Source organism: Pseudorasbora parva, chromosome 1 (genome assembly GCF_024679245.1).
Source record: "Pseudorasbora parva isolate DD20220531a chromosome 1, ASM2467924v1, whole genome shotgun sequence".
In the NCBI taxonomy this organism is placed as follows: Eukaryota; Metazoa; Chordata; class Actinopteri; order Cypriniformes; family Gobionidae; genus Pseudorasbora; species Pseudorasbora parva.
Window position 1 is genome coordinate 11,366,633 of NC_090172.1, and position 288,358 is coordinate 11,654,990.

Here is a 288,358-nt window from a genome sequence, read left to right on the forward strand (position 1 = left end):
AATTTTAGCTAGTGTGTAATGTTGCTGTTTGAGTATAAACAACATCTGCAAAGTTACAACGTTCAAAATTTAAAAAAGTGAGACATTTGCTTTTAAAGAAATCAATTTCTAAGGACTATACAGCAAACGGCCGGAAGGGAGCTACAGCCTTTTCCTCCAGACTCGCTGACATCAGCAGCCCCAATATTTACGTAAACCCCTCCACTCCAAGAATATTAAATAAGGTGGGGTGAGGCCATTTTTTATTGCTGTTAAATAGTAGGCTGGAGTGCCGTTGATCATGCAATGCTGACAAAACGCTGTTATTTTCATCCGGATTGCAGGACCACTTTGTTCAGCCTTCCTAGGGATGGTGGAGTTAGGAATAAATGTTTAACATTTATTTTTAACTCGGTCCCTCATAATTATTACCCAAATCTCGCTCTCTCTCTCTCTGCTACACATTTTTACGGAAGAAAGCTCACAATCGTCACAATTTCAATGGAAGATTCGCACAATGGCTTGTCCTGAAAGATGGAGCAGTTCCAACTTTAAAAACAGAAGCTTATGGGCCACAACCTATAAGTATGAGGGGTTTTTTTCAATGTTGACCCTGTTCCCTGACGTAATGTCACATTACATATATAAGGTGAAGTGGATGATCTTGTGTTGTAAATCCAGCAGGCTCCTACTCCCTGTCAGTTTTGTAGCACCTCGCTCCGCCCACAGCTCGTGATAACTTACCTATCAACAAACACGTGCACTAGGTGGTTAGCGAATCAGAACACAGCTGGGCGAGCTAACCAGTCTGAGACCAGTGAGTATTTTTGAGGGACCTGCTTCATTGAACCCGGAAACCATCAGACCGTTTTTACAAGGAGGGACAGAGCAGTGTAGAATAAAGGTAAATTAAAGTTGCAAGCAGCGATGCCGGGCCCACGCTGGTGGCACCACCACCCTGGTGGCTTCAGGGCTACTGTGCACGACAGGCAATATGCAATTAAACAGGAAGATATTTGAAAATTGCTCAAATATGCCACATTTACTGCAGCAACTGATGCCACTATGACCACAAGCCACACTCATAATGTCATTTAAATATAGAAGATATTTTTGGCAATGATTAGACTGAAGTTTGGATTTTTTCCTTAGGCCAATAGCAGCATAACTTAAAATAGCCAACTCCGTAATTTATGGTATTGTAGTGTGTCTATATTTGTAGAATATTTTAGTTTATTTATTATAAGTTGTATTTGTTTATTATTATTATTATTAAACCATCAAAAAAATGAAGTCATCCACTTGTACCTTGGATCCCATCCCAACTGTTGTGCTCAAGTTCATAGCCCAATCATCACCCAGTTTGTTAATCTCTCTCTCAAAACTGGTCACGTCCCTCTTGCCCTTAAAGCTGCTGTCATCCGTCCTATACTTAAGAAACCAACCCTAGACCCAGAGGTCCTTGCTAATTATAGGCCGATCTCCAACCTCCCCTTTCTGTCAAAGGTTCTAGAGAAGGTCTCTCAGCTCCACAACCATCTAAAAAAACAAAAACTTATTTGAGATATTTCAATCAGGCTTTCGCTCTGCCCACAGCACTGAAACAGCTCTGCTTAGGGTGGCAAATGACCTTCTAATGACAGCTGATTCAGGATCACCATCACTGCTCATTCTCCTTGACCTATCAGCGGCATTCAACACTGTGGACCATACCATCCTCCTGAACTGCCTCCACAATACAGTTGGACAATCTGGAGCAGCACTGCAGGGGTTTCAGTCCTACCTTTCTGACAGGACAATATATTGGGAGAATGTGAGTCCTGGCTGCTCCCTGTTGTGGCAAGAGTCGGTTCTCGGCCCAATCTTATTCATCCTCTACATGCTTCCCCTCGGTTCTGTCATCAGCAGACATGGACCTTTTCATTGTTATGCTGATGACACTCAACTTTATATCAAAACTGCCAGAGCCCCGCCACAGCTCTGTTCCGACTCACCACATGTCTTGAGGAGATTAAGGCATGGATGGGAACTAACTTCCTCCAGCTAAACTCCAGTAAAACTGAGGCACTACTGGTTGGAACCCCTGATCAGATCCAGTCCTCTCCATTATCCCAGCTTATCTTTGACAGCCAGGTCATCAGTTTCTCCTCCTCAGTCAAAAATCTAGGGTTTCGGTTTGACCCACAGCTGACCTTCTATGACCACATTAAGCACATTTGTAAAACTTCCTTTCACCACCTTCGAAACTTCTCCAAACTCCGTCCCCTTTTAACCTTTCCAGATGCAGAGAAACTTGCCCATGCCTTTGTCTCCACCAGGCTGGACTACTGCAACGGACTCTTCAGTGGGATTTCTGGCAGAATACATCCAGATGCTTCAATACATCCAGGACAGCGCTGCCAGAGTCCTTATGAGTGTCCATAAATATGATCACATAACTCCCATCCTACACTCACTGCACTGGCTTCCTGTTTCATCCCAGATCGACTACAAAATCCTCCTGCTCACACATAAATGCATCATCGGACATGCATCTACAGGAACTCATCACTTTGAAATCCTCCACCTGCACTCTCAAATCTTTAGGCCAGCTGCTTCTTCAAGTCCCCACCACCAGGCTTCGTACCTTGGGAGATCGAGCTTTCTGCCTGGCTGCACCGCGGCTTTGGAACCACCTTCCCAGTGAGCTGAGAGCAGTACAGAACCTGGACCAGTTTAAAGCTGAATTGAAGACTTTTCTGTTCAGAAAGGCTTTTATGTGTTGATTGTTTGTATTATTTTTTACTTTTCATTTATTTTGCATTTTTATAAAAACAATTTTTTTGTTTTTTTTGTTGTTTTTTCCATTGTTGCACTTTGAGATTCTTCAGAATAAAAAGTGCGTTATAAATAAAATCTATCTACTATCTCGCAGGTGTCTGATCCACTACGAGAGGAGAGAACTGTCTGTCTTGCCTGCACTTTTTTCACTCCTCCCCTCACTGCAGCCGCCTAGTTTCGCCCATATTTCAGGTGAGGTGAGCACATCTCAAACAAGCATTACATCCCATGCACACTCCGAACTCCTGTAAAAGAAGGGCGCATTCGACGGTCGCATTTGGACTGTCCTACTCACTTTTTTTTAAATGAGACAGCCTTATGACGCATGCAGCCTTAGAATGCGACCTCCGGAGGACGCAGCCTTCCGAAATGAGACACAGCTATTGTTTCATGCTTCCATTGCAATGTGTTACAGTCACAGGTAATGTTGTAGTACAACGTTTTAAAATGTTGTGAAAATACCAACATGGTACATTTTTGACAAGTAGTCAAAAAACATAAATGTCACGTTTGTCTGCTATACGAAAACAAAACTAGACCAAACTACAACCTTTGGTAGATGTTTTATTCACGGGTTAATATAATGTAATCTGCACGTTAGAATAAAACGTTTTAAAAACGTTGTGAAAGTAGCTACCAACCTGGTACATTTTCTTTAAGTAGTCAAAAACACATAAATATCACATTTGTCTACTACTAAAATAAAACTAGACCAAACTACAACCTTTGGTAGATGCTTTATTCAGGTGTTAAAATAACGTAATCTTCACGTTCGAATAAAACGTTTTAAAAACGTCATGACAGTATTAAAATACATCCATATGCCAAACCTCAAATGTTATGTTCTTTTTGTGTAAAAATATCAGCAAAATAACAGTAACATTTTAACACTGAAGCTATTCCGTGACTGATGTATGAAAGCATTAATATTAATGTAAAGCTGAGGCACTTTGAACCATTTGACTTGTAAGTAAAACATACATGCATACATACAAACATGCATGCATTCTTTTGTGTATGATACAACAAATGTTGGTCGTTCTAGTAAATTAAATGGTGAAATGTTCATGAGGTGACTCTATGTGATAGGCTCTATGTGGTATCTGCAGTATTAAACGGAGTTTGTTTTGAGAGTTATTTATTGTTGTGTTATAAAGTTGTTACTATTAGTATAAGGGTGTGTTCACACTTGTAGTTCGGTTAGTTTGGTTCGTTTGGACCGGACCAAAAAACAAAAACAAAACATATAGTCCTGGTCTGCTTAGCGTTCACACTGGCATTTTTAACAGCGGACCTTAAAGTTACCGAACCAAAGGCATAGGGAGACGGTCACAACCTGATTTGTCGGCTTATATGACGTAGGAGCTTGCTTACCTAACATTCAAAACAATGCTGTGTGCTGGATTAAACGGCATCATTTTATGCATGTACACATGCCATTATTTTTACCAGCTGAGAACTCATGAAGAGCTCATAAAATGTTCAAAACATTCAAAACAATACCAGGATTTCCTCCGTTGTATGCAGAAAAGAGGCGGCCGTCTCTTATGCAAAAGAGACGGCGCAGTTCTGTCGTCTGTACCGTCAAATGGGCAACACGGGTCCTTTGATGAGAAAACCCAGGTATGCTTTTTGTGCGTTTTTTCTAGCATTTTCGAAACCTGCTCGTCGGACCAAATATTGATGAGGCACTTCCTCGTTGCTCTACGTTTGCCCTCTAAAGTTAACGTTATTAATTTTGGATACACCCATCTTTCTGCGTCGTCAAATCAGCTGACTATCCGTCGCATCTTGTGACATTACGTCCGGTTTTTGGTTCGTTTACATGTCAAACAATTATACATTGTTGCATTTTTAGCTTTTTTGGTTCCTTTTCACACCACACTGATTGCTTAGGGTCCGAACCAGTTGAAACGAACCAAAACGCAAGCACGTGACAACATCCACATCACTCATTGGCCATGGCGTATTTCCTAAACTGCTTTTCGATTGGTCAGAATTTGTCAGAATTAACAGAAGACTGAGGCAAAGCCACCAAACTATAACACTATGAAGAGACGACTGCGCGGGCTGGTTTTATCCCTGGCCATAATCTACTACACTGTGTGTATTTACCACAGTATGCAAATACTTTTATAATGAAGCGCGGATGCGACGTGAAAACAACGTTCTAATGCACTGCAGACGGCGACCGTTCATCGCTCGTCACTTCAAGTGGAGGCCTGCATTAATTATTAACTCTTGACATGCTCATCTTCCGAAAATATTGCCAACGATCTATCAGGTAATAATGTTATGCACACAATGTCAGCACAGCTAACTACGGCAGCTGGTTCAGTCCAAAAATGATCAGAACTTTTGCAGTTGGTTCTGTTCGAGGTCGGATCACGTTCTCAACACAAACAAACCGCTCCAGAGTTCGTTTGAAATCGTACCGAAACCACCTCTTCAAGGAGGTCTCGGTACGCTTGTTTGGTCCGCTTTTGGTGCGCACCCGAGTGCGATTGCTGCTTTCAGACCTGACCAAACGAACCGCACCAAAGAGGGAAACGAACTCTAGTACGATTCAACTGAACTAAATGAGGCAGGTGTGAAAGCACCCTAACGGTCTTGGTCCGCTTGTTTGGTGCGCACCAGGGTTCGGATGGCAGCATTCACATATGTTCAAATGAACCGCACTAAACGAGCAATCGCACCAGGGTTCGTTTTAATTGAAACTGTTTGGATGATGTTGTCGTGTATAGTCAAACTTGAGATGAACATTTAGTTCAAATTAGAGCACTCTATGATCAATTTGTGAAGGCGAATTTGACTGTTAATCTGTTAAAATGTGAGTTTGCCAAGGCTACCATAGTTTATCTAGGAAAAGTGGTTGGGCAAGGTAGAGTACGCCCTGTCCGTGCAAAAGTAGAAGTGATCGATAGTTACCCTACGCCTTCCACTAAAAAAGATCTCATGCGATTTCTTGGAATGGTGGGGTTTTATCGTTGTTTTTGTAGAAATTTTTCTACAGTGGTGGCCCCCCTGACAAATCTGTTGAAGAGAGGAATAGACTTCTGCTGGACTTCGGCTTGTCAGCAAGCATTTGAGAGGGCAAAAATGCTTCTTACTGAGGGTCCTGTTTTGAAAGCACCGAAATTTGACCAAATGTTTCAGTTGCAAGTAGATGCCAGCAATGTGGGTGCTGGTGCTGTCCTGCTACAGACTTCTGAAGATGGCATTGACCATCCAGTTGGCTTCTTTTCTAGAAAATTTAATTCTTACCAACTTAATTATTCTGTGATCGAAAAGGAAGCTCTGTCTCTAATTTGGGCTTTGCAACACTTTGATGTGTATGTGGGTTCGTCTGTGGGACCTCTGGTGGTTTTTACTGATCACAACCCTTTGGTTTTTCTTCATTCGTTACAGAACCCTAACCAAAGGTTAATGAGGTGTGGTTTATTTTTACAGGGATACCTGTTAGATATTCACCACATAAAAGGCTCAGAAAATATAACTGCTGATGCCTTATCTCGTATTCATATAGCCTAGGTATTATAGGATTTGTCTGATTTGTTCTTTTCTTAACTTGCTTCCTAGGTACCAAGGTTGGTGGAAGGAGTTGGAGAATTGATAAGACTGACTCTAGTCTCTTTTCTAGTGGGGGTGTGTGACGAGTCTCTGGTTCTTCTTCCTGGCTGGTGGGTGTGGCTAGGAGACTCATCAAGAGAACGATGGCCACCTGCTCTACCCTCTATAAAGCTTAGGCTTTGCTGGCACTTGAAGTCACCCTTCACCCGTTGCTCCTGGTTTTGACCTTTGTTTGTGTAGTTTGATTCTGTCCTGTCTAATGTTCTGATAGATCAGGGGTTTGACAGGAATGGTGGTGTTTGGTATTGGTTCTTTCTTTTATATATCTTTTTTTTTATTTACATTAATAAATCTTTTGCTGCAACCTTAGTAGCCTGACTGTGTCCTCCATTCATTTGTTACGGCTTTGAGCCGGTCGTGACAAAACAAACATGACAAGTGTGACCTAACTGTACCTAAGAAGGGTATGACCAAAAAAAAAAACTAAATTTCAGTCCGGGAAAGTTTTCTGCACACTTCACCACGAGGCCAAATGAGTTATATTTATAACAATCCTTGTTGATGTTTGAATTGTATTTCAGGGCAGTTTGAAGACAGATAAACAAGAGATGTTGTGACAACCTGGATAGAAGACGGTTCCAGATTCACCTTGCACACCAGACTTCTCTCTCATATGTGTGATATCTTTTAGTAATTCCTAGTAAGCTGTTTAGGCTTAACACTTATAAAATAAAGATATAATAGAAAATAAAGATATAATAAAGACACGACACACCACAAGTTTTTCACTGTGTAACTGTTTTCTTATTCGGTCATTTTCATGTCACAACAAGGATACAAGTGTACAGGGCTCCACCTAGTTGTAAGTACTGTAGAAGAAATTCATTTTTATTAGGCCTTAGTAGGCCTCACTAGGCCTTAGCTGCAGTATAAGCTGGCCTCAGCTGGGCACCAAGAAACCATGGTCTGCCGCTTGTAAGAAACATCAAAGTGTGAGAAACAGGAGTTGTTACATTAGTTGCAAGGGAGAATGGGTGAGAAGCGCTGGGAAACTGTCATGTACTGGGAAGGCGGGGAAGGCCCACAGACAAATATGATACATTGTATTTATATAATTGTTGAAAAACCATGAGTTGACTGTAAAAAGAATGGTGCCCAATGGATGAGAAAGAGAAACTAGTGGCAGTCGGCCACCATTACAAAGAAGACTAGATAAGTTTATGAATAGAACAACTGTAGTAAAAGTGTAGGGAGTAAAGGCACCTGCAAGACTAGATAAGTTTATGAATAGAACAACTGTAGTAAAAGTGTAGGGAGTAAAGGCACCTCCCATGAAACCTTGAGCTAGAACTGTATAAAAGTGTGAGCTGAGGAAGAGATGGTGAGATGTTCAGCTGGCATCTCACTTTGTTGTTCATACAATAAAGTTAATTTCTTCTGAGACCTGGAACTTCGACTCTGATAGATTTTTCTTTAAAAAGTTAGAGACAAGTTAGAACTTAGAATTTGCCACAACAGTACCAGCATACAGTATGGATTGCTGTCTTATTATTATTATTTTTTGCCTATAAAAAAACTTTTTTTGCTATAAATTTATTTATTGCAACAGTGTGAAACAGACAGCTAAAACACTTGACTGTATATTTTAAAATATTAATGAGCGTTCATATATCGGTTCAGTTTTTAATGAGAGTTCTAATTGAAGTCTTTGAAAAAAATCTCAAGGTTCTTTGAAGTTCTAAAATTTTAATTTACATTATCTCTAAGAACAAAGAAAAGCCTGTTGTAATTTTACACTTTTTTTTGTTGTGGTTCCAAACTTGTATGACTTTGTTAGACATCCAAGTTATTCATCGTTCACTTTCTTTTGTTCAAAAAAGTGATTGGTGTATTAGGAACATTATGCTTAATAATTCCTGACTTAAGGTTAACATTAACATCTCCCTTTGTGTTCAACAGAGAAAAGAAAGTCATACAGATTTAGATTGGAATAACGCAAGGATGAGTAAATGACAGATTTATCTTTTTTGTGAACTGCCTCTATCATATGGCTTTTTATATTGTATGAATAAATACAATGAGTGACAATTTGTGTATAGTATATATTATTAGTTTCTACATATGTTAATGTAGTTAAATAAAAGGGGCAACAGCCAGATGTAAGGCCTACAGGTAAGGTGAAAAGTAAAAAGTGTTAGTAATGAGCTGAATATTCACTTACAGAAATATAACCTGTGAAATATTTGAAATATAACAAATTATTTCATAGGCATTTTGCCTATTTTTCTTTCAGTAGTTATAATATTGTTTTTATATAAAAGACATTTTTCAAAGATAACAGTAAAAAAACAAAAAAAAACAAGAGTTTGATGATAGCATGTGTGAAGTGAAGAATCAGTTTGGACGTGGCAAGTAGGCTTACGTTTTTTACTACGCTGGAAGAAGCTATATAGGACGTGGTAAGGTGATAAAGATGTTTTAAATACGTTTCTTTAACGTTTGAAAAAGCTATAGGACTTGGTAAGGTGATAAAAACGTTATAAATATGCTTCTGTAACGTTCTAAGGAGACGTGGTAACGTGATGAAGACGTTTCTGCAACGTTACAAGGAGATGTGGTAATGTGATAAAAACGTTATAAATACGTTTCTGCCAGGTTGTGAAAAAAAGTATTTATAATGTGAGAAAAAACCCGACATCTGTTGTATTAAATACGTTGGATAAAAACGTTATCACAACCTTTTCACAACGTGAAAAAAAAACATTTTTAAAACGTTGTTGCTGTGTTTGCTGGGCCATTAATTCAGATTTTTTTTTTTACATTAACCTTAATAAACTCATAATTTGCACACTCATTTCTGTTCATTTTACAAGCTGAATCTGTAAGACATTTTGTAAAAGTGTGATTATTTTTTTATTTTATTTTTTATTTTGTACTGCCATAAGGTAGCTCTTTAACCAATATTTATATATTTTACACAAGATAAAGCTATAACAAAAATTAAACAAATTGCCCTGTTAAAAATGTACTACCAACTCTTGGTTTTAATATTGTGCCTCTTTGTGTGTCAGTGTTTTTCAATTGTTAGGGCCTTGTTTCCTGAAAACAGTTGATCTTAGCTCATAAAATGTTATACATGTGCCTACATTGAAACTCATTCAATAAATACACTAATAATGCAAAATCAACATAACCAAAAAAATAACACCAATCAAATCTGTGGAACTGAGCTAAAGAACTTTTTCAGATTTTCCCTGGAGTTCCATCCTCGCTCCATTGCAAATCTGAACGCACCCACAAGGAGATCAGGGAATAAATTCATCAGGTAGACCAATTTCTTGTCACTATGTAGAGAAAAAATGGTCTGACACACAATAGCTGTAAATGATTGAATGAAAACTATGAGTAATGTTACATGTAACTCACCGATGCTCATGTAGGTTGCGTATAAAACGCAGAAGGCCTAGTGTGTTCTTAGGATAGGGTTTCCTTTTCATTTCCATTTCCTGGACAAGCTCAGATGAAAACTTGCAAAGGAAATATATTTACAAAAGTAAAAACATTTTTCAAACCAAAGAAAATAAGGAAAATGATAGCTACAAGCAGACATAATCGGGGCCAATATCAAAAATATTTTAAAATATATATATATATATATCTATTTATATAAATATGTATGAATATGTCTGTACTGAAGTTAGACTCACTTTAGTTTTCCATTGAGAAAAGCTTTTCCCCTCGGTGTATTGTTCAATAGCTTGAAGGAGCTCCTCATCAACATTACGACAGTTCTCGGCCTCTTCCTGATTCCCCATTTCTTTCAAATACTCCACTCTCCTGACAGGATTTCAAAAACAGCACAATCTCTTCAGATTACAAAAAGAGTATCTAAGGCAAATACAGTGTAATTTCGCACTCATTTAAAATAAAATCATAATTTGCTATTACCATAAGCAGTGCTGAACCTCTCCTGATTTTTGAAACTGATAAATATCATTGCCAAATCAATGGAATATTCTACCTTTCATCAGTCCAGAAGAAGGGATGTGCAAGGGTTTGCTCCACAGTTGGTCTGTTGTTTGGAGTTTTATTGATCATCCACTCGACGAGATCTTTCGCTACATCATCATCCAGATGTTCCAGAGAGTATTTTCCTTGTAGAATGTTGACTTCACAAAATGGACCTTTACCAAATGGATGGTGTCCTCTAGAGAGAATGTAGTACACCAACATCCCAGCAACCTTCAAACAGGTTACAGTGATACAAGTTTAGAATTTTCACCAAATACAATTTAAATTATAACTACAGTATTGTTGACTTATATTAAGAGGAGGGACCACCTGAATGTCGGAGCTCCTCTTGTACCCAGTGGTGGCCTCCTCATCTATGGTCTCTGTTGCCTTCCAGCATCTAGTTCCAGCAATGCTTGTTCGTAAAGTCGTTTGGCTTAGGTTCAGTCGACGACTTATGCCAAAATCAGCCAATCTAGCTTTTCCATTTATGTCTAGTTTCAAATTAATCAGAGAAAAAACATCAGTTAATTTTTCTGATCAGATTTTAATTACTTTCTTAAACTTTTATTTTAGGTTTAACTCTTACCAATCAGAACATTCTGGGGTTTGATGTCCCTGTGGAGTATTTTGGTCTGTGGATGGTGTAAAACCTGTAAGCTGCAGAGAACTTCCTTCACCAGTTTCTTAAGAACCAAACTTCTCTCAGTGCTATCATCTGGTAAATGCTCTTCGATATATTCCTCCAGTGTGTACTCACAAAGCTGAAGAGCAAGATATCCAAAATGTTCATCTTCAGCAAAGTCCTCATATCGCACAATGGAGGGACTATCAAGTTGTGGAAGTCGTAGAAATTCCTCCTCATTTCTGAGGACTTGGTAATTCACCTTAATCATTCGTTTAACAGCGACCTCTGTGCCATCATCCCTCAAACCAAGAAAAACTTGTGTTCCATCACTTCCTTTAGCAATCAAAAATTCAGAGTTGAGAACAAGAGTAAGACTTCCCCGCTTATATATCTTATTAGCATGCATTTTAGCTAGCTTTTCAAGCTTGGGCCTCCAACGAATGCTGGTTTGATGCCACCTTCTTGGGTTCTCAGCAGGCGGTGCGAACAGCTGCACACTTGAGTTTGATTCGTCAGTAGATTTCACAGTGTCTGGATACGGTTCCTCTTTATCCTGCAGCTCACCTCCTTGTGATCCCACTTCTTGCTGAATTTTGTTGTTGTTGTTGTTCTTGTTCTTCTTCTTCTTCTTGCTTGTTGATAGAGCAGCGGTCTCCTCACATGAACTATGCACTGCAATTGAACTAGCTGGATGTCTCAGTGATTCATCAAACTTCTGCAGTTTTTTTTTCATGACTTCATCCATCTCTATCTCAGCAATGATAAGTATCATCTCTGGGACAGGAGACAATGCACCTAATGCAACAAGTCCAGTAGCAAAGTCATTTATTGTGGCAAACAGTCCATATGTCCAAAGTCTAATTAAACTTGAATAATCAGGACGTGTGAGAGGCAATAGACTTCTGCATAACTTCTCATAGACAGAATTGTTTTTACTCAGTTTTTGTTCAGACTTCTTCTGCATCATGACATTGAGTATCTTTATTATCAGATGATTGACTCTTTCTCCTTGTGCATTTCCAAATGGCTGAAGACTGTTTGTTAGTATTGGCACAAGATCACTGAATACCTGAGAAGAGATGCTTTCACTGACACACAAAGCAGCATTTAAGCAGTTCAGTGCAATCAACCAGTTTTCCTGAGGGATTCTTGGAAAGCGCTCAATGATTCCCTCAATGTATCTGTCTGCACTCTTTGTGTCTTTTAACCACTTGATGGCGCTCTGACGATACTGCTCTTCACTTGGACCAATGACACTAAAGTAGACCTCAAAATAAATCAAAAGATCAAAAGGATCCTCTTGAAAGAAATGTTCCTTATGGATTTCAAAAACTTCTGTCTGATTTTTTTTTCGTAGATCACAATAAAAAGAGAAAGATATATGTGCTTTCTCTGAAACTTCACCCTGTAAATATAATTGACAAATCATTCTTTCTACCTTTTTATCAAGCTCTGAAATCTTCCCATAGTTTCTTGCAGGTGAAGCTCCAGCCTTCATAAGTGCTTTCACAATGTCTTCACGGCCACGGTCAACAGCATATTGCAGTGGAGAAATGTTTTGTAATCCTTGTCCATTTGGGTTAGCTTTTGCTGCAAGTAATCTTTTTACAATACACATGGGAACTTCAGTTGTTAAAGCAGCATAATGTAGAGGAGTTTGTCCATTTGTTGAGGGTTTGTTAGGATCAGCCGACACGTTAAGTAGATAAGAGCAGATTGCTTTATTTCTGCATATAACTGCTGCTGTCAATGGTGTAACATCATCCTTCCAGACTTCAGAAGAGTATAAACCATCAATATCTTTGCCTTTTAATAATTTGCAAAGTCCTTTCAACGTGTTGTCTATGATGGATTGTATTATGGGGTTTGTTTTTCTAGGTACTGCTGGAACTTGAAGTTGAACCGGAAATGGTACTTGGTTCTGGAATGCCATGGATATTCAAATGTTTTTGTTTTTTTTATAATCTGTGGAGAGATGTTAAACAAAATGACCATTTGGACATTCGATACATCTCAGTCATTAATGCTTCTTCCGCTCCAGAAGTTTTCTTTTTCACAAGTAGTTTAAGAACTAAAACCACAAAAGTCACAAGATGGCAATGTAAAAGTTATGTACAAAAATGTAAAAATCACTGTTGGCCAAAAATTGTTGGCAAATATTAATTAATAAATGGTAAATATTTGTGTCATTCATTCTGTTAAAATCTATCTTCCTTCCTATGTCATTTTGTTCACCTTTTTAACCAACAACTATTGCGATACAATCAGTGCCGCCATTCCCACCACGCACATCAGGTCCAGCAGAGGGCGCTAACTCAGGGCTCAAATTGCTCTAGACGGAAGTTGTTTTAGTTTGTAGTGGAGCGGCAGGCAGAAAGAAACCAGCTCGTTAAGTGTTGTTCATACTGTTAAATCTTGTTTTGGTGGATTTGAGCGTGTAGAAATCGCTCGGTTTATGTATTAGCGCATCTGAAATATGAATGAAACTAGTCCAATCCTGATTGGTGCTGCGTTATGACGTAGATGTGACGGCATACCCTATAAAGGGGGAAGCTATAAAGGGGAGACCAGCGCATATTAGCGTCAATTATCGCGATGCAGCAAGCACTCTCAGGCATTACGTGGTGTGGCGACGAGATGCAGTGCTCGTTCCCTCTCAGGGAAAATGGGTTATATACATAACCTGAGACGTTCCCTATAACGAGGGAACTTCGCACTGTGTCGGAACAAAGAATTTGGGTAACGAGTACCCACTGGGCCACACCAAGGGTACGCCTGCCCTCTTGTAAAGCTGGAAACCAGGCCCAAAGCACCCTGAAGCACCCTGGCGCTGGGTGTCGCAGGGATGGTGTAAGCTGTAGAATCTTATAAATGTGTGCTGAGTGGCCCATCTGGCCGCTTCGCAGATGTCCTGCATAGGGACTCCAGAGAGAAGGGCCACCGAGGAGGCCATGCCCCTGGTGGAATGGGCCCTCACGGCTATAGGTGAAGGCAGATTGCGCACCTGATATGCCAAGGCTATAGCCTGCACAATCCAATCACTAATTGTAGGGGTAGATGCAGGCAACCCTTTCTTTGGCGAGCCAAAACACACTAACAGCTAGTCTGACTTCCTCCACTGAGCTGACCTTTCCAAATATATCCTCAGGGCCCTGACTGGGCACAAGAGGAAAAGTCTCCCTTCTTCAGCCGTCACATGGGGCGGGGGATGAAATGCCTGATGAACCAAGGACCTGACCACCTTAGAAGGCACCTTAGGCACATAGCCCGGCCTAGGGTGTAAGATGGCTTTAACTCCTCCAGGGGCAAACTCCAGGCAAGTTAGCGTGACTGCCAAGGCCTGGAGATCCCCCACTCTCCTCAGAGAAGTGATTGCCCTAGAGAAATGGCACTTTTAGGGTCAGGTTCTTAGGTTCTACCGAATCCAGTGGCTCGAAGGGGACCTCAACCAACCCTTTGAGCACTACCACGAGATCCCATGTAGGAACTCTGGTACGGGCTACAGGCCTCATCCTCCGAGCCCCATGGAGGAAGCGTACAACCAATTGGTGCCGACCCCAGGGCCCAAGGGCCCATCACTTGGAGCGTGGAAAACTCCAATAGCAGCCACGTACACCTTGAGTGTGGATGGGGTAAGCCCTGCAGTGAAACGGTTTTGGAGGAACTCCAGCACTGAACTGCTGGACTGGGCAGTTAACTGGGTCCAGCTCACGCTCTCTACGCCAAGTAGCGAAAACATTCCACTTGAGGCTGTACAATCTCTTTGTAGACGGAGCCCTGGAACTGCGTAAGGTCTCTATAACATTTGCTGGCAGTCCAGCCTCTTGGTACCTGGCCCCCTCAGGGGCCAGACCCAAAGGTTCCATATTTCTGGTTGGGGGTGGAATATTGTGCCCCTCACCTTTGATAGGAGGTCCCTCCTCAGAGGGACCTGCCACAGGGGACCTGCCAGTAGAGTTATGATGTCCGAAAACCACACTCGAGTCAGCCAACAAGGAGCCACCAGAAGAAGACTGACTCCTTGTTGCCGGACTCTCTCCAGGACCCCTGGGAGCAGAGCGATCTCTATGGCTTCCTTTGCCAGTAAGGATTTTACTTCTTGTTCCATTACCCGCACCTGCTCTGGTACCACTGCAGTCCATGTCACCCTGTTGAATTTCAGAGGGGGGTGACCGAACTGCAGTCAGTACCTTATTTCTACAGTATGCAGGACCCATGTAGATATATTCAGAGGGCACTTCCATGCGCAGAGATAATCTACTAAGGGAATCAGCCTCTCAAGGCTGGTCTCGGGTGTTAACTGAGCCTCATTTCCAACCCCCTGAAGCGGATGCCCGGTAGGGAGCAGCTGAAAACGATTTTCGGTGTGTGGACACGCGCGCTGCCCAGTCGCAGATCTTTTTCGAGGCGACTGGAGCAGCACCTGTCCGTGGGAAAACGATGTGGCCTGAAGCGTCTGTGACGGCGGGATTACCATATTGTTTTCCCAAGAGCGCCATATGGGAGGCAACCTCGTTTGCCCCCGCGTGGGAGGGACTGCTCTCAGAAGTCCTGCCGCAGCTAGGACTTTTTCCCAGCAGCCTTCTTAGCCAGAAGGGCGTTCCTCAGATCACCCTTTGGCATCGAAGACTACTGGTGAGAGCGCCGCCTCTGTTGCCAGGCCCCCGGAGGAGGGGCTCTAGAAACGATACTCTCTTTTTGCACCTGCCGGTGCAAGGAGCTGGATAATGGCCGAGGCTTCCCACTGGGGGCAGCCTTCCCAGGCTTTGAGTGGCGAGGGAGGAATTGCCGGAAAGCTGCCGACTGTTTTTTCGCCTCCTGGAATCTGTCGACGTCGAACAGACCCGAAGGCGAAATCGGGGAGTCTAGGAAGAAGGTTTTATCCTTCTCCTTCATCCCCGAGAGATTTAACCATAGGTGTCTCTCCACAGTCACCATTGACGCCATGGCTGATGGCACAGGCCGTCTCCATGGTGATGCGAAGAGACAGATCGACAGCTTTCCGGAGCTCTAAAATATCCTCCGGAAAGGGACCCTCACCCACATCTAGCTCTTTTAGGAGGTCGGCCTGGTATGCCTGCAAGATGGATAATGTATGCAGGGAACTACCATATATGCCCTGGCCACCAAAGCTGATGTATCCCGGTGGGCAGTACCGGGGCTTTAAGGGACTATGCCGATTCGGGCGAAATATAGCTCGCAAAAGCATCCTCTACCCGCGGCATCATCCCATAACCAGCCTCGCATGCCCCCTGCATGTTGGAATAATCTAGTACCAGGGGATTGAATACACGTGCCGAGTATGGTTTATTCCAAGACTTGTACAAATCGTTTGCCACTGAACCCGGCAATCAAGAAAGCGTTCATCCAGCCTGCTGGGTGGCTGGATTTCCTGCGTTTCTTCAGCAGGAGGTCAGCACCTCTACTAGCTCCGCATGGATGGGTGAATGAAGTGGCGACACATGAGCGTGAACATCGGGCCGCCCACCCCGCGGGAAGATGCCACAGCGCGGGCTTCCACGTGGGGAGGGAGACCTTCTGTACTGCCGAGGCACTCTCAATCATCCACTGACAAATCCAGTTGTGAGCCCCATGATCTGCGACGCCAGGCCGCCTCAGCGGCCACGGGCCCAGAACCACGGGGCTGACCCCCGTCATTAAAAAACGGCCAGCCGCGAGTGAAGTACCTTCAGCGTCAGCTTATCGCAATGCTCACAGGCGGCTCCCTCGAGAGCCGCCCTAGCATGCTGAACACCTAGGCACTGCACACACAACAAATGTGTGTCAACTCCTGACATGAAACAGGGACATGGAGGCACACATCGTCAAAACTCGCTTGTCGCCATTCTCACAATATATATATTGTGAGACAATCTAAGCAGCATTTTCTGTTTACAGTATCGTCAGTTTGCGATGTATAGTTAATACTAACATTTGCGTCTGGTATTGTTTAGTATTTGTTATTTGCTTGAGCTGGCATTTTGTTGCCTTTCTCCACATGGGATATGCTTCCCAGTGTACCTTGTATTACTTTGTTAAGTGGAGTCCTTTATCTGTGCTAGTCTCCCAACAGGGAGCTTACACTTGCGCAGGACACTGGAAGACAGCAGGCGTGATTAGCTTGGACCCCCATTCTTCAGTCACTCATGTAACTTGAAATGACTGAATGAAAGGGAATATCTTGGTTACGTATGTAACCATGGTTCCATGAGGATGGAATGGAATGGAGACCCTCTCAGATGGTTCTTTAATGCTTCGCTAAATAGCAGACTTGAGAAACATGGATAAATTAATAAATTAATAAATACTGAGAGGGAGAACCTGAATATTCAGAAATTATTAGGCCTATTTCAAGAAATGTACAGCATTCGTTGGCATACTGGATCGTCTGTTTGTCTACAGTTCTGGGATGCTGTGTGTGGTGGGAGGGGAGTGTTGTGTTCAGCTCTGTGTTTTTCTCAATGTCTAAATGTGTTTCTTCATCTATTTGCCTGCATTGTTTTGACACATGCTATATTTGTGTGTTGCAGTGTGTTCATTGTCATTCTCCAAAATTCTCCAAAATACTATTGTTTTACTATTGAAAATCTATTGTTTTATTTGAATAAAATAGTAATTTTCTTCTAGTGACAAAATATTTTAGTTCGTCTTGGATAAGTTTTTGATTTGATCAGATTAGATGTAAAAACATGCCCCTCACATGTTACAACATGTCCCACCTGGAATGTTGTTACATTTCACTTCCATTCTTTTGGCTTAAACAGTGAAAGAAGTAGGGTGCAACTGGGTTAAAGGCACGCCTTAAGAAAAAAAAAATGTTTTCATTACTCTCATATTTATGATTACAGAAAAAATGTTTCATTTTTTAACAAATACAAAAAAATGTGTTTAATAATAGAAACTCAAAATATTATTGTATCTGAACCACATCAAAAAATTGACAAATCATAAAAAATAGCACTATTTGGCGTGTCATCAGAAATAAAACACCCACAATTACCCAATATGCTAAAAAATTATTTTAATAAAGGTTGTCGAATCTCAAAAAAAATTCATTGTATTAACTCAAAATTTTAATTTCAATGAACTCAAAATTTTAAGGCAACCAGGTAACTTTTTTTAAAAATATTTTTTTACAGTGATATATATAAAAGGCTTTTACATTTTTTCTACATTTCCCAAGTGCCTTGGATATTCTTCAGTTTTTTGAGTTGTACTATCCCTTATATCCAAAGAGCATCAAAATAAGGAATCCACACCCCGTGTAGCATCCTTTTGCATTCTTAGTTTTGACAATAATATGTTTTTAATAATGTCTAAGTCAATACTTGTTCAAAACAATCATTTTAGCAAAGTTTGCACTATTTTCTATTTATTTTGAAAAATAAAAGAATTCATTTTTGTTCAATAAATAAACTGTCATTAAAATATTTTAATATATAAAATACATTTTAAAAATATAGAACCAAAATTTAAAAAAGTAAAGATTCTAAAGCATTGAAGGAGATTTCATAATAATTTAATATAGATTTACAGTAGTAACAATAAGTTACATTTTATTATATGATATCATATTTTTAAATATGATGGTTTTATTATAAATATGGTGGTTATCTCTAAGGTGGACACCCAACTTAATAAATGGGTCATTCCTGGTATATAGTGAATTTTCCTGTCTCAATGATGTATTTATTAATATTTTCTCTAAAATGAGGCACATTCATAATAAATGGCTTAAATTGTAGATTTAGGTCTTCTTTATCACTTAAAAAGAGATAATAGACATTTTACTTTACACATCTTTTTATTGATGTAAAAAATGATGCTGGAATTCAACTGTACAAAATTAAGTAAGCTTCAACTCTCACTCCTGTTATCCTGCTTGTCCCATACGTTCTACCCTGTTAGGCTGTTATAAAGAATATAAAACACATCTGACATAGTAATAAAAGTTATGTTTATCTGTAGAAGGTTAGTTAGCTAAATGTTGATCACTCAAAGAGCTACGGCTAGATTAGTTTAAAATGTTCCACCCTGTTAGGTCTATATAATTATTATAGATTATAATTGAGAATAATTGACAACTAAGGAAAATCCAAATTCAGTATCTCAGAAAATTTGAATATTGTGAAAAGGTTCAATATTGAAGACACCTGGTGCCACACTCTAATCAGCTGATTAACTCAAAACACCTGCAAAGGCCTTTAAATGGTCTCTCAGGCTGTTTCTCAATATGCGCACTTGTCTCTACTTGTGTTCTTGTGGACTTGTGGAACGTCATCAGTTGCTGCCCAAGTACTGTTCCAATTCAAAATTCATGCCACATCTAGCCAAGCAGGCTACAGTTCAAATCCCTGGATGTGTCCTTGATCCACCCCTTTTATCGAGGATGCATCGAGAGGAGACATCCCAAAATGCATCTCGCACCGACCAGCAAGCGTCAATAGCGGATAAGAAACCCTGCATAATTTAAAAATACCACGGTTAAAGTGTCAAAAAATTTGTTTTAAGACTTTTTCAGGTTATAATGATTAAATTCCTTTTTTGATGATTAAATATGTGGTATATTCATAAAGAGAGCGGCTACTTGGCTATTTTATCTGGCGTTTTCAGAGTTGTGAGATCCAGTCGATCAGCGGGTGCTCAAAGAGGCAGGATTGTGTTTTATATTTCGTTTTGTTATAAATATACATGCATAATCAAGGTATGCATTGGCTGAACAATATTTGTGTGGCTATAATAGGTTTAAAGGTCCCGTTCTTCGCATGTTTTTGAAGCTTTAATTATGTTTACAGTGTGCACTATAACATGAGTTCATGTTTCGCGTGTAAAAAAACACAGTATTTTTTGACACAATTTACTTATCTGTACAGTGCTGTTTCCTCTGTCCTAAAAACGGCCTTATGATTTCCTTGTTCTATGAAGTCCCTCCTTCAAAAATACGTAATGAGTTCTGATTGGGCCAGCGCTTCCCGTGGTGTGATTGGACAGCAGCTAGCACTTTGCCCGGAAAGGTCCCGCCTCTTAGATGCTAGCGCTGGGGAGATAGCGGGGAGATGCTAGCGCTGAATGCGCGCTCTTCTTCATGTGGGAGAGCAACAAGACCACGCTCTCTATTTTGCGTGTTCTTGTGGGCGGAGGGTTAGTCAACAAACGATTCTAGTGACGTCATTCATGCAAGAAAGTGCAGGGCTGTAGTCCAAAACGGCCGTTCGCTGTAGGCTTTGAAAGGGAACTTCTGTTAAATAAAATATCTCGCTTGGCATTGAACTTTGAGCTTTATAATTTTACAGGTATTATTTATGCTCTAACAGCAACATAACACACTAACTAAAGTTTTAAAGATGGAATCACGAAAAACGGGACCTTTAAGATTTTTTTAATGAAAAAAGAGGCCGAGTTTTATGACATATTTTTTAAATGTGTAAGGTTTTTTTTTTTTTTTTTTTTTTTTTTTTAAGGAAGACGTTTTCAAAGTGGCGTTTTGACATCATTTCAATTTCATAATTTTCGGGGGAAAAAAGGAAAAAAATAGCCAGCACATATTTATGACATTTTGTAGCTTAGAATATATGTTCCTCAATACCAAGTACGCAAACTTCTGACTTGTGTTCGTGTAATTCAGACTTGTCAAGTTCGACTGGAAAACGAATTCCAGAGGACAGCAGGACACAAGTCAAGTAGGCTGATCTGCTAATGGAACAGCAGCATTCTTGTCACTAAAAGTGTAGGCCTATATATGTAAATTTTAGGCTACAATAAAATGAAATGTATGATAAAACACCACTCTGCCTCTTTCCACTTTCATTAAAAAAAATATGAAACATTATTGTGGCAAGCAGCAGGGCGAGGGACCGCGAGAGCGGGCCGGTGACAAGTGGTAATGAGTGTCAGCTGCGTGACACACCGGTCTCGTCTCACGGCCGCGTGACGGAAGCATAAAAGGAGGAAGAAAAAGGCAGCGAAAGAAGAGAGAGGACCAGGCCAGGATTTTATGTTGTGTTTTGTTTACGTTTTATTATGTGTGTGCAGGCAGTCGTCCGTGAGGGGCTGCCCGCGTTTTATTATGTGTGTGTGTGCGTGGGCAGTCGTCCGTGAGGAGCTGCCCGTGGTTTACTTTCGTTTTGTTTATTTATTTAGAAATTAAAAAGTTTGTTGAACATTCGCCGGTTCCCGCCTCCTTCCTTCCCAGCTAAGAACTCTGTTACAATTATAGCCACACAAATGTAGTGCAGGCAATGCATTATATTCACTGCATGTATATAACAAAACGAAATATTAAATAAAGCCTCTTTTCGTTTAAATTAAATAGTAATAATAATAATGGTTCAGGGAAGTGTGCATATAAATGATTTTTTACTGTAATAAAATGAAATATGACAAAACACAGCTCAGTCTCTTTTGTTAAATGTCAGTTTATGTGTGATCAAATATATAAGAGCATAAGTAAAAGGTATAAGAAGCTATACAAGAAATAAAGCGAACAATTCAGTAAAAAAAAGTTAGTGCTATCTACAACGGTTAAGTTAAATAGCCTAAAATATAAAACTTCACTCTGCCCTGAGCCAAAACGATCTGTCGGGGAACAAATTATAGATTAATAAGACCAAAGATCGCCCGTTAGGTCTATACAAGACAAATTATATCTCATGTTCAACCACAACAGAGACTTCAGAGTCAGCGGCAGACGTAAGAAGGTCTAGCCGAGGAAAGGCTGCTCTCTGCGGGTTAACGAGCACCCTCTGATCGACTGGATCTCACAACTCTGAAAACTCCAGATCAAATTTTCAAAAAGGCGCTCTCTTTATAAATATAAAAAGGTTTTCTCGTCTGCTATTGACAATGGTGATCGGTGCGAAATGCGTTCTGGGATACCGGTCTTTCTGAAGTCCACAAGTAACTTCTAAATGCATCCTCGATGAAGGGGGGGGGGGGGGGGGGGAATCAAGAACGCATCCAGGGATTTTAACTGTACTTGACTAGTTGTGAACTTTGAATTGGAACAGTTCTTGACCAGCGACTGATGATGATTCACATTTGAGATTGATGACGATTCCTCCCGTCCTCTGGAGTTCGTTCTCCCGGGTCAAACTTGGCAAGTCTGAACTACCAAGGACGCAAGTCACAAGTTTGCGTACTTGGTATTGAGAAACGGTCTCAGTCTAGTTATGTAGGCTACACAATCATGGGGAAGACTGCTGACTTTACAGTTGTCCAAAAGATGACCATTGACACCATGCACAAGGAAGGCAAGACACAAAAGGTCATTGCCAAAGAGGCTGGCTGTTCACAGAGCTCTGTGTCCAAGCACATTAATAGAGAGGCGAAGGGAAGGAAAAGATGGGGTGGAAAAAACTGTCCAAGCAATAGGGATAACCACACCCTGGAGAGGATTGTGAAACAAAACCCATTCAAAAATGTGGGGGAGATTGACAAAGAGTGGACTGCAGCTGGAGCCAGTGCTTCAAGAACCACTACGCACAGCTCAGGGTTTCAGCTGTTGCATTCATTGTGTCAAGACACTCTTGAACAACAGACAGCTTCAGAAGTGTCTCGCCAAGGCTAAAGAAAAAAAGGACTGCAGAGTGGTCTAAAGTTATGTTCTCTGATGAAAGTAAATTTTGCATTTCCTTTGTAAATCAGGGTCCCAGAGTCTGGAGGAAGAGAGGAGAGGCACATAATCCACGTTGTTTGAGTTCCAGTGTAAAGTTTCCACAGTCAGTGATGGTTTGGGGTGCCATATCATTTGCTGGTGTTGGGCCACAGTGTTTTCTGAGGTCCAAGGTCAACGCAGCTGTATACCAGGAAGTTTTAGAGCACTTCATGCTTCCTGCTGCTGACCAACTTTATGGAGATGCAGATTTAATTTTCCAACAGGACTTGGCACCTGCACAAAGTGCCAAAGCAACCAGTACCTGGTTTAAAGGGGTCTTTGAGAAAATTGAGAAATCAACTTTCCCTTGAGCCTTTGATATATAAAAGGTCATAGTAATATAAGAATATCCTGTAAGTTTCAGAGCTGAAAACTTCCTTGTTAGAAAAGGCTCTTACATCAATGACGTATTAGAAGGGTACAATGCTATGTGTACGCTGCTTCTGTAGCCCCGCCCACCCACTAGTGGAGCTAAACTGATCGTGTTACCAAGCAATAAACACGCCGAAGATAGCATGATAATTGTTTGTAAACAAGACACAGACACTGGATTTGCAGACATATTGAGATTAAAACCCAATGCTGTGCCTTCTATATTGGATATGACAGGAATGTTGCATCACACTTATGTGAGTAAAACATGTCTTTATATGCGATAATATTGCATTGTTACGGATCGTACTGATTATGGTTACATGGCGTATCTAACAGCATACCAGCATGCTGTCACAGCCTGGAATCCTTTATTTGTTGGTTCATTGCAATTCGGGTTCAGACTCCCAGGGCTCGCAAAGCCCAACGTCCCAGGGCTGTGTTTTCCAGGCGGGATACCAAAACACCAGCAGGCCGATGAATCTTAAATAGTGAAATAACATTAATTTCTTGATCTCTGTTGTCTTTGAAGAGTGTTCGCGTGTGTGTGTGCCTGTGGTTCGCGCTTATATCCTCCGATCGGCAGGGCCGCGTTATCCTATTGGGCAACATGGGCTGCAGCCCAGGGACCCGAACACCAGGGGGCCCCCAAGACAATTCTCTCTTGCGTTATCCTTTTTTTTTTTTTTGGATCGAGGTAATTATGCGTACGTTGAGCATCGTTGTCACACACCCGAATCGATTTACAGCGGACACCCAGTACATCGTCACCTCAACATGTCGAACGAAAATGTAAGAAAATATGACAGTGGCAGGGGCGGATCTACCGGGGTTTCAACTGCTACCCTAAAAGAAAGACCATTGCCACCCCAGCAGGCAGCTAGTGTATCCCAAATTCCCAATGCATAAATTATAAATTGTTCCTCTACCGATTTACATTAGCGGTGCTTCAAATGTGATGAGATAATAACAATAAAACACGTCTTTATGTTATTGTGTAGTAGCTAGATGACTCCTATGAACTACTTAGATCTGCAACGCAAATTGTTTGATCACGAATAGATCGCCTGTTATAGCCTACGTCCCAATGTTAACGGATTTCAGCTTTCTCACTGCACACGGATGCGGTCCGGCAGTGCTTTCCAGGTCTGCAGCAGCGCGTTGATCGTTTCTACACCGAGTCTATTTTGTGCTGGATGCGCTGAATTAAAGTGATAGAACGTTTGCATTAAAATAAACATGCATTGAAGTGAAAATCTGGTTATTTCACCACAGATTCATGTAATTTAAAGTCTAATCTGTTTCAATAACTTTTGCCTCGTAATTTTTAAAAAAGATTTAAAAATTAAAGAAATTAAAGGCTTAAGGCTTAAGGTTTAAGGCTTAACACGGCCCTGCCGATCGGGCAGGCCAAGTAATAAAAAAAAATATAAATCACGGGTGGATACATTTTAAGACTGAGCCCCATCAGAGAATTAATCCGGCCGCTTTCAAAACAATCTCTCCCTCACCTGATCTGACGGGAGCAGAAGCTCATTAAATATGCAAATCGTATCCAATCCTAGCAGTGGGCGTTTACTTCTAAGTCTTCAGTATGGCACGCCCATCAAAACCCAGCATTTTGGAGAGAGCCTCAAAACCAGTGTAGAAAATAGCCTATTACTTATTAGTTATGTTATGTTTTTTTAACATAAGTAAAAACCATGCAAACGTCATAAGTTGACCTTAGACAACAGTATAAAAAAATTTAAAAGCTAGTTCATGACACCTTATATACAACTATATATATAGTGAGGAAAATAAGTATTTGAGCACCCTGCTATTTTGCAAGTTCTCCAACTTAGAAATTATGGAGGGGTCTGAAATTGTCATCGTAGGTGCATGTCCACTGTGAGAGACATAATCTGAGAGAAAAAAATCCAGAAATCACAATGCATGATTTTTTAACTATTTATGTGTATGATACAGCTCAAATAAGTATTTGAACACCTGTCTATCAGCTAGAATTCTGACCCTCAAAGACCTGTTAGTCTGCTTTTAAAATGTCCACCTCCACTCCATTTATTATCCTAAATTAGATGCACCTGTTTGAGGTTGTTAGCTGCATAAAGACACCTGTCCACCCCATACAATAAGTAAGAATCCAACTACTAACATGGCCAAGACCAAACAGCTATCCAAAGACAATAGAGACAAAATTGTACACCTCCACAAGGCTGGAAAGGGCTACGGGGAAATTGCCAAGCAGCTTGGTGAAAAACATCCACTGTTGGAGCAATCATAAGAATATGGAAGAAGCTAAACATGACTGTCAATCTCCCTTGGACTGGGGCTCCATGCAAGATTTCCACTCGTGGGGTCTCAATGATCCCAAAAAAGGTGAGAAATCAGCCCAGAACTACACGGGAGGAGCTGGTCAATGACCTGAAAAGAGCTGGGACCACCATTTCCAAGGTAACTGTTGGTAAAACACTAAGACTTCATGGTTTGAAATCATGCATGTCACGGAAGGTTCCCCTGCTTAAAGCAGCACATGTCCAGGCCTGTCTATGACCATTTGGATGATCCAGAAGAGTCATGGGAGAAAGTCATGTGGTCAGATGAGACCAAAATATAACTTTTCGGTCTTAATTCCACTAAACGTGTTTGAAGGAAGAAGATCGATGAGTACCATCCCAAGAACACCATCCATACCATGAAGCATGGGGGCCGTAGCATTATGCTTTGGGGGTGTTTTTCTGCACATGGGATAGGGCGACTACAGGGCGACTACTACGACAATTAAGGAGAGGATGACCATGTATTGCGAGATTTTGGCAAACAAACTTTGTTAGAGCATTGAAGAAGGGTCGAGGCTGGGTCTTCCAACATGACAATGACCCGAAGCCCACAGCCAGGATAACCAAGGAGTGGCTCTGTAAGAAGCATATCAAGGTTCTGGTGTGGCCTAGCCAGTCTCCAGATCTAAACCCAATAGGGAATCTTTGGAGGGAGCTCAAACTCTGTGTTTCTCAGCGACAGTCCAGAAACCTGACTGATCTAGAGAAGATCTGTGTGGAGGATTGGGCCAGAATCCCTCCTGCAGTGTGTGCAAACCTGGTGAAAAATGTCTAGGTTACGTATGTAACCCTCGTTCCCTGAAGGAGGGAACGGAGACGTACGTCGGAACTGACCGACGAATTGGGATCTAACTTCAGAGATCAATCTACTTTGAGTGTGTAAAAACGAGCCAATTGGAGATTGGAATGTGATCCGCACATTCCACGGTCCGCCCCGCAGCACGGGTATAAATAAGGAAGTGGAATGGTAGATCAAGGCTTTTTTTCTGCTGAGGAGCCAACTAGTGACTCAGGCTTTTAGCGGAAGCACAGCACCTGGCGACGGGATATATGTCTCCGTTCCCTCCTTCAGGAAACGAGGGTTGCATAGGTAACCGAGACGTTCCCTTTCAGTCTCAGGGCTCCAAGCAGGGAGGTCAGTCACTGCTGTTTCTGCAAGACCCACACTTGCAGTGTGACTACTGGAAGGCTGGGAAAGCGTGCCCATCTCGGAAGATGGTACGCTGCAGAGCCACGTCCTTCAGGGAAGGCTTGGTGGCGGAATACACATAAGGACTAACCTGGCAAGGTAGTGCAACATATGGCAGTCTCTGGGGTGGTTCCAATCTGATTCTAGGGGTGGAAAGAACACGCTCAGAGACGACAGAGCGGGAAAGACATGGGGCTAGCCGGGTAGGGTAGCCGGTACTGTGGAAGAATACACATATGGGGTTGCCATGAGGGAAACACTACATATGGAACCCAGCCTACATCATCATTTCACAAGCATACGGGTGCAGGCCTAGCGTCAGATGGTCCGCAACGTCTGACACAACTGGAGACAATAGACACACGTATCCGGCCCAGAGGGCGGGAGTGGCGTTGCAAGCCGAGACTTAGAATGGGCACTTAGCGCTACTGGCCACTAGGGGCGAGAATGCGGGAAGATACCGGCTCTACACAGAGGCTATAGAATCTCGCGAACGTGTTAGGTGTCGCCCAGCCTGCAGCTCTACATATGTCCGTCAGCGAGGCGCCTTAAGCTAGCACCCAGGAGGAATCCACTCTCCTTGTTGAGTGTGCTCGCAACCCAAATGGGCAAGGCACGTCTTGGGACCTGTAAGCCAAGGCGATAGCATCCACTATCCAGTGGGCTAACCTCTGCTTGGAAACAGCCTTTCTCTAACTCTGGCCTCCATAACAGACGAAGAGTTGCTCTGAGGTCCGAAAGCTTTGAGTCTGGTCAACGTAAGCACAAAGAGCGCGGAAAGGACATAACAAACCAGGGCTGGGTCTGCCTCCGCAGAAGGCAGCGCTTGCAGGCTCACTACCTGATCCCGGAAGGGAGTGGTAGGAACCTTGGGCACGTATCCGGACCGGGGTATCAGGAAAACGTGAGAGTTACCAGGCCCAAATTCTTGGTACGATTTGGTGACCGAAAGTGCATGCAGGTCCCCTACCCTCTTGATGGAGGCCAATGGTGTCAGGAGCACTGTCTTTATTGACAGAATTTTTAGCTCTATAGACTCCAAAGGCTCGAAGGGAGGGCTCTGAAGTGCTCTGAGCACTAGAGCCAAGTCCCAAGAGGGTATCAAGTTTGGACGAGGAGGATTTAGTCTCCTCGCACCTCTGAGGCACCAATACACCAACCTGACGACTAGGTTGTGCTTTCCCACGGATTTACCAGTTTTCCCAGTGATTTCTGTTTTTTTTTTTTTTAGATTATGCTTCTCACAGTGGCCATGCACATACGATAACAATTTCAGACCCCTCCATGATTTTTAAGTGGGTGAACTTGCAAAATAGCAGGGCGTTCAAAAGTTTGGACACATTACTATTTTTTAACGTTTTTGAAAGAAGTTTCTTCTGCTTATCAAGCCTGCATTTATTTGATCAAAAATACAGGGAAAAAAAATTAATATTGTGATATATTATTACATTTTAAAATAATTGGTTTTCAATGTATCATACTTTAAATGATTGTTTATTTCTGTGATGCAAAGCTGAATTTTCAGTATCATTCCTCCAGTGTTTAGTGTCACATGATCCTTCAGAAATCATTCTAATATGATGATTAATTTTCAAAGTTGGAAACAGTCCTGCTGCTTAATATTTTTTCATAACCTGTGATACTTTTTTATAATAATTTGATGAATAAAAAAAAAGAAGCAAATGTGTTAAAAATAGAAATCTTTTGTAACAACAATATACACTACTGGTGAGTTTGGGGTCAGTTGTTTTTTACCTTCTTTTTTTTAAATAAATCAATAATTTTATTCAGCAAGGATGTGTTAAATTGCTAGGATGAGCTTAAATAGTAAAGGAGATTTATATTATTTGAAAATGTTTTTATTGTAAATAAATGCAGTTCTTTTGAACCTTTTATTCATCAAATATATTAGGCAGCAGAACTGTTACCAACACTCATAATAAATCAGAATATTAGAATGATTTCTGAAGGATCATGTGACACTGAAGACTGGAGTAATGATCCTGAAAATTCAGCTTTGCATCACAGAAATAAATGATAATTTAAAGTATAATAAATTGAAAACCAAATATTTTAAATTGTAATAATATATCACAATATTAAAAGTATTTTTGATCAAATAAATGTATAGGCTTGATGAGCAGAAGAAACTTCTTTCAAAAACATTACAAATAGTAATGTGTCCAAACTTTTGGCCTGTACTATATATATGTATAGATAGATAGATAGATAGATAGATAGATAGATAGATAGATAGATAGATAGATAGATAGATAGATAGATAGATAGATAGATAGATAGATAGATAGATAGATAGATAGATAGGTAGGTAGGTAGGTAGGTAGGTAGGTAGGTAGGTAGGTAGGTAGGTAGGTAGGTAGGTAGGTAGGTAGGTAGGTAGGTAGGTAGGTAGGTAGGTAGGTAGACAGACAGACAGACAGACAGACAGACAGACAGACAGACAGACAGACAGACAGACAGACAGACAGACAGACAGACAGACAGACAGACAGATAGATAGATAGATAGATAGATAGATAGATAGATAGATAGATAGATAGATAGATAGATAGATAGATAGATAGATTCAGGACAATGACAGAATTGCTCATCAACTGTTATGGTGTTCCACAATGTTATACTCCAGGGTGGAACTGGACACTCCTTTTATACTGGATACTCCTGTTATACTGTTTCCACCCTGTTAGGCAAATAATTGTCAAATAATAATTTGACAGCAACGTTAAATGTTTTGCCTATGTATGTCTTATTTTGAAAGGTGAAGAACATTAACAGCATATAGTCTAAAGTAGCCTGAACACATTTTTTTATTTTATTATTTACCATATATTGGCAAGGTACAAAATGTACCTGTTCTTAATAATCAAGACATATTCTATTCATCAATAAATGTTGTAGGCATACTTTTCTTCCCAATATAGACTATGAATCCAGGAATGACCCAAATATTGAGTTCCATTGCTGCCTTTGTAAAATGATCTGTGCTAACAAACATGAACAACAACTTCAAAAGATCTAATAAAAGGGACTCCGTTTCCATGGGTAGAGGCTACATTTGATTTATCTAATTTTGAATATTTCCAGTTGATAACTTAGCCTAAGACGTGTGATTAATAATAAGACCACACAAAACCCATTATTCTCAGGGATGCTGTGACGGTCATAACGTGAAGTGACGCGAGGCGACACAATGTTCTACTGTGGTCTATTTAGATCTTTGAATATGCGTCGTATTTTAAGCGTCACACGTTGTGCATGTACAAATAGGAAATATTCTGTGAAGTGAACTTGTGGTCTCGTTTCAAATGCATTGAATATGCTTGTATTTCCTGGGCGCCTTTCCGTTCTGACCGCCAATGGAAAATATCAAGAAAAAAATCTATATTTTATTTTTTTTAAATATAGCCTACTATTAGGCTAATGAAACAAGTCAACACATTTGTACCAGATGTGTGAAATTAATTTGGGGGAAAATTAATAGGCTACTCTGAATCCTAAGTAGATTTAGGCTGCTTGTAGCCTATAATAATAATAATAATAATAATAATAATAATAATAATAATAATAATAATAATAATAATAATAATAATAATAATAGGCCAATAATAACAATAATAATAGGCCAATAATAATAATAATAATAATAATAAATACAGGAGGACAAAGAACAAAAAATAAAATGCAAAATGTGTAAAATAAATGTCCATTATGGGGGAAATTTGTTAAACACGCTTTTTGTTTTCATCAAAATTAAACTCGATCGGGAATGGCCGGACCAACGTTATCGGAGAACAGAATAAATAAAGACTAGGCTACTGTCGGTGATGGATCCTCACTTAACAAAATAACCTCATATTAATGAAGTGTCTAAACTAATTTGTATTGTTTTTTAGCCCATGATCAAATGCGTATCGCAGAAATAGAAGAGAAAGAGAAGAACATTTCACCCCTCAAGAAATGTTAAAAATGAAAAATGGAAACTGACAATAATATGAAATTGCTAAATGCTCAACAAAACAGTCTGGTTAGATGTTAAAAGTACAGCGTTTAAATGTCATGTTAAATGGTTATAATTACCTGCGTTATTCCTAGAAATCGCAAAAACTAGGCCTATTTATTTAGAAGAGATAAGGACTATGGATTGTAGCCTAACCGATTAAAAAGGTAAGTGCGTAGCCTATGTTCCTCGTTCATACACTCTAGGCGTAATTCACCTCACGCCCCATTTTAAAGAAATGATTGTGTAAGGAATTAACCACTGAATTGTGTTTGGTAACTTGCTGTAAGTCTATAATACACAATCGATGGTACAGCACGCCCAGTTCAATATGAATTAGCCTAAATAACACCATTAAGTAATGCTAAAGATTGCTCAACACTGCAACTGCAATCTTTATCCACTGTAAACCAAATGAAGCAGATGGTTAAAAAAGAAGGGGAAAAAAAGCTTTTGAACATAGCATGTAATCAAAATGAATGCCTGGCCAATTCAATCCATTTGTCTTGACCCAGTAATGTTTATGATAATTCAGTCACTTTCACGAGTAGAGTAAAGATTATGCCTATGGCGTGCTGTCCGGGGAGGGCTCCGGGCTCGGAAATTTTGCCCGAACAATTGTCAACAACCTAGAGTGATATAGCCTATAAACAGCATACATTTACACAAATGTATGAATAATAATCAACTGATATTCAGTGTTCGCATTTATTTACAGCAGTATTCAAAAACATTTGCCTACATTCAACAAATGAGAATGCAAATCATGATTTACAAAATTAAAATTGTTTGCATTTCAGATTAAGCTAAAACTGATATGAATAAGGACATTATGTGATCAAGTAAGAGTTGTTCTTCATTGAGTTTGTATAAGCCAATATTAATAGTTGAAATCTGAATCAGCTCACTGTTCGTACCTTGGATTCGGCTTGAAAACGCGGCCTAAACGTGTTCTGTAAGGTGCATTACTGACCTTAGCAGACTGTATTGTGTGCTTTGGAATGTCAGTTGGTGTGGATTCTGTGTTGTGGAAGGTGTATCTGTGGTGGTGTGTGGGGAGCAAAGTCCTTTTATATGTGGTGCTTTGAGAGTCAATGTTCTGGGGGGTGAGCTGTGATGGAGGGGGCTCTGCAACAGGAAGAATGTGTTCCTCCTGTATGTTCTCCCATTGCATTGTACGGTGTGTGAGCGAGGCTCTTTGTGACTCTTTTACTGTGCCGAGGTTCTCGTATCCTTTGGGGGTTTGCATTCTTACAATTTGTCCCTCTACCAATGGCTGCAGTAGGTGACTTGATGTGTCGTAGTATCACTTTTGGGTCATCCTCTTATTACAAAGCCGTGCAAGGGCAAGTTTTGTGCCTGGCACCAAAAGTCTAAAATGAACAGGAATGGCTCGCTGTGTCTGTCGTGACAACAGGCATTGCGCAGGGGAGCCCAAAGTCGGGTCTCTGGGAATGTTTATCAGGTTCAGGAGGTTAAGAAACACGTCCATGCCATCTCTGTAAGATTTCTCCATCAGCTGTTTTGCGCTGCGAACCGCTCTTTCTGCCAGTCCATTCGACTGTGGGAACTCTGGACTACTGGTAGATGGATGATGTCCCACTGTTTGGCGAAGTCTCTGAATCGCTGACTCGTGTACTGTCTAGCGTTATCAGAAATGAGTGTGTGAGGTGAGCCATGCACAGCAAAATGTCTCTTTAGTGTCGTGATTATACACTGTTAAAAATAAATGTATTTTTACAGAAAAAAAACTGTAGAATTTAACAGTATTATGACATTTTGATCAGAACTGTGAAATTCCAGAAAAATGCTAACTTTGACATCTAATGTACATTTTCCCAGTGTTTTAACTAATTAAATTTGTTACTGCAAAATAATGACATTTTCTTTTAAATAACAGTAATTGTTGTCTATTGTTATTCTGAAATGTCCTTAAAAAAACATTCCTGTATATTTTTTGGTCAGAGTTGAAAAATGTTTAGTTTTACAGAGAAAACCCGTAGAATTTCACAGTCATATCACATTTTCATCAGAACAGTGAAATACCACTAAAAATGCATACATTAACACCAAATATAGCCTACATTTTTTCCAGGTGAATTAGGCAGTTACTATGCACTACTATGCAAAAAGCAACAGTTGTGATTTACACAAATATATATATATATATATATATATATATATATATATATATATATATATATATATATATATATATATATATATATAAAGAGAAGAGTGTTTATTAAAAATAAAGTATTAATTGGAAATAAAGTATTTATTTAAAATTATATATAATTTTATGGTAAATGGACTGCATTTATATAGCGCTTTACATTTTTGCCTCACATTCACCCATTCATACACCGACGGCGATGTCAGCCATGTAAGGCAACATCAGCTCGTCAGGGAGCAGCTGGGGTTAGGTGTCTTGCTCATGGACACTTGGTCAGGTGGAACCGGGGATCGAACCACCAACCTTCTGGTTTGTAGACAACCTACATGAACCACTGAGCCACTGCCGCCCCTTTATTTACTCTATTTTTATTTACATCATGTAAATGTCGCGATAGTTTGCAATAAGTTTAAATAATACTTAGATGCTATATTCTAAATTTTGGCAGATTCTCTTCGCATCTGGGTAATTGTGTACATTAACAGCATACAGTCTAAAGTGTTTTATTAAACACTCATTAGTACGCTTCCGTACATTAGACACTTTATTTCTACTTTATTTTTGTTGAAAATAAATGCCTTTTCGATGTGATTTGTGATAACATCGAAAATGTATATAATACAGATTCGAACCAAGGACTTTGAAAAAAGCATCAAATAAACCAGGCTTCCACACTAGTGCCTGTGCCACTGAAGACATTAGACATATTTTCTAAACTTCATTGGTGATCCGACACAATGTTGCTATTATGTTGTTTCCTTGATTTATAGTCAGTGTTTAGCCTAATATTTTTATACATGTCATACATAGGCCTACCGTTCGTTTATAAAAGAGGCGATCTGGCGCTGGACTATGTTGTTTATAAAATCATATTTTGTTTTGTTTTTTGCCGCTGTGGTTAGTGGCGAAAGGCATCAGTTTTCTCTTGTGGCTGTTAGAGCATTTTATCACTACAGGGGCACAGTTGTAGCTTAGTGGTTAGAGAGTCGGGCTTGTAACCCAAGAGTTGCCGGTTCGAGTCTCACGGCTGGTGTGTTGCGGTTAAAGAGGTCATATTTCGAGTATGTGATTCAATTATTGGTATCCTCATCCAAACACACACTCCTGTCCAACCCACTTGTTACACCACTTCTGGAAAACCATTAATTGTTAAGGTAAGCTTTGTCATGATTTCCATATCAAAATCTGAAATAACCAGCTGTAGATGCTATTTACACTAAGAAAAAAATTATATATATATATATTTATTTATTTTTTCTCAGTGTCAATATCAGCATTTTTACATAATGCTATTTACATTAGGTGTAAATCATTTTCATTAAAAAAATTATCAAATTTTCAATAAGTGTAAATACTAGATGCTATCTATATTGGCAAATAGTTGCACCTTATCATTTTTGTAGATTAACAGGATCCAATAATTATTAGAGTGAAAATTATTATATTTATTAAAAATGTTGCTACCTTGATGTGAGAATAAAAGCCCTTCTACACCGACACCTAAGCCAACCCAATAAATACTTTATTTTTAATAAACACTCTTCTCTTAATAAAGCACTTTATTTCCACTTTTCAAACATTTTGTAAATTTTCATTGCAAATAAATGGCTATTTTTAAATCACAAAAAAGCCAAATCTATAAGCCAGTGGTTCTCAAACTTCTTCGGCGTGCACCCCCATTTAAACCAAATGTACAGGGACATCTTTGTATACTGTGTAACAGAAGTAATGCTAAAAAAACAAATTAAAATACACTTGAAACAATTTTTTTGTAAAATGTTATATGTAAAATAAATTATGGCAGCCAGAGTATTGCTGCACAGCAAAATCTCCAGTGTCAAAATCTTGGTGTTAAGGACTCTTAGAGTAAAGAGTTAATTTTCTGGTGTTGAATTAACACTGCTAGTGTAAACCGCACTCTCTGGCAGGTGAACATATTCAGAGTTAAATATCAATAACACTGACAGAGAGTATAGTCACATCCGGGACATTTCGGCAGCGGAACAAGCTCAAGCCTCGAACTTTTTCTCACAGACGCCATTTTCTTTGCCTCGCGATGCGTAACATCAATGAGGGGAAACGCTGATATTGCGTGTTTCATCCTTTGGTTCCATCTCATTTACGTATCCATTTTATAGCATTATATTGTTTTATAACTAGTTATGTGCTGTGCACGGTTAAACAGCTCTCATAGAGGCATTTTCGTTGACGTGATTCGGACGGAGCAGACCAGGCGGGTGCTTTTTCACAGGGAAACGCCATAAGTAAGTGTTTTAGCTCATTTACAATATGTATTTTATAAAATGTTTATTTAACGCGATATTTAAATGCTCTGCACGCTTAAACGAAACAACCTTTCTCACATGCGGCATTTTCTTTGACTCGTGAGTGGTGACATGGAACTGACGACGAGGAGGCGGGTGCACGCCGCTTGCACGTTATGAGGGAAACGACGAAAGTAAGTGTTTAGCCTAATTTGCAACGTGTTTTTTTAATGACGTCGTTTAACGATATCTAACGCTTTTAAAACGCGCCTAAACCTTTCTTACAGACTAGGCTTGTGACGCAGTTGAGACACGGAGTGTGCTTTTAACAGAGAAAACACCTAAAGTAAGTGTTCTACACATATAATAATCTGTATAATTGCTGTATAATTATGTATTTATGTCTTGGAAAAATCACTGGCCTCACTGGTGAAGCAGCATCAAACGGGGGTTTCTAACATGCTTTCTCTTCCCCGTTATAGTTCATTCACCGAACTGTAATCTTATTGCACTACTTAATCTTTGTGTATGATTTTTATTGGGTAGAATTCCAGATTCAAAGACTCATATTACTAACAAAGGAAAGCTATTTTTTTGCGAAATCAAGTGACAAAGTTTTAGGCAGGATTGTTTTATGAACTTCTAAAAATGTTGACCTAATTTGCTTTTGACCTGTCTCTGTCTTAAGAAGCATCATGTTCATCAGCTGCATCAACATTGATTTTTGACCACCCCCCTGGACTGAAACCAAGGCTGACAGATGACCATGCTTTCTGTTCTGCAGCAAAAAGGTATGTTTAAGGTATAGAAAACTGTAGTGCTTTTCTTGGCAGATTATTGGTAAATATCTTTAAGCACAGATATTGATCAATAATATTTATTTACAATAAAGGACAACTAAGGCAAAACGTGCATGCATCCCTCCATCGATGCTGGATCTTATACACTAGAGATCAACAGTGTGAGAAAGAAAAAGATCAATGTCTATGGTGATACACTTTTATGATGATAAATGCACTTTTATAATGGATACCTGCACTTATGATGATAAATGCACTTTTATAATGGATACCTGCACTTATGATGATAGATGCACTTTTATGATGATGGATGCACTTTTATGATGATAGATAGATGCACTTTTATGATGATAGATAGATGCACTTTTATGATGATAGATGCACTTTTATGATGGATAGGATGCACTTTTATGATGGATAGATGCACTTTTATGATGATAGATGCACTTTTATGATGGATAGGATGCACTTTTATGATGGATAGGATGCACTTTTATAATGGATAGATGCACTTTTATAATGAATACCTGCACTTATGATGATAGATGCACTTTTATGATGATAGATGCACTTTTATGATGATAGATAGATGCACTTTTATGATGATAGATGCACTTTTATAATGAATACCTGCACTTATGATGATAGATGCACTTTTATGATGATAGATGCACTTTTATAATGGATACCTGCACTTATGATGATAGATGCACTTTTATGATGGATAGATGCACTTTTATGATGATAGATGCACTTTTATGATGGATAGATGCACTTTTATGATGATAGATGCACTTTTATGATGGATAGGATGCACTTTTATGATGGATAGGATGCACTTTTATGATGATAGATGCACTTTTATGATGATAGATGCACTTTTATGATGGATAGATGCACTTTTATGATGGATAGATGCACTTTTATGATGATAGATGCACTTTTATGATGGATAGGATGCACTTTTATGATGATAGATGCACTTTTATGATGATAGATGCACTTTTATGATGGATAGATGCACTTTTATAATGGATAGATGCACTAAAGTCTGTGTTTAAAACTAATGAAACGTGTATACTTTAAGACTGTTTAAAGTATTTCTTCATCCTCAAACTATATTTTGCTCGTTGCCAGCACACCTACCATATGACTGAAAAACAGAAGAACAACTCCACAAACTGCAGACCAATACCCTTGAAAGTGTCACTATTATTGGAGGACCAATACTTTTAGAATGGGTAAGTCATTCTTTCAGACTAAATATTTATGCAAAATGTAGGCTAATTATCACTAACTTTTGGTTAACGTTTGGATATGCCTTCATGTTTAAATGTATTGTTTTTGCTGTTTGTGTTTTTAGGAGAATTTCTATGATGCAGCAAGTAAAGGGTACCTGGCTTGGTGTTTGAAGGCTGTACAGACTAGAACCTGTCTGGAGATGGTACGATTTAACATATAACATGAGAGAATCATGGCCACAAACATCACATTTGTTGGTATTTGGCTAATAGAATTGAGTCAAACTAATTGTTTTCATGATTTGACAGGTATATATTTTCTGTTTGATTTTAGACTCAACAGATTGGGAAATCACCTGCCCCCAACATCACAAAGTCAGGAAGAAGGGAACAAAAATCATTCCAGCAGATGACTAGTAAGTGAGATTTCTTAAGGGTTAGTTCACCCAAAAATGAAAATTCTGTCATCATTTACTCACCCTTATGTCGTTGGACACCCGTAAGACCTCCGTTCATCTTCAGAACACAGATGAAGATATTAGTGTTGAAATCCGATGGCTCAGAAAGGCCTTCATTGACACCTATATCATTTCCTCTCTCAAGACCCATAAAGGCACTAAAGATGTCGTTACAAAGCCCATCTCACTACAGTGGCTCTACAATCATTTTCTGAGGTGACGAGAATAGTTTTTGTGCGTAAAAAAAACTAAATAACGGCATGGCAGATTTCAAAACACCGCTTCATTAAGCCTCGGCGCATTTTGAATCATAGACAGTCCATGCAACTACCACTTTCAAGCCACAGAAATATATAAAGGTACATCATTAAAGTACTCCATGCAACTCCAGTGTTTTAACATACATTTTCATTAAACTATGCAAATGCCGTGTTTGCAAAATATATTTATATATATATATATATATATATATATATATTATAAATGGGGTTGAGATTTTTTGAGCAAATAAAGCACTTGTTTCATAAAAATGAGGTTAAACCCATGGAGTCACATAGATCACTTATGATTTCCTTTGTACCTTTCTAGGCTTTGGAAGTGGAGGCTGAATAGCCTGTAAATGAAAGGACAGAAATTTCTTAGATATTATTAAAAATATGGAAAAAAAAGATGAAAAAAAAGTCCTACGGGTTAAGAACAACATGAGGGTCAGTAATTTAATAACAGAAGTAACTTGGGTGAAGTAAGCCTTTAATGTACTTGGAAATCAGTCAATTCTAACCAAAATAGTTTATTGGTTGAGTCACCAAAGTCCAAGATGATTGAACTTTTTGCACCATAAACTTACTGTATTTATAAAATACAACTAGAATTAATTGTAATTGGTCTGGTATTGTGTTGTTTAGGGAACCAGGATTCCAGAGAGTTGGATCTACACAGCTTTTCCTGTTCTGCATATGAAACCACAACTGAACTGCACTGTTAGCAACTGGACACAACTGATCCACAGATATCCTGTGACTGTTTTTTCATCTGCTGAATGTTGTGTTGACTCAAGTACTGCTGTTCTGTTGCAAAGTTGAAGGTACTGAACCAACTTCACTGACACAGGACATATATTCACTGGCATGCAGGACTTGAAGTATTACACACTTATAAGCAGCTTTAATAGCTTATGAAAGAAATGCATATATTATGCCTTCATCATTTATTTTAAAAGTTAACCTTCTGTGATGTAAATGGACTTGCTTGTAAATAAAGAACTAGTTTAAAACAACTTTTTGCATTCTTTATTTTTTACTTTACAATGAACAGCGTGTGTGTGTGTGTGTGTGTGTATGCATGTATGTGTATATATATATATATATATATATATATATATATATATATATATATATATAGACTGATTTCCATTTTTCTGAAGTGTTAGGTCAACACCAGAACAGTGTAGAATTTTAACTCTGCCAGTGTTTTCTACAAAGCTGCACTTAACTCTGTAACAGTGTTGTTGTTATCTGCATTGGTGTTAATATTTTACTCTATTAGAGTTTATTGTAACACCGAGTTGGGTGTTGTGAGAGGCAACACTTTTAAAAGTGTTGAATTAACACTTTGCGGGTGGTTCCCATATATACACTTTTAAAGTGTTGAAATTAACTCTATTGGTGTTGATTTCCGGATTTCAAATTTACTGTGTGTAAACAACTTCAGCTTTTTATTATATAGCAGACCTTCAAGATCAAACAATGGAAAAACACTTCCCAGCAAACTCATGTTTTAGAACACAAATTTGTTCAATAATAAAAAAAAAAGTCAACCTGGATTCTGATAATCCATGTCACATGGGGAAAATGGATAAAGCATGTTTCAGAACACAAATGTGTTCAATTAAAAAAAAAAAAAAAAAAAAAAACAACAACACTGGGCCTGGGGCCTGTACCATGAAGCTGGTTTAGCAGGTTATCCAGATAAGTTTAAGCTTAGTTTGTGCTAATCCTGGGTTTTAGGTACCATTAAAGTGGTTTGGCTTTTAGCTGTGTTCATCGCCATAGTAACTTACACTCCACGGCTAACCTGCTCCAGGGCAGGTTATGTTCTGGATAAGAGAACTCAATCTGAAATTGGGCCAATCAGCTGTGAGTAAATTGACACACCTCTGATGCAATAAAGTCACTCCCCCTGTTTCTACTTCAAATTAAAGGTCACTACATAGCAAATGTTTTTAAAGACTAAAGCGTCTGGCTTTTACCCATGCTTATTTATAAAAATAATAATTTTTAATGATTTAGATATAATTTATGTAATTATTATACCCTTACTTAATTACACATTTATCATTTTAGTTAATCAATCATTAATAGGCACTTTGTTAAAATTAATATAAATAGCCTACATAAAGTCATACAAATATGATTAAAATCAATAAATAAAGCTATTTAAAAAAAGAAGTTTACTGAGCTTAAATGTTCAATTTTCTTTATCAACTAAACTAACTTGTATTGACATATAATATTGTTTCTTTAGTTGTCCTCTTTCATAGACAGCTCTTTTCTTCTTGCTGTGTAATTTTTTTTTTTAATTCTTAATATTTTTCAATCATGTAATAATCTGCAGAAGAGAGAAATGAATCTCAGTTTCGCTGATCCACAGCGTGTGATTGGCTGTTCACTGCTGATGTCACAGCTAAACTCCTGAAGTCAGGATCAAAGCCTGAGTTGACAAAGAAAGCTGATGATCAGCATCATGGGACCAACAAAGCCTTAATACAATGGTTTGGTTTTGTCAACTCGAAACTAATCCTTTAACCCTGAGTTTGTTAAACTACCATCATGGTACAGGCCCCTGGACTCTGATAATTTTGAAGTTTATCACATCACAAAGTAATGCAAATGAACAAAGCACTGCACTGATTTACAAAGAGTCGGTTACAAAGAGAAGTCCTGTTCTTCAGCGAAATGTTAATCTTCTGAAAGACCACATCTGTGGGAACACAAACAGTTATAATTAAAACCCAAACCAAAAGAAGAGCAGAAACATCAACAAGCCATAACCTAATACTCTCAGTTTTGGCCACAGATAATTACATCACATTTATTGGAATTAATTATAAAAATTATTGTCCTTTAGTGCACAACAGACAACAGAGCTTCTATACCTGTTACTCTCCCCAGTCAAATGCAGCAATTTTTGACGTCAGACTCAATACTCTGGGGTTGACAGAGTACGCTCTCTTTTTCTCTCTCTTTTCCACCTTGGAACCTTTATGAGGATTTATCCTAAAAATGCACCTTTAAAACACAACACAAACAATATCTTTAAATAATTGTTGTATGCTTCTTTAGCCAAAGGAATGCAGTCTATGAATTACCTTTGCAAGAATTCTAGTGTGGCTCCCAGTTCTACAGGGTAACTGATGTTCAATATATAGTAAAGAAAGAACATCAGATACAGGGCTTCTGTAAAACTCAAGAGATGGTCATTTACAATCATCTGGTCTACTGCTACCATGTACACACTGGCTGTCAGTGGGTTCTCTCCTTTGAACAAACACAAAATCAGTAAGACATAATATTTAACACAATGTGAGTTCTGGTCACATGAAACCAGGAATTAATGTGCTGCAAGATCATAGTAAATAATACCCACCACACACTACTATACATGGTGTTGCTGGAAGCTGTTCTGAGCATATATCACTTGGAACAGAGGTGTCTTCTACCATCACAAGAAAGTGGTCTTGGTCATTTTTGAAATGGGTTAGCAGCAACATCACTGCCCCACAAACATGATCCCCTCCAGCTCCATACTTTGTGAGGATTCTCCCTGCTCTGCTTGCTCTTTCTGTGCATTGAAATTGAAAGTACTCCAATATTCTTCTGAACTTACTGGAAGCAGATTCTTCAAAGCAGTTGTTTATGTCAATGCCAGTGAGCTCTTTAAAGTGTGCTTTCATTCCTGCTGGCTGAAAAAGATATGGCCATTCATCAAGTAAATCTTTGGTTTCCTTTCCAGATTGGATGTTGTTTCTTTGATAGGTGTAAGTAGAAGTCATTAAGTCATAGATTGTCTTTACATCACTTTCATTATTTTGAAACATTACTAGCAACTTCTCTTTCTTTTCCTGTTGCAATTCAGATGTTTCTCCAACTAGCAGTTGTGGATCAGAATTTATACAACCATATAACAATTTTCGTTTCTTTGTTGATACTTCTTGAGTACCACAAAGTGGTGTACTAATGGCATTTGATCTTTTAAAATTGTCAATTCTACACACCAGTTGTTTGAGGAGAGAATCATATCCACTTCCTACAACCTGGGAATTAATCTCATCTCTGAAAGATTTTGGGTATGCAATCACCATTTGTCGGGCTATTTCTGATACATGTTTTTTTGCTGGACATTTGCTGACTTCCAGGATCTCAGAAGCAACAATGCGGACCAACTGTCTTCTCTCAGAGCAACTTGGCCTTTCACCATTTTGCAACTTTTCCATGAAACTTGCTGGCATTTTTTGCCATGGAACATCAAAACTATAATGCCAGTCATGGTCATAAAATGAAGTTTCACAGCTACTGTCACCTAGAAGATAAGCCAATGTCCACAGGTTACAGGATGAACACTTCATGCAGCTGTACTTTTTTTTTTTTGGGGGGGGGGGGGGGGGGATTGCCTATTCCAAAGCAGATTTATTGAAGTTTAATAACAGACAAACAGAGATGGCATGGGGCTTGGTGGGTTGTTCATGTGCCACTATATAGAGTATGCATTCAAAGTGGTGCCCAGACTTGTTTTATGTTCGCAGTGCATTATTGTCAGAGGGGAGACTGTTGTGCATTTTTCACAGGGACCGCAGGACCACAGTGCAACAAATTACTAGCATGAAATGGGCACATTTAACATGTTGCTGGTGATCTGCTGCACTGTGGCCCTGTAGTTGCTCTGAACAATAAACAGCAGTCTTCACACTCAACTGGAGATGGTTTGGCCATTCTTGCACCAGGTAATCACCACAGTGGCACATGTACAGATCACAATGTAATTGCACAATGTATGCAATTTCAAAAATCAATGCTTTGAGGCCCCGTGCCATTACAGTTTGATTTGTACCATCAAACTACTCTAGTAAAAATTAAGAGGATCAAAACCTTTCATAATAGTTGTCTTAAAACCAATACCCAAAAACTCTTCAAATGTTGACTAGTGTACACTAAATCTGCAGATTTGTATACATATACACATACAGTATACATATACAAACCTGATTCCATAAAAGTTGGGACAGGTAGCAATAAGCAATAAGTATGTACATTTAACTTTTCTGGCCTCTTATTGGGTCCCAACTTTTTTGGAATGTGTAGATCTCATGAAATCCAAAATGAGCCAATATTTGGCTTGACATTTCAAAATGTCTCACTTTCAACATTTGATATGTTATCTATAATCTATTGTGAATAAAATATAAGCTTATGAGATTTGTAAGTTATTCCATTCATTTTTTTACTCACAATTTCTAGTGTCCCAACTTTTTTGGAATCAGGTTTGTACGTATACATATAATGCTCTGTGAACTGCACGTGTGGCACAATTTGTTTGCCAGGCATGCTAAAGGCTGGGTATGCTCACATGGCTAATTCTCTGTATATGAATTACAAGAATTGACAAATTACATGTTTTGCTTTCAAAATGTTTGTGGATTGTTTAATGTTGTATCAGCGTTTTACTCACGTCTTCCACTTGAAGAGCTGGATGGTGAAATTGAGCATCCAGGAGCAGGTGAACCTGATGCATCAGAAGTATATTCAGCAGACAAATCATTGGCAGTGTTTTGCAGAGTGGAAGCAATATCTACATAGCATAAACAAAAAAACTGCATTAAAAACACTGCAGAAACAAGAAACACACTGACACACTGTAATACAAGTAAAGAGTACAGCAAACAAAGTACAGAATGAAAGGGACTGGGGTGTTGTTTTTACAGTTCATCTAATTGTATGCATGTACACAAGTCAACATTTAAAGTGGATCAAACCTTTAATAATAGTTGTCTTGAAACCAATTCCAAACCCGTTCGTGTGAACTTAACTTTTTGATCCCCTTCAAATGTTGACTAGTGTATATGTATCTAGTGTAAAACCATTGATTTGAAAACTTACTTGGGATTTGGGCTATTAGTTTTCTTGCTTCAATCGGTCTCAGAAAGCCACCTAGATCATCATCTTTCAAAAACTGTAGGTCATCTATGGTCTCCACACCTAGGCTGTTCAAACCCTCTATGGCTAACTTTGAAGTTAAAGGGTTTGGGAACACAGTCTCAATAAAAGTCAACAATGCATCCATTTCTGTTGGGAGAGGACAGTTTATCCTTTTTACAGATGAACAACGCTGTGCTTCAGAGTAATGACCTTCAGTCCCATAAAACTGTACTCATTTAATGGATAATAATCCAGACAGTCCTCAGCATTTATACAAATTAATTCCTTTGTCGCAGGCAAAATCTCATAAAGTCCATAATCATGCAAATACACTGAGGGGCGGGGAGTCACAAGGAAAGTCATCTCATCATCTTTCACAAAAATCAGCTCAATCTGTCCAAACTGTAAAATAGAATACTCCTCTTCACATTTAAGGCAAATTAAGTTTCCTTTCCTGTACAGGGTACCCTTGTATTCTACCCGTGTTGAAACAAAGTCTGGTTCATTAAGCAAGCTTGTCTCAACAGCTTTGCACACAGCATCACTGTACAAATGAGGAGAGTATGTGGACAAGTCAACACTTTTAAGCTTTGGTGAAAAAAATGACCGTGAGTGAAGATATGCTTGAAGAAGTTGATGGTTGTGTGACAATGTCTTGCATACATTTTTGAAGTTCTGTGTTCTTCTCAGACTTCTTTTGAAGTAGGAATGTTTGCTTTCAAATCTCAATGACCATAAACGAATTAAAGGTCCAAGACTTAAAATGAGTGACGTATAGTGAAGCATGTAATGATGTTTTGGTTTCAAATTTTCACCAGGAAACAGCTCCTTTCTTGTTTCCAGATATTCTGGTATTAAGACATTGAGATATGCAATCTGTGCAGTGGAAATCTTGGGAGCACACACTAGCTCAACCAGTTATTTCAACTTAAGAGTCAGTTGCCATACAGGGTCTTGTGACTCTACTCTGTCTCCAATTATGACAGGAAGAAATCTGAGAAGACACCAGTTCTCAGCTGCTTGACCACCTAACTTTCTGCCTTTTTCACATATCTGAGAGGGGGCAGAACCAGCATCAGAATCCAGATATTTGAATTGTGCAAGTCTCCTGTTCAGCTGTGTATATGAAAACCACTTCCTTTTTACAAAGGATTCCAAGAAAATGGCAAGATCAATAGCTACAACGCCTTCAAACAAGTCATGGCCAAGGCATGGGGGAAGGCCAGGCTGAGCAACATGAAAATATTTGAGAGAGTTGAAAATGGAGTCAAACTTTAACCCATTTACAACATTTTCTTCGGTCGTCCTTAGAGTTTCCACTGCCGCCTTATAGGACTCAACTGTGCGATTGGGAAAGTCTACACACACATTCTGAAGTTCACTGCGAGATACCAAACAATACCTACAGCAATGCTTGGCAGTACTGAAGTTCTGTGAGTAACCACCGATGCAGTGGGACCCCAAATTATCACCTATAATAGCCACTATTGTTGCACGTACTATGTCACCCGAAGATGTCACAAATCCATGCTCTTCAAGTTCTTTGACATCTGCCAACAACTTAGAAAAAATCTTGGTTTGACCAAAATAGTTAAAGTCTCTCTCATGACACAAAAGTGATAACTGAATGTTATCAATGCATGATCTGTAAAATGGCTCAAAGTTGCCAAGTGTAAAATACACTCCAATCATTTTGTGTCTTTTTTTAGCTGACCCAAGGGGATTCACAATCTCAAAGGCATCCTGGTAGAAGATAAGTTGGATTGTAATCTCAGGCTGCTTAAACAAGTCATTGGATTTGAATACCGAGCCATCACAGATGTCAGAGAAAACAGAAGAGTGTACATGCTGATGTTTGGTACACTGCTCCCACACCACTGGATCCATTAACATGGTTTTTAAAGTGTTCTTCAATGGAATATACTGTGCATAACGTTGGTTTCGGTTCTCATCACGACCAAGATACATACTTTGTGGATGCACATACGAAAAGTTTTTCTGATAATACTGTCTTCTTTGGTATTCTGTGGAAAGTAATGAATTACAAGCTGAATGTAAATCTTGGTCTTGCAAAGTCTGCACCACAGATTCAATATCAGATTGTGAGAGGGCCGTTTTTGACTTGAGTATTTCCCTGAACATCTTCTGTGTGTACTGATGACAGATATAATTTAATCCACTGAATTCCTCCACAATCATCTGAATGGTTGACGATGGCACCAGGTATTTTGCTTGTAGCTGCATATAAAACAGGCAGAGATTTTTCATGTACAATGACTTTGTGTTACATTTCGTCAGTGACTCTGTGAATTCACTTTCATCAACCTCATCCTCAGTAACATCAAAAAATGCTGAAGCAGGTTGCTCAGATAAAGTATCCATAATCCGCAACTGTGCAAATGTCGAAGTCCTGTGCTTTCGTGAAACATGGGCAGTGAAACTTGATCTTAAGCTGAACTTTTTGTCACATTTTTCAAAAGGACAACACACCACCTCTCCCTTGGATAAATGTGACCTGAGATGAGAGAGGACATTTTTCATGTCTGTAAATTGTTGTAGACAGTCTGTATTGTTGCAAACAAACGTGCCCGTCGAATCATCAAAATGAGTATGTGGTCTTTTGTGATGGCGGTAAACATGAGCTTTGAGAGCATTGTATTTTGAGAATTTACATTTGCATTCTGGGAAACAACATAGAAATTGAGTATTTGCTTCGTGTCTGTGTAAGATTTGATGACTAACATATCCCTTAACTGTCTTCAGAGAGCAATCACAAAATGTGCACGAATACATCATCATCCATGTGGTTAAAGGTAACACACCTCATAAGATGAAATCCGTTGTCCTTGCATATGAGGGTTGTTAAATGATTGTGTAAGGCAAGCAACCTTCTAAAACAACAACAACAAAACTCTGAAACCTAGCACTTTGTAATGCTACTTGCATCAAACATTAAGCATAAGATTTAAAGCCGTATGTGATTAGCCATTGTAATTGTATTCACCTGTTGCCAATTAACGTTTAAAATACATTGGATGACATGTTAACAGATTTTTTTAAACACTTACCATTCACCACTCGACATCGAGGTCTGTGATTGTTTTGTAGTCACTGTTATTGCATTCATACAGCAGAATATGCTGTCTGAACGGTCACTTTTACACACAAAGCTACTTAACAAAGTCACTCTTGATTTTTGAAAACAAACTGAGGCCTGTAATTAATCCAGCGAACCCAACTCCGCTCCGTGTTTTAGCTTATTTGCTATGTCAATGAGCATGTTTCCCGACCAAAACAAAAACACAGGGATTTTTTCCGTGAGGCCTTTTTACGCTATTTTGGAGCCATGATGTGCCACCTGCAGAATTAGGCTGCTGCTTTGTCTCTTGGCTGATGCCGTTGGGCCGAGGGCAATGATTGAAATGGCGTGCGTGAAGACGGGACAAGAAAGGTCAAAACAGTGCAGAAATGCACACCAAAAAATGTCTACCATAAAAGCAAAAGGGGAAATTTCCTGCGACATTGGGAGGTAATCATACTGGGTAAATATGCTGGCATGTAATATTAAACATAAAATTGTAACCAACAAGTGTTACTGTATTTACGTTGTTTTTGCTGTTGCAGTGCACCCTTGGCCTGGTCCTCAGTGGGTGAGGTCACATCACTAAACTGTCTGAAGAAGTAAGGTGTCGTGGACCATCATAAAATTTGTAAGTGCATTACATATTTAATGAACAAATATTTTTAGTAAAAAAAAAATTGTATGTAAGAAACGCAAGAACATCTAAAAAGAGTAACATGATCAGACATGATAATGAATATAGATGTGTGATGTATGACAAATAACATTTTCTCTCATTTTTTAAAGGCATCAACATTGACTTGAAGACCATTGTTCTGTTTGAAGTGTAGCTTGTGGAAGATGCAATGTTGAAATTAATTTGTGTTGTCAATGTTGTATTTTAAGCATATAAGCAATGTTTAGATGATGGTACTGTAGCACTGTTTAAAGTTGTTAATATTATTGTTATTTACAATGGAAACTACTGTAACAGAAGAAAATAAAGAGGGACAAATAAAAAATAGTTTCTCTAATGACTTTTTGTGTGACATATAACATACATTTCATGAACTACATATAAAATTATCTGTAAGCCATAATCAAAATCAAAGTGCTGTACATGCCTTTCAAAATTATGGTTCATCACAGTTATTTTTTTTTCAAATAATGGTCAACACTTGTTATTTTAAATAACGGTCAACACATGTTATTTCAATTTACAGTCAAACTCTGTTAAATAATGATTAAAACATGATTTCAGTTTACAGTCAAAACATGCTTTATTAAGTAATGGTATCAACATGTCATTTATATCTACATTCAAATCATGTTTAGTTAAACAACTGCTACACCATGTTTTTACATTTACAGTTAAAACATGTTTTATTAAATAAGGGTTTAAACATGTTACGTGAACTTACAGTCAAATAATGCCATTACATTTAATGGTGTATGTATGTATTTGCAATTATACAGACAAAATATGTTATTTCAGATTATGTTTTAAACATTTTATAGTACTGTATGGTCAATGTTGTTTTTTAATTTTGCTGTGTAAACATGTTACTTCAGTTCATGGGGTTTTACCGTTATTTTCATTAATGGAAAACGTTTGGCACCCTGTGCTGCCATGCATTTGCTCATTTTTTTCTGTGTTTTTTTTTTACAGTGTAGCTGAGGATGTTATGTCACGGAGAAGGTCAAATTCATAGCAACCTGAGCGGGGCTCAACCTAATGCTTTTTGACTTTCTCAGTTTGTGTAAACCCATGGGGTTCAGAGTATTTATTTTTTCCACATTCATTTCACACGTCTAGTACAATTATGTGGTTTTGTTTCAGAAATAGTGTATTTTTCTTGATTTACCCTAAAGAATAGAAATTAAATGTGACAACATGCCCCATAGGGCATTGTAACATGACCAAATGACAGCTTAAAATGTTATCTGATATAATAAAAATTATATATATCCAAGATGAATTAAAATATTTTGTCAATAAAATACAACTATTAACTTTTTAAATAAAATAATGGCATTTAATCATTATTATTATTATATAATTATATTATTATATAATTATATTATTATTATTATTATATTATTATATACATAGTTAAAACATAATAATCATTTATAATTTTTGAACATTGACTCTTTTATTATTCACCATTTTCTTGTGTTTCTCAAAAGAATTCATAAAAGTATAGAATATAATAGCATAGTTCTAATAGGAGCTCATTGCAACGCATCCCACCTGTGCAACTAGAATTTAAACCGTGGCTCACGTCTTCTGCTGTTACATCAGCATTAAAGAACAATCTCAACTGTTAAATAACAGATATAAGATTACAATAATATCAGATTTGTCTTATTTTTAATAAACACAAAAAACAGAGATGAAAAATAAACATAAGAATTTTTTTGTTGTTGCTTTGGTTAAAAAAATGTTGAGTGATATCTTCCAAAGATTTGTTAATTTTGGTGCAGTTTTTTCTCAAAATAATGTTGATATGGCATCTAGTATATACACAAAGTTTCGTCATCCTGGCATGTGTGGAAAGTTTTAAACCATGCGTGTTACAACTTACCCCGCATTAGGTTGTGCCCCGCTCTCCCCTACACAGATAAGACATAAGATTATTACCACCTTCCCAATTGTGTTTATCGCTATTTTGCTGCCAAAACTAACTGACCTGTCAAGGCATGGACTTTACTAAATCCCTGAAGGTGTGTTGTGGTATCTGGCATCAAGATGTTAGCAGCAGATCCTTTAATACCTGTAAGTTGCGAGCCAGGGCCTCCATGAATCAGACTTGTTTGTTCAGCTTATCCCACAGATGCTCAATTGGATTGAGATCTGAAGAATTTGGAGGCCAAGTCAACACCTCAAACTCATGTACTCCTCAAACCATCCCTGAACCATTTTTGCTTTTTGGCAGGGCTCATTATCCTGCTGAAAGAGGCCACAGTCACCAGGGAATACTGCAACAATGCTTAGGTAGGTGGTATGTGTCAAAGTAGCATCCACATGGATGGCAGGACCCAAGGTTTCCCAGCAGAACATTGCCCAGCATCACACTGCCTCCGTCCGCTTGCCTTCTTCCCGTAGTGCATCCTGGTGCCATGTGTTCCCAGGTAAGCGATGCACACACATCCAGCTATCCACGTGATGTAAAAGAAAGACTGGGAACACCCTTTAAAAGCTGCAGTTTTGAAGATGCTCTGACCCAATTGTTTAGCCATCATAATTTGTCCCATGTCAAACTCACTCAAGTCTATACACTTGCCCATTTTTCCTGCTTCTAACTAACATATCAAGTTTCAGGACAAAATGTCCACTTGCTGCCTACTATATTCCACCCACCAGCAGGTGCCGAGATGAAGAGATAATCAGTGTAATTAACCTGTCAGTGATCTGTGTAGTTTACTAATACTCTAATGACTTGTAGTTGACATGTAGTTGCAAAGTAACTTATAGTTAGTAGAAGGTCTAAAGTGAACTATTGAAAGTGTTACCCAAAAATTAAATGAAGAAAAAAATGGACAGAACAACATTAAGAGTGTTATATTTCACAGTATGATTAGAAAAGGACAAATTTTGAGGTGGTGTGTGGCAACAGTTTAATTTTAAGATCTGTAAGAAATGCCCACAATGATAAAGTGATAACTGATAAATGCAGCCTTGTTGAATTTTTTTTTTGAAAGTTTGATTCCCCCAAAAAAAAATAAATAAATCGAAGCAATTGCCATCGAGATTCATGCGACCATTCTGGGTAGCTTTAGGACAAAATGTTGCCCCAGTGAATATTACCTCAATAAAGTTTTTGTAATTAAGAAAAACTGCCTGTTTGCCACAGCCACGTAGGGTTGTTTTTAGTTCTTTCATTTAAATTGGATTTAGACTTTGAGGAGGTTGTCTCCTCCTGCTTCCTTGGCTTTGTGTCAAAGGTTTTTATAATGTAATGTGAAGGTTAGAGTATTTCATTATGTCAGTTTTATTAACATTTATCTCAGTTTCAGTCAGTGTCATGTCAATCTTGAGTACCTATAGAGTAGCATTGCATCCTGCATATCTCCGAAAAGTCTTTATTTTTTTTATAATTATATAAGAAAGATGCGCTGTTCCGAGTCTTTCCGAAAAAAGCCGAGCGGGTGGGGGCGTATCGTGTGAGCGGAGCTAAATAATGACGTGTGCGCGCCACTGTTATTGTGTTGAGTGCGTCGTAAAGCTGTGTCATCCCTAACAGCGGGAAAAAAACTTTATTCAAAATAAAAATATGGCTTTTAATCAGATACAGCCATACATCTATGATCCGGAATCAGACCCAGAGGCTCCAGTTGAACAGGAGCAGCAGCAAAAACGACTAGAGCAGGACGTCTCTATGTGGTACAAGTTATACACTAACTATATAATATGCTTAGCGACTTGTGTTATTTACATATTTATACTTGAATTATATCGTCGTATTTTTGTCTTTGAAGGTGTACATGTGGGAAGTGCAGTTGTGCACGTGTGTTTGTGTGTTTACGCGTGGTTTGTGTAGACGTTAGTAAGCGGACTGGTTTTGCACGGCAGGTTAAGTGTTTACATAGAAAGACACGGAATAGTAGCACATTTGAATGAAGAAGCGTGCTTATTTAGTTCAACATATTTCACCACTCTTTGTGTATTGTTGTTTGGAGTGCTTTTACAATACACAAACATAAAGTTACACATATAGTGGCCAGCTAAACAAATGTACACGCACTACACATCGCATGCTCCATTGATCAATTAACTATACGTGATCATGTTTGGGCTACTTGATGAGCAAAAACACAGACATTTGAAGCAGTCTCACTCACCGCCTGCGGGTTCTAACGTTGGACTGCTCCATCCTTCAGCATTAGGCGATCGGGAAAATCCGGCGTCGAGCTGGCCTTGTTTATGAAACAGTCGGCACCGAAATGCAGCGAACAGATATAAACATTCGCGCAACTCAGTTGCTGATCCGGAAAAGCAAATTACATCCACTGTTGCCTTAACGCGGGGGTTTTGGGGAATCTGTGCAGGACTGTCTTGGTCTGGCAACCAAAAACGCACTTTTTTGGTGACATTGTTATGTGCACATCACCTGTCCAGCAGCCTACGAGCCAGCGCTTTGATGGGCGTAGCCTGTTACTTTCGCTCTCTCCCTCTCTCTCTCTCACGCGCTTCCGGTAGAATTGTCCGTAAGGCCCATACAAGGAAATTCCGGCCCCATTAACGTCAAAGGGGACGCATGATCTCAAAAAACTTGCCGAAACTTATGACTAACCGGAAGTAGTATTTTTGACAAAGAAATACTCCCATCAAACGTCCACCTTAACTTTTGAAACTTTGTCTATGTTTAGTATGGGATTCCAAGTCTTTAACAGTGTAAAAAGATCAGTATGCATGAAACAGCATTTCACCCCCCCTTTAAACTTATTCACACATACATTTCTGCTATTAGGGTTACACAAGATAAAGCAAGAACTGTAATGACCCAGATTAAAAATGGACTACAGACATCTGTCAGTGTTTTTCAGTTGTCAGGGCCTCATTTCTCAAATAACAATGGATGTTAGCTCATTTTCCATCTGTCTTTATTTAAACTTATTCATGAAATACATTTATGGTGAAAAATCAATGTACATACTTAAAAATAACATTAAATCTGTGGAACTGAGCTGAAGAACTTTTTCAGACTCGCCCTGGAGTTCCATCCGCTCTGCTTTGTGAACCTGAACACACTCCCAAAGAGATCAGGGAATGAATCCATCAGGTTGATGCTCTCTGCGTCCTCTGGACTATGTAGAGAAAAAAGACACCAAAAAAACATGGTCGGTCACACAATACGACTAAATTTTTGAACAAATACTGTACATCACGATATATGTAACTCACTAATGCTCGTGTAGGTTACGTATAAATCGCAGCAGGCCCAGTGTGTTCTCGGGATAGCTTTTCTTCTTACCATCCAATTTCTGGACAAGCTCAGATGGCAGCTGACAACGACATATTTATTTACAAAAGTAAAATGATTTTTCAAACTAAGATTAAAGCAGGAAAAAAGGAACACTCTGAAGACATTAAATCAGATTTGTTTTGTAAGGTGCACTGTGTAAATTTTAGCAGCATCTAGTGGTGAGGTTGTGAATTGTAACCGCCCACCGTTCACACCTCTTCCACCTTTCGAAGCACATAGAGAAGAAGTTGGCCAACACAGGACAAAGATGTTGTCTGAGGCAGCAGAGAGCAGCTAGTGCTCTGAAGAACATTTTTTTGTGATAGGGCTACTGTCGTAAGATGACGGCGCAAAATGTTAATTTCACTGTAAGAGGACCCGCAGTGTATGTAGATAGAAATGGGTCATTCTAAGGTAATACAAACACAATCCATTATGTAAGCTCTTTATACACCACTGAAAACGTAGTTATGTATGTAATATTGCATTTGTCAATAGATCCTCATAAATACTACATACTGCACCTTTAAGTGTATAGTTACTATTTTCATTGATTTACATATTTGTATTTACATATTTATATGTATGAATAGTTCTGTACTGAAGTTAGACTCACTTTAGTTTTCCATTGAGAAAAGCTTTTTCCCTCGGTGTATTGTTCAATAGCTTGAATGAGCTCCTCATCAACATTACGACAGTTCTCGGCCTCTTTCTGGTTCCCCAATTTTTTCAAATACTCCACTCTCCTGACAGGATTTCAAAAACAGCACAATCTCTTCAGATGATAAAAAAGTATCTACAGTAGATCCAATTTCGTCTTCATTTAATATAATATCACAATTGCCTTAGTACTATAAGCAGTGCTGAACCTCTCCTGATTTTTTATTCTATATTCTACCTTTCATCAGTCCAGAAGAAGGGATGTGCAAGGGTTTGCTCCACAGTTGGCCTGTTGTTTGGAGTTTTATTGATCATCCACTCGACGAGATCCTTCGCTACATCATCATCCAGATGTTCCAGAGAGTATTTTCCTTGTAGAATGTTGACTTCACAAAATGGACCTTTACCAAATGGATGGTGTCCTCTAGAGAGAATGTAGTACACCAACATCCCAGCAACCTTCAAACAGGTTACAGTGATACAAGTTTAGAATTTTCACCAAATACAATTTAAATGAATAGTTTTTATAATTGTGTGCAAGTCAATAATTGAATTTATAATGATAATTTAATTATGTAATTTCCTTATTGTTGACTTCTAAGAAGAGTACCACCTGAATGTCGGAGCTCCTCTTGTACCCAGTGGTGGCCTCCTCATCTATGGCCTCCTTTGCCTTCCAGCATCTAGTTCCAGCAATGCTTGTTCGTAAAGTCGTTTGGCTTAGGTTCAATCGACGACTTATGCCAAAATCAGCCAATCTAGCTTTTCCATTTATGTCTAAAACAAACAGAAGTTTCAAATTAATGGGAGAGAAAAGATCTGATAGTTTTAATTACTCACGTTTAACTCTTACCAATCAGAACATTCTGGGGTTTGATGTCCCGGTGGAGTATTTTGGTCTGTGGATGGTGTAAAACCTGTAAGCTGCAGAGAACTTCCTTCACCAGCTTCTTAAGAACCAAACTTCTCTCAGTGCTATCATCTGGTAAATGCTCTTCGATATATTCCTCCAGTGTGTACTCACAAAGCTGAAGAGCAAGATATCCAAAATTTTCATCTTCAGCAAAGTCCACATATCGCACAATGGAGGGACTATCAAGTTGTGGAAGTCGTAGAAATTCCTCCTCATTTCTGAGGACTTGGTAATTAGATTTAATCATTCGTTTCACAGCCACCTCTGTGCCATCATCCCTCAAACCAAGAAAAACTTCTGTTCCATCACTTCCTTTAGCGATACGAAATTCATCTCTGAGTCCAAGAGTAAAGTTTCCCTGGCTATATTTATTGCTAACATCCATGTTAGCTAGCTTCTCAAGCTTGGGCCTCCAACGACGGCTCGTCTGAACCCATCTTTTTGAGATATTTGGGTTCTCAGCAGAAGGTGTGAATGGCTGAACACTTGAATTTGATTCCTCAATAGATTTCACAGTGTCTGGATACGGTTCCTCTTTATCCTGCAGCTCACCTTCTTGAGATCCCACTTCTTGATGGATTTTCTTCTTCTTTTTCTTCTTTTTCCTGCTCTTCGGAGGAGAAGCAGCCTCTTCAAGTAAACTATTCTGTTTGAGTGAAATGTTCAGGTTTTGTAGCTTTTTGTTTATGGCTTCATCTTCTATCTCTGCAGTGATAAGTATCCTTTCTGGGACTGAAGACAATCCAAACAATGCCACAAGTTCAGGATTTAAGTCATTTATGTAGGCAAAAAATCTATATGTCCACATTCCAATTAGACTTGAATAATCAGGACGTGTGAAATGCAATAAACTACTGCATAACTTTTCATAAACGGAATGGTTCAGTCTCAGTTTCTGGTCAGACGTTTTCTGCATCATGACATTGAGTATTTTGAGTATTAAAAGATTGGATGTTTCACCCTTTGGATTTCCAAAGTGCTGAAAGCTATTTGTTAGAATTGGCACAAGCTCACTGAATACCTGAGAAGAGATTTTTTCACTGACACACAAAGCAATTTTTAAGCAGTTCAGTGCAACCGGCCAGTGTTCCTGAGGGATTCTTGTGAAGCGCCCAATAAGTCCCTCAATGTATCTGTCTGCACTCTTTGTGTCTTTTAACCACTTGATGGCGCTCTGACGGTACTGCTCTGCACCAAGACCAACAACACCAAAGTAGAGCTCAAAATAAATCAAATGAACAAAAGGGTCCTCTTGAAAGAAATGTTCCTCAAAGATTTGAATAACCTCTGTCAAATGTTTTGTTCGTACTGCACAAAAAAAAGAGTAAGATATAAGTACTTTCTCAAACATTTCACCCTGTGAAGATAGTTGACAAACCATTCTTTCCATCTTTTTATCAAGTTCTGAATTCACCCCATAGTTATTCGCAGGTGAAGCTCCAGCCTTTATAAGCACTTTCACAATGTCTTCACTGCCATTAACAACAGCATATTGTAGTGGAGTAAAAATTTGCATTTCAAGTCCATCTAAATCTTTAAGTCCATTTGGGTTAGCTTTTGCTGCAAGTAATCTTTCCACGATACTCAATGGGACTCCAGGTTTTAAAGCAGCATAATGTAGAGGAGTTCGTCCATTTGTTGAGTGTTTGTTTGGATCAGCAGACTCTTTAAGTAGATAAGAGCAAATTTCTTCATTTCTGCATATTACTGCTGCTGTTAATGGTGTAACATCATCATTCCAGACTTCAGAAGAGTACAAACCATTAATATCTCTGCCTTTTAATAATTTGCAAAGCTTCTCTGCCTTGTTGTCTATGATGCATTGTATTATGGGATCTGTTTTTCTAGGTCCTGCTGGAAATGGAACCGGAACTGCTACTTGGATCTGGAATGCCATGGATCTTCAAATACTCATTACAATCTGTTGATAGATGTAAAAATAATAATAATAATAATAATAATAAGTTCAGGCACTGCGTAGCATTGTAACTTCTTTCATCATTTGTTTACATTGATCTTTATATTGATCTTTAAATTATGTCAAGATGTTGTCAAGTCATATGCATTTATCTCAGTAAACTTTACTATGATTAAAATGGCAATATTGTGAATTAAAAAAAAGTGATTTGAATCATTTTCATAACATGTAAGAACATTTTGAAAATATATAAATATATACTAAGTAAAACATTCAAACTAAGAGATTCATAAACCTAAAATATAACAAGAAACTGTCCTTGTGTAAACCTGAGCTTCTAAAATATGGCATATGAGTAGACACTGCAGTATTACCTTCTTTTTTTACTGGTGTTAAAATAATTAACATTATTAATGTTTTACAGACAGTTTAGAATATTGTATTTGTGTAGCCACTTGTTACATGGTAATTCAAAACATTTTTGACTAGCACACCTCTCCCACAGTGATTATTATACACGAGTTTGTATGTTTTCATGAAAATTAAACGGATGGGCAGACTGATTTCGAAAAATAGATAGCCTACATTCGGGGATGGGTCCTCACTACGAAAGATCCTCATGTAAATTATAAATGTACTATTTGTTACAAAGTAATTTAAGTATAAGTATAAGGCTATACGTTTTTGTACAATGCCTCCTGTAGGCTACGCCTGGACACGCCTGTTGGCTGCACATGTAGCCTACGTGTCTACAACATATGTCCGCTCATTTTTACAGATAGGCTAGATAGAGTAACGTTAATAACGTTAATAGAGTAACGTCTGAAATCGTTTTACATCGAATGTGGCATTTATAGCCCATGGTTTGTGTGATGTTTGCTAAAAGTTTAATTTTAAAGTTGCTAAAACTGGCAATAATCTGTGATTGCTGAACAAAACAGTCTTTAAATATCATGCTAATTACCTGTTTTATTCCCAGAAATCGCAAAAACTTTTCTATTCAACAGAGACAGCCCTATCGGTAGGCTATTGGTATCTATCGAACGAAACTTCCTGGTTCGGTTCTTACACACACTGTATGCTACGTCATCCACCCACGATAAGGTTATGTAACCAGCTTCCTGAATAATACTGTCAATACTACAGTATGGAAACCAAGAGTGATAGTTTTATAAACAGCGTTCGTTTACAAATGTTGTAGAATTAATAATCAAACAATAATCAGTGTTCATTAGCATTCATTTACAGCCTATATTCAAAAACATAGGCCTATCAACAAACGAGAATAAAAACAAGTCATGATTTACAAAAATACAGTTCTATTTTAGCATATCAGATTAAGCTGAACCTGGTAGTTCACCCAAAAATGATGTCATGCTACCTCATGTTCCAAACCAGTAAGACCCTTGTTATTCTTAGGACACAAATTATATTTTTTTATCTCATTTTTTTTTTTTATTGACATACAGACATACAAACCACAATAGTGCAGTGATTGACAATCGAGTAATTACATAATTCTAGAAGTGAGATAAAAGTGTGTTAATGTATAAGGTGTGTGTGGGTGAGTGTAGGTGTGGGTGTGTATTCATAAGCAAAATTACAAATTTGTTATTTATTATATTATCACTACCATCACTTATCATCATCATACCATCATCATTGTAATAATCAGTGTCCCCTTTTTCTTTTTTTTCCCCTATGTAATATTTATCATTGTCACCACTTTCAATGGGTCAATAAATTTCACATAGTATAATAATAATATAAGCTAATCCTCCCCCCACATCTTTTCAGTCCCTATACTTTTTATTTTATTTTTTATTTTATTTTTATGTTGTGTGTAGTGTCTAAGGTGCATTTAAAGAAGGGGGACATTGTGCGAGTGTCTCAACTTAGGACAGAGATGCTGTCCTAGAGAAACCATTTCTCGCCTGTCCTACCTGCCTTAGTGTTTATGAGGTTTTCCAATTTGAATATACATACATACACACATTTCTCTTCTACATTGTGGTGCATTAAAAACACATGAAAAGATTAGAGGGAAAATTAGAAATAATCAATCGATTTTACTATAGTAGTAGTGGTGACAATGAAAACCAGGTTTGAAATTCCAAAACAGCAATAATAATAGTTGATGATGATGATGATGATGATGATGATGATGATGATGATGATGATGATGATGATGATGATGACGACGACAATGCTAAAAGCAAAGACAACAATGGAAACAACAACAATAATAAAAATAATAATAAACAATAGCAATCATAACAATAACAATAATGAAACAATGAAACAATATTGACAATAATTGGAACTATGCAGTAATACCTGTGGATTGATTAAGAGATGGGAGGAGACGGAGTTACGGAGAGAGAGAGGATTCAGAGTTGTAAGAGGTCAGAAAGTGTTGGATGGCAGAGGTCGCTTTCAGATGAGGGATTATAGGGGAGAGATGTGTATTCCATTGTAATAAAGTCGGTGAGAAGATTTTTCCAGTGGTTAATGTGTATTTTGTTACGAGTTTTCCAGTTCATGAGTTCATTTTTTATCTAATTTAATCGGATTTATGAAAACACGAGAATACTTTTTGGTGACGGGTACGACATGGGTGATTCATGGCAGAGTTTTCATTTTTGGGTTAAATAACCCTTTAAAGGTTGGCCTACTAATGAAAATGATTGTGTGGTGAAGTAAGCACAGAATAAACAAATGTTTCTACATGAAAAAGTTAATTAGCGTTCCAATCACTGGGGGCATGAATAAATATTAAGGTTATATATATTTTTTGCTGGTTTCCAGCTGGATTTACACTGTTTTATTATTACTTTTGTTGTTAGGTTTAGTAACTTGCAATTTTGTGACATCTGAAGTTCATTTTCTACTCAAAATGACATACTCATCTATTGAATGTTACCGTCATTTTACCTACTATTGTGTGCCAGTCTCTGTTCGGGTTAGTGTCGCATTACATCTATTATGTAGATTTGATGTCTACACAATATCTATTGTGTTATTTATTTAGACGTCTCTAAGTAAAGCTCACTTTAAATGCATGGTTTAATTCAGAGGTAATTATTTGGATTATTTATTGAGTTAAAATTTGGTTAAATTTACTTAACTTAGTTAAGTAGATTTTACTTATTTCTATATGTAAATTAAATATAATTAAGTAAAGTTTATTCAATTACTTCATGAATGTTAAATTCAATAGTAAGTCAATTTTACTTGACGATAAGTACAGAGCCGTAGCAGACTAATTTACTTAAAATTTGTTGCAAATTGTTATGAGGATTTTATCAATTTTTTTAGTGTTTTGAATATTAATAGCCGAATATCATACTTTTGCAGGCTGCAATAATTATTTGGAGATGTGTTCTTTTTTCTGTATCCTAGCTTGCAAAACGCTATGGAAAAGAGGTTCTTATTTTAACACGCTTCAAAATAAGTCCAACATTTAACATTTATGTCACAAGTACTTAAAGGTGCCGTAAGCTATTTCTGCGAAACACTGTTGATTTTGGAAATCAACCCAAACAAACACACCCCTCCCTTCATTGCTCCACTCCCAAAATGCACAAACACGCAATGCAAGTTATGTTTCTTTGTCATAGCTGAAGATGATAAAATACAGAGTATATCTAAGGAATTTTTTTTAATATAAAGTATATTTGTTGTTTGCTGCCAGCAGTGCACATGTAGCCTAGAAATCTAGACGCACCCTAGCGGCAGCAAATTTAATCTGCCCGCAAGTGTCGTCTAGGAACTCTTAATACCCTTCTGAGCTGTATTCCCCTAACTCTTGCCGGGCCAATCACATCGTGAAAAGAGTCGGCGGGCGGGGCCATAATGACGACGGCCGTGTTGCGTTTGCGTGCTTCTAGTAAACACAGAAACTGGCGAACGGCGGCGGTCTTTCGAATCAGCTTTGACCGCGATTCTGGAAGACTTGGAGTTAAGCTTTTCTCTGAGAAAAGAACAAAGAACGGCACTAAAGTCGTTCTTAAAAAGGGAAGATGTGTTCGGAGTTTAGCCAACCGGATACGGCGAATGTTTAATCTATCAACAAGCTCTGCTTCACCTAAGTTGCTCTGGTTGGTTGTAGCGCTATCCTATCGCGTGCAGAGGGAGTTTGAAAGACAACCGTTTATCCCGCCCCTCGGATTGAGCCCTGTCTTTCCAGAGTTTCCAGACACATGAGCTCCAGACAAAAAATAACACTCAAAACTGTTATGTTACTAATAACCAAGACTGTGGCGTACATTTTCAGGCCTTCTCGCTGAAGCCTCCAGTGCTGGAAAGCTTTTCTACATTTACATTTATATATATTTTGCAGACTTTTTTTTCCATATTTACGAATGAAAAATACAGGAAGTGGCAAAGAAACTCAAAACATGCTCAAATTGCAAAGTTTCAGACACTGCTTAGAGTAGCAAAAGCTAGAATAGGGAGGAATTAAATGAAAGTGCAAGTGTAGAATTTGAGGTTCTGTATATGAGGTTAAGTGGTCACGGAAGAGATGATTTTTCAGCTGTCTTTTGTATGTTGTCAGGGATTCTGCATTCTGGATGAAGGAGAGCAGATCGTTCCACCAGCAAGGAACAGTGAACGAAAATGTTCTAGAGAGTTATTTTATGCTTTTGTGTAGATGGAAGTGGAAGTATACGGGTGCTGAGCCTGTGGAAGATCTGTAAGCAAGGGTAAATGCTTTGAACTTTATGAGAGCAGCGCGAGTGATAGCCAGTGAAGAGAGATGAACAGAAGTGTGACTTGGGCCCATTTGGCCTCATTGAAGACAAGACGTGCATGCCGCAGCGTTCTAAATCATTTGAAGAGGTTTGAATGCACTGGATGGAAGTCCAGCCAAAGGAGCATAACAGAAGTCAAGCCTAGAAATGACCAGGGCCTGGCCGAGAAGCTGTGTTGCATGCTCTGTAGGAAACGGGGAAAAAACTGAAAGTACAACATTAATATTACTATTATATTTTACAGTATGATTAAAAAAGGACAAAGTCTGAGATAGTTTGTGAGAACAGTTTAATAAGATCTGTAAGAAATGCACAACAAGCCAGTCTCACATTGATTAACGGATAAACTGACTGCTGTAATCCGTGGCGGTTGTTTGATTAAAGTTTTAAAGAACACATCACATCTTTACAACAGAAAATGTATTTTGTGATATGCATTTTCTTCAGTTTAATGCAGCTTTGGTGAATAATTTTCTTTTATAATCATTTTCAAACTTTTGGAAATTTGATTCAAAATTTAAAAAAAAACATTATTTCCCCAAAAACTATGGATCTTAGCTCATCTTACATCTGTCTTTATTTAAACTCAACCGTGAAATACAATCATGATGCAAAATTCATGTACATAGTAAAAAATACATTAAAGGTGCCCTAGAATGAAAAATTGAATTAAACTTGCCATAGTGAAATAATAAGAGTTATTGCCTCTTCCTTCATATGTAAATCTCTTGAATTAAAAACACCACAGAAAAACAAGTGCTTCTCAACATAAAGCCAACTGTGACGCAAGCGTTGGGGATCATTTATATGCACGCCCCCAACATTTGCATCTGTCCAAACATGTTCATTGTCAGGCGAAACTGACGGAGCGAATCATCTGGACTGCAAATAAACAAGACACTCGAGGATGGCAAAAACGGCTCTCATGACAGGTCATGTTCAGGCTGTGCAGGGAACGTGAGGACTTTTTATATGTCAACAGTCATGGTTGAGGTTTATTATAATTAGATACCTCAACAATTTATTTCAAAATCGTTCGTTTGTTTGGCCCATTTCAAGCAAGCTTCGCTCAGCGTCTTAAACTGAAGAAATGGGCAACTATGTTCCTGCAAGCAGTAATTAGGGATTTATCCACTTATTGACTAGCTGTTTAAACAATTTCTGATTAAATTGAAAGTTTCTTATAGAGGCCGCATTGTCTAGATTACGCAAGATGCTTACAGTAACAATAGGAAACACCAAGACTAACCATACACAACTAAATAGTGTGTCTAATGACAAAGGTTAATATTATTTTGTATTACAAAATACAACCGTAGATACGTTGCTTACAGATCGTTCACTCGATCCTTCTAGCAAACGTCACCTTTTCCACCATATAAGTTAAAACGACAGTCATTTGACAAGGCTATTCATTTTGCAAAAATATAAGTTATTTATATTTTTGAGAAATGAAGTAGGCCTATGATGTTTTTATTGTTACCAAGCAGTGATCACAAATTTAAATATACATTTCCTTTGAAATAAAGCCCATTCATAAATAAATAGAAAAATAAACAAAAAGAACAAACTTTACCTCGGGGGGAGGGCCTAAACAAAAGAAAACAAAAATACCTCTATCTAAAAGGAATTAAGTATTAAATTACCTACATTAAAGAAAAACAAACAAAACAACTGATAACTTCCCTCACTCCCTAACTAACCATTAAACAGGAGAAGATATATTAGGTAGTGATGTTACGCCTGATACCGAGGCTTCGAAGCGTGTGTCGAGAACGTCAGGCACCTCTCATCGGAGCTCCGTATCGAGGCTTGTATTGTTTTAGTGACGTGACGTCACTGATGACGTTCGAAGCCTCGTTTGAGTGCAGCGCTTCGAGAAAGGGTTCACTTTCGGAGGGATGCTTCGACTATATGACGTGTCAAACTACACAAGCACTACCACTACCCTCTCTCAAGTCTAAAGAACTCCATTTCCCTCTGTTAAACAAACGTACTCGCCAGTTACAAAATTATGAAACACTAAGCATAAATACATGAATGATTATAGATATATATATGTCGTCTGAAGCAAATAAAAAGTGGGTGGGTGGGTGGGTGGGTGGGTAATTTATTTTTTACTACCGTTTAACGTTTGACGCCATATTTACATTAAATACAAATATACTGCCGTTTACTAAACGACTGATTGGAGCAGACAAAATTACGGAAATCACCAAGTTTTTAACCGTGACTATAGTGTAGCGGTAAAATGCATGACATAAAGTTCGGACGCAAATCAATCCGGGGTTCTACTCCCTTTTCACATCACATATCAGATCGGAAAGGCATTTATTTTTAATAAAAATGGAGAACATATTAGAAAAGTAGAAATAAAGCGTCTAACATGTGTTTAATAATACGTGTTTTTTTTTGTTAGGGGTAGTTAAACAGACATGTACTGAATTAGAGACGATAAAAGTGACTGGTCCAACATCGTTGGTCGTAAAAAGTGGGTGGGTCTTGTCTATATATATATATATATATATATATATATAAATATAATCAATTTTTGCATTGACCAGCAGGTGTCTAGTGTGCATTCGAAGCCTCAAGAAATGAACCACTTTTCAACACATCAGGCTGGAAAGCTTCAAAGCTTCATGAAGCTTCATTTCGCCACCACTAATATTAGGTATCCTCCACCCTACGTTACTCATAACATCTTAACTGATTATAACTGACACCAACTTGTTAACACTAACACCCATTACGCATTACAACAATGAGCGCACCAAGCTCTCTCTGGTCTTGGTTTGGAGACCCGGTGGGCCTCAACCGCCGCATGTCTCTCTCCTTTCCCCGTTTCTCTCTGCAGCTTTATAGTGGACTCCTCAGGACACGCACCAATCAGGGCGTAGACAACTCCCAGATTAGATGAATGAACAGGTGGTAACCATTTGCCTATCAGGCAAGAAAACACAGGAAGGGAGAAAGACAGAAAGAGAGAGAGAGAGAGAGAAGAACAAATACTCCAAAAACACTCATTGTGGAAGAAATAAATATCAATACGTCCTTGGACGTAACAATATATCATTATATATAAACATGTAATATCATTGAAGAAAAAAGACAGGAGATTGCTGAAATGCAGCTTACTTGTTTATTGGTGTTTTCAGATCATCTGCTCGAGAGAGAACTTGCGTGCATAAGGTTGCCAGATTGGACATATTTAGGTAAAACACGGGATAGTATACGTGTTCTTTTCACAGAAAAGCTCTGTTTGGGGGATTTTAATTACTGAAATCTGGCAACCGCAAGCATGCAAGCTCTTTCTCGCGCGCGGATGATCTGAAAACACCAATAAACAAGTAAGCTGCATTTTATCAATCTCCATTTGACATGTTTTGCTTAAAGTGTCATTCAGTCGATCTGTGTTCTGTCAGGACAGTCAGGACTCACGAGCCGCTTTGCTGAACAACTGAACTGAATTGAGCTGTGAGTGACTGAAATAAGCCAATCAGAGCAGAGCTCAACATTAATATTCATGACTCTTCCAAATAAGTCAAAAACAGAGCATTACATCCTATAGGGACAATTTATAGGGTTGTAAATGGACCTGTAAAACTGTATCTGGACAATTTTTGCCCTTAAATAAGCCACATACCCTCTATGTAGATATCAGAGAACAATTTAACATGTTGTTTCAACACATTCTAGGGCACCTTTAAATCTGTGGAACTGAGCTGAAGAACTTTTTCAGACTCGCCCTGGAGTTCCATCCGCTCTGCTTTGTGAACCTGAACACACTCCCAAAGAGATCAGGGAATGAATCCATCAGGTGGATGCTCTCTGCGTCCTCTGGACTATGTAGAGAAAAAAGACACCAAAAAAACATGGTCTGACACACAAAACTATTAATTTATAGAATAAATACTGTGCATCATGTTTTCATGTAACTCACTAATGCTCGTGTAGGTTACGTATAAATCGCAGCAGGCCTAGTGTGTTCTCGGGATAGCTTTTCTTCTTACCATCCAATTTCTGGACAAGCTCAGATGGCAGCTGAAAAAAGAAAATATTTATTTACAAAAGTAAAATGATTTTTTCAAACCAAGAGTAAAGCATGCCATAAACTGCATTCAAAAGATTTGTCGAAGGAAAATATTGAAGACATGAGTTCAGTTTTTTGAAGTTGTTACTATTTTCATTTATTTAAATGCTGTACTGAAGTAAGACTCACTTTAGTTTTCCATTGAGAAAAGCTTTTCCCCTCGGTGTATTGTTCAATAGCTTGAAGGAGCTCCTCATCAACATTACGACAGTTCTCGGCCTCTTTCTGGTTCCCCAATTTTTTCAAATACTCCACTCTCCTGACAGGATTTCAAATACAGCACAATCTCTTCAGATGATAAGAAGAAGAAAAAAAGTAAAAAAAATAAAAAAAAAACATACAGTAGATCCAATTTCCTCTTCATTTCATATAAATCCATAATACGATTGTACTATAAGCAGTGCTGAACCTCTCTGGCTTGTTTAGACTGATCAATGTCATTGCCAAATCAATGGAATATTCTACCTTTCATCAGTCCAGAAGAAGGGATGTGCAAGGGTTTGCTCCACAGTTGGTCTGTTGTTTGGATTTTCATTGATCATCCACTCGACGAGATCCTTCGCTACATCATCATCCAGATGTTCCAGAGAGTATTTTCCTTGTAGAATGTTGACTTCACAAAATGGACCTTTACCAAATGGATGGTGTCCTCTAGAGAGAATGTAGTACACCAACATCCCAGCAACCTTCAAACAGGTTACAGTGATACAAGTTTAGAATTTTCACCAAATACAATTTAAATGAATAGTTTTTATAATTGTGTGCAAGTCAATAATTTAATTTCTAATGATAATTTAATTATGTAATTGCCTTATTGTTGACTTCTAAGAAGAGTACCACCTGAATGTCGGAGCTCCTCTTGTACCCAGTGGTGGCCTCCTCATCTATGGCCTCCTTTGCCTTCCAGCATCTAGTTCCAGCAATGCTTGTTCGTAAAGTCGTTTGGCTTAGGTTCAATCGACGACTTATGCCAAAATCAGCCAATCTAGCTTTTCCATTTATGTCTAAAACAAACAGAAGTTTCAAATTAATGGGAGAGAAAAGATCTGATAGTTTTAATTACTCACGTTTAACTCTTACCAATCAGAACATTCTGGGGTTTGATGTCCCGGTGGAGTATTTTGGTCTGTGGATGGTGTAAAACCTGTAAGCTGCAGAGAACTTCCTTCACCAGCTTCTTCAGAACCAAACTTCTCTCAGTGCTATCATCTGGTAAATGCTCTTCGATATATTCCTCCAGTGTGTACTCACAAAGCTGAAGAACAAGATATCCAAAATCTGCAACTTCAGTGAAGTCCACATATCGCACAATGGAGGGACTATCAAGTTGTGGAAGTCGTAGAAATTCCTCCTCATTTTTGAGGACTTGGTAATTAGATTTAATCATTCGTTTCACAGCCACCTCTGTGCCATCATCCCTCAAACCAAGAAAAACTTCTGTTCCATCACTTCCTTTAGCAATACGAAATTCATCACTAGGTACAAGAGTAAGGTTTCCCAGCTTATTATTGCTAATATCCATGTTAGCTAGCTTCTCAAGCTTGGGCCTCCAACGACGGCTCGTCTGAACCCATCTTTTTGAGATATTTGGGTTTTCAGCAGAAGGTGTGAATGGCTGAACACTTAAATTTGATTCCTCAATAGATTTTACCGTGCCTGGATACGGTTCCTCTTTATCCTGCAGCTCACCTTCTTGTGATCCCACTTTTAGCTGGATTTTTTTCTTCTTCTTTTTCTTCTTCTTCCTGTTTGTTGATAGAGCAGCAGTCTCCTCACATAAACTATCCACTGCAATTGAACCTGCTGGAGGTCTCAGAGATTGATCCATCCTTTGCAGTTTTTTTTTCATGACTCCATCCATCTCTATCTCTGCGGTGTTAAGTATCATCTCTGGGACATGAGACAATCCAGACAATGTAACAAGTTCAGGAGCAAAGTCATTTATATTGGCGAACAGTCCATATGTCCACATTCCAATTAGACTTGAATAATCAGGATGTGTGAGAGGCAGTAGACTTTTGCATAACTTCTCATAGACAGAATTGTTTGTACTCAGTTTTTGCTCAGACATCTTCTGCATCATGACATTGAGTGTCTTTAGTATCAGATGATTGACTCTTTCTCCTTGTGCAATTCCAAATGGCTGAAGACTGTTTGTTAGAATTGGCACAAGCTCACTGAATACCTGAGAAGAGATGCTTTCACTGACACACAAAGCAGCATATAAGCAGTTCAGTGCAACCGGCCAATGGTCACGAGGGATTTTTGGAAAGCGCTGGATGAGTCCCTCAATGTATCTGTCTGCACTCTTTGTGTCTTTTAACCACTTTATGGCGCTCTGACGGTACTGCTCTTCACTTTGACCAATGACATTAAAGTAGTGCTCAAAATAAATCAAATGATCAAAAGGGTTCTCTTGAAAGAAATGTTCCTTATAGTCTCTGTAAACTTCTGTCTGTTTTTTTCTTCGTACATCACAAGAAAAAGAGAAAAATATACGCACTTTGTCAAACACTTCACTTTGTGAAGATAACTGACAAATCATTCTCTCTACCTGTTTATCAAGCTCCAGATTCAGCCCAAAGTTCCTTACAGGTGAAGCTCCAGCCTCTATAAGTGCTTTCACAATGTCCTCACGACCATTTTTAACAGCACACTGCAATGGAGTAAAAATTTGTAATCCATGTCCATCTGGGTTAGCTTTTGCTGCAAGTAATCTTCCCACAATACTTAGTGGAACTCCAGTTGTTAAAGCAGCGTAATGTAGAGGAGTTTGTCCATTTGTTGAGTGTTTGTTTGGATCAGCCGACTCTTCAAGTAGATAGCAGCAGATTTTTTCATTTCTGCATATTACTGCTGCTGTTAATGGTGTAATATCATCATTCCAGACTTCAGAAGAGTACAAACCATTAATATCTCTGCCTCTTATTAATTTGCCTCTTATTAATTGTCTCTTTAATTTATTGTCTATGATGCATTGAATTATGGGATCTGTTTTTCTAGGTAATGCTGGAACTTGAACTGGAAATGGTACTTGGATCTGGAATGCCATGGATTTTCAAATGTTCTTTATAATCTGTGGAGAGATGTTAAACATAATTGCAATTATGTCTATTTATATGCCACATGGACATTTAATACATCTCAGCCCTTAATGCTTCTTAGAAAGTAGAAAAAAGAAAAAAAAAGATTGCAAATGTAAAAGCCAAAGTAGTCCAAGGCACTCGATGGGTGTATTGAGAAAGTTAAAAAGCCTTTATTTGTTCATGGCTTAAACAATTAAAATTGGTGACAGGTACACCTATTGCAAATGTGTACAAAAATGTAATACCACTTTGGACCAACAAACATTAATTAATAAACTCTAAACATTTTTGTCATCCTTTTTGTTAAAATATACCTCCACAATTGTTCCCTTCCTATGTTATTTTGTTTACCTGTATAATCCACCCAATGCACCTCATTTTGGCGGCTTGTGGGAAAGGGAAGTGAGTCTGTGAAGACAGCCTTAAAGGGGGGGTGAAATGCTGTTTCATGCATACTGATCTTTTTACACTGTTAAAGACTTGGAATCCCATACTAAACATAGACAAAGTTTCAAAAGTTAAGGTGGACGTTTGATGGGAGTATTTCTTTGTCAAAAATACTACTTCCGGTTAGTCATAAGTTTCGGCAAGTTTTTTGAGATCATGCGTCCCCTTTGACGTTAATGGGGGCGGAATTTCCTTGTATGGGCCTTACGGACAATTCTACCGGAAGCGCGTGAGAGAGAGTGAAGGAGAGAGAGAGAGAGAGAGGGAGAGAGCGAAAGCAACAGCCTACGCCCATCAAAGCGCTGGCTTGTAGGATGCTGGACAGGTGACAATTACACATAGCACATAACAATGTCACCAAAAAAGTGCGTTTTTGGTTGCCAGACCAAGACAGTCCTGCACAGATTCCCCAAAACCCCGTGTTAAGGCAACAGTGGATGTAATTTGCTTTTCCGGATCAGCAACTGAGTTGCGCGAATGTTTATATCTGTTCGCTGCATTTCAGTGCCGACTGTTTCATAAACAAGGCCCAGCTCGACGCCGGATTTTCCCAATCGCCTAATGCTGAAGGATGGAGCAGTCCCAACGATAAAGGTCCTAACGTTAGAAGGGTGAGTGAGACTGCTTCAAATGTCTGTTTTTTTTAGTCCGCTTACTGTCTACACAAACCACGCGTAAACACACAAACACACGTGCACAACTGCACTTCCCACATGTACACCTTCAAAGACAAAAATACGACGATATAATTCAAGTATAAATATGTAAATAACACAAGCCGCTAAGCATATTATATAGTTAGTGTATAACTTGTAACTTACCACATACAGACGTCCTGCTCTAGTCGTTTTTGCTGCTGCTCCTGTTCAACTGCAGCCTCTGGGTCTGATTCCGGATCATAGATGTATGGCTGTATCTGATTAAAAGCCATATTTTTATTTTGAATAAAGTTTTTTTCCCGCTGTTAGGGATGACGCACTCGACTCAACACACAGCGCGCTGCTGCACACGTCATTATTTAGCTCCGCTCACACGACACGCCCCCACCCGCTCGGCTTTTTTCGGAAAGACTCGGAACAGCGCATCTTTCTTATATAATTATTAAAAAAATAAAGACTTTTCGGAGATATGCAGGATGCAATGCTACTCTATAGGTACTCAAGATTGACATGACACTGACTGAAACTGAGTGTTTCACCCCCCCTTTAAGAATCACCCTAGGTGGACAGTTACCGAGGTGGTATTGAGAACGATCCTTATTGAGGTTAAGAACATCCTCAATTTTAGACCTTTGGGTTATGTCCCTAGCGACATAGCAAATCCAGACCCAGTAACAACAAATTCCTTGCTGATGGGGCAGCCAGACTCCTCCTTGCCCCAAGTTGTCTGCTCAGACCCTGAATTACGCAGTAGATAAAGATGGAGACATAGTCTGGTTCTGAGTGATAATTTCTGGAAGCATTTTATTCAAGACTTCCTACCCACACTGCAGTCAATGCAGACATGGCACAGAGAGAATATTGCAGTTGGTACTGTAATACTCCTTGTGGACGAACAGATTCCCAGGGCACTCTGGAGAGTAGGTATTGCCTGTTCTGTCATCCATAGTTCAGATGGGAGAGTCAGAACAGAAGTGCTCAAAGTAAAAGACCAAACGTATACTAGGCCAGTAGCAAAGTTTATTGAGCTGCCATCATTACCCCCTGACACAGAGTCTCCATTATTGACAATATTGCCATTTTTCATAACAAATTTGGGGGCAGCTGTGCAAAAGGCCATGTTCAAGTTAAAATTAGTTCATCACAATAGTTGTACAGTATTCTGTATATGAGTGTTGCTTCTGCCGAGTAGGTGAAGCGGAAACGGATGATGTCGAGTCGTCCATATTTTTTTACGGTCTATGTTCCCAACCCGTTTATACCGTTTATTTTTTCCGGTCTATGGTTTACACACACATGATTCGACTATCGGTCGACAATAGAGAGATTCGAAAATTCTGATTCGAATGTGTAAATCCTTAGTCGGGGACACCCCTAGTTCACTTAAAGGGTTAGTTCATCCAAAAATGAAATTTATGTCATTAATGACTCACCCTAATGTTGTTCCACACCCCCGTTCATCTTCAGAACACAGTTTAAGATATTTTATATTTAGTCCGAGAGCATAAGCAAGTGTATGCACACTATACTGTCCATGTCTAGAAAGGGAATAAAAATCTCTTCCGTATTTGTTTTCAAGCCTCAAATAAAGATTTGAACGATTATGAATCAGCGTATTTATTCATGATTCGGATCGAGTCTCCTCCAGGTCCTAGTGCCCGCTCTCAGGAATGGTTTATGTATGTGTGTGTAGTGGGGGGCACTGCTGCTACATAACAAAATTAAAAGTAGAATACACAAATAAATTCAGCATGACATTTGTAAATTAAATACTTTTACAGTTTACTAATCTGTAATAAAATTGTATAAAATGGATGATGAAAAGTAATCCAAGGAGCTCTAAAATAAATAAGCTAGACAGCATCAACTGAGGTCATGCCACCCCTCAAAAATGAACTATTTAGGTTACAACTGCAACTGTCTGGGGTGAAAAATCACTGACTTCATTATTGTTATTTTCAGAGCTTTCAATATGCTCTTATTATAAAAGGAACTTTATTAACATGTATTTACCGTTAGCAGGTATCCTTTTAGTAAGGAATGAAAAAAAAAGTTTTTGTTTAAAATGGTGTTGTTTCCAAACAAAGGGAAAAAAATAAACGTATATCGGTATTGATATCGGCCAAAGTGATTCGAAAACTATCGGCATATCGAATTTTGAAAAATCTTGCATCCCTACCAGACTGTTAAAAAATATATGGACGTTGTGTCTGTGACGTCACCCATAGGATTCCGATAAGCCATTCTGAAGAGTAAAGTAGAGACGAGCTGGCCGTTGCCATCTTGCTAGCGAGTCGTCACGCGTCACTCCCGGATAACAGAAAATGGGCAAAGAGGTGGGATGTGGGCGGAGGAAGACAATGCTTAATAAATTCGTAGTTTTTTTAATTTTTTGACCAAAATGTGTTTTCAATGCTTCAAGAGATTCCAATTAACTAACTGATGTCACATATGGACTACTTTGATGATGTTTTTTATTACCTTTCTGGACATGGACAGTATAGTGTGCATACACTTGCCTATGCTCTCTGACTAAATTTAAAATATCTTAAACTGTGTTGCGAAGATGAACAGAGGTCTTAAGGGTGTGGAACGACATTAGGGTCAGTCATTAATGACATCAATATAATTTTTGGGTGAATTAACCATTTAAAGGAAGGAGAGTGCTGATATCCTTAACATTGCTCCTCATAGGAGATGTCATCACATCAAATACAAACAGGCGGTCACACGCAAGTATGTATACTTCTCTGGTCTGGATAGGCTTAATGTGATATTAACAGTGAGGCCTGTAACTTTATGTGCAGCAGTGTTCAGTGCACATGATGGGTGTGTGATATAGCATGGTCAGCTGAATAAACATAAACGTGGTTTTACAATGAAACAAATCAATTCTCAATTAGTTTCATGATACAGTCCGTACCACATAGTTCTTCGGCATTATCACTTCACGTGAATAACATGCAAGACATTGCAAACATAGGATAAATGCATGATATAGCAGCTGTTCTTTTACAACTCAAGAAATATTTTATTGATCCAACAGCATATCATATAATGATTATTAGACTATATCTCATATATATTTCATATCTCAAAAAAGTCTTTAGTTTTATTATATTTATAAAAGAAAGATAGGCTGTACAGAGGCTTTCCAGAAAAAAACAAGCGGAGCAGGCGTATCATGTTAAAGAATCACGAGCGCGTGCAGCTATTGCGTCTGCATTCTGTGACGTCCTTAAATGTGGAAAAAAACGTAGACTTTTAATAAAGTGATCAAAACTAGGCTACATTACACATTCGTAAATTAACCGTTCTCTCATAACATTTAAAAGCCGCGATCGAAACACAGAACATCACGCAAATATATAAAAACATTTTGATAAATAAACCTAAAAAAATACCTGCCTAGAGAGGAAAAGAACACTTTGAGTGCGTTTATATGCATGTTCTTAAGCCGATTGTGTCTAAAGGGGGTCGCACACCGGACTGAAGCTCAGCGCCGTGTCTCAGTTAACATTATCTCACACCAGGCAGACGTGAACATTATACGCGCGAGCTCAATTTTGAATCGAATTCTGACAGAAGAGCTGCACGATGAGTGTATCTTGTAGCACAGGGTGAAATCAGTATGTACATTCACGATTTGAGGGAAATATATTTAATCGCCGCGGACAGACGTCGAATGCCGCCGTCGGTGTATGTGTTCGAATTTTAAAGCTAAGGTTGAGTAGGCTACACTTATCCACCACGTCACTGCGTGATATCATTATATCATTGTATCTTTTGAATCAAAGCACACTGTTATATTGTTTGGTTATTTCCATAGGCCTACGGTGCTTTATTTATTTGCATTTTGTTGACATTGTAAGAAAATAATTAATTCTTTAATTTAACCAATCAATACATTGAGTGAATCTGAACCATGTCTCTGGTGTCTTTTCTCCTCTCCTAGTCACTGGGCATCTATTGAGTAAATAATTATCTCCCTACTGGATTTAGATTTTTTAAATGTACTCTAAAGGAACACCAATGTCTTTATTTTTAATAAAAATATAAGAATAATATTTAAAAAATGGATAAATGTTGCATTTTACAGGTAGGCTAGGTTAAGACTTGAATTTAAAAAAAATGTAATGATTTTATTTCATATTTTAAAAGCTATTACAATTATGACAATATGACAATGCTGTTGAGTTTATAATGTTATAAATGTAAAAATTGTCACATTATGAGCTCAAGATTATTTTACATTTTGAGAAAATTATTACATTATGTACATTTTTATATCACCTTATGATTACACTCATCAAATTTGATGATGATCCGATAAAAACTCCAGGAGGAGTTTGTTAACGTACGACATCTGAAAATGGCAAAAAACGTGCAAAAATTGCACAAAAACGAACAGAAAATTTAAAATGGCTGACTTCCAGTTGCGTTTAGGACTTTGGTCCAAGAGACATTTCTGTAGGTATTGGCACATTAAACACATTAAAGCACATACATTTACGTGAAACAGCGTGGGAGCAGAGGTGGTAAAAATACGAAAAAGTTATACTCGAGTGAAAGTATATATACCTAAATAAAAAATTACTCCAGTAAGAGTAAAGAGTCCTCCATTCAAACATCACTTGAGTAAAAGTACAAAAGTATCAGATTTAAAACGTACTCAAGTACCGAAAGTAAAAATTAAATATTAAAATGAACTGTAAATATCAATAATTAAGCAGATCAATTCTTTCGGGACTAATATGCAATGCTTTAACTGAACAAATGATAAGATTAGATACTGCAATTAGGAATTTGTTAGATTTGCAATTAAAGCTACACTGTGTAACTTTTTTAGTTTATTCTTAGCTAAAAACACTTAGTTCTTTCAAAAATATATGTGCTCATTAATGTATATTTGCTCCTTTCAAGTAATAAAGTATTCTCGTAAGTTTTTTAATATGCCATTGAAAATACATACGGATGAGGGGTTCGAATGCCGGTCGCCATGTTGACCCTCCATCTTGAAAGTATATTAGCCAAAGAGGGACATACCAGTAAATTCAAGCTTCGCCTTGCTAATTGTTATGATTAATAATTAATTAAACGGACAACTGAGAGTCGGAATGCATGGCTTTGGATACATTAATTTACATTATTAGTTAATATAATATGTTATTAGGGAATTAATTATGTCATATTTAATTAATAACAAGTCATATATTACTTCCATATACTTTCATATCTATTAATCATATAGAATGTTCATTAGTTGCTGATGCAGTAAATCATAAATAAATGGTTTAGTTCTTCATGAGTCTAACATTAATTCATGATTATCTGTGCTTTAGTTAGGTATGAATTAATGCATATTAGTGCACCTGTATTGTAAAAGTGTTAGCAATGTTTTCATAGTAAATAGTGTGCCGCAAAATACAAACCTTTGGGAAACACTGAGCTTGTGGCAAACCTGACTTGTCAGCTTTTCCAAGTCTATACCCGACCGGATCATCCATGACCGGCCTGACCGGTTTGGAAAGCAAGTGTAATAAATACTTGGAGCGGGCATGAGAATATTGGAGTAAAAAGTAAACTTTGCCTTTAATATTGTAGTGGAGTTAGAGTAAAAGTAGATGCAAATAAAATATACTCAAATAAAGTACAGTATCAAAGTATTTTTAGCCTACTTGATTACTCACCACCCCTGAGCGGGAGCTGCACTCCACTGAAGTTGGACTGAATAATGCTCCGATTAATATTACAGTTCTGAATCACCAATAGATGGCCAGTGACTAGAGGAGCAAATACGCCCGAGACATGGATCAGATTGTTTTAATGTAAAACGTTTTGTGTGTCTGTGTTAGATGTTATCTGCTTTAGTAGAGCGGAAGTAAAGCAAACATTTCTCTACTTTAATAAAAGTTATAACAACAACAACAACAACAAAACATGCCGAAAAATACAGTAGGCAATCATGTAGCCTACAGTGGTTATACAAATCTACACACATCAACTAAAACTGTTTGGTTTTGTGATTTGAAAAGTAATACATAAATATAAAAAAGTATCATGAATATAAAAATAATGAAAGTAGCCTACAGTAATCTGGAGGATACTGTAGGCAGAATGGATTTATATTTTTAAAATGTACTCTAGCCTACAAAGGAATACCAGCTATGTTAAAAAAACAACAACAGCAAAAAACATTATAAACATTTTATTACAATAACAATGTCCGACTCCTATATACTTATGTGCAGTAATTTAGGCTAACGCCTGCTGCAAGGCACACCACGACGTCGATTACAGCGCGCTTATGGAGTTAATTTCCATTGATAACCAATGTAGCCTGAGACACTTAAACGGGTTTGCGTGAAGTTTGTTATAAATTTAAATTAAACCCAAGATAATAATCTGTGATTGCATGCTCAACAACAGAAGTCTGATCATTGAATGATCACGGAGTTCTAAGATCATGTTAAATGGTTATAATTACCTGTGTCATTTCCAGAAATCCCAAAAATGTTCTAATCAGAAGAGACAGGACTTTCGTTTCGGTATTGGCATGTGCCGTTTCTTCCTCGTAGTCTCACGCACACTGTTCACGTCATCCACCCAGGCATGGATTGAAATAGGGACTTTCCCGGTGGGCCGGTCAGTGAAGCGAGGGAGATCTCCCCCTCCAATTATATTAGGCTACTGTCTTTAAAAAGCAGCATAGGCAAATACTCCAAATGCGTGAAGAAATGGCGCTTCCCGATTAATGGCGTTCACATGTCGAGTCTAAAGGTAATGTCTGTCGTTGCTAAGCAATGAGAAGCGTTCTGCACGAAAACTAGGAAGTTTCAGCAATGGATTTATGGATTTCCAGCATTTATTGCGCCATGAGCTCAGTAGATATACTTATGGAGATGATAAAACCCGCCCTGTAGCCTACAGCTGTCATCATCAGTCCATGTATTTTGGTAAATTAAACATTTAGCCTATAGCTACTTAGAAGATCCATAAGCCAGAAGACAAAGCCAGGTTCAGGGACTGACAAACATTACATCACATTTGAATTCAAAGAAAGAAAGAAAGAAAGAAAGAAAGAAAGAAAGAAAGAAAGAAAGAAAGAAAGAAAGAAAGATATAAATAAATAGATAAGTAAATAGATAAGTAAATAAATAAAAATAAGACTAAATAAATCAACGAGGAGGTATCAAATAAATACAGTCCTCCACACAAAACATAGAATAATAATTGGGGGGGGGGGGTTATACATTATATATTATATAATTATATAGATAAGGATTTATTTTATCTCTTAACATCTTCTTGAAAGTGAGAAATATTGGAGGTAACTTTCATAGTTTTACATTTGTGGATAAAGTATTTTGCAAGCAAAATAATTAAGTTGCAGAGAAAAAACTATTTTCATATAGCGACGAATAAGCTTAAAGGTGCCCTAGATTGAAAAATTGAATTAACCTTGCCAAAGTGAAATAATAAGAGTTTAGTACATGGACATCACATACTGTGAGTCTCAAACATAATTGCCTCCTATTTCTTATGTAAACCTTGTGAATCAAAAACACCACAGAAAAATAAATGTTTCTCAACGTATGGCCAACTGTGACGTAAGTGTTGGGAATCATTTATGCACGGCCCCAACATTTGCATATGTCCAAAAAAGCAGAATCTACTGATGGTAAACAAGACACTCGAAGATAGCAAAAACAGCTCATGACACGAGGTTTATTATAATCGGATACCACAACATATCGTTCGTTTGTTCGGCCCATGTCAAGCAAGCTTCACTCAGCGTCTTAAACTGAAGAAAGGGGCAACTATATTCCTGCAAGCAGTAAGTAGGGATTTATCCACTTATTGACTAGCTGTTTAAACAAATTCTGATTAAATTGAAAGTTTCTTATAGAGGCCGCATTGTCTATATAACGCAACCCAGCTAACAATTTTAGGTTATGAGAACGTTTCCCTAACGTTCCCATTAAGTTATAAAAATGTTTTCTGAATGCTCTAGGAACGTTGAAATGTCCAGTTTGTGGAACGCTGTATATATATATATATATATATATATATATATATATATATATATATATATATATATATTGTGGAACGCTATAACCTCATTAGGTTATAAGAACGTTAAAAAACTTTCTTATAAGGGTGTGGAGTATGATCAAATAAAATATTCCTGTTTTCTCCTTTAAAGTACTTGCTTTTGTTTATTGACATCTTATTCTTGCTTAAAAAAGAAGATATATATCTATACATTACTCTATGGTCTAATGAGATGGCTCCATATAGATGTGAGATAATAATAATAATAATAATAATAATAATAATAATAATAATAATAATAATAATAATAATAATAATAATAGATTTTATTTACAATGCACTCTTCATTCCTAAGAATCTCAAAGTGCAAAAAGGAGAAAAAAAAGGGGGGGGGGGAATAACAATTAAATACAATAGCCTATAGAAAAATAGGCTTGTACTTATTTTTTGATGTAAGTACATAGTACTTAAGGCCACCTAATATACAGTGAGTCCTTTTAAGCTTTGTATTTGTATTAGAACAAGATCCAGGAGGCCATTTGTCAATTACATTATCTAACCTGATATAAAGTCACAAGAGTATATGTAAATTAGGGAATTTGGCTAACCAATGAACAATTCTCTCTTCTATCCTATCCAAAAGAACACCATTTTCTACCTTTGAATTGTACCCATAAATGTTTATGACAATGAAGTTAAAGTTCAAACACACATAATGTCCATTAGTATCAAAGTCTGTATAAGGAAGTTTTACAGCGAATAAAGTTCTTGAGTGTACAGACACCTGCAGAGCGTTGAGAAGCATAAGAACAAAAGATGTCAATTCCCCACTGGGGTTTCCAAAAAGGCACATCCTCAGAGATGCTGTGAGTCTCTTGAAGAAAATAAAAATCTGTTTTACATTGTTTGGCAAATAAAAAAAATGGTTCCTAAGTCCCCTGGCCTTGAGCGAAATTAAAGATAAAGACATCAACATATCACAGGGTGTTTTGGTGTTGGGTTAATGTTTTCCTGCCATGTGGTCCTTTGTCATGTTATAAATTGGTTTATGGGTTGATCATTGTTCACAGGTGTCCCTTGTCTTGTCATTAACCCTTGTGTAGTTCAGCCCTCATGTTGCCATGTGTATTTGTCTGATGTTGTATGTGTAACCAACTGTCGGTGAGTCGAGTCAAGTCTTTTGTTTGTTTAAGCCAAGTCTTCGTTTTATGTTTATGATTGTTGTAAATAAAGACTGCACTTGGGTTCATCAACCTTGCCTCTTAGTGGACAATTGTTACAGAATATCAGACCGTCTAAAATGAACCTAGCAGTTGCCCTGCCTTGTTTATGCCAGGGGACTATGTAGTCTCAATCAGCTCCCTAGTTCACTAGTCAGGGCACTGATTAGGACATAAGTCAATGGGCTGACTCCCTGATAAGTGCCCTGACTACTGAACTAGGGAGCAGATTGAGACGCACCCTATGTCAAGGACTTTTTATATTTTATTAAGAATTTTTCATGGGATGAGATCCATTGGAAGATGTGTTTTTGTTTGGGTTTGGACCCTGACCTTGCAGAACTCATGCCCTCAGTAGAACACAATTCTACCCTGTTTATTGATTTCATTTTATTTTTAAATGGCTCCTTGCTTACTGTGGGAATGGTGGACAAGGAGCCCCACAGTCCCACAACAGCCCACGAGCCAGCCCCAGGCCACCTCCATGCTCCAGCCCATGAGCCTGCACCGGCTCCAGCCTACATCCAGGCTCCAGCCCACTTCAGCTTCAGCCCAGGAGCACATAGCTCATGAAGGGTTCAGTGTTTAAGAACCCTCAAGTTGTTCTTCTTTCGTGTTCATACAAGATTTGCAAACATAAATGCAGGTTTGGGGTGAATCAATTATGAAATAAATAAACATTTTGTAAGAACTCAACTGAACAAAATATATAACACTGGCCTAGTGGTTTTTGGATATTTTACTGCAAAAATACTACATAGTGCACCTTTAATCCTATACCCAGTATGTGTGTCTCCCTCATTTATCACACCTGATTCAACTCATCAGCTCATTAGTAGAGACTGCAAGAATTAAATTGATTGTGTCTGATAAAGGATAAATACAAACCGTGCATGGCTGGGGTGCCTCCAGGACAGGTTTAAAAAACCACTGGTGTAAGGAACCACTGAATTGTGTTTGGCAAGACAAACTTCCTGTAGGTCTACAGTCGATGCTACAGTGTGCCAAGTTCAATATGAGTTGGCCTAAATAACATCTTAAAGTTAAGAAATATTACTCAGCACTGCACCTGTTCCTAAAAAAGTAGTTACTAATTCTGCGCTTTGTAATTCTTTACTGTCGTTGCCCAGTATTTGCTATATACACCACATGAAGCAGTCAAGCAGATGCTAAAAAAGAAAAAAACATTTGAACATGTAAAAAATGAATGCCTATGGCTAGTTCAACCCCTTTGTCTTGACCCAGTAGTGTTTATGATAATTCAGTCACTTTGATATCATTCCTCATCAGAGGTAAAACATCACCCCCTTTCTGAAATCTTAATTGGTTCTAAACACCAAATTTCCATTTTGTCAGCAACCAAGAATGTAGTTTTCTAAACATCATACATTTAAAAAAAACTTTATGAATTAATAATAAAATGATAATCAGTGTTCATACGCATTTATTTACATTAGTACTATTCAAAAAACAACATTTAACAAATGAGAATAAAAACAAGTCATGATTTACAAAAATGTTAATTCTATTTCTGCATATCAGATTAAGCTAAAACTGATATGAATAAGGACATTATGTGATCAAGTAAGAGTTGATCTTTATTGAGTTTTTATAAGACTTAAATGTACTGAATATTAATAGCTGGATATCATGCTTTTGCAGGCTGCAATAATTATTTGGGGTTTTGTTCTCTCTGTATCCCAGTTTGCAAAACAGTATGGAAAAGAGGTTCTTATTTTGATATCACACTTGATATCAAAATATGTCAGACATTCAACATTTATGTCACTAGTACTTAAAGGTGCAGTAAGTGATATCTGAGAAACACTCTTGATATTTGAAATCAACCCAAACAAGCCCACACCACTTACTTCATTTGTTCTGTCACCAAAAGGCACAAACATGCAATACACGTGGATGTCTCTACCATAGCTGAAGCTAAAGATGGTGAAAAAAAAAATGAACATACAGCACACAAGAGGGTCCAGTGCCTGAAAGATTTTCTCAGAATAACACAGATCCTAAAACTCTCGCCTACGGTGGCCCAGTAGTGCAGCCGTACTAAATTAAACCACAACACAAAGGAATTAAACCACAACACAAAGTAATATACAATGGTTACACACTTAAAACTGATCTTAGTGTTTATATCTTTGTAAGACTGGCCAATCTATAGAACAATGAAAAGGAAAACTAACTTTTTTGCACTCCGAGAGCCCCTTGTGGTCGGGAACATTTCCGTTGTGTTGTGACTATTTCATTGTGTTGTGGCGATTCCGTTGTGCTGTAGCTCATTTCCGTTGTGTTGTGGTGATTTCGTTGTGTTGTGGCAATTCCGTTGTGTTGTGGCTCATTTCCGTTGTGTTGTGGCAATTCTGTTGTGTTGTGGCTCGATTCCGTTGTGTTGTGGCTCATTTCCGTTGTGTTGTGGCGATTCTGTTGTGTTGTGGCTCGATTCTGTTGTGTTGTGACGATTCCGTTGTTTTGTGACGATTTCGTTGTGTTGTGGCGATTCCGTTGTGTTGTGGCTCATTTCCGTTGTGTTGTGGCGATTCTGTTGTGGCGATTCCGTTGTGTTGTGACGATTCTGTTGTGTTTTGACAATTCCGTTGTGTTGTGGCGATTCCGTTGCGTTGTGGTGATTCCGTTGCGTTGTGGCGATTCTGTTGCGTTGTGGCGATTCTGTTGCGTTGTGGCAAATCCATTGTGTTGTGACGATTCCGTTGCGTTGTGGTGATTCCGTTGCGTTGTGACGATTCCGTTGCGTTGTGGCGATTCCGTTGCGTTGTGGCGAATCCGTTGCGTTGTGGCGATTCCGTTGCGTTGTGGCGATTCCGTTGCGTTGTGACGATTCCGTTGCGTTGTGACGATTCCGTTGCGTTGTGACGATTCCGTTGTGTTGTGACGATTCTGTTGTTTTGACGATTACATTGTGTTGTGACGATTCCGTTGTGTTGTGACGATTCCGTTGTGTTGTGACGATTCTGTTGTGTTGTGGCGATTCCATTGTGTTGTGGCGATTATGTTGTGTTGTGGCGATTACGTTGTGTTGTGGCGATTATGTTGTGTTGTGGCGATTACGTTGTGTTGTGGCGATTACGTTGTGTTGTGACGATTACGTTGTGGCGATTCCGTTGTGTTGTGACGATTCCGTTGTGTTATGGCTTGATTTCATTGTGTTGTGGTTCATTTCCATTGTGTTGGGGCGATTTTGTTGTGTTGTGCCTCGTTTCTGTTGTGGTTCATTTCCGTTGTGTTGGGGCGATTTTGTTGTGTTGTGCCTCGTTTCTGTTGTGGTTCATTTCCGTTGTGTTGTGGCTCGTTTCCATTGTGTTGTGTTGGGGCGATTTCATTGTGTTGTAGCTTGTTTCCGTTGTGTTGTGGTTTAATTTAGTGCGGCTGCACTACTGAGCCACCGTACTCACCTGATCATAACCCTTCTTTTCCATTGATATATCTCTGTCTTTTCTGTTGTCTTAGCGATATCTTTCTAAAAATCTTTCTTCAATTTGGTAATGGGTTAATCGTGAACAGTTCATTCATGATGACTCTAGAACAGCGAGAATCGGGAGATGAGGTGAATTAACAGACTGCATAGCCTAAAGACCCAGCAAAGCAATGTATTACTAATTTCTGTTTGTCATAATAGGCCTGGCTGCATTATTGTGTTTTCTTATTTGAAATGTGATGAACCTTGTGTAAGTAGATGAGTTGGAGAATTAAACATGTAACATTTTAATAATATTCTGCTGAAATAACTTGAAAATGATCCAAACTTCCCATCACTAATTCAAATCTCCCTCTTGCTCTCTCTCTCCTCCCCATAATAGGTGGCCACGTCGAGATGGTCCTCACAGCAGAACATGAGGGGGTTGATCATCCAGGGGGCGGGGTTAGATACAGGTCCAACTCCTCCCACTTTATATGCATTGCTATATTACTGCAGCAGTGGAGCCGTGAACTTCACATACTTTTGAAAATCCAGCGTTTAGTTGATCCTGGTCAGCGATCATTGTCATTGTGCTCATTGTAGTAAACACAACGGCTTTTTTATTCCATGAGATAGTTTGGTGTCACAGCTTTTGTTTCCAGGGAGACCATTAAAGAACACAACCCACACATCTCGCGGATATCCTGTAGAATTCAACCAATCAGATGATGATTTCAAAAATCTTGAAATGTTTCTAGTTAAAGGTGGGGTAATTGTTATTTTACAACCGTTTTACAAAACAAAGTCGGGCCATGTGCAACAACAAACTTGTAGCCAATCAGCAGGTAAGGGGCGTGTCTACTTGATGGCGAGAAGAGAGGCTCAGTGCACGTCATTATTCAGAACCCACAGGACTTTCTATCGAGTTGTTTGTGAGAACTGCTTGTGTTTTATGATCGCTATAACTCCAATCTTGTCATAACTGTAATATGTTCATTAGTTGGACTTTTGGCTTGTGTTCTATCGAGTTGTTCATGAGAACGGTTTGTGTTTTTGTGATGGATATTCACTTTTTCATTGAATATTCAACCTGGATTAGTAACACGCAGATTCTGCCATAGTCTGCCATAGTTGAGCCTGAGTGTGATGCCTGAGGCTGAGACTACACCTGCGTCCCAACTCGCATACTATCCATACTAAATAGTACTCGAAAATAGAATTAGTACGTCCCAAATCGTAGTATGTTGAAAAGAGTATTCCAAACATACCCGGATGGTTTACTGTTTCCAGTCAGAATTCGAAGTACAGATCGACGCACAATCTTAACGGCTGATATTGCCCACAACCCATTGCGAGTTGGACGAGGATTCGATTAGAACTACAAACGCGGATAAAAAGCGTTAAAAAACTACAAACATGACGGATGTGTGAGTCCGACAGTTAAGTAGAGAAGTTTAGATAGGGGTTTGAGTAACCAACTATCAGTATTTAACCTGACAAAAATATATTTATTCAGTGTTGTCCACATTATATATCACCTGCAGCAGCATTGTGAACTTTTGTAATGACACGTTTGGCCTTTTAAATGCATCATTATATTTAAACTGCAAACACATGAGGAGAGTCTCTGCATTAAAGACCAACAAATGGCAGATCAATGTGCGGCTACATTTCTCTCCGATACGGTAGGAGAATAAAGTGAATGTGGAGGATTTGAACTGTGACGAATCTGATGATGACTGACAGGGCAGTTTAACGTAACAGTATGCTCGTAACTAAGCGACCGAGTCTGTTAAAGATGGCGAAGTAGTATGTCCCGAAGCTTTCATTCTTTTCTGCTACACACTCAAAAGTATATACTTTTTCTTCACAAAAAGATACTTTTAGGACGTAGTATAAGTAGGCGAATTGGGACACAGCATACACCTACCCCAATCTTAAACCTACCCAACTCCACCCCCTGGATCTCTTGTTCTTCAGTGAAAACTTCTGGACACACCGCCTGCAAAGCCTTTGGCTACAAGTGTGTTGTGGTGCTTAGTGACGGCGAAGTAAAGCTTTTTTGACCCAGTGAAGCTTTCAGCACAATTGAATCGGAATAGGGTTAATTATTCTTATAGAGTACGAAGCAGTCACGTGGGTGTGTGTGAAACGAAGCTTCGGACGTCATAGGTCATGTGATTTTGATAGAACGAATTAAGCATCGATACAAAGCTTCACTGAAAATCGTTTCATTTTTTTTTTACACAAACTTCGGAGCTTTGGTATCACTGTTAACATCACTAGTGGTGCTTGGTCTGATCCACTTTCAAAAATGTTTCTCAGAAATTGCTTACTGCAAAACAAAAGGCTGTTTACATGAATTGCACACACACAAAAACAAATCGTTTGACTCAAATGAGTTGGATTGTTAATGAGTAGGATTAAATCATTTTCTGTATTAATTACATGTATGATGGTTTTAAAGGTTTGTGCTTTTAACAATTTCCCTGTATTTAAGCATAGATAATATTTTACATTCACAAAAGGCAACATTCTTCAATTCAGTACACCCAACCACATAAACCCGCATTTCTGCCTAATGACCACACAACTGAAATTTAAGTTTTGATTTGCTTCATTCTGAACAGATCCTAATAAATAATATGATGGAGGCGAATCTTTTTAACTGACATTACAACCATTGACCGAAAGAGAGATGATATTTCAATAAATGGTGGACAATGAGGTAAAAATATGACATAATATCTCCAAAGATAATGGGACTGCATTTGTCACCTGTATCACTAGTCGGTTTGCATGCCTGCTCTGATTTTTTTTAATGTTGTTGCAGCCACATCATGCATGTTATCAGCTGTTGCGTAAAGAGATTTGAAAGGCTCTCAAAGGTACAGTATATATTGTTATGTAGAGTGATTTAGGCAGTTACAGGTGACAAGTGCAACTCTTTTCTGAAGTCCATGCACCATACTTTCAGCAGAAAAGTTATATGACTCAGCAAAGGCTGAGGAATTGTTATATATAATGTATAACAATTCTAATATTGTCCAACAGAAAATATGTTAGGGCATGATGTAATAATTATTTTACTATAAACCTGATAATGACACATTACTTTAGCTTCCCAGACCTCCCTTGTCCCAAAACCCACACATTTTTTATTGCCCAGAAAAATGCCCAACTGCCAAAGCAGGGGTTGAGGCTGAGCAGATGTGCCTTAATCGGAACTGTGTCCACAAAAGCACTCAAAGGCTTAGATCAATGATGATATGCTCAAAGATCTGTGTGTTGCCCTTAAAACTGGAGGCAAATACGAAGTCCCTCCGGTCCGTGGAGACCACGGTGAAGGAACGTGGAGCCTGGATGTAGACTTCCTTGAAACGCTCGTAAACCTTTTTCTCAGCATCCCACAGATAGATCTGCGAGAAGGTGTAGTCGCTTCCCAGAGCCAGGTAGTACCTCTCTTTAAAGGAAAAAGGCTGCAGGATCATGGAGCCTCTTGACGGAAGGGCCTGAACCTCAGAAAACTCTTTAGCAGTCCAACGCAAGACTTTGGAGTCACCGATGTACCGGGTCATGGCCAGATAAAGCTCCTCCTTGATCCAAAAGGCTTTGACAGCAACTACATCTTCCATGTTAGGGATCTCACCCTGCAAGGCAAATTTCTCAGTGCTCCTGCTCCACTGATAGATGACCGGTACTTGGGAGCGACTTGCTAGGATAAGATGGGCCTTACCGTCCAAATTGACAAACTCTGCATCTGTATCACGAAACCATTCATGAAGAGACTGGTAGGAGTAGAAACCCTTGTCGCTCCATTTGTAGAGAGTGGACAGACCAGCCTTAGAACTGTCAGCGATGATGAAGAACCAGTCATTGCCAATCTGAAAGGCCTCAATGTCATTCGGTTTAGAAATCTTAGATACCTCAATGTCCTGGAACTTTGTGAACTTGCTTTGGTCTTCATCAAACTTATAGATGTGGGAACCACCAAAGAGTTGAGCAACAATGACAAAGACCTGGTTCTGGATAATCACAGACTTGCAGCCAACAATGGACTGACCTGAGATGAAAGAAAACAAACACAGTGCATGAGATTTGTTGCATCATACACAATCCTTTATATCATGACTTGACCATGAATGCACCTGTGATGTTGTCATAACTCCTGAAGTTCATCTCGATGTGGTCCCATTGGAGCACCATGCAGTTCTCCGCATTAGGAGCAGCGATGGCCACGTACACATCGTTCTTGTGGGAGAATGTGTCCACAGACAAAGACTCCGTAGGCACAGAGTGGAGAGGAATGAAATCTGTCCAACATATGGTAAAATGTCATTTTAGGCAATGTCCACATTAATCTGGATTGGAAAAAGGCATTTTCATTTCAAAACATTTTCTGTCCATACTAGTGTTTTCCAATAGTGTCCACACTGAAATGGCTGAAAATGTTTAAATCACTGTGCTGCACATGTGTTAAACATCATAAAAGCTTCCTGAGGTGATACCAAGAGACCAGACAAGTTCTCACGCTCTTCTTCTACAATTACTTACTGGTGCGTCCAGATCTCAATCGATCTCCATTTAAAGGAACTGTATGTAAGAAATGTATTTCAATGAATCATAAAATGGCCCTGATATGTCACTAGACATTAAGAAATCATGTTCATTTCAAATACTTCTATCACTGACAACAGTAGTCCGGCCAGGATATTGTCATTTAAAAGTTGTTGTTGCAGCCCTCAACTGATGTTGATGTTGTCATGTTGTGTTTTGGTTTGAAGCTCCGTCCTCCACCTATCTACCAATCACAAAGTCAGTAGTGTTTCGGCATCCAGGGTTGCCAGATCTGCTCTAATTACCACAGCTGCAGCTACAAACATTCCTGCTGGATCCTGCAGCCTATCTGGCAACCTCGAGTCAGGGGGGAGGGGGAGAGGGGATACACCGCTCTACAGTCATTTGAAAGTGATTGCAGTACCAGTTTTGACCACAATCTTACATACACTTTAATGTATGATCTAAAAGTGCAATTTCCCTCATGTTTTTCAGCAGCACAGCAATTGTATTTCTGAGAATTTGATGTCATATTTGCAGGAATGTAATGTAAAGATTGAACAAAGTAACATTTATTGTTAGCAGCACTATGAAAGTGAATAGAAGGCAGAACAATCATAGATACTGTATATGGCCACATGCATCATCGCATTCGATCATCCCGTCTTTACAGTCCACACTACAATGGAAAAAGGGGGATTTTTTTTATTTATCCACTTGGGAGAGTCTTCAAAAATCTCAGTTTTCGTTGGTTATCTCAGTGTGGATGAAAGGCCAAATCTTTTTCAAATTAATGCAGAAATAGCCTTAGCAACTTTACTACTTAGAAGTAGTTTTGTATCTCATGATTAGATGCACGAAACCCCTAGACATACACAAGAAAGGTATTCTTTGTAAGACAAGAAACATATCAATGAAATACAATCCCATTTCCTGAAAAGTTGGGAATCTGCCATTTGTTATTTCTCCTGAACCTTGATTTAACTGACAAAAGTATGTAGAAAAAATGACCAATGTTTTCACTGAACAACTTAATTGTATTTTGTAAGTATACGCACATTTCCATTTTGATGGCTGCAGCGCACTCCAAAAAAGTTAGGACAGAGGATAAAATAAAAGTGAAAAAAGTCCACAATTAGCAGGTGAATTGGTGAGGATATCATTATTGAGAATAAAAGGAGCATCCACCAAAGGCTTAGTCTTTGCAATTAAAGATGGGTCATGGCTCACCACTTTGTGCCAAATTTCATAAAACGATTAAAAAATATTTTTTCTCCAAAGCAAGATTGCAAAGATTGTAGGTCTTTCACCATCTACCATACATAATATTGTGAAAAGATTCAGGGAATCTAGCGAAATCTCAGTCTGTGTGGGGCAAGACTTTATACAGGATTGGGATTGTACAGAAACATATACTGGCATCAAGATGACATCTTTTCTGGGAAGCAAGACAATGCCAGGCAGAGTGGTTTCATAAGGGGCTTTATTCACGCCGGATAGTTCTTGGAACTAGATTACAGGAACTAGCCACCAGGGTGATTCCCTGAGAACTAATGTTCCCCTAGGGCCATTTTCCTGGTTGCATTTGCACCGCCAGTAAGAACTCTGAAGTGACATAAGCCGCACTTGTTGACACTCACTCCATTAGTTTATGATCTTTTTAACAGTCCTGTGTAATACATTATTGGATAGAATTGTTATATAAAGAAACTATTGGTGGGAGTACCAGGAGCTTGGCATATTCGCACAGAAGGAACTAGGAATGGTTGTAGTTTTAGGAACTCCTTTTGGGGGAACTAAATTAGCTCCTGCTTCAGAGTAGGCCGTAGGGTCTAACCCACCACAATAGGAAGGCAACCGGTAACCCGTGTTTTTTCAACCTTCTACCAATGAAAGTGCACTGGAACGGCAGTCAAACCAGTGACTTCCCACCTGTGAACTCGTACTCGATATACTCCCAGGTACGAGTTCTGACGTCACATATCTTGTGAAACAACAATGGCAGCCACTACAGATGCGGTGTTTATGAAAATCGTACATTAAAAACCAAATTGTTTATTAAAATAAATATATTGCTCCAACGTTATTTATCTGCACGTTATGCATAATCAGCAGCTTTTCTAGCATTAGCTAGTTTTCAGTCTATTGAGTCCACGAATAAATTAATACCAAATACATTTCAACATACATTAATAATATAAATTAAAGGTATAACAGCTTATTTTGCCTTATGTGCCATTTTTTTTCTTCTGTTTACCTCAAATAAACAAGGAGAAGGAGTACACACATTTGGTGATATAAATGATTGTAAATTAGTAAAAAGCCCTGTACGGTCCGCCATTTGTTTACATCTAGCTACCACAATTCCTTGCGCTCAGGCAATTTGGCGTGACTTTGCCTTGATCGCTTCCGGACTCAAAAACCTGCCTGGAATGCAGCATAAATTAGCTCCCCCAAAAGGAATTCCTAGAACTAAAATCATTCAGTTCCTGGGGTGAGAATATGCCAAAAAGTGGGTACTTCTGCCAATAGTTCTAGGAACAATGAAAATGTACCTCCAGTTGTAAAGCCTCCTTTAGAAACTCTATACTGTACAGTGGATGTGCTTGACTGGCCTGCCAGGCATTTTACAAAATGTCCCAACTTTTCTGGAAATAGGGTTATATTTCCACACTGTAAATGCTTGTGAGGTTCGGATCAAAGTAACTGCTAAATAAATAAATGTAAATGTTTTCCAATACATTGACTCTTAAAGGACCACTCCACTTTTTTTGAAAATAGGCTCATTTTCCAAGTCCCTTAGAGTTAAACTGTTGAGCTTTACCATTTTTGAATCCATTCCGCCGATCTTTGTGTCTGGCAGTAGCAATTTTAGCATAGCTTAGCATACATCAATGAATAAGATTAGACCATTAGCATCGCGATCAAAAATTATGACCAAAGACTTTCGCTGTTTTCCTATTTAAAACCTGACTATTCTATAGTTACATCATGTACTAAGACCAACGGAAAATGAAAAGTTGTGATTTTTTTTTTTTTTCAACAGATAAGACTAGGAACTATTCTCATTCCTGAGTAATAATCATGGTACTTTGCTGCCGTCCCATTGGTATAGTGGTGAAATGATATTACACAGTAACATAAATATTGCCATTATATTACGATGTAACTATAGAAGTCCAGTTGTGACATTTTGACAAAAAATCTATATATCTAAATAGCATATGCATTTTGAATCTAGCTATAAACAACAAACAAAAGGCATTGGATTGGATTCATAGTCAGAATGGCTTACAAACACAACACCAAACATGCACACATGCTCATTTTGTCACATGCCTGTCCTGTTTTGTGTGCACATGTGGGTTTTGTCATGTCTACTGTCAACCCCGCCCTTCTTGTTATCTGATTATTGGTTAATTTGCCCCACCTGTTCCCTCTTGATTTCTTCCCCTTATAAGCTCCTTGTGTTTGTCAGTCTGGGTTGGATCCTTGTGTAATGTCTGCGTCTCCCGTTCCCCCAGTGACTTCTGTTGGTATGTTTTGAGTTTTAGTTTATGTTCTATTATGTGTTTTGCCCCCTCGTGGGTGTTTGTTTTGTATTTATGTTTTATTTGTTATAAATATATATCCTTTTCTGCACTTGAGTCCTCGCACCATTTCCTTTGTGTGTAACGTGACAGAAGGATCCAACCATACTATGAGGACTCAGCAGAGAAGTTCTCCCTCGGTGCCAGTTCCGGGAGCCCTGAGTCCAGACATGGCCTGGAGGGCTGTAATAGGAGGCTTTGTGGTGGCAGTCCTGCATGCTTGGGAGAAGCACAGGGTGTCATCCACAACTCCGGTGGTCCCTGTGCCGGTGGATCGTGCTCCGGTGGTCCCTGTGCCGGTGGATCGTGCTCCGGTGGTCCCTGTGCCGGTGGATCGTGCTCCGGTGGTCCCTGTGCCGGTGGATCGTGCTCCGGTGGTCCCTGTGCCGGTGGATCGTGTTCCGGTGGTCCCTGTGCCGGTGGATCGTGCTCCGGTGGTCCCTGTGCCGGTGGATCGTGTTCCGGTGGTCCCTGTGCCGGTGGATCGTGTTCCGGTGGTCCCTGTGCCGGTGGATCGTGTTCCGGTGGTCCCTGTGCCGGTGGATCGTGTTCCGGTTGTCCCTGTGCCGGTGGATCGTGTTCCGGTGGTCCCTATGCCGGTGGATCGTGTTCCGGTGGTCCCTGTGCCGGTGGACTCCGTTCCGGTGGTCCCGAGTCCGGAAACGGCCTGGAGGGCTGTGATGGGATGCTTTGTGGTGGCAGTCCTGCATGCTTGGGAAAAGCACAGGGTGTCATCCACCACTCCGGTGGTCCCAGTGCCGGTGGATCGTGTTCCGGTGGTCCCTGTGCCGGTGGATCATGTTCCGGTGGTCCCTGTGCCGGTGGACTCCGTTCCGGTGGTCCCGAGTCCGGAAACGGCCTGGAGGGCTGTGATGGGATGCTTTGTGGTGGCAGTCCTGCATGCGTGGAAGGAGCACAGGGCTTTATCCGAAGCCCCGGAGGCAGTTCCGGTGGTCCCAGTTCCGGTGGATCGTGTACCGGTGGTCTCAGTTCCGGCGGATCGTGTTCCGGTGGTCCCTGTGCCGGTGGATCGTGTTCCGGTTGTCCCTGTGCCGGTGGATCGTGTTCCGGTGGTCCCAGTTCCGACAGATCATGTTCCGGTGGTCCCAATGCCAGCAGATCGTATTCCGGTGGTCCCAGTGCCGGTGGATACTGCTGGACTGGAGAAGTTTCCCCAACGACCTGCCTGCACCGCTGAGGCGCCCTGCTCTCCGTGCGCCGCTGAGGCGCCCTGCTCTCCGTGCGCCGCTGAGGCGCCCTGCTCTCCGTGCGCCGCTGAGGCGTCCTGCTCTCCGTGCGCCGCTGAGGCGTCCTGCTCTCCGTGCGCCGCTGAGGCGTCCTGCTCTCCGTGCGCCGCTGAGGCGTCCTGCTCTCCGTGCGCCGCTGAGGCGTCCTGCTCTCCGTGCGCCGCTGAGGCGTCCTGCTCTCCGTGCGCCGCTGAGGCGTCCTGCTCTCCGTGCGCCGCTGAGGCGCCCTGCTCTCCCTGCGCCCCTGAGTCGCCCTGCTCTCCCTGCGCCCCTGAGGCGCCCAGCTCTCCGTGCGCCGCTGAGGCGTCCTGCTCTCCGTGCGCCGCTGAGGCGTCCTGCTCTCCGTGCGCCGCTGAGGCGTCCTGCTCTCCGTGCGCCCCTGAGGCGTCCTGCTCTCCGTGCGCCGCTGAGGCGTCCTGCTCTCCGTTCGCCGCTGAGGCGTCCTGCTCTCCGTGCGCCGCTGAGGCGTCCTGCTCTCCGTGCGCCGCTGAGGCGTCCTGCTCTCCGTGCGCCGCTGAGGCGTCCTGCTCTCCGTGCGCCGCTGAGGCGTCCTGCTCTCCGTGCGCCGCTGAGGCGTCCTGCTCTCCGTGCGCCGCTGAGGCGTCCTGCTCTCCGTGCGCCGCTGAGGCGTCCTGCTCTCCGTGCGCCGCTGAGGCGTCCTGCTCTCCGTGCGCCGCTGAGGCGTCCTGCTCTCCGTGCGCCGCTGAGGCGTCCTGCTCTCCGTGCGCCGCTGAGGCGTCCTGCTCTCCGTGCGCCGCTGAGGCGTCCTGCTCTCCGTGCGCCGCTGAGGCGTCCTGCTCTCCGTGCGCCGCTGAGGCGTCCTGCTCTCCGTGCGCCGCTGAGGCGTCCTGCTCTCCGTGCGCCGCTGAGGCGTCCTGCTCTCCGTGCGCCGCTGAGGCGTCCTGCTCTCCGTGCGCCGCTGAGGCGTCCTGCTCTCCGTGCGCCGCTGAGGCGTCCTGCTCTCCGTGCGCCGCTGAGGCGTCCTGCTCTCCGTGCGCCGCTGAGGCGTCCTGCTCTCCGTGCGCCGCTGAGGCGTCCTGCTCTCCGTGCGCCGCTGAGGCGTCCTGCTCTCCGTGCGCCGCTGAGGCGTCCTGCTCTCCGTGCGCCGCTGAGGCGTCCTGCTCTCCGTGCGCCGCTGAGGCGTCCTGCTCTCCGTGCGCCGCTGAGGCGTCCTGCTCTCCGTGCGCCGCTGAGGCGTCCTGCTCTCCGTGCGCCGCTGAGGCGTCCTGCTCTCCGTGCGCCGCTGAGGCGTCCTGCTCTCCGTGCGCCGCTGAGGCGTCCTGCTCTCCGTGCGCCGCTGAGGCGTCCTGCTCTCCGTGCGCCGCTGAGGCGTCCTGCTCTCCGTGCGCCGCTGAGGCGTCCTGCTCTCCGTGCGCCGCTGAGGCGTCCTGCTCTCCGTGCGCCGCTGAGGCGTCCTGCTCTCCGTGCGCCGCTGAGGCGTCCTGCTCTCACCGCACCTCCCTGGCGCCCCCTGCACTCACCGCACCACCCAGGAGTCCTGCTCTCACCGCGCCGCCCTGGCCGCCTGAACTCTGCGGGCCGCCTGAACTCGGTGGGCCTCCCGACCTCGGCGGGCCGTCCTGGCCATTCGAACTTTGTGTGCCACCATGGCCTCCTGAACTTTTTGTTTTCCCCATGTTTCCCTTGTTGACCCCTCCCTTGTCTGTTCCTTCCTTGTCTGTTTCCCCTGTCCCTCCCGTGCCGCCCTGGTCTGTCCCTCCCGTCCCGCCCTGGTCAGTCCCTCCCGTCCCGCCCTGGTCAGTCCCTCCCGTCCCGCCCTGGTCAGTCCCTCCCGTCCCGCCCTGGTCAGTCCCTCCCGTCCCGCCCTGGTCAGCCCCTCCCGTCCCGCCCTGGTCTGTTTCTCCCATCCCTGTCCCTAGTGGAGCGTCTGGTAGCCGCTCCTTAAGGAGGGGGTAATGTCACATGCCTGTCCTGTTTTGTGTGCACATGTGGGTTTTGTCATGTCTACTGTCAACCCCGCCCTTCTTGTTATCTGATTATTGGTTAATTTGCCCCACCTGTTCCCTCTTGATTTCTTCCCCTTATAAGCTCCTTGTGTTTGTCAGTCTGGGTTGGATCCTTGTGTAATGTCTGCGTCTCCCGTTCCCCCAGTGACTTCTGTTGGTATGTTTTGAGTTTTAGTTTATGTTCTATTATGTGTTTTGCCCCCTCGTGGGTGTTTGTTTTGTATTTATGTTTTATTTGTTATAAATATATATCCTTTTCTGCACTTGAGTCCTCGCACCATTTCCTTTGTCTGTAACGTGACACATTTACATACCTGTAGAGATGCACTCGTTATGTAAGCTCGCCATGTCATTGAGCCGTTTGCCCTTCATCTCCTCAGGGCCGGCGCAGAGGACGTCTGATACAGTGGCATTCGTGCTCTTCAGCCACATCATCAACCATTTCGCTCGGCAGTCGCACTCAAAAACATTGCCCCTCAGGTCTCTGCAAGGAAATATACAGGAACAAAATCAATCATAAAAATCATGAATAGATTCCTATATTGTGCCCTTTTCTGTAGCCTTAAAAATAGAGAGTCTATATCATATTTAATACAATCTTCAACAATGCTAAGTAAGCATTTGCAAAAGTTCAGACTTACAACTCTATCAATGACTCCAGATCAATGAATATCTCTCTGGGCAAAGCTTTAATGTTGTTGTTTGCCAAAGACCTGTGAGGGAGACACTTTAGAGTAAAGTACAATACAAACAATTGGCAACAGTACATTAACTGATTGTAATAAAACATACAAATGAGTCAAATCCCTAAGTCCTCTGAAAGAGTATTTTGATGTTGTTTCAATCTTGTTGTTTTCTATAAACCTGAATAGAGAGAAAATAAAGAGTAAAAGATGATGATCAGTGGACATGAAATGGAACCAGAATGATCATCTGACCCATAAATAAAGTAAACTATGTGAGAAACAGGCTATACAATAACATAATTATATATATATATATATATATATATATATATATATATATATATATATATATATATATATATATATATATATATAGTGTTCATATCTTCAACATGTAAACAAACACAGATTCAGCGCTTCAGAAATAACTTGCAGCTTCCCAAAATATCATGCTCTCACATAAATTGTTTACTTAAAAATACTTTAGACATCCCATTCCTATAGCAACAATAATGCAATAGAAATCCTTAAATAGTCATTGAAGAAAACTTACAGGTACTCCAGGTGTGGAAGGCCAGAAAATGCATCGTCCCTTATTGTAGTGAGCGCATTGGAGTTCAGCAACCTGTCAGAGTTTATAGTCACAACCATTGCCAATGATCATAATTGTTGTAACTATAAGTCAGAGTGTTTACAAAGCAGTGCTGTTTAAATGGAGTGTTGTTACTGAGTTTTTCTATATACATAAAAACTTGCCCTCTCACTCAATGAGTGCCAGGGCATGCACAGATCCCTATATCCCTAAGTCAGTGTATCAAATCACTGACATCATACAATATGCCAATGACAGCAACAATGTCACATTGTTGTCAGTTTCAAGAAAGGAGCTTTCTGGGAGCAAACTGACATTTTAAATAGCTATAGAGGGGAAAGAGGCCTTCCTATTTTTCTGTCACCTTCATGTTTATTAGAAGCATTTGATTTCATTGTCAAGACAAAGCAGAAGACAGAATGTGTTTAACAAATGTTCAATATGCATCTAAAACTCAAATGGCTAAATGCATATCTAAAGGCCAAAATGTTCCCCACAGCAATTTTTTAAACAGGTAATTTCCAGATGATCCAAGTATGGTGTCAAATGTGGCAAAGTTTTTGGTAGGTTTGCATAATTTGGAGGGGCACTGGTTATTTTGTATTTATTATTATTTTTTGAGATACTAAAATCATCCTAAATGTACTATATGTATCAAAAAAATATTTAATATAAATTAAATAAACAGGGTTTTTTTTTCAATAAAGTGGAAAATATAATCACCAAAAGGATCAAATAACAAATATGATGGCTGTAATAGACACATAGCCTACAAAAATATGAGCGATTTTCTTCTATTTAAAAAAATAGACATTCTTCTAATGCAAGTTAATGAGAAGCAGAGTTTATAAGAGACTTAATATCATGCTATAGACATTTGCTTAGTCAGATGGGCTTCACTTACAGTAACTGTAAGGACGGTATGTGTGAGAACATCGCCTCCTTGACCTCAGAGAAGGTCCCATTCACAATACTCCTGTAAAACACCGGCCATATGAGACACTCAGTACAATTCTGACACTAAATAATCATCCAAAGCCTACATTATAAAAGCAATGCGACTGCATGAAGTCTTGCAAATGCTATGCTTCTAATTAAGCTTTGAATGCAAGCACAAGGATACATGGACACACTAAATGATGTAAGACAGAAAAATGATGGAGATGGTCACTTACAGTGAACTGACATCGTTAGGAATCAATCGCGGGACAAATGAGGACCCGACGCAAATGATAGACTCCTTGGAGCAGCTACATGGTCCTGGACATTTAAAAACCTTTTTACCCGTGCTCCCTAACGGGGCCAGGTATAATATTAGCGCCGATATAATCACGACAGCCCGCATGTTGTTTGTCAGGCTCGCATGTGTGAATCCGGAGAATATCGCCGTCGCCATCCACCCTGCGCATGAAATGCAGCACTGAAGCGCCTGACATCAGCAGTTCGGCTGCAGCGCTCCTCTCTCCTCTCTCCATTTATTTATTTATTAGTGCGCCCAATAACGGTGGAGGCTGGTTAAACAGCCACGATGATGATCACTTTTATACTGTATCTGCATCGTTCTCAGCCAATATTAATTCAGGAATCCTGAAATCCTTCTGACAAAAATAAAGTCATTAATAGATAAAGGAAAGACTTTCCCCGTTGTAATTTCGAGCACCATCAAAGCCCCCATGAAATCACTGATGCAGTTTTCTGATGTTGAATTTTGGGGTGGAACATAGTATTGAAGGATCTGTAAAGTTAAGGTGCTGATAGCACTACTGCCATTGCTAGCCTAGAAATCTAGACGCAGCCACAGCAAATCTAATTTGCCTCGAGTGTGGTCTAACAACCCTCAATACACTTCTGAGCTATAAACACCAAACTCTGGCCGGGCCAATCACATCGTGTATAGAGTCGGTGGGCGGGGCTTAACATAATGAAGACCGAGTTCCGCTTGTGTGCTGCTAGTAAAGACAGAAACTGGTGAACGGCGGTCTTTCAAATCAGCTTTGACCGCGACTCTGGAAAACTTGGAGTTAAGCTTTTTTCTGAGAAAAGAACAAAGAACAGCACTGAAGTCATTCTTAACAAGGGAAGATGTGTTCTGAGTTTTACCGACCGGATACGGCGAAAGTTTAATCTGTCAACGGGCTCCGCTTCACCTTTGTTGATCTGGTTGGTTGTAGCGCTATCCTATCGCGTGCAGAGGGAGTTTGAAAGACAACCATTTATCCCGCCCCTCGGATTGAGCCCTGTCAATGGTGAAAAATCCTGGAATGCTTTCCTCAAAAAACGTCATTTTAAAGTGAACTAATCCTTTAATTAACACTTTCAAGGCCCAAAAAGGTACAAACATCGTTAAAATAGACCAGGTAACTCCTTAATTTTACAAGAATACTTTTTGTGTGCAAAAATAATGACTTTACTCAATTTCGTTCTAGCCTGTGTAAGTCTCCTGCACAGTTTACGTTGTAAATAGAGTGCAGCTCCTGCGTCATGATCACACAAATGCAGTCTGGTGCAAACGTGAACAGCATCGGCTGCTGGAAAACTCGAAAGTGATGCACTGTTTATAATGTAAAAAGCGTCCATAAAAATGTTAGGCCTTGAAAGTGTTATTAAGTCCATGTCTAGGGGTCAGACAGCTTTGGGATTTCATCAAAAATATCTTCATTTTTCTTCCAAAGAAGAATGAAGATCTTATTGGTATGGAATGACATGAGGGTAAATATTTCATTCATTTTTGGGTAAACTATTCCTTTAAGCCCCTGTATAGTTCTTTAGGTTCTCTAACTCTCTTAGTTTAGTTGGGGAAAGGATTAAAACACCATTAAAATACAGTGTTTTTTTTCTCACAAGTAAAAATTCAAGGGCCCCCACACAAGCCTTTTTGACCTCAGAAAGCATAAAAGTGGTTCAATAAAGCTTTGGCCATTGTTGTAAATTCCCATTCATAGCAAACATAAGCGCGCGGAGTAACAGATCTAAAATCTATATGGGGTGGTGGTGGGATGCAACAAGACACTTCGGATACTAAGTGCTGTCATTTGCAGTTAAAATTATGTGGAAGGAGAAATACAACTGGAGGATGAGAGAAACATAAGACATGATGACTGGATGTATTTTTTTAATGAATGGACCTTATGGTACATGGCACCATTTGACAAAGGTTCATAGCAGGTTTAAAGATGCTATCACAAAGTGTTTCTCCTTATTACAATCCAATGAACCACTTTTAGAGCTATATAGCACCATTTTTATTTTATTGTACTCTCTGTAGGCTAGTCATTTTGAGAAATATTGCAAGTACAAATGCATAATTCACTACACAAATGCAGCTGTGCATGCTTAACCAGCACACTGCATGCTAAAACATCTTGCAAGACAACAACGAGCAAAATCGTTCTTGCATCACTATAACTGGCCAAGCTACATTTATATACAATTCTAAAAATAAAGTTTCCAAAAGGGTGTGTCACATCGATAACAGAAAAAGCATTTTAGGTTTCATTGAAATAACGTAAAATACAAAAGCTGATAAAAACAGTCTAATTTTTTTTTTACTGAAGCATTTTAGGAACATTAAAGGGATAATTCACCCACTCTTATGTCATTCCAAACCTGCAAGACCTTCGTTCATCTTTAGAAACACAAATTATGGTCTTTTTTTTTAATGAAATCTGAGCGCTTATCGTCCCTTCATTTACAGCCACCACTTTCAAGTCCCAGAAAGGTAGGAAAGAAATACATTGTTAAAATCTTAAATGTGACTCCAGTAGTTTAACCTCAATTTTATGATGAGTGCTTTTTTTTAGCAAAAAAAACAAACAAACAAACAACAAAAATACATAATTTACCAATTTATTAATTAAACATTTACATTTTCAGTATCTCCAAGGCACGTTCAGGAACAGACGTTGCGTGAACACACTTTGGGTATTATTATTTAATTTTTTTAATTAAAAAGATTCGAGCAAACAAAGTACTTAAGTTAAAAAAACACTGAGTCACATGGATTATATTAATGATATCTTATACCTTTCTAGGGCCTGAAAGTGGTAGTTTCGTAGACTGTCAAAGGAGGGACAGAGAGCTCTCATTTCATTAAAAAGATCTTCATTTGTGTTCTGAAGTTGAACGAAAGTCTTGCAGGTTTAGAACAGCATGAGAGTGAGTAATTAATGACAGAATTTTCATTTTGGGGGGAACTAGCCCTTTAAGCTTTCTTTAATGATTACACTTTAAAAAAATTGTTGGTTTAACTTAAACTAAGTCACTTGGTTGCCTTAAAATTTTGAGTTTATTGAAATTAAAAATTTGAGTCGATACAATGAAAGTAATTGGTTTAAAGGGGGGGTGAAACACTCAGTTTCAGTCAGTGTCATGTCAATCTTGAGTACCTATAGAGTAGCATTGCATCCTGCATATCTCCGAAAAGTCTTTATTTTTTTAATAATTATATAAGAAAGATGCGCTGTTCCGAGTCTTTCCGAAAAAAGCCGAGCGGGTGGGGGCGTGTCGTGTGAGCGGAGCTAAATAATGACGTGTGCTCGCTGCTGCTAAGTTGAGTCGAGTGCGTCGCGGGAAAAAAACTTTATTCAAAATAAAAATATGGCTTTTAATCAGATACAGCCATACATCTATGATCCGGAATCAGACCCAGAGGCTGCAGTTGAACAGGAGCAGCAGCAAAAACGACTAGAGCAGGACGTCTCTATGTGGTACAAGTTATACACTAACTATATAATATGCTTAGCGGCTTGTGTTATTTACATATTTATACTTGAATTATATCGTCGTATTTTTGTCTTTGAAGGTGTACATGTGGGAAGTGCAGTTGTGCACGTGTGTGTGTGTGTGTTTACGCGTGGTTTGTGTAGACAGTAAGCGGACTAAAAAAACACAGACATTTGAAGCAGTCTCACTCACCCTTCTAACGTTGGGACTGCTCCATCATTCAGCATTAGGCGATCGGGAAAATCCGGCGTCGAGCTGGGCCTTGTTTATGAAACAGTCGGCACCGAAATGCAGCGAACAGATATAAACATTCGCGCAACTCAGTTGCTGATCCGGAAAAGCAAATTACATCCACTGTTGCCTTAACGCGGGGTTTTTAGCGAATCTGTGCAGGACTGTCTTGGTCTGGCAAACAAAAACGCACTTTTTTGGTGACATTGTTAATTTCTTGAAGTCACATCACCTGTGCAGCGCAGCCTACGAGCTAGCGCTTTGATGGGCGTAGCCTGTTACTTTCGCTCTCTCCCTCTCTCTCTCTCACGCGCTTCCGGTAGAATTGTCTGTAAGGCCCATACAAGGAAATTCCGCCCCCATTAACGTCAAAGGGGACGCATGATCTCAAAAAACTTGCTGAAACTTATGACTAACCGGAAGTAGTATTTTTGACAAAGAAATACTCCCATCAAACGTCCACCTTAACTTTTGAAACTTTGTCCATGTTTAGTATGGGATTCCAAGTCTTTAACAGTGTAAAAAGATCAGTATGCATGAAACAGCATTTCACCCCCCCTTTAATAAATAGAAACTCAAAATATAATTGTATGTGAACCACTATGTATAACCACCAATACGCTTTTAATAATACAAAATCTTTTTATAATATTTTAAGGAAGGTTGTCGATTCTCAAAAAAATGTCATTGTATTAACTCACATTTTTTAATTCAATGAACTAAAATTCCAGGTAACTTCTTTTCTAAATATTTTTTTACCGTTTAGTGAGTATAATTGACAAATTCTTCATTTTGAGAACTTCTGTGGCATCAAGAAAACTCATTTGCTATAGGCCTATATCTATTTAGTTTCCTCTCTTTAAAAAGAGGGACAGTACAAAAATATTGACATTGTACGCAAGTTAAAAGTATAATTATATGAACGTACACAAAGTAACATCTATTTACCTTTCGAAGCAATGCATTACTTAAATTCAACTGTGTAAAAACACATGTCAGCAGCCTGTGCTATTACTGCTTTCAAAGCACTTGAAGTTAAAGGTGAAATCAATTATGAGATGCGTCCCACAGATATTGATGATGACTAAGAGTAAACAATAAGAGCAAAGCATCTGGAGCGGTCTTCTTGTACAGTTATCTGTTATTTTGGAGATTTCAGTACTAGATTTAGATTACTACAGTGACTCTACCTGAATAGCTGCCTATATTTGTATTCATTTAATCAAAAAAGGCTGGAAATTATGGAAGCCTACATCCGCTGCAGAATAAAAATAATAAAGGTGCACTATGTAGTATTTTTCCAGTAAAATATCCAAAAACCACTAGGCCGGTGTTATATATTTTGTTCAGTTGAGTACCTACAATATCCCAAATGTTTCCAACTATTTGTAAATTGTGAGAAAATTGCTATTTTAACTAAGGACCGGGAAGTTTCAGCACGTTTGAGGAGGTCTCCTGTCAATTCCGTCATATCTGCACTACCCTCGGTTTCGGCTTTTATTTGGCAGGAGCGCTTTACTCTTAGCAGTGTGAACAAGTGAACGCACGGAGTAACATCATAACATAATTTTCAACACACTTAAATGTATCTAATATGATAAACAGAGCTGCATTACCTCATAATCATAACCAGAAGGGCGACTATGTCCCGTCCCGTCATAATAAAAGTCCCGGTGTTCGTGAGGCGGGTATTTGTTTAACAATGGCTCCAGCAGCCGTGCTCAGCTCCACAACACTCGGTCCTGCTCTGCTTTACACTACAGTACCGTTAATAACCACATGCATGAACGTGATTTCTGCATGAGTCCTATTTTCCCCCGGCTGTGAGGTGAAGACCACATGTCCCAAGATGCTGCGCTCAAACTTTGCGTCATCAAACTACACATTTGTTTTGAATAGGCGCCCTCCAGTTGACGGAAAGCTGCATAGTGCACCGTTAAAGGTAATTGCAACTTATTAAATCGCACAATTCTGACTTTATGGGCCGTATCATACACACGTTGCATTGTGACACCAGATGTGTCGTGTTTTTGCTAGTTTCAGGACGACGCAGTTATCACTTTCACATCCAGTGCCACGCTGTTTAAATAGCATTTGCACTCTAAAGAAAGAGCTGTGTTCAGGAACATTGTTGGCGTGTTGCTATTTTGAGGCAACTGAAATAGACTGAACAAAAACCTAAAAAAAGTCTAATAACCTGTCTTAAGTCAATAGCATGGTATTTTTTTGTGTGTATTTAAGTATTTAAAGGGCGCATTTGTAATGTGTGCCTATAGGTGGGTGCACAACACACTTACACTCTGTTTGTTACACACACAGGGATGTGCAGCAGCCGTCAAAAATTTTAATAAAGCATTTAGTCTTATAACTTACAATTCAGACTTTTTCCCCTCAGAATTGTGGGATGGAAGCTTCATAGGAACCAAACCAACTATGATGAACAAAGTTGATGAACAAACGATGAACCTTCTCCAAAGCCACGTCTCCTTTAAAACACATGAATGAACCCAGCCAGAGCAGATTCTGCAAAGTGCCACAAGACAGTGTTAAATTACCTCATGTCTCAAAGCACACAAAATTACAATAATAATTAAAGGTCCACTGAAATCAAAATGCAAGTTGTTTAGCTTTTAGTATGACTGTGTTAGCCTTAAAGTTATGAATAAGCTGGTATGTTCCAAAACTATAAAAAAATTTGCATTCAGAAGATAAGCGTTCAAAATTTACAGTCTCCTATTTCCGTTAAAACGAATCTCCGATTTTGGTGACATCACCGCAGACTTTCTCGTCAAATCTTCTGTCCAATAAAAATGCTCTCTAGAATCTAAAGCCCGCCCCCTACGCTGCTGAAGCTGTGGCTGAAATCGGTCAGTTGTTAACACACATTTACTAATTTCTACATGGTGAAAGGCACATAGCACACTATATATGTGATAGGAAACCATTCAGTGTAAATATGCTTTAATTTGAGGCAAATTAAGTCTGTTTTCACGTTAGTTTCACACACCACAGCAGCGCACACACCCCAACGGTTCTGGTCTAAATTTAGACTACAGACACGAGAGCGCAGCGCGGATCATATGCGCGAGTCGGCGCAGACAACAAACATATCGACCCATTTTAATTCTGCACAGAATGCTGCATTTCAAAGCAATATGGAGGAGATTATGATGATAAACAGTGTTAGAGGAAACTGGCTTTACCAAACAGAAAGGTCCGCTCTTGCACTCTGGTCAAATGGTATACTAACGAAACGCTATTGGCTGTTTCAAAAAAGGGGAGGAGCTGCTAACAGCTGAAGCCGTTTCAGGGGAAATTACATCAACACATTGAATAATGCGGCGTGTTTCAAAGCACTTCAGTGGGCCTTTAAAGCTGCAAGCAGCGATGAAAGGGCCCTCGCACCTGGGAACACCGCCACCCGGTGGCCTCAGGAAAAACACTGAATAGAGGGCGACATGCAATTAAGCGGTTAAATATAGGAGAAATATAGCAAAGTCACTTCGATGTGCCACATTTCCTGCTGCCAGAAAGTGGGGCTTTGACTATAACTAAATGTTGCTTTGTAGTTGTCTTCAGGCCAGGACTATTTTCAAATGTGTGAAGTTCAAGACAGATTGGACATTGTTTGCCTGAGTTACAACAACTTCCTGTTTCGTGGCGTAAATCGCACACATTAGCACTTAGCTGAGTGTTGTATGATTGAATGTGTTTCTAGCATGTTTGGTACTTCATGTCATATTTAAATATGTTTCAAGGAGTGAATTTGTCACATGCCTGTCCTGTCTTGTGTGCACTTGTGGGTTTTGTTATGTTGAGCATGTGCTCGTGTCCCTGTCAGTTCCCTCCCCCTTGTTATCTGATTATTGGTTAATTTGCCCCACCTGTTCTCCCTCATTATCTGCCTTGTTTGTTCCCTTTATAATCTCCTTGTGTTTGTCAGTCTGGGTTGGATCCTTGTGTACTGTCTACGTCTTCCGTTCCCCTGTGACTTCCTTGTGGTATGTGTTCAGTTTATGTGTTTTCTAGTTACGTTTTCCCCCTCGTGGGTTTTGTTTTGCATTTATGTTTTATTTGTTATAAATAAATATATTATTCTTCTTGCACTTGAGTCCTCGCACCATTTCCTTTGTGTGTACGTGACAGAATCTGTCACGTACACACAAAGGAAATGGTGCGAGGACTCAAGTGCAAGAAGAATAATCTAAAAACCCACGAGGGGGAAAACGTAACTAGAAAACACATAAACTGAAACTGAACACATACCACAAGGAAGTCACAGGGGAACGGAAGACGTAGACAGTACACAAGGATCCAACCCAGACTGACAAACACAAGGAGATTATAAAGGGAACAAACAAGGCAGATAATGAGGGAGAACAGGTGGGGCAAATTAACCAATAATCAGATAACAAGGGGGAGGGAACTGACAGGGACACGAGCACATGCTCAACATAACAAAACCCACAAGTGCACACAAGACAGGACAGGCATGTGACAGAATTACAGTGTAATTAGTGTATTCCCTGTTGCCAGCAGGTGGCACTATGACTAACTAATATTGGCGTGTAGATGTCTTCAGCCCAGGACTCTTATCAAACGTGAAGTTTGGGGCCCATCGGACATGGTATGCCTGACTTAAAACAGCTTTCGGTGTCATGATCAAACATCAAACTTTATCAGGCCGCCACGGACATGCCCTTCAGGGAATACTCAAGATCTTCACAATTTAACATCGCTAAGGTCTTTAGATTAGACTGACCAAATGTGGTGATGATCTGATTAAATCTATAGGAATGTTTATCTGTATTAAATGTGATTTTCTGGATTTTTTTTCTCATTCCGTCTCTTATAGTTGAAGTGCACCTATGATGAAAATTACAGGCCTCCCTTTTTGTGGGAGAACTTGCACAATTGGTGACTAAATATGTTTTGCCTCTACTGTACATTTTAGTCCACTTCTATTATTGATTGTTATAATTTTCAACCAGTATAACAAAAAGTGTTCATGAAAAAAAAAAAAATGCCTACCCTACTTTTAAGAGCAAAGTCATAAACAGGGTGATCGATGAATGGAGGACAAGGATAAGTGTAGCTTAAGTGGAAGGAAAAATTCTGTGTCAGCAAAACAGTAAGATAAACAGCAAGAGGAGAATGTATCACTAAGAGACATAGCTATTTGAACAGACGGAATATGGATATAGTGTGTAGCGGAGGGATCAGCGAAGGAAGATGACAGAGTGTGAGAGAACAGCAGAAGCTGATCCGACATAAATCCTTAACAGAAATACTGCTGGACTGCATATAAAATGCATTACAGCATGGAATGAGAAGCTGATTCAACACCTCTGACGTGAAAACAGATACTGTGCACCTTTCTCTGGCACGTCACTGAACAGATGTTATTTAAAAATGCTGGACTATTGTGTTGTGTTAACACTTTAAACGCTGATCATTGTACAGAATTAATTTCCATTCTTTACATAAATGATTACTCCAGATCTTTTATTAGTGTTTTATGTGACTATACAGAACAATACATTGATGACAAGGTAAACAGTAAGACAATGTCCGTTATTAATCCCTAAAATGGACAAGAACCAAGCAAACTAAGAGAAAAGGTCAAATGATGCTGACCAATAGTATTTGTTGTCAGTTTCCGCTGAGCAATGTAGGCCTTTAATTTAATTCAAAAATTGATTGCAAGTCTTATGAAACATTTAGGTGAGCCAGAGAGTGAGCATCTTAACTTTTCAACTCTAATTCAGTCAAACATGTCCTGTATCCACCTGTCAGGTGTCAGGGGAGAAGCATCCATCCACTTAAAAGGGATGAAGGATAGCCCGTCTGGCTGGGATCGAAGTAAAAGCTACAACCTTGCGATCTTGGGCTGTCAAAGCAGGTCTAGAGGAAACCCCAAAGAGGGGTAGCAAGGGATCAGGGTTTATATTAGAGTTGAAAGCTTTTTTAAGTGCGTCAAATACACTGAAACGAAAAGTTTCCAGCTGCAGTCCGCTCCAAAACATCTGTAGGTGGCTAGCAGGTGAATGGTTGCAACGGCTGCAGGTGGCGCTCCTGTCAGGAAAATAATTGACAAATTAGGGATTGGTTAAGTGGGATCTGAATAGTATTATTTAAACTGTATTAAATTAAACTGGCACATGTGGGAGAGGAGTTTACCTGGTTTAAGATGTTACGCCATAGATTCTCTGAGATAAAAATGATTTTGTGGTGAAGTAAATACTACAGTATAAACGAATATAATTTCTACATGAGTAAGTTAATTCAAGCAAGAATTTAAATGAAGTAAATTCTGTATTACTACTAAAGTCAAGCTTGTAGATATGAAAGCATAAATATCAACATTACAACTGTTTTATCATTGTTTTTGTTGTTAGGTTTAGTAACTTGCCATTTTGTTACATTTGGAGTTCATTTTTTACACAAAATGACACATTAATACTCAAAACGATCCATCAAATGTTATCATCACTGAGTATTGTGTACCACGTAGGTCTCTGTGTTCACGTGTCGGGATACTTCTATTATGTAGATATCTATTGTATTATTTACTCGGATGTTTCTAAGTAAAACATACACTTTAAAAGCCTGGTTTAATTCAGATATAATGTCTGAGTGAGTATTAAGTATTGCATAGGAGAAACAGTAAGAATTCCTCAACCATTTAGGCTACTGGCTAAATTAAAATTAGGGATGGGCGATACCACTTATTTTGTTTTCGATACCGATACTTTCAAGGCCAGTTTCACGATACGATACAATACTTCTAAACTGAACTTTTAAACCATTGCATTTATTAAATTATTAAAATTATTAAGAGTAAAATGGGTAAAGATACCCACATAAGGCATTTTAACATTCAATATGCCTTAATTGCAACTTATTAGATCATATATTTTTTACACATTTAAAATGCTTACTTTTTGTGGAAACCACTAGTTGAACTACGGTCCTTGTAGTAAAAAAAATAAACCATGGTTCATTTTCATAAGGGACTGCCAGTGATAGAATGCTGCACCCATAAAATGCAACATTGTGAACATTGTTCTGGGCTGCGCTTTCAAAAGCATCAATGGTTTATAAAAATTTTGGAAAATGCAGCCCTGTTTAAATAAAGTGTCATCAGTGTAAGAACACTCTGTGATTGATTGGTTCTGTCTTGCAGCATTTGCGTGCGTTCAGATCATGGTTGAGATGAGCAGGAAAATATTTCTATACTACACAATTATTCAGTAATATAGGTTATTGGTATTGTATGCATAAAATTATATTTTTAAATAAACTAAATGAATGGTAAAAAAAACAACAAAAAAAACACCTTAGTATCGATATTTTTGAGTATCGATACTTTTCGATGCTCACATCAGTATCAATACTTCATATCGATGCACTCATCCCTAGTTAAAATCACTTATTTTCCTTGTTAATTTTACTTAACTTAGTACTTAATTCCATGTGTGAAATTTACTTTAAAAAGCTGCATGCAAAAACTTGCAAAAAGAAAAATGTGCATTTTAATTATTTTTTTTCCAGAGTAGATTGTGCACCCAAGTATCTTTAAGAGTGTCAGTATAGGGTCCGCATTATTTTAACTTATTAATCTATTCATTTTTTTCATCAAATTTAGTTAAATCTTACAATATTTTATTAATGTTCATAAGAATACTGCTTAATATTTATTTTAATTAATAATGTTAAGTGCAGTACAGCACTAGCTTGACTCCAAGTGAATGATGAGAATGTGCATATTACCCAAGTACAAAAGAATACATTGCAGATACTAATTGTAGGTTTTGGAACATCAAGAGACTACTTTATGTGTAAAATTGACATTACATTTAAGTGAATTGTCTTCATCTGTTGTGATATTGTTTGGAACAGAGAATTCACTTTACATTTGTATTTTCAAGCACAATGATGTTCTAAAAAAACAAAGACAACAGCACCAGATGATTTAAAATTATGAAATAACATGTCTTTATTGTCCGTCAGGATACACAGCTTTCAAACACAAGTCTAAACACACAGAGGAAACAAACGGATGAATTTGTGGCCATGTGCTGATATATCAACATTCACACACAAGGCTATTGCCACCATATCAAGTTATGAAAAATGAATCCTATGTAAGCAACTCTTTCAACCAGAGCATTAGGGGACTGTTTAGTCTTTCAAATCTTCAGTAGGAGATAGTGACTCACTCTTCTCTGCAGAGGCTTCTTTCCTAAGGCTCTTGATGCATTTATCGAGTCTCTTGATGCACAATGTTATATCTTCTTTGGTTATTCCAATAGCAGAGGCTGCATTAAGGTACGGGCAGGGATAAGAATCTGTGTGTGACATGAATCCTTTGAACGCGTGTCCGCTCACTGTCTGTTCCACACCCAGTGGGACAACCCTGCAACAAAATTTTGCATGAATGAACATGCCATCTGATCCATTTCCGCATTGCTTCTCCTACAAAAACATCACAGTTTTGCTCAGTAGTTAAGGTTGGGTTTAGGGGTAGGTTCAGGGTTAGAACCTAGTTAATGCCCAGTTATTGTAATAACTAAAGGACTGTAAAATAAAGTGCTACCCAAATCTTACATGCTTTACATCTGTACAAGTGATTGAAGTTGACTGAAAATAACAATTTTCATATTTAGTTTATATTATAGCAGATAATATTATATTAATGAAATAAAAGGCCACATAATGTATTTAAAGAAAATATACTTTCATGACTATGTTTGGTAAAACTTTATTTCTGTGTCCTTGTTACAGGGACTTGTTACTGTATTAATAATTATAATTTATGCATAATTATATGTAACTAACCCTAAACCAAACATTAATCCTAACCATAAACCTAAGTACAAGTATTTAATTATTATTAATCAGTACTTAAATGTATAATTACACTGTAACAATGACATCTTAAAATAAAATGTAAGCCTATGTTTCTTAACACACTTAAGTAAGTGCACTTTATAATAAGGTCAAATTAAAGGTTTGACTTTAAAGTACGTTATAACTCATTGTTTTAATAATCATGCTTTAAAGAAGTACACTTGTTTCTATGTGTTTACTAACATACCGTGCATCTGGAAAGTATTCACAGCACTTCACATTTTCCACATTTTGTAAGTAAATTATTCCAAAATTTATTAAATTCATTATTTTCCTCAAAGTTCTACAAACAATACTCCATAATGACAATGTGAAAGAAGTTTATTTGAATTTTTTAAAAATATATAAAAAAATTAAATAAAAAGTACATAAGTATTTCACAGCCTTTGCCCGATACTTTTGTTTATGGCACCAATTACAGCCTCAAGCTTGGCACACCTATTTTTGGGCAGTTTCTCCCATTCGTCTTTGCAGCAGCTCTCAAGCTACATCAAGTTGGATGGGGAGTGTCGGTGCGGAGCCATTTTCAGATGTTCAATCGCATTCAAGTAAGGGCTTTGGCTGGGTCACTCAAGGACATTCACAGAGTTGTCCCATAGCCACTCCTTTGTTATCTTGTCTGTGTGCTTAGGCTTGTTGTCCTTTTGGAAGAACCTTTGCCACAGTATGAGGTCCAGAGCGCTCTGGAGCAGGTTTTCATCAAGGATGTCTTTGTACATTGCTGCATTCATCTTTCCCTTGATCCTGACTAATCTCCCAGTTCTTGCACTTGAAAAACATCCCCACAGCATGATGCTGCCACCACCATGCTTCATATAGGGATGGTATTGACCAGGAGATGAGCAGTGCTGGGTTTCCTCCAGACACGACGCTGGCCATTCAGACCAATGTTTCTTATAGTCTGAGAGTCCTTCAGGTGCCTTTTAGCAAACTCCAGGCAGGCTGTCATGTGCCTTTTACTGAGGACTGGCTTTTGTCTGGTTGCTCTACCATGCAGGCCTTATTGGTGGAGTGCGGCAGAGATCGTTGTTCTTCTGGAAGTTTCTCTAGCTCTAGGAAACTTCTAAACTTCTTCCATTTACAGCTGATGGAGGCCACTGTGCTCATTGGGACCTTCGATGCTGCAGGCATTATTCTGTACCCTTCCCCAGATCTAACATTTCAGAATAAGGCTTTAACATAAAATGTTGAAAAAGTGAAGCGCTGTGAATACTTTCCGGATGCACTGTAAGTGTATTTAAAGAGTGTACACTTTCATGACTATGTTCAGTAAAACTTTATTTCAGCATTATTGTTAGAGGAGCCTGTTACTGTAGTGATAACTATAATTTATGCATAATTATATGCAACTAACCCTAAACCAAACCTTAACCCTATAGTAAGTAAAAGTAGTTAATTATCATTACTCAGTACTTAAATGTATATAATGTATGTATAATTACATTGTAACAAAGACATCTTAAAATAAATAAAATAAGAACTGTTTCTTAACACACTTAAGAAAGTGCACTTTATAATAATGTCAAATTAAAAGTTTTACTTTAAAGTACGTTAACTCATTGCTTTAGTAATCTTTTGTCACGCTTTAAAGAAGTACACTTGTTTTGATGTGTTGACTTAACTTACTAATGCACATGGAAAGTACATGATTATAATTTTGGCGGTTGTGTTATTCGATATAATAAAATATAAAGTTAATATATTTTAAACGTATGCGAAATTGCAACTTTAATACAAATGTGTAATTACAAATATTTAAATAAATGACATACGAGATTAAAACATGTTTTATGTCCTTGTGCTATGGTTTTCTGTATGGATGACTAGCTATACCAAGAATCCTTCTACAAAAAAAGGTCTACAACAGAGTCATCCAAGGAAGAGTCATCATGTCCTGCCAAACTTCTTTTCTTTATTGACGAACATGATGCAAGCCGGCAAGGATGAATGATGGAACCATTTTCAGTAGTATCGAAATGGTAGTTACTCCATAATTTATTACTAATGAAACTTTATACATTAATCTGTCTTTTCTTAAAGATTTCCTGAGTATCAAACATATTTTTGATGAATGCACAAACCGAACTAAGATGTACCATATCTAATGTTATTTGGTCAACACAAGTTCTCAAGACTTGTTACAATTAGTTGTGCCATCGTATTAATTACTTCTATAATGATTAATTTCTAACCAACAATCATAAATAAAACTGGTCCTCTAAAAGATTAATGCGGAGTCTCTTTCAAGCCAAAAACAAAACATGAGCCAATTCAGAGTTTTACACAGCTCTCTCCAAATTCACTTCAGACATTTGGTTCAGTCTTAAATTATCATGTCACATTTATTCATTGCACATCTATCACCGGAGATATAGTGCACAGTCTGTGACAGACTAAAAGGAGGTGGACAGGATAATGCAACAAGATAAACCCCTGAGAATAAGAATGACTCCCATTTAAATAATGCAAGTGGACAGCAGAAAGAAAGTTTCATCAATATTACAGCAGATCATCTAGTGCCCAGCAGAATATGGTAACACTTTTTTTACAGTGTCCTTGTTACACTTTGCATGTAGTTATTACAGTAAAAACAATAAATTATGCATGATTACATTGAAACACTAAAACAAACTAATCCCAACCCTATAAAAGTGCATGTAGTAAATTATTATAAAAGTATGAAATGTGAAATTACACTGTAACAAGGATACTTTACAATAAAGTGCAAACCAAAAATAGAGATAGCTTTGGGATGAAAAATATTGAGTTAGTCAGCTTGTTTACAGTACACCAGTCAATTGGCCCCGTTTTCACTTGGTATTAAGATGCGTTTTGGCGAGGCAGAAACATACGCGTTTACACCTGGTGTCTCTTTTGTCCACTTTCAACCACTTCTGCCCAGAGATGGCAGAAAACCACAAAGTGCATCAGCTTTTGTTTCTGCTCTGACAGCCGAGACCATGCCGAACATTGTGAGTGTGTTATAAATCAGGAATAGTGAGAGAACATTGTGCTTGGTACTTTTTACGTCTTCAAAGCAAACTTGGGTCTTTAGCTGACAAAGTTTAAATCCCATCTAGCTAGCGTGCTTCCCATAATGTTTACGTATTAGGTCAGCAGGAGGAGAGTAGGCAGTCTTTTGTGCTGTTCGAATGCATTCGACCACATGAGTGTTTACACTATAAAAGCAATCCAGTTGGAAGTGGTCAAGATCAAAATGTTTTACTCCGTTTACACCATAGACTGTAAAATGAGACGGACGACGCGCCTTGACTTTCTTCCGTTGAAGTAAGTAAAGCCACCAGTGTCCAAATATAGTGCTGACATCTTAGGTCTCGAGTCTTGAAGCAGAGTCTGCGAAGTAGTGAGCGTGAAGTGGAACTGTGATATTAAGGTCTCGCCCACATTCCTGCCTAAATCAACAACCTTTTGTGAAATAAACAGTTATAGAAATGTAGAAATTTAAATTAAAGGTCCAAACTCTTCCAAAGAATGTCCGTTGGTGCCTCAGTGACTACTTTGCTCAGAGAAGCTGTCAATCTCAGCTGTCTACCATAACGTCACACCCCCATTTTTATAGCCATAAATAACTTTTAAAGTTATTTAAAGAACGAACACTTGAAATGATATCAGTGTGATTAAACTGCCTAACATGACATGAAATGTTTGATTGTTTTGTTTGTCTATGTAATGGAGAGGGCAGGGTATATGAACTATACTGCATCCAGTCACCTGGGGGCGATCAATACACTTTGGCTTCACTTTTCAGGATTTGTGTGGCACAGTTGGTTTACACCTGTAAGCAGGGCCTGTATTTAGCGTGTCCACTTCAAGCCTGCTGCACCCCTCTCATGGACGCGAGGCAAAGTAAACAATCAAATTACACTTCAATTTGTTTTCCCCCCAAAGTTAGTTTATGTCATTGTAGGCAGATATAAGCACGATGATTTCATTTCAAGTGATCGTTTTTTAAATAAGTTCAGGATGAAGTCGCATCGTCCATATATTTTTACGGCCTATGGTCCACTTGTGATCTGATCGATCAAAAGGCACAATACCAGGTGTAAACAGAGCCAGTGGGGCATGCAGTTCATCACATTTAGTTCTCATCTGTGTGAACTTGAGGAGACTGAATTCACATCCACTATACTTTTTCTAATTTTTGCTTTGAAGATAAATTAGAGGACAGAATATATAAATATACCAGAAGGCGGCAGTGAACAGTGGCTCACCTGGCCCCAGACACCTGTCTGGTGAAGAGCATGGAGCCCAGCTGAGTGACTGCTGCATTACTGTGCGTCTGGAGATGGTTCAGTGACATAGCTGTAGTGCACAGGGAACAACAATAAACACATTTTCATACATTTGCTTCAATTTTGTACATTAGATTTAGTTTGAAAACTGAAAAACAATGGAAGAGACAATATGAAGCATTATACATTAGGCATTTATACAAGCAATCATGCGACTAATAAAAATTACATTACAATGCTGCTCCCTGTGAAAAAGAAGTGCAGTTTATTATACTTTTTAAAAAGTATTTAGTACGAAAATAATATACATTAAAATAATATATTTAAGTGTGATCTGAATGTAATATTTTCAGACACTTATTTCATGTTTAAATTACACAGCTGAACTTCAGAGTGCTTTTTGACCCACTTAAGTAGGACTTAAGTACATATTTTTATGTAATTGTATACTTATATTGTCTTTGAAATATGCTTAACGTCTACTGCTGAATGTACTGACAAGAATTTATATAACTAAAATACAACTTTCTATAGAAATTGCGGACCCACTTTATATTAGATGGCCTTAACTACTATGTACTAACATTGTAATTAATCATTTGATACAATGCACTTATTGTGTACATACATGTTTTTACATTGTACTTACATTTTAAAAATGCCAGCATGTAATTACGCCTGTAATTAATTTCTGTAGTTACATTTGTAATTATACAGTTGGCACTTCCCTTACACTTAACCCTACCCTTAAACTGACCCACATCACCACACCTGTCCCCAACCCTACCCATATCCACCTCAATATCAGCAAAAGTGCTTTGCAATACAATTTGAACACAGTAAGTACATTGTACTTATTTTTTGATGTAAGTACATAGTACTTAAGGCCATCTAATATAAAGTGGGGCCGAAATTGCATTAAAGTATATGTCAGGCATTTAAATATATTTGTAATTACACATTTGTAATGATAAAGTTGCATTTTTGTGCACTGGAAAAAAATAATACAATTAAAAGACACAAAATAATCAAGCAAACTAATACACTTTATCTTTCATCTAATTTTGTAATTTTTAATTGGAAATAGGCCTATAATTTACATGATTCATGTAATGTAATTAGTAACTATCATTGTGAGCAGACAAGAAATATTAATGAAGCCTTGTTCATCATATTAGGCATAAGAGTAATTGTGAATTTGTATATATTATGAATACATTTAGTACACTTATTTACCTAGCATTCATAGCCTTCAGTAAATTAACATGTCTAAGAAAGTGATTTATAAAACAAATTACCCTATGTTTACTTTTGTCACGGACAATAACTGAAACTGAAAAGACTATTAATCAAAGCTCAACTTTAGGAGGGGAAGAGACATGGCAAGATAAAGAGACCAAGGAGAGTGGTGGAAATGAGGAGAGAGCAGGCATTGCCAAATCATCTACTGCCCACTGACTTGTTATTAAAGCTATTGTTATCCAATTTTTTTTTTTTTTTATGATTGAGAAAATTATTTCTCTCATTAATGTACACACAGCACCCCATATTGACAGAAAAACAGAATTGTTGACATTTTTTCAGATTTATTAAAAAAGAAAAACTGAAATATCACATGGTCCTAAGTATTCAGACCCTTTGCTGTGACACTCATATTGAACTCAGGTGCTGTCCATTTCTTCTGATCATCCTTGAGATGGCTCTACACCTTCATTTAAGTACAGCTGTGTTTGATTATACCGATTGGACTTGATTAGGAAAGCCAAACACCTGTCTATATAAGACCTTACAGCTCACAGTGCATGTCAGAACAAATGAGAATCATGAGGTCAAAGGAACTGCCTGAAGAGCTCAGAGACAGAATTGTGGCAAGGCACAGATCTGGCCACGGTTACAAAAAAAATTCTGCTCCACTTAAGGTTCCTAAGAGCACAGTTGTATCCATAATCCTTAAATGGAAGACGTTTGGGACAATCAGAACCCTTCCTAGAGCTGGCCGTCAAGCCAAACTGAGCTATTGGGGGAGAAGAGCAGAAAAGAAGAACCCAAAGATCACTGTAGCTGAGCTCCAAGGATGCAGTCAGAGATAGGAGAATGTTGTAGAAAGTCATGTATCACTGTAGCCCTCCGCCATTCGGGGCTTTATGGTAGAGTGGCCCGACGGAAGCCTCTCCTCAGTGCAAGACATATGAAAGCCCACATGGAGTTTACAAAAAAACACAACAAGATGGTAAGAAATAAGATTCTCTGGTCTGATGAGACCAAAATAGAACTTTGTGGCCTTAATTCAAAGCTGTATGTGTAGAGAAAACCAGACACTGCTCATCGTCTTTCCAATACAGTCCCAACAGTGAAGCACGGTGGTGGTAGCATCATGCTGTGGGGGTGTTTTTCAGCTGCAGGGACAGGACGACTGGTTTCAATCGATGGAAAGATGAATGCGGCCAAGTACAGGGATATCCAGACTGGGCAAAAGGTTCACCTTCCAACAAGACAATGACCCTAAACAAACACGTAAAATAACGAAGGAGTGGCTTCACAACAACTCTGTGACTGTTCTTGAATGGCCCAGCTTGAGCTCTGACTTAAACCCTTGGTATGAAAAACTTGTTGCATCTTTCCCCAAAAAGACTCATGGCTGTATTAGATCAAAAGGGTGCTTCTAATAAGAGAAAAGGATCTGAATACTTAGGTCCATGTGATATTTCAGCTTTTCCTTTTTAATAAATCTGCAAAAATGTCAAGACAATTCTCTGTTTTTCTGTTAATATGGGATGCTGCGTGTACATTAATGAGAGAAAAAAAATTAACAAATGATTTTAGCAAATGGCTGCAATATGACAGAGTTAAACATTTAAGGAGGTCTGAATACTTTCCATACCCACTCTATATAATGAAATGAACTGATATGCCATTTTACTTTATGCAATATTGGGTAAATGGCCATACATGGGTAGTGCCATTCAATACAATGCATCTAGAAACTGCATATAGTCTGAATATTAATGTGCTCTTGGGGCAACATGCAATGAAAATAAGAGGTGTAATAATGGGGCTAGTAATTGGCAACATTTTCATTATAATATCTAAAATGTCATAGAATTACTGATGTATAAAATTTCTTTCCCTATTTATTTGTCTCCCAAATGTCTGATAAACATGCTCTATTGGGAACATGTATGAAATCAATGCCCTGTTTTGTAACAGTCATATTTTGACTAGAAACCCCATAATATTTGATTTGACCTGAAATGTTGATTTATGGCAAAAGGTTGAAAAATAGTCAGATTTAAATGATAATTAAAAAATATTATCATAATTAGTGCCATCACTAAATTTAAAATGTCAACCATTTTTATAGACCAAGGAGTTGTTGTTGTCATGGTGAAACCTCCAAACATTTGATATCGCTGGGAAGCCCTTTTTAAAGGACACCCAGACTTAAAACTTTGACGTGTGCTGTCAGAGAAATTCACTAAAATATCATGTGGATAAAATCAGGAGGATAAAAGCAGCAGTAGCCCTCTTGCTCATATGGCATTGCACTATACAGTACATTATGTATCATTCCTCACCCAGTGATATTGGATTGTGTGGCGTGTGCAGCAGTCTCTCCCCGTGCCTCTCGGCTAGAGCCTTCAGCTCCTGTGCCAGGTGGCTGTACAGCTCCTGCAGGCCATACAGAACTCCAGTTATAAATAGCTCTCCACTTTACATAGCTTTTCCAGGCAGTCTTACATTCTGTTTTCTGCTAATGTAGCATTTCTGTGTCTGCTGGCCTATAGTACACCCACCACCTGCTTCATTCTCCAGCCACCCTAGCTTACTCCTTTCCAGGCAAAGATGCAGCCTGCTTTACCATCTGAAGCTGTAATGTAATTGCGTCAACAGAATCAGCTGTGTTGGCTGCGCTGTGGTCCACCACTGGGATCAATTACAAATGAACTGTGAGAGGTTACGGTCCCCTATTATGACGCTGTTAGTAAGACAGTAATAAAACACAGAGACAATGACCTGCTGTCTTTGACAGTTCATTATATGCAAAAGCCTACATTATGCAAATTAAATTAATCCTAGCAACCAGATGGAGAACCCTAGCAAACAAACACCAATGCCCTAGCAACCACTCACAACACTGAAAAAAAAAATCCACATATTCTTTCTCTTTTAGCTAAAATATGTTAGACCACCAAATCTGAGACTGACCACAGAGAACATCTTATGATTTTTTATGATGTTTTACATTATTAATAATCCGGACACATTTGCAGTAAATCGATATCCTCTTAAGTTCCTTATTACATGATGGCTAATGGTATTTTCCTCCATGTACTGGAGTCTCATTGGGACAATATGCCCACCTTCAAGTGGTTCTCAACCAGGGGGACTCCTCCAAGGGGACCACAGAATGACTTATTGTTAGGTGCAGTAAGCAATTTCTGAGGAACACTGCTGATATTTGAAATCAACCAAAACAAAATACACTCTTTCCTTCGTTGCTCTGCCCCTAAAAAGCATAACACAATGCAAGGATGTCTCTTTATCATAGTTTTAGCATAATAATGTGAAGATGATGAACGAAAAGATGATGAAAATTAAGAAAAAAATGAATATAGAATAAACAAGATCATATCCACTCTCCAAAAGGATTATTAGGAACATACTAATACTGAGTTTAACCCCCTTTCACCTTCAGAACTGCCTTAATTCTACATGGCATTGATTCAACAAGGTGCTGAAAGCATTCTTTAGAAATGATGGAGATTTGTGGGATGCACATCCAGGGCACAAAGCTCCCGTGACACATCCGAAAGATGCTCTATTAGGTTGGGATCTGGTGACTGTGGGGGCCATTTAAGTACAGTGAACTCATTGTCATGTTCAAGAAACCAATTTGAAATTATTAGAGCTTTGTGACATGGTGCATTATCATGCTGGAATCAGAGGATGGGTACATGGTGGTCATAAAGGGATGGACATGATTAGAAACAATGCTCAGGTAGGCTGTGGCATTTATATGATGCCCAATTGGCACTAAGGGGCCTAAAGTGTGCCATGAAAACATCCCACACACCATTACACCACCCCCACCACCACCTGCACAGTGGTAACAGGGCATGATGGATCCATATTCTCATTCTGTTTAATTTTATATTTAATACATATATATATAAAGATTTACAGTTGCATCTCACAGATAGAGATGTACAGTAGAATTTAAGTATGAAATGGAATGAATAAATGTTGGCTGAAATTAAAACTACATAGTCTTCAATATACATTGATTAAAAGCCACTGTATTAAAGTTTGTTGTTTTTTATTCAAGAGCAGTGATTGATTTTCTCGTTGTCTTTTTTTGTTTTATTAACATCATTTTAGAGGTGAACTGTCCCTTTAAGGACAAGTGTTCACTAGGCCGTGCTGCTGTCAATTTAAGACTTGCTCGCATCTCGTATATAGACACACACAATTTTACTTTCACTTTAGACATAACCGACTGTGTTTATACACGTTAACCTTGTGTATTTGACAGTATTAGTGCAGTAAGATTACTTTGTCCATTAATCACGTGTGTTTGACAGGCTTTTAGTGTGTGCGCTTAGTGCATGTAAAACAGTGGATAAGTATGCGAATGAAAAGTTTAACCGGCAAGGCTTTAAAACGCATGCAAATACTGAACTTCCGTGATTGTGAATAACTATAGTGTTCTGTGAGTATAACTCTCTGACACCAGCATTTCAAGCATCGCTAAAAAAAACCTAACTACAGTGCATATGATTGGAGATTTGCTCATATCAGCGCGTAGAGAAAAATAAATCATTAAAGGGGGGGTGAAATGCTGTTTCATGCATACTGAGCTTTTTACACCTTTAAAGACTTGGATTCCCATCCTAAACATAGACAAAGTTTCAAAAACTAATGTTGGACGTTTGATGGAGTATTTCTGTGTTAAAAATACTCCTTCCGGTTTCTCACAAGTTTCGGCGAGTTTTTTTCGAGTATGGGTCTACTTGACGTTAAATAGAGCGGAAGGTCCTTGTATGGGCCGTACGTGCTCTTATCCCGGTAGGGTGCGCGCGCGCGTAACTAGAGGGAGAGAGAGGAAATGCATGGCGTAAACAGTCTCTCAGGTGCAGATCCAGTCGTCCGTGAACACTTATGACGCGCCGCGCTCCACTTTATTCTTATGGGTGACGTCGAGCGACTTCAACGCTTCAGCACAGCATTCCGGGAAGGCAGCGCTGCATTTGAACCGATTTGAACGCAGAAATGACGGGAAGCTTCAAGGCATCGCTTCAGTCGCGTCGCAAAGTGGATCTCCACGGTAACTGCTGTCACAGGACTTCACCAAATCATACCAAAGAAGTGTGTTTTTGACAGAGCGGTCCCAGCGATAAAGGTTCGGTCCTTGGAAGCAGCCGGTGAGTAAATCAACATCAAATGTCTCTGCTATTGGCTACCGTCATAAACATCAGTAAACGATACGATCGCATGCTTCATCATTCAAATGCGCTAACGGTTACTCCATTGTTGTTCTGTTACACTGACTCTGACGTGCAAAACCGTTTTGCTTGCTACCTCTAAGGTCTAACGTTAGTCACATACAATAGTCCATAAACCAAATCATGTCCTCATAAACTGCGCGTAAAGACACACAAAGGCCCCTAAATACAGTACATACCACAGAGACGGACGTCCTGAAGTTGCCGTTTCTCCTGTTCAATTTATTTCAGCCTCAGATTTGATTGTGGATCATTATCTGTATTAGCTGAGATAGCATGGGTTTCTCCACGCTTGAGGACGTCACCGCTTTGCGCGCTTGTCATTCTTTAGCTCCGCCCACACGATACGCCTCCAGGCGCTCGGTTTTTTCCGGAAAGACTCGGTACAGCCCATATTTCTTTTATAAATATGATAAAACTAAAGACTTTTCGGAGATATGAAGGATGCAATACTACTCTATAGTTACTCAAGATTGACATGAGATTGACTGAAACTGAGTGTTTCACCCCCCCTTTAATTAATGCAAAACCAGAAAAAAACGCTATTCACAAGTACGTATTGAACCATGAATGCCTTACCAAATGGTTCAATATTATACTGAGAATTGTGGCATCCCTAAACGACACTGTTCTGTTACTATAGCTAACATCATAACAACAGCATATCTCTTGCCTGATCATAACCCTTCTTTTCCCAGTGATATTCCTCTGACCTTTTCTCTTTTGTAATGTCTCTCAGCCATCTTTCTTTCTACAGTCCTTCTTCAAATCGCTCTTGCTCATACTCTCTCCTCCCCCATCATGAGTGGACACGCCCCCTACTGCTGATTGGCAAAAAAATGTGTTTTGGTGCTCGTTCTGGTCCCCTTTTAACAGTGTTTCTCAGAAATCGCTTACTGCACCTTTCAAATAAATGAAAATTAAAATTGTTGCCTCAAACTTAAGGAAATGTGAAGTACCCCAATTACTAACTGAAATACAAAAGGAAATGTGAAGTACCACAATTACTAACTGAAATAAAACTAAAACTGAAAATTACTAAAAAATTTAATATAAAAATATGTATTTAACTTTAATAAAAACTAATATATACATAATTCTAAGTTAAGAAAAAGCTTCAGTAAAACTGAAATTAAACCTTAAAACTATAAATATGATATATAAAATAATAATACAAAAAATCATATAAAGTTACTAAAAAAGTAATTCAAATTAAAACTAATAAAATTATATAACAAAATATAAAAATAAAAGCCAAACCACAATATGAATAAAAACTAAACCAGCACATAAATAATACTAAATTAACAGTGATACTGTGCAGCTATAACTGGAAGTCATGAAAAATGTAGTCCAGCAGCTCATTGTTTACCTTTCTTTCAGAAAGAAGTTTCTTGTAGCCGCTGGCCCCCAGTGTGAGCATCGTAATGAGGACGTCTAAAGACGGGGAAGCCGAAGCTCGACCTGGACAAGAGCAGATAATCTCAATGACTTCAAAATCAACAACTTCCAATAGTACTGCATTTGAAGTAAATTCATAAAACATTAAAGTAAATTGTAATGCATTAAAGAAATGCTTGTCCTTCCAACACTTTACTGCAATTCATAAAGAGTCAAGTACAAACAAAATAGGGATGCATGATATATCAGTACCGTTATCAGATTTAAAAAAAAAAAATGTATTGGCATTGACTGATATTGGATGCTTATTTCTCCTTATTTAATTATACATGCTTATTTCTGCATTTAGATGGTTTATTGGGGAATAAACCAGTATTGGTTTATTGGGGAATTGGTTTATTGGGGAATAAACCAGTATTGTAATACTGGTTTATTCCCCAATAGTATTGCATATCCTTAACATTTGATCATCTCTGCAGTAAAATCATTTCACAAGCAATATTCACTTGTTTAAAAGTTGAAAACGAGAATCAAAATGTATTTTAGTAAATTACTGGAGTCACTGTCAAGCATTTTGAATCAGTGCAGCAGAGCTGAAGTAACAATGGACCAAATTACAAGCGTTTCCCCCTGTCTACCGTAACTCACTCTAGCACACTCAGTGAATCAATAGTAGTAGGAGTGTTTGGGAATTCCTCTGCAGTGCAGAAAAAAGTGGGAGGGATGTGTGGGAGCCAGCAGAGAGCATTTGTGAAGTGGCACACTGCACAAACAAAACTCTTTCTAGATTTCTAGAGAAATTGTAAGTGCAAAAGGAAATAAATAGAGTACTATTGTATGGATAGAAAAATGCACATTCAGGCAAACCACATTTTACTGTAAATATTCAGCATATTTGAAGGGATAGCAGTATTTTAGTATTGTATTGTATTCAGAATGCATGCAGATTTAAGACATTAAGGCCTGGTTTTACAGACAGGGCTTATAAATGTGCATTGGAAAACAAAACATTACTGGTGTATATCTTGAAAAAACAACAACATTCCACATATTTTTGGACATATGTCAGTGCAAGTTGCTTTCAGTTAAAACAGCTCAAACATGTATTTTATTCCAGAACTATCTTAAAGCAATAGTTAACCCAAAAGATTTAATTATCCCCTAATTTACTCACCCTCATGCCATCCAAGGTATATTTGACATTCTTCTTTCAGACGAATACAATCTGAGTTATATTTTAAAAAATCCTGGCTCTTCCAAGCTTTATAATGGCAGTGATTGGCAGCCCAAAATTTAAAGCCAAAAAAAGTGCATCTTAATAATAAAAAATTCTTAAGGTTTTTGTAAAAAAAATATCCATATTTAACATGTTATAAAGTAAACTACCAAGCTTCTGGCAAACCGCCTTCCCTATTCAACTTATAAAGAAAGTGTAACGCCTCTCGCAGTTCAAAACTCTTGCGCTACATCTGGCGTCATCATCGTGGCAGTTACGCCTTTTCCTTAAGTTGAATATGCAAGGCAGTTGGAAGCTAGATTTTTTCCTTTTAACATGTTAAACGGATATTTTTCTTACACAAACCCATTGATTCGCTTCAGAATGCTTGTGGATGTCCTTGAGCCGTGTCGGTTACTTTTAAAATGGATGGATGCAGTTTTTTGAGGTTATTTTATTAAATTTAGCAGGGGTAAGTTTGTAAAAGTTCGCTCATTTACAACATATTTGCTGTTTAATGAAAATATGCATACCAGGGTACATCTTACTGATCTCCTTAATGAAGTTCTCATCAAACCCTGCGATGATGGCACCACCAACTGGGACCATGAAGTTTTTATCAAGACTTTGGACAAAGGCATCGATTCTCCCAATGCGAGCCCCCTATAAAACCACATCAGAAGCACATTTGGTTTCATTTAAATCAAGTAAATTATTGTAGTAAATTTAAACAGAAAAAGTAAGTTACCTGCTGAATAAGGTGCATACATTTGGAGGACTGCATTCCATAGGCATTATTGACTATGTGAGGAATATCATGCTTTGCACACAGAACAGCAAGTTCCTCTAGCCTGTAAAAAGAAACAAAACAAAGTGAGTAAGTACCTGTTGAAATTTTGGAAATATTACTATGAAGTTTGGAAACATTACTATCTTTTATATTTTTGAAAGGTGTCTCTTTTTGCTAATCAAGCCTGCATTTATTTTATTTAAAAAAATACAGAAGAAAAAAAACTGTAATATTGTGAATAATAATATTGGCTTTCTATTTTAATATACTTTCAAATATGTTATGTCAAATATGTTATTTGATGCAAAGCTGAATATTCAGCAGCATTACTCCCGTCTTCAGTGTTATGTGATCCTTCAGAAATCATTCTAATATGGTGATTTATTATCAGTGTTTGAAACAAATGTGCTGCTTAATATTTTTCATAACCAGTGATACTTTTTCCAGGATTTTAATTTTAAAAAGAATTGGATTTATTTAAATTATATATAATTATATAATTTTCTTGCAGCTTAGGCATTTAATTTTTTCTTCCTTTCTTTTTCCTTTAAACTTTGTCTACATGCTTACAGAAACTTATCAGGCTAAAGATTTGTTTTAGTGAAGAAACATTCTTTTCATTAGTTTTAACTTGCCTGTCAGGGACACGTGGTGCAAAACAGGATGTTGTGGAATGGACACACAGGATGTTCTTAGCACCCAACTCCTCAATTTTCCTCTCCACTTCCTCCATGTCTGTCCTCAGCTCATCTCCTTCTAAGACATTCTCTATCACCACAGGATCAAACCCTTTCAAAAGAGGGAAAACATTTGATGTATTTTAGTTAAAAGAGTCCATTTTAAAATAATTTTCTTCACTAACATAAAGGAAAGCACCATTATGGTCAACTGTGACATATTCGGGTTCCACTTTATATTTGGTGTCTTACAACTACAATGTACTTAATATTAGGTACAATGGTGTTTATTCTGGTCATATTGTATTGTAGATGTATTTACAGAAATTACATGTAGCTACATTTTAGATATGTGCAATAAAAAAAAGAAAATGTATTGTACATAAGTTCATTGTATCAAAATAATTTAAAACTTAATATAAAGTGGGTCCCATATTTTGTTTTTATGGCATTGTGACAGTAGTTGTAACGAAGTATGAATATTATTTGGTGGCATTTGAAGAAAGACACCATGTATTATTATTTTAATTTTAATCTCAACATTAACTTCTACGGTTTTAAGATCAAAAGTTGCATCATTACTTAATTCTAATGATTCTAATTCTATTCTAATTAATTATAAAGCTAATTCAATATATATTACAATAGTATATGAATGACACTAAAATAAAACAGGTTTTCTCTGTGGTGGGCTGTATTGAAAGCTGGCCCTGAATCTTACCAGCAGTCACCATGGATTTGAAACAGGACTTCTGGTCAATGCGAGGCCAGAGGATGTATCGCGCTCCTGGCCTCCTGTGTCTCAGGGTGAGGAAACACAACGTGAGACTCATTCCTGTCGCCATGGGGACCACAAAGCACGAGGACACGCTCCTAACACCTGTGAAAACAGTTACAAAAATGCACAAAAACACTGGATGATCACTGAGGGCTTGCTGTTTGCTTGTTTGTTCTGCCTAGTCATGCAACCCATTATCAAACACGTTGTTTAATGAAACATAACAGAAAGTACCTGTAAATTTCAGCACATCCAGAACTACGGAATTAGTGATTTTATTCAAGAGGCTGGAACCAGCAGCCTTAGGCTGAACAGCAGCAATGTCCCCCGATCGGCCAATGCCATGGATCAGTCTGAGGGGGAAAACACCAAAATCTTACAGTAAAAGCCAGCTTATTTGTCAAAAAAATATATATTTCGAAAATGTCCTTTCTTAATAATAAAGTGCCCCTATTATGCTATTTTAAAGGTTTCTAGCTTTGTTTTGGTGGTCTCCTCCAATACCTTTATATGCATCCAAGGTAAAAAAAAAAATCACTTGAATTTTCTTATTATATACATTGCAGCACTACCTCTTCTCACAGTGTCTGAAACAGTTTGATCAAGGATTCAGTCTCTCTCAACCCCTCTTTTCCACAAGCCTGCTTTACTCTGATTGGTCAAATGGCCCAGTCTGTTGTGATTGGTCTACTTTGCTCTGATTGGTCAGATGGCCCAGTCTGTTGTGATTGGTCTACTCTGCTCTGATTGGTCAGATGGTCCAGTCTGTTGTGATTGGTCTACTCTTTCTACATGAAAGGTCATATCTGAGAAAGCATATTAAGGGCACTTTAAATAATAGTAACAACACACTCATGTGCTGATTCGGTTTGATACACAATACTAATTTCACAATACGATACTTTAAGCAAATCCAAAAGTAAAAATGGTAAGTTTATTTTCTTTATCCTTTCTTCTAAGACATGCTAAACAGATGACAAAAGTACTGTTCATAAAAATGCTAAATGTGGACTGGAGTAGGTTTGGACTTCGAGTAACAGAATAGCTTCCGGAGATTGAGTCCAACCTGTAATGTCTCCTGGCCACCAGGCTGGAGGCGACTCTGCCCTCTCTCTCCCCCACACCACAGTTCCCTAAGAAGTTGTTGCTGTCCATGACGGCCAGCTCGTTTAGAAAGAGCTCTATGGTGCTTTCACTCCATCCCTCCTCTGGACATTTGCCCTACAAGAAACAAGAATTCTAACAGTCACAAGCACTCATTTATGTGTCTACCACCATAATAAAAAAAACATGCTTAAAGCCGGCATTAAAACAGAAGTTGTGATAGTCTTTTCCTTCCCGAGTCAAACTGCTTTTGGAACAAAATATTCTTGATTTTGTTCCTAGGGAATTGATTAGATCGTAGGTAGTTAGGTGTTGCTTACTACTAAATGGAGGCAGATCTGAATGCCAGTTGTGGAGGGTATTTATTTCCACACGTCATGAACACGCATTTAGACACACGTCAAGAAGAGAACATATATCGTTCGGAGGGGGAGAGGAGGATAACGTTTTTGATCAAAGATTATGAGAGCACATGAAATTAAATAAAACAATGATGTTTTCCAAATCATGAATCGATACACTGATTCATAATGGTTCGAATCTTTGTTTTGCAATCGGCCCATCACTAGAAGTCATTGTTTCGTTTTTTTGTATAAACTATTCTCGTGGCTTCATAAAATGATTGTAGAGCCACTGTAGTGAGATGAGCTTTGTAACAACGTCTTTAGTGCCTTTATGGGTCTTGAGAGAGGAATGACATTGGTGTCAAATGAAGGCCTGTCTGAGCCATCGGACTTCAACAAAAATATCTTCATTTGTTTTCTAAAGATGAACGGAGGTCTTACGGGTGTCGAGCGACATGAGAATGAGGAATTACTGACAGAATATTAATTTTTGGGTGAACTAACCCTTTAAAGAGAACACTTTCATGATGCACACTAAAATACACTTGTAAAAAGTGCACGTTGTAATAATGTCAAATTTAAAATCTTATTTTAAAGTACATTTTAAATTAGTTTTAATTTTTGTGGGTGTTTTAATGAAGTACACTTATTTTTATGCGTCTAATTGTTTGATATGTAACTTGCAACTTACTTTATTGTTACAAATGTTTAATTGCAAATGCATTTAATACAAGTTTCAGCAGAATGACGTTAAAGCGTATTTTACCATAAAAGCTTGTCAGTACACTCAGCAATACACTAAAACCATACTTCAAAGACAGAAGAATTTTGAAACTATAAGATGTACTACTTGGGTCAAAAAATTCTATTTGCATCTATAATGAATTTAATGTACATTTAAACTAATATATTTTAATTTAATTGCCACTAACATGTCCTTAGTATCAGAGCCGGAGAGTAATGGAGTACATTTACTTGAGTACAGTAGTTAAGTACAATTTTGAGGGATCTTTACTTTACTCGAGTATCATTTTTGGGGGGTACTCATGACTTTACTCAAATACATTTGAGAGGCAAATATTATCCTCTTTACTCCACTATATTTCTAATCATAACCGTAAGTACCCGTTACTACTTCTAAAAAAAACTTACGGAAATCCTCAATTTGTTGTTTCCCTCTCAAAAGTGCCACTGATTGGGACAGCCTACAAGCAATCACCTTCAGCTTTCCGCTAAAGTCAACTCCCTGGTCAGATTTAGATAAGAGACCAAACCATGGACGAAACAATGGATGAAGGAATGTGCCAACCCGTGATGTTCTTGAGTATGTGGTGTGTTTAACACAGTCAGCTTCAAATGTGGGTGAAACAAATCCATTAAAACACTGACAAAGGTTTGTCAGAGCGTTGTCAGGTGTGCTATTGCCTTGTGGGCAAGTGAGGAATGTTAAATAAAGCAACATGGAGATGAACATTACTTGACCTTTTACATTCTCCAAGCTATTAACATTTTTATAACTCCATGTAGGGCATTTCTGTAAATAAATGTAAGCACTGTGACAGTTGCAATATTTAGAAAATGTATTCTTGTACTCTTGATACTCAAGTACTTTTAAAAACAAGTAGCATACTACTTTCTGGCTGTATGGGTTTTACGTGTACTTGAGTAAAATTTAGCAAGGGGTATCTGTACCTATGATCTGTACTTTTACTCAAGTATTGAAGCTGTGTAACGTACTCTCTCCGCCTCTGCTTAGTATAAAAAGTATATATCCGAAATAAGTAGGCTACTCTTTGTTAAAGTATGCTGAAGTGTACATTTTCTCAATGGTTGTCGGTCATGAGGGAACTGCAAGGATTTTTTCTTGCATCACATGACAGTTCACAGACACACGTTTATAATAATAAAAAAGAAACATATTAAGCAAATACGTTTTGTAAAACAATGGACTTTGTGCACACAGCAATTAATAATTAAAATCAGACAATACAAATGTGCTCAACATGGCATTAATGCTTTTTTTTATTTGCTTTTTTTGAATAACTATAAAATTCCAGAGTAAAAAGAGTGTCATGGCAGACCCTAGGTCTCTTTCAATCATACAGTGATTAACGTTACCTGCTGTAAAAGCACTCGGACGAGCTGCTCATGACCGCGACGAGCCTGCAGACCCTGTCGAACATATGAGGGTGAAACCAATTTTTCGCTCAGGATGAAATTTTCGTTGTTCATGTCCCTTGAGTCTTCAAAGCGCGCTTCTGCGGGTGAATATATTTGCGATGTCAGTGACAAGCGCGTGCTGGTGCTGAGTAATGTTAATGTGCCGCCGACACGACCAGCTGCTGCGTGACACTGCGTATGTCTAAACAGTGGTTTCAGTAATCTGCGCTTGCATGACTGTTACACTACAGATAAGCAGATGTGAGGTTAAACATTTTCTAATGTTTCTGAGACAGCATGAGTTTCAAATCAGTTTAAAGTGTACTGTTTACTTCCAGGTCGAAACCCCTCCCCTTTAATGACGTCCATATTTCAAAATAAAGGTCCTCGACGTCAGCGAGCGAACTCATGCACTGTTGCAGCAGTCAATAGATAGAAACAACTTTATATTATCATTAATATTAGTTTAGTATTATAAATTTTGTCTCATTGTCTCATTTCAAAGGTTGCATGCTCCAAAGGTTGCATTTGTCTATAAATCGGCCGCATGTCTTATTTCAGAACAGTAACCATTATAAAATGTACCTTTATTCCCACGTGAAGCATAAATTATTGTCATTTCTTAAAGCTGCAGTCTGTAATTTTCGTTAAAATTATCCAAAATAAATTATTGAGCAAAAGTACTCTCCAGCCTGATTCGGTAATAATGTGTTATAATTTGAGTGTTACAAGTGGTTTTTAAATTCGAGCATGTATTAAGCGTCATTACATCTGTATGCATAAAGAAAGAGTCCGACTAGTAGGCTTTCGGATGTGAGGATGCTGCAGGTGGCGTATCATTTATAGCCTTTTCTCACTATCTCACAGCAGCTTGAATATTTCTTGGTAAATTAAATGATAAATTAAATTATCATTTTGATGGTGGATTGTAATCCAGAAAGTTCCAAATGACAATCATTAGTGGCACCTGGAGATTCACCCGTAGTGAAAAGCAAAAAATTAGACTTTTAGTAATATTAATTAATATTAAAATTAGAATTTAGAGGTAGGCCTAACACTTATAGCCTACATACTAAATACACACACAATGGTGATGCTGTTTACAATTTGAGAACAAAGTATAAAAATAATTATTTGCATGGTTTGATGTAATATGAGCGATCGTTAGATTTAATCGTTATTTTTTATTGTTAGGTTTGTAGGACGATTTGTTTTGTTTTTTCTCAGTTGGTCAGAATAGAAGTGGCAGGCATGTTACTTTTTCAGATGACATTTTGCAGGGAAAATTCTTATTTTGGTCATACTTCCAATATGGAAAATCTGTGATTCCAAAGTACAGTATCCACACCTGTACTTCGTAAATATAACTGGCAGCCACACATATTCCTCAAAGATTTATTCGTGCGGATGTACAACCCACATAAAGATGATAATTCCGCAAATAAATGCAATTACAGGTTTCAAACAGAGATGGTGACAAAGAGGCAAAACTTACGGACTGCAGCTTAAATTACTTTGGAATGTAGTGGTCAGTTTCCTGAAATGAAGCAGTATGCGGCCGACAAATGGGACACAGACGTTAATTAGCATATCAGTTTTAGATTAATTCAAGGTTCCCAATCCAAACCAAGATCACGAGACCCATATACTGCAATGTTATAGAGATATGTTGCATATAAACAGAGCCGGCCCAGCCACTAAGCGACCCTTGCAATTGCAAAGGGCCCCGTGGCCTGCAGAGGGCCCCCTAGAGAGCGCACGCACCTCGCCTCATCTGTTTGGGGAGGTGTTTATTATACTCGAAGCGCAGACTGGGTGCAGGCGTGATGAGACGTCATGCTCGGCCAGATTCGCCTCGAGCTTCTTCGGTTGCGGTGCCGCACGCAAAGTTACAAAATCTGACGTGCACACCGCCAAGCGAAATTGGGTCTCGCGCACTCCTCGTTGACGCAATTTTTGCCGCGCTCCTGCGGACGCGTCAAGTATAAACAAGGCTTAAAGCTACACTGAAGTTGGCCGTTTGATAAATGCAAGTTAATTCTTCAGTTCAATATTTGTGTCTAAAAAAGGCACATAAGTTCCTGTAGAGATACCAATACACATTCTCCTCTTTTTTTCTCACCTAGCTTTCCTCAGAGATAGTCAAGTTCAGTTTGTGCATGATTACATGATATAACAATTGTGTTAATACTGTATCCTGAATTGTGGATAAGTAAGCTATATATCATGTTATGCTGAAGTAAATTTCTGGAGTGTTAACAAGTAAAAGCAAAAACAACAACAACAACCGTACAGAACTTCAAAACCGTGACCCTAAGCCGTGATACGAACCGAACCGTGGCTTTTGTGAACCGTGCCACCCCTAATGTGTACCTAAAGCAGTTTTCATCAATTTTATTTATTGCTTTTGGTATTTATTCAAGTGTATTTTTTGTTAACAGACTGAGAGTCCATTGCTTTTCTTGTTTTTTGGTTGTTTTGTTAATTTATTGTGGATATTTAAAATGTTTTCCGTATCAGAGTCTTTAGAGATAAAAGTTTATTGATCTTTAAAAAAGGTGTACCTGCATTATTATGCCATTATCATTATTTTAGATGAAAATGGGTTTAGAACGAAAAATCTTATCATTTATCACAATAATTTCTTGACCAATTTCTTGTCCAGCAAAATTTGTTATTGTGTGCTGTTTTTGCCTTTTAAACTCTGGTGTCAATTAAAAATGTTTCTTTGATGGTCAGTGAAAATCACTTTATCAGTCTTTTTATTCAGCAAGTTCATCCGTGTGTGTTCATTGCACTGCACTGCCATTCAGCTCAGTGGTATCATAATTTTCCTGTTAGACATCAAACATGGAACTCAACTCAAGAACTCAAGGTCTTTTATTGACGTTCTGTACATGTTACCACATAAGAACGAAATACGTACTCAGGACCAGCAGCGTAAAAAAAAGATAATTATCATACAGTAGGCTACATAGAATAATTAAAACATAATTTAATAGACTACAAAATTTTAAAGTAGCATAGTAGATATATGTACAGTATAGTTATAAGGTAGTCATTGCTTTTCTTTAGGTCTTACTTAAAACAGTCAAGGGCCTCCAACCAAATTTTGCTTAGGGCCCCCAAAGGTCTAGGGCCGGCTCTGCATATAAAGAAACACAGATGAATTTGAAGTATTCCAATAAACATTTATTTTTGTAAAGTCAGTTTCCACAAAAACTAGATGGGAATGTTTTGTTATTAAAATAAAGTTCAATCAATCTGACTGCTATAACTGCAAAACCTCTAAATAGCATTGAAATGTCTTTTTTCTGACATACTAAATACACCAAATAGTATTTTGCCCTAAAACACGGTTCAGGTTTTAACCCTCTCTGTGTTTTAACATGTTAACTGTTAAGTAATGTTTGCACAATACAGTAGAGAAAATGTGTAAAAATTGCGTAGAGCAACATCTCACTCTCCAAACTCGCACCTGATTCAAAGCACCGCGTCATTACATTTAACAGGCGAGCAGCAAGAAAGATGTGAAATCTACTTCGGATGGATTTTTTTTTTCAGTCGCTTTGCACCGGAATGCACGAAACAAGAAATAAAGACCTGATGTTGCACCAAATTTTGACTCCCGCCAAATGATTAGTTGTGGGGGAGGGGTTCGGATTAGGGGTGGGCAATCAGTTAGTGACGTTTTATTGAGGGGGGTAAATTTGGTAGGGGGTCGAAATTCGGCATGACACTGGAATGATAAGAGAGAGATTCAAGTGATTATACACATAATCTGAGAAAATAGGCACTTAAATGTATGATAGCCGAAACTGTTGTTAAAGGAATTCCTCTGATGCAATATTTGTTTGCAACAATATTTGTTTGAGAGCAACACATCTAAAGCCGTCATATAATGCATTGTAAAAGTATTTTTAATGCATTGATTATGCCTCGAATAATAATGCTAGTCTATTTTAGACATATGACAACAAACCAGTTTCAGATGTAACAAGGAATATACAAATATCATAATGCTTTTTAACTTTGGTTAAAATTATTGAAAACACTTTACAATAAGATTTAATTAGTTAACATTAGTTAATGTATTTATAACTAACAATAGTTATAAATAGCAATACATTTGTAACTGTATTTGTTCATCTTTGTTAATGTTAGTACAAATACAGCTGTTCATGTTAGTTCACTGTGCATTAACTAATGTTTTTTTTAAAGTATTAGTAAACATAGAAATTAACATTAACAAAGATAAATAAATGCTTTTTAATTGCAGTTCATCATTAATTCATGTTAGCTATTGTAGTTAACTAATGTTAACAAATGAACCTTATTGTAAAGTGTTACCCAATTATTTATGAAATGTTATAATGCATTAGAAATGTACGTTCATGAATACCTTGCGTATAAAGGCTTTAAGTAGCGCGTTACCCAATTAATCTTCAGTATGTCCGTCTTAAGGTATGTGTAGTTAATGCATAACCATTGTGTGACTCTTCTGAAAGAAAAACATTCAACTATGAAACTGAATCGGTGGTACATCTTCAAAAGAAAAAAAGAATCATTGTGCATCATTTTTAACTATTACAATTAACAAAAAGCTCATTACATAAGCAGATAACCTGTAAAGAAACTGTGTCAAAGGTCAGTTTAAGTACAGTAATTAATATGATTATAAGAAAGTAATTTATACATTGATGTCATCTAAACAGGAACGTGAGAATGCAACTTCAGTTTGGCAGTGCTGAGGCAGGGTTAGAATGGAGATAGTTCAACTGGTCATTGACAACATCTAATGCTTTCATATTTCCCCTTCAATCCCACCCAATATAATCATCATACGCACAACATCAGGATACTGAAGGGTATCAGGATATCTTTCAGAGATACTGAAGTCACTACTGATTTGGAGAATTGAAAATGTATCACAACATTATGCAAACTATTTTGCTGGTTGACAGCAAACATTACAGTACACGTAAAACTAAACAAATTAATTGGTTCTTAAAAGGGTGGATATGTGCGTTTCGAGTGGAACGTCCTGAAGCTGGTGTCCTTTCCATCTTAATTTTCAGACATCTTGCGAATCATGTAGTTGAGGATGCCACCATGATGGAAATAAGTGAGCTCCACATCCGTGTCAAACCTCATCTTAGCCTGAAATGTTTTCCCTGTGTCCAACTGCAGAAATGAGCAAAACACACCACATTTAGTTATATGGGACAAAGAGAAAATTATATGTTTACATATAATTATAGTGTTTAGCATTATTTTTATATTTTCCATTTTCATATTAGTTTTAGTACTTTTGTTATGTGCTTTTCTCCTTTTAAATATACATGTACCTCAACTTATTTTATTACAGTTATTTGCTAAGACAACATTTCGTAATTTTAATTCTAATTTCTTCAACTGATATTAATATTTTATTTCAGATTTATTTCAAGAAAGAAAACACATTTCAATAAAGAAATTGGCTCTTAACAAATGGGTAGCAATGCCAAATACAATTAGAACAAATTATTAAATAAACAATGGGACACATGTCATGGTGTCTGCTGTTATATATAATTATAGGTGATTATTACTATGATTATTACTCTACTCTGATTGGTCAGATAGTGCAGTCTGTTGTAATTGGTGTATTCTGCTCTGATTGATCAGATGCCCCAATGATTTATCTACCTCTTAAAGTGTGTGAGAGGAACAAACCACCCATTACCATATCTGAATTTCAGCTCCGGAGATTTCCTCAGCTAGCCTAGAAATCTAGACGCACCCTAGCGGCAGCAAATTTAATTTGCCCGCAAGTGTGGTCTAGCAACTCTCAATTCCTATCTGAGCTGTATTCCTCAGAATCTGGACGGCCCAATCACATCGTGTAGGTAGGCTATAGAGTCGGCGGGCGGGGCCATAATGACGCCGGCCGAGTTGCGTTTGCGTGCTTCTAGTAACACAGTCTTCTAGTAAACACAGAAACTGGCGAACGGCGGCGGTCTTTCAAATCAGCTCTGCCCGCGCCTCCGGAAGACTTGGAGTTAAGCTTTCCTCTGAGAAAAGAACAAAGAGCAGCACTGAAGTCATTCTTAAAAAGGGAAGATGTGTTCGGAGTTTAGCCGAACGGATACGGCGAATGTTTAATCAGTCAGCGAGCTCCCCTTCACCGTCGTTGCTCTGGTTGGTGTAGCGCTATCCTATCGCGTGCAGAGGGAGTTTGAAAGACAACCGTTTATCCCGCCCCTCGGACTGAGCCCTGTCTATGGTGAGTTTCCAGACCAAACATCTTGATGTGGGTCTGGCTTGTCAGGCTATTCCTCAGCAGTAACATGACCAGTAATGGTGTCACGTTTTACGGTATTAATCTCATCATTTGACAGTGTATGCAAAGTGGATCTGCTTTCACAGCATTGAAAAGATGGTTTCTTTTTTTTAAATTCTTCTCGACATGTCGACAACACAAAAAATTCTTGAGTGTACACACACCGGTGGCGGCATTTGGTGCCTGTCCGCGGTGACTCAGGAAGTTGTTTAAAATCCTGCCGCGCCACAGAGCGTCATTTCAAGGTTTTATATTAAATTTATATTATATTTCCCTCAAATCGTCAATACTTATTTTGCCCTGTGCTACAAGATGCACTCATCATGCAGCTCTTCTGTCAGAAGTCGATTCAAAATTGAGCTTGTGTGTATATAATGTGCGCGTTTGGTGGTGGTGTGAGATACCTGAGATGCGGCGCTGAGCTTCGCATCCGGTGTGCGACCCCCTTTAGGCACAATCGGCTTAAGAACATGCATGTAAACACACTCAAAGTGTTCTTTTCCTCTCTAGGCAGGTGGTTTTTTTTTTGGTTTATTTATCAAAGATTCTTTTATATATTTGTGTGATGTTCTGTATTTCGATCGCGGCTTTAACATGTTATGAGAAAACGGTTTACGAATGTTTATCCACCACATCACCTTTTATTTAAACCTAAATAAGAAAGCCATTGTCAGTTTGTCTGTCAGTTGGCAGGCTGTTTTGGTCGCTTTATTAAAAGTTGTTGCTGTGTGAAGAGTGTAAAGGAAAATAAAAATAGTTTTACCCTTCTGCTGACTAGTGTCTTGCCCCTCCCAACCCATTCACACACACATAGATGATTAGACTATCGGTTGACCATAGAGAGATTCGACAATTCTGATTCGAATGTGTAAATCCTTAGTCGGGGACACCCCTACAAAATACATTAAATGTAATATCTGATAAAGCATAATAGGGGCACTTGATTTTAGGACGTATTTGTTTATTGTTGTATACTTTTGGTACTGTGTTGGGTGGCCACTTGATATAAAATGTGAAGAGATGAGAAAGCAGCTGAGAGCAGCTGATTTAAGGCAGAGTTTGAGGTAGAATCAAAAGCTGTACCTTGATGTCCACTGTCAATCTGGGAGTGAGCTGTGGGGGAATCATCACAGTGTATCGCTCGCGGCCAGTGAGCCCCAGGCTTTCAGCGCTGTCACCCGGCAGGTACTCGAGAGGAATGATACCCATGCCCACCAGATTACTGCGGTGAATCCGCTCGTAACTCTCTGCTAGTACAGCTTTGATGCCCTGAGGAGAAAAAAAAAAAAAATCAATGGCAATACCACTGAGAGGGTTGCACACAACAGCCTTTTTTTGTAATATCCAGAAACTGGCTATTTGCTAAATGCCAAAGGCAGAGTTTACACCTGGTATTAAGATGTGTTTTAGTCAATTTGGTAGATCAAAGAGCCCCAATCCCATTTACACCTGGCCTCTTTTGTCCACTTTCAACTAGGGCTGTGACTGTGGCGGTTTCTTACCACTGAGTAGCACCGGCAGTGGATGGCCAAAGTATTGTTTTTGTATGTGTGGTGTGGCAAGCAGCGGGGCGAGGGACCGCGAGAGCGGGCCGGTGACGAGTAGTAATGAGTACCAGCTGCGTGACACACCGGTCTCGTCTCGCGGCCATGTGACGGGAGCATAAAAGGAGGAGAAAAGGCAGCGGAAGACAAGAGAGGACCAGGCCTGGATTTTATGTTGAGTTTTGTTTACGTTTTATGATGTGTGTGCAGGCAGTCGTCCGTGAGGGGCTGCCCACGTTTTATTATGTGGGTATTTGCAGGCAGTCGTCTGTGAGGGGCTGCTCGCGGTTTTACTTTCGTTTTGTTTATTTATTTTGAATTAAAGTTTTTGAACATTCGCCAGTTCCCGCCTCCTTCCTTCCCAGCTAAGAACATTGTTACAGTATGTGAATGCAGTTTTACGTGAATATTAATGACACGAGTGAAGCACAACACTTCATTTATAAATAATAAATAAAATAAATAATAGGTTCGCAATTAAATGTTACCTGGCAGCCATGGAAACATAACATTCATGCCAAATGAGAGAGGTAAACTTTGTGAGGTAAATGTTTTGTTACATCCCCCCACCCCCCCCACTAACTTAAAAATAGGCTTACCCCATTTTAATTTTACTAAACACAGAATCTCTTATTTATTTTCCCAAATCTTTATTTACGTCTTTTATAGGAGATTATGAGACGTAAAAGAAGACTGGGAAAATAAATAAGAGATAATCGTGTCATAATATTCATGTAAGATAGCACTTACATACACATTTTTTTGTTGTTGAAAAAACGGCCGGTCACATCCCTCTTCAAACCCTTCTTGTCCTGATTTCTTTGAAGGTAGAGACAACTGAAAACCACATGGTGAAAAGCAGCTTTCGTTTCTGCTCTGATAGCCACAAGACCACGCCAAACAGTTTACGTGTGTGTTAGACAGTAGTAATTAGTAAACATTGCGCTTGGAACGATTTTGTCTTAAAACCAAACTTGGGTCTTGAGCTGACAAAGTTTAGATCCGGTCTGGCTGGCGCACTTCCCATAATGCTTCCTCATTAGGTTAGTAGGCGGAGAGTAGGCGGTCTTTTGTGGCCGTTTGAATGCATTCGACGACATGAGCGTCTACACTACAAAAATAATTATTTTTTGACTACCTCCTGAAGGGGTCGAATGTGGACACGCTCAAAACATTTTACACCTCGCTGACAACTGTATTTAGCGACGTCCACTTGTGATCGGATTGATGTAAACGGGGCCTGCATTCAAAATATACAGACAAAAAAATAAAGGTACATTGTGTAGTTTCAGCCAATAGAGGTCGTCTGATCAAAACAAAGGCGTAGCTTGATGATGCAGAGATTGAGAGCGGATTAATAGGAGATGTTGTCTTCACCTCTACAGCTGGTGGAAAATATTCAGGACAGGACTCAGGCAGAAATCATGTTAATGGATGAGATTATTAACATTGCTGTAATATGAAGCGGAGCAAGACTGAGTGCTGTGGGAGCTGAACGAGGTCACTGAAGAGATTAAGGAAAGACTAGCGTGACACGCTGCTCAACAGCAGCAGAACTTTTATTATGCCACAGTCACCAATTCTGCTTCTTTCAGTCAAGCGTATGTGGGGTAACACAGCACTATTTACCATATTAGATGCATTTAAGTGTTGAAAATAACATTACTCCATAGCTGCTATGAGACACATGTTGCACACAGCAGTAATATATATTAAAGCATATTTGGTGTTTCCATGGTTTCTACAAAAAAACGGAAATCGAGGGTAAGGCAAGTGTGACGTCACTGATAGGCGACGCACAGACACGGACACAATTTTAACCAGGACACAGCTAAATGTGCTTATTTCTCTGGACTTAAAACTTTCTTGGACACGTCTGGGATATTGCAAGGACACAAGTCAACCAAATATATAACACTGTTATAGTGGTTTTTGGATAATTACATAATTGTGACTAAAATAATAATGGTTGAGATACCCTTGTGAAAAAAGAAGCACACTTCATTTTAAAATGAGCAAATATAATGTAATTTAAAAAAGATACTTACTGAATGTAAGATAAAAGATACTTACTGAGTTTGTACTGAAAAGTACAAACTGAATGTAATGTTTTCAGACACTTAATTGCATGTTAATTGCAATTAAATGAGAATGTATTATAGTTAAAATTTATATTAAATGCAGTTATTTGAACTTGAGTTCACTTAAGTGGGACTTAAATACATATTTATACATTTTATACTTACTTCTATTGTCTTTAAAATATAGTTAAAGTTGACTGCTGAATGTACTGACAATCATGTATGTTAAACTAAAATGTATACATTTATAATTTATAATAATTTATATTAAGGAATTTGCAATTTAGTACAGTTCAAAATATAAGAATGAATGACAGTTAAATATATAATCAAGCACTTCACACGTGCTTAAGTATGTTAGTCAACACATCAAAAACTTAAAGCATGACAAAAGATTATTAAAAAATAAAGGTAAATTCTACTTTAAAGTAAAACTTAATTTGACATTATTACAAAGTGCACTTTTTTTAAAAGTCTACTTAAGTGTGTTAAGAAACAGTCATAAAAGTCAACTCTATTTAAGTACAGTGGCCTTTTATTTTATTTATATATGATTTTCTACAAGTGCCTATTCAATCCAATTAAGTGCACAATTGATTCCAATCCAACTGATTGAGCCTGCAATAAATAAAACTGCATGGGCACAAGATGTGCTGGAAAAACATTTTATCCCATACATGTAGTTTCTAGACAGACATTGATCATCCTGTCCAAGTCACCAAAAATCTATTTCTGTCCAAACCTGAATGTGAATTCATCAAGATGAGCAAGTCATTTATCCAAGTTAAATGTCCATTTATGATTTTGTTCAGACACTAGATGAACTATAATCCTTACCAGGAGGAAGGGCCCTTTAGCAGCCCAATCTCTAGAGCTTCCTGATCCATATTCTTTGCCTGCCAGAATCAAGAGAGGATGACCAGCCTGCTGATATTTTTCTGCAGCATCAAACACATCCATCTGTAAAAATAAAAATAAAAAATTGAAAGTCAAAAGTATAAATGTGAAAATTGCTCTGGTATGGAAAAGCATTTTAAAGTATAAATATCATTATAATGTAATTATATTTGACATGTAAAATATTACAGTCTCATACCGTCTCTCCAGTAGGAAGATAGATGGTGCTTGGTGCTTGCTTATTTATAAACTTGTTAAAAAGGCGTATGTTAGCAAACGTGCCTCGAGCCATGACTGCGTCGTTGCCTCGACGAGAACCATAAGAGTTAAACTCTCTTGCAGTGAGTCTAGTAAAGGAAAGGAATATTTCATTACCCATAGTGACTCGAGTCATATCTCAATTTAAAAAACAATGTATACCAGACGACAGAAAGATAGTTATATGTAACAGCTTGAATTCTCGAGTATGCTTAAAGTATCGACGTCTTACCCATGGCTAGTTAGGTAGCGTGCAGCAGAGCTGTTACGTGCAATGTTACCAGCAGGAGAGATGTGGTCTGTGGTCACAGAGTCTCCCAAATTGAGCAGTACATATGCATCTGTTATGGGCTTTGGTGTCTGGAGCTCCCGGGTCTAAAAATGTAATAGCAGAAAAGCAGCTTATGTGTACATTTCTTGCCTACCCTTGAGAAAGAGAAATGTGTTTCACCGTTTTGAATATGCACTTGCAGCATGTATAAAAAAATAAAAAAACTGTACTTGCAGATAAATATAATATTAATAAAATAAAAGGCTTCTTAAAGAGAGTACTTTAATAACTCTGTTTCTTAACATACCTAAAGGGATAGTTCACCCAAAATTAACCCATGATTTACTCATGACCTCAAGTCATCCTAGGTATATTTGGCATTCTTCTTTCAAACGAATACAATCAGTGTTATATTAAAAAATGTCCTGGCTCTTCCAACCTTTATAATGGCAGTGAATGGCAGCCCAAAATTTGAAGACCAAAAAAGCGCATTTATCCATTATAAAAGTAATCCATACAGCTCCGGTGGGTTTATAAAGACCTTCTGAAACGAATTGATGGGTTTTTGTAAGAAAAATATCCATTTTTAATATATTATAAAGTAAAACATCTAGCTTTCGGTAGCTGTGAGTATTCAGCTTATTTAGAAAACGTCACGTAAGCATTTTGAACTGTGAGAGGCGTTACACTTCCTGCAAAAGTTGAATACAGAAGGCGGTCTGGAAGAAGCTAGATATTTTAATTTAGAAAGTTTTAAATATGGATTTATTTATTTTTTACAGACGCATTGATTCACTTCAAAAGGCCTTTATTAACCCCCTGGAGCAGTTTAGAATACTTTTATAATGGATGGATGCACTTTTTGGGACTTTAAATTTTGGGCTGCCATTTACTCCCATTGTAAAGCTTAGAAGAGCCAGGACTTTTTAATATAACTCTGATTGTATTAGTCTAAAAGAAGAATATCATACACTTAGGAAGGCTTGAGGGTGAGTAAATTATTGGCTAATTACATTTTTTAGGTGAACAATCCCTTTAAGTACAGTACACTTTTAAAAAGTGCACTTTGTAATAATGTCAAATTATATTTTTTTACTTCAAAGTACATGCGCCACTTTGTGGCCGATTTTCACAAAAGTTGGTACACATGAATTTTCACAAGATGTACAAATGTTTCCAATTTTGAAACAGCAGACCATTCAGAATTGATGTAATTAGCTGCTGAAATTTGATTGTTTGGTGGCAGCCATGTTTTTTTTAAAGTATCCGAGTCATGTAGGATAGGCCTATGTTAGAATGTCCACCAAAGAAGATGTGTGCCAATTTTTAAGAGCATGGATCAGGCAGAAGGTCCTGTTGTCTTTGTGTGTCAAGTTTCATTAAGTTTGGACATTGCGGTCAGCAGCATAGGTAAACTTGTACAAATTGGTCAGGAGATAGCCTGACCAATTAATTAACTAACATAACTTTGCATTACTTTGATGAATCAAAATTGTTTTGATAACATTTTGCCAGCATTGACCTTATCTGCTGTGTACCCATTTTGGTGGAGAATGGGCCAACGATTTAGTTTTTTTATATTATAGCGCCACCTAGTGTCAGACTGGTGTACACCTAGTGTCAGACTGTGTGCCTAGTGGTGCATGATTGGGACATTACTGCCAATTTTGGGGGGAGCTAAATAACAATTAGACACTAGACATGAATTATCAAAATAGCACTTTATTTTACAGTCCTGTTCCCCATGTACATAGTGTGTACTTGTATAGTTATTACAATATCTGGGTAATAACTAGGTACTAACCCTGAACCTAAACCTAACTTTAACTCATGTAGTTACCTTATAGTAACCATTAATTTCTTAAGTAAGTGCACTGTATGTACAAGTGCACATACTGTAATTGCTTTCATTTATTGATAATATCATCGTGGTGACTTTGGCGGGGCTGGCAAAGCAGATTCTGCCATAGTCGTGTGTTGCATTGCGTGTGCGTGAATGTGAGGATGAAGGCATTAGTTTGTTTTAGTGATTTCAAATATCAAAAGCATTTACCCGAAATCGCTTACTGCACAGAAATCCCAGAAATCCCACTTACTTTAAGAGGGTCAAAAATTCTCTCAAGTTCAGCTAATTGTATTTTATATAAATTTAAACTTGAATAAATTTTAATTTAATTGCAATTAACATGCAATTAAGTGTCTGAAAACATTACATTCAGTTTCCTGAATATAATGTTAAACATTACATTACAGTTTGCACTTAAATATATTGAAGCATATTATTTCAATAGTAAGTACTTAGTGCCCACTTTATATTAGGTGGCCCTAAGTATTTGCATCAAAAAAAAAAAGTAAAATGTACTTTTTGTGTTCTTTTTGTATTGCAAAACACTTTCGCTGATATTGCGTGGGATATGGGTAAATTTAGGGATGGGTGTGCTGGTATGGGTAAGTTTAAGGGTAGGGTTAAGTGGAAGGGACGTGACAACAGTGTCATCATAAATTTAATAATTACACATGAAATTACATGCAGGTCATTTTTAAAATTTAAGTACAATGTAAAAACATGTGCACAATAAGTGCATTGCATCATATGATTAATTAAAATGTTAGTACATGGCAGTTGGTAGGCCATGGTAGGCCACCTAATATAAAGTGGGTCCAGTACTATTTTTAAAAGAGGCTCAAATGCACTTCCTTTTACATAAGGGTACAGTTATGCCACTTAACACATAAAAAAAAACTGTATACAATACCAGTCCATCAAAGAAAGGAGGGGATTTTATGTAAGTAGAACTGGGATCCCAGGTATACAGTTTGTCAGAGGGGGCTTTCAGGGCGTTCCAGCGTTCATTCACTTTCTAAATATGAAAACAGACAAACATTATGGTTTCATTTATTACATTTACTTCTAAAATAATACACTAAAGGTGTTTGTTTACTGCACTCTTTTGGTATCTGTACATTGTTTTGATTTATGACAGATGAGTTTATAAGTCAAAAGTACCTCGATTTTCTCATAGACCTCTTTAAACATGGCAGGAATGACAAACTGCCTCTCCACCACCTGGATTTCCTCTCGTGTGGGCCAGATGTCTCGTAGGAAAATCTCTTTTCCCTTAGAGTTCACAGCTGAATTAAGACAGAACAAGAAGCATTGTCACTAACCATGCATTGTCCTGTAAAATAATAAGATTAAATGCCTGGAAATATTACTTACCTAACGGCTCTTTTTCAAAATCTATCCTTACTGTGCCTGCAATAGCATAGGCAATGACCAGCGGAGGAGAGGCCAAGTAATTGGCACGTGTGTTGGGATGGACACGACCCTCAAAGTTTCTGTTTCCAGACAGGACACCGGCAGCAACCAAATCACCCTGTGACATAAAAAAAAAAAGTGTTTTAAATATAATAACATTATCCGAAAACATTGTAAAATGAAGAGTAAAATCTTGTTTACCTGAGTAATTGCCTCTACAACCTGTTCTGGAAGGGGTCCACTGTTTCCAATGCAGGTCATGCAGCCATAACCCACAACCTCAAAACTGAAGAAAGACATAAATATTATTATAAGTGTGTTATATGTTAAAGATTTTGTAAGTACATTGTGTAGTTGTGCTTGGAGTCAATTCGTTTATTTGTGATAATGCAAGAACATTTTTAGCCAGGCTAAAAAATATTATATATATATATATATATATATATATATATATATATATATATATATATATATATATATATATATATATATATATATATATATATATATATATATATATATATATATATATATATATATATATATATATATACTTTCCTCATATTTTGATGATAGGATCATTAAAAACAAACATCCCAAATAGAAATGTAGGGTGGGTCATTAAAAATAAATATCCCCTCTGGGCATCACTTATGGCTACTACTGTATAGACTCATAAGCATTCAGTTACATAGCCTGTTTTATTTCTGGAGCTCCTTAGAATCAACAAAAAGTACATGTATATAAAGGAAATATTTCATTTTCTAGATGAAGAAAAATGATTGTGAGTTTCTCACCCTAATTGTGTCAGGAAGTCCATGACTCCACTTTCTTTAAGGTAGTAGGTGACCACTCCACTTCCTGGAGACAGACTGGTTTTTATGTACGGCTTGACACTGAGACCACACTGTACAGCCTTCTTGGCCAAGAGACCTGACGGAAATAAAGAGAAGCATTGCATTACGATAGACAAAAATGCATATCTATAAAAAGACAAAAATACATGCATATAAATATTGTGCATATTTATTAAGTCAGTAGATTTCAACATAGATATGTATATGTAGATCCACATTCGACCGCTCTAGACACATCGGCAGGCCCTGCCATCTTGGAACGGTCAACATGTTGTCACTGACAGTAAGAATCTATAATTCACCACTCCTCTTTATTTACAAAATATGAATCTCCAACGCGTAATCACGCAGCGTCTGCTTTAGAGTCAACAACACACATGTATGTTGGTGCTCTTGTGAAAATGCGTTGGAGATTATTATTTTGTAAAGAGGTAAATAAGGTGTTTTATTTGTGCACTCAAAGCACTTGCGTCACTGTATAAAACTGAGGTTAAACCTGAGTCACATGGATTACTATGATGTTGTTACAACCTTTCTTAGGCTTGAAAGTGGTAGTTGCGTAGGCTGTCAATGGAGGGATTTCACACACACACAAAAAATCTTAATTTGTGTTTCGAATATGAACGAATGTCTTATGGGTTTGGAATGACATAATTTTGGGGTGAACTAACACAGGGACAATTCAAACAGAAATCAAAATGATATTATTAGAACAATTCATATGCTGAGAGAGTCATATGGAGAGTCATATGGGCTACTTTTGTTCTATGCATTTCCATACACTTTCAATAAATATGGAAAAGAACAGCCTGTACATTATTTTGTGTTAAAACTGGACTTGAAGTGACTTGAGGATAAGTGGATGAATTATACTTCGGAGTAAATGATCAGTGTGGGCAGACATGTACCTGCTCCCAGCATGACTGAGGGGTTACTGGTGTTGGTACAGCTTGTAATGGCTGCGATGACCACAGATCCGTGAGCGAGTGAATACTCTGCACCGTTAAACTGGAATGGTACTCGAACATCAAGGCGCTCAGGAGCCACATGGAATCCTTTAAAGCCTTGCTATAGACAACAGACATTAATGGATGATACAAGTGTGCAGGAATACTTCCCTAGACATGAGTGATTTCTTCAGCACTGCTCTTCAAGGAAATCAAAATCTGACTTTTATGGATTTTATTATGTCCATATATTAGCTTTAGGCTATGTGTATTCCTAAAAACATGAACTTGGCAATACGATATACACACATGTAACATTTGTTAAGGACATTTGTCAATACAGGAATCTATAACGCCCACTTCCACCAAAAATATATATATATTTAAATAATGAAATATGGAAATTATGACATTCCTAATTATGGGTAACAAAATTTTAATTATGACATACTACTAAGTTGTTATTACAAGATAAAAAGTAAAAAAATATAATTGTATATGTAATTTCAACTTATAATAATTGTTATAAATGTGACTGATCTCATCATTTAAGTCGAAATTGACCAACTCAATTGACATCAATTGTCTTTTATCAATTTAGACTTGTGTAATAATTTTTCAACTTCAATTATGATGTTTATGTTTATGCAATATCATAATTTCAACTTTTCGAAATTTCGACTTGTCAAGATAGTTTCAATTTAAACCAAAATTATGACAGTCCGTTTTATTATTACATCAGTCGAAACTGACAAAAAACAATTATGACATAAATAATATAAATTATATATAATATAAATTATATATAATTATTGTATGTCCATTATAAATGTATGTAATAATTATTGTCAATTTCGTTTTTTTTATGTCAGTTTCAACTTGAATTGAAGTTATGACCATTTTGACATAAGTCGAAATTGACAAAGTAATTATTACAACAATTCATAACTTAGATAAAAAAACAATTTATACAATTTATTACTTTTTTATAAAATAATTTTAACTTATGTCATAATTGCTTTTGTTAGTTTCAACTAATGTAATATTTTTTTTATGTCAGTTTTAACTTCAACTGAAAAAATGACATGACAATGACATAATTATTACTTTTTGTCAATTTTAAATGATGTAAATTTTAATTACGGTGATAATTTATTTTTTTGACAGTTATGACTTTTTATGTCAATTTCATTTGATGTCAGTTATGCCTAATGTTATAAATATAACTCAAAGCGTAAATGGGTCACCACAGGATTTGACTTATTATGTAATTTCATGGGATTGCTAAACTTTTATTTTAGCACAGTCATGCACAATATATTATGATTGAACAAGCCTCACTGCATTTCAAAATACTGTGGAGGCAAAAAATGTTGCTTTTCACAACAAAGTGCAGAACTGGCAAAGACCTCAAAATGTAAGTAGAGAGATTGCTTTTGGGGGATCCATGAGGAAACAGAATACTGCATTATCTCAAGAATCAAAGGGAATGTGAGCCCTTTGCGTTTTCCAGGTATTACTGTGACATGTACCTTGGCCGCTAAACACGTTTCAAAGTCCTGCTTCATATCGGATACAGCCACTTTGTCATGTGGCCGTTTAGGACCACTGCAGCAGGGGACGACCGTACTGAGGTCCAACTCAACAACCTGTATGAGAAAAAAAATGGACAATTATCCATTTTGCAGAAAGTGGCGTAGACAGCAGTGACCATTGCAAACATATCTGTGAACAGCACGTTTGAGTTGGGTTTAGATACCTGAGTGAACTGTGGATCCTGAGAAGTGTTGCTGTAGTCTCTGAACATGCCCACAGCTTTCAGATAATTTTCTATGTAACTTAGATTGTCCATGTCCCTCCCTTAAAAACAAATATGTATAAAACACACATGACCAATGAGAGTCCAGTTGCCAACATTCTTGTATCCAGTAAAGCAATCCCACCATCCTAAAAGAAGTGTGCTTAATTGTACTAAATATGCACTTGTAGAGTACTTTAAATCTTACAATTGTTTCAAAAACAAACAAAAAAACTATACTACTGTATATAATATTAATGAAATAAAAGGCCATCTAAGTGTTACTTTCATAATTGTATATCTTAACACGCTTAAGAAAGTGCACTTTTTAATAATGTCAAATTTAAAGTTTTACTGTTAAGTACATTTTAAATCATATATTAATACTCTTGTTGTGTTGTAAAAAAAAATACTTGTTTTGATGTGTTGACTAACCTACTAAATCACATGTAAAGTAATATTAGTATTATTCAACAGTACATTTAAACATTATATTTTAAATGTACTAAATTGCAATTTCATCACCACAAATGTAAATTGCAAATATATTTAAAGGCATTCAAGTTTCAAAAGAATTGACATTAAAGGAACACACTGACTTTTTGGGACTTTAGCTTATTCACCGTATCCCCCAGAGTTAGATAAGTCCATACATACCATTCTCATCTCTGTGCGTGCCATTACTCTGTCTGACGCAGCCACCCCTAGCCTAGCTTAGCACAAAGACTGGAGGTAAACGGCTCCATCTAGCCTACTGCTCAATAAGTGACAAAATAACGGCAACACTATCCTATTTACATGTTGTGATGTGTATAGTTACATTGTGTACTAATAATCAAGGAACTTTGCTGGGGTAGGCCTACCATGGGTGCAGAGGCGCAATGATATTACGCAGCGCCTGAAAGTATGCCAAATTCTGTCAACATAACCAACGTGACAACCTGCTTGCACAGAGAGCGTGCTGAGGACTATTTTCAGGCCAATATCTTAGTAATATGCATGTTAATAAGCACCTGGTTAATAGTTAGAATTGGACCCTAAACTAAAGTTTTACCCGTTTTTTTAAGTGTACTTCTTTTTCAAAAGGTTAACGTACCTGTCTGCTTCAGATATTGAATGCTGATGTGGTCTACGGGGAAGAAGGCAGCGGTGGCTCCATACTCAGGGCACATGTTGGCGATGGTGGCACGGTCAGCGATAGACAGTTCGGCAACACCAGGGCCAAAAAACTCCACAAATTTTCCAACCACACCAACTTGCCGCAAATGCTGTGCAGATAAAGAATAAAATAAAACAAGGCAAGTGAGTTTGTAAACATCCACTTATGCATGCAGTTCTTTCTAGAAGATTTCAATATGGCAAGACTGGCATACCTTGGTGACTGTAAGGACTATGTCAGTGGAGGTGATGAATTTGTTGGGTGTCCCCTGTAGTTTGTAGCCAATGACCTCTGGCAGCACCATGCTGATGGGTTGACCCAACATGACTGCCTCTGCTTCAATACCTCCCACACCTGCTCCAAAAGATCTGAAGTTAAATCTCAGCAGAACATTTTTATTACTGAATTTCTCATTTCTTTTCCTTTAATTACCAGCCCAACACTGATTTAACTTTCTTTTTGCCTAAAGAACCAAAAAGTAGGCCGAATAATGAGATACAATATTAGAATCATGTACTTGATGACAATTTACCTGTAGAGTGAAATTCAATATGACATAAGTCAAAAATTATGCGATAAGTGATAATTATGACATGAAAGTAAAAATTATGTCATAAGTATGACACCAACATAAAATGTAAAAATTCAGATACTAAGTCAATAATGAGATAAGAGGTCAAAATTGTATCATAATTATGAAACTGTACAAACGTGAAAACTATGAAATACTAAGCCACAATTATGAGATAAAAAGCTGAAATTGTAATGACTAGTCTATTGACTTATACATAAAATCAAATACATAAAAGTTGAAATTATCATAATTATTACTTCTGTATTATGACTTATGCCTCTACAACGATGTAAAAATTTAGATACTAAGTCAATTATGAGATAACAGGTCAAAAAATTTTATCATAATTATGACTTGTTTATTATGGCAGTGTACAAATGTAAAAAATATGAGATACTAAGCCATGATTATGAGACAAAAAGTCAAAGGATGAGATCGAAACTATGATAATTATGACTTAGCATCTCATAATTTTAACATTTTGTGTAAGTCATACATAATAGAATACATGAAATATGTAAGTCATATAAATAATACACAAGTCATAGTTATGACAATTTTGTCTTAATTCATAATTATGAAATAAGAAAATCATAATTGATAAATAAAGGCCCTTTCACACCAAGAAGGATAACTGTAAATGACTTAATAATGAACTCCTAGTGATTCTCGATGAGTTTCACTCACCCCAGCCCAGCACTCCCAACCCGTCAATCATGGTGGTGTGCGAGTCCGTTCCCACCAGACTGTCCGGGTAGAAGAAACCATCCTGGTCAAACACAACCCTGGCCAGGTACTCCAAATTGACCTGATGGACTATTCCTGAACCCGGAGGAATGATCCGCATGTTCCGGAATGCTTTAGAACCCCACTGTGAACCGATACAATTAGTTCACAAGCAATCATCATCTTCATATCTTGAAGGCAAAAAATATCAAATCATGTGTACTACAGAGGGGGAAAATTACCTTTAAAAACTCAAATCGTTCCTTGTTCCTTTCGAATTCAAGGTCTTGGTTTTTCTGAACGCTGTCAGACCTTAAAGTATGGAAAAATGTATACTTAAACATAATGAACTGTTGAACTGAGTAGTTATGGTGATCGTTTACCCAAAAGTGAAAATTCTGTCATCATTTACTCACCCTCATGTCATTCCAAACCTGTATGACTTTCTTTTTTCTGCAGAACACAAAAGAAGATATTTTGAAAAATGCTTGTAAACAAACAGACATTTCTCAAAAATATCTTCTTTTTGAGAACAGCATTAGGGTGATTAAACGATGACAGAGCTTCCTTTTTTTTTCTTTTTTATTATGATTCACTTATCACCATACTGCAAATCCCAAGACAAGTGCTCCGCGTGACAAGGAGCTCACAAGGACGGAGTCCAAAAAACAACAAAAAAAAAAAAACACTTTCATGGTTGTTTCTTAAAACCCCACGTTTTTAAGTACAGTTTCAATGATCTGTTTTAAAGAAGTACACTAATTTTGATGTGCTGACTAACACACTAAAGCACACAAAGTAATTGGTTTATAATTTAACTATAGAGTGAAATGTACTAAAAAACTTTTAAATGTACTAAATTGCAACTTGAATCACTCCAAATGTGAATAAATATATTTAAATAAATGACAGTAAAACAAACAAATAAATGAATGAAAGTTTAAATAGAAATAACAAAGTATATTTTAGTTTACTGTAAATGTTTGTCAGTAGATTCAGCAGTACATTTTAACCATATTTAAATGACAATAGAAGAAATTATAAAATTACTTATAAAGATGTACTTAAGTCCTACTCAAGCGGGTCAAAATAAGCACTCTAAAGTTCAGCTAAGTGCATTTAATATAAATCTAACCTATAATTTATATTATTTAACATATAATTAAGTTTCCGAAAACAAACTTAAATATAATCTTTTAAAAGTACCCATAATTACCCATTTCCCTTTCCCAGGGAAAGCAAGAACTGACAATAATGTAAAAATGTGTACCTTGAATGCAATGTAAGTCGCTTTGGATAAAAGCGTCTGCCAAATGCATAAATGTAAATGTAAATGTAAATACCCTTTTTAAAAGTGTACTTTTTCACAAGGGTTACTTTGGCATTTTCTCATGCACGCAGTCTATGATTAAGCACAAAGCATACACACTTTGTGCTCTTGATTAAATAAATACTCAGTTGAAGAAGGTGAATACTTTTAAATTAACCCTGTAATACAACATAAGCCTATTTAAAACATTACATCATGAGAACACACAAAAACAGACAGACAAGATCGACAGACATAAAAAGCAATTTTACTTTTTTTTGTCAAATTAACCTACTTCCTGTTGAAGTCAACCTGAATGGAATGATCTATGACAAGGTCTGCCGGACAAACTGGATTTATCTTCTCTGGGTCGCCTTGTAATTTTTTCACTGCATCACGCATGGCTGCAAAGTCGACCACTGCAGGAACTCCCCTGTCCACAGTGAATGAAGGAGACAAACATGCAACAGACAGATAAAAAGTGAGTTGTCAGGGAAAAAAAGTTCATGGAACCTTTAGACAAAATATTTTTGCATGAGTTTTTTGTTAAGCATCATATCAAAATTGTTACAAAAGGGGGGTATAAAAATAAAATTAAAAATAAATTAAAAAAACTTGATATTATACAGACCCCTAAACTGAGCAAAAATATGCCTTAGCAAATATGGCCAGGCATATGAAATTCCAGGCCTGGGATCAGCTAAAGGCAAAAAAGAAGGAAAATCTTCAATCTCTTTGTTGAAAACAGATTTATAAATGGTTCTCATTCCGAATTCAGGAAAATGGTTGGCGCAAGCTGCATTGCCAAATGCAAATTATAAACAACTCAAACACAGCGCTTGCATAGAAGCATTTACTGAAAATGAACGTAGTGCTTTACTCTGAAACATGCAGTGCGTCAGACTTTATACATTTATATAATTACATCACAAACATTGTGATTTGATCATTGCATTAAGCCATATAACAGTCTCATAAAAAATAAAATAAAATAAAAAAGTAGTTACTCGGCACCTGGAGAGTAACACCATTTCAAATTTTACTTTCATTTGGCTCTTTAAAGGCCCACTGAACTCAAAATTGAAGGTTTTTAACTTTTAGTATGACTATGTCAGCCTTAAAATTATGAATAAGCTAGTGCGGTCCAAAACAATGACAAAATTCGCATTTAGGAGATATAAGCATTTTAAATCTTACAGTCTCTCACTTATGTTAAAACGAATTACAGATTTTGATGACATCATTGCAGACTTCACCTTCTCATCAAATCTTCTGTCCAATCAAAATGCTCTCTAGAATCTAAACCTGATTGGCTTCATCACTCGGTCTCCTCTCCACCAATCAGCTGGTGTGTGGTGAGCGTTCTGGCACAATATGGGTGCCGTCGCATCATCCAGGTGGGTGCTGCACATTGGTGGTGGTTGAGGAGTTTCCCCCCTTCAATGTAAAGCGCTTTGAGTGCCTTGAAAAGTGCTATATAAATCGAACACATTATTATTATTATTAAAGCCTGCCCCCTTCACTGCTGAAGTTGCTGCTGAAATCGGTCAGTTGTTCACATATTTACTAATTTCTACATGGTGAAAGGCACATAACGCATTATATATGCGATAGAAAAACAATTCAGTGTAAAAAAAATAGTTTTCTTTGTTCCCTTTGTTGCACTTTGAGATTCTTCGGATTGAAAAGTGCATTATAAATAAAATCTATTATTATTATTATTATTAAATATGCTTTCAGTTGAGGTGAATGAAGTCTGTTTTCACGTAAGTTTCACACACCACAGCAGCGCACACACACACCAATGGCTCTGGTCTAAATTTAGTCTACAGACACGAGAGCACTGCGCGGATCATATGCGCGAGTCAGCGCAGACAACAAACATCGGACCCATTTTAATTCTGCACAGAAGGCTGCATTTTAAAGCGATATGGAGGAGATTATGATGATAAACGGTTAGCGAAAACTGGCTTTACCAAACAGAAAGGCTTTAGACAAACTGTAACATTAACGAAACGCTATTGGCTGTTTCAAAAAAGGGGAGGGGCTGCTAACAGCTGGAGCCGTTTTAGGGGAAATTACATCAACACATTGAATAATGCGGTGCGTTTCAAGGCACTTCACCGGGCCTTTAAACCGTGGCTAACATGCTACGGGTGTTCCGCAGATGGTGCCGTGAGCTTGTGCTGTGCAGCAATCCATGTATGAAATGAAAATATTAGAAAATGTAACATTTTGCAGTTTAGTAATTGTTTAACCCTCATCCTTTCCTCACACTTTGTAACAAATCCTTCCCTTGCAGGTCAAGATTACCCAAAGCCCTAAAATTATATTAACTTTTTCTTTGTCCATTTTATATCACTTTTATCATATTTTTTTAATTTTATTTTAAAAGGTTCCAGAAGGGAGCAGAATCTCATTGAGCCCCATGTTAAAATCCCCAACTTTACAGCAGCAAAACACATGTTTACAGCCTGGAACAAATTGTGTTTTTGGTCTAAACTCATTCAATTACATTATATAAAGCCTTAAAGTTCTGCATAATTAAGGGCATGGTTACTTTGAGTGACAGGTGGATAGCCATTTATCCGCCGTCTATAGTCATCGCGTCACCTAAGGTTCGCCCACATCCTGCCTATTTGCTCATTTTCTGTTATTCGTTTTTCTATGTGTACTGACGCATTCCTCACATTCCATTAAAGGGTTACTTCAGCGATTAGCATATGGCTTTGCATCAGTAGAAACTGGAGTATATTCGAATGATCGTGATTGTTGCGTAGTGCAAGCTCCATGACGATTATGTAGTCTCATAATTCATGACTGGATTTCGGGATTCAGCCAGCATCACGGAATTAAAATGGCCTTAAGTTACAAACAGAACATCTTTATCTACACAAATGGATGATGTTCACAAATATGGGAGAATATGTTCGACGTATTTCCTGCTTTTGCAGCCACTTTTCATGCAAACGGGATAACCATCTTCAAGGACAACCCCACGTTCATTTTTCGAATATCCAAGGTATTCCCATACTACAGATTGTAACTTTTTTTTGTTCAAGGGGTTAGAGATTAGAATTTGTAGCCTCTGGCTCTGACATTTTCTCAGCTGTACATGTATGAGCGGAGTCTAAGCAGTGACGTGTAATGAAGTTGCATATCCTCAGTAGCGCCGGTGAGATCTGCTTTCATTTCCCCCCCCCAAAACCGTGTATAAGCAAATGCTCTTTACACCGTGCTTTACACCACTGTATCCAATGTTTTGCCTTGCTCTTGGTGATGTAAGGCTTGGATGCAGCTGCTCAGCCATGAAATCCCATTCCACAAAGCACTCTACACACATGAAGTATGGAGGTCTGTAGCTATTGACTCTGCAGAAAGTTGCCAACTTCTGGTCACTGTATCTGTATGCCTCATCATGCGCTGATCCCGCTTCTGTGATTTTACGTGGCCTACCACTTCCAGGCTGAGTTGCTGTTGTTCCCAATTGCTTTCACTTTGTTATAATACCACTAACAGCTGACCGTGGAATATTTAGTAATGAGGAAATTGCACAGGTGGCAACCTATCACAATAGCACGCTTGAATTCACAGAGCTGCGATCCATTCTTTCACAAATATTTGTGGAAGCGTCTGCATGCCTAGGTGATTGATTTTATACATCTTTGGTCATAGAAGTGATTGAAAACACTTAAATTCAATGTTTTGAATAGGTGTCCCAACCTGTTTGGCAATATAGTGTAGATAGCATGTAGATTGGGTACAACCATTTTTCTAAGCAAAATTTTGATCATATTGATAATTTCGATTAAATTTTTAGGGTTAAACTTACGTAAAGTCTTGCAAGATGACGCGGGCAGGTCTGAAAGGCACCTCCACACTCTGACTCTGCGTCACCTTCCAGTTGAGGATTTTCTCAACATCCTCCTTCTTCACCAGGAACCCATCACAGTTCCTCACTGCCGACTCCAACAGCACACGGATGGAGAAGGGAAGTTGATCTTTAAAGGTACAGAGAAAAACACATTCATGTCTCAGTCATCGCAAAATTCATAATAACCCTGCCTGCAGGACAGCTAATCTAACTTTTATTACTTGATGATTAGAGCAGGGGTGTCCAAACCTGTTTCGGGAGGGACACTTTCCTGCAGAGTCTAGCTCCAACCCTTATTAAACACACCTGAAACCAGCTAAATCAAAGACTTCAGACTCAGCAGACACTTCCAGGCAGGTGTGTTTGAGCAGGTTGGAGCTCAAATCTGCAGGACGTTGGACAACCCTGGATTGGACAATTCAACAAAGCAAACATAAAAAAAAATGTCTTACCATATCTGGGGTCTTTAAGTTGTTTAAGGTTGAAAAACTTGTGGTCAGGTTTCTGGGGATCCAGAGGCTCAATAGTGTGTGCATAAGGGTTCGTCATAACTAAAATTACACTTCCTTACTGCACACTCGATCCTTGAATTGAGAGAAAGAAAATAAATGTAAGTAACAAATTTACTAATATATTTTTTTAGACATGTTACAATGTGAATACCTCTGGCATTATGCATACATTCCCTTGTAAAAAAGAAAAAAAAGAAGTGCACGTAACTGTATTGAATGTAAATTTGTAAAGAAAAACCGTACATTTTAAACTGTACTCGCAGATAATATAACATTAATGAAATAAAAGGCCACTTAAGTGTACTTAAAGGAGGCACACTTTCATTACTGTTTCTTAAAACACTTAAATACACTTTTAAAAGTGCAATGTCAAATCTGCCAAAAGTTTTGAAGAACATTTTAAATAATTCTGTTTTAATAATCTTTTGTCATGCTTTAAAGCACTTACTTTGATGTGTTGACTAAATACTTAAGCACATTTTGTTACACATTTGATTATAAATCTAATTGTGGTGTTTTTCTATATTTTGTTTAAAGTTAATATATTTTAAATGTCACATATGTTACAACAGGTGTTTATGAATTACAAGATTACCAATGTGTACTTATACAGATTCAGGTTTAAATTGTTTTATTTGATGCCATGTCAGCATCAAAGGCTATATTCCTGGCAAAAAAAGATACAAATATGACAGAAGTTTCAATGGAAATGGCATTAAAGTATATAATAACGTATATATAGTTTACCATAAATGCTTGTCACTACAATTGGTAGTTTACTTTAAAATGCATTTCAAAGACAAAAGAAGTAAGGTAACACTTTACTTGAAGGGGTGTGCATAAGACTGACATGACACCTTCATAATCATGACATGACACGTGTCATGAATATGAAGGAGTTTTATGCATGTTTATGACAACTGTCATTAAGTGTCATTCGCTTAATTATGTCATTTTTAATGCAATGATGACATTTCAGAGTTGTCTTTGTTATGACTACTTGACATAAACCAATACATCATAACCTGTCAGTGTCTTTGTCATGACAACTTGACATTACCAAGACAACATAACCTGTCATAAACATGACATAACAGATTATCAAATTTAAGAAACTTACTTAGCTAGTAGGGTTAACCTTAAACTGTTATGTGGTTGGTTTTGATGTTGACTGAGGCCATTATAATGTCATACATTTTTTTCAGTGGCACAAGTTTAATTTGTCATTAAAATGTAATTAGGTGTTAATACGCTGTCAAATTATTTTTTAATAACAGCATCATTCATATTTTTCAGTTCATAATTTTTTATTTTATTTTTTAAGTTTCCTCCACCAGCTTCAACTGAAGGTTAGATAATAGACAATTTCAAATGTCTTAAAAATATGAAAAGGAGTTTGAGAAATAAAATCAATCATTTCATTTTTAAGACCTGCCCTCTCACAGAACTGACTCTTAAAAACACAAGGCATGAATTTATACACAGGTGACCAGCACCAATTAACGCAAAAAGGGGAAAACACGTACACAAATAATGGCCATTACACAAAATAAACATACATATATATATATATATATATATATATATATATATATATATATATATATATATCAACATCATATACACACATAAACAAACACAGAAAAATAACACTTTGTCAAATGACTTCACTTTATAAATTATCTTCCGATGTATAAAAATAAGAGGAATAGTCTTTAGAGCCCCACCCCGGGCTGAACAAGGAATGGCTGCGACTAGATCCTAGGCCGGAACATTATATATAGGGCCAACGTTTCCGCCCGAACCCCTTTTGATGGTGCACACGGGACTCCACCATAACAAACAGACAAACAAAGAAATGGTAAGAATAAACTCAAACTATTCGTAAAAGAGTGAGCGAAAGTTTAAATAAAGTATATTAAACCCAAAATAACGTTGTTGTGAATAGTTTTTACTTACTGGAAACTAAATTGACATTAAACACCTAAACAAACTAACCTGACTGAGGCTCTGCCAACAACTGTTACAGCGTACACATAACCAGTGGTGCCACCATAGACATCATCATATAGGTGTATATGTCTATGCCACTCTATCATTTTGAGTTATATTAATAGTTTTTAATGACTCTGTACGGTTTTCTCTATGATTTCAGGTCAAGCTAAATATTCATGACACTGTTATAAAATAATTTGACAGAGTATTGACACTTAATGACATGTTAATGACAAATTCAACTTGTACCACTGTAGTTTAGGTCAAGAAATATATTCATGACAATGTTATGAAATAATTTGACACAGTATTGACACTTAATGACATGTAAATGACAAATTAAATATATAAAAAAAATCATGACATTATAATAGCCTAATGACAGCCAACGTCAAAACCATCCACATGACAGTTTAATAATAATAATAAAAAAAAAAAATAATAATAATAATAATAATAAAATATTTTATTTATAACGCACTTTTCATTCCGAAGAATCTCAAAGTGCAACAAAGGGAAAAAATAACAATACATGAATAACAAGTAAAAATTACATCTCAACATCATGCCGGACGCTGATGACGCTAGCCTGGTGCAAACTTCAGCCACCATGCAGTTCAAGCCCGAGGGAGACCACCAGTGAGCAGCCGACACCCAGAAGAGAGAGCAACATCTAATGTTCTTTAAACCAAAACCAACCACAAATTCAAACAAAAACAGAAGAGAAGCGGTGAAAAAACGGCAAACAACGTCCTCTCAGTGGCTTCCAGCAATCAGCAACACTCTCAATTGTAGCTCTGACTGTTAGACTAGTCACAATCATAAGAAAATTAAATAATATAATCTAAATTTAATAGTAAAGTTAACATGATTTGTGGGTGGAGAAGCGGCGAACAGACAACGCCAGTGTCCTCTCCCCCACGTTGCCTAGCAACTAATGTAATGTAAACCCAAAAAGCTAAGTAGTTTCTTAAATCTGATAATTAATCTGCTATGTCATTTCATGTCTGTTTATGACAGGTTATGTTGTCTTGGTAATGTCAAGTTGTCATGACAAAGACACTGACAGGTTATGATGTATTGGTTTATGTCAAGTTGTCATAACAAAGACAACTCTGAAATGTCATCATTGCATTAAAAATGACATAATTAAGCGAATGACACTTAATGACAGTTGTTATAAGCATGCATAAAAACTCCTTCATATTCATGACACGTGTCATGTCATGATTATGAAGGTGTCATGTCAGTCTTATGCACACCCCTTCAAGTAAAGTGTTACCAGAAGTAATTATGAAATTATGCATAAAGATGTACTTAGGCCCTATTTAAGTGGGTCAAGAAAAGCATTCTAAGGATTAGTTAATTGCATTAAATATAACTATAACACATTATAATTTAATTGAGTGTCTGAAAACATTACATTCAGCTCAAACTTACAGAGTTTACACTTTCTTTATTTCTTTCTTTACACTTTCTGTGATAAGTACTCCTTTTAAAAGTATGCTAAAGTTTACTTTGTCGCAAGATTATAATAGATTTAACCAGGTTGAACAGCATTTGCAATTCACTATTAAATAAAAAACAATCATAACTACACCTTTAGTCCTTTGATGAACAGCAAAATAATTTTAGTGAAATCTCCAAAACAGTTCAATCCAGTAAAACTCCAGCTCAGTTCAAGCTTTGCAAATGGAGGATCTGGCACTTTTTCCGCCTCTATTCAACACCAAAGGCTTGAGAACATCCCAGAATTAAGAGGTTGTACGTGACAGCCGGGGCGACACCAACTGAAGAAGCTGCCAGTGCCAGCATAAGAGATCAAGGAGGCAAAAGTTTATCACTGCCTTCACACAGACTAGTTTATACAGAAGCTGCATGTTGACACATCTGCAGTTTACATCACCCTTGAAATCTGCTTGATCTTACAGAGATAAGTGAGAGGAGTTTAATGCAATGAAATAAACATGGCCCTCTCCAAAACTGTCACAGATAATGAACTATGTGGTATTTGTCTTGGATTCCACACAACAGTCTAAAGAAACTCATACATGAGTCTGGAGATTTGGAAATGTTTTGGACTGGTTGTGGAGTGATGCATCAGGTGAGTGCTCAGGCTATGACATTAAACCAGCCGTCACAAGAGTTAGAAGTAAAGCCAAGTCTCTTTCTTCATAGCAATTTCCTAATTTTTCAATCAATCCATTTTTATCATGTCTGCTCATAGGTCATGAATCACGATCACTGTGAGGCAGCCTAACCTAACAGTGTATCTACATAAAATGACTATTTAACCTTCGAAAGGGACAGTTTCAATATTTGATGTGCAGTGCTCTATATACACACTGTAAACCCCAAAGCTCAAAATAATTAACAGGTTTGAGTAAAGGAAAATCAAATTAAACAAATTACTTCAAACTAATTAACTTGTGAATATTTAGAACTTTCTTTTTCTTTTGAGTTCTCAAAACTAACATATTTTAAGTCATCTAAATTTTGTGTCATTGTTTTGGTTTTATGAGCTGGTTTCTTTTTATTTAGACAAACTTAAATTTACCCAAACCTGGGCTGGGATTTCTATTTCAGTATGCAGTATGACACTCAAAAGGGACACTAAATGCCAAAATTAAATACTATATTGTTTTTGTTTCTTTGTTTTGTTCTGTGTGTGTGTGTGTGTGTGTGTGTGTGTGTGTGTGTGTGTGTGTGTGTGTGTGTGTGTGTGTGTGTGTGTGTGTGTGTGTGTGTGTGTGTGTGTGTGTGTGTGTGTGTGTGTGTGTGTGTGTGTGTGTGTGTGTGTGTGTGTGTGTGCGCATGCGTACGTGCGTGTGTAAGATTAACATTAAATTGGATAATTAGTAGTGTTTGCTTTGTTATGCTAGTTTAGAAAAGGTTCTGCTTCAGAGCTTAGTTTGAGAACAGGCATATGTTAAAGGGTTATTCTGTGTGGCTCATCTGTGTATATCCATCCATGCATAATACAAAATACTGTAATGTTGATTTTTTTGACGAGGCAATTTCTACCATAACTGATTTTGCAGTAATTCTTACTATAGCAGAAATTAGAAGTTCACAATCCAAGGATTTCAAAGACATTTAAACCTTAGAGGACGAGGGCCCCAGGGGGCCCACATGCTTCATCCCAGCATGCTATCTCATGTTAACAAGTTTAACTCAGTCCTCCTGGGATATGAGCAAGCAATGAGGCCAAGCTTTGCAGCAAGCAAAGTGTTTTTTTTTCTACTATAAATGGCAGAAGAATTGTGCAACATATAAAACAAAAAACAAGACACACAACTGACTAAACAGGGTGAGCCACTAAACTCCCTACCCAACCTGAGGGGGAAGGCAGTTACACAAAAAAAATAGAAGTGATTACCATGATTTAAACCAGGGGTTTTTAATATTTTAGCATTAACAAAGGGCATGCACCCCTCCCCCTTTTTTAAAGACCCAATTTATATGGTGAAACATTAATAATATAAATATGTCTAAATATTATTTGAAAAATATTTCACTGATTCTTGAGATAAGGGACAAATCGTGTCCCAAACACAAAAGCCCTTTTTATGTTAAAAAGTAAGAATATTGTCAAAAAGTTACATCTAAAGGAAATTTGTACACTCAGGACATTAATTGCTTATACTTTCTTATAATTTCTTTAGTATTATTTTAAAATCCCTCACTATACTTGGGAACACGTGTAATTTAACCTGTCCTCAGCATTAGGTCACAATGTAAAACTGCCAAACAAAGTATTTAAAATTGTAACATTAAAAAACCACACAGTTATACTAAAAAATAAATAAAATAAAATAAAGATCTTTAAGTAAATACTGATTTATATTTCCATTAAAAACTAGCTGTAAAAATTGTGTCCTTTGCGTCACTTTGCCTCAAAATTCCGTCATGATTTTTTAAAATTCTGAATAAATCAGGCAGTGTCATGGGCAACTTTAACTCTGAGCATTTAGCTATTTCCTGCTTATTGTGGATCTCACAGTAGGGCACATAGTCCTGGAAGTTACAGATTTTTTAATGTTTTAAACAAACAATATTGAAGTCTCTGCGGTCACAGCCTTAACATGTCAACTCTGTCATCACAGTGCTCCACTGTACAACACGTGGTTAAGGTTGAAATTTTGTCAACTCCTTCAGGTTTTATGAATGATGGTTGACACATGCTTTTAAAAAAACTCATGTGATTTAATGTTTTTTTGCAAATGGGAAATTAATTTAATGCGTATTTTATGAATCTGAACATATATATTTGGCCCCAGCTGGAACTATCAACACCTATTTTACACCGTCAGGTGAAGGTTTTTGTTAATTTTGAAAGAAACCTCATATTTATTTATTTTCAATTTGAAATAATCAGTTTCATGATAAAACAAAGTTTTATGTTCCTGTGATTATTTTAGAAAGGTAGGAAATTTAAAGAATAAAACATAAATGCAAAATCACCAAAATCAATCAATCAATCACCTCAATCAATGGATCAGTATCTGATATCTTACTCAAAGTGTAACACTTAGTAGTGCCAAGCATAACAGCCGAAAGGAAACATAATCTGAGGTAATATCTGTACATTCCCACCCAGTCTTGTGACCCAAATGCCATTTTCTATGGTTGTGTGTTTTAGACTCTGGACTATGAAATGAGGCTGTGTGTTTCCCTGTCTTCCAGGAACTTGTTTAAAGAATTATTTACTGAAGCTATATAGTCCACGTTTTCTGTCTTTGACTGATATAACACGTAAGAGAAAAGAAAAATAATATATAGGCTAAGTGTAGCCTACATTTGCACTGATTGTACAACAGTAACGTTAACTACTCTATTAGCATGTGCAATGTGAAATATTTCATTGTTAATGGGAAGGTAGCTTGTTAGCTAAAGTTAACAACCAAATAAGAGCCAAAAATGCAACTACTCCCCACTCGAGCTCGGTCTAACATAATTTAGATACATTCATTCAAGCTCCCATGATCCTCGAGCTAATAACTTCAATTGCATCCTTTTAATATGCAAAATAACTGTTATTACGACAGACAACGACAACAGTACAAACCCTATGAACTCAAATTCCGAAAGCAATGATATGAGACATGCAGACGAGAAGTATATGTTGCATGTAGTTATATTCATGGAGCTCGATTTCTCTGTATAATAGCTTGATCACTCAGCTTACCTCGTAGAGTTACAGTAGATTTGAGTCCTGCTGTCAATGGATGTCCGGCCTCTTTAACTCTGAGCGGCGTTGATGAATTTACCGTAATTACTCTAAAAGAGCAGCACCAGATACTACTACTGCATCTACATAACACAATTGACCTGTTTTGAGACCTGTTGATTTACAAAATATCTGTGGAAGCTGTTTAACATTATTCTTTTAAAACTAGCTATAACTAGCCTACTTATTTTTAATTATTAGTAGCAAGAATACTGCTTTATAGTTGTTGTTTTTTTCAGTTTGTAACCAGTAGGGCCTACCAATGATATTACCAAGCTTGAATATCAAAATACATTAGCATTAGTGACATGTAAAAAATAATAACTAATATAATAATAATATAATATTACCTTAGCCTTGTAGTGCTAAGACTTTATTCTTCTAATTTTTTCTTTATTCTCATACTGCAACAGCTTTATTCTCATAATTTGAAGTACAGGCTTGCTAGCAGCATGAATAGCTATAGGCATATTAAGGCATCTAGCAGCTATAGTGAAATTGAAAACTGATTTCTTATAGGCTAAGTATAGCCTAAAAAATAAAAATAAAAAACAAGTTATACTTTACAGTAAGGTTTATTAGTTAACATTGGTTAACTAAATTAGTTAACATGAACTGCCCTTAAAGTGTTAATTAATGTTAATTTCAACATTTACTAATACTTTATTAAAATCTTGTTAACATTAGTTAATGGAATGTGAACTAACATGAACAAACCATAGCTGTACTTTTATTAACGTTAACAAAGATGAACAGATAGCGTAACAAATGAACTGCTGGTAGTTTGTGTTACTATTGTTAACTAATGAAACCTTATTGTAAAATGTTACCAAAAAAAACCTGATAGCACTTAGTTTTAAACAGAAATGTTTAAACAGTTGGCCATAAAACACATTTACATTTTAACACTTTAATATTTGGCGTCAAATACAAACAATTGCATATATATATATATATATATATATATATATATATATATATATATATATATATATATATATATATATATATATATATATATATATTCATGCTGCTAGCAAGCCCGTATACTTCAAATTATGAGAATAAAGCTGTTGCAGTATGAGAATAAAGAAAAAATTAGAAGAATAAAGTCTTAGCACTACAAGGCTAAGGTAATAGGCTATTATATTATTATTTTTTTATATATATATATATATATATATATATATATATATATATATATATATATATATATATATAGTGTGTGTATTACGGTAATGATTCAGCGCTTCTGCGCCTGTTTCTTTGCTCTGTTATGAATGTGTGCTAAAGGTCATTTTTAGTTCATTGCTAGTATATGAACTAAATAAACACCGCAAGGCACATGTCTAACATCTGTTTTAATACAATTTGGTGAGAAGATTCTAGGCAATGCATGCATGAATTCGGTACAAAAATATTTTTTTGTTAGCAATAATGTTAGCATGATCCAGTTACAAAACTAGTGCATTAAATGAAGGGAGGGAAGTGTATTTTGTTTGTATAAGAACTACTGTACATGAAGATGCTAAAACATTACAACAGAGATTGCCTAAATATAGAGCATGGTTCTACGAAGTGGTTATCAGATGTTCTGCGTCCAAAAGATAGCCTACGAAATTGTTGGCTGCAATTTATTTTGCCATCCTGACTTGACTTATCAAAAGAGTCTAAGGGATTTTTGTTTGATATCAATAAGCTTTAGAAGCAGTTATATCAAAGCAATAAACTAGATTACGCCTACTGGCTTATTGCTTGTCTTATAAAATAATGTCAACAACAGCAATATGAAGATAATTGATCATTTCTCCATTCTTCCACGCATTGTTCATTAATCCTAACCATAAGCTGTTGTTTTGATTTTTATCTGCTTACCCCAGGCCAGGGCGATGAGCAACTCCAACTGTTGCATATGATGCATGTCAATGGGGTGTTTTTCTATGAGAGCCACTATGAGAGTAAAAAACACAAACATACGAATCAATATTAAACCCTGTGGATCAATGATGTCTTAAGACACGAAACGATCGGTTTCTGCGAGTAACCAATCAGTATGTGTTATTTTTTTTACCTCATATCAGACAAATCTCATCTAGTATTCCCAGTGTCAGTCGAAGATATAGGCCTATAGAAACCTCAGTAGTGCCTGGGCGGATGGCGCTGATCAGTCAAATGAGGCATCTATGTAAATATATGTCTATGATCGCACCAGGTTTTTGACTTTTCTTGACGGAAGTAATGGCATTGGGAATACTAGATGAGATTCGTCTGATGTGAGGTTAAAAAAAATAGGACCCACTTTATATTAGGTGGCCTTATGTACTAACATTGTAATTAATCATTTGATACTACCCGTATCCACCTCAATATCAGCAAAAGTGTTTTGCAATACAATTTGAGCACAGTAATTAAATTGTACTTATTTTTGATGTAAGTACATAGTACTTAAGGCCACCTAATATAAAGTGGGGACAACAAAGGGAACAAAAAAAACAAATACTGTTTGGTTTCTTGCAGAAACCATTTGTTTCGTTTCTTAAGAAATCAATGTGTCGTCACGCCAAAATCTTAATTTGTGTTCTCCTGAAGAAACAAACGCACCTACATCTTGGATGCCCTGGGGGTAAGCAAATAAACATCACATTTTCATTTTTGTCTTATTATTAACAAAAGAAATGTCCATCTTGAATTTATGGTGACTTTAATAGTAACAATCTAGTTCATTCCTAACCACAAGCTTGTCACATTAATGTAGAATTCAAATTGTGTGCAGTATTTACAGTAGCTTTGAATGGGGCTCATTCAGTCAGATTTTAGAATACTATTAAAGATTTATATAAAGTTAGACTTTTAAATGTTTAATATACAGCATTGATTTAATACTCTTCTTTGTCAGATCATTGCTGATGTTCAAATCATTGTTTTGAAAAGAAAGGCGAAAAAATGCAGTAAAATATTTCCAATGCCATTTCATGTTGTATTTGTTGCAGCTTCAAATCCCAGTTTAAATATGATCTGAGTAAATTCACTTCCTGTCAACAAGCTTTGAAGCTCATGAAGTCTGGAATGACTTGTTGTGGGATAATGGCATACAGCCCGGGAAAATTGTGTAAAATTATAAACAATTGTCTGTTAGCGATGAAGCTCCTTCCTCCTGCTGCGGCCTTCTTTGATTCTCTGCATCCTGTAGGTCTTCCGGGCCAGTTCACGCTCTTTTTCCTGCACCTCGGTATCATCCAGCACCTCCAGACTGGATATCTGACTGATCACATACTGCCTGTCATAGACAAATATACATATATGGTAGTTATTATGGACTATTAGATTTTTCAAATTGTAAATCAAATGTTAAACTTACTGGCAGAAACACTAGCTCTGTAGTTATTGCACTGAATCTGCTTAAGCAAAACATAACCACTAGATGGTAGCATACCCTTATGAAAAGAAAGTGCTTTTTTATTGAACAAAGATCACGGGAGACATACATCACAAAAGAATACTTTAGACAGAATAAGATACTTGAGGTAGAGCAAGAAAAAGGTAAATTATCAAACAAGACAGTAAACAGAGAGTCAAGTAATTCACAAAACATCTAAAGCAATAGAAATTAAACATAAATGAATACAAATAAATAACATGACACTTAAAAAAGGAACATCTTCATGTAATCAGTACCCTTATAATGAAACCCTTTTTTAATGAACAGAGTGGTTTTAGCTGCTTTGTTAAATGATAGCCTAGTTAAATGATGAAAAAAAGAGAGAGAGTTGAAGACTAACTTAGAAATCGACACAGAAAAACCTAAATTGGGCTTAGAATCATTGACTTTACATTTATGTAGATGAAATAGAAGAGTTTTAACCAATCAGCCATCTCCTTTGACCCAGAGTCAAAAATCAAAAATAGTACATTCCAGTACTTCAAAAATAAAAAGTTTGTTGCAAACCGAGAAAATAAGCCAGGTTACCGTGCTTAATCATATTGAATGTGCACTTGTAGTGTACTTCAAATCTTGTCAAAAACTGTACTTATACAAAGCCACTTAAGTGTGCTTAAAGAGAGTGCACTATCCTGACTGACAAAAGCACACATGCTGTCGAATTAAAAGTTTCTTTTAAACTTCAATTTCCATTAAATATGTTAATAATTATCTTTTGCCGTGCTTTAAAGTACACTTATTTTTATTGCTGACTAACATACAGTGATTATACATACTATAATATTGCTGTAATATTGCTATAATATACTATAATATTGCTGACTAACATACACATGATTATAATCTGAACTGTTGTGTGTTATTTAATATTACTATTAATATTATTAAAGCGTTAATATTTTAAATCAATCACATCCAAAATAAGTTTGTGTTCATTTAATGAGTGTGTACTGTGTATAATTATTATGTATATATAAATACTCCATTTAATATTTGCATGTATGTAGCCTACTATATTATATATATATATATTATATATATATATATATATATATATATATATATATATATATATATATATATATATATATATATATATATATATATATATATATATATATATATATATATATATATGTGTGTGTTTTTCTTAAATGTACACATGCATTTTGGCTACACCAAAGTGCAGTTTATTACAGAGCTAACCGTGAACAGATACAAATAAACGATAGACTTTGGCCTTTGGAACTCACCAACAACGGGTTACACGTAGTACTAAACAAGGAACCAAAGCACACATGAATGCTAAATACACAAAGGCTAATGACTAAACAACAACACCTGTGAACAATAATCACCCCATGAACCAATGGGAACGTGACGACAAAACACATGACAAGAGAGCACATGACAGGATATCCGGAGGGCAAAGGAATCACATGACAAACCAGGAAGCATATGACAAAACAGAAAAAATGATTGTGAAATAACTTGAACATGAACAAATCGTGAAACACTGTTACATATGTAAACACAAACTTTTATTTTGGATGTGATTGGTCGTGATTAATCGATTGCAGCATTCATTTTAAATCTACCTGTAATTTCATTATCACAAGTGGCAAATGACATTAAAGTATATTTTAGTTTACATATATGCTTGTCAGTTCATTCAGCAGTACACGTTATAGTTTAAAGACAAATGAATTATACAACTGCATAAAGACGTACTTAAGTGTCAAAAAACCCTCTAAAGTTCAGCTAATTGCATTTAAAATGTGTAAACTAAAGTATTTTAATTTATTAATTTTGTGCAGTCTTCACACTTAAGTAGGCCTATATTCTTAAGTATATTATTTCTCTAATAACTGTTCTTTTTAAAAAATTGTGATACGGTGCCCTTCTTTTTCCCACCCTCTGAAGTTCTAAAAATCAATCATATCAGATAACAGACCAAAAAGTACAGGCTGAATGTTACTATACTATCAGATTGCATACATCAGTTCTTCTCATTCTTACCTGTAATCAATATACTGCGTGAGACTGCCTCCATTAAAGTAACTGGGTGCTGCTTCATTGTTCATCATACTAAGAATTCTACAATGAAACCAAAAAGGTAAATCACTGAAGGTGTAAAAAACAAAAAACAAGATGTCTACACTGAAGGAAAAAAGTTGCTGCTTTAAATTTGTATGTATATCAACTTGGATGTTTAAAGGACAACTCCGAACAAATTTTTACGTTTATCTTGATTGTTATATCTTTGTGAGTACAGTCTATAGAAAAAAAACGAACCAGATCGGTCCTTGCAACACAGAGTTATTACAGTTAATGCCCAGAGCCCCCACTCAGCTAAAACAGCTATTGGGGCATAAACGTAAAAGGTTGTGCCTCTTAACAGACTTAAAATGCAATTAAAATGTCTGTCCAACAAGAACAGGGCCCTACATGACAACGAGATACGTTTAGCCACTTAGCCATTGTTTAAATGCACCTGTTTTAGACGGCTAGCTGTAGTCTCGCGCTGAAGTCCCGTGGGAACTCTGTTGTAGCCAGAGAAAAAGGCAAATAGTCCAGCTGGGAAGAGCGCCGTGTGTATGAAGAGGCTCTGCTCATTGGCTTGTCGATTCTCAGTATTGAACGTGTCCGAGAGAAATAGTTTTCGATTCTGTACTGCTGATCCGATGAGGACCGCTGCTCATGAGTTCATCAGATCTCAGACTGTCACTCATGTCAGAAAGTGAGCAACTAAAGTAACTTGAGTGATCAGCGCTGATTTGAGATGCAAACCGTTTAGAATGATTCAGTCCGATTTGGTGAACTGGTTCGCCCGGTTCACTAAAAATAACCGGTTAAAAAGAATGAATCATTCGTGAACCAGACATCACAAGAGCGATGATCCGATCGGGCTCACAAGTGAAGAAGAAATGGTTTACGCTTGTGCCTTTACGAATTGTGGCAATAGAATGCAAAAATTTGCAGCGAACACTTTGACAAGGATGACACAACACAGCGGGCCGGTTGAAGAAAAATGCATTCCATGGTCAAAGACGGGTGCAGCCACTGTGGAGGTAATGTAAACTTAAATTATCCTTCCATTTGGGCACACACGGCTTGAGGAAAGATGTGTAGTAATAAAATAATCATGCTTCACACACACGACGCTCTTCCCAACTGGACTGTTTGCCTTTTTTTCCGGATACAACTGAGTTGCCACACGACTTCAGCGTGAGAGCTAGCCGTCTAAAACACTGTTTAGGTGAATTTAAGCAATGGCTAAGTGGCTAGACGCATCTCGTTGTCATGTAAGGGCCCTGTTCATGTTGGACAGACAATTTAATTGCATTTTGTGTCTGTTAAGAAGCACAAATACACCCTTTACGTTTATGCCCCCAAAGCTGCCGTTTTAGCTGAGGGGGGCTCTGGGCATTAACTGTAATAACTCCGTGTTGCAAGCACCAATATGGTTCATTTTTATATATATATATATATATATATATATATATATATATATATATATATATATATATATATATATATATATATATATATATATATATAGACTGTACTCACAAAGATATAACGATCAAGATAAACGCAAAAATTCCCCGGAGTTGTCCTTTAAGTCATTTCAACATAAATTACATTAAACTGCCTTTTTTTAAATTATTATTTGAATCTTGTATAACTTATTTAAAAAAGGCAGAAATTTGCCTAACTGGAGATAAAGCAATGTAAAAACATATCTTGTCATAATTGATCATATTATTATTTTTTTTTAGTTCATGAATTAATATGTTCTTGGGTGAATGGGTGAACTCACTTGATATTTGGGAACTTGCAGGAGATCTCTTCCACAATTATGGGCAGGTTGCTGATTTTGTTCTTGTTGATCCACAGGGTGGTGAGGCTGGGCATGTAGGGGAATTTGACATGTGAGTTGTAGTTGTTGCAGTCCAGGATGAGTGTGCTGAGCTTCTCCAAACCCCCCAAAAGAGCTGGGTTCCGTTAGCGGCTCGGTCAAGGGCAATCATGTGAAAAGTTAAAGGATTTGTTCTTGTTGAAAAGCCTTTCTTTAGTACACTCTTAAAAATAAAGGTTCCAAAAGGTGATTTCGCAGCAATGCCATAGAATAGCCATTTTTGTTTCCTCAAAGAACCTTACAGTGAACACTTTTTCTTATGTAAAGAACATTCAATTAATAAAGAACCTTAATTTTTTGCTATAAAGAACCTTTTGTGCAATGGAGAGGTTCTATGGAGATGCTAATACTTCTATTTTAACCCTATAAAACATACTGTATCCTTTGAAACACAAATTCCTTTGCAGCTATTAATGTGAGAAAAAAATTGATGAAAAACCTGTTGTTTACAATCTACATGCAAATTCTCATCTAATTTGATAGTTTAGAATCAAACTTGTTTGTTCAGCACATCCCACAGATGCTCGATTGGATTGAGATCTGAGGAGCTTGGAGGCCAAGTCAACACCCCAAACTCGCTGAAAGAGTCTGCAGCCACCAGGGAATGCCATTTCCATGAAAGGGTATAAGTGGTCTGCAACAATGTAAAATAAAACATAATTCATCAGCTCATGGCACCTTCTTCCAATTCTCCATGGTCTAGTTCTGATGCTCACGTGCTCACTGTTGGCGCTTTCGGAGCTGGACAGGGGTCAGCATTTTTACCCCATGGTCTGTAGCTATGCATGTTCTTAGTATTCTGACACCTTTCTATCAGAACCAGCATTAACTTCTTGAGCAATTTGAGCTACAGTAGCTCGTCTGTTTGATTGGACCACACGGGCCAGACTTCGCTCCCATCAATGAGCATCAATGAGCTTTAGCCGCCCATGACCCTGTCGTTGGTTCACCATTACTTCCTTGGATCACTTTTGATAGATACTGACCACTGCAGACCGGAATATTTATTAATCCTGATTGGCATGTTATTCCTGATCAATGTATTTCAAGATTAACATTTACTGGAAGAAACTTTACATGCATCATTAAAAAGAAAATCGTGTTAAAATGGGAGTATTAAATATTATACATCAGGCTTTTGAGGAACTTTTGATCTCTCAATCTTCATTGTATTGCATTGCATTAGCCTATAGAAAAACTATGGAGCATTGATCATAAAAATAAGCATTTAAATAATATTAAAAACATTCTCTTCTCTAACTGCCCACCATGCTGTCTGTAATTAATTTGTTATGTCTTTCATGTTGTATTGTAAATGTATTACGATTTGCAACTGCAATCATTCAATTACTTGGACTGGGCAAATGTCCATTGTCCGTTTATGTTTAAACTGATTGTTATTTGCTGTTATTGTGACGCGTCCTTGAGCTTGGGAAAGGCGCTATATAAAATTAAACATATTATTATTATTATATATTATTGGCAGATAGACTGACAACTGCATGGGCAACTGCACTAAAATAATTTTTAATTTTATTTTTTGCTTACTTTGGGCTTCTGAATAAAATGTTGCTGTTTGTTTCCTCCTGGAGTACGAGTTCCATATTCTTACTATTTCAGATTAACCGTAAAAGCCTGATGTATGATACTCAACAAATATATACATTTGATTTTTTAATTGTTTACAATTTGTTTAAAAATGCAGTAAAATGTTCCATTTAAAAGCAATGACTATTATTTCATGTCAGGCTTTACAGAGTTAATTTTCCTTTTTTTGCAACAAAATGCAAAAAATGCAAAATGCTTTATCCTTTATAATCTGCATATTTACATAAGAAAGCCATATAATGTTAGTACAACGTTAAACATCTGTTTCCCAAAAGGATACTCATCCAGTAAGTTGTAACTGAGGTCCAGAACCTCCAGAGTGTCCTGTTGCTGAAGGATGGTGTCATAGGGAATCTCCAAGAGGCCCTGGTGGGCAAAAGAGAGCCTTTGGGGACCCAACACCACAGTGGGGCCACCAGGGGTCGGGGGCCCGGTCTCCATGTCACTGCTCTCACACTCTTCACTACGGTCGGCAGCCCACCACCGTGGCATCAGGACACATTATGAGCTGATCGGCCTCTTAACACTGTGAAAAGGAATTTTGTTATGGTTTCAGTTAAGATATTTGGAGTACATTTGGTGTAACCACAGCAACATTTTTTTTCTTTTCTTCGTAAAGTCTTTGTAAAAGATTATTGGAGTAGTGTTTTACAAGAAAATACTGTTTCAGTCTTTCTATTTATAAAATTCACGTTTTACACAAAATAAAGGGTCTTTGCATTTCTGGCTCCATGAAGAACTTTTAAAATCTATGGAAACCTTCCATTCCACAAAAAATGTTCTTTAGATCATTAAGATGTTCCTGTAATTATTATACAGTTATGGTTATGATAGCGTTTGCTTTAGGGTTAGTACTTGTGATTATGCATAATTTACTGTTATTACTAGTAAGTACACTCTCAGAAAAAAAGGTACAGTGCTGTCACTGGGACAGTACCCTAAGTTACAAAAGTGAAAAGGTACATCTTTTTACTTCACTCACCCCTATGGTATACATATTAATCCCTTAAAATGTACATATCAGTACTTTAAGAGTGCAAATTAGTACCTTAAAGGTACATAGTAGAACCTTTTCGGTGTTGTACCTTAGGGTACCGCCCCAGTGACAGCAGTACCTTTTTTCTGACAGTGTACCTGTAGTAACACACAACTATGTCACCTTAAAATAAAGGGTTACCAAAGTGAATCCATAGACTGGATAACATATCATGGTTATGATTGAAATTAATTTTGCATTGTTTAATTGCTCAGGCCTACTGTCACACATTATAATAAATAGGTCTAAAAACAGTACAAACTGTGTTCTTAAACTGACAGCCCAAATTTTTTTATAGAAGAATTGGTATTATAAAGGTATGAAATGTGAATACACATTCTAACAAATAACTGATCCAAAAAATTGGTTACCTTATTTTGATGAGATAAAGCAATGTGAAAACATGTATTGTCATAACTTTTTGATCACACCAAGGCCATTGAATAATATTAATATTTAAAAAATTTAACTAACTAAATAATAAATCAAAATTTCCCCAAAACACAGATGCAAAATCTACAGATGCAGATCCTTTCTATTACAGATAATCAACCACAATCTTGAAGAAAACACTGACTTACAGTCAATTCAATTCACTCCCAGTATGATATTTACTCCAAAAGGTTTTTTTTTTTTTTTTTACAATGATGCATGCCATAAGAAAAATTTGAATCAGTGAACAGTTTTTAAAAGAACCACGTTTTTTCTTGTGACAAAAGTTTTAAAAATCAAAAGAACCCTTTCCCACTATAACCTTTTGTTGAATAGAAAGGTTCCATGGATGTTAAAGGTTCTCCATGGAACCAGCCGATGCCAATAAACCTCAGAGTAATAAGTAACATTTTCATACAGTCACAAGAATTCACATTTCACATTTGAAATTCCTATATGAATCTTAAGACTTACCAGGGTTAGCAGCTCTCCAGTACTGAAGTGGTGAGTGGGTGCATGTGCATACATCCCTTTCTGCACAAATGAAATACCTTCTTTCATGGCTGGAAATGGGATCACAAGATGGGATAATCACATTGCCTGTTAACCCTGCAACCCATGCACGTCACAAAAATGGGTCAACAGCTTTAATGAATCAGCTGATGCCAAAAAGAGTGCCAGTTTTTAACTCATAGCTGACTCTTTTTGCAATTAATCTTTGTGTAGCATGCCATGAGAATGAATTTATCATGGAAGGTATGGGTGAAAAGGAGCGAGTACTCAAATGCAGGAAGACCAAAGACGTTTATTTAAATAATAAAAATATAAACAGAACAAACAAAACACCCATTAGGGGGGAAAACCAAACTAAAACCTACTCACCAGGATCAGGGAAACATGAAGCACGACAAGGAACAGAAGACAACAAACAAGCACAGTACCCAGATAGCAGACAAACAGTGAATCAGCGTTGAATCAATGTTATTGCAACAACTAAAATATCATTGAATCAATGTTGAGATTTAACATAGATTTTTCATCATGTTTGCACCCTGAAATAATGTTATTTCAACGATGAAAAATAGATCAAGATGGGCTTAAAATCATGTTTTCCAACTAAAATTAAACCACTTATTTAACAATGAATCAATGTTGAATCAATGTTAATGCATCAATCAAAATATCATTGAATCAGTATTGAAATATAACATTGATTTTTCATCAGGTTTGCACCGTGAAATAACGTTATTTCAACAATGAAAAATAGATCAATCTTGCTTTATGTACAGCAGGATTCTATGCCAGTTAATTTGTCTCTATTTTATTCATTTTAATCAGAGACCATGTATGGCTGCAGTCGATATGAAAGTAAACAACATCCTTCAGTTTACATGCAAATGTATTTATTTATGCCCCCACAGTCACAACAGGAAATCTCACATTGACTTAAAACAATTACATCTGAATTTATGACACAAATGAGAAGAGCCTGGAAAAACATGACAACGTGCATCTGCAAAATGGAAGTAAATACAAACGGAAACTTGCCAATAAATAAATACAGAAATACAGAATAAATACAGAAATGACACAGTACTACTGAAAGAAAGAAGGTAGAAGAAAGAATGAAATACTCCAAACTCAGGGGGTTCCACCATGAGCAATGTCCCGAAGCCTTTCAGGGGTGTAACAGAGCCAGTTCTGCACCGTCCCAGCAAAGATAAACTCTGATGCCTCCTTTTATCAGCATTCACAGCATCTAAAACAACAAGAAGTTAGTAAATATTTGGAAATGTGATTAATTATATATTACAAATATAGCCTACTACAAAATGAAGTGAAACTTGAAATTTTATCAAAATCTTAATACCCCAGTTAAAACGGTAACATTAAATTCAGAACTATTTAATGCATTTTAGTATAGACTTTAAAGGACCTGCAGACACACAATGAATGAAAAAGCAAAGTGAATATATCCGGGGTTTTATCTAATAATATTATTGTATTTAATAGTAAATAAATAAAGTGTGAAAATGAAACAAGTAAATGAATGACCAAATAGCTAAATTAAGAAAATAAAAGAGGAGCTGTATAGGCTACATGGTGGTTTGGAAGAGATTGTTTTTTTTCCATTTACAACACGAACTGGAGGCACAACAGTTTGCTAAATTTCTGTAGTTTGATATAGCTGCCTACAGAACTTAAAGATCTCACTCTTTTCTTTTTTCTTGCTGCATTAAAGATTAAACTGTAATGATGTAATTGTGATCTGCTCTCGTGATGATATCTCACAGCTGAAGCAGAGCTGAACTTATTGTATTTCCCCTCAGCGCTAACCGGTCAATCAGTTCTAGTTCTGCCTTCTCTCACTTCAGCTGTGAGATACTCACACGAGTGGCGAACACAATTACTGACAAGCCAGAATACAATGTGACCATTGTATTTGCCAAAACAAATACAAATGAATACAAATATGATATGGTTTGGTGAAAAACAAACTGAAACTCAATGTATTAAGATTATCCTGGCCGTTGGTTGTGTAACTACGAGGGCGTTCATGTGACTATTATCAACATTGCAGTTCACTCTAACTCGCTGAGGAGAAGCACACAAGTTGTAAAACATAAAGATGAATAAAAACACTAAATTAAAATTGAGATGCATTTTATAATTATATTTTTGTAGGCCACTTACCTCTAAAAAACATGGTCGTTGTCCTGTGTCTCTTTTTCACGATTGAAGTCTGTTCAGCTGCGCTTGCTTTGGTTGATTTTGGTGGATGTCTTGAAGGTGCATTACCGCCACCTGCTGGATTGGATTGTGGCGCATTCGCTAGGGACAAATATTCTAAATTCTTTATTAACTCTGTATTCTTTAGATAAATAATGAAATGCATGTACATTCTACATGATTTAAATAATAATAATAGGCTACATTTTTATTTATTTAAAACTGATAGATTAAATTTATGGTAGAAGTTCTTTTTTTTTTTTTTTTTTTTTTTTTTACATTTTTTATTATAATAACATGAAACACAGAATGACAACATTACATGCCAGTAAGCAGGAAAATAATATACCTTTTAAAAAGATTCATAGTTTTTACAGATTTCTTATTGGAAGAGTCAGAAATCAAACACGCATACAATTTTAACTCTTCCAGAAAAAGGTAAAAGAAAGGCTTACAATTACAAAACTTTGTGAATCCACACACTCGTTGGTGTACTCATCGTATCCTTTGAGGATAATGAATGTGCTCACATTCACACAAATGTACCCAATTGATTTGGACTTGCCTTAACATGTTGAATAATGTGACAGATAGATTGACCGTAAGCCTCACCGGTGGAGAATTAAGATGACCAAACATCAGCATTGATTCAATGTTTGTCTTTTCAACACTGAAAAGCATGGAATTATCAACATTGATCCAATATTATTTAGCAGTGAATTTTCAACATTGGTCCAGTATGGTGTTAGCATTGAATTTTCAACATTGATCCAATATTACTTAGCATTGAAATTTCAACCTCAAAATGCCTCAAAAAACCTCAACCTTCAACCCCAAAATGATGATTCTGATGGAATTTCAACATTGAATCAATGTCACCATGCTATCTGGGTAACACAGATTAAGACTTGTGAACAATATTTGAGAGAAATGGGCCTTTTGAGTTCAGCTCATGAAAAATGGGGGGGGGGGGGGGGAACAAAAGTGCTGTGTTTATAATTTTGTATACATATTGTTATATTATTACACACACACACACACACACACACACACACACACACACACACACACACACACACACACACACACACACACACACACACACACACACACACACCTGGTTCACTATCTTTGTGGCGACTCTCCATATACGTAATGGTTTTTATACCATACACATTCTATCTCCCTACACTGCCCCTGCCCCTAACTCATCCTCATAACTCAAACTCATCCTGTATGATTTATAAGCCTTTTGAAAAAAATGTGGGGTTTTACTATACCCTTATGGGGACATTTGGTCCCCACAATGTACTATAAACAAGGGCACACACACACACACACACACACACACACACACACACACACACACACACACACACACACACACACACACACACACACACACACACACACACACACACACACACACACACACACACACACACACACATACACACACACACACACACACACACACACACACACACGTTTCTTTTACAAACAAACAAAAATCAGTCAGCAAAAAAGGCACATTAGGCTATAATTTAGAGTGCAAAATACCATACATTCTTCTTATTTTTGAATTTGTGTATCCTACATGTTTTTATGCTAGCAAATTTATTGCACTCTATATCGTTTCAAACACAGGTCCCACGGATCATCTGAGCTTGTTTTTTTTTTTGTCCATATCTCGGGTTTCAGTTGTCCACTGTAGGTGGTAGGTCATTTAGTGATAATGCTCCTAAATGATGGTATTCACTTCCCCTTACACTTTGTAATATAATCTGACTCAGCTAAACATATCTATTGAAAATGTATTTTGAGTAATGTTGCTAAGGCCTGTGGTTGTTTTGTGTATATGTGTGCAAATATAGCACTATGTAAAGCAACCTTGATCTATGGAAAGGCGCTAATATAATTAAAACTTCTTCTTCTAGGCTACATGTTATGTTTTTGAGCTCATGTTTATTGCATTATTATTAGTATTATGTGCCTGTGTGTCTATGCCACTGCCGTGCCAAGCTTTAGGCTATTAGCCACAGGCCACTTCTGAGTTACTTTGACCCATCATGTGGTATTATGTTTCAGTACCTCTAACTGTTATGCTTATCAATGCATGTACAATTAAGGTTTGGATTTTGGGCCCCTGTGCATTCTGACTTCTTCTGTGTTTTCCATTTTCATTTCCATTTTACTTTAAAATCATAATGTAAAAGAAATTCCACTTATGTAGATGTTCTTGTTTACAGTTTCACCCTCCAGAATGTTTTGTTCGCTTTCTATTTTAGGGTATGATGCAATCCAGTCTCAACCAGACGCTACTGGACTAGTTCCGCCCACCATTGGAGTTTCTCGAAACGTAACGAACGTGGGCTACGTGATTTCCCAGTAAGGAAACGCGCAAGTCCCGCCTCCGCACGGCAACGTCACCTCAGTATATATAAACACTCGCCGTCACTCAAAGGAACATTTCCATTTACAGCACAGAAGAATGAAATACATGAAATACGAACCCAGCGCGAGATGTTGATGAACAAAGCGAACATGGAGTATATGTTTCAATTGAAATCGTCGTATTGCTCAAACAGTGTTTTAGGGTACGTTAGTGCATTCAGCATTGGAAAACCAAATATTCGCTGGAGCGACTGCCAAGCGACAGGCTGACCAAAATAACAAAGGTAAGAAACGTTTAAAGGTATACAAATAATGTAGTTAAACATATTTACAATTTTTATATGTACAAAAACGATGGTATTATCTTGGTAACATGGGTATTTTTTTATTGGTTTATATTTTTTATAGTTTTTATTTTATTTTATTTTTTACTGTGTCTGTTTACAGCACACAGTGGGCATGTCACATTGGTGTGTGTCATAGTATGTTGTAGCAATAATGCAAACAACACCCCTCTGAGGACTGAGAAGTCTTTCACTAGTTTTAATATATGTGAACCTGGACCACATAAAATGTATGGTTTATTAGGATAGGACATTTGGTCAAGATATAGCTAACTATTTGAAGATCTGGAATCTGAGGGTGTAAAAAAATCTAATGATTGAGAAAATCGCCTTTAAAGTTGTCAAAGTGAAGTCCTTAGCAATGCATATTACTACTATATATCCTAATGATTGTTGGCATAAAAGATAAATCTTTTTTAAAAAAAATTACCCATCTATTGTTGGTTACTGCCACAAATATACCTGTGCGACTTATGACAATCCAGTCACATATGTAATTACAAGTATTGATTGTTTAATGGCATATGTTTGTGTTTTTTACAGATTGAGTGTGATTATGGCACCATTCACCATTTGCTCACGTCATCCGCTGCCATACCAGTGCGGTCTACCTCAGGAACCTCTATTCATGCAATCCAAGATGAGTCCTGAGCTTTCCTCCAGTAAACCTGGAACGCATGAAGATCTACCTCTTAATTATTATCAGAAAACGTCTATCGTGAAGATCAGACTCCATCTGTGGCCGGTCATCCGAACAATTGTGAACTGCTGTACGAGTGTAGCAAAACTTTTCTGCTCCAAGATGTTTTTCTTCATTTGTTTGGGAAAAAACATGTCCATGACCGGCGAGTTGAAGAAGAGTGGTGTGGCGGCCCTGGAAAGGGACCTCGGGGATGGGAAGGATCCAGAGATGAAGGCCGTTATGGAGTTTGATGATAAGGATGAGTTGATCGAGGAAGCGTCAATGATTGATTCGGATAAAGAGGAAGATGATGAAGCCAGGCTCTCAGAATGGGAGTCTGATGAAGAAACTGATGAGGAAGAAGATGAGGACAATGAAGAGGAAGAACATGAGCCACAGGATGAGGATTCTGAATGGTCAGACGATGACGATGATGATGAAGGTGACTCTGAGGCATCAGCAGAGAGCCTTGAGCTTTGGGAATCCTTCCTCAACAGCAGTGACCCGTACAACCCTCTGAGCTTCTGCTCGTCGACCGGATCCAGAGCAAACACTAAGCAGAACCAACTGACTCTGTGCTCACAGATCAAAGCTCAGACTACACCAGCAACGAGGCCAGACGAGAGTCATCCGAAACCAAACTCAAAGAAGGAAGGGAAAAAGGTAAACATTTCATGGAAACCAGTGTTATTTGTACTTTGAATTGTTTTCATGTTTATTTTAGAATTGCATGTTTTTTAATACTTTTATTTCAGTTTATTTTAACAGTAATAGTAGTAATACTCATTTTATTTTATTTATTATTTTCTATAATAGTAATACTTATTTTATTTCAGTTTTTCTGAAATAGGCCCATGATCTTTTTTTTATAGCCAAGTTTTTCATTGAAGATTTAATTTACTTCAGCTAATGAAAACTATTTTTAATGAACAAAAACACAGATGGAAACAAACTTTTAGGTTTATAGGCAAAACAAATAGAACCATAAATTAATAAAGTAATATTTTTAAATACAACAGTGTTCATTTATATAATTAATTTAATAAAATAATGTAACTAGTAGCAAATACATTTAAATATGAGTTGTACATCGTTTTGAAAAAAAGGAGGGATACAAGATAGGCCAGAAATAAAATGGCAATAAGGCAAAAAATAAATAATGGATTCAGATTGTGGTTGCTGTAAACACTAAACCATCCATCTGCTATGACAACAGCAGACGTCAGCTAGTAGTCAAACGAGTTCCTGTAATCAGGATGACATGTGACTCATGTGACTCGGTCTGCATGACTAACAGGCATGAGGTTACGTCCCTCGGGGTTGGGATAGAAACTCTTCTCTTTACTCTTCTCTGATAACAAGCCTTTGTCTTTTGTTTTCTTTCAGGTGTGTTTCAGTGATAAGGTGACTGTACGCCCCCTGGTGGCTTGGAGTTTTGCTAGCAGGGCGGCGCGGGATGGCTCCTGCTGGCTGCAGATGGCCAGAGACCGAGAGCGTTTCAGAAGAAGAGTGAAGAACATTGAGAATGTCATTAAACCCTGCCTGACACCTGAACACAGAGCCGGCGTGTGGGAGAGACTTCAGAGACAAACACTCTCATGATACTCCAGCTTAATGTATTATTACCAGAATGTAGAAGTCGAACTAGATGTTTGAAATAGATGTGATTTTTGGTGCTTTTAACTCTGAACACTGAATGTTGTTGTTGTTTTTTACTATTATTTATATTGTTTTAATATTGTGGAGCACTTTATTTTTGTAGATATTTGTTGTATTGGGTTTTAGTTTTATGTTTTGCACATTTTTTACACAATTTTACAAAACACTAATTGTAACCTTTTGTATATTTTTACAGTAGCAGTTGAAAAATATTAAACTTTTCCAACATTTATCCTGTTTTTAAATCCTGTTATTATTCTATGCATACATATTCTTTTTAATAAGAATTATACATTTTCTTAAACCCAAAGCGTTACAGTTAATACACAGAAACACAAGGGCAATACAACAATTAAAGAAAAACAGCCAAATAAATGTCTTAAATGATTTAGACAAATGTCTTAATCAACTTTTTAAAGTGTCCCAACTTTAGTGCATTTCTGATGTTAAAGGAAGCACATTCTATAACTTGAAGGGCTGAAAAAACTCTTTCCTCCATAGTCTTGAGCTTACATGACTATTGATGTATGTAGTAAATGAGAGAACGGAGAGAACGTGATCACAAAGATACTCTGGTGCAGTCCCACGAAGGGCCTTTTGTCAAGAAGTCCTCGCTGCAGCCTGTAGCACGATGACGTTGCTGGATCAGATCCAACGCGTACTGGACGCGCATGCGCGGTGGTTTCATTCACAATTCGATGACGTCATATACGCATGCGCAGAAGAGTTTTGAGGACATTGAATGCACAGGAGAGTTTTGCTGGATAGATAAATACTCAAACCGCTCGCGCAAAAATAATGATTAATAACATGCTCACGCCATCAGGACACGCGTTTTGCATTTTTCCTTGAATGTGTAGGCTACTGGTATTTTAAAGTTCTTTACAGATCGTGTTGCATTGAGGATTAAAATTACAGAGACAATTACTTGACTAATTTTTCCTTCCACTCAACAGCAAGTATGATCAGAATATATAAAAAATTAACTGTTTTGCATGCATGCACAGCGAAACTAGGATAATTTAAGCATCACATTTATGAAAAGATGATTTATTAATCAATAATTACTTAATACTATTTATCAGTTCTACAACTACACAGTTTAGAACATCATCTATATACAATAATGATCATACATTATGACTAGTGCATACGCATTATAAATTAACTCAGAGATCTGTATGAATGACATTGTCATAACGATCCACCATCCAGTACGTATTGGATCTGATCCAGCAACGTCATCGTGCTACAGGCTGCAGCGAGGGGTGTCTCCCTTTTGTTAAAATAAGATTATATTAAGATATGATTTTAAAAATCAATTCTAGCATTTACGGGAAGCCAGTGCAACTGTGAAAGCACCGGTGTAATATGTTTTCTGGGAGAATTATGAGTAAACATACGAGTGGCAGAATTTTGAATATACTGAAGCCTGTTCAGAGATGTAATACTCAATTCTGATTGGCTGGAAAGTGTGCAGTAAAACCGTGTAATGCACAGGTAGTTCCAGTCAGTTTGATTACAGTTCAAATAATAATTTAGTTATGTTCGATAATATGCTGAAGCAACGAGGGGATCTTCAGACTGACATAAAGAAGAGATCGCGAACACTCTCTCTCTCTCTCTCTCTCTCTCTCTCTCTCTCTCTCTCTCTCTCTCTCTCTCTCTCTCTCTCTCTCTCTCTCTCTCTGATCTTTCTCTTTCAGTTCTGTCTCTCTCTTTTAATAATGAATTTAAATAAATGTGGTAATTGTTTCATATAAAAACATTTTGATGGCTCTACTTTATTTAAAGCGACGGTGTGCTAGAACTAACGAGACGTAAGAAAACAACCGTCATTTTAACCTGTCTGTTAAAAACATCAGTTACCGCTTTAACTTGTTTTTAACTTGGCAAATAACCATGGTATAAGTGGGATAATCCACGGCTAGCCATGCATTAAATGATTTTAATGCACGACCTCTTCGCCTCTACGCCGTGCATTAAAATCCTTTTAATGCATGGCTAGCCGTTGATTTTCCCTTACTTAACCTAGTTGTAATGAAGGCATACGCCTTTCTGTGTCTCTATCTGTATAAGAGAGAGACGGTCTAAGTCGAGCAATGTTTCTCAGATGTTCAAAAGCAGTTTTAGAGATGCGTTTTATGTGTGCTTCAAATGTTAGCTGTGGATAAAAAAATGACACCAAGATTCTGCACCTACCTGCAAAAGTACATTTACAGGCATTTGACAAATACAATTTTATATATATATATATATATATATATATATATATATATATATATATATATATATATATATATAGAGAGAGAGAGAGAGAGAGAGAGAGAGAGAGAGAGAGAGAGAGAGAGAGAGAGAGATAATATATATATACTAATACCATTCATGTTCAATTAGATCATTCAAGTTCAATTTTAATTTAGATTGTATGATACAATCTAATTTAAATATTTAAAAAAAACTGCTCATGCTCATGTATCTTTGTTTGGATTGTGATGTTTTCTGTTATAAGGCACAATATGTTATTTTTCGCCACTAGAGGTGGCCTATTTAAAACAGGCATAGCTTGATGACGCTGAGATTGAGCACGGGTTCATGGGAGTTGTAGTCTTCACTTCATACCGCAGGAGGCTGATTGATATTAGTCATGGTAAAACACTAGCCTGGATGCCAGCCGAACTTAGCCCCGCACACAAATATTTTAGGTCAGGCAGTTCGGTCTGGCCTTGCTCCATAGAGGAGTAGGCTAATTATCCCCAAACAAAAACTGTTCGGACCAATGAAATCATCAGGGCGGGCTCTTATGGAGGACCAACCCTGCACAAATTAAAAATAAATAAATCAATGAATGAATAAGTAAATAAATGAATAAATAAATAAATATACACATATGTAAATTAATAAAAACATAAATAGATAAATAAATGTGATAATAGGAAAATAAATAACAGAATAAACGACTTGATAAAATAAATATGATTCATTTTTAATCAAATGCAATTTTGTATTATCTTTCCCTTAATTTATTATTTTCTGCTTATATAAAAATATATCTTTTTAACTTTTATTTATTTGTTAATTAAATTTAACATTTATTTTTATATTTATGCATTCATTTATTTTTTACATTTATTTTTCCCTCATGTATTTATTTTTACATTTATTGATCGATTGATTCATTTCTTTTTCTTTTTCCGTGTGCAACATGGAAATTAGGAGGGCGGTCCTTGTGTCGCTTCAGCGCATCATTGGTTGAGAGCTCACCACAGTCTATGAAGCTCACGCACGCAGAATCAGACCAGCTGAGGAGAGTTGTCAGTAAATGACGGCCACATAGTTCTTTCACTAAACTAACGTTTTGATGTTTCCAACAGTTTTTGTTTTCCAATAGTTTTAGTTTTAGTTTTTGTTTAAAAATTAAAAATTTAATTTTTGTGTTTTAATGAAGTAAAGCGTGCTGAAGTGTTTTTTTTTCCCTACATCTCCTCTTCTGCAATTCATAATGGCAGCATAGCTGAAATGGTTTCTTTGAGCTGCGTCCTCTTTACAGCCGTGCATTTTCATTTCATTCAGCACAAGGCTTAATCAATTCTCTTTTAGGGCCCTATTTTAATGATCTGAGTGCATGGCGCAGGTGCACTTAGTGTCCGAATACACTTTTTTTTAATGATGAAAATGAGTCTTAATGAGTCCTGGGTGTGTTTTGGGCATAACGTGCAATAAACCAATCAGATTCTCATCTCCCATTCTCTTTAAAAGCCAGTTGTGCTTGCACCATGGCGGAATGCGAGCGGAAAGACTGAACGCTTCTCCAGAGAGGAATCCTATCATTTTTATGTATTGCTGCATATCCCTGTGTATGCACTCTATGCACCCAACTATAGGCACATATTACTAATGTGCCCTTTAAATAACACAAAATACTATTGACTTTAGACCAGGTTTTTGTTGGTCAATGATGCAGTTTTCAGTTGCCTCAAAATATCAACATGCCAACAATGCGTATGAACTCACCTCATTTTCAGACCAGGCAAACAGACGAGTGCGAGTGCACTATTTAAACAACGTGGGTGCTGTATGGGAAAATGATAACTAGCAAAAAAACACTTGTACACTCGCGCCTGGCGCCAGGTGTGTGAAAATGCCCTTGGTGTGAAAGGGTCTTTTTTTGTTATTATAAAACAAAACAAGCCCAGCCCAAGTGAGAAAAGTGTTAGCATAATGCATTTCTTTTTTCAGTAAAAATTAAAGCACAGGTTATAGTTACTTGTTTGGGAGTAGCACAATATCGTAACACATTACTTTAAAAGTAACTTTGCTGAACACTGACTCCCGGTTTCACAGACAAGTCTTAAAGGGTTAGTTCACCCAAAAATTTAATTTCTTACAATAATGACTCACCCCAATGTTGTTCCACACCCGTAAGACCGTTCATCCTCGGAAAACAGATTAAGATATTTTAGATTTAGTCCGAGGCCTTTCTGTCCTTTGAATGTAAGTGTATGCCCACTTGCTGTCCACGTCCAGAAGGTAATGAAACATCATCAGAGTAGTCCATATGGGACATCAGTTGGTTAGTTAGACTCTTTTGAAGCGTCGACAATACATTTTGATCCAAAAATAACCAAAAAAATGAATTTATTCAGCATTGTCATCTCTTCCGCGTTTGTTTTCAAACCTCAAATAAAGATTCAAACGTTCGCGAATCAGCAGATTGATTTGTATCGCCAATGTCGCGTGATTTCAGCAGTTTGCCAGTTTGACACGCGATCCGAATCATGATTCATGACTGTTTGATTCTTTATTTGAGGAACATGGAAGAGAAGACAATGCTGAATAAAGTTGTATTTTTTGGACCAAAATGTATTGTCGACGCTTCAAAAGAGTCGAACTAACCAACTGATGTCCCATATGGACTACTTTGATGATGTTTTAATTACCTTCTGGATGTGGACAGCAAGTGGGCATACACTTACATTCAAAGGACAGCCTCGGACTAAATCTAAAATATCTTAAACTGTGTTCCGAGGATGAACGGAGGTCTTACGAGTGTGGAATGACATTGGGGTTTCATTAATGAAAGAAATTTCATTTTTGGGTGAACTAACCCTTTAAGCTCATCCCAGAATAACATGTTTGAGCTGTTTTAACTGAAAGCAACTTGATATATGTGCCTTTTTTCCCTCAAGGTGCACACCAGTAATGTTTTTTTCCCCTAAGGCACATTTATAAAAGCTACTTAAATGTCCTAATTGAAATAAGGCCTAATCCTGGCTTAATTTAAGCCCTGTCCGTGAAACCGAGACTATCAATATATTTCTACTCAAAAATAAGCTGCTATATTATTCAAGGGGTCAGTACATGTCCATGTTAGAAAGTGTTTTTAGAAGGCAATGTACATAAGGTTAGGTGCTTGTTTCAGCATGAACATATTAAGAAAGACATGCACTGTTGAAACGTGTTAATTTGCAGCATGTTTTTATTAAATCAGTGTAAAAATACAATCAAACTCATTTGGTTACAAAATCATGAATCAGTGGTAGTTACAAAATTATTAATTGGTTAAATCGCAAAAATAAATAGTCTTTGTATACTTGGTCCCTGTGTTGCATCTGGGTCCGGGTGACACACACACACACACACACACACACACATACATACTCACACAAGTTATAGCCCTTGAATTGGCTTACAGTACATATTGTGCATTGCTTGAGCAGAAAGTTACACAAAAATACAAATTCACTCTGCAGCTCCGTTAGAAAACCCTGGATGAGTGGCAAAAACATTAAGAAACCGAGGTAATGTTCAGTTTCTCTTCTCGCAATTTTGTGGCATTGGAAGCAGCAAGAAGTCATAGAATGTGTCATTTGTGTAGAAACCACAACTGAATTTCTGTCTTTATTGCATACTATGTTTTTGGCATTTCATCCTTCAGTAAATCATTTAGATCAGGGGTCCAATCTGCTCCTGAAGGGCCACTGTACTGCAGAGTTTAGCTCCAACTTGCCTCAACACACCTGTCTGGAAGTTTCGAGCAAAGCCACTTGAATTGATGTCAGTGATTCGTTTTTCACTACACTGAAAAAAACACTTTTGTGAGAAAAAAACGTATAGTTTAATGAAACGACAGCTGGCTCTTCTTCAACATGTTTGCTCTTAAACACTCATTTTGGATTGATCTATTTTCCGTTTACACTGAAATGGTTTTATAACAAAAGTCACGGACAACTGCGTGACAGGTATGATTGAGTTTACGGCATTTCTCATTCATTTCTATGGTATCCGCAAACAGTGATTGACTGTTGCTTGAAATTCAATGATCTCAAGGCTGAAAATGATGATTGGTTATCAAGGCACACCCTCGTATCTCCCAATAATAAGACCACCTCTGTTTCTAGTTTGCCCAGTATGATCTTGATCAGCTGGTTGAGGTGTGTTAAACTGGGGTTGGAGAAAAACTCTGCGGACAGTGGCCCTCCAGGAGCAGGACTGGACACCCCTGATTAAGACTATTTTGCAGTACAATTCATCCATTTATCAACGGCAATTTGTTCTTTAACAGATAAAGATACAAACTGCAAAAGGCCTTTGTTCAGTGTTGTAAGGTTAGACTAAGTGATGAAATAAAGGTAAAATCAACGTTTGTCTATGAGAAGGCAATACAAACAATAGGCTATATATAGATATACACATTTCTGTCTGAAGACATTTAGTAAAGGACAAACTTTCTTTCTAAATAGAACATTCCTTTATATTTAGTTCACCAAACTATTTTCATGCACTGTTTTAAAGTCTTCTGTCCAATACACTGCATTCATTTTCACAGTAGTGCAACATAGCTTAAAACATCTAGATAAAAACATCCAGTTTATGCTGCGTTAAACAATAACTTCATAAACTCAGTATAAAAGGATCAGGCCTGCGGATGAGGTGCACTGGGGTCAATAACCTCCATATTACAGGGAAAAGAAAACACTGTGACAAATAAAGATAACATTTTGGAGATGATTGTGTCCTACAGCTATTCATAATAAAGGTGCACTAAGTCATTTTTATCACTTAAACGTTTTAAACCTAAATGTATTACTAATTCTTTTGGCACATGTGTAAAATTATGTAGAGTCAAACCAAAATTTATTCAGACACCATGTATTATTATTTTTTACTAGTGGGTGCAAGATATTTTAGTTAATTTATGTAAGTGAGGATAGCACAATAAAGAAAACTGTGACATATTATACCCAAAACTTTTTCATACAGTGGACTACTAGTAAAATAAAATAAAATAAAGATGAAAATTTGGGACTAGTGGCCTAGTAAGGCTGTTAATAAGGCAGGTTGCAGGATCACATGACCAGCTGAATAATACTACAGTAAAAAATTCTACAAATACATCAGTAACTGAAAACTTTTGCTTTTGTATAATACTGCATCCACACCCATAGGTGTCAGTATAAAGTCCTAGACCATTGTCACATCAGCCAATAAAAAAAAGAAAAATCACTCCGTGCACCTTTTAATTTTTAATGTATACACTTATGTCAAAAAAAGGTAACTAGTAGTACTACTAATGTGAAAAAACATGCTTTGTGTTTACGTAGTAATATAATACTCATCTATGGCTGGCTGCCTTATTATAGGTGAAATTTAAAAAAATGTAATGTACAAAAAAACATTACCTTCCCTATATTTAATTTCAGGCTCAATGGCTAATGTGCACATCTGTCTTAAAAAAAACCTTATGACTTATTTATATAAACTATATTATTATTTCTGTTTTATATAAACTACTGGCCAAAAGTTTGAAAGATCTTTTTGAAAGATGTCTCATCTAATATAAAATGGGTCCAGAAATGTTTCTTAAACAAATCAGCATATTAGACTGATTTCTGAAGGATCATGTGACATTGAAGACTGGAGTAATGATGCTGAAAATTAAGCTTAGCATCACAGGAATACATTACATTTTAAAATAGAAAACATTTATTTTATTGTAATAATATTTGAACAAATAAATGCACTCTTGGTGAGCATAAGACAATTTTAACATTTTTAATTATTCCAAACTTTTGACCGGTAACATAACACAATGTAAAGTTATAACATGAAATCTTGGATCACTCAGAATGTATCCCAAAGTAAACTGAAACCTCATTTTGTGCTTTTAAGACACTAAATACTTTCATGAATGACTCTGATTGACCACCATCACCCCCCAAAACAAAACCTTATAAATCCACATGCAAAAACAGGATTCTCCTTTTTATGATTACCTATTACAAAGTGCATTGAAGTGTAGTCAGACCCGGTAGGAAGCACAGGTTAAGTCACCTTAATAGAGGGCTTCCTGTGCACACAGAGAAGAGTGACGTATGGGACACCAATAAAAGCCCATTTCTCGCTAGGCCAGAATTTGACAACGGGCCCCTGCTCTGGAGCCTCCGACGCCGCGTCAAAATAAGCAAAACAAACACATCCCAGGTAGGACGCCAAGCAGATGAGGATATGCCTACACAGATACATAAAGGGGGAAATGCAAAGCAAATAATACATTTTAAGAATAAATCAAATAATAATAAAAAAAATATCTTTTTATAATGGATAGCAGCCCACAAATTTGCAGTAATATGAGACAATCTTTTCTGTTTAAACATTTCAGAATTTTCACTTGTGGGTGAACTACAGACACAGACACAGACACAGACACAGACACACACACACACACACACACACACACACACACACACACACACACACACACACAATCAATAAATTCAAAGAAAATGAATTAAATGTGAAATTTTGACTGAAACTAGTATTAACCGTTATTTACAGTGTACTATGTTTAAATGTAGGTGGGAAATTAAAAAAAGATACTTTGTGAAAAAAACAAACAAAGTTATAATGATAAGAATAAGGCATTCTGTAGTTTATTTATTAAAGTACATCAGTGTTATTTTAAAAGCATTTAGATGTTATTTATTATATAAATATAAAAAATATGTTTCTATTCAAATAATTTTAATTAATTGTATTAATTTTAATAAAAACATTTATATACATTTTAAATAATACTAATTTTATTTTTGTTTGTTTTTTGTTTAACTGCAAAAACTAATAAAAATGACAAAAAACGAACAAAAAATTGCCATTCTGTTCACTTAATATAATTTTATATTCTATATTTTTATTAGTTTTTGCATTTTTAAAAATGTCTACATTTTTTTAGTTTTATTTTAGTTTTAATTTGTTTTAGTTTATTTTAATTTGTTCAAGTTTATTTTATTACAATTAAAGTTTATTTTCAAGTAACACATGTTTTTATTTTTAATTTGAGTAATATTATAATACTAAACTGCTATTGCAAATGTTCAACTGGATTGGAAACTGTAATAACTCTATAGCAGGAATTTCTAAATATTTTTTGAGCTGAACCCCTTTAAACTAAACAAACTTTACTGAAAATATTTTTTAAAAATGAATTAGAATTAGTTACTTTAATACTTTTAACTTACTTTAATAAGTCAAACACACATTTACGGTTCTCAAATATTGGTTAATGGTCATAAGACAAGCACATTTTAAAAATCGTTTATTTACTTGAATTTTTCACTTTTGTGATTTCATTAATTAGTAGCCAACTCACAACTTCACTGAGCAAAGCAATGTTGTAATGTGTTGGCATGCTTACTGTGGCTTACTTGTATGTGCTGCACACTGAGCATGTGCACTAGGTGCTGTATGATGTGATAAGTGCACTTGATCAGCTGCACATAAGGGTGCACTTACCAGGCACAGTGTAGATAAGGGAAGTTAACAGATGACCACATCTCACAGAAAATGCGATCACTAATCCAGCACATGAGCGCTAGTGTCCACCACAGACCCGACAGCAGACCCAGCTTGAACACACGCAGGTTGTCGCACCTACAGACATTATAAACACAATCATGATGCGTTAACATCAACTCTTCATACTTAAACTTTGGTGCAAAAGAGTGTTATTATAGTTAACTAAAACGGTAACCTTTTACAACATATTGGTTAACACAAGTTGATGCAACTAACAATGAGCAATACATTTGTTACAGTAATCTATTCATCTCCGCTTAGCGTTAGTTAATAAAAGTACAACTATTTATTGTTAGTTTGTGTCAGTTTAGGCCCATTAAACAATATTAACAGATTGAACATTTGATTTTAATAATGTATAAGTAAATGTTTAAATTAACATGAATATTAATACATGCTTTAGACTAGAGGTATTTTTCATTGTTAGTTAATTTTGACTAATGTAGTTAACTAATGTTAACAAATGGATTCTTATTGTAAAGTGTTACCACTACCAAGTTAAACAACTAAAACTGAAACAAATAAATAAAAAAAATCAATAAAAACTAGACATATATAAACCAATAACTTATTAAAATGACAAAACACACAAAAAAGTAAATAAATATAAATATATATATATATATATATATATATATATATATATATATATATATATATATATATATATATATATATATATATATAAATTTAAATAACTTTTAAAACAAATTTTAAATGGAAAATAGTATCTCAATGATAGTAATATAACATGCCACACAACCGCTCAAATAGTGCGGCTTGTACAAGAAATGTGCACTATTACTTTTATAAGTGGTTGCACTTACAATTATATCTAGTGCATATGATTTAGAATTGATCAAATGGACAACATACTGTTTGCTTTGCATGAAATAACTGATGTTGAATAAATGATGTTGTTCCATTCGAGTTATCTTAGTCAAGATTTTTCCCAGATGGGATCACGCTGTTGATCATTTTCACAGTCCTGCCCACACAGAACCAACCAAATCTGTCTTGTCAAAACGGTTAACAAACACGGCGGCTATCAGATGATTTTTTCTTGTACTGCCATAATTACAGACATCAGTAGCAGTGTAGTTTATTAAATCTAAAACTATTAAACATTGCGCTTGTCAATTAAAATAAAGCTAAAATTAAATTAGAAAATAAATATCATTAGGGTGTTAGTAAGGTTGCTCTGCTTACTGTAAAAAAATACATTGAATTGAGTGTGAAAATATGAGGAAGGGACGTACATTGAACAAGGAAGGAATGAAGGACATGGATGTGAAATCATAATGCTGAGAACTTATCATGCTGAGTTTATCTTATTAGATAAAAACATATGTGGATTGTGGACAAAGCTTGGGAACATTTCCAATTTAATTGTTTTTTAAAGAACTGCAATATATTTTTATATATTAACAGAATACTCAGCATATCGCGAAATTTTCACCCCTAGTCTTGTCATATTTGTAATTATAGATATATAAATATTGTATATAGATATATGTAGCTGTCTTATGCCGGGTTCAGACTACACAATATCGGGGCGATTTTGCCAAGATACTTTTAAAAAAACAAAGAGTGTCAAGGCGCAAGAATCAATTGTTTTATCTCGTATAGTGTAAAGAGAAAAGTTGGTCCTGCTACTTTGACCATAGACTGTAAAAATGGACGTAGTGTCCGTGACGTCACCCGTAGGATTCCGAAGAGCATTTTTGAAGGCCAAAGTGGGCGGGGCTGGCCCCCAGCGTTTGAGAGCAGAGAATGTTGTTTATATTTTATAAGATTTTGATAAGCTATTTTACTTACTTACTTGCCGTTTTTTTATCATCCCAATTTGGCTGGGTGGTTAATAAGCTGTGTTGTGATTGGTTGATGATGTGGAAGTGGCAAAGGTTAGTTGTCACAACAAGTGAGAAACGTTGACATGGAGCAGCTAAATCTCCGGGGAATCACCTTGCTCTAATTATTCCCTGTGTATATAAGTATTTTCCTATGTAAACATTTTCTTGTAAATAATAATTTTCTTTCATCTTTTCCACATTTTGTTGTTTATAGCACCTGACATAAAGTTTCCTTTGTTCTGTTTTTCCTGCTTGTCTTAATTCCTCTCCCAGTATTTTAATAGTAGCAATTGTCAAAGAGCGGTTTAATGTAAAAGATTATGGCCTGGTTTCATAGACAGGACTTAAGCCTGAATTAGGCATTACTGGTATGCATCTTGAGACCAGGTTGTTAGCAGGTATAAAGGTCAGCCCCCTAAGATTATTTGAAGGACTGCTACACTACAACCTTCAATAAATTCTTCTCTCAAGAAGTCTGATCAAGCTTCTAAAACATCAACAAAGCCATTCAAATAACTACTCGGCCAAGTAATCTAACAAATGTTACCCTTCCCACTCCCTTAGAGTCAAGTAAGACAAGAGTCATTACACACCCACTTTAAACAAACACTGAACAGAGGAGAGTCTGCCCGCAAAACAAGAATGTGAAAGAGCTCTCAACAAAACAAGAATCAACAATGGCTTGGCTTTCCAGAGATGGCGAGAACTAAGTTTTGTCTGTTTGACATAGGGTGTCATGGCGATTCATAAACGTATGGAGCTAGAAATATGACTAAATGATCTGAATTTGAATTGTATAAATCTGAATTATTGACAAGTGTAATCTAACAAAACTGAATATTATGTTGCATTTTACATAGTTCTGAATTTGAATTTTTGAAAATGTTGAATATAGAACCTTTGAAATTGAACACATCTGAAATGTTTTTGTGTCGAAATTGTTTAGACATGTATTTTAATCGACTGGAAATATTCAGTTTTTGAAAATACAGATTCAAGATTTCAGATGAAAAAGAAATTCAGATCATCAAATTCAATATTCTAAAATTCAGATCATCAAATTCAATATTCTAAAATTCAGATCATCAAATTCAATGTTCTAAAATTCAGATCATCAAATTCAATGTTCTAAAATTCAGATCATCAAATTCAATATTCTAAATTCAGATCATCAAATTCAATATTCTAAAATTCAGATCATCAAATTCAATGTTCTAAAATTCAGATCATCAAATTCAATGTTCTAAAATTCAGATCGCAGAAATTCAGATCTTACAGAAAGTAGGCCAGAGGTCATCAGGGAAGAGTAAAGGATGTCAGAAAAATCCAACGGAGCACCATATCTGATCATTTCATTTCCTATTTGTAATGGAATAAAGAGAAAAGATCAAACAACCCCTTTATACTTTTTTGTTTATTTTAGATTAATGCACAGAAAAAGAGATTTCGGCTAGATTTCTCATTTTTCGTGTGGTTTACCGCACAATTAAATAAGGTCGGGTACTGATTTGTCCATTTGATTAATATTTTATATATCAGATAAACTTTTTTTCAAAAAATCCAGAATTTCTTTTTCATCTGAAATCTTGAATCTGTATTTTCAAAAACTGAATATTTCCAGTCGATTAATTCAGAACAAAATATCTGCTGTTTGAAAATACATGTCTAAACAATTTCGACATAAAAACATTTCAGATGTGTTCAATTTCAAAGGTTCTATATTCAACATTTTAAAAAAATTCAAATTCAGAACTATGTAAAATGCAACATAATATTCAGTTTTGTTAGATTACACTTGTCAATAATTCAGATTTTATACAATTCAAATTCAGATCATTTTGTCATATTTCTAGCTCCATATAAACGCAAGAATCAAGGAGCGCAAGAATCAATTGTTTTATCAGGTGTGTCATAGTGGGCGACAACCAATGCCCGTTTGCAACAGTTACATAGTTGAAATTTAAAATTAAAATTAAAAACTTAAAGGAAAATTAGTAATGTTGCATGGCAACTAAATAGTGGCCAATGAAAATCCCTTTTAAAAAGAGCTTTATAATAAAAAAAAGATCAAGTCTTTTGAGTGATGAAAACGATACTGAAGCCACTGTGTTGAGAATGGAAAAAAAGTGTGTTAGCAGGGCTGGTGTAAAAAAAAAAAAAGAGAGAGAGAGAGAGAGAGAGAGAGAGAGAGAGAGAGAGAGAGAGAGAGAGAGAGAGAGAGAGAGAGAGAGAGAGAGAGAGAGAGAGAGAGAGAGAGAAAGAGAGAGAGAAAGAGAAAAGAGAGAGAGAGAAAGAGAGAGAGAGAAAGAGAGAGAGAGAAGAGAGAGAGAGAGAGAGAGAGAGAGAGAGAGAGAGAGAGAGAGAGAGAGAGAGAGAGAGAGAGAGAGAAAGAGAGAAGGGAAGTGCAAACTGTTACTTAAGACAAAAAACAAAAACAAAGCCTTGAAGAACATTTCAGCATTCTTTAAAAAGTACTTATTATGGAAATAATACACTTAAAAAAACACTAAAGTGTGAACCGAATTAACTGATTTTGGATAAAATGTAATAGTTTAAAATTATATTAAATGCAATTAACTGAGTTTATTTTGATATATTTTTATGTAATTTCATAATTACTTCTATTGTCTTTGAAATTGGTTAAAGCCCCACTTGGCTACTTTTGCTCTCGGGGTCCCCCTACAGTTTGGAAAAAATAATGTCCTCAACTACTGTCGTAAGCTCTGTCATCCTACAACAGGGGATGCCATCGCGCGTGCATTTGTTGACATGACAACCCTGATAGCCCTGAACTAGTGATGCGCGGTTTCGTCTCATAACCTGCGGACCCCGTATGTCTATTTAATGGTCGCGGGTGCGCGGCGTGTTGTAAAAATATATACAGTGGTGCGGTACGGGCCAAATAACTTCATAAAAGCGTCCCGCGGGTCGGTGCAGCACTAACAGTTCCCCTGAACACTGCAAGAGGAGTTCTTCTGGCGGCGCGTGTGAAATGTCTTCATCCCAGGTAACGTTACAGTCAGTGGCATATGTTTCAGCATGTCATATGAATATAATTTCATGGGTTTTATTTTTTTCAAACGACAAATAATCACGATGCTCACGTTTACAAGCCAGCGTCATTATAGTAGTCTATTGGTTACCGTTTTACAGAATCTATATGATACTTCAGTTCAATGTTTGAGTGGTAGCTCACCGTAACAAGCATGACAGCATCGGTCGGGCATGCCTCCTTCAGCTCACTCCGACGAGCAAACGCTGGTCACATTTTGATCCTCGTCCTGCCTTTAATCCCATCACTTTTTCATTTCCTCTTATTGCTTTCCTCCAACAAAACCTTTTCTTTCTTATTTGTCTCTGCTGCTTCGGACATGACTTTATTATCCGACGAACAAAGTTGGGCTCGCACGTCCGAATGTAAGGAAGTGTGTGTGTTGGTGGAAGTGACGTATATGCCGTAAAGCAGTCGAATTTTGTAGTTCTTTTCTTTTTCTCGGGTTACTACCCGAAACCCGAAGTTTAAAAGTACGATTAAAAACGATACAGACCCCATCAGGCTATGGCAGACGTGTCATTCAACCTATTGTAAGTCGATTTATCATCACAAGAGTATTAAAAAATATATTATGAAGGTTGAAAAGTTACCTAGTGCTGCTTTAAAGTGTACTGTTGAATGTACTGACAAGCATCTATGGTAAACTAAAATATAATTAATGCCAATTCTATTGAAGCTTGTATTTAAATATTTGTAAATACACACTTATGCATATTTAAAATATATTAACTTTAAATAATATTGAATAACATACTACAGTTAAAATTATATTCAAGTATTCCAAGTCAGACCTCCACTGTGTGAAAAACGTCCTGTTATTGTACTTCCTGTATTTGTTTTACTGAAGTTTCTTGACATAAATAACAAAATCTGGACCTCAGCAGGAATTTTGATAATTTACGACTGCCCGTTAAGCAGGAGGACACAAGACGACAAGGGCCAAAACAAACAGCATTAATACAATGGAACTGGAAAACATTGTCCAAGCTATTTAGGAAAGTGACAAGAACAGTAAAAATTAATCATACCCCAATCTATACATATGTTTATATACGGAGGAACATTTTGCAAAATTCTGTTTCACTTCTTCTAAAAAGTGTAAAGTTTAGGCTTACTTTTAAGAGTTGTCATGTATTAGTTCCTTCTGTACAAGCACACACTGATCTGTTGTACATGACTAAGACTACAAACTTGTACATGGTTTGCTGTAAGATAAAGCTACACCTAACCGGCCTGAGCGGCGAGTGCAGAGAGACACGCTATCAGGAAAACCACAGCAGTGCATCTCATTTTCAGGAAGCAGCTGATAAGCTGGTTTCTTCATCTACAGAGCAGAGCAAATTACCTCTATGCACATCTGGACAGCTTAAGGGAAGGGTTTCCTGAGGCCAGAGGATTACATGCACAAAGAGTATCAGTGTGGTAGTGTTTTAAGATGACCACAGTCTGTTTATTTGATCTAACTTTCACAGGTTAATAGACAGTTTGAAAATATGTGCCAGATAACATAATAAACTACAGTTAGCATGTTCTGAAGTAAGTAACCTTTAATTTACATCTATCTTATTACCTATTTTATGGTCTGCCAGGTGCAAATCATAAGTCAAGCCTCTTAGAAAAGTAACCCATTGTGTCCTTAATTCTATTGAATGTGTACTTGTAGTGTAATTCAAATCTTAAAAGTATATATTTAAAAAGGCTGTACTTGCAGATACTATATTATGAATGGAAAAAAGGCCTCTTAATGAGAGTATTCTTTATGTCCAACGTTTCTTAACATACATCCACTTTTAAAAAGAGCACTTCTAGGTAAAAGTTTTACTTTAAAGTACATTTTAAACTTTATTAATTTAAAGAACATTTTGATGTATTAACTAACATACTATACATGTAACAATTATAATTTTACCTGTAGATGTTAGTATTACATTTAAAGGTAATATGTTATATTTTAATTGATTTTAAATATACTAAATTGCAACTTCATCATAAACACTTTTAAAACAACAAAACACATTTAAAACGACTTACAAGTTTCAATAAAATATTACATAAAATTATATTTTAGTTAATCATAAATGCTTAAAATTACATATAAAGACTTAAATCCTAATTATGTTGGTCAAAAAAATGTTAAAAAAAATTAAAACTATAACACATTTTTATTTAATTGCAATTAGCATGCACTTAAGTGTCCAAAAAAATTACATTCAGTTTGCACTTAAGTATATTCTTTTAAAATATATTATTTTCGTATTAAGTACTTTATGCTAAAGAGTACTTTTCACAAGGAGCAGCACACAAAACATGAGGAAAGTTAAACATCCCATAGGGTTATGGATTTGAACCATGGGCGTCGCTAGGCCCTTTTTAGGGGGGCTTCAGCCACCCTAAACTTATGCCTCAGCCCCCCTAAAAAATATGTGATTAACCTTTAAAACATATGAAACTGGCGGGAGGCTTCGACTTAGTCCCGTTTTTTAGTCTGTCTCTCCGATCCGCAGCGGCTCTGAGCAGAGCACAGTGCACGTCAGAAGCAGAGGTATGTGTGTGTGTGTGTGTGTGTGTGTGTGTGTGTGTGTGTGTGTGTGTGTGTGTAAATCTGACCGTCACCGCTCGTCAATGTCAAAATATTTGATAAAACCAATCAAATCAGAGTAGGCGGGCTTTATGGTCACAGAAACTGCTGAGGCAGAGCGTAAATTTTAGCAGCGCAACTCAACGTCAAGTAAGATAAATATATGCTGCTAAACTAAACATTCATGTTTGACAGCTGCTGCTCAAAGTCAGAAATGTTAAACAAAAGAAAAACAATTTTAGGCAAATGAATAAACTTTTGTCTAATTTCGCCATTTTTAACTGAAAATATGCCTATGTAATTCATAATGTAGGCCCTTAATGAACAAGAAATATTAACAAAGCCATTTTCATTTTCAAGAGACAGGGCAAGAAAACAAAGAAAAAGAGAGATGTGGACATAACACAGACAAATAATCTACTGCCCAGTGACATGGTTTTCAAGCTATTGTTATCACATTTTTTGGCCTTCAGAACATCATAAAATGCACATATGTAGATCATAGAAATCAAAAGTTTCCCCCCGAACCCCCCTAACATTTGGAATCTATAAACCTGCCTACATTATTGGGTATGATTAATGCATGTACAGTATGGCCATACAGTAAGGTGTTATATATTTGCTTTATAAGTAATAATAAACAGCCAATATCTTCTGGGTATGCATGTTTGTAAACTATTAGTTAATAGCACAATTTGGACCCTAAACTAAATAGTGTTACCATTTTTTCTACAGGCCTTACCCTCACTGGGGGCTGAGCCCCCCTAAAATGAAAATCCTAGAAACGTCCCTGATTTGAACAAACCTCTAACTTTGATTATGAGCATTTCTAATAGGGGGAAACAAGCTAATTTGGAAATCTGGAAACCATGTGCTTTCCTATACATTAAATCCAATTCATATTACAAATACAAGGCTACCTTAAAAATCTGCTTTTCATATAGGGGAATTTCCAAATAAAGAGAGATAGCTATACAAAGGGAACTGTAATGTGTATTGAACATACATATGCAATGCGATCATATGGAAAGCAGTAGAGGACTGAAGCTAAGTTTCTACAACTGCACTCACCTCTTTAGCTCAGTGATGAGAAGAGCAGTGCACGGGATTCCCAGCGTCATGAGAGAGATGGAGTTTATCGCTGGCTTTATGAAGGCCAGACAGGTGGTGATCCCTGAGAGAATGCCGATGACCATCTTAAACCTCGACCTAGTTACAATCAGGGAAAGACAAAAGGAAAAAACATGGAGAAAGAAACTAAAGAAAAGCAGTGCAGGACATTGTGCAGAATCACAACCTACATGCACAGTTGGGTCAAAATGTGTGTGCATGTGGAAATAAGAGCGCACCTGTCTCTACGGAATATCCTGGGAAGATATCTCTTGGGAAACCACATGCCAATGGCACACATGAGCACCCACAGTATGGCCAGTTCATCCAGCATCTGCCCCAGGAAGCTCAGCGTAGCATGGAAATAAGTGGAGCCAATACCTAAAGAACAGCAGTGTGATTTAAATCAATAATGTTCTGAATTTAATTTTAAATGTTACATTTTGAAGTAAAGAGGTCCATTTCATTGAACTCCCTTGTAAAAAAAGAACTACACTTTAGCAAATTATTAATAATAGTAATAATACATACTTAAATATATAATATAATAATAATTTAAAGAATATACTTAAGTGTAACTGAATGTTGTTACTATAGCTTACATTTACATTAGATTCAATTAGCTGAACTTTAAAATTAATGCTTTTTGACCACTTTAAGTAGATTTTTTTTTTTATAAATTTCAAAATTACTTCTATTGCCTTTGAAATATGGTTAAAGTGTACTGCCAACTGTACTAACAACCATTTATAGCCAACTAAAATATACTTCATTTGTAATTATAATTTAGTTTGTGATGAATCGACAACTGAATGTATTTAAAATATATTAACTTTAAATGTAATATCAAATATCAATACAGTTATAAATACTGCATATCTGTACATTTATAAATACTCTTTTAATGTGCCAAAAACACATCAAAATAAGTGTTAGTGTACGTCTTTAAAGCATGACAAAAGATTATTAAAACAAAGCAACAATCAAACATGAATAATACTCTAACCATGCAGCTTGTTTAGCAGAGATGAGGTTATATCGCAATCCGAAGACAGACGAATGATGCAAGAGCAAAATACATTTTGTTTTACACAGTCAAGCACCACAGTTGCTTCAATCTTGTTGGTTAAACCCTGGTTATACTCAGAGTTTTACTTTGGGCTAAAAGACAGGCATTTAACCTTTAAATGCATGACTGTTTCGCCAAATATTCTTACAAATTGACCTGAACTTTGACCCTGAGCTGTTCTCGCCACCATTTAACTGTAAAATGAAGGAAGGAGAGGAGAATGTGCTGCCCGGATCATTGATTAGAACATTTACATTTACTACAACATTTACATTTACTACAACATTTACATTAAAAAATGGCTTGATGGAAGTGTAGATAAAAGTACCAAATGCAAAGCAAACAGGGGTTAACGTTAATCCGGAAGTACGACCATGATAACAACTATAGTCAATGTCATCTTCAAACCACACACAAACTGCCTGGGACAAACGCTGTCAAGATAAGATTCTATGTCTGTGTCATTATGCCAACATTATCTTCATGCCTTGTTACGAAATAAAGTTTAATACCTCAGAAAAATTCTTTCCTCTCTTGTCCAAATTATAGCCTGGTGTTAGTGCAGTGCGAGCTCTTCAGTGATGGAGGCGTGGACCCTATTACTATTATTACTATAAATTACTATTACGCTGTATTACTGTCTATGTGTATATTATGGTCTATGATCACGTCACAGAAGGGAGTACACAGTAAATGGATTAGGTTGTTTAACTTGCATGGTTTAATATTTAGTTTCATGTATGGAAAGGTTTATTCCATCTCACCCTTCTCAAAATGATTATAATTTCGTATTGGGCATTTTTATTCCGATTGAGGTTTTTATATGAAGTATTTTCATTCGGATTGGACTTTTAAACAGATTACAGTGCTCCAAATCTGTGTGAGACCAACTGAGCAATTCCCTTGCTAAATGGATCGCAATGTCCTGCAGACCAGTTTCCTTGTATGTATGTACAGTGAAAAAACTGTAATACATACATACACTGTAAAAAATTGTTGTTGGTTTAACTTAAAAAAGTAAGTAACCTGGTTGCCTTAAAATTTTACGTTTATTGAAATTAAAAAATTGAGTTGATACAATGAAGGAAATTGTTTAATAAATAGAAACTCAAAATATTATTGTATCTGAACCACATAGAAAATTTGATAAATCATGAAAATAGCGCTATTTGGCATGTTTCACTGCGTCATCAGAACAATTACCCAATATGCTTACAAAATCTTTTAATAATATTTTAATAAAGGTTGTCGAATCTCAAAAAATGTTCATTGTATTAACTCAAAATTATAATTTCAATGAACTCAAAATTTTAAGGCAACCAGGTAACTTTTTTTCAAAATAATTTTTTACAGTGTACAACTGTAGCTACATACATCTTCCTGAAGCACTTTTGAAGTTATTATCGCAGCATACTAGGCCATATTATTGATTGTTATGGCCAATATTTGAACAGTGAAAATAATAATAAAAGAGTATGTAATTAATTAGATTACATTTTTTAATCAATTGACAGCCCTAATATATATATATATTATATATATATATATATATAATATATATATAAAACTGTTTATATATATATATATATATATATATATATATATATATATATATATATATATATATATATATATATATATATATATATATATATATATATATATATATATATATATATATATATATATATATATATATATATATATATATGTATAGACCTCCCAGCCATCTATATATATATGTATGGCTGGGAGGCTTCGGCCCTGGCTAAGAGGTGAAGTCAGAGTGATTGTTTCCTTCAGCGCGCTCCGCTACTCAGTCCTTGGACAAGGGCACTGAACACCATCAAGGAACTTCCATAACTTCGAAGGAAACCTTCCTCTCCTTTGGCAACATTCACTTTCAAACTACCTTCAAACTTCCCGCTGTTCGGAGATCACTTGGAAGAGCTGAGAGAGAGCACTCCAGCTCACAGAACACTCTGAGAAGGACCCTTACGCATTCTTTTATACTCAACACAAAGCAACCCATGCAAGTATAAATTCCATCGAAAATTAGATGCGTTTAAGACTAGTAACCCTGTTTAAGGTGATATTGTTCTTTGCTGGCTCTCTGTAGTAATTGTTGTGAAATGCCATTCTGAACCCTTCCTTTCTCTTCTTTCTCCTTTCCTATTTCGTTACCTGTCGTTATTCTGTATATACATGTATTCTTTATCTAGTCGTATGTATTCGTAGTATCAATTATTAAAACCATTTTTATCCATGTTTAATCATCATTGTTACTGCTCACAAGACACAAGTCACTTTAATGTTCAGATCTAGCTACAGCTCTCATGAGTATCTTTGAATACTTTAACTAATATCCCAATAGATCGGAAAGTTTACTCTTTGTGGCCAGAAGAGTAACCTTCCCAGAGATTTGGTAGAAAGAATAAAAGCTTTGAGAGTTGATAAGAGATTGTACTGATATATATATATATATATATATATATGTGATTACGCCAGTATTTTGACCTTCTTCAACGGAAGTAGTTTAATATGGATTCGTATGTCTATGTGTTTTTTACTCATTAGTGGCTCTCATAGAAATACACCCCATTGACATGCATTATACGGCAAGGGTTGGAGTTAAAAAAATCTTAATTTGTGTTCTACTGAAGAGACAAACACACCTACATCTTGGATGCCCTGGGGGTAAGCAGATAAACATACAATTTTCATTTTTAGTGAACTATCCCTTTAAGGTTAGGTTTAGGGGCAGGCTATGGGTTAGTACCTAGATATTACATGGGGAATTATATTGCAAGATTGAATACAGGAGTGTAAAATAAAGTGCTACCATTTATCCAACAGCACACAATATTTCGCAAATTAAATCCAAATTAAAAAGTCTTCAAAGTGTTCTTGAAATATGCCTCTATCACCACTAACAGCGCTGAATCACCTCAAGGTCAGTCATGAATGAATTCAGCTCTGTGTCTAATCCTTTGACTAAACTCACTGTATTATATGACGGCAAGGAGGATTTTGACTCAAAATCCCACCCGGATTAATTAAGTCAGCAGCTTCTTTTAGAGCGGAAAAACTCTGAAGACATTTGTACAGAGCAGCGTTTGTGCTGAGCTGGCTACTTTCCCATGCTGCTTTACGGACAGAACTGCCAGCGAGCTTTAAATACACCAGTGTTGGGTACAAGTCCTACTTCTGCGCAAATCCCGGACCAATTTCCCAAGTGATTGTCTTAACCTTACTGGTAGCAGAGAATATTAAGCAGCCCCAAATAGCATGTAAAAAGAAGCAGCTTGATAAAACAGCAGCTCTGCTTGTTGGTAAGCAGTGAGGGTGACACCAGTGTGAGAAGGGCAGCTTTTGTAAACCTAAATGGACAGGGACATAGAGCTTCATTGTTTAAAATATTTTATGCTTCACAAACGCAGACTTGTGAATGTACTTGGGTCATGGGAATATTAACACAACTTACAGATGACTAGGTGTCTGCGTGGCCTTCTGTAAACTGAACAAAAAATCCAATGACAAGGGAGTTTTCATGCTGTCCTTAACCCAGGATTAATGTTTTTTTAATATTGTGCTGTCCTTAACACCCTGGATAATGAATCCCCAGTTTCACAGACAAGGCTTAAACCTATTCCTAGACTAAAATGCATGTTTGAATAGTAACAGCTCATGATCATAACACATCATGCATAACATATGATAATGTTTTTTTCTAAGGCACATTTATACTTAAATGCCTTAATTGAACTAAGGCCTAATCCTGTCCTACTCTAAGTCCTAATGTCTGTGAAACCAGGCCAAAATGTTTCATACTTATCCAGAGTAGAGCAAACCTAATGTCCGCTGTCCTGGGTGTGTATAATGATTAAGTCCGAAAGCGTTTCTGATTGGCAGGTCACTCGCTTGTTTGAGGTCACAGAAACAACAGGTGTGATTTCTCAGGGCACCTATGTTTGTGAAATATGTCAGATAGAGGGGATCAGGGGCGTTTCGTCCGAGGAGGCAAGGGAGGCAGTGCCTCCTCAAAAATGATTGGTTGTGATTGGATATGATTGGTTGATGCAATAAATCCCACCTCTTGTTTCAGTCTGAATAAACAAAATGATGGCGTTAATAGGAAGACTTGTTAAAAGTATGTAAACAGCTCAGTCTTTTAGATGCCACCACTGCTTTATGTCACATCAAAATCAAACTTGAAATGGCCTGAAAACATGACTGTGCGGTTTTTCAATCATCTTGGTGAAATTAAAGGTACATCATGTCTGTAAGCGGTTTACTGAGCTTGTTGACTGATTATCTAAAAATAAATTGGCTGTTAAAAAGAACAGATGACCATGAGCTCACAAAAAATGTATTGGTTAAATTGTTACTGCCTTTAGTTATTATTTTGGAATAAATGTAAAAAAATTTGAGATTTATGGTTGGTTTTAATAAATACAACATTAAAGTGATTGTTCACCGAAAAATGCAAATTGTGTAATCATTTACTCATGCTTATGTTGTTCCAAACTCGTATGAATCTTTATTCTGTTGAACTATATGATATTTTGAAGAATGTTTGTAACCAGACAGTTGACCATAGACATTGACTTCCATAGAAAAAAATTATATGAAAGTCAATGACTACCGTCAAATGCCTCCTGATGGATTTGCTCGGTAAAAAAGAGAGTTAAAAGCACATTTAGCTGCGAAAGTGTGCGCAGTCTGATGAGAAGAGAAACATGGACAAGTAGCCATAGGATAGGCTATTTTGGGCTTCATGTGTGCACTTAAACTTACAAATACACACAAAAATGTCATTATTATCCATCTAGGCAAGTTTTCACTTAAACACCAATAGTAAATGAACATAAACGGTTGATAAAGTAACCAAGTTGACTGTCAGTATAAAAACCTGATTCCAAAAAAGTTGGGATACTGTACAAATTCTGAATAAAAAGGAATGCAATAATTTTTTCATGAGAGTGACACATTCCAAAAAAGTTGAATGTACATATAAGGAACAGCTAGAGGACCAATTTGCAACTTATTAGGTCATTAGGCAACATGATTGGGTATGAATAGAGCCTCTCAGAGTGGCAGTGTCTCTAAGAAGTCAAGATGGGCAGAGGATCACCAATTTCCCTAATGCTGCAGTGAAAAATAGTGGAGCTGGAGCAATATCAGAAATGAGAAAAATTGCAAAGAGTTATCATCATCTACAGTGAATAATATCATCCAAAGATTCAGAGAATCTGGAACAATCTCTGAGCGTAAGGGTCAAGGCCAGAAAACCATACTGGATGTCCGTGATCTTCGGGCCCTTAGACGGCACTGCATCACATACAGGAATGCTACTGTAATGGAAATCACAACATGGGCTCAGGAATACTTCCAGAAAACATTGTCGGTGAACACAATCCACCGTACCATTTGTTGTTGCCGGCTAAAACTCTATAGGTAAAAAAAAATCCATATCTAAACATGATCCAGAAGCGCAGGTGTTTTTTCTCTGGGCCAAGGCTCATTTAAAATGGACTTTGTCAGACAAATCAAAATTTTAAGTTATTTTTGGAAAACTGGGACGCCATGTCATCCAGACTAAAGAAGACAAGGACAACCCAGGTTGTTACCAGCGCTCAGTTCAGAAGCCTGCATCTCTGATGGTATGGCGTTGCATGAGTGTGTGTGGTATGGGCAGCTTACACATCTGGATAGGCACCATCAATGCTGAAAGGTATATCCAAGTTCTAGAACAACATATGCTCTCATCCAGCCGTCGCCTCTTTCAGGGAAGACCATGCATTTTCCAATATGATAATGCCAGACCACATACTGCATCAATTACAACATCATGACTGCGTAGACGAAGGATCCGGGTACTGAAATGGCCAGACTGCAGTCCAGGGGCCTCATTTATAAAACTTTGCGTAGGATTTGAAATATTCGGATTTATAAAAGCGTGTGCACGCACATCAGTTTTCCCTTTCCCACAGTTTTCTCCGCCTGACGAACACATTGAAGAGAATATCAGTTTTGTACATTATTTCGTTCTGTTGACCATATTATTTATGAGGATTAATTGCATAACATGCCAATATTATTGCAGAACATATTTCACTTTTCTTTATGCAAATATGTGTTAATTTACATTTCTGTTGTAATTTTCGTTTGATTTTGTTTGTTTTACACTGCAGATCGATCAAACGGGTATTCGTGTAAGCTGTTAATTGTAAGAACTGATTTGTGAAATCTTCATGTTATTTATGAGAGGCAGTATTGCCATTTCTTTTACACACCGTCTACAATGTCACACACTCACGTGTTTCTTCCATCTGCCGACAGTGTCGCCAACTCGCCATTTCTCATTTCACCCGTTTTTTTGCATACGCCTGGGTCAGATCTTGCGTGAAGGACTGCACATTTTCCAGTTTGCTTTTTATAAATACCAGTTATTGTGTAGAGAGTGGCATACACCTTTTTTGGTGCATACGCAACATTTATAAATGAGGCCCCAGATTCTTTCACACAGAAAACATTTGGCGCATCATAAAGAGGAAGATGCAACAAAGACCTATGACAGTTGAGCAACTAGAAGCCTGTATTAGCCAAGAATGAGGCAACATTCCTATTCCTAAACAACTGGTCTCCTCAGTCCCCAGACATTTGCAGACTGTTATAAAAAGAAGAGGGATGCTATACAGTGGTAAACATGGCCTTGACCCAACTTTTTTGAGATGTGTTGATCCCATGAAATTTAAACCCAACTTATTTTCCCATTAAATTTTCCTCATTTTCTCAGTTAAAACATTTCATGTGTCATCTATGTTGTATTATAAATAAAATATTGAAATTTGAAACTTTCACATCATTGCAATCTGTTTTTATTCCCAATTTGTACAGTGTCCCAACTTTTTGGGAATCGGGTTTGTATTAGATCTGTGCATTCTGTCTTTAAGTGACACCTGATAAACCTGCTGCCATCATTTAATGTTAATCAAACAACAAAAGAAAACAAACTCATTCACTGCTCTTCACTGAATAACTTCAGTCATTTTAATAGTAACTGATGTATATTTAATTAATTTGGTGAAGAATATTTATTTTCTATTAGCTTATTATTTTTAATAGGCTAAATTGTTTTTTTAATTTGTATCTTTTTTTCAATTCCAGTTGTCTATTGCTTGGAATTTTCTTCTTTTTTATTGTATTACTGACAGCTGTTTGTTGACAGTAAAACTGCTCTGAAAGAACAGATTATAGGGATATTTCAACCAAAAATTAAAATTAAAAAAATTAAAAGTACTCACCCTCGTGTTGTTTTAAACCTGTAAGAATGTATTTCTTCTGCTGAACACAAAAGAAGATATTTCGAATAATTGTTTGTAACCAAACAGTTTGTAACCCAACAGCCCAATTGACTTCAATAGTATTTTTTTTTCCTTACTATGGAAGTCAATGATGCCTCACAACCAGACTTCTCCAAAATATCTGTTGTGTTCAGCAGAAGAAATAAATGAATACAGGTTTATAGGCCTGTCGCGGTATTCAATAAATCATTAATCGCACAATAAAAAAAAATGAGCTTGATCATTTTTCCGGCCGCGATAATTTCCATTTGCACGCTTGTTTGTTTTCCTCGTCTATCTCACTGACTGCGCGCCTCGTCCGTTTGGAGAGGTTTATATCAGATGCGCAGACTGACTGAGGTGTGATGAGACATCATGCTTGGCCAAATTCGCCTGAACTCGTGCTTCTTCGGTTGGGCGGCTTGAGCCGCACAAAGTTACAAAATTTGACGTGCACACCGGCAAGCAAAATGGGGTCACGCACACTCCGAGTTGACAACCGTTTTACCGCTTGCTCCCTCGCCCTCGTGCGGACACGTTGAGTAAACAAGGCTTAAAGCTACACTAAAGTTGGCAGTTTGATAAAGTTAATTATTCAGTTCAATCTTTGTGTGCTAAAAAAACACATAGGTCCCTGTAGATATAGAAATACACAATCTCCTTTTTAAAAATCAAAATATTCTCTCTTACTGTATCAAAACCTCACCTAGCTTTCCTCAGAGATGGTCAAGATTAGTTTGTGCATGATTACATGATATAACAATTTTTTGTAATACTGTATCCTAAATTGTGGATAATTAAGCTATATATCATATGCTGAAGTCAATTTCTTGAGTGTTAATGATTAAAAGAAAAAAACAACAACAAGAACCGTACAGAACAGAAAACCGTGATACGAACTGAACCGTGGGTTTTGTGAACCGTGCCTCCCCTAATATGCACCTAAAACACAATCATCCGTTTTATTTATTGTTTTTGGTTGTTTGTTCATTTATTGTGGATATTTAAAATGCTTTCCGTTTTCAGTGTTAATTATTCTTTAGAAATAAAAGTTTATAATTATTTTAAATGAAAATGGTCTCAGAACGACAATATTATAATTTATCGCAATAATATCTTGGCCAATTTATCGTCCAGCAAAATGTGTTATCGTGACAGGCCTAGATGTTTAAAACAACACGAGGGTGAGTAATCGATGACAGAATTTTGTTTATTTGTTGGGGGGTGAATTATCTCTTTAAGGAGTTGGGGGTCAGGGTTTTGATGAACTTACTGACAGGGGCACCCTAACAAAGTCTAGGACCAGCAGTCCAGCACTGAACTTGAACATAAATTAACATTTGAAAATGTGGCCCTACTTTATATTAGGTGGCCTTAAGTACTATGTACTTACATGTATGTGCTCATATTGAGGTGGATATGGGTAGAGTTAGGGACAGGCATGGTGGTGTGGGTCAGTTTAAGGGTAGGGTTAGGTGTAGGGAAGTGCCAACTGTGAAATTACAAATGTAACTACAGAAATTAATTACAGACGTAATTACATGCAGGTATTTTTTTAAATGTATGTACAATGTAAAAACATGCATGTGCACAATAAGTGCATTGTATCAAATTATTAATTAAATGTAAGTAGCCTACATAGTAGTTAAGGCCACCTAATATAAAGTGGGTCTGAAAATGTTTACATTTAGAAGAAAAAAACCGGAGGACTTTGTCTTCTCATTTCAGAACACCACTGCATATCACTGATATATAATTGTGCTGTATATATATAATACTAAATATTTTACTGAGATAACGTATTTCCTTCAGTTTCCCTTCCTGAACTGCTCAGCTATTTCCTGAAGACCAGCAATATTCCAGAAAAGGAGGAAGAACGAGTTCTCTAACTGCCACCCTCCTAATGTGCTGAAAATCCTGAGCTCCAGCATACTAGTGTTGTGTAAGATGTTACTTTCGGTCACGGTCACTCTTAACAGCTGGAAATAATGAGGGATGAAATTTACCAACAACCACCAGCAGAGTCCATATGAGATAGATGCCACTGTTGAAATGTGTGGCGTACTGACGAAACAGACACATGAGGATTGGAGGCAAGACGAAAAACAGCACGTTGCTTATCTGAAAAGAGACAGAAACATGTTTGGAAAAGCGGTCCTAAAGTTTATAGACTTCGAACTGCCTGCCGCTCGAATGACACAATATGGCACATGCAACAAAACAAAGCGAGTGCCGACCGACGTACCGTGTTATAAAATTCCGCTATTCCAGGATAGATGAGATAATTCCCTTCACACCAATCCACCTCCGAGCTGCCAGCCTGGAGATGATCCCACAGATGAGCGTCCATCTCTGCGTGCACTATACGCGACCGTGACACTGGCTGAATGTCTTTACACAAAGCGCTGTCGACAGCTGTAACATATGCATGTGGCGACAGTTTGTTTTAATCAGTGACTCGTGTGTAGTCTTCTTATCTGAGCATGTCATCCTGCCATCCAGTCCGAGTCTAATCCTGCTCGCCTGTGTGTGCGCGCGTGTGCCGCTTTCTGTCCTTCACTGACTGTACAGCACTGGCAATAACAACAGAGCAAGAGCAACATGTGATTCGCGCATGCGCGGAACGGATCTGGGGGCTGCGCTCAGAAGTAACGTTTATACATTTATAAACTTAGACAAAAAACAAAAAAACAAACAGGCCTACATTTATTTAATAAATGTATAATTTCATGAAAATTATTTTAAAAAGAGATTTTAAAAAGTTCTTTGTTAAAGATAATGCACAAGTCAGCTAGAAGCCAAGACTGTGACATTAAAGGGTTAGTTCACCCAAAAATGAAATTGATGTCATTAATGACTCAGCCTAATGTCATTCCACACCCGTAAGACCTCCGTTCATCTTCGGAACACAGTTTAAGACATTTTATATTTAGTCCGAAAGCGTATCCAAGTACACACTATACTGATTGTCAAATTTGGTCTCTTTTTGGAAAACAAAGATATAGAATTTTTGTGTAATAATATGATGATTGTAGCCAAATTTTACATACACAAATGAAGATTTGTTAAAGTTTCTCCATGTTTCGAGGCTTTTAAAAATGACTTTAAAATGTTATTTAAATCCTTAAAACAACTTAAAATGAGAAGTGCCTTAAAGCTCTCTAAATTACTGGCAATATGGATTAGCCCTTCCTGAAATCTAATTTACTCTTATAATTTTCCTTTCATGTTTTTTTTATATTTTTTTATTTATTTTTTTATGTTATGTTCTTATTATTTTGTTTACAATATGCTGCTTGGTTGTATTGTTAATGTCTATCATTGATAATGTTAATGCCAATTTGTTATTTGAAATGTTTCAATAAAAAAAAAACATGAAAGGAAAATTATAAGAGTAATTTAAGAGTACAACTTGTAAAAAGTGTACACGTTCCTCGAAGAAATCATAACACGCGTGAGTAAACTCACACATGAGCTGGTGCTGTGTTTGTTTACAGCAGAGAGGGAAGACACGTGTGTTGTATTGTTCATCAAAATGGTACTTGTGCTCATCCTGAATGCCGTAACCATGTGGGATAAAATGGCTGTCAAAAATAATATGTTCAAAAATCAAAACCCTACGTGTGTAATTCTAAAAACTGTAAAAAAAAAAAATCCGGAATCTGTTCAAAAGCAGATACAGATAAGACATTTGCTACTTTTGTTTGAGTGTTACTGCAAAATGTACAACTGGTTTGGTTTACACACACAAAATATAGTTCTATGATTGCTGGTTCATGAGCACAAAGTCTTGTTTATGAGTATGATTCAAGAAGCGACAATCTTGTCAAAATGACTATAACATATTAAAAAAAAATTAAGATGACTTTTTTCTAGTGCAATCAGGAAGATTGGCTTTTCACAGATTCCCAATGTTTGAGATCCTTCAAAATAAAGCTTGTGCTCCAGACTGCCGTGAACACGCTCAAGACTGTTTGTTGAGGCTGTGGATTACAGCTAATAATGTTGTAAATAATATTAAATTTCTTGCACAGACTAATCGTTTCGCTTCATAAGACCTCAATGTATTGCCAGGAGCCGCTGGGTATAATTTAGTTTTACCTGTAGGCATATAGGTTTTTTGACTCTTAAAGTGATGGTAGCCTTGACTTGCATTATATAAATCACCAAAGACGATGGTTTCAGCTAAAAATCTTCTTTACTGTTCTACAAAAGAAGAAGAAGAAGAAGAAGAAGAAGAAGAAGAAGAAGAAGAAGAAGAAGAAGAAGAAGAAGAAGAAGAAGAAGAAGAAGAAGAAGAAGAAGAAGAAGAAGAAGAAGAAGAAGAAGAAGAAGAAAACGTCACAGGCCTACATCTTGGATGACATGAGAGTGAGTAAATGAATAGCACATTTACATTTTTGGGTGAACCTGCAGGAAGTGGAGAACATAGGCCTATTGAAACAAAGTGTAAAAATGTGGTCAAAATCGAATAAGCTGTATTTCTGTTTTTTTGATGAGAACTATGATTATGGAGCTGTAGCAAAATCAAATACACCTCAGAAACGGCAATTTCACTGCAGGAAGTTAACCAATCAGAATGGGGATTTATTCAGATTCAGTAACTGCATAATACAAGTAAAACAACATGACATTTAATATAAATATACATTTAATAGTTCCAACCAACTCTGCGCTGTCATTCTGTTTAAATACGATTAAGCAGGCTAGACAGCATTTTCATATTTGCAGAAATTTCTGTTAAATATTAACACAATATGTGCATTGACTTCGACTAGGCTTAACAGTGTCATTTTATTCTGGGGAGAGATTAAGAGAAAAAGTTGAAAAAGTCATGAGCAGGGCTGAACTGGAACTAAAATTCGGCCCTGGCAAACCCAGCCCAACCAGCCCATGAGTTTCCTGTGAATGTTTTTGCTGGGGTTAGGGCCTTAATTTCGAGAAAATAAAGACAGGGACAAATAATGATGGATATTATCAAATTTACTGCAAATGCAGATAACAAAATTAATACTGCACTTTTGTCACACAGAAATGCTTGACAGTAAAGCACTGATTTTAAGCTAGGATGCAGTGAAGTAAATTTACTGCTTTTAAATGCTGTCATCATTTACTCAATCTCCTTACAAACTTGTGTGACATTCTCTCTTCTGTGAAACACAAAAGAAGATATTTTGAAGAATGTAGGCAACCAAGCCATTTTGGTTAGGCTACCATTAAATACTGCATGGACAAAAAAACAGACTTAAATTATTTTTATTTTATGTTACACAGAAATAAATTAATTTAGGTTTGGAATGACATTAGGGTGAGTAGGCTAGCTAATAAATAGTCCTATTTTGGGGTTGAACTACCCCTTTAAAAAACAATCATATTTTTTAAGAGTAAACATCAATATGCAAGACAAGGATCTTTCATGAGAATAAAAATAACATTTAGTTAAAGGGTTAGTTCACCCAAAAATAAAATTGATGTCATTAATGACTCGCCCTAGGTGAGAGTAACATTAATCAGCAACATTATATTTTTACATTAAAACTGGTCTCATAGGAGAAGGACTTTATTTTACACACTCCAGTATCGTAGGTGGCAGTATGCACATTTTACGATGGTCTGACTGCAACCCGCCAAGAAGAAGAAGAGGAAGAAGAACGCGGGAATAATAAATGTGAAACAGTGGAATTTCGCGCGCTACAGGATTTGGCTGCAATAACTTTTACATTTGAGTTTAATCTTAAACTGAAGAAAATGGCCAACGCCGCGGTGCAAATGACAAATGGTCATTGTGGTGACGTAGAAAAGAAGAGAGATGGTTCAGGTGGAGGAAAAAAAGACTTTTCTCTGTTTTGTGACGAGCGCGGGTACTTGGACCTGGTCGAGTACGTTCTTCAGCACGGAGCACGGAAGGGCGACAGAACAGGCACCGGAGTGATCTCTGTGTTCGGGACACAGGCGAGATACAGTCTCAGAGGTGAGACACACATGTGCAACAAACAGTTTCATGGCATTGACAAATGATTATAAATGCACGTTTAATAGGAAAACTGGTATGCCCATAATGACTTCTCTTTGGCGTGAACCAAAAAACAAACAAAAAACTGTTATAACAAAAAATGCAATGATTAGTCTTTGTGCGAACCTACTCTGGGATATAACAAAGATATAATCATTTATGGCTGTTTTGTTTCTCTAGGTCAGAGGAACGTATTAAAATCTTAAATGGAAAGCAACAGGTTAATCTTTCATCTTTTCAGGTTAACGTAATGTTAAATTTCTAACTGACCTGCCATTTTCACCGGTTACAATGGCATTTGTTTTGTTCATAAATAGTTACTTAACCCTTAAGTCTGACATAAAAATAAATCATGATATGAGTTTATTGAACATTTAGACAAAAATAAAGTTTGCTTGTTTTGTGTTTGTGTGTTTTGTGTTTGTGTGTGTGGATGTGTATCTGACTTTTATGGCTGGTATGATATAGTGAGAATATGGAGCTCATTTTCAAAGAGAAAAAAACACCTCAGTTTCAACCCAAAGATATATATGCGAATATATTGGTTTAGTTGCTGACATTTATAAGGTAAAAAAGATGAAATTATGATAGCTAGTAATTTAAATCAATATTATTTGTAATAGTATAGCAGACTATTTAAATATGAATTGCATATAAATTTAAGTTGTCACTCTATATCTCCCAAATATGTCTTAATAAGATATTTAAATGATTCATTTTATGACCAAAGCTCTGTAGTTTTAGAACAATGCAAATGAGAGAAATGTTCCTCAAAAATCAAATGTATCTTTTATTCAAATTTTTACAAAAGATTGTTGATAATCATGTAAATCTAAGTTGCTTCAGTTTGCTTTATAAAAAATAATTGAAAGATTTCTCAAAAAGACATGCATCTCGTGATTATAGGATTAAATGATCAACAGTTGAAATGTTACTAAATTATAATTCAAAAACCTGTTTCATCGTGTCCCTCGCAGATCAGTTTCCTTTGCTGACGACCAAAAGGGTTTTCTGGAAAGGCATATTGGAGGAGCTGCTGTGGTTTATTAAGGTACAGTTGGGAAACATCCCAAACCTTTTTTGTATCTTATTTCTATTTCTTTTTCTTTGTTTTTGTTATTGTTCATTTAGCATTTTTAATTGGATTTGCTTTTTATTCATCCAACTTAGGGTTCAACAAATGCCAAAGAGCTGTCAAAAAAGGGTGTGAAAATCTGGGATGCTAATGGCTCCAGGGAGTTTTTGGATAAAAATGGCTTTACTGATCGTGAGGAAGGAGACCTGGGGCCAGTGTATGGCTTTCAATGGAGGCACTTTGGAGCTGAATATAAAGACATGCATACTGGTAACTGCCGATCTTTATATAGTTGACATATAAGAGCAATAATGTATACAGTATTAACATATTATAACATAACCATATTTTAAAGTGCCCCAATTATGTTCTATGAAGTTCCTCCTTCAGGAATACGTAAGGAGTTCTGATTGATTAACAAATAGAAAAAAATAAAATCACAATCTATGACAAAAAAATAGCCTACTCCTAGGGCCTATAGATGGTGAATAAATTAGATTAGTGAATAATTCAGCAGCAAAAGTTACAAAATCACAAGTGCACAATAATATAATATAAATTAATATAAAATCTAAACATTTAGTGGGGGAAAAAATAAAGGAAACCACAAAAGTGAATAAGTGTAGCTATAAATCTGGTAAAATCAGAGGTGTCAAAAGTACTCGCATACATTACTCAAGTGGAAGTATAGATACTAGGGTTTAAAAATACTTCTGTAGAAGTTGAAGTATCAACTCAAGCTTTTTACTTAAGTAAAAGTGTAAAAGTACTGGTTTTCAAAACTACTTAAAGTATAAAAGTAAAAGTAATGTAAGGAAAAAAATGCCATTAAATAATGACTATAATGTTATATTAAAATGTTAATGTTGAAAAATTTGGGATGCACTGGCTACCTGTTCAGCCGCATATATACCCATTGAAAATGAATGCATTTTAGTACAATAGACATATACCATATGTGTACTGCTGAGCATTAACATGTTTCCTGAAGCGGAAGATATGATGACTAGTTGCCTATAAGTAATGAATAACCTTTATCGGAATGTAAATGTAGGCTACATGTGTGATCAGTGTTGCCAGATTGAGTCGACGATTTGGAGCCCTACAGGCCCTGACTTTTACACACCTAACCTCATAGCCACTGTCGGCCGCTGACTGCTTGGTTGTCACTTTAAAAAAATTAACAAACAAACAAATTATCCAAACATTTTTCTAAATTAACTTTAATAAAGAAACTAAACGAAATATAACTACTTGGACATTACAAACAAAGCTGAACTATTTTAATGACTGCAGGAGTGTGTCATAAGAAGGATTGTAAACGTCAGCAAAACTGCCAAAATAATGCAATGATATTTTATTGAAGAAGCCAATATACAACAATATAATATAATATAAAATAATTACTCCAGTAAAGTATAGATACCAAAAATTTCTACTTAAGTAAGGTAACAAAGTATTTGTACTTCGTTACTTGACACCTCTGGGTAAAATGTTTCACAAAATATATCAATGAAAAACAAGTAAATATATTTATAGAAATAGGGCCTATATACTAAGAAATTACATTTATTTTAAATGTCATATTATAGATAGGGCAGAACAAGAAAGGCTATAATTAAGGCTTTCATAATGCAAAAATATTATAGAGCGGCACAAAGCGCGTATGCACATCCCGTGCGCAGGGTGATACTCTTGAAGCAGTACGGAGTCACATGCTCAAAGCGCGCTGGGCTCTTCCCGCAATGAGAACTTCAAAACAAGATGCAGACGCGTAGTGTATATATGCAGTATTCTCATAAGTCGTTTATTTTAACATCTTAACATGTCAGTTACTGTGTATGAAGAACAATACAATAACTAGTCCAGTGTTGTGATGTAACAGACAACCGGTAGAAAGTAACACGATTTACAATAAACGGCAGCAAGATAAAGTCATTTTATGAGAAACGATAGAGCGTTATCTCACGTCCCCTGCACCGCCTAAACATGACGTGTGTCATGAGAGCTGCTGTTTTTGCTATCCTCAAGTGTCTTGTTTATCTGCAGTCCCTATGATTCGCTCCATCAGTTCCGCCTGACAATGAACATGTTTGGACAGATGCAAATGTTGGGGCCGTGCATATAAATGATCCCCAGCTCTTGTCACGGTTGGCCTTATGTTGAGAATCACTTATTTGTCTGTGGTGTTTTGGATTCACGAGATTTACTCAATAAACATACATATAAAATATATAATGATTATTCATAATATTAATAATAAAGAATAATAATAGTAAAGAAGAAGAATAAATAGGACCATCACACTTTATTTGTTTATTACACACCCTCAAAGATGTCTGCCTTTAAAATGTCCATCTCCACTCCATTTATTATCCTAAATTAGATGCACCTGTTTGAGGTCGTTAGCTGCATAGACACCTGTCCACCCCATACAATCAGTAAGAATCCAACTACTAACATGGCCAAGACCAAAAGAGCTGTCCAAAGACACTAGAGACAAAATTGTATACCTCCACAAGGCTGGAAAGGGCTATGAGGAAATTGCCAAGCAGCTTAGTGAAAAAAGGTCCACTGTTGGAGCAATCATTAGAAAATGGAAGAAGCTAAACATGACTGTCAATCTCCCTCGGACTGGGGCTCCATGCAAGATCTCACCTCGTGGGGTCTCAGTGATCCTAAGAAAGGTGAGAAATCAGCCCATAACTACACGGGAGGAGCTGGTCAATGACCTGAAAAGAGCTGGGACCACCGTTTCCATGTTCAGATGTCCAGGCCCGTCTTAAGTTTGCCAATGACCATTTGGATGATACAGAGGAGTCATGGGAGAAAGTAATTTGGTCAGATGAGACCAAAATATAATTTTTTGGTCATAATTCCACTAAACGGGTTTGGAGGAAGAAGAATGATGAGTACAATCCCAAGAACAACATCCCTACTGTAAAGCATGGGGGTGGTAGCATCATGGTTTGGGGGTGTTTTTCTGCACATGGGACAGGGCGACTGCACAGTATTAAGGAGAGGATAACCGGGGCCATTTATTGCAAGATTTTGGGGAACAACCTCCTTCCCTCAATTAGAGCATTGAAGATGGGTCGAGGCTGGGTCTTCCAACATGACAATGACCCGAAGTGCACAGCCAAGATAAGAAGCATATCAAGCGACAGGCCAGAAATCTGACTGATCTAGAGAAGATCTGTGTGGAGGAGTGGGCCAAAATCACTGCTGCAGTGTGTGCAAACCTGGTGAAAAACTACAAGAAACGTTTGACCTCTGTAATTGCAAACCAAAGCTATTGTACCAAATATTAAGAGATTTTCTCAGGTGTTCAACTATTTATTTGCAGCTGTATCATACAAATAAACAGTTAAATTATATATTGTGATTTCTGGATTATTTTTTTAAGATTGTCATGTCCTACGATGACAATTTCAGACCCCTCCATGATTTCCAAGTGGGAGAACGTGCAAAATAGCAGGGTGTTCAAATACTTATTTGTTTCACTGGTGACCCTGAATAGTCGAAAATTCAGTGCATTGATATGCGGATCCGGATTCGATCACCGCGTCCGGTGTGATCTAATCAATCACATGGCAGTTGCCTCAAGCTGCTCCTCCTAAGCAGGTTTAAACTTACAGACCTGTTGCTATGATAGCAAGTCCAGGATGAGCGTCGAAGAACCAAACAATCCAAGATCATGCCAAATCGTCAACAATCAAATCCAGCTGAGTTAGAGATGTACGAAGAACGGGCGCCTGGATTTGATCAACTGTCAAGTGTAACAACACCAGACTGTTGGTGTGCTCTTTAGGCTTTTTTTAAATAATGCATAATGTTCACAAGTGGATTGTTCATATTATGTATATATTGTATTATTTATGTTAACAGAGTTTTTCTATACAACTGCAATATGATAACATGATTTCGATATATGTATTAAGTCATTTTAAAGGCTATTGTTTGCTTGGGTCTTTTTTATTACCACAGCAAAAATATCTGATTATTCGATTAATTGTCAAAATAATCAACTGATTACTTGATTACTAAAATAATTGTTAGTAATAGCCCTTGATATGTGAAACTGTGCAAACAGCTTTGAAGATTATATCTGGAACAAAAACATAGACCTACACAATAGGGGCACTTTAAAATTGTTGTATAATTGTTGTCGGGGCAGGTCAAGCCATTCGGTTGCATAGTGTAGGTGACTGTAGGCACTGATTATTGTTCATGCAGTATTTAAGACTTTGTTATTTGAGAGACTACTTGGGATATTTGTGAAATTATAAAGCTGTTTCAAACATTTTTCTTTGAATGTATGTATGGTAAGAATTTGTGTCTAAGCTATGCTATGATTTCATCTCTCCATGAAGATTACTCTGAGCAAGGTGTTGACCAGTTACAGAAAGTGATTGACACCATCAAGTCAAACCCAGAAGACCGGAGGATCATCATGTGTGCTTGGAATCCCAAAGGTCTCTATCAAATGTATAACTCTCCAGGAGTGTTATTTTAGTATCATGTATACTTTATATATATATATATATATTTTTTTTTTTAGCTTTTTCATCTTTTTACGTTTTACTTGCCTTTTAGTAATTTAGTTCTTTTTCAGTTAGTTGCCAAAGCAACATTTTGTTTTTTTATGGAATATTTATATCTTATGTCAGAAATATTTTGTAGTTATAAATTATTTGTAGTAGTTTTTATTTTCCCGTCCACACAGAGACGCGTTTACCTGTATAAGTAAACATTTTGTTATCAGCGTTTCATCCAGATGGATCCGACCTGAACCGATATTTAAAAAAAAAAAAAGGGTCCTAGAGTGGAATACATCTGAAACCGACACCCTTGTGTTTTCGTGTGCTACGGCCACTGGGCATGCGCACATCAATAGTGCATAATTTAAAGGGTTACTTCAGCGATTAGCATATGGCTTTGTATCAGTCATCATTTCTGGAAAAATTCATCCCATGAGGCAAATATCGTCAATTTTTGGCCAGAGGTTAAAGACTACAGCCAGCAGAGGGAGCCATTTCCGCATGCTTTCAACTTGCGCGTAGGGGATGGGAGATAACACTCACAATATATATGTGTCTGGGTGTGTGTGGGTATATATATTTATATACATATTTATAATGTGTGTGTATGTATGTGTGTATGTATGTGTATATATATATATATATATATATATATATATATATATATATATATATATATATATATATATATATATATATATATATATATATATATATATATATATATATAATGTGTATATATATATATTGTATATATATATATATATATATATATATATATATATATATATATATATATATGTGTGTATATATATGTGTATGTATGTATGTGTATGTATGTACATAATGTATGTACTAATATTGTTTGATTTGACATCTTTGCATGATGACAAAACAATCATTTTATTGACAGATCTCCCTATGATGGCATTACCCCCCTGCCATGCGTTATGCCAGTTTTATGTGTCAGACGGTGAGTTGTCGTGCCAGCTGTACCAGCGCTCTGGTGATATCGGTCTGGGTGTGCCTTTCAACATTGCCAGCTACGCACTACTCACCTACATGATCGCCCACATCACCGGACTTAAGGTGAACATGTTTTAAAATCTGATGATCTGTAAAAGTGCATATTTCTGGATTCTGTAAATGTAAGGGATAATGTACAGTCATCTGGTAATCATTGCAAAATGAATGATTATGCATGATCTGATGCAGTGTAAAACTGTTACTCAGCACGGGGAGAATTTTTTAAAAATCAAGTACTCTATTAAATGCAGTTAGCTGAACTTTAGAATAAGCATTTATTTGTAATTATACATTTGTAATGATTAAGTTTGTTATTGTTATTATCAGCAAATCTTAAAAGTATATTTTTGTTAAAATAACTACTTGAAGTACACTACAAATGCACATCCAATACAATTTAGACACACTTTTTTTTTTTACAAAGGAAGTTAAAAAACCAAAAACAAACATAGTTTTATTTATTTACATTTGTGCCTTACTGTTTTATACACATCAAATCTTGTGAAATCTGCATTCATGCTGTTTTATGGAAAGACTAAACAAACTCGCTGAACATATTTTGTAATATTTTTTATAATTGTTCCTAGCCTGGAGATTTTGTGCATACAATTGGTGATGCCCACATCTATACCAATCACATTGAGCCTTTGAAAGAACAGGTATGTTGCATAAATTCCATTAATCTAATCTATCTGCATTCATCTAGCTTTTTTTCAATTGAGGCAGCTGGCCAAAATAAAGCCTTTTCTTCCGAGGCAACACTTTGAGACCGTAATCCATGCCTTTGTTACCACTCGGCTAGATAACTGCAATTCACTATATGTGGTGTGGGGGTTAGTGGGTCTTCTGTCACCCGTCTCCAGTTAGTACAAAACGCTGCAGCGCGTCTTTTAACTGGAACAGGCAAACACGAGCACATTTCACCCATTTTAGCCTCACTCCACTGGCTGCCCGTACAGTTTAGGATTAATTTCAAAATTCTTTAATTTTTTTTTAAATCCCTGAATGGTCTTGCCCCACCCTACATCTCTGAGCTGCTACACCCTTATGCACCCACCTGTTCTCTCAGGTCAGCTGATCAACTGCGCCTGAGTGTGCCCAAAACAAAGCGTAAACTCAGAGGGGACCGTGCCTTTGCTGTGGCAGCTCCTAAACTTTGGAATGATCTGCCACTGCCCATTAGACAGGCCTCTTTGCTGTCCGTTTTTAAACTGCGTCTAAAAACCCACTTGTACTTGTGTGTGAACTGACGTTGAAATTTTGTTTTATTGTTTCTATGGTATCGTGGTTTGTCTTAAATCTGTTTTAGTTGCATTTTATGTATTGTGAGATTATGGATAATTTATTATTTTGCTGTAGAGCACTTTGGTCCACTTCGGTTGTTTAAAAGTGCTTTATAAATAAAGTTTGATTGATTGATTGATTAATCTACAGTGATGTGAAAAGTACACCCCATAAAAAAGTATTTTGTGTGTTTCTCTTCTGTCGTTTCTCAAAATATTAGGGCATATAGATCATGGAAAAAGAGACCAATTTTCCTAGCCTAGAAATCTAGACGCACCCTAGCGGCAGCAAATTTAATTTGCCCGCAAGTGTGGTCTAGCAACTCTCAATTCCTATCTGAGCTGTATTCCTCAGAATCTGGACAGCCCAATCACATCGTGTAGGCTATAGAGTCGGCGGGCGGGGCCTTAATGACGACGGCCGAGTTGCGTTTGCGTGCTTCTAGTAACACAGTCTTCTAGTAAACACAGAAACTGGCGTGCTTCTAGTAATACAGTCTTCTAGTAAACACAGAAACTGGCGAACGGCGGCGGTCTTTCGAATCAGCTCTGCCGGCGCCTCCGGAAGACTTGGAGTTAAGCTTTCCTCTGAGAAAAGAACAAAGAGCGGCACTGAAGTCATTCTTAAAAAGGGAAGATGTGTTCGGAGTTTAGCCGAACGGATACGGCGAATGTTTAATCAGTCAGCGAGCTCCCCTTCACCGTCGTTGCTCCGGTTGGTGTACCGCTATCCTATCGCGTGCAGAGGGAGTTTGAAAGAAGGTGGAAGAAACAGATGATAAAATAAGTGTAGTTAGTTACTGCACTTTTGGGGAGGCACTTATCTTTAGTATCTTTAAAAGACATTTAAATTTATGTTGGTATTTTTTTTAATAGAACTTACATTGTTCAATTATATTACATTCACCCATCAATAACTGTACAAATACAATTTCAGTATCAAAATTCCTACATATTTTAAAGATATTTGTTACGGTTGTGCAGGGAAGAAGAGAGGGGAGGATCAATTTGCAACAATAGTTTATTAAACAAAGACATGAACAAACAAAAAAAGGCCAAACAGGCATGACGAAGACAATAATCCAAATAGTGAAACCAGTCCAAACTGGGATGATGATGATAATCCAAAAAGGTAATAGAAACACAACAGCATTATAAATGTATATGTAAAGACAACGACCAACAAAAGACAACTGAAACACAGGGGTATATATAATGTACACATAGAAGCCTTGAACGCTTTAGGCCGGTGGACACGCGTCTACACTTCAGATGCTGTCATCACTCACATAAAAAACCACTGCGCATGCCTCTGTAAAACCTTTAAATTCCCAAAGAAATAGGATAACCTTTCACAGGTGAGAATGTGTTAGTTTGTGTTTTTATAGCCTATAGATTATTTTTGTAGATTAACACATTACAGGTTTTTAATTACTGTTACTTTTAATGTCGTGTTAGTTAATGTATTTTTCATGTATTATTAGTTTAGCAATTATAATGTTTGAAGCTACACCTACTAGGGATGTCACAAGTACCGGTACTTTGGTACCAAGCCTGTACTGAAATAATAAAAATGTGACTATACCAGCATTTCTGTAGTACCGACTCCTGAGTATATTCTGCACCCGCAGCTGCTTTCAGTTGCTTCTGTGTTTAAGCGCAGGACTCCAGACTGTAGCCAAATATATACAAGTGTCTGTGAATATTAAACTGCAAAATACTATTAAATGTTAATCCTGCATGTCTTGCGTATCTGTGCACACTGTCTTTTTAGCCTCGGCCATGTCACTATGAGAACATAAACTGTCACTTCATGAGCATTTACTGTTAGGCCTGTCATGGTAACTACTTTTTGTTTTGCAATATATCGTCCCAGTAATAATTGCGATAAACGATATTGTCATTTTAAGACTATTTTATGCCACTGAATATATAATCTTAATATAACAGCATAATAATGCAAGTAAACATACACACTTTCAAATGTCAACCTTTTCATTCTTTAGATCATGGAAATTAAGGGTAAAAATATATCATCCTAAATATAATAAACAAAAATTTAATTAATAGTAAATAAATATTTTCCCTTGTGAAACGGCTTTAACCCATGTCATTCTGCGTTGACATTTGTATGTGCACTGGAACAGGGGATTGCGGCTTTGAAATCGAGTCCATTTGGGCTTATTCTTCCAAACTGTCATTAGTGTCAGGAAAACACTATAACACCTCAAATGGCGCCTTTTTTTCACCTGTCAACATCAGCTTTGTGTATTAAAGAACTGCTCGAGAACCACCTTCACCTCCTTTACGGAAAACGTATAAGATGATAGCACAATCAAGTAAAATGTTGGTGACATTTATTATCATGTAAACATAATGGCCAATACAGGGAGTGCAGAATTATTAGGCAAATGAGTATTTTGACCACATAATCCTTGTTATGCATGTTGTCTTACTCCAAGCTGTATAGGCTGGAAAGCCTACTACCAATTAAGCATATTAGGTGATGTGCATCTCTGTAATGAGAAGGGGTGTGGTCTAATGACATCAACACCCTATATCAGGTGTGCATAATTATTAGGCAACTTCCTTTCCTTTGGCAAAATGGGTCAAAAGAAGGACTTGACAGGCTCAGAAAAGTCGAAAATAGTGAGATATATTGCAGAGGGATGCAGCAGTCTTAAAATAGACAAGCTTCTGAAGCGTGATCATCGAACAATCAAGCGTTTCATTCAAAATAGTCAACAGGGTCGCAAGAAGCGCGTGGAAAAACCAAGGCGTAAAATAACTGCCCGTGAACTGAGAAAAGTCAAGCGTGCAGCTGCCAAGATGCCACTTGCCACCAGTTTGGCCATATTTCAGAGCTGCAACATCACTGGAGTGCCCAAAAGCACAAGGTGTGCAATACTCAGAGACATGGCCAAGGTAAGAAAGGCAGAAAGTCGACCACCACTGAACAAGACACACAAGCTGAAACGTCAAAACTGGGCCAAGAAATATCTCAAGACTGATTTTTCTAAGGTTTTATGGACTGATGAAATGAGAGTGAGTCTTGATGGGCCAGATGGATGGGCCCGTGGCTGGATTGGTAAAGGGCAGAGAGCTCCAGTCCGACTCAGACGCCAGCAAGGTGGAGGTGGAGTACTGGTTTGGGCTGGTATCATCAAAGATGAGCTTGTGGGGCCTTTTCGGGTTAAGGATGGAGGCAAGCTCAACTCCCAGTCCTACTGCCAGTTTCTGGAAGACACCTTCTTCAAGCAGTGGTACAGGAAGAAGTCTGCATCCTTCAAGAAAAACATGATTTTCATGCAGGACAATGCTCCATCACACACGTCCAAGTACTCCACAGCGTGGCTGGCAAGAAAGGGTATAAAAGAAGAAAATCTAATGATATGGCCTCCTTGTTCACCTGATCTGAACCCCATTTAGAACCTGTGGTCCATCATCAAATGTGCGATTTACAAGGAGGGAAAACAGTACACCTCTCTGAACAGTGTCTGGGAGGCTGTGGTTGCTGCTGCACGCAATGTTGATGGTGAACAGATCAAAACACTGACAGAATCCATGGATGGCAGGCTTTTGAGTGTCCTTGCAAAGAAAGGTGGCTATATTGGTCACTGATTTGGTTTTGTTTGGTTTTTGAATGTCAGAAATGTATATTTGTGAATGTTGAGATGTTATATTGGTTTCACTGGTAAAAATAAATAATTGAAATGGGTATAAATTTGTTTTTTGTTAAGTTGTCTAATAATTATGCACAGTAATAGTCCCCTGCACACACAGATATCCCCCTAAAATAGCTCAAACTAAAAACTAAAACTTCCAAAAATATTCAGCTTTGATATTAATGAGTTTTTTGTGTTCATTGAGAACATGGTTTTTGTTCAATAATAAAATGAATCCTCAAAAATACAACTTGCCTAATAATTCTGCACTCCCTGTATATTGCATCACAAAAAATTATTGAGGTCATGTACGTATATTGTGTGATTATGATTGTCGTGGCAGGCCTATTTACGGTTTCATTTAAGAAAAGGTCTAATCATGAACCGAGACACCTTCACCGCAACCCCTCAAAATAAAAGTCCTGTTTAACATGAAAAAATTTACACAAATATATTTGGCTACTGTTGTACAGTAGATTTAGCTAAGTCTCTATGTACTACTACTACTACTACTACTACTACTACTAATAATGCCTAAATGCCTTTCACTATCTTTTTTTATAAACAATGTTTACTTTTAAACAGTGTGTAGTCTATATGTTTATGTATTATTTACTTATGATTTTCATTAGTGGTGTAACGGTACACAAATCTGACTGTTCGGTATGTACCTCGGTTTTGAAGCCACGGTTCGGTACAATTTCAGTACAGAAGTTTTACGAAATTGCTTTTTATTTATTTTTACTCAACATTGGTTTACTGAAAAAAATTAAATTAAATTAATTCAATTTTAACTAGGGCCGGGACTTTAACGCGTTAATTAAGATTAATTAATTACGTGACTTTAACGCGTTAATTAATTACGCAAAAAAAAAAAAAAAAATTAACCGCATTTATTTTTGCACCGCGGAACGTTTTTCAATAAATCAGTTTCGACGGACCAATTATACTGGAACACCAACTAGCGCTCCGGAGTCACGACAACAACATGGGTGCGTCTCAATCAGCTCCCTAGTTCAGTCAGGGCACTGATCAGGGAGTCAGCCCATTGACTTATGTCCTGATCAGTGCCCTGACTAGGGAACTAGGGAGCTGATTGAGACGCAGGGCATGAGCGAACATGAACGAAGAAGCTGATGAGACCGCTTTGCTTGGCCCCGTGGATGGGAAATTTTGTTTTAAAAAACGAAAGAACGAAAGGATGGAAGCGTCGTCAAGAGCAGGGTTGTGTGCAAGCTATACAACAAGGAATTAGCGTATCACCGCATCACATCGAGCCTCAAATATCACAAGTATGCTTTTGCTAAACTTAATGGCAAACATTGCGCTGGTCTGCTGGACTGAAATAAATAAACTATATTTTGTTGATTAAGCTTATGTATACAGTCATTATTCAATGGTATACTAAAAATACATGTGAAAAATTACTTCTCATTGTTCTCAGGTCAAATATTTATATGCGATTAAAATGCGATTAATTTCGATTAATTAATTACAAAGCCTCTAATTAATTAGATTAATTTTTTTAATCGAGTCCCAGCCCTAATTTTAACTAAAAGTTTCTTAAAGATAATGTTTTAAATATAGGCAGTCCTTACTTGGGCTACACATTGTAATATTAAAGGTTAAAGGGAACACAAAAGAAGATCATTTTGAACCATTGACTACCATAGTAGGGGGAAAAGACTATGGTAGTCAATGATTGCTCTATCTGCTTGGTTACACACATTCTTGAAAATATCATGTTTTGTGTTAAGCAGAAAAAAACCTCAAACAGGTTTGGAACAACTTGAGGATGAGTAAATGATGACAGAATTTTCATTTTTGGGTGAACTATCCCTTTAACAGCAGAGCCCAAATATATGCCTCAATTCAGTTATTTATTTTTAGATATAATCAACACTATTTTCTCTCGAATTCGTTGTTGAAATATAACCATTTATACACGGTTGTCAAATCATTACAGAATTATTTACTGTACATTAAATAAACAAGACATCACTAACAGGTTCAGTAAAATATAATGAATATACACTCACCTAAGGGATTATTAGGAACACCTGTTCAATTTCTCATTAATGCAATTATCCAATCAATCAATCAATCAATCAATCAATCAATCAATCAATCACATAGCAGTTGCTTCAATGCATTTAGGGGTGTGGTACTGGTCAAGACGATCTCCTGAACTCCAAACTGAATGTCAGAATGAGAAAGAAAGGTGATTTAAGCAATTTGGAGCGTGGCATGGTTGTTGGTGCCAGATGGGACGTTGTGAGTATTTCACAATCTGCTCAGTTACTGGGATTTTTACGCACAACCATTTCTAGGGTTTACAAAGAATGGTGCGAAAAGGGAAAAACATCCAGTATATGGCAGTCCTGTGGGGGTAAATGCCTTGTTGATGCTAGAGGTGAGAGGAGAATGGGCTGACTTATTCAAGCTGATAGAAGAGCAACTTTGACTGAAATAACCACTTGTTACAACCACGGTATGCAGAATAGCATTTGTGAAGCCACAACACGCACAACCTTGAGGCGGATGGGCTACAACAGCTGAAGACCCCACCGGGTACCACTCATCTCCACTACAAATAGGAAAAAGAGGCTACAATTTGCACAAGCTCACCAAATTTGGACAGTTGAATACTGGAAAATTGTTACCTGGTCTGATGAGTCTCGATTTCTGTTGAGACATTCAGATGGTAGAGTCAGAATTTGGCGTAAAAAGAATGAGAATATGGATCCATCATGCCTTGTTACCACCGTGCAGGCTGCTGGTGGTGGTGTAATGGTGTGGGGGATGTTTTCTTGGCACACTTTAGGCCCCTTAGTGCCAATTGGGCATTGTTTAAATGCCATGGCCTACCTGAGCATTGTTTCTGACCATGTCCATCCCTTTATGACCACCATGTACCCATCCTTTGATGGCTACTTCCAGCAGGATAATGCACCATGTCACAAAGCTTGAATCATTTCAAATTGGTTTCTTGAACATGACAATGAGTTCACTGTACTAAAAGTGCCCCCACAGTCACCAGATCTCAACCCATTAGAGCATCTTTGGGATGTGGTGGAATGGGAGCTTCATGCCCTGGATGTGCATCCCACAAATCTCCATCAACTGCAAGATGCTATCCTAGCAATATGGGCCAACATTTCCAAAGAATACTTTCAGCATCTTGTTGAATCAATGCCACGTAGAATTAAGGCAGTTCTGAAGGTGAAAGGGGGTCAAACACAGTATTAGTATAGTGGTATAGGCTAATATATTGCATATATTTAGCAAAAAAGTTTGTTTCTCTAGTGAACTAACAGCTGTGGACTCTGAATGACTTCTGAGGTAAATGTGATACCTGACATTGTTCTCAAGCTGTTTTGTCTTTCCACGGTTGAAACACAGATTGAGTGATTATATGACTTGATACATTTCAGTAAGTTGTAATGTATCCTTAACATACCTTGAGACATTAATTCATGTTTATTCTTTAGGAAGAGATGATCGCGTTCACTCGCGGGCTGTGCTGCTGTTTGAACTGACATGCATACTGTGATCAGTCATGTCACATTAAAGTGTGTCACAACGGCATTTATCATTTGAATTTTGTGATAAAATTGCCCCAATACTTAATTTGTTTGTGTGGAAACTCAGATTGAAGTGTGCCCTTAAAACAAGCTGACTGTTAACTGTCAATGATTGCATTCTGAACCGTTCGGTACACACGTGCACTGAACCGAAAGCCCTGTACTGTTACGGTTCAGTAAGAATAAGTGTACCGTTACACTCCTAATTATAATACTCATTTGGGCTCATCTGTTATTAAAAATGGTTTAAATGCAGTAATTTGATGTTCAAAATTGTATGCAAATTTTTTTTTAACAAAATGAATGTAAAACATTGAAAAAAATAACATAATTTGATGATACTAGTGATGCCTATAAATGATACCTAGTTTATAATGATTACTTAACATCATTTGAGTAAAAAGGTTATATTGATGTTAATTAAACGCATTACTAAATTAAAAATATTTTTATCATGTATTTATCTTGATGGCTGATGGTTTGTTTTCTTTCCAATTAACTTGTTTATAATGAGTTTACTGCTTTTATTAAAAGCCAAGAAACGTGTCTGTAGGGTTATCGGATGATCAATAATATGTATGATGTTAATATCTTTAATCAATATTTAAGCATATGCAGAATTATCTACCATTTATGAAAATCTAAATCCTATAAAATCATCTGCTTCAGTCTATTGCAGATATAGATATTTATATATGCATTCGTATAACTACGGTTCCAGACGCAAAGGCAACTTACTTTTTAAATGTTCCCAAAGCGTGTTCACGACCGGCTTTGACCTTTGGAAAATGGTGGATGGCTAAGGTGTAGCAGCCCATAGAAACAGTCGCTAATAACAGGAGGCTAACAAGGAATGGGTGTGGGTATTAAAAGGGCATGGAAACTATGGAAAGTGTAACTATGGAAACAAAATTAAACAGGAACAAACCACATGAAGTGAAAGAAGGGAACAATGGAAGCATAAAATAAACATTTTTAAATAAAAGTCCTAGAACACACGACACGGGATGTCGTGACATAACGGTGTATACTAGGCATGGGCCGGTATGAGATTTTCACAAGATGATAACCTTAAGCAAAAATGTTGATGTATTGTGATTTACAGCTCTAAAATGTGTTAATTTCAAATGTCTGGGTAAAAACTTTTTTTTCTCTCCATTGAATACAATATAATTTATTTGTAAGCAACATATAGAATATTTGGAACAATGGTAAACGTTTTTAATATTAACATTTTAAGGATGTCAAGATGGATTTCAAATGTTAAACCACTGAGCTTATATTTTGCCTGGAAATTGAGGGAAACTTTTCTTTGTTGAAAACAGATTTATAAATGATTCTCATGGAGCACGTTGCATTCCCAAATGCACATTATAAGCGACTCAAACATACAGCAATTGAATAAAGCTGAAAGCTCTTTTACTCTATGCAGTTCTATATATTCATATAATTACATCACAACCAAGATGAGCCATATCACATTCATGCATTGTCAAAGTTACCAGGCACCTATTATTGCTTTTATTTGGCACTTTGAACCCTGGCTAACTGTCCAGCAGAAAAAGTCGGCCATTCTTCATACACATGACTGACTAATTGCACCAACCGGAGCGGGAGGGATCCTTTTACTCTCTATGCTCCACAGAACCTGAGGGATTCCTGCACTTTCTCTCTTTGACAAGACATTTAAAATAAAATAAAAACGCTCATACCTCAGGACCATTGTCACAGAAACATCGTTGTGGTTTTGAAACCATAACTTTTATAAAACCGCATACCTTGAAACCAGTAACTGGCCTATACCTAGTGTGAACTTATGTACAGTGTTCAAAGTGTATCTCTAACATGTCCTGTACCCACAGATTCAGCGAGAACCACGTCCATTCCCCAAACTCAGGATCAAACGCAAAGTTGAACAAATCGATGATTTCTCTGCTGAGGATTTTGAGATCTATGACTATGACCCCCATCCTTCAATCAAAATGCAAATGGCTGTTTAGACATTATAACCATCTTTTAAAAAGGTTTAGAATGTAAAATAAAAATATTGTTATTTTTTCCTGATTTGAAATGTATATTAACATGATTTAGAACAACATTTATGTAATTTGTCTTTATTATTTTTTTTAATTTCATTTATTTAACAGGGACAATGCAGTCATACATTACAATACAAGTACTGCAACTGATGCCCAGGATATAGAGTTTATAGCTAGTGCTTATTCTCAACTATCGTCCCTGGTTGGGCTTTTCTAAATACATTCTAAAACATATACATACAAGTATAAAACATTCACATTTCTTCAAACATATCACTCCCCCTCACAGAAAAAAAAAAGGTTTGTCATCAGCCATAACTTAAGCCTAAAAGTGAACTTTTTGAATTTAGATATAGTCTTCTTAATGTCTTATTATTAATGTCCGATTAATAACGGGGCTTATGTACCTTTTAAGGTACTAATATGTACCATTTAGGGGTAAGTAAGGTACGAAGATGTGCCTTTTCACTTTTGTACCTTCGGTTACCTCCCAGTGACGACACCGTACCTTTTTTCTGAGAGTGTACATATAAGCCGCGTTTCCACCACAGGAACTTTATCCAGGAACCAGGAACTTTGGGTGGTACTCGGTGTGTTTTGACCTCAGGAACCAGGGTCTAAGTGAAGTTCCGGGTAAATATTTCCCCCTCCAAACGGCCCTGCTCGCGAGATAGTACTTTTTCAAAGCTCAGGAACTTTCGAGGGCGGGACTTGGGCGCTGAACATGCTGATTGGTTTAGCATTTTATTTCAACCGGTATTTTTAAAAGTCTTTTGCGAGGTTCGGTCTACGTTCAGTAAATATCAGTCGTGCTCTCTGATGGTGCGCGTTCATCTCAGCCATCTCACGTGCAATGTCCGTAATAGCTGAATAATATACATTGTCATTTTAAATCTAGCTTTACAAGCTTTCTGAATCTGCTGCATGCTGCTGAATCTGCATATTAGTGCTCTTTTCTGTCGTTGTTAATTACCTCTTTAGTAAACCTATACATAACCACTAAAAGCAGCACAGCTGGAATCTCTTCCATACTCGTTATTTTTTTTACAGTCTATTTTTCAGGTCGTTTACATGGTGAAAAATATTTTTGCAGTTTAAATTAATTAATTTGATTGGTAAAAGCCCTAGTGTCTTACTATTATAACTGCATTTATTAATCAAATGTAAGAATTGAACATGAAATGCATACATTTAATAAGATTTAAAAAATGGCCTTTATAAAATGACAACGCCCTGGGGTAAATATCACAAATATGCAGATTTAAGCAGGCCTATGTAAAAGCTGACAGAACACTGATGAGAATATTACTTCAAAATCAATATATTTATACCACCAAAAATCCCCCAATACACTGTACAGTACATACAATTTACTATTTACTCTACCGGATTTTGAAACTTGTTTGCAGGTATTGAGGGTATAGGGGGCGATTTCAGATTCAGCCCAGGTCTGTTCAACAAAATAGTAGTCTTATAGCAGTAGAAGACTACCGCTTCTTAAACTGTACAGGGCAGGTCCTAGATCAGGCAACTTTTCTGTGCAACTTAACCCATTTCACAGAAACAAATGTTTATCTGATATATAAAATATTAATCAGTACCCGACCTTATTTAATTGTGCGGTAAACCACACGAAAAATGAGAAATCTAGCCCGAAATCTCTTTTTCTGTGCATTAATCGAAAATAAACAAAAAAGTATAAAGTGGTTGTTCGATCTTTTCTCTTCATTCCATTACAAATAGGAAATGAAATGATCAGATGGTGCTCCGTTGGATTTTTCTGACATCCTTTACTCTTCCCTGATGACCTCTGGCCTACTTTCTGTAAGATCTGAATTTCTGCGATCTGAATTTTAGAATATTGAATTTGATGATCTGAATTTTAGAATATTGAATTTGTTGATCTGAATTTTAGAATATTGAATTTGATGATCTGAATTTTAGAATATTGAATTTGATGATCTGAATTTTAGAATATTGAATTTGATGATCTGAATTTTAGAATATTGAATTTGATGATCTGAATTTTAGAATATTGAATTTGTTGATCTGAATTTTAGAATATTGAATTTGATGATCTGAATTTTAGAACATTGAATTTGATGATCTGAATTTCTTCATCTGAAATCTTGAATCTGTATTTTCAAAAACTGAATATTTCCAGTCTATTAATTCAGAACAAAATATCTGGTCCGTGTATCATCTGATCATTTCATTTCCTGTTTGGAATGGAATAACGAGAACAGATAAATCCGCTTGTTTATTCATTTTTTTGTTTAGTTTAAAAACGAAAAATGAGATTTTGGCTCGATTTTTCATATTTCGTTTGTGGTTTATAAAATGGTTTATGGGTTCGATATTTCGTTTCCACACGTGGGCGGCGCCGAAACGCCTCTTTCATCTGATTGGTCAAACAGCTCCGCCTTCAGCGCGAGCTCTTCATTCTGTCAGGCAGAATATGAGTGCGGGACTGACAAATGCAATTGCATTAAAAAAAAATGTCCGAAAACACCACACACTGCTAACTACACACAATATTTAAAGCAGAAATATGTTGCTGTATGAAAGATGTTGTCACGTAATTCGTGCTGTTGCGATTTGCAAGCGACCCCCATTAATGTGAGCCACAGGCTATTATTTGAGTATGATAGCCTGTTTCTCATTGATAAATACGGTGCAAATAGTCCCGTCTCTTTGGATAAAAGGGAAATGGAAATAAAAATAAATAACAGGCTGAACTGTACATGATAATATGTCCGTGATATTTGCCACTCTCGTCTTTTATTTACATCAAAAGGCAGGTAGGCATGTGTGACATGTCAATAATCAAGAAAATTGAATAGAAATACAGTTTATATTTGTGAATGTGTGTCTATTCTGTTCACGTGAAAAGAAAGAGACAGAAAAGTGAGCAGTATCAGTTAACATACATTAATTGATACTGACAAAATGAGCAGTTTGGGTTTAATTAAAATCATGTTGGTTGAAGAGCACGATATACCTTTAAAATCGTATTATTTTTATTATAAAACAGATAATAAATAATGAATTGGGTGATGTTTCTCCGAGTTGTCTTTATTAAGTTTGCTTGAGAGTTCCAGCATATATTCCTATTTAAATATTATTTATTATTAATATTATGAGAACTATAATGCTTCATCAAACTCAGCTCAGACCTTCAGACTGGTCTGACTCACTTATATACAGTCTTGTTCAAAATAATAGCAGTACAATGTGACTAACCAGAATAATCAAGGTTTTTCGTATATTTTTTTATTGCTACGTGGCAAACAAGTTACCAGTAGGTTCAGTAGATTCTCAGAAAACAAATGAGACCCAGCATTCATGATATGCACGCTCTTAAGGCTGTGCAATTGGGCAATTAGTTGAATTAGTTGAAAGGGGTGTGTTCAAAAAAATAGCAGTGTGGCATTCAATCACTGAGATCATCAATTTTGTGAAGAAACAGGTGTGAATCAGGTGGCCCCTATTTAAGGATGAAGCCAACACTTGTTGAACATGCATTTGAAAGCTGAGGAAAATGGGTCGTTCAAGACATTGTTCAGAAGAACAGCGTACTTTGATTAAAAAGTTGATTAGAGAGGGGAAAACCTATAAAGAGGTGCAAAAATGATAGGCTGTTCAGATAAAATGATCTCCAATGCCTTAAAATGGAGAGCAAAACCAGAGAATGTGGGCGTGTCAAGCGACACGAGACGCGCGACAAAAGTTCAGAAATTTCAACTTTATGCAAACGAGAAGCGATTTTCGCGAGCGACAACCAATAGGAGTGAAGTCAGTGGAGTGCACGTGATCCGTCTGCTTTACTGCGGTGTCCGGAGGAGTTGTTGATATTAGCTTTTAGCAAGCCCCCTGTTCTTTTTAATATGTCTCTGTGTAGCCTACATACAGAGACACATTTAAAAAAATGATGCATGGAAAAACGTGTCTGGGATTGTGGGGATATAAAGTAAGTTTTGACTAAACTGCATGCAATATGGTCTACCTATTACAGTACAGTGTGTATGTATTCTAATAACTTGCTCTGTTCTGTTCTGCAAAACACTAGTAATAAAAACGGTACTATAGTACCACTTCCTGCTTTAATGACGCAACTAAAACCGTTTGTTGACGAACCCTCCGCCCACAAGAACACGCAAATAATTTTCCGGAACCGAGTTAAACATGAACTGTTGCCATTGATCTCTACATACAGCGTCCGTGAGAAGGCCAAACAAAGGTGATTTGACTCTGGAATGAAAATAACAGCGTTTCAATGGCATGGCGACAAACACACTCTACAAAAACAACGCTTCCTATTCTCGACCTGCGAGAGCAAAAGGACAACGCCCCCGAATTTGCGCGTTCTTGTGGGCAGAGGGTTCGTCAACAAACGGTTTTAGTTGCGTCATTAAAGCAGGAAGTGCAGGGCTGTAGTCCAAACCGGCCGTTCGCTGTAGGCTTTGAAAGGGAACTTCTGTTAAATAAAATATCTCGCTTGGCATTGAACTTTGAGCTTTATAATTTTACAGGTATTATTTATGCTCTAACAGCAACATTACACACTAACTAAAGTTTGAAAGATGGAATCGCAAAGATTCAAATGTGTGTGTATATATATATATATATATATATATATATATATATATATATATATATATATATATATATATATATATGTACAGGTCCTTCTCAAAAAGTTAGCATATTGTGATACAAGTTCATTATTTTCCATAATGTAATGATAAAAATTAAACTTTCATATATTTTAGATTCATTGCACACCAACTGAAATATTTCAGGTCTTTTGTTGTTTTAATACTGATGATTTTGGCATACAGCTCATAAAAACCCAAAATTCCTATCTCAAAAAATTATCATATTTCATCAGACCAATTAAAGAAAAGTGTTTTTAATGCAAAAAAGTCAACCTTCAAATAATTATGTTCAGTTATGCACTCAATTCTTGGTCGGGAATCCTTTTGCAGAAATGACTGCGTCAATGCGGCGTGGCATGGAGGCAATCAGCCTGTGGCACCCAGGATGCTTCGATAGCGGCCTTAAGCTCATCCAGAGTGTTGGGTCATGCGTCTCTCGCCAGGTGTACGCTGGAAATTTGGTGTACACACTTTTGATAAATGAGGGCCAGTGTGTCCCTATACACTATGAAACCTATTATTATGATGTATTCCATTTTTTGGTGTAAAAATTTACCTTAAATTTTAGTAAATTAAAAAAAACAGTATTTATGAGTAAAATGAACTGTTATTTATGAGTCATATTAACTTGTTGTATGTATGACTAATTTACTTGTAGTATGACTAATTTACTCTAAACCTTTGTGAAATACTCTTAAAAATACACAAAACCACACTTATGACATTGGCCTTTATTGTCAATAAGTACAGCATAACTGTTTTGACATGTATACGATATTTTACACAATATTTACAACATTTAAACTCACAAACAATATCAAAAGTAAAAAATGAAACATTTAAAAGTAATTCAATTGTAATTAACTGGTCCGTTATCCATTTCCACCGAATCCGCGCTGGTTCTCGAGCCTGAGATGGACTAACGGTCTGCGGGTGGACTTTGAACTTCAGAACGCCGTCCTGTTTCCCCCATAGCCGAAAGATGCCTGACTCCACAACCTGCCCATAAACAAACAATAACCAACTGTGAGAATATTTTATCATCCAAATGAATTATGGGAATCTGTGGTGTCAGAGGGAGAAGACGATACATCCTGCTGCTCACTGTGGGGTCAGGCTGCATAATCATTTCTAAAACTTCACTACAATTCAAGCCACTTCTCATGTTGCTCTTTTCACCATCATATGACCAGCAAGTGGTTAAATCCACTTATCTTTTTTTGTTTCTTTTTTCCATGTAGTTCTGAGAGCTGAGGTCCATATTTTTATTTTCTCAGACGCAAGTGTTCAAAAGGTCACACACTGCTATAATACTCCATAGAGAAGCCAGAAACTAAGCTTCTTTCGCAGAGTCCTAACTAAAGGGTTAATGGTGCCACCTGGTTATCAACTATAAAAATTACACATTTTACCTCTTCCCAAAAGGGAATACCATCAATCAATGTTGTATATGGTGTCATGGCTTAACAATAAAAAAATCTGATGCTGCACAAAAACTAAATGCAGCAAAGCCAATTGTTTTTTCTAATCTTTGACATGTCCAGGTTTAAATAACAAATTTTTATATAAAACGTAATTGGGTTTTACAAAAAAAAGTCAGTGTGTTTTCCCCCAAAATCAATGACATCCATTTTTGAAATTGACAATTAAGGAGTTAATCCTGATTTAAAAAAAAAAAAAAAAATTAGTAGTTTTGATCAGGACCGAGGTTGATAAATAGATTAATGCAAAAAAGAAAAAATCTGTTACACTTTATAGCAGTTTAATTTAGTGTCTGTTTTCAGCCACGAGGGTAACGAAAGGGTAGTGAATTTGCCCACAGTGTATCGTTGAGTTTGTGAAAATTTTCAAAGCATTTTCCCAAAATGTGTAAAAAGATTTGTCACCAAAACTCATTCCATTTGCTGAAACAGAACGTTATGGCCAAATTAAGACTCAAAACCACTCCACAGTAGAAGAAAACATCCCAAGGGATGCAGAAGGGTTAAATAGGATTTGTAATGGCAATAAATCTAGGGAATTTCAGGGTATTTAAACATTACTTTATTTAGGACACTGATATAGACAAAACTTATACAGGATTGCCATTATAGCTCTTCCACCACATCAGACTCTCATCTTTGACTTACGGACCCTTCCTCCACGTCTTCGGGGGAGCAGTTCAGTTTTCTGCCACAGACTTGGATTAGTAATGCCAATCACGCAGACAGCAATTCCCTCCCCAGCATTCCCACTGCGTTTACTCTCCTCATCTGACCCCATTCCCAGATCATCCTCCTTCTCATGAACCACCACCGCACGTCCCAGAATGGAGTGAGCCCCAAAGAGCTTGGCCTCCGGGAGCGTCAGGAAATGCCTTATAACTCCTTGCACGGAAAGAAAGTTGCCCAGGTCTCCAGGATGACTAGGGTGGTCAACGTCCTGCGGATTGTAATGAGGACCAACACTGACGCTGCCTTGACTGAGGTCTCCATACTGATGGATGTGGATGGCTCGAGATTGATGATCAATGGTAGGCAAACCACGGAGGTTTAGTTTCACTTCTAAAGGTCCATTGGGGTAGAGCTGCTTAAAAAGGACTTGCCCAGAGATCTTTGGCTGGCTACGTGGTAAATTGGGGACAGGAGTGACTTCACAAGTGGCGTAGATTGTGTTGTTGAACTCCACAACTTCCGGCATTGGAGCCTCGACAAGCAAAGGAACTGGATTGTCAGAGAACTCTCCTCCTCGTATATGCAGCACCAGCAATATCAGAGGGAATTTTAGAATGAGTTTCTCCATGTTGATCTTTAAAGCCTACAATGAAGAGTGGATTCAGTGAAATCATGCCATTTTGTTAAGAATGTTAGAATAAAATTCAGAGCTCCGCTTCAGCGAGCTTTGAGATTAGACGTTTGCAAAGGAAAACCACAAAAGAAATTGTATTTTTTTTACCCTTGTGAAAAAAAGAAGTGTTTAATTGTATTGAATGTGCTCTTATGCACTTCAAATCTTGAAAGTATCATTTAAAAAGGTCTACTTGCAGATAATAACATTTAAATAAAACTACTTAAGTGTACATACAGTACACGTTCATAAGCATGTTTTAAGTCAAGAACACGTAATAAGTGCAGTGCAATAATGTCAAAGTATGGGTTTTACTTTAAAGTACAGTTATTTTGTTGCGTTGACTAAAAGTACATAATTTGATCTGACACATGTTATTTAATATTAAACACAAGTTGCTATATTTAAAATCTAATAAATTGCACCACCATTATTTATACAGTCGCATTTTTAAATACACAACATAAACACTTCAATAGGAATTAAAGTACTTTAGTTTACCATAAATGCACAGTAAAATTTCAGTAAATTCAGCAGTACAAATTAACCAGATTTCAGATGAGACAATTTAATATGAAATTACAGATAAAGAATTTTAAATAATAAAATACAAATTATCTGCCAATGGAATGAGAAAAATAATATTTCTGTTTGGGATATAAACAAGAATTAAATGAGAAGTATTTCTCACCTTATTTGCAGATAGTTTTGCTTGTTTCAAGCAAAAACACTCAAGTTTGATTTTATTTTTAAGAAAACAATGAAAAGTATCTTATGTCATTTTACTTAAATGCATCTTGATTAAATAGATATTTAGACTAGAAACGAGACAAAAATCAGTAAGTAAGAAGCTCATATTTTTTGCAGCGCATAATGCATACTCTTTTTAAAAGCATGTCAAAGTGTACTTTTTTCACAAGGATAAGTAAACTAAAAGACAAAATGTATGTTTTTGATTAAACAATTTTTTTTGTTTTTTGTAAAAGCAGCAAAGGTACATTACCGTATGACTGGAATGTTGTCCTCAAACTGTGTGCAGACTGAATATTGCAGTCATAAGATTACTGTGAGCAGTCCTGAACTGGGTTTAAGAGAGCATTCCCTTTGCAATCAAACTTTGTATTATTGATGGGCAACTCATGTGGAGCTACAGGTTAACCATGTTAACTCAAATTGTTTACTAGAGTGTGCCTTTTAGTCACTAATTAAGGTCACCTGCGTCTCATTTAGCTCCCTTTTGTTGGCCTGTGCACTCAGGCCACATCCACACAAAGCCAGTCAAAACGATGCAGTTTACATGCCAGACCAGTATGTGGCGCTGTAATTCTGCCACAGAAATTAAAACAGAGAAGCAGAGTAGTGGCTAGAAGGGGTAAAGCAACAGTTGGAAGTGAGGAAAATATCATGATAAAATAACAATACATACATTTGCTCAGGGTCCGTTCTTCGTACCTCGCTTAATACGTCTGAGATGATTTGACAGATCCTCTCATCGTGATAACTGATCTCTGGATAATTTGGTTCTCAAATGATTTTGTGGATTGGAATATCCACATTAAGTTATCTAAGATCACTGCAAGTTCTTGTGTTCCCTGAAGAGGGCAGATGCATCAATACTCAAAACCACGATCAGCAGTGCAGTGATTGGCTGGCAGCAAGACAGAAACGTAAAATGTATAATAGATAAATGATAAATATTTTGTTTTAAAAACATGATTCCCAATTATTTATATTCATGGTTTTATAGTATTTGAGCACCCTGAACATTTTATTTCAGTGTTCTAATTAGCAATTCATTTAATTTAAGTAAATTTGAAGCAGATTTGTCATTAATTAAAGTTTCTTAAGGGTCAAGATCAAGTTGTGTGTGCAGTGTCAGCGGAAGATTTACGGCTCATATTATCCCTCATGCAGTTACAGAGGCAGTGTTTTGACTGAACCTCTTCTAGGCTACTTCTGCTGCATGAGAAGAGAGAACACCTCTTTACAATTTTCTGGGTCTTAAACGAGTCTGCCTTTGTGATATATGTCTTTATTTCATGCAAAACGCTAGCTCACTCTGTCTGGATGCATGTAAATCTGCTCTAAGTTTGCGTTTTTCTTACCTATCACACATGCGCACTTCAATAAGCCGACAGAAAGCAGGTTAATGCGTTTATATGCAGCGCGAAATCGAGGTAAGAGGAAGAAAACTACCTGTCCCGACCGGTTTATGCTTAATACGCCGTTTATGACATTACTCTGATAAAAGAAAATGGGTTACCGCGTTTACATGACCATGTTCATTGTCGGCTTATTGGGCATAATCGGCTTAAGAACGTGCATGTAAACGCACCCATTGTCACATCTGTACACATAAAGAAGGTGTCCGGGCTAGTATAGGCACACATCACATCGTGAGGATGTGGAGGTGGAGATCTATAGCCTTTTCTCACATCACTTGATATAGTTGAACTTATCAATTTCATGGCGGATCCAAAAAGGTTCAAACGACAATCAACAATGCGAACTGGAGATTCACTCGTTGTAAAATACAAAAAGTCTTCACCCTTTGGAGTGGCTACAGAAAAAAAAGAGGCTTCAATGGCCGATGTTGGGGCTTTTAAAGGTGGCGTGAGGGAACTACAGAGTTTTTTTTGTCGTGTCTTTCTTGTTTTGCATTATGGTAAACATCATTTATTTTGTGCTAGCTATGAAAGGGAGCAATTCACCATAAGGTACTCCACATCACTTAACTTGGTGCTCACGTTCACTGTACCTAAATTGTTAAGTTCACCAAACTGGGTACACCAGAAGTTCAGTACACCATGCTGGGTACTACCGATCAAAACTTCCCCATGAGTCCCAACATGTATTGCGGCGTGAATAAATTATGCATCTGAATTGTGACTCATTTTCCTTGATTCTTACTACTTGCTTTTATTTTTGTTGTTTTTGTTCTGATGTTTTTGGAGCTTGTTTTATGTTCAGAATTTTTGTGTTGTTTTTTGGTCACCATTTTAGAGATTCATACGTGGATTCTTGATGTATCTGTGTATCTAACTAATGTTTTAGTGCAAATTAAAAAATGATTTAATTATCACAACAGTGAAGGATTTCACAGTTATTATTAATAATACTTCAAAACTATTAAGAACTGCTTCGATAATCAGAGCTTTGCATGAGATCCGATTCTGCCAATATATAATGATATCAATGAATAAACAACTTCACTTGATATTTTCTCTTGACTTTTTGTTCCATAACAAATGTCTCACACACACATAGCAGCCAGAGAACCACTAATATAACACAGTCAAGGGTCAAGAATCCAACTAAAGAAAACACTTCTTTCCATCATGGTGACTTCCAACAAAACTATTATTTTCATTAAAACAGAAATAAAGTCAATCTGGGCTGCATTTCCCAAAAGCATTGTAAGCCTAAGTTGATCGTAGAGACCATTGGTGGCAATTGTTCTACGATCAACTTAAGCATACAATGCTTTTGGGAAACGCAACCATGGTTAGTTATAAGTTAGTACACATATTATTGTTAGGTTTAGTAACTTACGATTTTTTGTCACCTGAATTTAATCTTCTACTCAAAATGACACCTCCATACTCAAAGCAATCTATCGGATGACTGTAATCATGGCTGCATTGCATTTTATTACAGCAAAGTGCCATTACGATTTAACCAAACGATCTACTCCTTCTTGCCATTAAAAATCACACAAAAATAACTTTATGTCAATATATTTTTGCTTACCCAAAGATTGCACACAATCAAAAAGACTCCTTGATTTGAATCAGCAACAAGCAACAGACGAGGAGAAAAGGACCACCTGTAAAAAGTAATCAGTTGACTTTACTTAGAAAAGCTGTGGAAACTGATTGCCTCAGAATTTTCAAGCAAGTTAGGTCATCATTTTTGACTTGATACTACTTGCTACTACTTTGTAGAGTTAACTTGTGTATTTGTAGAGGTTACCATAAAACTTGAGTGCAAGTAACTACATTTTTAAAAGTTCAGCCAACTTAAATATATACAGGTCCTTCTCAAAAAATTTGCATATTGTGTTAAAAGTTCATTATTTTCCAAATGTAATGATACAAATTAAACTTTCATATATTTTAGATGCATTGCACACCAATTGAAATATTTAAGGTCTTTTATTGTTTTAATACTGATGATTTTGGCATACAGCTCATGAAAACCCCAAATTCCTGTCTCAAATAATTAGAATATCATGAAAAGGTTCTCTAAACGAGCTATTAACCAAATCATCTGAATCGAGTAATTAACTCTAAACACCTGCAAAAGATTCCTGAGGCTTTTGAAAACTCCCAACCTGGTTCATTACTTAAAACCGCAATCATGGGTAAGACTGCCGACCTGACTGCTGTCCAGAAGGCCATCATAGACACCCTCAAGCGAGAGGGTAAGACACAGAAAGAAAATTCTGAATGAATATGTCACGGAGTGACGTAAGGGCGGAACTAAAAGTGAGGGAGATTTGTTCCGCCCGGAACTCCGAGGAGGGAAAATCAGGGCATTATTGATCACAGGTGCAGAGACGAGAGGGTCACAGATTGGGCAACTGGAGTGAAAGAGGAGTATAAAGAAGGCCTCAGAAACAGAAAGAGGGAGTTGTCCTTTTGGAGCTGATGTGGTGAGGGTGTTGTTCAAGTTAGAGTGTTTGGGTGAGTGCAGTGGAAAGAATGCGGAGACAAGAGTTGGGCAGAAACAGAAACCGGGCTGAGTATACTGAGATGTGTATCTAACTGTGAAATGTTCTATGGACATGTGTAACACATTCTGAGTGGTTGAACATAGGGAGATTCACCAGAAGTATCGCCAAAGGAGGCCCTTTCGACAGGTCACGGGTAGTGCAGAAGTATCCAGGAGCTGGAAAGAGGAGGGAAAAGAGACCTCGAGTTAGTAACGGAGTGAGTACCATAAAACCATTGTACAGTAGCCATATCATCTTGAGTGAACTATCTGTGAGCCTTTTTGGTGAGTCTGTGGCATTGTATGAGAGCGGCCCCACCGTGAAGGAGGATTGTGGGTGAGCCGGGACTAGTGAGTGAGAGGAGACGTTGGGGTGTCGTGGCGGCGACGCTAAACCTGAATATTTGCTGCATCAGTGGCTCTACGATTTCCGGGACGAGTCCCTGGCCAGATGGGGTTTTGACCCTAAATTCACCAAGACTGTGTGGAGTGCAGTGGGTGAGTCCTTGTCCTTTGCTGTGAGTGTATACACTTAAAAAATTGCAGTGTGGTGCTGTGTTTGTGTTGTCAACAACCCCCTTTCAGGCCTGACGAAATCCTGTGAAGGAAGTAAGCACTGAGGCGGGCAAAGGAATCATCTCAAATTATATGCCGCTGAACACATCCTGATCTTTCAGTCTCCACGTGACAGTGGTGGGAACCAATTTCAAGTAAGAACATTGTGGATACAGTGGGAAGCACAGACAGTGAGGAGTTGGCTGCTGTTAGGAGGAAATCAGCTGTGTGTGTATTGTTACCTGTTGTGGAGTCCTTAAAAGGTCCGCCCCTGTCTGTATCTCTTGCTCTGTCGTGTGGAGGAAAAAGGAGGGAAGCGTGCGACCCACCCAGTGTAACACCCCGGGTGAAACAACTTACCTGTGTGCGACATAAGTGGAGGCCGTGTTCGGCCCAGCACAGCAGCAGCTTTCGATCCAATCTCTATCAGCAGGTGGTTGAAGCCACAGAACAGGAACGCCTGACGTCTACTTCTGTGAAGGTCTGTGAGTTACATCTTTTCCTGTTCCCGTGTATGCCCAAAGCTAAAGCCAGTACTTTAGTACCTTTGATGTGTTCACCTTATGCCCAAAGCTAAAGCCAGCATATAGTGTTGTACACCCGCCTGTATGCCCAAGTGAAGCCCCAGCTACCTTTGATGTACTTACCTTATGCCCAAAAGCTAAAGCCAGCACATTGTGTTGTACACCCGCCCGTATGCCCAAGTGAAGCCCCAGCGACCTTTAAATGTACTTACCTTATGCCCAAAGCTAAAGCCAGCATATTGTGTTGTACATCGGCCCGTATGCCCAAGTGAAGCCCCAGTTACCTTTGATGTGTTCACCTTATGCCAAAAGCTAAAGCCAGCATATTGTGTTGTACACTCGCCTGTATGCCCAAGTGAAGCCCCAGCTACCTTTGATGTACTTACCTTATGCCCAAAAGCTAAAGCCAGCACATTGTGTTGTACACCCGCCTGTATGCCCAAGTGAAGCCCCAGCTACCTTTAAATGTACTTACCTTATGCCAAAAGCTAAAGCCAGCACATTGTGTTGTACACCCGCCTGTATGCCCAAGTGAAGCCCAATTTAACTTTGATGTGCTTACCCTATGTCCAAAGCTAAAGCCAGCATATTGTATTGTACACCTGCCTGTATGCCCAAGTGAAGCCCCAGCTACCTTTGATGTACTTACCTTATGCCCAAAAGCTAAAGCCAGCATATTGTGTTGTACACCCACCCGTATGCCCAAGTGAAGCCCCAGCTACCTTTGATGTACTTACCTTATGCCCAAAAGCTAAAGCAAGCATATTGTGTTGTACACCCGCCCGTATGCCCAAGTGAAGCCCCAGCAACCTTTAAATGTACTTACCTTATGCCCAAAGCTAAAGCCAGCATATTGTGTTGTACACCCACCTGTATGCCCAAGTGAAGCCCCAGTTACCTTTGATGTACTTACCTTATGCCAAAAGCTAAAGCCAGCATATTGTGTTGTACACCCACCTGTATGCCCAAGTGAAGCCCCAGCTACCTTTGATGTACTTACCTTATGCCCAAAAGCTAAAGCCAGCATATTGTGTTGTACACCCGCCTGTATGACCAGGTGAAGCCCCAGTTACCTTTGATGTACTTACCTTATGCCAAAAGCTAAAGCCAGCATATTGTGTTGTACACCCACCTGTATGCCCAAGTGAAGCCCCAGCTACCTTTGATGTACTTACCTTATGCCCAAAAGCTAAAGCCAGCACATTGTGTTGTACACCCGCCTGTATGACCAAGTGAAGCCCCAGTTACCTTTGATGTACTTACCTTATGCCAAAAGCTAAAACCAGCATATTGTGTTGTACACCCACCTGTATGCCCAAGTGAAGCCCCAGCTCCCTTTGATGTATTTACCCTCTGCCCAAAGCTAAAGCCAGCATATTGTGTTATACACCCGCCTGTATGCCCAAGTGAAGCCCCAGTTACCTTTGAGACTTACCTGTGCTCCGAGAGAAGAGTCAGCGGCCTCTCTGTCCACCGTCCGTGTCCAGTCTTGTCATACTTACCTGTATGTTCTTGTGCAGTTCCATCGGCACCTGGACGACTGGGAGTTCAGCCCGCTGGGCCGCCTCGGAGTTCATCACAAGTGGATTTTAGCCTCCCTGTCCCCACCCTTTTCCATATTTTAAATAACTTAATAAAGTCTGTTTTAAATTTTCACTTAACCTCTCGTGTGTCTGGTCATTCTTGGGACCTCCTCGAGGTGGAAACTAGGGAGGGCGTGACTCACGTCATCTGTGGTCCGCTCCGACCTGTGACAAATAGGCTGTTCCCAGAGTGCTGTATCAAGACACCTCAGTGGGAAGTCTGTGGGAAGGAAAAAGTGTGGCAAAAAACGCTGCACAATGTGAAGAGGTGACAACATCCTGAAGAAGATTGTGGAGAAGGACCGATTCCAGACCTTGCGGGACCTGCGGAAGCAGTGGACTGAGTCTGGAGTAGAAACATCCAGAGCCACCGTGCACAGGCGTGTGCAGGAAATGGGCTACAGGTGCTGCATTCCCCAGGTCAAGCCACTTTTGGGCTACAGAGAAGCAGCACTGGACTGTTGCTCAGTGGTCCAAAGTACTTTTTTCGGATGAAAGCGAATTTTGCATCTCATTCGGAAATCAAGGTGCCAAAGTCTGGAGGAAGACTGGGGAGAAGGAAATGCCAAAATGCCTGAAGTCCAGTGTCAAGTACCCACAGTCAGTAATGTCTGGGGTGTCATGTCAGCGGCTGGTGTTGGTCCACTGTGTTTTATCAAGGGCATGGTCAATGCAGCTAGCTATCAGGAGATTTCGGAGCACTTCATGCTTCCATCTGCTGAAAAGCTTTATGGAGATGAAGATTTGGTTTTTCAGCACGACCTGGCACCTGCTCACAGTGCCAAATCCACTGGTAAATGGTTTGCTGACCAAGGTATTACTGTGCTCAATTGGCCTGCCAACTCTCCTGACCTGAACCCTATAGAGAATCTGTGGGATGTTGTGAAGAGAAAGTTGAGACGCATGACCCAACACTCAGGATGAGCTTAAGGCCGCTATCGAAGCATCCTGGGCCTCCATAACACCTCAGCAGTGCCACAGGCTGATCGCCTCCATTCAACGCCGCATTGAAGCAGTCATTTCTGCAAAAGGATTCCCAACCAAGTATTGAGTGCATAACTGAACATAATTATTTGAAGGTTGACTTTTTTTGCATTAAAAACACTTTCCTTTTATTGGTCGGATGAAATATGCAAAAATGTATATGCAAGGAATTTTGGGTTTTCGTGAGCTGTATGCCAAAATCATCAGTATTAAAACAACAAAAGACCTGAAATATATCAGTTGGTGTGCAATGAATCTAAAATATATGAACGTTTAATTTTTATCATAACATTTGAAAAAAATAAAATAAATAACTTTTATCACAATATGCTAATTTTTTGAGAAGGACCTGTAAGTTTGGGTTTGTAAGCAGAACTCAAACAAAAGAGTTCTTTTAACTAGTTCTTTTAATGTCTGCTTGTTCATTTTACTAGAAGAATGTGTGGGAACTGATTGCCTTAAAATTCTCAAGTAAGCTGAACTTAACACTCAATTAAGTAACTTAATTGCATCAAGTTGTTCTTACTTAAACCATTCAAGTTGTGTTGACATAATTCTATCTGTGAGCTGAGGAAGTGTACTCCCAGAATGCATTGCAGCATGAATAGATTAATCACAGCGCAATCATAACTCTGTTTTATTATTGTTGGCTTTATTTTTACCATTTTATTTGCTGTCTCTTGCCAGTATAACCCCAATAATGACAGCAAATGATCTTGTAATGGTCTTATTAAGTGTAAATAAAATAAAATTAAATGTTATCATTGTTGTGTTTTGCATGCTGAATGTTAAAAGTCTGTGTGTGACTCAAGCATGGTCAATTGTTAGATATTGTCACAAATATAGAGGCATTATTTCAACATAACTAAAGGTCCCATTCTTCGCGTGTTTTCGAAGCTTTGATTATGTTTACAGTGTGCAATATAACATGAGTTCATGTTTCGCGTGTAAAAAAAAAAGTATTTTCACACAATTTACTTATCTGTATACCTCTGTTTCCTCTGTCCTAAAAACGGCTTGATGATTTCCTTGTTCTATGAAGTCATGAACATGAACTGTAGCCATTGATCTCTATGTACCGCGTCCGTGGGAAGGCCAAACAAAGGTGATTTGACTCCTGGATGAAAATAACAGCGTTTCAATGGCATGGCGACAAACACACTCTACAAAAACAGCGCTTCCTATTCTCGACCTGCGAGAGCAAAAGGATAACGCCCCTGAATTTGCGTGTTCTTGTGGGCGGAGGGTTCGTCAACAAAGGTTTTAGTTGCGTCATTAAAGCAGGAACTTGCTTCCTGCTTCGCTACTGTTCGGACGCTCTTGCTTACTGCTCCGCGCTTTGCTCTATCGCTTCTATATTTTATCTCATAACTTCAACTTCAGCAAATCAACACAGCGCTCAAACAACAAAGCTTAACTTTTTTGATAAAACTTGAAACTCTGGAGACTGGATAACTACAAAAAAGCGAACACTTCATTCGACCAGCCTCTCCCTTCCATCAGCTTACATTCCGGAAGGGAAAACACAGCTGCCTACTATCGAAAGGATAAGAAAATGTCTCTTTTAGTTCAAGAATCTACTTGCTGCACAAACTGCCACAGACTTTCACAACGGATTGCAGTTCTTGAAACAAAGTTATTTGCGCAACTACCAAACCGGACGAATCACACAGCAGAGCTTCATCACGAACGTCCTCTGCACACAGCTGGTCAGTCCCGTAAATTTAGTGCTACTCAACAGATAGAGAAACAAGTAACTGATCAACACATTAATCGATGGCACAAACAGGGGGCAAGACCCAAACACACTCGAGACGTCAGATTGTCACGAGCTTCATATATTGCTGCCGTTGCATGCTCTACCCCAGACACAAGGATTGCAAACACTAGTTTCCGACCACCATCGATACATCTCGAAAACAGATTTGAAGTATTAATGAATGAGGGTGATGAATCCCCAAACGTGATGAATATGATCGAACACAGATTGCATCAGCCCACAGCTAACACTAATGCTAACAGGCGCTCAAGGTCGAGCAGACAGCATCCCTCAGCTCAGAGCGCAGCCGAGCCAAGGACTCTGATAGTGGGTGACTCTACAGTCAGAAACATTAGCAGCAGAGATACAACTACATGCTGCCTTCCACAAGCAACCATTTCTGATGTAAACAGGGAAATTCAGAACATCCTGATAAAACATAAGACCGCAAATCGACTTATCATTCATGTAGGAAAGAACGATATTCAGAGAGAGCAGTCAGAACTCATTAAAAGGGATTTCAATGAACTTTTTGAAACCCTTAGCAAACTGAAAGTTCAGCCGTTCATCAGTGGACCACTGCCAGCAAGAGGAACAAATAGATTCTCACGGTTGCTTGGGCTTAATACATGGCTGCAAAAAACCTGCATGATGAAGGGAGTGAATTTCATCGACAACTTTAATCTCTTCTGGAGCCAGAGACAATTGTTTACATCAAATGGCCACCACCCAAACAAACTTGGTGCAAGAGTGTTAAAGGACAATATTTATTTTTCCCTTCATCATCCTTCAGCTGTGTGTTCTAACCCACTCAACCTGATACAGAGTATGGACGCCCCCACAACAACAATTGCTCACGGACACACTCCCAGCTGAGCCCTGCCCACAGAGCTCACCACAGACTGACTGTGAAGGATTAGATCTGCTCCAAGATTCAGCACCCAAGGATGATTTTCTGGAGAATGGACAGGGAAGCCAGGACAACATATTTCAGCTTCCGATAACACCAGAGAAACAGCCCCTCTCACCGGACATGTCATTCCTCTCTCCAGCATCCCCACATTTGAGCTTCTCAGAGAAAATGGAGGACTTGGTTCATGCTGGAATCAGACTATCACACTCGATCGCTATGAGCCCCCAAATATCGACAAAAAATCGTGGAGCCCCACAAACACCAAAGCCTGTGGGCCCAGCTCGTCCTCGCCTTCCTCCTGTGAGATTTCTTCGGTCACAACGTCAGGGCCCACACCCGCCTCCATCTGTTGTAGGTGAACCAAAAACAACTGATTCCAGCTCTCAGTGATGTGTTTTGGGTCCCCGCTATGATAACAGTAACTTTATCAAATGTTTACAAAACAAGGGGGAACCCAGTGTGCCTGCCTCTTTCTCTATCTCTGTTCTGTTACGTGAAAGAAAGTCTAAGGCCTTGTCAGGCCGTTTAATAAACCAATATAATCTGCTGCCTGTTACCTGCCAAAATAGGATTAATGTGGAGAAAAAAATTATTACTGTTAAGTTAGCCCTTTTAAACATCCGTTCACTTAAGAACAAATAATTTCTAGTCAATGACTTAATAACCACTAACAACCTAGGTTTTCTGCTTCTAAATGAAACGTGGCTAGAAGAAAACTGTAGTGCAACAGTCCTAAATGAAGCAGCCCCTCCTAACTTTACTTTTATGAGTGTTTGCAGATCTGTTAGGAGAGGTGGGGGTGTTGCTGCTCTTTTTAAAGATTTCTATCAATGTAAGCAAGTGTCATTTGGTGAATATTTGTCTCTAGAATATCTGGGTATTGTGTTAAAAGGTTCTCCACGCATCCTGCTTATCATTATTTATAGGCCTCCGAAATACTCTGCAGGCTTCACTGAGGACTTTACAGAACTGTTATCAATAATTTCCTCAGAGTTTGACTGTTTTGCTATTGCTGGGGATTTTAACATTCACATAGACAATATTGAATCCAGTAAAACAAAAGAGTTCATGACTGTTCTTAACACTTTTGATTTGACACAGCATGTAAATGGACCCACACACAATCGTGGACACACTCTAGATTTACTTATCAGTAAGGGTCTAAGCATTTCATCAATTGTTATTAAGGATGTGGCACTGTCTGATCATTTCTGTATTTTCTTTGATATATCAATCTCTCCTGCCATTGAAGCTAGATCTGTCTCTGTCAAAAAGAGATGCTTAAATGAGAACACTAATGTGCTGTTTATGAAGGCTTTATCTCTAAAACCAAGCATATCTGCAGACTCTGTTGATTTTCTCCTTGACTCCTTTAACTCAAAAGTTAAGAGTGTAATTGATGATATTGCTCCTCTAAAAGTCAGGAAAAAGAGTACCAAACAAAAAGCACCTTGGAGAAACTCAACAGCAGTTCAAATAATGAAAAGACAATGCAGAAAATCTGAACGCATGTGGCGGAAGACAAAACTTGTAGTCCATTATAACATCTATAAAGACACCCTTCATGCTTTCAATGTTGAACTAGGCAAAGCTAGACAGACCTTCTTCTCAAATATTATAAACAGAAACATAAACAACACGCGCACTCTTTTTGCTACTGTCGAGAGACTAACAAACCCCCCGAGTCAGACTCCTAGTGAAATGCTCTCAGACAGTAAATGCAGTGAGTTTGCTTCCTACTTCTCAGAGAAAATCAATAATATCAGAAAGGCGATCAGCACATCCTCTAGTTGCTCTGGGGTCAGTCAGATCATACCAAACCCTCGGAAAATTACCATGTCAGATTTCGACGCTATTGACTGCAAAATTTTAGAAGACACAGTACAGCATCTTAAAACATCAACCTGTGCCCTAGACACACTCCCCACTTCTTTCTTCAAAAGTGTGTTTAACTGTTTAGAAGCAGATCTCCTAGAAGTGGTAAACTCCTCACTTCTCTATGGGACTTTTCCAACCGCCCTTAAAACTGCAATAGTTAAGCCTCTTCTGAAAAAGAGAAATCTGGATAACTCCATGCTGAGCAACTACAGACCGATCTCAAATCTGCCCTTCATAGGCAAAATCATTGAAAAAGTTGTTTTCAATCAGTTGAACAAATTCTTACGCTCAAATGGATACTTTGACAATTTTCAATCTGGTTTCCGTCCACATCACAGTACAGAGACAGCGCTCATAAAGATTATAAATGATATTCGCTTAAACACTGATACAGGCAAAACATCAATTCTGGTTCTACTCGACCTCAGTGCTGCATTCGACACTGTTGACCACACCATACTTCTAGACAGGCTGGAAAACTGGGTTGGGCTTTCTGGAATGGTCCTCAAATGGTTCAGATCATACTTAGAAGGGAGAGGTTATTATGTGAGTATAGGAGACCATAAGTCTGAGTGGACATCCATGACATGCGGAGTCCCACAAGGGTCAGTTCTAGCACCTCTCCTGTTTAACCTGTATATGCTGCCACTGAGCCAAATAATGAAAAAGAACAATATTTCTTACCACAGCTATGCTGATGACACCCAGCTCTTCTTAGCACTATCACCTAATGACTACAGCCCCATTGACTCCCTGTGCAAATGCATTGAGGAAGTTAACAACTGGATGTGCCAAAACTATCTTCAGTTAAACAAAGACAAAACCAAAATCACTACATTTGGAAACAAAGATGAAATTCTCAAGGTGAACGCATATCTTGAGGCTAAAGGCCTGATAACAAAAAATCAAGTCAGGAATCTTGGAGTGATTTTACAGTCCGACCTGAGTTTCAGTAGTCATGTCAAAGCAATAACTAAATCAGCATACTATCATCTGAAAAATATTGCAAGGATTAGATGTTTTGTCTCCAGGCAAGACTTAGAGAAACTCGTTCATGCTTTTATCACCAGTAGGGTGGACTATTGTAACGGCCTTCTCACTGGCCTTCCTAAAAAGACCATTAGACAGCTGCAGCTCATACAGAACGCTGCTGCCAGGATTCTGAGCAGAACCAGAAAATATGACCATATCACACCAGTCCTCAGGTCTTTACACTGGCTTCCAGTTACATTTAGGATCGACTTTAAAGTACTATTACTTGTTTATAAATCACTCAATGAGCTAGGACCCCAATACATCGCAGATATGCTGATTAAATACAAACCCAACAGATCACTCAGATCAGCAGGATCAAGTCAGTTAGAAATACCAAGAGTTCACTCAAAGCAAGGAGAGTCTGCTTTTAGCTATTATGCCAGCCGCAGTTGGACCAGCTTCCTGAACAGATCAGATTTGCTCCAACAGTCGCCACATTCAAATCCAGACTCAAAACACATCTTTTCAGCTGTGCATTTACTGAATGAGCACTGAGCCACTGTATGTCCGACTGATTGCACCCTATCTTATCTCTTTATTCTTTTTATAATTGTTTTAGTTTACCTTTGTTCTTATCTCTGGTTATTGTTTATTTTATATGTTCTTTTGAGTTGAATATAATGAGTGAAAACTGGGTTTGATGGAAATAGTAAGTTTGACAATAAGGTTTGAGTATGTGTAAATCTGTGGAGGGTATGATGAGTGAGTAAGGGTTTTAACAAGAAGGTTCCTGAGTAAAAATCAGGGAATAGTGATTAAAATGGATGTTATGAACGTGTTTGAGAAAGAATTGAATGAGAGGTGTTCTAATTAAGATGGTACATGTATGTAGGCTGTAAACTGAAGAATGTTTATTTTTATATCAGACCATTATTGTGGATCTGACCATTCTATTTTATTTTATCTTATTTATTTATTTATTTTATTTTTTATTTTATTTTTTTATTTTATATTATAATTTTAATTACTATATCTTTACGACTGTTTTAACTATGCTTGTTTTTAATTCTTTATTCGTCCATATGGTATTCTTTTTTTTCTCATGCATTTGTTACCACTATTTTAATTAATTTCTATGTAAAGCACTTTGAATTGCCATTGGGTATGAAATGTGATATACAAATAAACTTGCCTTGCCTTGCCTTGCCTTGCCTTGCCAGGAAGTGCAGGGCTGTAGTCCAAACCGGCCGTTCGCTGTAGGCTTTGAAAGGGAACTTCTGTTAAATAAAATATCTCGCTTGGCATTGAACTTTGAGCTTTATAATTTTACAGGTATTATTTATGCCCTAACAGCAACATTACACACTAACTAAAGTTTGAAAGATGGAATCGCAAAGAATGGGACCTTTAAAAGTGTGTCATTAATGTGTTAGCAATAAAATGTTAAAATATCATTAAGTGGTATTACATTTTTAAACATATGTGTGTGTATATATATACAGGCCTTTCTTATCCAACTGAAATATTTCAGGTCTTTTGTTGTTTTAATACTGATGATTTTGGCATACAGCTAAAAAAAAAAAAAAATTCCTATCTCAAAAAATTATCATATTTTATCAGACCAATTAAAGAAAAGTGTTTTTAATGCAAAAAAGTCAACCTTCAAATAATTATGTTCAGTTATGCACTCAATTCTTGGTCGGGAATCCTTTTGCAGAAATGACTGCGTCAATGCGGCGTGGCATGGAGGCAATCAGCCTGTGGCACCCAGGATGCTTCCATAGCGGCCTTAAGCTCATCCAGAGTGTTGGGTCATGCGTCTCTCGCCAGGTGTACGCTGGAAATTTGGTGTACACACTTTTGATAAATGAGGGCCAGTGTGTCCCTATACACTATAAAACCTATTACTATGATGTATTCCATTTTTTTTGGTGTAAAATTTACCTTACATTTTAGTAAATTAAAAAAAAACAGTATTTATGAGTAAAATGAACTGTTATTTATGAGTAATATTAACTTTAAAGTATGACTAATTTACTCTAAACCTTTGCGAAATACTCTTAAAAATACACAAAACCACACTTATGACATTGGCCTTTATTGTCAATAAGTACAGCATAACTGTTTTGACATGTATACGATATTTTACACAATATTTACAACATTTAAACTCACAAACAATATCAAAAGTAAAAAAATGAAACATTTAAAAGTAATTCAATTGTAATTAACTGGTCCGTTATCCATTTCCACCGAATCCGCGCTGGTTCTCGAGCCTGAGATGGACTAACGGTCTGCGGGTGGACTTTGAACTTCAGAACGCCGTCCTGTTTCACCCATGGCCGAAAGATGCCCGACTCCACAACCTGCCCATAAACAAACAATAACCAACTGTGAGAATATTTTATCATCCAAATTAATTATGGGAATCTGTGGTGTCAGAGGGAGAAGACGATACATCCTGCTGCTCACTGCGGGGTCAGGCTGCATAATCATTTCTAAAACTTCACTACAATTCAAGCCACTTCTCATGTTGCTCTTTTCACCATCAAATGACCAGCAAGTGGTTAAATCCACTTATCTTTTTTTGTTTCTTTTCTCCATGTAGTTCTGAGAGCTGAGGTCCATATTTTTATTTTCTCAGACGCAAGTGTTCAAAAGGTCACACACTGCTATAATACTCCATAGAGAAGCCAGAAACTAAGCTTCTTTTGCAGAGTCCTAACTAAAAGGTTAATGGTGCCACCTGGTTATCAACTATAAAAATTACACATTTTACCTCTTCCCAAAAGGGAATACCATCAATCAATGTTGTATATGGTGTCATGGCTTAAAAAAAAAAAAGTGGTTATAATGGAAGTCAATGGGGCAAAAACTGCCACGAGGAGTAAATGAGGGAGAGAGAAAAAAAATCTGATGCTGCACAAACACTAAATGCAGCAAAGCCAATTGTTCTCTCATCTTTGACATGTCCAAGACAGTGATAAAAAAAGTTTAAAAAACAAAAACCTAATTACATTTTATATAAAAATAATTGTACAAAAAAAGTCAGTGTTTTCTCCCCCAAAATCAATGACATCCAATTTTTGAAATTGACAATTAAGGAGTTAAAAATCCTGATTTAAAAAAAAAAAAAAAAATTTAGTAGTTTTGATCAGGACCGAGGTTGATAAATAGATTTATGCAAAAAAAAAAAAAAAAATCTGTTACACTTTATAGCAGTTTAATTTAGTGTCTGTTTTCAGCCACGAGGGTAACGAAAGGGTAGTGAATTTGCCCACAGCGTATCGTTGAGTTTGTGAAAATTTTCAAAGCATTTTCCCAAAATGTGTAAAAAGATTTGTCACCAAAACTCATTCCATTTGCTGAAACAGAACGTTATGGCCAAATAAAGACTCAAAACCACTCCACAGTAGAAGAAAACATCCCAAGGGATGCAGAAGGGTTAAATAGCATTTGTAATGGCAATAAATCTAGGGAATTTCAGGGTATTTAAACATTACTTTATTTAGGACACTGATATAGACAAAACTTATACAGGATTGCCATTATAGCTCTTCCACCACATCAGACTCTCATCTTTGACTTACGGACCCTTCCTCCACGTCTTCGGGGGAGCAGTTCAGTTTTCTGCCACAGACTTGGATTAGTAATGCCAATCACGCAGACAGCAATTCCCTCCCCAGCATTCCCACTGCGTTTACTCTCCTCATCTGACCCCATTCCTAGATCATCCTCCTTCTCATGAACCACCACCGCACGTCCCAGAATGGAGTGAGCCCCAAAGAGCTTGGCCTCCGGGAGCGTCAGGAAATGCCTTATAACTCCTTGTACGGAAAGAAAGTTGCCCAGGTCTCCAGGGTGACTAGGGTGGTCAACATCCTGCGGATTGTAATGAGGACCAACACTGACGCTGCCTTGACTGAGGTCTCCATACTGATGGATGTGGATGGCTCGAGATTGATGATCAATGGTAGGCAAACCACGGAGGTTTAGTTTCACTTCTAAAGGTCCATTGGGGAAGAGCTGCTTAAAAAGGACCTGCCCAGAGATCTTTGGCTGGCAAGATGGTAAATTGGGGACAGGAGTGACTTCACAAGTGGCGTAGATTGTGTTGTTGAACTCCACGACTTCTGGGATTGGAGCCTCGACAAGCAAAGGAACTGGATTGTCAGAGAACTCTCCTCCTCGTATATGCAGCACCAGCAATATCAGAGGGAATTTTAGAATGAGTTTCTCCATGTTGATCTTTAAAGCCTACAATGAAGAGTGGATTCAGTGAAATCATGCCATTTTGTTAAGAATGTTAGAATAAAATTCAGAGCTCCGCTTCAGGGAGCTTTGAGATTAGACGTTTGCAAAGGAAAACCACAAAAGAAATTGTATTTTTTTTACCCTTGTGAAAAAAGAAGTGTTTAATTGTATTGAATGTGCTCTTATGCACTTCAAATCTTGAAAGTATCATTTAAAAAGGTCTACTTGCAGATAATAACATTTAAATAAAACTACTTAAGTGTACATACAGTACACGTTCATAAGCATGTTTTAAGTGTTTTAAATGTCAGTAAATTCAGCAGTACAAATTAACCAGATTTCAGATGAGACAATTTAATATGAAATTACGGATAAAGAATTTTAAATAATAAAATACAAATTATCTGCCAATGGAATGAGAAAAGTAATTTCTGTTTGGGATATAAACAAGAATTAAATGAGAAGTATTTCTCACCTTATTGGCAGATAGTTTTGCTTGTTTCAAGCAAAAACACTTAAGTTTGATTTTATTTTTAAGAAAACAATGAAAAGTATCTTATGTCATTTTACTTAAATGCATCTTGATTAAATAGATATTTAGACTAGAAACGAGACAAAATCAGTAAGTAAGAAGCTCATATTTTTTGCAGTGCATAATGCATACTCTTTTTAAAAGCATGTCAAAGTGTACTTTTTTCACAAGGATAAGTAAACTAAAAGACAAAATGTATGTTTTTGATTAAACAAACTTTTTTTGTTTGTTGTAAAAGCAGCAAAGGTACATTACCGTATGACTGGAATGTTGTCCTTAAACTGTGTGCAGACTGAATATTGCAGTCATAAGATTACTGTGAGCAGTCCTGAACTGGGTTTAAGAGAGCATTCCCTTTGCAATCAAACTTTGTATTATTGATGGGCAACTCATGTGGAGCTACAGGTTAACCATGTTAACTCAAATTGTTTACTAGAGTGTGCCTTTTAGTCACTAATTAAGGTCACCTGCGTCTCATTTAGCTCCCTTTTGTTGGCCTGTGCACTCAGGCCACATCCACACAAAGCCAGTCAAAACGATGCAGTTTACATGCCAGACCAGTATGTGGCGCTGTAATTCTGCCACAGAAATAAACTAAAAACAGAGAAGCAGAGTAGTGGCTATAAAGCAACAGTTGGAAGTGAGGAAAATATCATGATAAAATAACAATACATAAATTTGCTCAGGGTCCGTTCTTCGTACCTCGCTTAATACGTCCTCTCATCGTGATAACTGATCTCTGGATAATTTGGTTCTCAAATGATTTTGTGGATTGGGTGTCCAAATTAAGTTATCTAAGATCACTGCACGTTCTTGTGTTCCCTGAAGAGGGCAGATGCATCAATACTCAAAACCACGATCAGCAGTGCAGTGATTGGCTGGCAGCAAGACAGAAACGTAAAATGTATAATAGATAAATGATAAATCTTTTTTTTAAAAACATGATTCCCAATTATTTATATTCATGGTTTTATAGTATTTGAGCACCCTGAACATTTTATTTCAGTGTTCTAATTAGCAATTCATTTAATTTAAGTCAATTTAAAGCAGATTTGTCATTAATTAAAGTTTCTTAAGGGTCAAGATCAAGTTGTGTGTGCAGTGTCAGCGGAAGATTTACGGCTCATATTATCCCTCATGCAGTTACAGAGGCAGTGTTTTGACTGAACCTCTTCTAGGCTACTTCTGCTGCATGAGAAGAGAGAACACCTCTTTACAATTTTCTGGGTCTTAAACGAGTCTGCCTTTGTGATATATGTCCTTATTTCATGCAAACCCTTAGCTCACTCTGTCTGGATGCATTTAAATCTGCTCTAAGTTTGCGTTTTTCTTACCTATCACACATGCGCACTTCAATAAGCCGACAGAAAGCAGGTTAATGCGTTTACATGCAGCGCGAAATCGAGGTAAGAGGAAGAAAACTACCTGTACCGACCGGTTTATGCTTACGCCGTTTATGACATTACTCTGATAAAAGAAAACGGGTTACCACGTTTACATGACCATGTTCATTGTCGGCTTATTGGGCATAATCGGCTTAAGAACGTGCATGTAAACGCACCCATTGTCACATCTGTACACATAAAGAAGGTGTCCGGGCTAGTATAGGCGATCGCATGTGAGGATGTGGAGGTGGAGATCTATAGCCTTTTCTCACATCACTTGATATAGTTGAACTTACCAAATTCATGGCGGATCCAAAAAGGTTCAAACGACAATCAACAATGCGAACTGGAGATTCACTCGTTGTAAAATACAAAAAGTCTTCACCCTTTGGAGTGGCTACAGAAAAAAAAAGAGGCTTCAACGGCCGATGTTGGGGCTTTTAAAGGTGGCGTGAGGGAACTACAGAGTTTTCTTTGTCGTGCCTTTCTCGTTTTGCATTATGGTAAACATCATTTATTTTGTGCTAGCTATGAAAGGGAGCAATTCACCATAAGGTACTCCACATCACTTAACTTGGTGCTCACGTTCACTGTACCTAAATTGTTAAGTTCACCAAACTGGGTACACCAGAAGTTCAGTACACCATGCTGGGTACTACCGATCAAAACTTCCCCATGAGTCCCAACATGTATTGCGGCGTGAATAAATTATTCATCTGAATTGTGACTCATTTTTCTTGATTCTTACTACTTGCTTTTATTTTTGTTGTTTTTGTTCTGATGTTTTTGGAGCTTGTTTTATGTTCAGAGTTGATCTGTTTATCAGATTTTTTTTGTTGTTTTTTGGTCACCATTTTAGAGATTCATACGTGGATTCTTGATGTATCTGTGTATCTAACTAATGTTTTAGTGCAAGTTAAAAAATGATTTAATTATCACAACAGTGAAGGATTTCACAGTTATTATTAATAATACTTCAAAACTAGTAAGAACTGCTTCGATAATCAGAGCTTTGCATGAGATCCGATTCTGCCAATATATAATGTTATCAATGAATAAACAACTTCACTTGATATTTTCTCTTGACTTTTTGTTCCATAACAAATGTCTCACAAACACATAGCAGCCAGAGAACCACTAATATAACACAGTCAAGGGTCAAGAATCCAACTAAAGAAAAAACTTCTCTCCATCATGGTGACCTCCAACAAAACTATTATTTTCATTAAAACAGAAATAAAGTCAATCTGGGCTGCGTTTTCCCAAAAGCATTGTAAGCCTAAGTTGATTGTAGAGACCATTGGTGGCAATTGTTCTACGATCAACTTAAGCATTCAATGCTTTTGGGAAACGCAGCCCTGGTTAGTTATAAGTTAGTACACATATTATTGTTAGGTTTAGTAACTTACGATTTTTTTGTCATCTGAATTTAATCTTCTACTCAAAATGACACCTCCATACTCAAAGCAATCTATCGGATGTCTGTAATCATGGCTGCATTGCATTTTATTACAGCAAAGTGCCATTACGATTTAACCAAACGATCTACTCCTTCTTGCCATTAAAAATCACACAAAAATAACTTTATGTCAATATATTTTTGCTTACCCAAAGATTGCACACAATGAAAAAGACTCCTTGATTTGAATCAGCAACAAGCAACAGATGAGGAGAAAAGGACCACCTGTAAAAAGTAATCAGTTGACTTTACTTAGAAAAGCTGTGGAAACTGATTGCCTCAGAATTTTCAAGCAAGTTAGGTCATCATTTTTGACTTGATTTTTGACTACTTGCTACTACTTTGTAGAGTTAACTTGTGTATTTGTAGAGGTTACCATAAAACTTGAGTGCAAGTAACTACTTTTTTAAAAGTTCAGCCAACTTAAATATATACAGGTTCTCTCAAAACATTTGCATATTGTGATAAAATTTCATTATTTTCCAAATGTAATGATACAAATTAAACTTTCATATATTTTAGATTCATTGCACACCAACTGAAATATTTAAGGTCTTTTATTGTTTTAATACTGATGATTTTGGCATACAGCTCATGAAAACCCAAAATTCCTGTCTCAAAAAATTAGCATATCATGAAAAGGTTCTCTAAACGAGCTATTAACCTAATCACCTGAATCAACTAATTAACTCTAAACGCCTGCAAAAGATTCCTGAGGCTTTTGAAAACTCCCAGCCTGGTTCATTACTTAAAACCGCAATCATGGGTAAGACTGCCTACCTGACTGCTGTCCAGAAGGCCATCATAGACACCCTCAAGTGAGAGGGTAAGACACAGAAAGAAATTTCTGAATGAATAGGCTGTTCCCAGAGTGCTGTATCAAGGCACCTCAGTGGGAAGTCTGTGGGCAGGAAAAAGTGTGGCAAAAAAAACGCTACACAACGAGAAGAGGTGACCAGACCCTGAAGAAGATTGTGGAGAAGGACCGATTCCAGACCTTGCGGGACCTGCGGAAGCAGTGGACTGAGTCTGGAGTAGAAACATCCAGAGCCACCGTGCACAGGCGTGTGCAGGAAATGGGCTACAGGTGCCACAATCCCCAGGTCAAGCCACTTTTGGGCTACAGAGAAGCAGCACTGGACTGTTGCTCAGTGGTCCAAAGTACTTTTTCGGATGAAAGCAAATTTTGCATGTCATTCGGAAATCAAGGTGCCAAAGTCTGGAGGAAGACTGGGGAGAAGGAAATGCCAAAATGCCTGAAGTCCAGTGTCAAGTACCCACAGTCAGTGATGTCTGGGGTGCCATGTCAGCTGCTGGTGTTGGTCCACTGTGTTTTATCAAGGGCATGGTCAATGCAGCTAGCTATCAGGAGATTTCAGAGCACTTCATGCTTCCATCTGCTGAAAAGCTTTATGGAGATGAAGTTTTGGTTTTTCAGCACCTGCTCACAGTGCCAAATCCACTGGTAAATGGTTTGCTGACCATGGTATTACTGTGCTCAATTGGCCTGCCAACTCTCCTGACCTGAACCCCATAGAGAATCTGTGGGATGTTGTGAAGAGAAAGTTGAGACGCATGACCCAACACTCAGGATGAGCTTAAGGCCGCTATCGAAGCATCCTGGGCCTCCATAACACCTCAGCAGTGCCACAGGCTGATCGCCTCCATGCCACGCCGCATTGAAGCAGTCATTTCTGCAAAAGGATTCCCGACCAAGTATTGAGTGCATAACTGAACATAATTATTTGAAGGTTGACTTTTTTTGCATTAAAAACACTTTCCTTTTATTGGTCGGATGAAATATGCAAAAATTTATATGCAAGGAATTTTGGGTTTTCGTGAGCTGTATGCCAAAATAATCAGTATTAAAACAACAAAAGACCTGAAATATTTCAGTTGGTGTGCAATGAATCTAAAATATATGAACATTTAATTTTTATCATAACATTTGAAAAAAATAAAATAAATAACTTTTATCACAATATGCTAATTTTTTGAGAAGGACCTGTAAGTTTGGGTTTGTAAGCAGAACTCAAACAAAAGAGTTCTTTTAACTAGTTCTTTTAATGTCTGCTTGTTCATTTTACTAGAAGAATGTGTGGGAACTGATTGCCTTAAAATTCTCAAGTAAGCTGAACTTAAGTAACTTAATTGCATCAAGTTGTTCTTACTTAAACCATTCAAGTTGTGTTGACATAATTCTATCTGTGAGCTGAGGAAGTGTACTCCCAGAATGCATTGCAGCATGAATAGATTATTACAGCGCAATCATAACTCTGTTTTATTATTGTTGGCTTTATTTTACCATTTTATTTGTTGTCTCTTGCCAGTATAACCCCAATAATGACAGCAAATTAACTTGTAATGGTCTTATTAAGTGTAAAGAAAATAAAATTAAATGTTATCATTGTTGTGTTTTGCATGCTGAATGTTAAAAGTCTGTGTGTGACTCAAGCATGGTCAATTGTTAGATATTGTCACAAATATAGAGGCATTATTTCAACATAATTAAAGGTCCCATTCTTCGCGTGTTTTCGAAGCTTTGATTATGTTTACAGTGTGCAATATAACATGAGTTCATGTTTCGCGTGTAAAATCTGATCATCGTTTTTTGTCATAATTACCTACCAAGATGGCAGCATGTCCACCACTGTCTACATTCCTGTCTCTGTCTGTGTGATTGTCATTAATGTTATTGTCCCTTGATGGTGCTGTCTCTGAAATATTGGACTTGCTTCGAGAACTAGTCCATCACACATCGAACTTGGATTTAATTGAAGTGAAACTCCTGACGTTTCGGATGACCCGGACAGCTCTGTTAGTGCGGAATTTGGATCCTGCTCAACGGAGCCAAATCGCCAACACGGCATTGAATCTTAAGTGTCCAAACTTCTCATGAGAAAGGGGAGTGCTTTTTTCTTGTCTTTGTGTCTTGTTTTTTTTGTTTTAAAATCCGGCGGGTCCTGATTTTTGGTCACTTCTTTCACAGCATTGCTTCATTGGGCTTGGTTTCCTGTTTATATGTGACGTGATGTAACGTCATCTGTCTCAGGAGTTTCGGAAAATCTGGACTGGATTACTAGCGCATCGGCTAGAAACGGAACGTGCAATGGCGCTGCCCTTTTTTGTAATGTGTTTACTAACCTTGAGTGGAATGTATGGAAGCCCGCACCGGACCAACTACTCCCGTGCAGGTCTTTTAAATACAGTCTCAATACGCTGGGGGACGTGCACATCTGTTTGTGCGTCAGACATTAAATCAATGCACCTGCCTCTGTTCTTCTCCTCTGACACTGCGGACTTGGCCCGTCTGATCAGTGTTATGGTTTTACAAGACAATTTTACTATTTCTGAAAGCTGCCTTCGTAGCTTTGTACTAAAAATAATTTCAAAGAATGAATCCTCTATTCAATCATTTAAATCACTTAAGCTGAGGTGTTTAATCGTTCTGTTGCTGTTGATTTCAGGAAATGTGCAACCCAATCCAGGCCCAGACTCTGCTATATGTTTCAATACCCCTGTTGATTTTAAATCCAGGGTTGGCCTTGGTTTTATTCACTTGAACGTTCGAAGTTTGATTGCAAAGATAGATATGATTCGTATTTGGGCACACTCTACTGAAGCTGATGTAATTGTTTTATCAGAAACTTGGCTAAGCAAATCTGTTTTGAATGAGGATATCAGTATTAATGGTTACCATGTATATAGAACTGATCGTCCAAGGAGGGGTGGGGGTGTTGCAGTATATATTAAAAATAAGTTTCGTGTAAATATGCTTCTCTCTAAATCAGTGAGTAAGCAATTCGAATTTTTAGCTCTTGATCTTGAGGTCTCCAGTAATCTCCACATTACTGTAGTTGGTTGCTATAGGACACCATCAGCCGTCAGGGATGCTTTGCCTTCTTTAATGCAGCTTTTATCAGGACTAAATCAGAACGAAATAGTAGTTATTGGAGGTCTAAATTGGAACTGGTTACATCCAGTATCTGATGATTTTAAAGCTTACTGTGACTCGCTAAATCTCTTTCAGCTCGTTGACAGTCCCACTAGACCGAACCTGAAATGTCCAGATAAATCATCTTTAATTGATCTTATCCTAACCAACGTTCCTCACAAATACTCTGCAGCTTCTGTTTTTGCAAACGACATTAGTGACCACTGTGTTGTTGCCACGGTCAGAAACACAAAAATTCCCAAAAATAAACCACGTGTCATTATTAAGCGCGACATAAAACATTTTTCAATACAAGGGTTTTTATATGACCTGTTTTATTTTGATTGGGATAAAATTTATCTTATTGCAGATGTTGATAATGCTTGGAAATTTTTTCATGATGGTTTTAAAGAAATTGTTGACAATCATGCTCCACTCAGGAAATTTAGAGTAAAAGGCCGAAACAATGCATGGTTCACTGTAGATTTAGCCAACTCTCTTCATGAGCGTGATAAGGCCTGGGCAAAAGCCAGGAAAACAAGCATGGATTCTGATTGGCTGCTCTTCAGGAGACTGCGCAATTTATGCACCGTGGCTATCAGAAAGGCCAAAGCTGACCACTTTCTTATAGATACTTCGAATAATTTAAATAACCCCTTAAAATTCTGGAAGACGATCAAATCCTTAGCTGGAAACAAAACAGGCATTGAGCTGCCACCATGTATTCTTAAGGACTCACATAAATTATCCGATAAGGCTGAGATGCTTGACTGTTTTAATGAGCATTTCATTGCCTCTGGTTCATTATTTGATTCACTCAACATTTCACATCAGAATCATCCTAAAGGAAATTGTCATGGTCATTCTGGAGTCAGTCATTCTTTTAGTTTTAAGCCATTTTCAGTTTCGGAAGTACATAGAGCACTCACACTTTTAGACATTAGAAAATCGCCTGGTCCTGATAACTTGGAGCCTTATTTTCTACAGTTAGCATCTGATTTTATTGCACCGCCTTTGACTTATCTTTTTAATCTTTCTCTGGACACGAATGAAATTCCACTTATATGGAAATCTGCATTTGTTCTTCCTCTGTTAAAAGGAGGCGATCCGACTGATTTAAATAATTACAGACCCATCTCGAAACTGTCTGTCCTGGCCAAGGTTATGGAAACTCTGGTAAACGAACAATTGAAAGAGTTTCTAACTATTAACAATATTCTGTCTAATTTTCAATCAGGTTTTCGTCAAAAACACAGCACAACTACAGCAGCCCTAAAAGTAGTAAATGATTTTATTGACTGTTTAGATAAAAAACAACATTGTGCAGCTCTTTTCATTGACCTATCGAAGGCTTTTGATACTGTGGATCATGCAATATTAAAACAAAGACTCCTCAGTGTCGGGTTGTCAGAAAAAACTGTTTGCTGGTTTGAAAACTATCTATCTGGTAGATCCCAGTGTGTACAGGTAGATGGTTTAACCTCCAGCCCTCTTAGTATAACCAAGGGTGTGCCCCAGGGGTCAGTGCTGGGACCACTTTTATTTATTTTATATATCAACAATCTGGATCAAAATGTCTCCAACGCAAATTTTCATTTCTATGCCGATGATACTGTGATATACTGCTCTGCATCAACTCCAAACCAAGCTCTTTGTCGCCTTCAACTTGCTTTTGATACTGTACAACGTACCTTATTCGATTTAAAGCTTGTTTTGAATAACGACAAAACAAAACTTATGTTGTTCTCAAATGCAAAATCAAAGTCACAGAACCTTTTACCCATCACTACTTCTCAGGGCTCCGAGATTGAGTCTGTCTCTAAATTCAAGTATCTTGGTATCGTAATTGATGATTCACTCTCTTTTAAACCTCATATTCAACAGTTGGTAAAAAAACTAAAGCTGAAATTGGGTTTTTATTTTAGAAACAAGTCATGTTTTTCTTTTGAGTCAAAAAGGAGGCTTGTTGCTGCCACCTTCTTGTCAGTGCTAGACTATGGCGATGTTATATACATGAATGCTTCCATCACAAGCTTGAAACTGTTGGATTCTGTTTATCATGGAGCTCTTAGGTTTATCACAAACTTTAGAGCACTTACTCATCACTGTTCTTTGTATGATCGGGTTGGTTGGTCTGCATTGTCCACCCGTAGACTTAATCATTGGTACATTTTTATCTACAAGGCAATTCTTGGTCTGCTGCCCCCATACCTCCAATCATACATCAAAAAGAAAGGTACAGGAAGATATTGTCTTCGTTCTGAGGACTTATTTTTATTATCTGTCCCTCAAGTCCGGACAGAATTGGGAAAAGGGGCTTTTAAGTATGCGGCACCCTGCACTTGGAATCAGCTGCAAAATGTGTTGAATCTTAAGGAGCCAGTTTCATTGGTTGCTTTTAAATTACTTTTAAAAAACATGGAAGCTACACATACTGGCTGTAGATGTTATGACTGACCCAATTATGACGGAAGATCATTGCCGTTGTTTATCGTTTGCGATAATATGTGAAATTCTGATTTCTTATGACTTTATAATTATTTATTACTTGTACAAATTGTTATATGTTGATGTCATATGTTATATGTTTTTATGTCTGAAACCTTGTTAAATGTGCTGCTGCCTCTCTTGGCCAGGACACTCTTGGAAAAGAGATTTTTAATCTCAATGAGTCTTTTCTGGTTAAATAAAGGTATAATGAAAAAAAGAGTATTTTCACACAATTTACTTATCTGTATACCTCTGTTTCCTCTGTCCTAAAAACGGCCTGATGATTTCCTTGTTCTATGAAGTCCCTCCTTCAAAAATACGTAATGAGTTCTGATTAGGCCAGCGCTTCCCGCGGTGTGATTGGACAGCAGCTTAGTGCACGTTGCCCGGAAAGATCCTGCCTCTTACCATAACGGGTAGATACGCGCACTCAATGTTATTGCAAAAATGTCTATATTGCGTTATCAATTTGAGCCGGAATCAGACCCGGAGAATATCGAAGAGGATCGATTACAACCTGCTTAGGAAAGACTTTTGCTGGATGTTTCAGAATGGTAAACTGTCTATTCAGTAGTTTAAACTGATTATTACAAACACCAACAATCGATTGTGTCTGAATGAATTACTACACTTTTAAATGCTAAGTTTTTCGGATTAGTTTCAATTACCATCTAATGTTAGTTAACAAAGCTAAACAGCGTTGCACTTTGTGTCATGAGTTACATAAACTGTTAAACGGACCAACTTAAATAATAAAATACACATACCGGTTGTATTCCATAAACAACGCCTCCTCCAGACAAAGAGGGAACTGCGTCATCTTTTAAGAATACTCTTTCTGCGAATCCGGCATTAAACTGATTGAGATTGAGGAAGCAGTCCTCAGCAAAATGTGCTTAAATTGGGATTATAATTTTCTGGAACCGAGTTAAACATGAACTGTAGCCATTGATCTCTACGTACAGCGTCCGTGGGAAGGCCAAACAAAGGTGATTTGACTCCTGGATGAAAATAACAGCGTTTCAATGGCATGGCGACAAACACACTCTACAAAAACAACGCTTCCTATTCTCGACCTGCGAGAGCAAAAGGACAACGCCCCCGAATTTGCGTGTTCTTGTGGGCGGAGGGTTCGTCAATAAAGGTTTTAGTTGCGTCATTAAAGCAGGAAGTGCAGGGCTGTAGTCCAAACCGGCCGTTCGCTGTAGGCTTTGAAAGGGAACTTCTGTTAAATTAAATATCTCGCTTGGCATTGAACTTTGAGCTTTATAATTTTACAGGTATTATTTATGCTCTAACAGCAACATTACACACTAACTAAAGTTTGAAAGATGGAATCGCAAAGAATGGGACCTTTAAAAGTGTGTCATTAATGTGTTAGCAATAAAATGTTAAAATATCATTAAGTGGTATTACATTTTTAAACATATGTGTGTGTATATATATACAGGCCTTTCTTATCCAACTGAAATATTTCAGGTCTTTTGTTGTTTTAATACTGATGATTTTGGCATACAGCTAAAAAAAAAAAAAAAATCCTATCTCAAACAATTATCATATTTCATCAGACCAATTAAAGAAAAGTGTTTTTAATGCAAAAAAGTCAACCTTCAAATAATTATGTTCAGTTATGCACTCAATTCTTGGTCGGGAATCCTTTTGCAGAAATGACTGCGTCAATGCGGCGTGGCATGGAGGCAATCAGCCTGTGGCACCCAGGATGCTTCGATAGCGGCCTTAAGCTCATCCAGAGTGTTGGGTCATGCGTCTCTCGCCAGGTGTACGCTGGAAATTTGGTGTACACACTTTTGATAAATGAGGGCCAGTGTGTCCCTATACACTATAAAACCTATTACTATGATGTATTCCATTTTTTTGGTGTAAAATTTACCTTAAATTTTAGTAAATTAAAAAAAAACAGTATTTATGAGTAAAATGAACTGTTATTTATGAGTAATATTAACTTTAAAGTAGGACTAATTTACTCTAAACCTTTGCGAAATACTCTTAAAAATACACAAAACCACACTTATGACATTGGCCTTTATTGTCAATAAGTACAGCATAACTGTTTTGACATGTATATGATATTTTACACAATATTTACAACATTTAAACTCACAAACAATATCAAAAGTAAAAAATGAAACATTTAAAAGTAATTCAATTGTAATTAACCGGTCTGTTATCCATTTCCACCGAATCCGCGCTGGTTCTCGAGCCTGAGATGGACTAACGGTCTGCGGGTGGACTTTGAACTTCAGAACGCCGTCCTGTTTCACCCATAGCCGAAAGATGCCTGACTCCACAACCTGCCCATAAACAAACAATAACCAACTGTGAGAATATTTTATCATCTAAATGAATTATGGGAATCTGTGGTGTCAGAGGGAGAAGACGATACATCCTGCTGCTCACTGCGGGGTCAGGCTGCATAATCATTTCTAAAACTTCACTACAATTCAAGCCACTTCTCATGTTGCTCTTTTCACCATCAAATGACCAGCAAGTGGTTAAATCCACTTATCTTTTTTTGTTTCTTTTTTCCAAGTAGTTCTGAGAGCTGAGGTCCATATTTTTATTTTCTCAGACGCAAGTGTTCAAAAGGTCACACACTGCTATAATACTCCATAGAGAAGCCAGAAACTAAGCTTCTTTTGCAGAGTCCTAACTAAAGGGTTAATGGTGCCACCTGGTTCATCAACTATAAAAATTACACATTTTACCGCTTCCCAAAAGGGAATACCATCAATCAATGTTGTATATGGTGTCATGGCTTAACAATAAAAAAAATTTAAAAAAAGTGGTTATAATGGAAGTCAATGGGGCAAAAACTGCCACGAGGAGTAAATGAGGGAGAGAAAATTTATTTATTATTTATTTTTTGTTTTTTCTGATGCTGCACAAAAACTAAATGCAGCAAAGCCAATTGTTCTCTCATCTTTGACATGTCCAAGACAGTGATAAAAAAGTTTAAAAAACAAAAACCCAATTACATTTTATATAAAAATAATTTTACAAAAAAAGTCAGTGTTTTCTCCCCCAAAATCATTGACATCCAATTTTTGAAATTGACAATTAAGGAGTTAAAAATCCTGATTTAAAAAAAAAACAAAAAAAAAAAAAAAAAAACATTTAGTAGTTTTGATCAGGACTGAGGTTGATAAATAGATTTATGCAAAAAAAATAAAAAAAATAATCTGTTACACTTTATAGCAGTTTAATTTAGTGTCTGTTTTCAGCCACGAGGGTAACGAAAGGGTAGTGAATTTGCCCACAGCGTATCGTTGAGTTTGTGAACATTTTCAAAGCATTTTCCCAAAATGTGTAAAAAAAATGTCACAAACTCATTCCATTTGCTGAAACAGAACGTTATGGCCAAATTAAGACTCAAAAACACCCCACAGTAGAAGAAAACATCCCAAGGGATGCAGAAGGGTTAAATAGCATTTGTAATGGCAATAAATCTAGGGAATTTCAGGGTATTTAAACATTACTTTATTTAGGACACTGATATAGACAAAACTTATACAGGATTGCCATTATAGCTCTTCCACCACATCAGACTCTCATCTTTGATTTACGGACCCTTCCTCCACGTCTTCGGGGGAGCAGTTCAGTTTTCTGCCACAGACTTGGATTAGTAATGCCAATCACGCAGACAGCAATTCCCTCCCCAGCATTCCCACTGCGTTTACTCTCCTCATCTGACCCCATTCCCAGATCATCCTCCTTCTCATGAACCACCACCGCACGTCCCAGAATGGAGTGAGCCCCAAAGAGCTTGGCCTCCGGGAGCGTCAGGAAATTCCTTATAACTCCTTGCACGGAAAGAAAGTTGCCCAGGTCTCCAGGATGACTAGGGTGGTCAACGTCCTGCGGATTGTAATGAGGACCAACACTGACGCTGCCTTGACTGAGGTCTCCATACTGATGGATGTGGATGGCTCGAGATTGATGATCAATGGTAGGCAAACCACGGAGGTTTAGTTTCACTTCTAAAGGTCCATTGGGGAAGAGCTGCTTAAAAAGGACCTGCCCAGAGATCTTTGGCTGACAAGATGGTAAATTGGGGACAGGAGTGACTTCACAAGTGGCATAGATTGTGTTGTTGAACTCCACGACTTCTGGGATTGGAGCCTCGACAAGCAAAGGAACTGGATTGTCAGAGAACTCTCCTCCTCGTATATGCAGCACCAGCAATATCAGAGGGAATTTTAGAATGAGTTTCTCCATGTTGATCTTTAAAGCCTACAATGAAGAGTGGATTCAGTGAAATCATGCCATTTTGTTAAGAATGTTAGAATAAAATTCAGAGCTCTGCTTCAGGGAGCTTTGAGATTAGACGTTTGCAAAGGAAAACCACAAAATAAATTGTATTTTTTTTACCCTTGTGAAAAAAGAAGTGTTTAATTGTATTGAATGTGCTCTTATGCACTTCAAATCTTGAAAGTATCATTTAAAAAGGTCTACTTGCAGATAATAACATTTAAATAAAATTACTTAAGTGTACATACAGTACACGTTCATAAGCATGTTTTAAGTGTTTTAAATGTCAGTAAATTCAGCAGTACAAATTAACCAGATTTCAGATGAGACAATATAATATGAAATTACAGATAAAAGAATTTTAAATAATAAAATACAAATTATCTGCCAATGGAATGAGAAAAGTAATATTTCTGTTTGGGATATAAACAAGAATTAAATGAGAAGTATTTCTCACCTTATTGGCAGATAGTTTTGCTTGTTTCAAGCAAAAACACTTAAGTTTGATTTTATTTTGAAGAAAACAATGAAAAGTATCTTATGTCATTTTACTTAAATGCATCTTGATTAAATAGATATTTAGACTAGAAACGAGACAAAATCAGTAAGTAAGAAGCTCATATTTTTTGCTGCGCATAATGCATACTCTTTTTAAAAGCATGTCAAAGTGTACTTTTTTCACAAGGAGAAGTAAACTAAAAGACAAAATGTATGTTTTAGATTAAACAAACTTTTTTTGTTTGTTGTAAAAGCAGCAAAGGTACATTACCGTATGACTGGAATGTTGTCCTTAAACTGTGTGCAGACTGAATATTGCAGTCATAAGATTACTGTGAGCAGTCCTGAACTGGGTTTAAGAGAGCATTCCCTTTGCAATCAAACTTTGTATTATTGATGGGCAACTCATGTGGAGCTACAGGTTAACCATGTTAACTCAAATTGTTTACTAGAGTGTGCCTTTTAGTCACTAATTAAGGTCACCTGCGTCTCATTTAGCTCCCTTTTGTTGGCCTGTGCACTCAGGCCACATCCACACAAAGCCAGTCAAAACGATGCAGTTTACATGCCAGACCAGTATGTGGCGCTGTAATTCTGCCACAGAAATTAAAACAGAGAAGCAGAGTAGTGGCTAGACTCCTTTGCTGCGTCCCAATTCGCCTACTTATACTACGTCCTAAAAGTATGTACTCTTTTTGTGAAGAAAAAGTATATACTTTTGAGTGTGTAGCAGAAAAGTATGCAAGCTTCGGGACATACTACTTGCCATCTTTAACGGACTCTGTCGCTTAGTTACGTGCATCCCGTCACCGTTTATCTGCCCTGTCAATCATCGTCAGATTCGTCACAGTTCAAATCCATCACATTCAGTTTAATCTCCTACCGTATCGGAGAGAAATGTAGCCGCTCGTTGATCTGCCATTTGTGGGTCTTTAATGCAGAGACTCTCCTCATGTGTTTGCAGTTTAAATATAATGATGCATTTAAAAGTTAATGGCTAAACGTGTCATTACAAAAGTTCTCAATGCTGCTGCGGGTGAAATATAATGTGACAACACTGAATAAATATATTTTTGTCAGGTTAAATATGGATAGTTGGTCACTCAAACCCCTTTATCTAAAGTTCTCTACTTAACCGTCGAACTCGCACATCCGTCAAGTTTGTAGTTTTTTAACGCTTTTTATCCGCGTTTGTAGTTCTAATCGAATCCTCGGCCAACTCGCAATGGGTTGTGGGCAATATCAGCCGTTAGAGTGCCCATCGATCCATACTGTGAATTCGGACCGGAAATAGTAAACCATCCGGGAATCTTTGGAATACTCTTTTCAACATACTACGATTTGGGACATACTAATTCTATTTTCGAATACTATTTAGGATGGATAGTATGCGAATTGGGACGCAGGGCATGTATGTATCGCTGCAGCCCGGAGACCTGCAGGTGGGAGGAGTTTACGCAGCAAGTGGGTGGAGCTTATGCCGCAAGTAGGAGGTATTTTGACAAATGTGCAAGTGGGAGGGGCTTATGCCGCACGTAGGAGGGATTTCACAAACGTGTGTGGAAATCCTTTTTAGTCTATGAGAAATCCCCAAGCGTTTGAGGCCGAGGACCGCGGTGAATGAGAGAGGCAGGAAGTAGCGACAGTAATGAAATGAGACCATTAAATATCAGGTTCTATATCATGGTTTAATTTCTTACGTCTTTGTTATTATCGTGTGCCCAGACTGGCTTTCGACGTGACTTCATCGTTTACATTGAGTGGTACTGAACAGTAGGCTACCACTCAATGTAAATGATGAAGTCACTTACACCTTTTGCCATACTTAAAGGGATGCTGTTTTAAATTCAAGGCTGTAATGTAGGCCTTACTCAAGCCTATTTCTCAATATTAGCTACACAATCTACAATATCACAATGAGATGCAATTGCACTCAGCGAAGTGAATTTGTAAATGCATGAAAAACAGTTGGCTAATGTAAACTTTTGTTGTTGTTACCATTCATCTTAACTGCATTTTTTTTAAATAGCAGACTAATGTTCTTCTGAAGATTACACATATTAAATTGAAATCTCAGGGTGGATAAATTATTTTTTAATGAATAAAATCATGTACAAGTCCCTCATTAATTGTATTATTTTTAGTGTTTTTTTATTATTTGTGTAAACACTATTGCAGCACATTGGAATTCATCTACATGCAGTAAACACAGCAAAATCCAAGGTGGAATGTTTCTGAATAAATGCCCTGGAGCTCGCCTCGCTTTCCCTTCCCAGCATAACCTGGTGGAGACACAAGAAGAGCAATAAGCACTAGGGTTTATGTTGACATTGAACAATTACAAACATTAAGAATAATTTCTCAGCTCTGTATGTCCATGCCATGCAAGTGAATGGTGTCCAAAACTCCAAGCGATGACATAAGTAAATTATACTTTATTACTATTTTTAGTATTCCTTTTAAATGCCACACCTAGACTAACAACTAGTTTATTCATCACCAATTTATACAAAATGTACCAAGTGTTCAGCATTTGTACTCAAACTGGCACTCCAAACAAGTGGAGATGGAGTACATTTTCCATAAGAGCTGTTTGTAGTGTGAAGATGTATTTTTCCAACTTGCTACACCAGAGGGTTTTTCCCCTCTGGAAAAATATTTTAAAAATAATTTTAAAAAAAAAGTAACATAACATTTAACTTTATCAGTGTTGTTCTTGTTATGGGTTTTATTTTTTAATGTCAATATTTCATTTCTAGCCATAAGAAGTGTGCCTGATTTTTCCATTTTTATCCCCCAAATATATCCCTGAACCTATAGAGCAAACCAATTCCGGGCTTGTAGGCAGCATCTCCTTCTTCAAGAACAACTTCAAGCAATATGTTCTTAAGCAACGCTCCTGATAACTGAAAAGATAGCAACAGTTAGCACAGGCTGTTAAAAAAGCACATTATATAACATTATTTTTGTATTGCCACAAGTTTCAGGGAGAAGTGCAGAGCATTCTTCCTCTGAAATTGTCTGTATTGCCTGTATTGAAATTGTCTGTAAGAGGCTTCAACGGCCGATGTTGGGGCTTTTAAAGGTGGCGTGAGGGAACTACAGAGTTTTCTTTGTCGTGCCTTTCTCGTTTTGCATTATGGTAAACATCATTTATTTTGTGCTAGCTATGAAAGGGAGCAATTCACCATAAGGTACTCCACATCACTTAACTTGGTGCTCACGTTCACTGTACCTAAATTGTTAAGTTCACCAAACTGGGTACACCAGAAGTTCAGTACACCATGCTGGGTACTACCGATCAAAACTTCCCCATGAGTCCCAACATGTATTGCGGCGTGAATAAATTATTCATCTGAATTGTGACTCATTTTCCTTGATTCTTACTACTTGCTTTTATTTTTGTTGTTTTTGTTCTTATGTTTTTGGAGCTTGTTTTATGTTCAGAGTTGATCTGTTTATCAGATTTTTTTGTGTTGTTTTTTGGTCACCATTTTAGAGATTCATACGTGGATTCTTGATGTATCTGTGTATCTAACTAATGTTTTAGTGCAAGTTAAAAAATGATTTAATTATCACAACAGTGAAGGATTTCACAGTTATTATTAATAATACTTCAAAACTATTAAGAACTGCTTCGATAATCAGAGCTTTGCATGAGATCCGATTCTGCCAATATATAATGTTATCAATGAATAAACAACTTCACTTGATATTTTCTCTTGACTTTTTGTTCCATAACAAATGTCTCACAAACACATAGCAGCCAGAGAACCACTAATATAACACAGTCAAGGGTCAAGAATCCAACTAAAGACAACACTTCTCTCCATCATGGTGACTTCCAACAAAACTATTATTTTCATGAAAACAGAAATAAAGTCAATCTGGGCTGCGTTTTCCCAAAAGCATTGTAAGCCTAAGTTGATTGTAGAGACCATTGGTGGCAATTGTTCTACGTTCAACTTAAGCATACAATGCTTTTGGGAAACGCAGCCCTGGTTAGTTATAAGTTAGTACACATATTATTGTTAGGTTTAGTAACTTACGATTTTTTTGTCATCTGAATTTAATCTTCTACTCAAAATGACACCTCCATACTCAAAGCAATCTATCGGATGTCTGTAATCATGGCTGCATTGCATTTTATTACAGCAAAGTGCCATTACGATTTAACCAAACGATCTACTCCTTCTTGCCATTAAAAATCACACAAAAATAACTTTATGTCAATATATTTTTGCTTACCCAAAGATTGCACACAATGAAAAAGACTCCTTGATTTGAATCAGCAACAAGCAACAGATGAGGAGAAAAGGACCACCTGTAAAAAGTAATCAGTTGACTTTACTTAGAAAAGCTGTGGAAACTGATTGCCTCAGAATTTTCAAGCAAGTTAGGTCATCATTTTTGACTTGCTACTACTTTGTAGAGTTAACTTGTGTATTTGTAGAGGTTACCATAAAACTTGAGTGCAAGTAACTACTTTTTTAAAAGTTCAGCCAACTTAAATATATACAGGTCCTTCTCAAAAAATGTGCATATTGTGTTAAAAGTTCATTATTTTCCAAATGTAATGATAAAAATTAAACTTTCATATATTTTAGATTCATTGCACACCAACTGAAATATTTAAGGTCTTTTATTGTTTTAATACTGATGATTTTGGCATACAGCTCATGAAACCCCAAAATTCCTGTCTCAAATAATTAGCATATCATGAAAAGGTTCTCTAAACGAGCTATTAACCTAATCATCTGAATCAACTAATTAACTCTAAACACCTGCAAAAGATTCCTGAGGCTTTTGAAAACTCCCAGCCTGCTTCATTACTTAAAACCGCAATCATGGGGTTCAATCTGCCGACATGACTGCTGTCCAGAAGGCCATCATAGACACCCTCAAGCGAGAGGGTAAGACACAGAAAGAAAATTCTGAACGAATATGTCACGGAGTGACTTTGTAAAGGCGGAACTAAAAGTGAGGGAGATTTGTTCCGCCCGGACCATAATTCGGGAACTCCGAGGAGGGAAAATCAGGGCATTATTGATCACAGGTGCAGAGACGAGAGGGTCACAGATTGTGCAACTGGAGTGACAGAGGAGTATAAAGAAGGCCTCAGAAACAGAAAGAGGGAGTTGTCCTTTTGGAGCTGATGCGGTGAGGGTGTTGGTCAAGTTAGAGTGTTTGGGTGAGTGCAGTGGAAAGAAGGCGGAGACAAGAGTTGGGCAGAAACAGAAACCGGGCTGAGTATACTGAGATATGTATCTAACTGTGAAATGTTCTATGGACATGTGTAACACATTCTGGGTGGTTGAACATAGGGAGATTCGCCAGAAGTATCGCCAAAGGAGGCCCTTTCGACAGGTCACGGGTAGTGCAGAAGTATCCAGGAGCTGGAAAGAGGAGGGAAAAGAGACCTCGAGTTAGTAACGGAGTGAGTACCATAAAACCATTATACAGTAGCCATATCATCTCGAGTGAACTATCTGTGAGCCTTTTTGGTGAGTCTGTGGCATTGTATGAGAGCGGCCCCACCGTGAAGGAGGATTGTGGGTGAGCCGGGACTAGTGAGTGAGAGGAGACGTTGGGGTGTCGTGGCGGCGACGCTAAACCTGAATATTTGCTGCATCAGTGGCTCTACGATTTCCAGGACGAGTCCCTGGCCAGATGGGGTTTTTGACCCTAAATTCACCAAGACTGTGTGGAGTGCAGTGGGTGAGTCCTTGTCCTTTGCTGTGAGTGTATACACTTGAAAATTGCAGTGTGGTGCTGTGTTTGTGTTGTCAACAACCACCTTTCAGGCCTGACGAAATCCTTTGAAGGAAGTAATCACTGAGGCGGGCAAAGGAATCATCTCAAATTATATGCCGCTGACCACATCCTGATCTTTCAGTCTCCACGTGACAGTGGTGGGAACCAATTTCAAGTAAGAACATTGTGGATACAGTGGGAAGCACAGACGGTGAGGAGTTGGCTGCTGTTAGGAGGAAATCAGCTGTGTGTGTATTGTTACCTGTTGTAGAATCCTTAAAAGGTCCGCCCCTGTCTGTATCTCTTGCTCTGTCGTGTGGAGGAAAAAGGAGGGAAGCGTGCGACCAACCCAGTGTAACACCCCGGGTGAAACAACTTACCTGTGTGCGACATAAGTGGAGGCCGTGTTCGGCCCAGCACACCAGCAGCTTTCGATCCAATCTCTATCAGCAGTTGGTTGAAGCCACAGAACAGGAACGCCTGACGTCTACTTCTGTGAAGGTCTGGGAGTTACATCTTTTCCTGTTCCCGTGTATGCCCAAAGCTAAAGCCAGTATATTGTGTTGTACACCCGCCTGTATGCCCAAGTGAAGCCCCAGTTACCTTTGATGTGTTCACCTTATGCCCAAAGCTAAAGCCAGCATATAGTGTTGTACACCCGCCTGTATGCTCAAGTGAAGCCCTAGCTACCTTTGAGGTACTTAGCTTATGCCCAAAAGCTAAAGCCAGCATATTGTGTTGTACACCCGCCCGTATGCCCAAGTGAAGCCCCAGCAACCTTCAAATGTACTTACCTTATGTCCAAAGCTAAAGCCAGCATATTGTGTTGTACACCAACCCGTATGCCCAAGTGAAGCCCCAGTTACCTTTGATGTGTTCACCTTATGCCCAAAGCTAAAGCCAGCATATTGTGTTGTACACCCACCTGTATGCCCAAGTGAAGCCCCAGCTACCTTTGATGTACTTACCTTATGCCCAAAAGCTAAAGCCAGCACATTGTGTTGTACACCCGCCTGTATGCCCAAGCGAAGCCCCAGCTACCTTTAAATGTACTTACCTTATGCCAAAAGCTAAAGCCAGCACATTGTGTTGCACACCCGCCTGTATGCCCAAGTGAAGCCCAAGTTAACTTTGATGTGCTTACCCTATGTCCAAAGCTAAAGCCAGCATATTGTATTGTACCCCCGTCTGTATGCCCAAGTGAAGCCCCAGCTACCTTTGATGTACTTAACTTATGCCCAAAAGCTAAAGCCAGTATATTGTGTTGTACACCCGCCCGTATGCCCAAGTGAAGCCCCAGCTACCTTTGATGTACTTACCTTATGCCCAAAAGCTAAAGCCAGCATATTGTGTTGTACACCCGCCCGTATGCCCAAGTGAAGCCCCGGCGACCTTTAAATGTACTTACCTTATGCCCAAAAGCTAAAGCCAGCATATTGTGTTGTACACCCGCCCGTATGCCCAAGTTAAGCCCCGGCGACCTTAAAATGTACTTAACTTATGCCCAAAGCTAAAGCCAGCATATTGTGTTGTACACCCGCCCGTATGCCCAAGTGAAGCCCCGGCGACCTTTAAATGTACTTACCTTATGCTCAAAGCTAAAGCCAACATATTGTGTTGTACACCCGCCTGTATGCCCAAGTGAAGCCCCAGCTACCTTTGATGTATTTACCCTATGCCCAAAGCTAAAGCCAGCATATTGTGTTGTACACCCGCCTGTATGACCAAGTGAAGCCCCAGTTAACTTTGAGACTTACCTGTGCTCCGAGAGAAGAGTCAGCGGCCTCTCTGTCCACCGTCCGTGTCCAGTCTTGTCATACTTACCTGTATGTTCTTGTGCAGTTCCATCGGCACCTGGACGACTGGGAGTTCAGCCCGCTGGGCCGCCTCGGAGTTCATCACAAGTGGATTTTAGCCTCCCTGTCCCCACCCTTTTCCATATTTTAAATAACTTAATAAAGTCTGTTTTAAATTTTCACTTAACCTCTCATGTGTCTGGTCATTCTTGGGACCTCCTCGAGGTGGAAACTAGGGAGGGGCGTGACTCACGTCATCTGTGGTCCGCTCCGACCTGTGACAAATAGGCTGTTCCCAGAGTGCTGTATCAAGACACCTCAGTGGGATGTCTGTGGGAAGGAAAAAGTGTGGCAAAAAACGCTGCACAACGAGAAGAGGTGACCGGACCCTGAAGAAGATTGTGGAGAAGGACCGATTCCAGACCTTGCGGGACCTGTGGAAGCAGTGGACTGAGTCTGGAGTAGAAACATCCAGAGCCACCGTGCACAGGCGTGTGCAGGAAATGGGCTACAGGTGCCACAATCCCCAGGTCAAGCCACTTTTGGGCTACAGAGAAGCAGCACTGGACTGTTGCTCAGTGGTCCAAAGTACTTTTTTCGGATGAAAGCAAATTTTGCATGTCATTCGGAAATCAAGGTGCCAAAGTCTGGAGGAAGACTGGGGAGAAGGAAATGCCAAAATGCCTGAAGTCCAGTATCAAGTACCCACAGTCAGTGATGTCTGGGGTGCCATGTCAGCTGCTGGTGTTGGTCCACTGTGTTTTATCAAGGGCATGGTCAATGCAGCTAGCTATCAGGAGATTTCGGAGCACTTCATGCTTCCATCTGCTGAAAAGCTTTATGGAGATGAAGATTTGGTTTTTCAGCACGACCTGGCACCTGCTCACAGTGCAAAATCCACTGGTAAATGGTTTTCTGACCATGGTATTACTGTGCTAAATTGGCCTGCCAACTCTCCTGACCTGAACCCTATAGAGAATCTGTGGGATGTTGTGAAGAGAAAGTTGAGACGCATGACCCAACACTCAGGATGAGCTTAAGGCCGCTATCGAAGCATCCTGGGCCTCCATAACACCTCAGCAGTGCCACAGGCTGATTGCCTCCATGCCACGCCGCATTGAAGCAGTCATTTCTGCAAAAGGATTCCCGACCAAGTATTGAGTGCATAACTGAACATAATTATTTGAAGGTTGACTTTTTTTTGCATTAAAAACACTTTTCTTTTATTGGTCGGATGAAATATGCAAAATATTTTGAGACAGGAATTTTGGGTTTTCATGAGCTGTATGCCAAAATCATCAGTATTAATTTAATTAATTTTTATCATTACATTTGAAAAAAAAAAGAAAAAAAAAATATTTTATCACAATATGCTAATTTTTTTAGAAGGACCTGTAAGTTGGGGTTTGTAAGCAGAACTCAAACAAAAGAGTTCTTTTAACTAGTTCTTTTAATGTCTGCTTGTTCATTTTACTAGAAGAATGTGTGGGAACTGATTGCCTTAAAATTCTCAAGTAAGCTGAACTTAACACTCAATTAAGTAACTTAATTGCATCAAGTTGTTCTTACTTAAACCATTCAAGTTGTGTTGACATAATTCTATCTGTGAGCTGAGGAAGTGTACTCCCAGAATGCATTGCAGCATGAATAGATTAATCACAGCGCAATCATAACTCTGTTTTATTATTGTTGGCTTTATTTTACCATTGTATTTGCTGTCTCTTGTCAGTATAACCCCAATAATGACAGCAAATGATCTTGTAATGGTCTTATTAAGTGTAAAGAAAATAAAATAAAATGTTATCATTGTTGTGTTTTGCATGCTGAATGTTAAAAGTCTGTGTGTGACTCAAGCATGGTCAATTGTTAGATATTGTCACAAATATAGAGGCATTATTTCAACATAACTAAAGGTCCCATTCTTCGCGTATTTTCGAAGCTTTGATTATGTTTACAGTGTGCAATATAACATGAGTTCATGTTTCGCGTGTAAAAAAAGAGTATTTTCACACAATTTACTTATCTGTATACCTCTGTTTCCTCTGTCCTAAAAACGGCCTGATGATTTCCTTGTTCTATGAAGTCCCTCCTTCAAAAATACGTAATGAGTTCTGATTAGGCCAGCGCTTCCCGCGGTGTGATTGGACAGCAGCTTAGTGCACGTTGCCCGGAAAGCTCCTGCCTCTTACCATAACGGGTAGATACGCGCACTCAATGTTATTGCAAAAATGTCTATATTGCCTTATCAATTTGAGCCGGAATCAGACCCGGAGAATATCGAAGAGGATCGATTACAACCTGCTCAGGAAAGACTTTTGCTGGATGTTTCAGAATGGTAAACTGTCTATTCAGTAGTTTAAACTGATCATTACAAACACCAACAATCGATGGTATCTGAATGAATTACTACACTTTTAAATGCTAAGTTTTTCGGATTAGTTTCAATTACCATCTAACGTTAGTTAACAAAGCTAAACAGTGTTGCACTTTGTGTCATGAGTTACATAAACTGTTAAACGGACCAACTTAAATAATAAAATACACATACCGGTTGTAGTCCATAAACAACGCCTCCTCCAGACAAAGAGGGAACTGCGTCATCTTTTAAGAATAATCTTTCTGCGAATCCGGCATTAAACTGATTGAGATTGAGGAAGCAGTCCTCAGCAAAATGTGCTTAAATTGGGATTATAATTTTCTGGAACCGAGTTAAACATGAACTGTAGCCATTGATCTCTACGTACCGCGTCCGTGGGAAGGCCAAACAAAGGTGATTTGACTCCTGGATGAAAATAACAGCGTTTCAATGGCATGGCGACAAACACACTCTACAAAAACAGCGCTTCCTATTCTCGACCTGCGAGAGCAAAAGGACAATATATATATATATATATATATATATATATATATATATATATATATATATATATACAGGCCTTTCTTATCCAACTGAAATATTTCAGGTCTTTTGTTGTTTTAATACTGATGATTTTGGCATACAGCTAAAAAAATAAAAAAAAATCCTATCTCAAAAAATTATCATATTTCATCAGACCAATTAAAGAAAAGTGTTTTTAATGCAAAAAAGTCAGCCTTCAAATAATTATGTTCAGTTATGCACTCAATTCTTGGTCGGGAATCCTTTTGAAGAAATGACTGCGTCAATGCGGCGTGGCATGGAGGCGATCAGCCTGTGGCACCCAGGATGCTTCGATAGCGGCCTTAAGCTCATCCAGAGTGTTGGGTCATGCGTCTCTCGCCAGGTGTACGCTGGAAATTTGGTGTACACACTTTTGATAAATGAGGGCCAGTGTGTCCCTATACACTATAAAACCTATTACTATGATGTATTCCATTTTTTGGTGTAAAATTTACCTTAAATTTTAGTAAATTAAAAAAAACAGTATTTATGAGTAAAATGAACTGTTATTTATGAGTAATATTAACTTTAAAGTATGACTAATTTACTCTAAACCTTTGCGAAATACTCTTAAAAATACACAAAACCACACTTATGACATTGGCCTTTATTGTCAATAAGTACAGCATAACTGTTTTGACATGTATACGATATTTTACACAATATTTACAACATTTAAACTCAAACAATATCAAAAGTAAAAAATGAAACATTTAAAAGTAATTCAATTGTAATTAACTGGTCTGTTATCCATTTCCACCGAATCCGCGCTGGTTCTCGAGCCTGAGATGGACTAACGGTCTGCGGGTGGACTTTGAACTTCAGAACGCCGTCCTGTTTCACCCATAGCCGAAAGATGCCTGACTCCACAACCTGCCCATAAACAAACAATAACCAACTGTGAGAATATTTTATCATCCAAATGAATTATGGGAATCTGTGGTGTCAGAGGGAGAAGACGATACATCCTGCTGCTCACTGCGGGGTCAGGCTGCATAATCATTTCTAAAACGTCACTACAATTCAAGCCACTTCTCATGTCGCTCTTTTCACCATCAAATGACCAGCAAGTGGTTAAATCCACTTATCTTTTTTTGTTTCTTTTTTCCATGTAGTTCTGAGAGCTGAGGTGCATATTTTTATTTTCTCAGACGCAAGTGTTCAAAAGGTCACACACTGCTATAATACTCCATAGAGAAGCCAGAAACTAAGCTTCTTTTGCAGAGTCCTAACTAAAGGGTTAATGGTGCCACCTGGTTATCAACTATAAAAATTACACATTTTACCTCTTCCCAAAAGGGAATACCATCAATCAATGTTGTATATGGTGTCATGGCTTAACAATAAAAGTGGTTATAATGGAAGTCAATGGGGCAAAAACTGCCACGAGGAGTAAATGAGGGAGAGAAAAATCTGATGCTGCACAAAAACTAAATGCAGCAAAGCCAATTGGTTTCTCATCTTTGACATGTCCAAGACAGTGATAAAAAGGTTCTGGTTCTGATAAAAAAAAAAAATCTGTTACACTTTATAGCAGTTTAATTTAGTGTCTGTTTTCAGCCACGAGGGTAACAAAAGGGTAGTGAATTTGCCCACAGCGTATCGTTGAGTTTGTGAACATTTTTCAAAGCATTTTCCCAAAATGTGTAAAAAGATTTGTCACCAAAACTCATTCCATTTGCTGAAACAGAACGTTATGGCCAAATTAAGACTCAAAAACACCCCACAGTAGAAGAAAACATCCCAAGGGATGCAGAAGGGTTAAATAGCATTTGTAATGGCAATAAATCTAGGGAATTTCAGGGTATTTAAACATTACTTTATTTAGGACACTGATATAGACAAAACTTATACAGGATTGCCATTATAGCTCTTCCACCACATCAGACTCTCATCTTTGACTTACGGACCCTTCCTCCACGTCTTCGGGGGAGCAGTTCAGTTTTCTGCCACAGACTTGGATTAGTAATGCCAATCACGCAGACAGCAATTCCCTCCCCAGCATTCCCACTGCGTTTACTCTCCTCATCTGACCCCATTCCCAGATCATCCTCCTTCTCATGAACCACCACCGCACGTCCCAGAATGGAGTGAGCCCCAAAGAGCTTGGCCTCCGGGAGCGTCAGGAAATGCCTTATAACTCCTTGCACGGAAAGAAAGTTGCCCAGGTCTCCAGGGTGACTAGGGTGGTCAACGTCCTGCGGATTGTAATGAGGACCAACACTGACGCTGCCTTGACTGAGGTCTCCATACTGATGGATGTGGATGGCTCGAGATTGATGATCAATGGTAGGCAAACCACGGAGGTTTAGTTTCACTTCTAAAGGTCCATTGGGGAAGAGCTGCTTAAAAAGGACCTGCCCAGAGATCTTTGGCTGGCAAGATGGTAAATTGGGGACAGGAGTGACTTCACAAGTGGCGTAGATTGTGTTGTTGAACTCCACGACTTCTGGGATTGGAGCCTCGACAAGCAAAGGAACTGGATTGTCAGAGAACTCTCCTCCTCGTATATGCAGCACCAGCAATATCAGAGGGAATTTTAGAATGAGTTTCTCCATGTTGAGCTTTAAAGCCTACAATGAAGAGTGGATTCAGTGAAATCATGCCATTTTGTTAAGAATGTTAGAATAAAATTCAGAGCTCCGCTTCAGGGAGCTTTGAGATTAGACATTTGCAAAGGAAAACCACAAAATAAATTGTATTTTTTTTTACCCTTGTGAAAAAAGAAGTGTTTAATTGTATTGAATGTGCTCTTATGCACTTCAAATCTTGAAAGTATCATTTAAAAAGGTCTACTTGCAGATAATAACATTTAAATAAAACTACTATTACTTTAAAGTACATTTATTTTGTTGCGTTGACTAAAAGTACATAATTTGATCTGACACGTTATTTAATATTAAACGCAAGTTACTATATTTAAAATCTAATAAATTGCACCACCATTATTTATACAGTCGCATTTTTAAATACACAACATAAACACTTCAATAGGAATTAAAGTACTTTAGTTAACCATAAATGCACAGTAAAATGTCAGTAAATTCAGCAGTACAAATTAACCAGATTTCAGATGAGACAATTTAATATGAAATTACAGATAAAAGAATTTTAAATAATAAAATACAAATTATCTGCCAATGGAATGAGAAAAGTAATATTTCTGTTTGGGATATAAACAAGAATTAAATGAGAAGTATTTCTCACCTTATTTGCAGATAGTTTTGCTTGTTTCAAGCAAAAACACTTAAGTTTGATTTTATTTTTAAGAAAACAATGAAAAGTATCTTATGTCATTTTACTTAAATGCATCTTGATTAAATAGATATTTAGACTAGAAACGAGACAAAATCAGTAAGTAAGAAGCTCATATTTTTTGCAGCGCATAATGCATACTCTTTTTAAAAGCATGTCAAAGTGTACTTTTTTCACAAGGATAAGTAAACTAAAAGACAAAATGTATGTTTTTGATTAAACAAACTTTTTTTGTTTGTTGTAAAAGCAGCAAAGGTACATTACCGTATGACTGGAATGTTGTCCTTAAACTGTGTGCAGACTGAATATTGCAGTCATAAGATTACTGTGAGCAGTCCTGAACTGGGTTTAAGAGAGCATTCCCTTTGCAATCAAACTTTGTATTATTGATGGGCAACTCATGTGGAGCTACAGGTTAACCATGTTAACTCAAATTGTTTACTAGAGTGTGCCTTTTAGTCACTAATTAAGGTCACCTGCGTCTCATTTAGCTCCCTTTTGTTGGCCTGTGCACTCAGGCCACATCCACACAAAGCCAGTTACATGCCAGACCAGTATGTGGCGCATTAATTCTGCCACAGAAATTAAAACAGAGAAGCAGAGTAGTGGCTAGAAGGGGTAAAGCAACAGTTGGAAGTGAGGAAAATATCATGATAAAATAACAATACATACATTTGCTCAGGGTCCGTTCTTCGTACCTCGCTTAATACGTCTGAGATGATTTGACAGATCCTCTCATCGTGTTAACTGATCTCTGGATAATTTGGTTCTCAAATTATTTTGTGGATTGGGATATGTTTTTGGGATCAAATTATTATGTGGATTCTGCCAATATATAATGTTATCAATGAATAAACAACTTCACTTGATATTTTCTCTTGACTTTTTGTTCCATAACAAATGTCTCACAAACACATAGCAGCCAGAGAACCACTAATATAACACAGTCAAGGGTCAAGAATCCAACTAAAGACAACACTTCTCTCCATCATGGTGACTTCCAACAAAACTATTATTTTCATTAAAACAGAAATAAAGTCAATCTGGGCTGCGTTTCCCAAAAGCATTGTAAGCCTAATGGGTCACACTGTGCGATTTTTCAAAATCCTTTGCGAATGTCCCTTGTCAGACTGTACGAACATGATCCCCGTGTCACACTGTAAGATCTCAGTTGTCATTAATGTCAGACTGCACGATAGTTTAGGCGCGCTAAAAACGGACGCGCGCAAGAAATCTCACCTGAAGCTTTATATCATCAATGAATGACGCGTTCAGTGACAGTGAGCTGCATTACACGCGGGACTGAATACTGGCTACAAATAAATTTCTAGCTCTCGTTTTGGTCATAGTTTGTCTTGAAAAACCGAGATATTTGACTGTTGTCGTAGGAGAAGTCACACTGCAGGATTCTGTGCCAAATCTTCTGACACTGCCAGAATTTCGTCTGAGGTAAAATGTGATCACAGCGCTCATTAATCGGCGGCCGGTGAACATGTCAAACTAACGACCAAAGACGTCAGATTTTAGCCTAGGATCTGAGGAATCTTTTAGGATTTCCTAAATTTGTCTCAGACGGCCAAATCATGGCCAAAATCGCACAGTGTGCACCCGGCTTAAGTTGATTGTAGAGACCATTGGTGGCAATTGTTCTACATTCAACTTAAGCATACAATGCTTTTGGGAAACGCAGCCCTGGTTAGTTATAAGTTAGAACACATATTATTGTTAGGTTTAGTAACTTACGATTTTATTGTCATCTGAATTTAATCTTCTACTCAAAATGACACCTCCATACTCAAAGCAATCTATCGGATGTCTGTAATCATGGCTGCATTGCATTTTATTACAGCAAAGTGCCATTACGATTTAACCAAACAATCTACTCCTTCTTGCCATTAAAAATCACACAAAAATAACTTTATGTCAATATATTTTTGCTTACCCAAAGATTGCACACAATGAAAAAGACTCCTTGATTTGAATCAGCAACAAGCAACAGATGAGGAGAAAAGGACCACCTGTAAAAAGTAATCAGTTGACTTTACTTAGAAAAGCTGTGGAAACTGATTGCCTCAGAATTTTCAAGCAAGTTAGGTCATCATTTTTGACTTGAAACTACTTGCTACTACTTTGTAGAGTTAACTTGTGTATTTGTAGAGGTTACCATAAAACTTGAGTGCAAGTAACTACTTTTTTAAAAGTCAGGCCAACTTAAATATATACAGGTCCTTCTCAAAAAATTTGCATATTGTGATAAAAGTTCATTATTTTCCAAATGTAATGATACAAATTAAACTTTCATATATTTTAGATTCATTGCACACCAACTGAAATATTTAAGGTCTTTTATTGTTTTAATACTGATGATTTTGGCATATAGCTCATGAAAACCCAAAATTCCTGTTTCAAAAAATTAGCATATCATGAAAAGGTTCTCTAAACGAGCTATTAACCTAATCACCTGAATCAACTAATTAACTCTAAACGCCTGCAAAAGATTCCTGAGGCTTTTGAAAACTCCCAGCCTGGTTCATTACTTAAAACCGCAATCATGGGTAAGACTGCCGACCTGACTGCTGTCCAGAAGGCCATCATTGACACCCTCAAGTGAGAGGGTAAGACACAGAAAGAAATTTCTGAATGAATAGGCTGTTCCCAGAGTGCTGTATCAAGGCACCTCAGTGGGAAGTCTGTGGGCAGGAAAAAGTGTGGCAAAAAAACGCTACACAACGAGAAGAGGTGACCAGACCCTGAAGAAGATTGTCGAGAAGGACCGATTCCAGACCTTGCGGGACCTGCGGAAGCAGTGGACTGAGTCTGGAGTAGAAACATCCAGAGCCACCGTGCACAGGTGTGGCACCATGTAAAATTAGACATGAAAACAGTAGACCCCCATTTAAATGTTCCAAAATATCCAGTGTTTATGTTTCATGGACTCTTGTTTATTATTTTGAGAAGAGGTGAGCAGTAATAATGTATTCATTTGGGTGTATGCAGTGTCATAATAGAGCCAGACCGCTAGGGGGAGCTCTCGCTAAGGTCTGCGCGAACGTGAGTAACGGAAGAGTGCGTGCAGAAATGAATAGAGAAATGAGTGAATTGAGATGCTCCATTCATAATTGACGCTGTATATCATTCTATGTTTCAGGTAAGATAAATCCTCTGTAATACAAGTTAAAGAGTTCATGAACACTTTTCAGTGACGTTTTAATGTGTTTAGTAGTTCTTGAGTACAAAACAGTGTTTTGACTACCCGTGTATGTAACGCAAGTGTAATGGAGAATAGTTGTCGTGAGTTAATGCAGAGAACGGAGATCGCTATACTGTGTACTGTTTATACTGTGAATTGATAGAAGAAAAGGTTGAAAAGAGAGTTAATTTGTTGCCTGTATAATGGATACACGAATCAGTGACTAGTAATGTGAGTTCAGTGAAGCACATGGAGTTTACTAATGTCCGCCATTTTGTGTAAAGTGCGTCATATTTTCGTAGTAGAGTTAACGTAAGCACAAATTAGTTTCTTTTCATGTGCCTAGGACAGAAAGAGTCACAAAGTGCGGCACGTGAGAATATCATCATTATTTAGAGATATTCAAAGCATGAAATCTATGCTTTAACTGGAAATGTACATACACTGAAAGGGTTTAACATACCAAAGGATTGTTTAAGAGTACAAAATAAGTTACATTTAGTTTCTTTTGTGTTTATTGAGCAAGTGAATGTTTATTGTGACACTGAGTATAAGACATGTTGAAAGAAGAGTGCGTGCAGAAATGAATAGAGAAATGAGTGAATTGAGATGCTCCATTCATAATTGACGCTGTATATCATTCTATGTTTCAGACCATTCTTCAAATAAATGTGTTGCACTGGAAAGACACCTGTTTCTTTTCAGACCTGTAACATATTTTAGCGAGCCAAACAGCCAGGAGAGGTAGAGCAGCGTGACGAAGACTACCTCTTCATACAGAGACGAGCTTAGATATGGAGAACAGCCAGCACCTCTATGACCGTGTGAGCGCCGAACTCTGGCAGCTAGACGAGGACAATCTGCAAGAGGTTTGTCGATACTTGAAATGTGATGTGTCCTTAGGTAAGCCCAGACGGTGGCTCATCAAGACAATTGAAAGCATGTTGGACGAAATGCAGGAGAACGAGGGGGAAAGTGAGGTCATTCAGTGCTTAAAAGATCTACTGTCATTCATTAATGAGGTAAAACAAGGAACCACTGATGTGGAAGGGATTATTGAGAAACCAACTCAAGTAAGAGGGCTGGAAGAACGGTATCTTAGCCCCTCACAAAAAGAGGAGGAAAGTTACTGTAAGGCTGAAAGGATAATATACAGTCACAAGCCTTTTAAAAGTAACACAAGGCAGGATAAGAGGATTGAACAGTCTCAGAAATTGACTGAAGTGACTTTGAGAAGAGAATTCAAGATCAGATAGGAGAAAGTGGACAAAAAGAAAAATTGTCTTACCCTAGTCTAATTCACCAGATGGAAGTGGGAGTAGAAAAGGGCCACTCTGAGACTGAAATAGTAGAGGCAGTGGTCAGGGCAGTCACTCCAGGGTTACCTCTGAGAGATATGTTGGAGATTAAGCGTGGTCTGACGCTCCAGTCACTATACACCATCTTAAAGGGCCACTATAAAATTGACAGCACAACTGCTCTGTACCACCAGCTCATAAACATATCCCAAGAACCCAGAGAGTCAGTTCAGAATTTTATCTTCAGAGCAATTGAATTGAAAGAGAAATTACTATGGAAAGCTGAGGACGGCGATGATG

General features: G+C 37.6%; 14 protein-coding genes and 3 long non-coding RNA genes across 21 annotated transcripts in view; 4 read left to right on the forward strand and 13 right to left on the reverse strand.

Annotated features, from left to right (window-relative positions):
• The window catches only part of LOC137045142 (uncharacterized), a 395,631-nt gene extending 338,337 nt beyond the window's left edge, over positions 1 to 57,294 (reverse strand). Inside the window, exons 1-8 of one of the 2 annotated variants that reach the window (XM_067421767.1) lie at positions 57,195 to 57,294; positions 56,074 to 56,233; positions 54,253 to 55,620; positions 54,013 to 54,176; positions 53,638 to 53,858; positions 53,356 to 53,485; positions 52,679 to 52,779; positions 52,431 to 52,581 (exon numbers count right to left, since the gene is read on the reverse strand). In XM_067421767.1, the coding sequence (XP_067277868.1) occupies positions 52,443 to 52,581; positions 52,679 to 52,779; positions 53,356 to 53,485; positions 53,638 to 53,858; positions 54,013 to 54,176; positions 54,253 to 55,620; positions 56,074 to 56,209 (2,259 nt within the window). In that variant the 5' untranslated portion in view covers positions 56,210 to 56,233; positions 57,195 to 57,294 and the 3' untranslated portion in view covers positions 52,431 to 52,442. Of the gene's footprint in view, positions 1 to 52,360; positions 52,582 to 52,678; positions 52,780 to 53,355; positions 53,486 to 53,637; positions 53,859 to 54,012; positions 54,177 to 54,252; positions 56,234 to 57,194 lie in introns of those variants that run through there. The other variant, XM_067421688.1, reaches the window with a different exon arrangement.
• LOC137083064 (uncharacterized) lies at positions 34,579 to 38,794 on the forward strand. Of its 2 annotated transcripts, XR_010906448.1 has the most exons (8): positions 34,579 to 35,019; positions 35,145 to 35,213; positions 35,307 to 35,365; positions 35,708 to 35,810; positions 36,957 to 37,060; positions 37,183 to 37,263; positions 37,395 to 37,476; positions 38,424 to 38,794. It is a non-coding gene; the product is annotated as an uncharacterized lncRNA (long non-coding RNA). The 2 variants fall into 2 exon arrangements; XR_010906447.1 differs by having other exon boundaries at positions 34,581 to 35,213; positions 38,424 to 38,793.
• Positions 40,366 to 40,941, reverse strand: LOC137083072 (uncharacterized). The gene is made up of 3 exons (XR_010906449.1): positions 40,886 to 40,941; positions 40,673 to 40,805; positions 40,366 to 40,497 (listed from the first exon to the last, which is right to left on the reverse strand). It is a non-coding gene; the product is annotated as an uncharacterized lncRNA (long non-coding RNA).
• Positions 40,959 to 44,612, reverse strand: LOC137037964 (uncharacterized). The gene is made up of 5 exons (XM_067437397.1): positions 43,671 to 44,612; positions 43,243 to 43,362; positions 41,164 to 42,096; positions 41,023 to 41,054; positions 40,959 to 40,973 (listed from the first exon to the last, which is right to left on the reverse strand). Exons 1-5 carry the CDS (start codon positions 43,852 to 43,854, stop codon positions 40,959 to 40,961), a joined length of 1,284 nt encoding a protein of 427 aa, XP_067293498.1. The 5' UTR covers positions 43,855 to 44,612.
• On the forward strand, positions 46,541 to 47,794 carry LOC137083078 (uncharacterized). The gene is made up of 3 exons (XR_010906450.1): positions 46,541 to 47,251; positions 47,334 to 47,419; positions 47,578 to 47,794. It is a non-coding gene; the product is annotated as an uncharacterized lncRNA (long non-coding RNA).
• A 4,396-nt stretch (positions 57,295 to 61,690) lies between the features above and the next one.
• On the reverse strand, positions 61,691 to 76,126 carry LOC137045271 (probable serine/threonine-protein kinase irlE). Of its 3 annotated transcripts, XM_067421947.1 has the most exons (8): positions 75,757 to 76,126; positions 66,158 to 68,153; positions 65,888 to 66,081; positions 65,543 to 65,763; positions 65,207 to 65,336; positions 64,928 to 65,028; positions 64,689 to 64,829; positions 61,691 to 63,927 (listed from the first exon to the last, which is right to left on the reverse strand). In XM_067421947.1, the coding sequence occupies exons 2-7, from the start codon at positions 68,127 to 68,129 to the stop codon at positions 64,691 to 64,693; spliced, it is 2,757 nt and encodes a 918-aa protein (XP_067278048.1). In that variant the 5' UTR covers positions 68,130 to 68,153; positions 75,757 to 76,126; the 3' UTR covers positions 61,691 to 63,927; positions 64,689 to 64,690. The 3 variants fall into 3 exon arrangements, with proteins under 3 accessions (XP_067278048.1, XP_067278117.1, XP_067277979.1); XM_067422016.1 differs by having other exon boundaries at positions 61,691 to 64,829; positions 65,918 to 66,081; XM_067421878.1 differs by having other exon boundaries at positions 61,691 to 64,829.
• An 8,063-nt stretch (positions 76,127 to 84,189) lies between these two features.
• On the reverse strand, positions 84,190 to 96,152 carry lgi2a (leucine-rich repeat LGI family, member 2a). The gene is made up of 8 exons (XM_067422135.1): positions 95,789 to 96,152; positions 95,518 to 95,589; positions 94,575 to 94,646; positions 94,128 to 94,199; positions 93,977 to 94,048; positions 93,650 to 93,819; positions 86,123 to 86,287; positions 84,190 to 86,037 (listed from the first exon to the last, which is right to left on the reverse strand). The coding sequence occupies exons 1-8, from the start codon at positions 96,007 to 96,009 to the stop codon at positions 85,220 to 85,222; spliced, it is 1,662 nt and encodes a 553-aa protein (XP_067278236.1). The 5' UTR covers positions 96,010 to 96,152; the 3' UTR covers positions 84,190 to 85,219.
• An 11,388-nt stretch (positions 96,153 to 107,540) lies between these two features.
• Positions 107,541 to 128,062, reverse strand: sepsecs (Sep (O-phosphoserine) tRNA:Sec (selenocysteine) tRNA synthase). Its single transcript, XM_067422248.1, has 11 exons — positions 127,664 to 128,062; positions 125,164 to 125,318; positions 124,332 to 124,450; positions 124,041 to 124,199; positions 123,278 to 123,431; positions 122,601 to 122,703; positions 122,386 to 122,515; positions 120,608 to 120,699; positions 116,308 to 116,401; positions 112,712 to 112,802; positions 107,541 to 107,985 (listed from the first exon to the last, which is right to left on the reverse strand). The coding sequence occupies exons 1-11, from the start codon at positions 127,775 to 127,777 to the stop codon at positions 107,751 to 107,753; spliced, it is 1,446 nt and encodes a 481-aa protein (XP_067278349.1). The 5' UTR covers positions 127,778 to 128,062; the 3' UTR covers positions 107,541 to 107,750.
• Positions 128,063 to 130,875: 2,813 nt separating this feature from the next.
• On the reverse strand, positions 130,876 to 161,361 carry aco1 (aconitase 1, soluble). The gene is made up of 21 exons (XM_067422369.1): positions 161,277 to 161,361; positions 154,034 to 154,165; positions 153,540 to 153,708; positions 150,003 to 150,140; positions 148,641 to 148,710; positions 148,360 to 148,543; positions 147,313 to 147,452; positions 147,036 to 147,207; positions 145,901 to 146,001; positions 145,674 to 145,790; positions 144,103 to 144,262; positions 143,135 to 143,270; positions 142,539 to 142,623; positions 142,299 to 142,455; positions 142,086 to 142,210; positions 141,835 to 141,939; positions 139,040 to 139,182; positions 138,749 to 138,896; positions 138,490 to 138,612; positions 135,111 to 135,296; positions 130,876 to 132,889 (listed from the first exon to the last, which is right to left on the reverse strand). The coding sequence occupies exons 2-21, from the start codon at positions 154,128 to 154,130 to the stop codon at positions 132,773 to 132,775; spliced, it is 2,673 nt and encodes an 890-aa protein (XP_067278470.1). The 5' UTR covers positions 154,131 to 154,165; positions 161,277 to 161,361; the 3' UTR covers positions 130,876 to 132,772.
• A 2,805-nt stretch (positions 161,362 to 164,166) lies between these two features.
• LOC137083082 (leucine-rich melanocyte differentiation-associated protein) lies at positions 164,167 to 172,357 on the reverse strand. Its single transcript, XM_067448779.1, has 5 exons — positions 172,230 to 172,357; positions 170,567 to 170,813; positions 168,581 to 168,762; positions 166,777 to 166,854; positions 164,167 to 164,595 (listed from the first exon to the last, which is right to left on the reverse strand). Exons 2-5 carry the CDS (start codon positions 170,777 to 170,779, stop codon positions 164,451 to 164,453), a joined length of 618 nt encoding a protein of 205 aa, XP_067304880.1. The 5' UTR covers positions 170,780 to 170,813; positions 172,230 to 172,357; the 3' UTR covers positions 164,167 to 164,450.
• Positions 172,358 to 176,943: 4,586 nt separating this feature from the next.
• Positions 176,944 to 179,796, forward strand: ppp1r15a (protein phosphatase 1, regulatory subunit 15A). The gene is made up of 3 exons (XM_067448794.1): positions 176,944 to 177,163; positions 177,767 to 178,568; positions 179,292 to 179,796. Exons 2-3 carry the CDS (start codon positions 177,780 to 177,782, stop codon positions 179,505 to 179,507), a joined length of 1,005 nt encoding a protein of 334 aa, XP_067304895.1. The 5' UTR covers positions 176,944 to 177,163; positions 177,767 to 177,779; the 3' UTR covers positions 179,508 to 179,796.
• A 5,229-nt stretch (positions 179,797 to 185,025) lies between these two features.
• On the reverse strand, positions 185,026 to 209,016 carry acer2 (alkaline ceramidase 2). The gene is made up of 6 exons (XM_067422499.1): positions 208,676 to 209,016; positions 208,437 to 208,551; positions 198,255 to 198,396; positions 197,977 to 198,114; positions 189,357 to 189,494; positions 185,026 to 188,076 (listed from the first exon to the last, which is right to left on the reverse strand). Exons 1-6 carry the CDS (start codon positions 208,778 to 208,780, stop codon positions 187,890 to 187,892), a joined length of 825 nt encoding a protein of 274 aa, XP_067278600.1. The 5' UTR covers positions 208,781 to 209,016; the 3' UTR covers positions 185,026 to 187,889.
• A 3,013-nt stretch (positions 209,017 to 212,029) lies between these two features.
• tyms (thymidylate synthetase) lies at positions 212,030 to 229,681 on the forward strand. Its single transcript, XM_067448804.1, has 7 exons — positions 212,030 to 212,401; positions 213,421 to 213,494; positions 213,614 to 213,788; positions 217,892 to 217,993; positions 218,973 to 219,148; positions 219,673 to 219,744; positions 229,480 to 229,681. The coding sequence occupies exons 1-7, from the start codon at positions 212,179 to 212,181 to the stop codon at positions 229,615 to 229,617; spliced, it is 960 nt and encodes a 319-aa protein (XP_067304905.1). The 5' UTR covers positions 212,030 to 212,178; the 3' UTR covers positions 229,618 to 229,681.
• A 6,653-nt stretch (positions 229,682 to 236,334) lies between these two features.
• On the reverse strand, positions 236,335 to 238,297 carry LOC137083106 (extracellular superoxide dismutase [Cu-Zn]-like). The gene is made up of 2 exons (XM_067448815.1): positions 238,144 to 238,297; positions 236,335 to 237,110 (listed from the first exon to the last, which is right to left on the reverse strand). The coding sequence occupies exon 2, from the start codon at positions 237,093 to 237,095 to the stop codon at positions 236,421 to 236,423; it is 675 nt and encodes a 224-aa protein (XP_067304916.1). The 5' UTR covers positions 237,096 to 237,110; positions 238,144 to 238,297; the 3' UTR covers positions 236,335 to 236,420.
• A 16,216-nt stretch (positions 238,298 to 254,513) lies between these two features.
• Positions 254,514 to 256,230, reverse strand: LOC137083116 (extracellular superoxide dismutase [Cu-Zn]-like). Its single transcript, XM_067448825.1, has 2 exons — positions 256,066 to 256,230; positions 254,514 to 255,281 (listed from the first exon to the last, which is right to left on the reverse strand). The coding sequence occupies exon 2, from the start codon at positions 255,264 to 255,266 to the stop codon at positions 254,592 to 254,594; it is 675 nt and encodes a 224-aa protein (XP_067304926.1). The 5' UTR covers positions 255,267 to 255,281; positions 256,066 to 256,230; the 3' UTR covers positions 254,514 to 254,591.
• Positions 256,231 to 268,553: 12,323 nt separating this feature from the next.
• On the reverse strand, positions 268,554 to 270,284 carry LOC137083120 (extracellular superoxide dismutase [Cu-Zn]-like). Its single transcript, XM_067448829.1, has 2 exons — positions 270,117 to 270,284; positions 268,554 to 269,329 (listed from the first exon to the last, which is right to left on the reverse strand). The coding sequence occupies exon 2, from the start codon at positions 269,312 to 269,314 to the stop codon at positions 268,640 to 268,642; it is 675 nt and encodes a 224-aa protein (XP_067304930.1). The 5' UTR covers positions 269,315 to 269,329; positions 270,117 to 270,284; the 3' UTR covers positions 268,554 to 268,639.
• Positions 270,285 to 282,112: 11,828 nt separating this feature from the next.
• LOC137083126 (extracellular superoxide dismutase [Cu-Zn]-like) lies at positions 282,113 to 283,987 on the reverse strand. The gene is made up of 2 exons (XM_067448841.1): positions 283,835 to 283,987; positions 282,113 to 282,888 (listed from the first exon to the last, which is right to left on the reverse strand). The coding sequence occupies exon 2, from the start codon at positions 282,871 to 282,873 to the stop codon at positions 282,199 to 282,201; it is 675 nt and encodes a 224-aa protein (XP_067304942.1). The 5' UTR covers positions 282,874 to 282,888; positions 283,835 to 283,987; the 3' UTR covers positions 282,113 to 282,198.
• Positions 283,988 to 288,358: the final 4,371 nt, after the last annotated feature.

Coding starts and splice junctions, on each gene's coding strand:
- LOC137037964 (XM_067437397.1), bottom strand. CDS start 43,854: ATGGATGCATTGTTGACTTTTATTGAGACTGTGTTCCCAAACCCTTTA. Junction 43,363..43,670: donor ACTAATAGCCCAAATCCCAA/GTAAGTTTTCAA, acceptor TATGCTATGTAG/ATATTGCTTCCACTCTGCAA. Junction 41,055..41,163: donor ACCATGTATAGTAGTGTGTG/GTGGGTATTATT, acceptor GTTTGTTCAAAG/GAGAGAACCCACTGACAGCC.
- LOC137045271 (XM_067421947.1), bottom strand. CDS start 68,129: ATGGCATTCCAGATCCAAGTACCATTTCCAGTTCAAGTTCCAGCATTA. Junction 65,337..65,542: donor TTCTTCTGGACTGATGAAAG/GTAGAATATTCC, acceptor AAATCCTGTCAG/GAGAGTGGAGTATTTGAAAA. Junction 65,029..65,206: donor TTTCTCAATGGAAAACTAAA/GTGAGTCTTACT, acceptor TTCTTTTTTCAG/CTGCCATCTGAGCTTGTCCA.
- lgi2a (XM_067422135.1), bottom strand. CDS start 96,009: ATGGCGACGGCGATATTCTCCGGATTCACACATGCGAGCCTGACAAAC. Junction 95,590..95,788: donor CCTAACGATGTCAGTTCACT/GTAAGTGACCAT, acceptor GGTGTTTTACAG/GAGTATTGTGAATGGGACCT. Junction 86,038..86,122: donor GAGTTATGACAACATCACAG/GTGCATTCATGG, acceptor CTTTCATCTCAG/GTCAGTCCATTGTTGGCTGC.
- sepsecs (XM_067422248.1), bottom strand. CDS start 127,777: ATGAACAACGAAAATTTCATCCTGAGCGAAAAATTGGTTTCACCCTCA. Junction 124,451..125,163: donor GTGGCCAGGAGACATTACAG/GTTGGACTCAAT, acceptor TTTCCCCCTCAG/ACTGATCCATGGCATTGGCC. Junction 122,704..123,277: donor GCACCACGTGTCCCTGACAG/GCAAGTTAAAAC, acceptor TTCTTTTTACAG/GCTAGAGGAACTTGCTGTTC.
- aco1 (XM_067422369.1), bottom strand. CDS start 154,130: ATGACGAACCCTTATGCACACACTATTGAGCCTCTGGATCCCCAGAAA. Junction 153,709..154,033: donor ACTTAAAGACCCCAGATATG/GTAAGACATTTT, acceptor GTACCTTTAAAG/ATCAACTTCCCTTCTCCATC. Junction 148,711..150,002: donor CAGGTTGACTTCAACAGGAA/GTAGGTTAATTT, acceptor CCATACTTTAAG/GTCTGACAGCGTTCAGAAAA.
- LOC137083082 (XM_067448779.1), bottom strand. CDS start 170,779: ATGCCACGGTGGTGGGCTGCCGACCGTAGTGAAGAGTGTGAGAGCAGT. Junction 168,763..170,566: donor GTTACAACTTACTGGATGAG/TATCCTTTTGGG, acceptor AGCCGCTAACGG/AACCCAGCTCTTTTGGGGGG. Junction 166,855..168,580: donor TGCAAGTTCCCAAATATCAA/GTGAGTTCACCC, acceptor GTTTCATTGTAG/AATTCTTAGTATGATGAACA.
- ppp1r15a (XM_067448794.1), top strand. CDS start 177,780: ATGGCACCATTCACCATTTGCTCACGTCATCCGCTGCCATACCAGTGC. Junction 178,569..179,291: donor CAAAGAAGGAAGGGAAAAAG/GTAAACATTTCA, acceptor GTTTTCTTTCAG/GTGTGTTTCAGTGATAAGGT.
- acer2 (XM_067422499.1), bottom strand. CDS start 208,780: ATGGACGCTCATCTGTGGGATCATCTCCAGGCTGGCAGCTCGGAGGTG. Junction 198,397..208,436: donor GACTCTGCTGGTGGTTGTTG/GTAAATTTCATC, acceptor GCTGTTCTTTAG/GTATTGGCTCCACTTATTTC. Junction 188,077..189,356: donor CCTTATCTACACTGTGCCTG/GTAAGTGCACCC, acceptor GTATCTGTGTAG/GCATATCCTCATCTGCTTGG.
- tyms (XM_067448804.1), top strand. CDS start 212,179: ATGGCCAACGCCGCGGTGCAAATGACAAATGGTCATTGTGGTGACGTA. Junction 217,994..218,972: donor GTGTGCTTGGAATCCCAAAG/GTCTCTATCAAA, acceptor TTTTATTGACAG/ATCTCCCTATGATGGCATTA. Junction 219,745..229,479: donor TTGAGCCTTTGAAAGAACAG/GTATGTTGCATA, acceptor CTGTACCCACAG/ATTCAGCGAGAACCACGTCC.
- LOC137083106 (XM_067448815.1), bottom strand. CDS start 237,095: ATGGAGAAACTCATTCTAAAATTCCCTCTGATATTGCTGGTGCTGCAT.
- LOC137083116 (XM_067448825.1), bottom strand. CDS start 255,266: ATGGAGAAACTCATTCTAAAATTCCCTCTGATATTGCTGGTGCTGCAT.
- LOC137083120 (XM_067448829.1), bottom strand. CDS start 269,314: ATGGAGAAACTCATTCTAAAATTCCCTCTGATATTGCTGGTGCTGCAT.
- LOC137083126 (XM_067448841.1), bottom strand. CDS start 282,873: ATGGAGAAACTCATTCTAAAATTCCCTCTGATATTGCTGGTGCTGCAT.